At 41.0% G+C, this 271,167-nt stretch overlaps 8 protein-coding genes and 1 long non-coding RNA gene across 15 annotated transcripts in view; 6 read left to right on the forward strand and 3 right to left on the reverse strand.

The window, feature by feature from the left end:
* LOC119028594 (discs large homolog 1-like protein) overlaps positions 1 to 59,729 on the forward strand; it is a 122,027-nt gene extending 62,298 nt beyond the window's left edge. For 5 of the 6 annotated variants that reach the window (XM_037114770.1, XM_037114771.1, XM_037114773.1 and 2 more), the window contains 20 exons: positions 11,536 to 11,589; positions 15,332 to 15,382; positions 17,907 to 18,031; positions 18,883 to 19,052; positions 19,347 to 19,483; positions 19,947 to 20,091; positions 21,905 to 22,037; positions 25,747 to 25,903; positions 26,437 to 26,539; positions 38,439 to 38,553; positions 45,950 to 46,132; positions 48,025 to 48,088; positions 50,339 to 50,354; positions 51,393 to 51,434; positions 51,864 to 51,914; positions 52,042 to 52,143; positions 53,314 to 53,486; positions 53,568 to 53,677; positions 53,958 to 54,049; positions 54,334 to 59,729. In XM_037114770.1, the coding sequence (XP_036970665.1) occupies positions 11,536 to 11,589; positions 15,332 to 15,382; positions 17,907 to 18,031; positions 18,883 to 19,052; positions 19,347 to 19,483; positions 19,947 to 20,091; positions 21,905 to 22,037; positions 25,747 to 25,903; positions 26,437 to 26,539; positions 38,439 to 38,553; positions 45,950 to 46,132; positions 48,025 to 48,088; positions 50,339 to 50,354; positions 51,393 to 51,434; positions 51,864 to 51,914; positions 52,042 to 52,143; positions 53,314 to 53,486; positions 53,568 to 53,677; positions 53,958 to 54,049; positions 54,334 to 54,440 (2,130 nt within the window). In that variant the 3' untranslated portion in view covers positions 54,441 to 59,729. The remainder of the gene's footprint in view (positions 1 to 11,535; positions 11,590 to 15,331; positions 15,383 to 17,906; positions 18,032 to 18,882; positions 19,053 to 19,346; positions 19,484 to 19,946; positions 20,092 to 21,904; positions 22,038 to 25,746; positions 25,904 to 26,436; positions 26,540 to 38,438; positions 38,554 to 45,949; positions 46,133 to 48,024; positions 48,089 to 50,338; positions 50,355 to 51,392; positions 51,435 to 51,863; positions 51,915 to 52,041; positions 52,144 to 53,313; positions 53,487 to 53,567; positions 53,678 to 53,957; positions 54,050 to 54,333) is intronic. The other variant, XM_037114772.1, reaches the window with a different exon arrangement.
* Positions 53,552 to 54,446, reverse strand: LOC119028601. Of its 2 annotated transcripts, none has more exons than XR_005077757.1 (3): positions 54,311 to 54,446; positions 53,945 to 54,116; positions 53,552 to 53,675 (listed from the first exon to the last, which is right to left on the reverse strand). It is a non-coding gene; the product is annotated as an uncharacterized LOC119028601 (long non-coding RNA). The 2 variants fall into 2 exon arrangements; XR_005077758.1 differs by having other exon boundaries at positions 53,554 to 53,675; positions 53,925 to 54,116.
* Positions 59,730 to 60,552: 823 nt separating the features above from the next.
* aurkb (aurora kinase B) lies at positions 60,553 to 64,191 on the reverse strand. The gene is made up of 9 exons (XM_037114787.1): positions 64,069 to 64,191; positions 63,224 to 63,262; positions 63,020 to 63,101; positions 62,903 to 62,936; positions 62,607 to 62,795; positions 62,190 to 62,328; positions 61,906 to 62,054; positions 61,611 to 61,785; positions 60,553 to 61,192 (listed from the first exon to the last, which is right to left on the reverse strand). Exons 1-9 carry the CDS (start codon positions 64,072 to 64,074, stop codon positions 61,019 to 61,021), a joined length of 987 nt encoding a protein of 328 aa, XP_036970682.1. The 5' UTR covers positions 64,075 to 64,191; the 3' UTR covers positions 60,553 to 61,018.
* Positions 64,192 to 68,128: 3,937 nt separating this feature from the next.
* On the forward strand, positions 68,129 to 79,418 carry meltf (melanotransferrin). Its single transcript, XM_037115408.1, has 16 exons — positions 68,129 to 68,492; positions 70,007 to 70,161; positions 70,760 to 70,859; positions 71,701 to 71,886; positions 71,976 to 72,132; positions 73,363 to 73,430; positions 73,541 to 73,725; positions 74,073 to 74,238; positions 74,448 to 74,590; positions 74,800 to 74,896; positions 74,993 to 75,187; positions 75,643 to 75,796; positions 75,972 to 76,039; positions 76,123 to 76,307; positions 77,286 to 77,478; positions 77,768 to 79,418. Exons 1-16 carry the CDS (start codon positions 68,444 to 68,446, stop codon positions 77,833 to 77,835), a joined length of 2,169 nt encoding a protein of 722 aa, XP_036971303.1. The 5' UTR covers positions 68,129 to 68,443; the 3' UTR covers positions 77,836 to 79,418.
* Positions 78,096 to 83,180, forward strand: LOC119028720 (moesin-like). The gene is made up of 3 exons (XM_037114977.1): positions 78,096 to 78,135; positions 80,982 to 81,346; positions 81,640 to 83,180. Exons 1-3 carry the CDS (start codon positions 78,096 to 78,098, stop codon positions 81,955 to 81,957), a joined length of 723 nt encoding a protein of 240 aa, XP_036970872.1. The 3' UTR covers positions 81,958 to 83,180.
* Positions 83,181 to 86,361: 3,181 nt separating this feature from the next.
* Positions 86,362 to 87,766, reverse strand: si:ch211-162e15.3 (protein NCBP2AS2). The gene is made up of 2 exons (XM_037115015.1): positions 87,529 to 87,766; positions 86,362 to 87,403 (listed from the first exon to the last, which is right to left on the reverse strand). The coding sequence occupies exon 2, from the start codon at positions 87,337 to 87,339 to the stop codon at positions 87,034 to 87,036; it is 306 nt and encodes a 101-aa protein (XP_036970910.1). The 5' UTR covers positions 87,340 to 87,403; positions 87,529 to 87,766; the 3' UTR covers positions 86,362 to 87,033.
* An 821-nt stretch (positions 87,767 to 88,587) lies between these two features.
* Positions 88,588 to 90,468, forward strand: fkbp2 (FKBP prolyl isomerase 2). The gene is made up of 2 exons (XM_037115016.1): positions 88,588 to 89,197; positions 90,023 to 90,468. Exon 1 carries the CDS (start codon positions 88,745 to 88,747, stop codon positions 89,159 to 89,161), a length of 417 nt encoding a protein of 138 aa, XP_036970911.1. The 5' UTR covers positions 88,588 to 88,744; the 3' UTR covers positions 89,162 to 89,197; positions 90,023 to 90,468.
* An 894-nt stretch (positions 90,469 to 91,362) lies between these two features.
* On the forward strand, positions 91,363 to 94,779 carry ncbp2 (nuclear cap binding protein subunit 2). Its single transcript, XM_037115014.1, has 5 exons — positions 91,363 to 91,520; positions 92,021 to 92,107; positions 92,296 to 92,390; positions 92,586 to 92,724; positions 94,153 to 94,779. Exons 1-5 carry the CDS (start codon positions 91,446 to 91,448, stop codon positions 94,249 to 94,251), a joined length of 495 nt encoding a protein of 164 aa, XP_036970909.1. The 5' UTR covers positions 91,363 to 91,445; the 3' UTR covers positions 94,252 to 94,779.
* A 25,029-nt stretch (positions 94,780 to 119,808) lies between these two features.
* Positions 119,809 to 237,703, forward strand: LOC119029256 (contactin-associated protein-like 4). Its single transcript, XM_037115967.1, has 24 exons — positions 119,809 to 120,358; positions 137,687 to 137,797; positions 158,739 to 158,932; positions 164,644 to 164,791; positions 166,680 to 166,883; positions 176,935 to 177,110; positions 177,531 to 177,677; positions 179,767 to 180,034; positions 182,798 to 182,947; positions 186,015 to 186,186; positions 194,643 to 194,749; positions 199,887 to 200,006; positions 200,135 to 200,335; positions 203,843 to 204,005; positions 206,031 to 206,158; positions 206,759 to 206,929; positions 209,482 to 209,700; positions 217,124 to 217,363; positions 221,010 to 221,234; positions 223,739 to 223,872; positions 225,942 to 226,029; positions 233,266 to 233,481; positions 234,638 to 234,709; positions 235,444 to 237,703. The coding sequence occupies exons 1-24, from the start codon at positions 120,274 to 120,276 to the stop codon at positions 235,638 to 235,640; spliced, it is 3,936 nt and encodes a 1,311-aa protein (XP_036971862.1). The 5' UTR covers positions 119,809 to 120,273; the 3' UTR covers positions 235,641 to 237,703.
* The last annotated feature ends 33,464 nt before the right edge of the window (positions 237,704 to 271,167 follow it).

Below are 271,167 nucleotides of genomic sequence, written 5' to 3' on the forward strand. Positions count from 1 at the left end.
GCCAGGTGAAATAATACACCAGAAATCTTACCTGGTAATGGGTACAAATGTGCAGGATCTTTTTTTTTTTTTTTTTTTACCATGTAACAGGCATTAAAAACATCTCTGTGTTTGCCCACACAAACACCCAACTGATGCTCTTGTTCTGCTCTTTTGAAGAAGTTCAAAAAAGTACACATTTTTTCAATCTTCCTTTTTTGTTGTTTCTTACATTACTCTACAATGACTTCTACAGAGCAGTTTGTGAGACAGTGTTATTTCCGGTTCACTTATCTGGGTGGACCAACTGCGTAGTGTAGGGATTCACTGATAGCAAAAGGAAAAGACTCCTTGCAACAACAGAATTGATGTCAACAATGCAGGTTTAGAAATGTGTGGCTTTGCTGATGTTTTATGCAGAAGGAATGCATCCTTGTGTTTTGTTAGACCCCAGGGATGAACACAACACAGAATGTAAACAAAACCCTGGAGAACTCCACAGGGCACCTTTTAAATGTTTGATTGAACCAAATTGCCTTGCAGTCCTGTGCATCATTTAGCTTCTTTTAGACCTTCGTTTTGAAACAAAATGACTGTCCTTGAGCTGTGATACATATTTTCGGAGTCTCGTTGCTCTCCTCAGACCCTCTTATTAAACAGTAGTCGGGAGCCATTTACAGCAAACAAGCTTGACAAGCAGAGTATGTGTGGTGAGGAAAGTGGAGCATCCAGAGCACTAAAGACTTTCTGTCAGGATACAGTGGAGACCAAAGTATCGGAATATTGGACTTTGATTCGTCTGGTGGCTAGAAGCATGACTCTGATGGGATTCTCATGTTACACTCTCTCTGCTTGGTTAACATGTTAGACAACTGCTTGATCCTCTGATGGTATGTCTGTGCTGTTTTTTATACTTTGTTGTGAGAATAATTGTTTTCTTGTCATATTACATCATCTAGGCTCTGAAAGAAAAACCTGGCCTCCCTGTTCTAACTCTATTTATTACCACAAACATAGAATGGGAATTAATTCAGCTTTGATTTAAGAAATCCAGACTGACACCATCATCAATCACATCTTGTTTTAAAAGTTAAGATGTCTAATGATGCTGCCTTTCACACCACGCCACAGCAAATCCCGGCTTTAATCAGCACAGCCACTCTAAATGAATGCTGATTTATTCTGCCATGTTGTGCGGCTGCTGGTGTGATATATGATAATGAAGATCTTAGGCTGTTACTTCACGTGTCTCATCACCAGCTTGATCCTCGGAGACCACAGGTCTGCTGTGTTTAATATTCTTAACCTTGTGATGTCAGTCTGTCTGCAGCTGTTATTCACTTTTAGTAAGAAGTTCAGTCAGTAGCACGAAGGAACCAGTTTGTATTTAAATGGTCATGATGCTGACACCAGTGTTCTGCTGAAATACTGTTACACCCTGTCATATTTGGAGTTATGGCATTGTTTCTTTACAAGGACTGACCCACATGTTTTCAGGGCTGATACAGGCAACAATTATTACGAAGAAGAAGAAGGTTTATAGCCCACACTTGCAGTAAAAATAGAAATCTAATATCAAATTAGAACATCAAGTGATGGAATGTAACTTACTACAATTTCATGTGCTGTACACAGTTTTGAGTATTTCCATTTTCTGCTACTTCATGTATCCTCTCCACAGATTTAGATTATTCAGTGTTGATAGCCATTTACTTGTGATGTGCAGCCAATCAGATAGTGTTGTGGGTGGGACATTGAGTGAGACCACAGACAGAGGGTGCTACACCAGAGCCAAAGTGGTGCATTTGTATGATGTTTTTTTAAACTAGTCGGATGCAAAAAAAAGCCTGATGTAAACCTAATAACCAGGTGCCCTCTGATATCAGTGGACTTAATTTAGGATCATGTCGGAGTGGACTTTTGCAAAATACTTTGCAGTGATAATATTAAGTAGATATAGTAGACAGAACCATAGACTCAACCAACACAACAGCAGCTTGTAAATGGATTGATTAATGTTATTTTTCACATGCTGCATGTTGTAATGCATCATTCTGTGGCATGACTTTGTGTATAACTCCATTTAACCCCACTTCCTTGTGTCCCAGTGTGCTTGTATATTCCACCACCATTTTATATCAGCTAAACATTGACTTGAGATGCAGGACTATCTTGTCTATCTATGTAGAAAATCATAGATGCTGTCAAACAAATATCAGGATAATGAGGGAACGGCCTCATCCTGCCTATGTATGTGTTCCCATCAGAGCTCCATCTGTGTGTGGAGTCTGAGGCCCCCTGCTGGGGACATCTAGTGTCACAATCTTCTCTCCCTGCAGACAGTGGAGTTGGGAAGCAAAACTGAATTACTGATTTCTGTTGAATGTGTTGAGTCTTTCTCACAAAGTGCTGGAGCTACTTGCTATGATGTTATTTCCTGTTAGTTGTCTGCTTTCACTTTTGAACACCTGATCCTTGTGAATTCTGCCTGATACAGTCAGAAATCATGTTTGAAGTAAAAATGCTGAGGAGTTGAGGGGTGCGAATATTGATGATATTGTCAGAGGACATTTTAACATCGGATCAAAGTTGGGATTGGATTGTTTGACAGAATATGGGTGAATGTAATCATAAATGGCTCAATCTTGATATCTTTTGGTACTGATCACGACACCAGCATTCACTTTTTCCAATATAAGGACAGGTTTGTCTAAATGTTACATTTTGACCCCTTTCAGCAGCTACCCTCACTCTGAGTCAGACTGACATGTGAAGTCTTGTACATGCATATTACAAGACTAATTAATATCCATTACACTAATTAAGCAGAGTACAAAAGGTTTGATGCTCAATAAATGAGGATGTCTTTCCTGGATTTTTTTTAACTTCATCATTGGTTTGGTCTGACTCAGAAAATAAAGCAAGGAATTAATTATGTAAATCATTTAACAAAGTTTATGATTCACACTTGCTATACTAATTTGATGTCTTTCCTAATAATTCCTCACAGAGCTGTGTCAAAAGGGAGTGGGGGTAGAGCCTGTGTGGGCACGCTGACTCAGATGTTTGAGACATAAGAGTATTGGAGGGGAGTGTTTTGAGTTCTCCTTCGGTGTGGATATTCTGTTGGGGACACTTGAAATTGGTTGACTGATCATACAAGTGTTATTGCCTGATAAGACAGCGGTAGTTTGTACAAAAACTCTTGCTCTAAGCTAAACCCTTTACTCTAACCCCCCATTCCCTGTCTTTGTTTCATTTCTAGTCTTCAACCATTCCTCACCACTACCCCCTCCCCTTTCCGGCCACTAGCACTATATTAGTGTGGGCTTCATCTAGCACTGTGATGCTAACAGCCTATTCTCCTTGCTCATCCTCTCCTGACTGAGCGGTTGGCCTGCAGCGCTAGCAGCACTTTACACAGGGACACTAACAGAAATGCTATAACAGCCTTTCTCTCAACCACCCTCGCTCTCTGCTCATCTCTTTGTGCTCTCCCCATGGGTGCTGCTTTTTAATCTGCCTCTCCCTCACATTGGTTAGGGGCAAGTTGTGGCATATATCAGCAGACATTATAGAGGCTCGGAACCACATTCTATATAGCTGGGTGTGTGTCATGTTCTTTGTTAAATGCCAGTTGTAGGAAAAAGCAATTAAATATCACCATCTCATTCTATTTATGATATTGGTAATTTGATAAGAAAGTGGACTTTCTCTGGTCATTCTGCACATCATTTTAAAATAAATGCTGAGGATTTGAGTCATTTCTGTACAGGAATAGAAATGTTCAAATACTGAAAAGGCTGCTTGATCAATGGATTGATATGTATGTATGAAGAAATTCTGATGACTGGTGGTTTTAAAAATAATTTCACAAATCAGTTCTTTGTATTTTAGTATTTTCAATACCAATGCCAGGACAAGATCCGTGTTTCAATAACCAAAAAGAACTTCTAACAAGCACAATCACATTGAAGAAGTGACTCCAAGAAATCTTGCTTACCTCTGCAGGGTGGTTATGTTTCCACCGTGTCTGTGTGCATTTATTCAGTTTGTCAGCAGGTTTACACAAAAATTACTTTACAGCTTTGCATGAAATTTTGATGAAGGCTGCTACTCAACCCAGAATAAACCCCATTAACTTTGGGTTAATTGGCATGATGTAGCAACGTTCATGCAGCACTTTAACACACAGACACGGAGGACTTAGTTTTCAAGGAAGAACACCAGCTTACATATTTGGCAGTATTTCGGACTGGACTCCAGCCAAGCGAAAAAAGGCTGATCGTATCACTTATCGCACTATTTTGGTGCAACAATATTGTGATATAAAATCTGGGATAGCACCCAGGCCCAGTGGCCAAGAGGAACTGTGATAACTTGATGACCCACTACCTTTTAAGAATGAGATAAATCAGATCAATTCAAACATGTATATAAATGTAGTTATTATTTAAACCATGATATGACTGGTCAGACTGGGTGCAAACTTCCCATTCTTCTCATTCAATTTTCTCTGAAAAGATCATGGTTGATAGTATTGAGATTTCCATCACAACCAGTAGTAACATAGATGTACTTCTTGACTAAGATGGGAGAGACATCTGCAGTGTTTACTGTCAGGTCGCTGTTGCTACATCGTAGATATGCTACCGAACTGACTTTTGTATTTTAAGTGATCATCGCAAGTGTGTGTGTGTGTGTTGGTGCGCGGTGATTGAAATCCCTTTGCTGTCGACAGACATTAAACTTGGAGACACACAACCAGAGAGACACATTCTCACAAGGAAGTAGGCCAACACAAAAACACACACACAAACCCACAGCAGGCATTTCATAGACTGCCCTCCACCAATCACAGTGCTCCACTCATTGTAAACTCACACACACAGACACACACACTGACTGAGCTCTGAGCACTGTATCAGTGTCCCTGGTCGCCTATCGATTAGTCATGCCTGGCTGCTGTCATGTGCAGGAGTCCAGGGGAAGCCCCTAATTGGCTGATCCAGGAAAGAGGGAGAGAGAGGGAGAGCTGGAGAGAGAGAGAGAGGGGCAGACACTGAGAGAGGGAGGCAGCATAGAAAGATGAGAGAGGCTGAGAAAGAGAGTTGTGCATAGAGATATTGCCGAATATCAACTCATCATGACAGAAAGAAAAAACAAGACAAGATGAAAGAAGGAAGACGAAGGAAATTTTACTCTTTCTAACCTTTATTCCTGCTGGACGGACAGAATGAAGACAAACCCCAAAACAAAAAGAAATCAAACATTGGAAGTTGTTTAAGTGTCTCTACTTTCCTTTTGAAACATTCGAGTCAAACTGCATCGCCTACAGATCGACCAACACTCGAGATGCAAAGCCCGATGACATAGGTGGGTAATAAGAGTTACTCTGAGCGACTGGAAATTGAAGTGGAGCGTGGTCTTCCATTGGAGCGCATGAACGTAGTCGTGTCCTCTACAGAAGCTGAGACATCCTGAGAGAAGGCAGGACTGAAAAGAGGCTCGTACAAGAGGTCCTGCTGCTTCTTCTTGAGACCGCACCTTTTATCTTACTACTGACCCTGTAACCCAGAGGGATGATAAGAGGGTCAGTCTACCCCTAAGAGAGGATCCAAGAAGAGGAGGCTTCAATGTTGCACTAAAGGAGGATGCTTCACTTTGCAGGATGTCATATCCATGAGGGCGAAGGAATGGAAGCAAAGGAGGGATTGTACTTCTTACCATAATTATTATAATATTCTGATATTCCAGTGATCTTAACCGAGGCACACTGGTATACTGCAGAGAGAGAGGGGAAAGGAAAGAATACGCACTACTTACTGGACATAGAGGGGATTGGTTGCTCTGGAGAGGCATGACCTACATTATTCGGACACAAGTGATTCTGAGGAGCTACTTTCTTTTGTCACCTCGGTAAAGAAGACGATGTGGTGAGACTGACACAAAAGGGAAAGAAGATCTCTTTGTGACTTTTTCTATATCGCTGTAGCTATGACCACCTATTTCCACAACCATGAGTTCTGTTGTAGCCCCAAGAAGCCCAGCAGTGGCTCCACCAAGAGCAAATCTGGCAAAGGGAAGGCCAAGTCAGGGAAGAGCCACTCGCACTCGAAGCACAACCAGAATTTACTGCAAATACAGACGCCAAATCACCAGCTGCAACCTTCCCCACTGCACTCACCGAAGCACCATCCCCATTCTGCGCAACATGGTTGCCATTCGCCAAAGCATATGCTCCTTTCTCCCTCTCCTAGCTACTACCACATAGCACCATCTTCTCCAAGTCATCAGTTGGCTCCACCATCGCCAACTTGCCTGCTGGCTCCGCAATCGCCAAATCACGTACTGCACTCACCAAGTCACCATCAGCTTCACCTATCACCGAGTCATCATCAGATTCACCTGTCACCGAGTCACCATCAGCTTCACCTATCACCGAGTCATCATCAGCTTCATCTCTCACCAAGTCATCATCAGCTGCAGCATCATTGTCAAAACCAGCAACAGTACCATCCGCCGCCATCGCCAAGTCACCTGCTTACCTCACAGTCAACGCATCAGATCTACCACCAGCAGCAGCAGCAACAGCAGGTGCAGCTCCATTCACCGAGTCACCTCTCGTTGTTCCAGCAGTACCAGCACCACCCCAGCTGCACTCCCCCTCTTCCTCACGCCTCCCAGTCACTGTCCATCCACCCTTTTCACTCGCCACAGTTACCCCTGTGCTCAGCGTTGGGTGGATATGGATGGAGCACGCTTCCAACCAACCTGGCAACTAGGGGCTCCAAAGGAAAGTTTCCCAACCTGAGGGACAGCGTGAAGAAGAGCCCCACAAAGAGCAAAGCCAAGGGCAAGGCTGGGAACCGGCCGTGGCCCAATGACACATATATCTGGACAGCACATTCAATGGAGATGCCTACGCATGCACCACCCACACACCATTTTCCACAAATAAAGGCCCATGTGCAGGTAGGTTGGATGGGTGGATACATGCAGTAGATGGTGGTATATAAGGTAATTAGGCTGAAAATGACACTTAAAAATTAGATTTAACTTAGACATATTTCATTTAATCTTTACTGATGTCCTCTTTGAGAAATGCCTTAAAATTGCCTTAAAAAGAAGACATCTCTGTCCAATTTACTAAGCAGCGGACACAGCTGAAGCATGCAGTGCATGCTTGATCCTACTATTCACTTTTTGAAGACACTTGTATACACCAGAGAATGAAGACATTTTGCTGCTGGGCTAGTGGTCTGTCCATTTGTATTTGTGCACATATAAGATCAAAGACACCATGCCTGAAAGCCTTCTCATAATTTGCTTAAAGCAACATTATGTCACATTTTGACCTGAAAATAACAGCTTCAAAATAATTTTGATGGTACAGTGGATAGTGTTTCAGCCACTCCGCCCCCCATCACTTGTTTAACCTCAGAGAGAGGGTACGTTCACAGCATTTCATGTTTACATCACGGCACAAGTTTTCAACACATAAAACCACTATGACTTAATGAGCTTTGTTTGTAGTTAGCAGCTACATTACGTCTGACAAATTGTTACAGACCTAGGATCTGAATGGAGATGCCATAACACATGTAATTTGTGATGTCCTTCTCCATCAAACACTCGAAATCACCATGTCATGACAAATCTCCCCAGTACTGACCTCTGAAATTTAAAATCTGACCTTATTTTAGAAGTGAAAGCTAACTGCAGTCATGTTCCCGTCATCTCTGTCGTGCTTCAGCGCTGTTCCTCACACAAACCTGCACTCTGAGTTGTGGACAGAATTCCAGTAGATGCGTAGTGTGTGTGGGTTGTGGCTCTCACTTTTTTCTTTGAGGGTTGCTGAAAGTAATTTTGAGAAACTAACAGAAACACAGACCAAACAGATTGAGGGTAAATGAGAAGTTTACCAAAATAACCCATCACAAAATAAAGCCTGGAGTTAGCTGAATATCACAGAATGATGGTGCATTAGTAGCAGTGGACTTGTGTATCAAATTAAGTGTAGTACAGTGAGCTAAGAATCCAGCATTTTAGGTGCCAGTTATTGGCTGAGTAGTTACTGTGTCGCACATCTGCTGTGGGAACACTGAGCAGAGATAGCAGGTAGTACAAGTCTGATTAGTGTGATTAGCACAGCCGTTCTGATTTGATTAGAGTCACGCCCCATTTGATTAGCTCATTAGTCAAATGGAGTCTTGTTGCACATGAGGAAGATCGTGATACTTGGAATACATTTGTGTTCAAATGTGTGTCTTCATGTCTCAACACTGACTTTTCTGTACTATAAAGGAAATATACTGTATAGCTGAATCTGTTTAATGTATTATTGTACAATGCACTGATTGATTATTTAATGAACTGCTGCTGTGCATCATTTTGGGATTCTTGATTTCCGATTATGCAATTTCGAGGCATCTGTTAACTGCTAATTTAATTAGAATGATTGTGGTTTGCACTGATGGATGATCATATCCTGATTCATACCCCTTTTCCTGCAGCACAAGCTCATGTTTTGCTTCAACTTAACCACCTGACAAGCATTTTCAGTTACATCGTTCGTAACCGTCTCTGTCCAAACCCCCCAAAAAAATCATACTTGGGAAGCTAACATTATATTACATGTTAGAGATGTGTTTGGACACAATTAATGGATCAAACACAAGACAAATACACTTACCAGTAGATAATCATGCTCGCTTTTAATCATTGTGTCCCCATTATAGATTGATGCATCACAGTATCAGGCTTCAATGTGAGTCTTAAGACAAAATTCAGCAGGTTTTTGTGAAATTGTCAAACAGTTTTCTCAGTTTTTCTTTTTTTAGTCTGACTCATGGATTTTCAGATCCTTTAGTGATACATGAAGGCTCAATATTTCTCCCTTTGCTACCTTACAACTGAAAAAAGAGGATGTCTCTGCCATTGCCATGAAGATTTGCTTGCAAAACACCAATACGTATCCCTGGCTTCCCCCTTTCTCATCTGCTCATCTCACCATAAAGCCTCACCCGTAAGAAGATCTGGTTCTTTAGGTCTGTGACGTGTGAAACCTTGTTTATGAGACTGTCCTTGGGACTCTGCAGTTCCAAGGTTAAAATTCTCAACTGTTTAATTCCCTCATGATATGTCTTGTTGCATATAAACATACACCAAATGGACATGTTGACAATGTTATTCATTAGTGGGGGCCTTTAACAACCATCCTGTATAGCCTGAGAAAAATGATAGTTACAAGACAAACCTGAGAGAGTCTGGATCTCTTTCTAAGCTGTGCTGTGTTGGACTGAACCAGGCCATAATGCCACAGTAACACAGCTGGTGTAACAGCAATTATGTAATGGCTAACAATCAACAATCAACAATAGTGCAACAAAATGCTGTCTGGATATGATTGTTGTGTTTTATTTGTATTTGTGTGCGAGCGCTTATTTGTTTATATTTGCATGTTTGTTCTTTTGGCCTTTTCATGTAACACAGCCTCTCTCTCTCTCTCTCTCTCTCTCTCTCTCTCTCTCTCTCTCTCTCTCTCTCTGTCTCTCTCTCTCTCTCACACACACACACACTGACACACTCATATTGATGTTACATAAGTGTGCAGTCTGAGATGTCGTGTCAATAGAATCGCCAGCTGACTAACACACTGGATTTGTCGCTCTGTGAATGACACATGGGCAGACACACAAACACACACACACGCAGACTTACACACACACACACACACACACACACACACAGCAGTTGAGTGGTGTGTATGCTGCTGTTGTTACGATGGTGAATGAGTCAGGTGAGGTTTAGACAGTAAAGTTATGTTTAGGCAGGTAAAACAGTCATCATGAGGGTATTTTAGGTTGTATTACTATCAGCTGAGAATGCTCTATACTCACAAGACTTGGGAGTCAAATCAGATGGGTGTGTGTTAAAAAACAACACTCAACATATCTTTAATTATTCGTCAACTGGTATTTGGAACAGTCACCACTTTACTGACTAAATATCTAGTTACAGAGTGCAGAATTGATTGGTTGTCTGTCAGAATGAATTGATTGATGAGCACAGTTTGGGACCTCATGACCTTTAGACTTGTCCACTTTTGACCCCACATCACAGTGATTGACCTTATTGTGAACTTGCATCAAATGGTGTAAAGTATCAATTATTTTATATGTAATTCCACAAGCTTTGTTTTAAAACTTAAACAAGCTATGATGCACCAATATTCATTAAATTGCCCAGCAGTATTCTTGCTTTTGACTCTTCAAATACATATTGTCTTAACATCTGTACTTTTCTGCTGTTTAAAGGCCAGTCTTGCTTGCTTAAGTTTAATTAAGTGAAAGTGAAAGTTAAAGTTAAAGATTGAAGAATTGCATGAGTATGCAACATAGTTTTTTTTTTACCCTCTGCTCCTCATCGCTGTTGTTGAGCAGGCAGATCTGACTCCTCCCACAATGTTTATAATCCCTCTGATCCCCTATCCCCCCCCTCCTCATTCTCTTTCTCTCCCTCTCTGTCTGTTCCCATGTGGGATCAGGCATCCTGTCAGCTTGACTGACAGATAGTTGGACATGTGGTAGAGAGAGAGAGAGAGAGTGAGAGAGAGAGAGTGTGTGAGAGAGAGAGAGATGATATGTGTGTGTGTGATAGAGAGAGAGAAGATAAAGGAGTAGAGAAGGGGGGATGAGAGAGGTAGAGATTAGAGTAGAGGGATTGATGCTTTTGCTGCTCTGTTGCACATTGATGCCGTGAAGTGAAGTCCAGGTGGACTGTCCCTTTGGTTGGGTAGCTAGTTTGGTGCTTGGTTAGCTGGTTCATTTGTGAACTTTTTTTTGGCTGCAGGACGAGAGCGGGAGCTTCAGGTTACCTTACATGGACTAGTTTGCTCGTTACTGGTTTGCTCGTGGAGACTAGACCTGCAGACGCTGGACTGGCAAGCACTCAATACTTTCTGTGGAGAAAGTAAGAGGAGGCGAGGGACAAAGTAGACAAAAGATGGGGACTGATGCGCCCCTTGCAAATACAAGGAGGAAAAGACACCTTGTGGGTATTCATTAGAAAAGTGTGTGGTTTGTTATTTACTGTGCTTGCGTAGGAAGCAAGAGGAAAGATAATGTCAGTCATCTACTTCTGCTCTAACCCTACCTGTGCTGTGCTCGGCTGAACCAGGCCATAATGAGGTTGACATACAATAGAATAGAGATCATTAGAGTACAATCTAAAATGTGAAAGTACAGGGTATTGTGACATAGTACTTGTAGGTACATTCCAGTGTGGCATACAGTGTAGTACATTAGTATTGTCCAATATAAGGGCTGTGCAGTATGTCATGCGGTGTATGCTGTCGCTCCGCGGTGGTAATCTGTAGCAGATGTACTCAACATGCTGTACCAAAACATGAGACGAGTAAGTCACAGATCTCTGTACATGTGTGATTATGTGTGTTAATTTTTATAGTGAACATCATCAGTAATATTGGCGAAGAACTGTATGCCGCTGGGTTTTAAGTTCAGTGTTTAATAAGTCTGATGTCTTCTCTTGCAGGCCAACCCCCCTCCAGTGGTGGTCAACACCGACAGTGTCGACACCCCCCCATATGTGAGTACTGTTTCAAATTGTTGGTATTGTCAGTAATACTAAATTTAAACCAATTCCAGGCTAAGGCAAATAAGGTGAAGTCACACAGATCCAAAATAAGGATTAGATTACATAATGGTGTCAGGGCCTGACGGTGGTAGTACTGGTGAATACAGAGAATTTATCATAAAACATAGAAATCACAACCTCTGATGGTGAATAGCATGAGGCTGCATGGTGTGGTAAAATAAAGTTATTTGGTGATTATTTAGGGCCAGGGCTTCTGTTGCAATACTTATACTTCAATATAACCCTATTTTGTCACACATTAAACTTTAAATTCAGCTTTTGCCATTTGGACATTGCACTTGGACATATTGGAAATTCTAGAATATTTGATTAATGTGCAGTCCTGTTTGAGCGTACGCTGCTCTGTTGAGATTCTGTGGTAGTTAAAGTGCAAATGTCTCCAGTGTAAGAATGTATACAATGTATACATTAGATATTTTACCTATTAACTGTGAATTTCTTAAGCATTGTCAGCCATGCCGCTCGCTATAAATCTGTCAACTCGACATTGGCATGTAGTTACATCACTCTTTTGGTATCACATGGCACAGATCAGATATCATCAATGAAATTATGTGAAGTTAACAGAAAGAAATATGAGGATATTAAGTACCTCAGTCTTCACGATTTGCCTGAAACATAGATGTTGTATCTAAGATTGTCAGATCACTTACCCGTAATCCTTATTGCTCTTAAGTGTGTTAATGATCATATTCACTGTGGGGTACAGAGTGATGAGAACAGGAAATAGCTTTTCCAAATCAATCACAAAATAGATTTTTTTTTCTAGCATTGCTCAGACAGAGATATTTGACCATGACCATGTGGTCAATATAAAAAAAACGTATAGGAGGAAATGCTTCTTTTTTTATATACGTTACATAGCTCATTACTTATCTTGTAGTGAGCTTCCATATGAAATTCCTTTCTAGTGTCTAACAGTTGTGTGACTTCTTAATCATTAATACCAAACCTTTCTCTCTGTTTAATTAACAGCCATAAAAATATGATATGAAGAGTCACTGTACTCTGTAAAGGCTTGCAGCACTGTTCTACTAAAGCTCCTACTAAAAATGCTTAGTAAGTTAAATATTTCTCCCCAATAAAAATGCACAAGATACAGCACCATCGTGGATTTAGATGGAAAGCTCTGTCCAGAATTAGATGGATCCAGATGTCATTTTACTGGTAGCCAGCTGCCACAGAGAGTCAGTGTCTGTTGTTGTTAGATAAGTTTATTATGTAATTACTGCGGAATTACTCCCTGCTGAACTGCCCAGAATGTAACACAGAGAGGAGAGAAAAAGATTTATCTCAAGCAGATTTCACTGGTATGATTGCTGACTGTTATTTTCTTCCAAAGAAATGTAATTAATGCGTGAAACAAATAAGGAAAGAGATAATAGAGAGATTTTATTGATGCTGAAAATGAACCAAAGGTGAGATGTTTCATGAAGAGGTATACATTTTGGAGCAGGGCATCATGCAGGATTCTAGGTGTGTATGTTGTGGTATATATATATTTGTGTATGATACTGCATCTTTAATGTAGTTGGTATATGTGTGCTGCTGCATCAAACAGTGTTCTCTTTAATACCAAAGAGCACTTCCTCCGTACAAAACAGATATACAATCTAATCTGATTTGATTTGATCTAATCTAAATTTAAACATATCACAGATGCACAAGGCCATCACTACCAACTGTTTCTACAGGAAGTAGACTTTATAATTTTGATAATCTTCTAACATTGTCACTGAAGATATTGGTTATCATGCTTTATTTATATAATAACAAGGAACTACTTTAAACTGGAAATATCACAAGAAAATCATGAAGAATTGGAGCCTCCAGCTTTTATTGACGCTTTATTCAACTCCTCATTTCTTTCAGAATAAAACATTTTATGTTTATAATAAATTTGTAGGTGATGGCAGAAAAGCTGCACATGGTGGCTGTTGAGAGATTGTGCCCTCTGTTTGAAATGACAGAAATACAAAATCTAAACTAATCTGACTGCACAGAGACACAGATTACAGCCAAGGGGATTACATGGGCCATTGGGATGCCACTCGACCACTGTGTGTGTGTGTGCGTGCGTGCATGCATGCATGTGTGCGTGTGTGTGTAGGCCCGCGCGCCCATGTGTGCATGCGTGCCTGTCTACAGCAGCTATAGCAGGAACAAGACACTCATTTCCCTGTATAAACCAAGAGGAACACAAAATGTATAATAGTCTCCCACTCGGATGAGATTTAATTCCGTGTTCCGTCATTCAGTCAGGAAATACAGACGTTAATATGTTTCATAGTACAGGCAGTCCTGGCTGAGCAGTGTGATTGGCTCATGGGTAATTCACCAGGGATGTTCTTAAATGTGACATCAGAGATACATCATCATTAAGTACGCATTACCAATTTAATCTCTGGGATTCATGCGTCATTCATAAACAACAAATGTCTAATGTCACTTTGGTCTGATTCAGATATTTGTTTGACCTCATGAGTGAATTATTGATCTGATAATCAGCTCACACTTCAAGTAGTTAGAGAAGAAAAAATCAGTTGGTGATCACATTTACCAAAGTACTGTACTCAAGTACAAATTTTAGGGGCTTTATCTAAGTGTTTTTTTCTTCTGCCAATTTCCACGGCAGTTCAGAAAAAAATATGAGTAGTTATTTAAAAGCAAATGATGAAGATGAAAAAAGTGAGGATTTTTGATTGCAATTGTGATGAGACAATTTTAATTCCTTGCTCTCTGGCATCAGTAAGAAATCCCTCTCCCTCCTCCAGCTCACCCAACATCTGTAGCCAGGATTTTAACTCAGGCTAGGAAACATGACCACATTACAACGCTTCTATTTTCCTTGTGCTGATTACCTGTTGCTTTTATTATAGGACTTGAGGTTTTGAAGAGATCTTTGGTTGCTTTATGTCCCATTCAGCTCAGTGTGATCCCTGCTAGCGTCATTCCTTGTTCCAAGCGCTACTTTTCAGTTGCAGCATCAGGGCTGCAGACTCTGTCTCATCTTTGAAATCACTTTTAAGAACCCAGTTTTTTCTTAACATTGCTTTCCAGTGATTTTATTTTCCTTTTGACATTTTGTTAAGATGTCCTTATGTTTAATGTGCAAAGTTTTTATGGCTTTTAGCTTGTTCTATTTGCTTTTACTTCATATTTTCTATTGTGAACAGTGTTGTTAAATGAGATTTGAATGTTCTCCATGTGTTTGTAATAATTTTTGAAGTTTTTGTTGTTGGTTGGACAAAGGAAGCGTCGTGAAGGTGTCACTTTGGGCTAATTGTTGTTTTTTTATTTTACTTATTTTTAGAAGCTGATTTATAAGTTAAATAATTCAAAAAAAATAATCAGATCAGTTAATTCTGAAATAATCATTAGCTACAGTAAATTAGTCCTGATTATACTTACTAACATACTTCTGTACACTTAAATACAGGACTTGTAACAGTTTTTACTGTCTATTATCCATACCTTGACTTTTGAATGCTTCCTTTACCCCCTCTGATAGGTTATGATACATATAGTGACTCAAAATGCTTAATGCAGATACATACAGTGCAAGTTGAATATGAGAGGGAGGCTGTAGCTGCTGATGATAACAAAGAGAAAAGTGTTTCTTTCTGCGTTTACTCTTGATTTATACACTTTTCTTCCTCTTCTTCTCTGACAGGTCAATGGAACAGAAGCAGACTATGAGTATGAGGAAATCACGCTGGAGCGGGTAAAAACTTACATAAAATGAAAACTCGACCAACATATCTAATTATACACACTGTAGATGTACTCAGTCACCAGCCCCTCGGTGACAGTACCTCCATCTGTTCACACTGACCTCTGTCCTTCCTTAACCCTCCTCCACGATCACGCTAAGAACGTCATCGCTCCTGTCAAGAGCAGTGAATATTTTTCAACCCCTTTTAAACTGCAGGAACTGGAACCTGTACTGAAACACCTCCAACCAAAGACGTGAACAGGTCTTCTACTTTTGGTATTGATATATTTAAGGCCTCTAGATTTTATACTTTTAAAGTTTGGAGTCAGTCAACAAAAAAAAAGGGGTTTTTTGTATTGGTAAGCAGGGGGCGACTCCACTGCTTTCAAAAAGAAGTCAGATTTCATGTCACTTTATGAGAAGCTGGACCTACTTCTCACCTGATTTATTCCCACAGTAAACAGTCTCCTCATGATCATATGGTTTTACTAGTGAGTTTCACGTCTCCTGCAACACAGCATGATGTCTATTTTGTAGATCAGGTCCCACTTGAAGTATCCTTCAGGACATGGCTACCTTGTGATTGACTAGATTCTGTTTCAGTGGAAATGATGTAAATACAATTAGGAAGTGGCGAGGCCGTGGCTCGATCCTCTTTTTCCTCTCTAATTTCACTGCTGTTTAAGGCACTTGAAATTAAAGGGTTTAGTTAGTTAAATGACTATATTTATACATTTCTTAGTTTTATGGTTAATCCCATTACAATTAATGATCTCTTTTTAAGGGAGACCATGATAGCAGCTAAAGCAAAAGGTTACAGACAACACAAATATAGACAACAAGGACACATATTCACAATAGTCAGTGAGATATAGAATCACTTAAAATTCCTACGGACATTGACAAGTACCAACCAATTCCCTCACTGTTATATTTCAAGAGCTTTAAAGTCAGGCAGGGATCAAGTCCCTCACGTTCAAGTCTTTTTGAAGGCTATACCAAATGAGGGGAGTAATGTGGCATTTAAGGAAACAAACATGAATTACAGAGTTCTTACAGACCGAAGGTTGCCTTACTACACAGCCTAGTTATTTTATCTGCTTTGAAAATGTACTTCCTGCTGTTATCGCCAGTAGTTCTGCAAACAATAATGGAAGAAGAATACAAAGCAGTTTTTTATTGTGAACAGTGTTGTTAAATGAGATTTGAATGTTCTCCATGTGTCTGTAATAATTTTTGAAGTTTTTGTTGTTGGTTGGACAAAGGAAGCGTTGTGAAGGTGTCACTTTGGGCTGATTGTTGTTTTTTTTTATTTTCCTTATTTTTAGAAGCTGATTTATAAGTTAAATAATTAAGAAAAATAATCAGATCAGTTCATTCTGAAAATAATCATTACAATTTACATTTACATTTACAGTTCAGATACATTTATAAAAGCAGATATTATCGTGATACAATCTTCAGCTCTCTCAGTTCTGACTCATCTCGCTCTCCTTCATAATATCATTCTGCCTCGCTCCGTCCCAACGCTGGTCCGACTCCACTGACCCTATTTCCCTGTCCTCTCTATTCCTCGACCATCCTTCCCTGTTTTCTTTTTCCTGATCCTCCCCCCCATTATATTCCCCTTTCTCTCACCCCGCGGCTCTCTCTCTCTCTCCGTCCCCCTCTCTCTCACTCTATTCTCCTGTGACCTGGTTCTGTCTGCTTGACGGGATCTGCTTTAAAAACACTATAGACGTACACGCTAACACAGGCACAGACATTATAGTAGCTTTAAACCCAGTGACAAAGCATGAGAGAGTGAGAGACGTCATCAGGTAATGTGTTCAGTTGACAGAGGTGGTCGATTATTTATCGTTTTGTAGTAAGTGATGAGTAAAGAGAGTTACATATCTTGTTCTTTGTTTAGGTGATAAACTACTTTTATATAGCTTTGTAGCTATGTAGCTTTTTCATGAATGGCTTTTTATTAAGATGAAGGTGGGAAGACAAACTGAAAAATGTAAATCCTCTTATTCTCAGAAAGCCAAACAGGTTAAATCATTTCAACTAGATATTCTGTTACCTAAAATACATCTGTCCACTCTACTGGACGCTATGAGCCAAAGGGTATATTCTTGATATTTGCACATTTTTATTTAAAATTATGCTATACAACACAATGAATACAACACTTAACAACACTTGAATAGGATTTCTAAACAGTGTTATTAAATAGTCCGTCTTATTAAACGGACTGTCTCTAATCAAATGACTCAGGCTGATGTATATCTGGTTAAAAGTATTTGTAACATCCTTTATACAGTAGAAAAATATGTTTTTACATGTCTTTTTTTCTGGAAATAAAAGGATTTAACAGATATTCCTTGACGATGTATTGTCTCCACCTACTACTTTTTATGGTTATTTATGCACAAAAGGGTGAAAAGTTTGATTTCCTGTTAGATTTATGGAGCAACATTTCAGAAAATAGTACATGTATGCTTATTTTTTCCATTCAAACACTGTGTATGTGTGCGTGTGTTTGTAGGGTAACTCAGGTCTGGGGTTCAGTATTGCTGGAGGGACCGATAACCCTCACATCGGAGAAGACCCCTCTATCTTCATCACCAAGATTATACCTGGAGGGGCCGCAGCCCAGAATGGACGACTCAGGTACACACACACAAATAAACACACACACATTTCAGGGGTGAGTCATCGAAATTAGGGTTACTTTAGTTGTTTAGGAGAATGCTGCAACACTGTTTTGCCGTGAAGCTCCGGAAATGTGTTGTGGACAATGAAATCTTTGTCTCAGTAGTGAGCAGATAATGACTGATTTTCATTTTTGGGTGAACTATTTATCAAGTCATTGTTAAAGCACACGGCCCTGAGCTGTCCTGTGACCCTGTGTGCTGGCTTGCAGCAATGCAGTGATGAACCAGGTAACATGAACGCAGTCTTTGACGAAAGAGAGCAATGCAGCTGTCAATTATATACATGCAACCCAACAAACAAGAAAGCACTGTCTGCCAGGCATCGCCACAGAGCACATCAAAGAACATTTAAAAGGGAAAGTGAGCTTTGCTGAGAGGCCCCTGAGCAAGGCATTGATTGAATTAGTACTGATTGTCCTGCTGTTGTTTTGTCTGTTAAAGCACTTTGCCAACAGTTTTCAAAGGTGCAGTATAGGTGAGGCAAGGCAAGTTAATTTGTATAGCACAGTTCAGACACAAGGCAACTCAAAGTGCTTTACAGGGGCATAGAATTACATTAGAAGACATAAAGAATTGCAAAATTACTTTCTTTTATGTTTCTTGACAAATATAAAGAAACAACACCAAAGAACTGAATAAAGAAATGACGACAGCAGCTTGATCCCACTTTTCTTGGTCCCAACTAGACCTCTAGTTTCAGGGTAAAACACTGACATTTGAGTTTAGGTGATATGCATCATTTGTTTTCTCTATGTACTGCTTATGCAAGTCAAATGACTTATTCACTCATGTGACTTTGCCGGGCAGGGTGAATGACTGTATAGTCCGTGTAAATGAGGCAGACGTCAGGGAGGTGACCCACAGCGGGGCTGTGGAGGCGCTGAAGGAGGCGGGAGGTCTGGTGAGACTATGCATACGGCGCCGGAGGAGCCTCACTGAGAGAATCATGGATATCAAGCTGGTCAAAGGGCCCAAAGGTGAGAAAATACTGCAAAGATAAACCGAACAAACAGTTGAGTCTGTAAGTAGTCAAACACAGACTTTTTTATGTTGAAAGCTTTTCCTATCCTATTGTCTACTGTTAAAGAAACAAGGAAATAAATAACTGATGCCCAAATCTGAGAGAGGTCGCTGACTTTTTGGATCACCCTGTAATTGAACTGTATCATTTGTCAGAACTGGTAGAGCAGTTCAAGGGATAAAATGCGGCAAATACAGATGTTACTTTAACAAACAAATCAAGAATATGAGCTGCTGATGTGTTCTCTCAGGTTTAGGATTCAGTATAGCAGGTGGAGTTGGGAACCAACACGTCCCGGGCGACAACAGTATCTACGTGACAAAGATCATCGAGGGAGGGGCTGCACACAAAGACGGACGGCTACAGATAGGGGACAAACTTGTAGCTGTAAGAAAGTCCTTTTTATTGTTTTAAATTCTTCTCTGTACGTGTTATCATGCAAATGTTCTTGGGTCTAGTATGTGTATTGTATTTAGCATCAAAGCAAAGTGTAATTATTTCACATAACAACCCAGTTTGTTTTCTAATCTTTTTTAAATGTTTGCAACAACTTTCAGAGTAGAATATACATGTGGGTTTACTAGCACCATATAGGTAATGAATAGCCCTGAATATCATTAGTAGCACATAGTAGTTTCTAATGGATGTGTCATTAATAACTGCTATGAAATGTTTTTCCACAGTAATGTTAAAAATTTAGGATGACTCGCACATAAACTTTAGATGTGAGAAAATTAAGGCTCCCCATCACTTTGGCTTTAAATTCTTACATATTATCTGCTGGGTATATTATATTCTGAGACGAAAATAGGTGTATTTGATCACCTTCTATGTCTCCATGTGTCATCAGGTCAACGCCTCCTGTTTGGAGGAGGTCACCCATGAGGAGGCAGTGGCTGCCCTGAAGTCGACTCCCGACGTTGTTTACCTCCGTGTGGCCAAACACACCTCCCTTTTTATCAATGACAACTTCCCTCCACCTGACGTCACTAATTGTAAGTACACATACAACAGAGACTTATACCCGTAGTGTGGCAATTTTGCTTGTTGTCCATATTTCACTTTAATCCTCAACATCAGACAACTTGCAGTGAGACAGACGCACACACCATCACAGCCAAGGCTGACGCATTTTAAGGCCAGATGGTGTTGAACTATAAAGAACAGTGAGGATCAAAACTGTTGGTGGAGATTTCTGCTCAGGGTGGGTTAACAAAAAGCACCCATCTACTATTTTACTATTGCTCTTTTAAAGACGCTCCTACTAGAACTGTAGAATTAATGTGCAACAACAGAGAAATGTCATGATTAGGAAGAGTAAACCAGTGCAAGCTTGAGTGACTCATATTCCCCCCGAGGGCACAAAAAAAAGACATGATTTATGAAAATTTAAATAACTTGAGATATCTTGTCAAAACATCCAACACCACTTTGAATGATTTTCCCTCCAGTGCACAAAAAATAGGCCAAATTAAATTCCCACAACTGCCATCATTACAAGCAACCTATCAAAATCGCATGTTTATTAACAAACAAAGAATTATGTGTCATTTACTGTATAATACAGAGGGGTCATGCATGTTTTTCACTAAAATTAGCATGTATATTGGGCTTCGTAAATGTGTTGTAATAAGCAACTGAATTATTTTTAAGACATTTAGATGTTAAATTATGTTTTAAAACGTCATAATCAACATTCTGAATTAGATATTTAATATCTTTAACTTCAGTCTCAGCTTCTCAAAGCCTGGTGTTGGCAGGTGTCAGTGGGTGTCTTGTTCATTATGAAAGAGCTATTTGACAAAGAAGATATGACCAATAAAGGAAACAAGTAAAGGGGGTCTTTGTAATTAGCATGATTACTGTGCTGTTCATCGTGATGATAGGAAAGACTCCCCGTGTGTGAAGAGCAGCTCAGTCATGGCAGAAACACATTTAGATGTCACAGAAGCCTGTGTCAGAATGATACTGTTGGAAGTCATCAGCACAGAGGGTAAAAGGAGTAAAATTGTCCCTATCTGTATAATCCTTGTCATAATAGTATTTACGACTCTCAGTGAAGTGGTTAATAGACCTTTCAATGGATTTCCACATCAGGGTTTAATACCACAGGGAATTGCTGTGTTTGTTCTCATGGCCATAAAAATGTGTTACTCCACTCACATTAGAAAAAAAAGTGGCTGTGGATGACACTAAAAAGATGACAGATGAAATTACCTGGAAGAGTTTGAATTTGAGGATATAACAAGTTGAACATGTAAAAAAAAAGACAATCTGTGAGATTAGCCTGATCACAATGTGCTAATTCAGTGTCCAGTGTCATAATGCCAAGTACTTGATTTCTGACCAATTTAAGTTGGACAGAAACACTGTGGTTTAAAAGATATAGCGATGACATCAACCAGACAGTTTTGAATGTGTTATATCACAGTCTGACTGGGTAAATTTGCTCCACTGGATTTCAGCCACTTGTCACCTCTCCAAATCAGCATATTATCAAACAACATGTCATTTCTCACCGCTCTGAATCTAACACGTTACCAAACAGCATGTATCCCACCATCGTCTCTCAGCAGATCTCTAATTATAGAGAGAGATCATCAGCATCATAACTGATTTTATAAACATGCAAAATGAGCTGTGATGGATAAGAGAATACATTTCTGATTACTTCAGACTCAGTTGCTGGAGTTAAACTAAGGACACATGAAAATACACATTCAGCCTTTAAAAAAACATAAATGAAATGATATTTTGTGCATGACAGTGTGGTAAAATAAGAAAAAACATGTGTGTCTGTCCCTCCAGCGTACTCCCCTCACCAAGACAACCATATAAGCCCCTACATGAGCGGCAGCCAATCTGTTAGCCCCGCCCCATTGACCACACCCAGATACTCACCACTGCCCAGGGCCATGACGGGAGACGACGACATCCCAAGGTGAGACGTTTATGGAACAGATTAACAGACCCATTGGTTCAAATCAAATATGGTGCACTGCCAGATATGTTCAGTGTTTACAAAAATTAACAAATATCTAAGGTTGAATTCAGTGCATTCAGAAAGCATTCAGACCCCTTTACTGTTCTCACATTTTGTTATGTTGCAACTTGCTAAATTGGTTTAATTTTTTTCACCGCATCAGTCTCCACTCAACACAACTTAATGACGATGCGGAAACAGAAGTTGAATCTTCAGCCCAGTCTGAGGTCCTGAGTACACCAGACCAGGTTTACATTCAGGATGCCTTTGTACTTTTGCTCTGTTCAATTTTCCCTCAACCCAAAAGCATGATGCTGCCACCACCATGCTTCAGTTCAACAGTTCAATCTTGGTTTCATCACACCAGGGAATCTTGTTTCTTACAGTCTGCTATGAAGCCCAGATTGGTGGAGTGTCTCAGCGTTGGTTGCCCTTCTGCAAGTTTATCCGATCTCCACATAAGATCTCTGAACCTCAGCCAAAGTGACCATCAGGTTCTTGGTCATCTCTCTTACCCAGGCCCTTCTCCCCTGGTAGCACAGTTTAGCCATGCGGCCAGCTCTAGGAAAGGTCCTGGTTGTTCCAAACTTCTTCCACTGAAGCATTATGGAGCCTTCCCCAGACCTGTGTCTCGACACAATCCTGTCTCTGTGCTCTGCTGGCAGCTCCTTTGACCTCATGACTTGGTTTTTGCAAGTCTGAGCTAAATCGCAAATGTCATAACAAAGGGTCTGAATACTTAAGTCAATGTGATATTACAGTCATTGTAGTCTGGGTTTTAGAACTTAGTGCCATATTTCATATATTTCTTGTCTTGAATCCTCTTATTGTTTCCATTTTATTATAGAAAAGGAAACATATCTTTTGCAGTTTATTGTTTGTTTGTTTGTTTGTTTTTTCAATTTTGTTAGATTCCTTATTGGTTAAAACACTTGATGATGTTTGAATCTGTCAACTACTGGAAATCCAACTCTAATGGAGATGCATTGTCATGTCAGGAGAAGTTCCACATCATTATTTGCTTAACAATGCCATGCTTGTCTGTCTCTTCTTATTGCAAAGTTTGTCAGACAAAGAAAATTCCAAATTCAACAACACTGATAAAATAATATCAAATAATTCTCATTAGTTTGACTAATGAATGTAACTCAGGCTCTTAAGGGAGTCAAATGTCAGTTTTCTTTTCTTCTTTCTCTTCTCCTTTATTGCTTGTCTCATGTCCCCTCTGAGGTCTTGATTAGTCCTCAAAGAGGCCCACAGCATCAGCTTCGGAAACAGTCCTCGAGAGCCCAGAAAATTCTGAGTGACCTCTGTCGCCTGCTCACTCTGCTGCTGCTGTGTGTGTGTGTGTGTGTGTGTGTGTGTGTGTGTGTGTGTGTGTGTGTGTGTGTGTGTGTGTGTGTGTGTGTGTGTGTGTGTGTGTGTGTGTGCTTGAGTGTGTTTGGCAGATGGCAGTGAGAATTTAGTCTGACATGTAAACTCAGGTCACATATGTACACACACACACACGCACATACACCCTCAGTGCTGCTCTACTGTCTTTAATCCATTTTAATGGACGGATTACAGCCTATCACAGCCCTGGTCACCCAACTGGCGTCACCGTGGTTACCAGAATATGACTCATTTCGTCATCACCGTCTGGGCCAATCGGAGCGCTTTGATACTAATAAATCTGATAAGCCTCAGACTGACTGCAGGATGGTCATTTTGACGTCCGCCCTTCTTTTTTCCTCTGTGTGCTTTCATGCCTTTATGCTCTCTTTCATCTCTTTCTCTTTCACTCACTGATTGGTTTCTCATGCAAATGAAGGATATGGGGGTTTCAATAAATGTCCAGTCAGTGTGCTCATTTTCAGAACGTCAGATCACATCTCTCATTTGAAATCCCCTGTCTTAAGAGGAAATCATTTATCAGTGTGTGCTGTAGAAAGATGGATACCACCTTGTGATACAGAAACTGATCTGAATCTCATTTTCTAAAATAAAATTATAAAATAAAACAATTAATGTAAGACAGTAAAATATCCTGCCTCTGTTACATGCCTTTGAGTGTTTGATAACCACATTGGAAAAATGTTTAATTTATCTGCTGATCAATGTGTCAAAGTCCTGATATCAGTTTCAGCATCAGCCCCAAAATCGAGTATCGGTCAGGCTCTATAGATTTTAATCATTTTGGTCAGAGACAATGAAGAGAGGTCAAATCCAAACTTCACATATGAACAGTGAAGAGACTGGCTATGTATATTTATGAATCCTGCGATAACCCACAAACAGGTATTCAAATACTGAATTTCTAAAATTGTTCCTGCATTAATCTGGATTATTTCATCCAAGTACATGTTTGCCTGGCAATAAAACACACTTGCTTTCAGTTCCATCCTAAACATATATTTGAATGTTTTGACTGTTTGACAGTTAGGGTCTAAAGATTTGCCAAAGAAATTAAACATGTACAGGTGTTAACTGAGTCAGAATTGTGTGTTTAGGTCAGATCAATGAACAATGGTGGTGCAACAAAACAGAGATGGTGCAATACTGACATCTTCTGGTCATTGTGGTGAATGATCATAATTTTGAATACTGCTTCCACTCATTGAGATTCACTATTAGAATATGAAGTATAGACTACAGAGACGTCTTCATACAGTTTCAATATTATTTGTTTTCTTTTGAATGTATATACATTAGAGGGTGACACGGGAGTGGATTTTCACTCCTGTTCCATCCCACTCCCACAGAAAAAAATCTTGTCCAATCTCAATCCTGGGCCAGATTAAAAAAATAAATAAATCCTGTCCTGTCCCTTCTAGTCTTTAGGCAGTACACTGAATTTGATTTGATCTTCTCCCCATTCTTTTTAGATAACTTTGTGTTCTGCAGTGTTATTTCAAAATATATTGCAACAGGAACAGCTCATCTGTGGTAATATAGGGAGGCATTTATTGCCTTAATCCAAACAAAAAACCTTCACTAAAGGGCACAAAACATAAATAATACATGGCCTGTGGTCCCTATATTTTTTCTATGGAGGACAACCTGCGAAGTCCCTGTTTCTAGCTCTTTTGGAGGTCACTTACAGTAAAAAAGAAACAACAAACAAACAAGAAAACAATACATGGGTCACACCATGCCTACCTTAGTTGAATAAACCCAAACAGAACATATAATATTGCATTTTACTGATTTATTGAGCAATTGTTTCCTTTGCACAGTGACATTACTTTTATGTTTTAAATTGCTTAAACAAAAAAACACAAAAGAAAACTGCACCAAGCAAGAGAACTGTCCTCAACAAACAAAAGTGCATATAGGCGTTATCTTCTGTTCACAATTCACATACTGTACCTGAATTTTGGAAAAAGGGAAAAAGTGCATAAGATTCAAATATTAAATAAAAATACAACTTATGGAAAGAAAGCAACAAAATGACGGCGTCCCTATCCGATGTTGTTTTGTTGTTGTTGTCCTTTGGTTGGTTCCTGCTCCTGTATACTTCCGTTAACTTTTTTATCCTGTACTGTCCCAATCAAGGGATTAATAGTAAGGTTGACTCCCATCTAATATACATATCAACTATAATGATTACTCATCCTGTCTGTATATACAAACTGGCTACTCTTCTTGTACTAATGGTGTGTGTATTGAACTTGTGTTTCCACAGGGAACCCAGGCGGGTGGTGCTCCAGCGGGGGTCCACAGGTCTTGGTTTCAACATAGTTGGAGGGGAGGATGGAGAAGGCATCTTTATCTCCTTCATTCTTGCTGGAGGTCCAGCTGACCTCTGTGGGGAGCTACGAAAGGGAGACCGCATCTTGTCGGTATGAGCTAATAACTGTCACATGCATAACACCATCATTAAAGATAACATTAAATTAAATTCTACTATTACTCCTATAGAGGATACATTAGCTTGTTAAGGAAGCCATTTAGTTCATTGCCAACTTCATCTGTTTTCATTGTTTGGGAGTCATGCAACTCAGAATAACCACTCACCACCACTCTTGGCTGCCATGTGATGACTGTTAAACCTGTATTTTGTGTTTGACTAAAGTGAAATGTGCCTTCATTGTCTTCAGACAGGATTTAGTTGTCAGACTGTAGAAGCACTGATAATCCCTTCACACTGTCTGTAACCATCATATGATGAAAGTGCTGATATATATATATGCATTAGACAGGCTCACAAAGTACACACAATACTCATGCACAAACATGTGACTGGTCGACTGTGAGTTACTGTTCAACCACGATGTACATGTTGCCCTCACTGTACATTTATTAATATCGATCCAAGGCAGGGGCTCTAACTGTGTGTGTGTGTGTGTGTGTGTGTGTGTGTGTGTGTGTGTAGGTGAACGGTGTGGACCTGTCCACTGCAACACATGAGCAGGCAGCCGCTGCTCTGAAGAACGCAGGACAGACTGTTACCATAGTAGCACAGTACAGACCGGAGGGTGAGTACTGCACATAAACACAGTACATCACCATTCATCTCATGTGGAGATCAATACATAAGGAAATATAACTGAGCTGCAACAGGACAAAACCGATTTTTTAATTAAGGAGTAAATTAACACCATTAGGAAATCTTGTTTCCGCTGATCTCCAGTGGTTTAACCTCTCACTTCGCTGCCACAGGCTTAAAACATTTAACCCACTTGCTGTATATAAAGATTGACCTGCAGGTCCACAAAACTGACAAACATCTGTTGGCTGGCTGCTGGACACGTTACAAACCCCGCCCCCCGCCATGGGACAACCTTTTAGGTAGTTTTTACCATTTGTGACGCTATAAACAGGGGATATGATGTCATGATTGACAGCTGAGCCCTGCTCAAGATTGAAGTGGGTGGGCCTGTGGGTGGGACCTTGATACCACATTTGCCAATCACCACTGTGCAGACTGGGGCTCCAAACCAGAGCAAAATGGCAGTGTATCAGGGATACTTTGGCTTCCTTTCTGTAGAGTGGGCGGACATGGTAACGCGTCTCAGGCTTTATATACCGTCTGTCAGTGATTCAGTTATGATGCGGTGGACCTTCTTCTTCTTCTCTTCCTCCTCCTCCTCTTTCGTCTACTTTTTCTTCTTCTTTTGCTCGTTCATCTTCCTTTTCCACCTAATTCTCGTCTTACTTCATCTTCTTCTTCATCTTTTTCTTCCTCCTATTCTTCTTTTTTTCCTTCTTCATCCTTTTCTGTTTCTTCTTACTCTTCCTCCTCCTCCTTCTTCATCTTTATCTTCTTCTTCTTCTTCATCATCTTGTTTTTCTTTTTCTTCCTCCTCATCTACTTCTTCCTCTCCTATTTCTTCTTAGTTTTCTTCTCATCCTCCTCCTCTTAAACATAAAAGCCAATGTAAATAGGAAGCAAACCTTTTCACACCGTGTTTATCTACGTTACTGGTACTTGATTATTTTGTTGTGATGTGGTTAATTTCTCAGAATAGTTCCCTTAGAGTAATTAATGAAAACAAGACCTTTTTTTTTTTGCTTTTGTGTATTAAAGTTTTAGAAATATACACACACACACACATACACACACACACACGCACACACACACACACACAAACACTAACGCACATAGACAGAGCAAGGTTTCCCAGCAAGCACCATCCTGGATATATGTCTTCTGGGAGTGACTGAGAAGGCCGTAACCTAGGAAACCAGGTTATAACTGCTGATTCGCTGAGCTAATGGGATGCTGTCATAGTGGGGGACCTGAGAATAATACGTAAACACACACACACACACACAAACACAGTTCCCTTCAGGCCCCTTGGTCCCCTGATGCACCTCAGAGATGTGTTTACTGGAAGAGGTTGTACGTGTATGTATAGTGTGTTTGTGTGTATGTCATGTATTATTCAGACCAAGAGGAAGTCCCAAGAAGGTTTTGTTATAGACGAAACTACAGCATGATACACAGGACCACTGTCCCCTCTAAAAAGTGTGAGGAGAAACTGAAGGACAAAATCCATTCATATCAGAAACAGATTTATTTATTGCCAAGAAGGATTTTACACCAACGAGGAATTTGTCTTGGTGAATAAGGTGCATACATTGTAGACAATAAACAATAAACAAAGAGAAAATTGAAAGAGCAGCAGGCATTCGGGCAAAAAGTTAAATTAACAAACAAAACAAGACAAAACAACGTGCACCAACACACCGTGGCTGCCGTCTGTGGCGCCAACTTGGTCTTCATATGTACAAGAAACTGTCAGAACATAATGTACGCAGCAGCTACGGTATGCACATTTATTGGAAGGTTATGGAAGCAGCAGAGGGGACCAATCCATGATGTATGGATTTTGAATTCTAATTTCGAAAGAGAGTCTGTTTGAATATAGATCGCAAATGAAGTTTTTTTTTTTTTTTTTTATATGTGAGGGTGTTGAGGTCACTTTGATTCTGCAGGAAGCAGGAAACTCAAGGCTCAAGGTGCAGAGCAGTAGATCCCTTGATTTTTCTCGTAATGTGCAACATTTTTGCAAAGAACATAAAACAGAACCGCATTCTTTCTGCTCCCATTCGTAAATAGCTTCAACCTGTTCATTTAAAGCTCTATGCTATTCTAAGCAGTAGAGTCACAGCTTTGGACTTTAAACTGTAGTGTTAAAACTATTGTACATATGTACAGATCTACATTAAAGAGGTTATATGTAACAGTTTTCAGTAATTCACATGTATGTATGTAACTTTTTTTGGCCACATGTGAGCAGATTGTCCCATGACATAAAAAGCATGACACTCTCTGGTTCTCTCAGCTATCTATATAAACCTGTGGACGATTTGTTTAAGTTGTTTCATGCTGCTGGACTGTGGATTTCTTTTTAAAGGACTCAGGTCAGATTCAGTCCAAATGATGTGAATTGATGCATGTTTTTGAGTGTCTCATCATGGTGCCTCTCTCTGCTCCGCTAACAGAGTGCAACAGTAGCTAACTTAGTTTAGAAATGGAGTCTGCTAACATGAACTAGCTTGAACGACTAGCTGCCAGCATAGCACAGAAGTCACATAGAGCTTCTGTGAGTTTCTCTCACATTCATTTTTACATACATTAGATGTTATCAGAACATGATAAGATAGTTTAAATGTATTCACTTCATATCGGACCCACGACTACACTTTGGTCTAAATGTAACCATGGACAAGGAGGACTTGGTGCACAGACTTATGAAGTTAGCAGTCAGGCCAGTGGGCTATCACACAAATCCTGCTGAAGATAAGCTAACTGAAAAATGGCATACACTTGACATACTAAACCAATTGCTTTTCAGTTCACTGGTGTTGTCTCTCCAACTTAGCAGATGGTAGAGAGCACAGTGCTTGTGTTGGGTGCACACAGGTGAGTGACAGCGATATATCGTGTGAGCCTGGTGTGTGAATGTCTTAAGCAAACCAGTGTGTTTCAGAGGGGTTTGCTTGTGACTGCTGTTCATTGTTAAATGGGATCAGCACCTTGGACAGCGCACTGAGGTATTTAAAGGTCTCGTCGTTTCCGCTGCGGCTGCAGTATGAAAGCTGTAGCAAACAAAAGAAAATCTACTGGTGTAGTCCCTCACAGAGGTCGGCTACTAGTGTTAGCTCACACTGGCTGCAGGTACAACTGATTAAAAGCATCTTTGTTAACCTCCCTGTCTGGAGAGTAATCCACTCTCTGTCACTGATCTGTAAGTTTTGCCAAAATAACATCAACAGAACACTGGTGAAACAAGGATTGTTTGGAACATATCGAACATATGGATCTACAGCAGAGTAGCTAATTGATTAAAAGTGTTATGTTATATACACTTTCTTGTCATGATTTTGGATCCCTATTGGAAGCTGCCCACTTTTCACTCATACTCAAGATTTTTGGGCGTGGTTCATCTTAAAAGTCAATGAAAAAACTGTAATAAATGTCAAACTGGTGTGATGGTCTGTCAGTTTGGCTCGGTTCGACTCTGTTTTGGCATTATTTGGTGTGATATTGGAGATTCTTGCAGAGAGAACACACAGTAGGTATCAGTGGTGGGCCAGCTGGCCTCACCAAGAGCCGACTGTGCTGTGGCCTGGTTTTAATGTTCAAGGTTTTTCCTGCTTAACATTCAAAAAACTCTGTGCGGTGAAGCACTCAGGGGTGAGCTCACCTGCTGGCCCTCAAAAAGCATTGGTTAGTCCGAAGTTTCTGTTTGTGTCTGTCTGTGTCGTGACTCTTGTTAGTGACTGTTGAATGAACTCTGTATCAAACCTTCTGTCCACGCTGGGCTTTGGTTAGCGACGTGTGTGTGTGTGTTTGTGATGTGAGTCCATCTGAGGTCCATGTTTGTCCCATTCCCGTGGCGATGGCATGTGGTGACCAGCAGTGCTCCCTCTGTTTCACACACACACTTCCTGCCAATGATAGAGGAACTTCTAATGACCTCCACCAGGAGAGGAAAAGTGTCTGTCTCACCGTGTGTGTGCGCAGGTCTCCTCCTGTTATTTATATTAAATATGGTACCCTGTGTGACCAAACACAACACATCGCACTGTATGTGTGTGTGTGTGTGTGTGTGTGTGTGTGTGTGTGTGTGTGTGTGTGTGTGTGTGTGTGTGTGTGTGTGCGTGTATGTGCATGCGTGTGTTGATTTAAGCTGATGCAGCAGATACAGATCAGTGTTTATTTGAAGTTCAGCAGATGGAGCATGTTGTCTGTGAAAGGTCTTCATGCTGTGTACTGCCGATGTTCCTCATCACGTTTCGGGCTATTTTAAGGCAATTGTTGTGTATCTGACCTGTGGCTTCCAAATGTGTCGTCGCCAAATCAATATGCATTCAGCCAGACAAGATTTCTTTACCTTCCAAAGTCCCTAACTGGAGGGGATATTTTTTGGTGCAGAGCAAACTGAAGTGCATTGTGGTTAATCAGGAGTACCTTAGAGCATGACCATATTAGTTTTTTTATTCATTTTTATGTGCTCTTAGTCAGTGATTAACATGGAATTTGTAGTGGACTTACAGAAGGAAATATCACGAAGGCAGCAAACTGTTGTATGTTAGTGCCCCGTTTTCTAGAACTACCGTGAGTCATTGTCCAAATCTCCACTCACTAAATGAATCAAGTTTCTGAAAATCTATCCTCAGTTTTGCATCAGCTTTGGATTCAGGTAATGTATATATATCAAGGGAAATAACAGCATGAAAGACTAAGCTCCTCAGGCTAGATCCAACACAACACACAGGCCAAGAAATCTTCAAAGGCACAGAAATGTAATTTGAAGAATCTACAAAAAAAAATCCAAATATATCAGCTTAAAAAAAAAAAAAAAACACTTCTTGAAATTTAATTTTACATTTAATGATATTTCAACCAATTAAAACAATACATAGTTTCCATAAAATGTGTAACACCAGTGTTGAAGGTGTTTAGTTTTGTACACTAGCTCTGAAGCCACAATGAGCAGATCCCATTATTTGACGTTACCCTCAAATGATATTGATGAATATATTCTGGCCTGATTTTTGTGACACTATGACAGGCAAATGTGATTGTACAACCATTAGTGTACATTTAAGGAACCTTCAAAAGAAGTTTCTCACCATAGCCTTGTGCATGCAGTAGTACTTCCTTGCACCTGTGAACAGATTTCAGTTTGTAAAATCGCTGGAGTTTCCCTTTTTTAGCAAGGCAGCATTACTAACAACAATAAGTTGCTTTTATTGCAGGATCAACAGGTGGCCAGACAAGCTAAAACACGGTGTGTTCAAATTTGTAACAACAAGATAAACATCTGGATGTTCACATTGCAGCACTGACCTTTAAGTCTGATGTGCTCCTGTGCCATGAGCTTCATGATGTGGGACTGCTAATGCCTTCAGGTTGACAGCAGTATTAGTCACTGGGATTACACACAACCGTCAGAGGCACACACCCAGTCACACACATAGACTGTAGATACAAACACAGGCGGCATTTGTCAGCAGTAATACTGAGGTGATGCAGAGAGGATTATCTTCACTTCTCTCAGCCCGCTTATTACACTTTTCGTGTGTGTGTTCGTGGTTGTCGTGCACCGGCTGTTAAGTAGAAGATTAACACCAACTCTTTCTCTGCGGTTTCACACACAAACTTGTGAGAATAATACAAACAGTAGGCTTTGCTGTCTTTCCCCACTTTACTTTATCGCTCTGTTCTCTCTTCTTAGCTCTGTTTCCTTCCTTCTCCTTCCTCTCTTTCTTTCCTTTCCACCTATCAGCTCTTCCCCCCTGGTGTCAGTGCTGATGGTCTGACTCATCGCCCACAAAGTGTGTTCGGGGGATTTTTGCTGTCACTTGTAACATTTGTGACTGATTTGTAGCGTGTTGCCGCTTCACTGTCATGCCAAGGCTGCTGGAGACGAAACACATTTAATTTTTTCTTTCTCTTTTTTTTTGTTCTCCTCTGGTCTCGATCTCTCTTGTCTCGTCTCCTCCGCAATCCAATCAGTTGATCAATATATACATTACTGCACTGTATCAATTATAGATGAGCCTCCAGCGCTGCTATTTTTAGAGCCAGTGCCTCAAGTTGATTCTGGTTTTCCAACAGTGATTTTCTGAAAATCAGCTGGTCATAAAGAAGTGGTTTATGTGTACAAACTCAAAAAGGACATTTCACAAGAGGATTTTGATACTCTCTTCTCATTTTTATGCTACTAGTGTTCTGTAAATAATTCAAAACTAAGTAGAATACACATACTATCTTGGAAATGTAGATGCTGAAGCTTAATTGATCCCATTGGAGAAATACAATTTTTATTACAGGGCTGTAAAAGGATCCAGATTCAGGAAAAATAAATAAAAAGCAAACAGAATAAATGAATGGTGACTGCCTGGTGGAGTTTTATGTAGACAAAGTGAGTGTATCTCACCACAAAGGCATTTTGTGTATCTTTTAGGCCCATCCATGATCTGGTAAGTGCATTTCCATGCTCATAAAACATCTGCAAACCAGAATATTTAAAATCCCGTCCACCTATGTTGTAGTCTTCTTCGTCACTGTGTTTGTTGAAGTTTCTTTATACGTTGCCGCCACCAGCTGTCCATCAGTGGAATAGCAGGAAATCAGTGGCAGCGCGCTGATGACACAAACAAAATTGGGGTCTACTTATAAAAACATCGCTCCACTGTGCTGCCAATCATCACATGATACCTATACATGTAGTGTACGCAACAAAAGACAAAATGTTAAAGCGATAATGGCATCAAATAATAATATCCATGCCCAAAGTATCCATTATCTATATAACATTCATGTATCCACTTACTGACAATGATTACACACAGTTAAGTGCATTTAAATACGACTCTTATACAATATAAGAAAGGCTGATCTGAAAGGAAAGTATGAATGCAATGCAGACAACAATTAAAATGAGATCTGGCTGTCCCCAGTGGTTTTGATAACTCTAAAGCTGTGAAAATGCAGAGAAGGCCTCTGCCAGCTGCTGAACAATGCTCCACTAGGGAGAGGAGAGGAGAGGAGAGGAGAGGAGAGGAGAGGAGAGGAGAGGAGAGGAGAGGAGAGGAGAGGTAAGTGAAGGAAGGAGGGAATATGAGCCCCAGAGCCATTAGTCTCTGTCATCGCCCCTCCCCCATCACTTCCTCTCCTCCTCCTCCTCCTCCTCCTCCTCCTCCTCCTCCTCTCTTCTCCCCCTCCTCTCTTCTCCCCCTTTACCCATCCCTCTCTCCATTATGTCTTGTTTTTCACATTCATCTCTCCGTATCTCCTGCTTGCTCTTAATCTGATAACACTGCGTCAAGGTGATGAGTGTTGACAGCAGCAGTTAGATGCTGATGATGTGAAACTCCATGTTAGGCGATTTCGATGTGTGTTAGTGTATCAGTGTTGTGGAGTCAGAGAAGGATGCAGAGACAGAAGTGTGTGTTTATTTGGATCAGGGAAGCCTGTCATTAATTTTGATTTTGACATGAGTGTCATTTTTCATTTATAAACAAGTTTTCTTAAGTTAAACCATGGAAAAGAGAAAACCAGACATCAGAGAAAACCAGTCTTATAAATGGAGAGACAGAAACTGGAGATGGAGAGAAAATGAGGGACAGATGGAGACCCAGACAGACATAAATCATGCAGAGCTGAAAGAGTTTAATTCCTTATACGTACAAAGCTAATGTCTTTCCTCTTTTGTTTCTTCTCCGTTTCCATATGAAACTAATGGAAAATTGAGCTGTTAATTAGGCTTCCCAAAATCAATGTTCAAAAACGCTTGGTCAAGGTTTACCGTGTGTGTGTGTGTGTGCGCACGTACGTACGTATGTATGTATTAGGTGTGTGTGTGTGTGTGTGTGTGTGGCGGGCAGACCGATTCCCTGGGCCAAAGTAGGGCAGGAGAGCCTGGCATTGCCTCAGCTTCCTGCATGAGTGACCGCAGGAAACAGTGTGTGTGTGTCTGTTGATGAGTGTGTGTACTCGTGCATGTGAGTGAATGCATGCATGCATGCGTGTGTGTGTGTGTGTGTGTGTGTGTGTGTGTGTGTGTGTGTGTGTGTGTGTGTGCCTCCGCCCTACAGCAAGCTGCTGTCAAAGAGGAGGAGGAGCAAACGGGCGCACCAGCGAAACGAGAGATAGAGAAAGAGAGGACTGTAGTAGAGAGAGAGAGAGTTAGCATCTGTTGTTTCTGTGGCAGCTGAGCAGCATTGGACTGTTTTTACACACACACACTCACTCTCTCCCTTTCTTTCTCTTTCTCTCTCTCTCTCTCTCTCTCTCTCTCTCACACACACACACACACGTTTCCTCTCTGTGCCACACACTGCTGCATACCTACACACACTTCTTTTCACACACATTTACATATTTCTGCTCAGTCTCTCTCTCTCTCTCACGTGCCGGCATCAGATCGCCTCCATCATCTCTCTCTTCCACACACACATCTGCTCTCCCTTTTTATCTCTCTTTTTTTGTTTTTGTTTTTTTTATCCAACTGACACACCGGGACTCCGCGCAGCACAGACCCCTCTCACACGCACGCACACTCACCCGAAAGCCACCGTAGCAGCATCACATTGTGCGGACGCTGAGCCTGCCTGTCTGCCTGCAGCATGTGAGTACAGCTGAGCGTGAGTTGGGGGAGACAGACCTGAACTGATTTACTTGTTAAAACCCTGGCAGCATCAGTGTTTATGGTTAGCATAACAGACCTTTCACACTTTTAAGAGTTTAGTTCAGGGACTTTGCATATTTTGGGGAATAATACTTCAGGTGATATCGGACTGAAAAGGGCAGATTTGATCTTGTGAATCTGTGGTGTTTTTCCCTTGATGACCAGTGATGCAGCTTTAACACGTTGGCTCCTTCAGTCTTTGGTCTAATGACTCTCACAGTGTTTTGATCAACAGTATCACTTCTGATATTTCAGATTTTCTTTCTTACTGTGGTGTTGTTGCTGTATGCCTGGATTTGGTTGTAAAAACTCAGATGATCAAGACAGGCTGGAGATGATCTGAGGCGCAGCCTTTTCCTTTCTCTTCAGGACTCAATTACACTAACATCTCAGTTGCAAGACCCCTCTTTGTTGTGTAGATCACAAAGAGGAGTAACATCTCTGTGTAGCTGCACAGTGTCTCTATCACTGCCTCTCTGCTTGTCATTGATAAACCTTTATTCTTCATCTCACTGTCAGTTGAGTGTTTGTTGCAATACATCTTAAGCTCAATCACAGTCATTAATCTGTTTCCTCTCCTCCTTTTCTGTCTCTCTTCACCATGTCTTGTTTCCTCCCTCCCTCCCTGTCTGTCTGTCTCTCTCTTCCTCTTAATCCCATAATACTGCATCGAGGCAATGTGTGTCGACGGGGACAGTTAGATGCTGATGATGCTAAAGTTCGTCCTGTATCTGGTGATTAAACTGAACTAACAAACTGAGAAGGAGGTGTTAATCCATCATTCTTGTAATGATTACAGTTGAGATCAAAAATGCCAGACTGAGGTCAGCAAGGAAAATGTTGAAGGTTAAAGCAAGAAATGACATTTTCAGGAAAGGGGCATTTTGATCCTTTCATTACTGAGAGTTTGGTAGCAGTTTTGTTTTGTCAAACGCACTCCACGCTGTCTGAATGTAACAATGTAACACGCTTTAAATCTGGCAAATTATATGAATCTCCTCATCAACAAATCAACCAAAGCTCTTTTCCCAGAACACACATGTGTTGTATCTCGAGAATAAAAGAGTCAGAGATCATATTGCTCTGAGTTCTCTGCACAGCCGTGAGCCACTTTCACACAGTTTAGTTGTTTGTGTCTGTGAGCTTCAATCTGTCAGATTAATAAATGTTTTGGGGAAATCAGAGCTGAGATCTGGGGGTTGTAAGCTGATTTCTGACAGCGTTCAGTAGCTGAATGTGCACGTAGAGAGGTGAACGAGGAGATGAAAACAGAAATAGGGAGGAAAGGAGGAACAGTCAGGAGATGCTGCTGGTTCTACTGTAGATCTGTGTGTGTGTGTTTGAGAGCGTGACCGTGTGTACCTCGAGTATGATTGAATTACTCAGGGTTAATTAGATTCTATAGTCCACAGTAATGGTTCTCTCACACACACACACACACACACACACACACACACACACACACACACACACACACACATCCTTCACCAGGGCTTTTTCAGGCTTATTGCCAGCGGCGTTGTCTTCGGAGTGAACAGAGGTTTCTGGGAAGCTGTGTGGTGTTAGGAAGACTAGAGGACAGTCAGGAAGGATTTATTACACACATATCTGCTGTTTGTTCTGCCATGCTGAATGAAAGGTTACACATTTTATGCTCATCTTAAGACAGCAGTCCGCTGGTTAAAAGTATGTCCTTTTACTCGCTCTGCCTTTTCTACAATATAATCCTTAAATACACATTAAAGAACATGTGATGTCTTTAGTTTTTCCACTTTGTGCATTTCTATAACTAATGTAAATTTATAATTAAAGAGGCATAGTGGCATTTTTATGTCCACTTGAAAAGAGATGGGTCAGAAATGTAAGAGTTGTTTGCACCATGTAGCAGGAGAATGCTGAAGCACAGGGCTTCTCTGCTGAGTGTTTGAGTGAATCAGTGCACTTTGCATTGATTGGCCAACCGGTTGCTCTCACACAATTTACTACTTGTCATTCAAGTGAGATGGGATATAGTTGTTCCTGGCAATTAAATGAAAGTGCTGTTGTGTTAGAATCTGCCCTGGTTTCAGAAAATGCATCCACATGTGTGTGTTCTGTGTGTGTGTTTGTGTTCCAGATATCTGAATGTATTTTCACTTTTGTGTTTCCAGCCAATAACTCCATGAAAACGCTGCACCGATAACGCCGCGTCACACCACTGTGAGCCGTCTGAACGTCACATTGTGAACTCGGTGTGCATGCTTTAATGCGACGCGTTTGTTCAATGCACACTCGCCTGCTTTCTAACACAACATGTAGATAGCTGAGAGTCACATGTAAGGCTACCATGTGTGACGGCTGTAGTCTGAGACTGACATGGGTTTTTTTAGGATTATGGTTCTTGTCACACCTTCAAAGTGTTTTTATTGGGGTTTAGATGTAAGTTTTATGTGTGTTTTATGTCGCAAATAAAGAGAGATTTACTAAGACAAACCAGGCAGATTAGAAAATAAAGATTCCGTCTGTGCCTGTTTTCTCTGGATGGTAAATAGTGAGATTAAATAAGCTGTTTTTCCTTTCGTAAATCAGCCACAAGAAGCTATTATAATAATTGGAATAAATCCATCCTCCATTTTTTGCTATATATTTTGATAAATGACTCTCATTGGGTTTTTATCTTGGACCCCTGCTGCGTGTTATAGTGTGTATTTGTCCGTCAGGTGTGTGTTGGTGTGGGTGTTGGCCCCAGGAGCCTCTGCCTACTTTGATGTGGTTTCTGAGTTCCCTTTTTGTTTCCAAGTATCTTCATTAAGAGACACAAAACAAACAATATGCATCTCGTTTTTGTGGGGCTAGTGGGTGTTTCCCATCCCTTACAGACAACATATGCAAATATGTGGAGGATTTTCTGTTGGTGCACATATTGATTTAAAACACTGAAGTAAAGGAAAAAAAATAGAAGCATAATAGGTCTCCTTTAAGTTTGCTTTGGCTATTTAAACGTGTTTTGGTTTACAGTATTTTAGCCAATATAATCTCACTGAAGTGTAAGAAGTACTTTTCACTATGTTTAGACCTCATGTGTTGTGGTTTCCAAGCCATTGAGCAAAGATGATTGAAGCATAATGGCTTGTAAATGGTGCTTATATTAGAAATGTCAATGGTTTGTTTAAGCTTCATTTTTAAGACCTGTCATCCAAAGTCCGCTTGGTCATAACAATGTTTGTGTTTGTGTGTCTGTGTGTAGAGTACAGTCGTTTCGAGGCGAAGATCCATGACCTGAGGGAACAGATGATGACCAGCAGTGTCAGTTCCAGCTCCACATCACTCCGCTCCACACAGAAGCGCACACTTTACGTCAGGTAACACACACACACACACACACACACACACACACACACACACACACACACACACACATAGAGGTGACTGATTGTTCAGTGTCCTTCAGTGTGACACAACTATTATAAGGTCTTATCTCAGCTGTCGGGTCTACGTTTTGTGTGTGTGTGAGATACTGAAAGGGAGGTAAACACATCGAAAATCACAATTAGATTGTCTGGGGAATACTCGCCAGCACACAAACACATCCATCGCCTGCCAGCTCTCCCAATTTTTTTGCGCGTGTTCCTGTGTCCTTGTGTCATTCTTGTCCTCGGCTGTCCTGGCTGTTTAGTCTACTCTGAATCACCCCGTCTATCCTCAGTGTATCCTGCAGAGCCCAGAAGCAGCGTGAGTCGTAAACCACCCACACTTTTAAGACCCTTGCATCACAAGAATCACAGCATTTGAAGTATTGATTAAACACTAGGTCACTGGGTCTAGATAAGTCAAATTGGAGCTCCTGGGTGATCAATACAATGGAGACCAAAGGCAGGTTAAACAGCTCTAATAGTCACACTAATGATTAAATCTGCTGGTTAGGCTTCGAGGAGACAAGGAAACATTTTCTGTTGTATCAGTTTAGCTACAACTGAAAAAGATTTTGAAAGATGTTAAGAAAGAGCAAAGATAAGAGTGAAATTTAGATTTAAAAGCAAAATGCCTCACAATTAAATCTGTGCGTCTAAATTTAAGATCCCACTAACACTAAATATAGTTTATTTTCATTGTTTAGTTGATAGAATGTCGCAGAAAGTCTCATCATAATATTCTAGAGCCCAGAAGGACGTCTTCAAATTGCGTCTTCAGTCCAACCAACAGTTCAAAATCCAGAGACTCTTCATTTACTGTCATAAATGACAAAAAAATCCTGAAATCTTACAAGCTGAAACCTGCAAATATTTGATATTGACACTGAATTATCAAAGTAGCTGAAAATGTTTTTGCTTTCTATCGACTAATTAATCAACTTATCATTGCAACTCCAAGCAGGAGTAGAGTTTCACTGCTCTGGTTCTTCTGTAAACTCAAATGAACACCTTTTCAGAAGAGACCAGGCTCAGGACTATAACACAGAGTTTGTGAAGGAGTAAGAGGCTCAAAAGAAGTTTAACAACAATTATATATATTATATTGTAAATGTCTTTGTATTACCTTTGTTAATATTAAGCAATATATTTGTGAAGAAGAATTGACGGACTCTTGTGCTGATCACAGGACACTGTTGTTCATTGTTTTATTTTGTTTCCAAAAAATACTTAAAAAGAAATAAAATTCTAATAAAGCAAAGCCCAAACGAACTACACCTGACAAGTTCTGTGCATGAAAAGAGCAGTAAACCAACATCAGATCTCTGCTATCCGAGATGTAGATCTTTAGGACAGACTGTCTAATGACGCAATAAAGTTGCATCACATCGTATCGCATGGTATCGTATAGCGTAGCAGCTGACTGAGAGTCACCTTGAACTACACACACTCTCTCACACTCTGACTCACACTCAGGGCAGGACTGAGGTCGGGGTCTGTACAGAAGCTAGAGGGCAATGATCACATTCGACCCTCTGCAGTCCAACATTTTTCAGAGATGTTTATCTGACACACTGGCAGGCTTATTTATCTTGAATGACTGAGAAACCATCTGATTGACTGACTATCTTAAATCTGTCAATGCCAGTGCACCTACAGTGCTATGTAAAAACCTCAAACAACCTACTTGGCAAGCCCACCACTCAAACAAACAAGTCCCTTTGGGAATTGTAGTTTTAATAGAAAAATATGAGGAAACATGACATTGCAGCTGCTTGCCGTCACCCTTGTTAAATTTTTAAGTAGTCACCCGTAGGCGCGATTATCATTAGCATAAATTAAGTGTGCACACCCACTGTTTTTATTTGGGTTTTGTCTCAGAGTGAGGAGAGATGGTCTGTCCACTGCTCATCTGATTCAATCAGAAGACGCCTTGATTAGGATGCATAGACATTAACACGTTAAATGATTTCCTGAAAAACAATTAAAGATGCATTTGAGTGAAATTATGCAATAATGAACTTGAAGCTTTTTTTATCTAGTAATAAGTGATGCAATTTTCTCTAAAAATAGGACGATTATAGGAAGAGTTTTTGAATTTAATTCACCAAATATCAAATTTGTTTTGGTGCATAGTAATAGTAATATGCAGAACAGTTAGGGGCCATTCAAGTAGAATAAGGCATTGAGGAAAAAAAAATGCCAGTTTTCCCATTCACTGGAATGAGGGTATTGTGTGTAGGATACAGTGGTGCAGGAGTGTAACAAAATATTTCATTTGCATTCAGTCAATATAGTCTTCTGCATCAAATTAAAACCCACCTGGATGATGTGCCTCCCATCCTGGTCATTTACTATCATTTTTAATCTGCTGAAATGGACAAACAATCACTTGTATGACCAGCAAAGCACCATAGCAACATCTCCCTTATTGTTTAATCGCAGTTGACAAATGGCTTTTGGTGGAAACAGATGCGATCGAATGAGAAATGGGTAAAATATCCAATTCGATCTGAATACAGACATGTGGTTGCATAACCAGTGTCACATAAAATAAAGAGCAGTGACTGTCTTTATAAAACTGGTGTAACAGTAACATGTAAGCAGGTGCTCTTTGGATCCAAAGGTTAGGCTTATGTGCTCCTTTGTCATCAGTAGTCAATTACAAAAACTACAAAGGCACACTGCTTTGCGAATATTTAGAATCCTTCAATAAATGACCTTGGCGAGTTTCAACTCACAGTCTTCATTAGTGCATAGGCCTTATTGATCACAAAGCACACAAGTTTTTTGGCTTCAAATAAGAGTCAGCTCCTGATAGAGTCTCAACAAGCTCATTAAGCTTTAAATCATCAGAGTGCTGGAAGGTTCCTATGCTTCAATAAATCCTGATCAAACAAATAATGAAAATGATAAAATTCTAGAGCTCTCTGTGGTTGTCTGGCACAGTTGTGCTTTTAGTTACATGCTAATATCAATGCACGAACAGTCCTAACATCCTGATGTTAAGAGGGCATGTTTACTATGTTTTCTTAGTTTAACAGCCAGCATTTCCTGATCAGCCTCAAACACAGGTTTCTTCAGGTCCACAGACACACACTATTAAGTACTGGACCCACTGAATTAATATTTTGATGATTCATTTGTTCTGTTCATGACTGTATAATTGCAGATATGATGAGGAAAAAATGCTTGCCTCAGATAATTACCACGACACCCTGTTAAGTTAATCACTGTACAGGCTGAATTTAAACGACATCCTTCCTTCAAGTCTTGTCAAAATCTGGCCATGATTATTTCAAGGTTATATAGAATAATGTAGTAACCCCCCAGCAGCCCAGATCATAAATCACTGTCATACAGGAATGCCCATAAACGACCAATTAGCTTCAAGTATTAAAAAGGAGCCCTCAGACTGGCTGCAGTGAGGTTGGTGGTGCATGAGAAATTGGGGGTGTCTAATACTCTGTGCTGCTGTACATGTTCATGAATGTACACACAGTATTCACTGTGTGTGTGTGTGTGTGTGTGTGTGTGTGTGTGTGTGTGTGTGTGTGTGTGTGTGTGTGTGAGAGAGAGAGAGAGAGAGACAGAGAGAGAGTTTGAAGTGTATATGACGGGTGTAACACAGACTAACCTTTCCTCAGAGGAAATGTCACTGAAGCAAGGTGACATGTGTGACCATCCTTTGTGTGTGTGTGTGTGTGTGTGTGTGTGTGTGTGTGTGTGTGTGTGTGTGTGTGTGTGTGTGTGTGTGTGTGTGTGTGTGTGTCTGTCCTCCCCCTTCTTATTTTACAGCATGTCCTATTTTAAACACACTGGACAGCTTGGTAACTGTGTATTCACTGCATAAAGATCCACGTGAAAAGGCAGAGATATCTAAAGTAATGACAAGATGAGACATGATGAAGTCCCATCCCCATTCAGGCAGTCGACCATAGTTTCTCAATGAATATATATTTTAAACGTCAAATTGTTTCATTTTTATTCAATTTAATTACCAGGAATCCTTTGCTATATTTGAACAGGGGGAGGAGGCATAATTCTTGGACCCTGCTAGCCGACTTAAAGTCAACAGCATGGATGCTTTAATTTGAGTTTAAGGTTTGGGTCTGCCTGGGTGTTTAAATAAATGATACCAGCTTCTGCTGTACTTATCTCTGCTGCAAAAAATCATTTTAAGTGAACAAAATGCCCAGGGACATGTGCTTCTCCTAACTGAATATTGTGGTTTTAATTATCTATGTTTATGAAGGCTTTTAAGATTCTGGTCTGACTTTTATTCTGAGAAAATGTTCAATGTTATGTTTTATCAAATTTACAGCATAGTTCGTACAATATACAGAAAAAAATGGTACCACCATGTTCTAGTGAATTTCTCTTTATTTTCACCTCTAAATAAAGTGCCTGTAAGCAGTAATGTTAGATGAGTATTCAGTGAAAAATTAAACTGCACTGCAATTTGGACAATAGGTTGCTGTCTGTGCAAAAAAAAATAGCACTAACACAGTATTTAGGGTTTCAAATTTTCACAGCACAAGCAGGAAAAGATTAAATAATGACCAGGTTTTTCTGTTACACTCTACCGACCGCTCTGTGTTTCTTCACTTGAGTAATTACATTTCAGAGGTTCCCACAAAGGAATTAAAACCACTGAGTGCTGCTAATTGATATAGATTTACATTTACACATGGCCTTAATAATTCATTGTAACCTGCAAGCTGGGAAATTAATTTAGGAGGTAACTTAAAAAATATTGTTGCTCTTTTTTGTTCCTCCAGTGAAAATGAAGGTATTAATACACTTACATCTGACAGCTGCCCTATATACATACTGTATGTGTTTGTGGTCAATGTTGTGGAAAGCAGAGTAAATATGTGTTGTTAAAAGTCACCCATACAAGTAGTACATGAGTAAGAGTCTTAAAGTATCTGGCACTAAATGTTCTTAAGTATCAAAAGTACAATATCAATAAATTATACATATATTTTAACATGCATGTAGATGCTGTGTACTCAGCAGATTACACACCTGGACAATTATTGCATTATTACTATTACTACTATTACTGCATTTCTCTGATAATCAGAGTGTTTAGTCTTTTGTTTGGTTTTTTCTTCATGTTACAATAAAATTAAACAATTTGAGTAATTTGAAAAATACTTGGTAACCAAAGAGGTGCTTATGCAATTAGAGCAGAGGATAAAAGGTTTTAAATTTGTATGTGTTGTCAGTCAGGTAATAAAATATATATTCGGATACAGTTTGTTAGTTAATAGTTGCAGTAGAGAGTCAAGATCAGCCCCTGTTGTTTTCCAGCTGCTTGAATAGTGAAATGACCAGTAACGACCCCGCCTGCGTTTAAGAGGGCTGTCCACAGTGGAAACACAAAGCAGATCTGTCACTTGGGTACTGTTAATAAAGGTTACTTAAAGGGTTCACAGGTCACTACACAGAAAGCACTGTGGTGAAAATGCAGCTTATGTATATTGAGGTCAAGGTTAGATTGCAGTACAGTTTAGCTGCTGGCTGTGCAACCACAGCACTAATATAGTGTTTACTATTACACATTTCAACACACGTGTGTTTCCACATGTTAACAGATGCTCTGGAATCAGGACTGTGTAAAAGACTGCACTGTAGTAATTACTGTATTTATTCACTTGAGTAATTCCGAGGTTCCCACATAGGAATTCAACTGAACGTAAGATTTGTAAGTTATTGATTATGAGTCACATTTACAAGTCTGTGCCCTAAATAATACTACAAACAATCCATCAGTGTAACCTGGTGGCTGCAAAATCATTTGACTCAAAATATTGCAGCTGTAATATTTTTTGTGACATTTTCGACAATGAGGTCGTAAACTTGTAATGTAAGCGTGATATGATATATTGCAGAAATGTCAATACGTAGTCTATGAGATGTACAAATGTGAATGTGAACAGCAATGTGTCCTGCCAACATTATATCCTGGTGACTGGGCTGTTCAGGGAAATATCAGAGGAAAAACAATACCCGTAAAATAAAGTTTGAAGTTTCATCTCATTTAATGATCATGGTTTTCTGATGTTGACCGTGTAGAAGTTAAACTGCAGCTGTTTACATAGTTTGACACAGCTGATCAGTGAAATCACAGGTGAACTGTTCACCCTCTAGTCATAGGACCATGTTTCCACGAGACTGTCAAGTCTGATGGAGAGTCTATTTTAGCAGCCAGCTAAATATACAGTATAATGTCCTGTGAGGAGATCTTTTTTATTTTTGCTCATCTTTAATCTAACATGAATAAAACATGCACTGGTGTTTTTTTTGTACTAATGTCAGACTCTCTGCGTCTACCTCTGTCTGATTTTCTCTCTCTTGGTTTCTCCTTCTCTGTCTACGTTCTGTTTTATTGATGAAGGCAGTGGGGACTTTAGGGGATGCCGGTTATTTCAGCTCTACTTCCTTTGCGCGTGCACACACACACACACACACACACACACACACACACACACACACACACACACACATTGCTGGCCTATTTTCCCAGGTCTTTTCCCTCTGGACAAGTTTGAGACTCTGTGGTCACAGAGACAGATAACCACTGAGATATAAAACACACACACACAACATACATAGTTACACACAAATACACACAAAAAGGCTGACATTCATGCAGACAGATGTGTACTATATGTGTAATAACACACGCAGAGACAGAGAGACACACACACACACACAAGCGGTCATCAGCTGTTCTGGCCACTGTTTTTTGCTTGGAATGAAGATTCAATTATTTTGACATTTCTGACTTTAAAATGTGTTTGACCGTTTCATACGTACCTTATGTATCGCATGCATTCAGAGTCAAAATCAGAATCTGGTTATTGTTTTCACATTCAGAGAATTTGCCTTGGTGTTTTGGTGCACAACAGTCACGATACACACAGCAAGAGGAAAAAAAAGTATTAAGTCAATAAGCATAACTATAGGAAAAGGACCTCCAATATTATCCCATCATATGCAGAAACTTAGAATCAGTGGTTGTGTTTCCATCAACTTATTTGTATGCACATTTTAAAGTCCTGATTTATGTAAATGTCAAAACTGGAGCTGGATCCACCTGGAGAATTGAGGCCACCCACTGCTTATCTCAATTAACTAACTCCTAATCGCATATTGCTGGTGGATGTGATAAAGCATTAATTAGCATTAGCCCCCATTCCCATAATTCCATTAAGATTAGTGATACACTTGGATCGAAACCTGGCTAATGCAGACTCCGTCTTGTCTCTTCAGGTTGAAGTTGTGTTTTTGAGTAAATGTGCGTAATAAGACTTTGTTTTTCTCTGTCTGCCTGCAGAGCGTTGTTCGACTACGACGGAAGTACGTCAGATCTGACCACGCCCAATCAGGCTCTGCCATTTCATTTTGGGGATATCCTCCATGTTAGCAGCGCTGGAGAAGAGGAGTGGTGGCCCGCCCGCCACCTCAGCCCCCCGCCTCCGGACTGCCCTGAAGTCGGAGTCATCCCCAGCCGCAGGAGGTCAGAGTTCAAAGAGCATTTTTACATTGTGGCTTTAGCCATTTAAACTATCTGAACACTTCCTCCAGCACTGCTCACAACAATGCAAAAACCATCATGTAGAATCTGCTGAATATAAACCAGCGGTGGAGACTGTGATGTTCCCACCTCTCGCCCCCCTCTCCCTGGAGAGGTGACAGACAGATGTTGATAGGTCTTTGAGGTGGGAGGAGGAGATACTTTATTTTAAGTCTTGTTACCTTCCATGACACTGAGAGAGGTGTCGAGGAGTGACGGAAGTGATGGAGTGGAAGGAAATAAAGTGCGGGCGTGTTGAAATGTGAAAGAGGGATCAGAAGCAACAGGGATGAGTGGGAGTGAGCGAATGGAACATGGAGGGATGGACGTGCAGACTGTCACAGGGCTTTGGATGGTGGGGTATTAATGGACTGAGGTGTGAGATCGAGGCAGGGTGAGAGAATCTGGGTGGTGCAGTCGGGGTAAGAGAATAACTGTGTTACAGTAAAATACTTTTTCCACTTCACCTCCTCCTCATCCTCATCCTCCTCTCCTCTGTCTCCTCCACCTCTCATGTCTTTTGCCCTTGTTCTTTCTTCTTCTCCTCTCTCTGCTGTCCTCTCCTCCTGCTCCCTTCCCTACTCTCTTCCTCTTTCTGCTTTACTTGCATCACCTTTTCCCCTCCTCGTACTTTCTTCCTTTTTTGCCTCCTCTCTGCTTATTCTCAAGTAAATGCTTTTGCTTTTTAATTAGATTCTTGACAATTCATTCTTCACAATGTTATTTTTACAATGGTATTCGTAAAAAATAACATTCTTACGATGTTATTTGGAGGAAAGGAAAGAGAGGAAAGGAAGGAGGGGACCGTGAAAACACAGATCGAGACAAAAGCAGCACAAATACAACTCATTCACCGACGCTGAATCATAAATACTCTTACATGATGTTCATGTTGTGTCTGAAAGCCTATCAGATCCAAGCTGCCATCAGGGATTGAAACTGAAGAATCACCTCCACTCAGACATTTTTCCTATAGCCATTATTGTATTTCAGTGGCCTTCAGTCCTGCTGCTCTGTTTTCATACATTTAGAGGCTAAAAAGCTGCATAATGTAAGACTTGATCCAAAAAACACATAAATTATAGAATGAGGCTTCAACAGCAAAAGTCATCCCCGAGTCGAGACAATGGAGATTCACCTTATTTGAAATTCTAGGGCTGAATATGATCGCCGGCAGGAAATGGCCCTGCACAGGAAGTGACACATCTAAATTTAAACCGAGCAGACAAAATTGTCTCCTTAGCAGGAGAGGAGAAATGTTCTACCTCATGGCTGAAATATTTTGGTCTGACTGTCGCCTCTTTACGTCGGAATCAGAGCTCATTCAGAGTATTTGACAATTCCAAGATATCTGATCTCTGCTGTCAAGCTTCATTATATCTGGATATTAAAAGCCATAAAATTAGATCAGCTCACCTCTTGCTCATATTCTAAAACCCTACAATTTAATTATTTGATGGACAAGACGGATCCAAAAATACCTCTACGATAGTAGGCTGTGAAATTACTTTATGAATAAAGGGACATTTCGTGATTTTTGCCTTTATTATGTGAAAGGATCTGACAGACAGACTGTGAGCATAAAGGAGTTTTACAGTGTCAGGTTGTGAAATGTTTTAAGATAATGATTCAGGAATAATAATTAGTAATATTATTTAGGATCTAAACATGCCAAATTTAGAAGTGCAAGAAATCTCTAAGTAAAAAAAGACCTGAGCATCCTTTTAAATTTTGTCTAAATACCGACACATAAACACAGATTCAAATCGAGGACGTAATGACGTAATGTCTCAACAATTCTCTCCATGTTTTTTGTTCTCTCTTTGGTATCACAGGGCAGAGAAGAAGGAAAGATCGAGGTTAAAGACGGTCAGAGTGACAAGGTCTCAGGACAGATCGGTGAGTAGCATCCAGATTACAAACCTTTCATTGAGGTTCTGGCCCTGATTTTTCATCTGTAACATTACAGCTAAAGATTGCTGCTGAAATGTAATGAAAGTATTGAACCATGTTGAGACAGCCAAGTGGTGAACACACTCTCCTGCAATAACCACAATGCACTGACTCACAACAGTGGAAAACATAAATACCATATGAAAGTCTCGATAACAGATTTCCTGCGAGCCTGCGAGACATAAGAGGTCTGACATTGTGTTGTTTGCAGAGGAAAGTTTTTTTCAGCTGTCAGCTCAGTTATGTATGATCATGCTGGTAATACAATCAGAATAGAAATGATAAATATCTTAAACCCTTCTGGCTATTTTGTTATGTTTTTTTATTTAGAGTAATGGGAGGAAACTGTCCAAAATATACATGTAGGTGTTTATTTTAGATCTCAGTTCGTATAAATTTCCATTAGTTAAAACTTTTACTGTGTTCCTCATTTTTTGTCAAACAAATGTGGAATTTTACAATTCAGTTTTCAAAGTGTCTTTCAAGTTTAACACCTGTCTATATCATGGTATCATGGTAGGGTTTTTCATTTATCATTCATAGCCTGATGCACATAAAGATATATCCTTCAGAACAGAGAATTTTGACCCTGGCTTCATTCAATGTTCAGATTTTGTTTTTCGATATGTATGTAAGTAGTACATGTTTCTTTAGATAATGCTTCATTTGCATACTTAAACAAAGTGAAAAGTGTTTAAATGTAAGTAATAAGATGGGGAAGTTTCATGGTGGTGGCTATTAGTTTAATGTTTTCATTCACCTGTTTATATGACAGCACAACAACTAAAGATATGGTAATATTGATAATAAATATGATGATAATGAGACAATAATAAAAATATTATTAATATTGATAATTATAATAATAATGTAACGGCATTATGAGAAAAGCACATGTATGATTTTTTTTGGTAACTGCAACAGTACTTGTAAATGGGTATATTTCATAAGCAGGTGAAACACAAAGACACAGAGACTAAACCAACAGTATTATACATATCAAAGTAGAAAGTAAAGGACACAAAAGAATAGATTTTACCTTGCAAAAAAAGTCAAAGTTAATTAAGAGCAATGGCAAACTTATGTGTTTAACACTTCTTTTTTTCAAAGTATTGAATGTTAAGTTAACTCTTGGTAGTTTGTTTCCGAAACACCAAGTTGTCAGCTAAACAGTTGTCAAATGACCTTTATTCTGTTCTGTTCTGTTCAGATAAATGAGCGAAATGGTATTATGATTACAGACAGAGATTAAAAGCCTCTTCAAAATATTGTTTTATTTTAGGGCGACCTAGAGTTAAAGGTACATTGATAATTGTTACTGCTGCAATGATGATTAGGTGGTTATTCCTCCTTTTTGTTGCATCAGTCAATTATTAGGATCTTCTTTGTCACAATTGATGTTGAAACAGAATATCTCACTAAGACATTCCCAGCTTTGCTTTGGTCCATAAAAAGCATTTAATTTTCTTAATTTTTAACGACCCCAGACCAACAGTCCCACTACAGAAACAGACTGTTTTGGGAACAAATTGACTTCAGTTGACAAAGAATTTCTACAAGTTGTCAAATTTTGTATTAACCTCCACGCAAACTGTTACTAGGAAAAAGTGTAGTCAGGGTAACTATTAACAAGGGACTAATTCAAAGTACACAATGCAGCTTTTAGTGACTTGTATTTGTAAAGGTTCAGTCTCAGTTCAGAGGCTCAGCGGCGACGTGTCTTTAATCACACTTCGCACACAGTGTGATGATGAGAGCTGACACACGAGTCTAACACGAGCTATTGATATCACTGTGTTGTTGGCTCGCTCTCTGTTTTCCTCACACCATGTGAATCAGCAAGTCTGCAATCAGCAACTCTGCACACTGACAAGCTGATAATTAAAAATGATCACACACACGCGCTCTTCTGTATCCCCTGGCTCCATGCTTTAAGAGAGACTGCAAATTAGTCCTGCTCACTCACACTGTGTGTGTGTGTGTGTGTGTGTGTGTGTGTGTGTGTGTGTGTGTGTGTGTGTGTGTGTAGAAGCTTTCAAATACTGATTTCAGTCAAGATACTGTTGTGATCATCTTCTGTTTGATGATTAATGCGCTCCTCTCACTCTCTCTCTCTCTCTCTGTCTCTCTCTCTCTCTCTCTCTCTCTCTGTCTCTCTCTCTCTCTCTTTCTCTCTCTCTCTCTCTCTCTCTGCAGGATCAGGATGATAAAGGTAGGTAATCTCTCCATCAGTGACACCTACTGGTCAGTATATGTAACTTCTTTCACATCCAGCCTTATCTCTAATAAACTCCTGCAAACACCTTCTCTTCCTCCTCCTCACTCCTGCTCTTGGAGGGAGGAGGAGGAAGAGGCTGCATAAACATAAAGGGTTAATGACCAGAAAAAAAAAAAATAGTATGCAAAAAATCAGTTCAGTGGTGGGAAGTTTTCAGATCTTAATACTAATTAAGTATTATCAGCAACATGTATTTAAAGTACCTGATAATTTTATACCTTCCATGTACTGTAGTGTGATTTAGCTGACTTTATAACAATGACTTAGTGACACACCCTTCCACTACTGAGAAAGTGAAGCTCATCATCTTATTTCAACGTCGCTCCATTCACAGTTAGCACATTCAGCCCTGTTTCCATGCTGGAAATACACGACAAGACATCACATTTTACCTGGAGATGAAAGTATTGAAATATAAACTTTACAGAAGCCGCTTTGTGATATATTATTAAACATGACTTTGCATTTAGACTTTATTTAATACAGTTCTTCCTTGTTCTGTATGAAGTATGAAGTAGTAGTATATGAAGTCTTTTGTGGCTCTGGAGGAGCATCTAAGACGCCTGCAAATACTGTACAAATACTTGTGGGTGAGTTTAAAAGAAGTGAGCATGTAGGAGGCAGGTGGGTCAATAAAAGACGCCATTAAGTTGCTTCCTCTTTGACCGTTCTGCCTTATAATCTGCCCCCGAGCTTTATGGAGGTTCCTCTTTAATTTTTTAAATGTCCTCTTTATGACACCAGAAAAAACTTCTTTCATTCTTTCTTTTTTAGAGGATTCATCGGGACTTTGTTGCACCTTTCCAAATATATTAAAGTTGAAATTGTTTCCTTTATTTCTTTCTTTTATAAATGAGTGTGTGTGAGTGCAATAGAAAGAATGCCGGTTTGTGTGTGTTTGTCTTTTTATGTGTTATTATATGTGTGTATGAGTGTGTGTGTTGCTGACTCTGACCTGTCTTGTCCTTCCAGAGCTGGTAACCTCTGGCACCAGCGATAGTGAGAGTTGTTCCTGTAAGTCTAGACCCTCCTCTTTCTTTCTTTCTTTCTTTCTTTCTTTCTTTCTTTCTTTCTTTCTTTCTTTCTTTCTTTCTTTCTTTCTTTCAGTTTGTGTTTTATTTTCAAACCTCAACCTCTTTATGTTGCTGTTGGTTTCTATGTTTCTGTGTGTGCCTGTCAGTGTGTTAAATATACATGCACATGTGTATTTGTTGTGATTATTGTGTTCTTATGTGCATGTGAGTGTTTATGTGTGTCTGTTGTTTTTGTGTGTGTGTGTTTGTGTGTGCGTGCAAGTGACCTTTCTCTGCTTCTCCAGCTTTTCCAGAGCTGATGGAGAAGTTTAGTCCAAAAGTAGAAAAGGGTAAGAGTGTGTTTGGTTTTCAGATGAATCCCATCCTCTGTGCCTCTAAATGTGTCCTGCTTCTGTGTTTGTCCCATCAGCTGGCCAGGAGGAGACTCTCCTCACCTACCAACCTGTCATGCAGCAGGAAGGTCAGTGCTCAACTTTACATATTTCTTTTATTTCAATCTCTCAATGTTTATTTGTTTGTTTTTTTATGATTGAGTCTTGCATTGCACAACTCAACTTACGGTCTTTGTTTGTGTGTGTCATGTACAGTTAATTACACGCGGCCAGTCATCGTGCTTGGACCAATGAAAGATCGAGTCAACGATGACCTCATCTCCGAGTTCCCTGACAAGTTTGGCTCCTGCGTCCCTCGTGAGTGTCATAACTTTGTGATGAATTCCAGCAGTGACCTCTAAAGTACTGGACCTTTAGAGTCTGTTTAAATCACGTTGACACTGTAATGTTGTAATGAAAGTTGGATTTAAATTAAATGTCAGGTTTTTGCCCTGCACCTCTCAGCACATTTTTATGAACCTTTATGAAGTTGGTGTACAGACAAAGCAAGTTTATTTGGATGGCATCAAGACAACTCAGAGTTGAAAGATGCATTTAAAAGACATCAAAAACAAGTAGGAAGAAATCAAGAAACACAACTTTAAAATGATAAAAGTTAACAATTGAAAAATGAGCTGAAATGGAAGAGGTTTAAGAAAGAGGAGGCAAAAAAAGTTACAGTGCAGTTCAAGATACTGCTCAAAGCCTTAAAATTGCTTCAGTAAAAGGCAGCAGCAAAAAGGCCTTTAGCTTCTTTAAGCCTTTGAGCCGAGCTGAAAGGAACAAAGAATGGTGAGCGAAAAAAACCTCTGAACTTCTATCATACTTTCATCATTTGTCACTGTTCCCACACAGTTTGAAGAGATGACTCACTTGACAGGCAGCCTGAAAATGAACCGTGTAAAACTGTAATAACCAAAAGTAAAATCTTTTTTTTCTTCTGTTGTTTTTTAAGGGAAAATCTATAACATTAACTTAATACAACAACATTTAAAGGTGCAATATATAAAAATAACCACATGTAGAATTCATCTTCAAAACAAATAAGTGGCAACATTTCACTACAGTAACTGCTAACTGCTGTTAGCTAGTTAGTTGCTGTTAGCTAGTTAGCTCACTAAGCTGTGTTGCTGCAGTCCGAGCTGGGAACTCAGCTAGGGCTAGCCAGTTAGCATGCTAATTTCAGTAGGCAGCTCTGCAACAAAATGCATAGGTGTCATATTGTCAAAACTGTTATTTCCTCATATTTTGGTGATATTTTATTTCATTTTAGTTTGTTTTTTAACTTGAATCTTTCAAATTGCACCTCTAAAGCTTTTTTGTTCATACCTTTCAGTACTGCACATCTGCTTTTATACAAAGACAAGCAACTTGACACATATAAAATAGCAAATGCTAAATTAGTAACACATTAACAATATACACATATATATTTATATCTGTTCTTACTTAAAAATACTTAATGTGTGTAAAAACTCTGATCTTCAGACACTACGCGGCCGCGGCGAGACTACGAGGTGGACGGCAGGGATTACCACTTCATGTCCTCCAGAGAGCTCATGGAGCGAGAGATCCAGGAGCACAAGTTCATCGAGGCTGGACAGTACAACAACCATCTGTATGGAACCAGCATACAGTCTGTCAAAGAAGTCGCTGAGAAGGTGAGTTTAAAGAGAGACGGTAAGGAGAGAGGAGGCAGCGATGCAAAGGAAACAGAAAACCAACCTGTGTGTCTCTCCCAGGGTAAACACTGTATTCTGGATGTATCAGGGAACGCCATAAAGCGTCTCCAGCTGGCGGGCCTCCATCCCATCGCTATCTTCATTAGACCACGCAACGTCGACAACATCCTGTAAGTGACCTAAATATCAACCACGCCACCGTAACGTATACACGTATACACATGCAACATCCTGTATCTCACCGCGAGGTCTGCTTCATCACATGTTCCTCAAACATGTGTTTCTGCAGTTCCAGTGCAGTAAAAGTGAATTATTATCCTGTCATTTGACACCTGTTGAACTCGCAGTAAGATTAAAGTGGCTGCCGAGGGGTTGTTTAATGTAAAAGGTGTTCTATGCTCGATGCCCGTTCTGTACCTTGATATTGTAACTCTCACCCCGTGTCTCCAGAGAGATGAACAAGCGTTTCACCGAGGAGCAGGCGAGGAAGACCTTTGACAGAGCTGTCAAACTGGAGCAGGAGTTCACAGAGTACTTCACCGGTTAGTTCCTTCCACACAAACACAAGCTGCCACTCAGCTCCGACATGCAACTGAACACGTTATTGTTCTGTAAAAAAAAGAAAAGTTCAGTCACATATCACATGTTCAGACAGATATCAGTATCTTTCCCCATATTTTTATGTAACTTATTCTAAGAGTTTTAGAACGTGACCCTTTGCATTTTAACAACCCAGATATAATGTGTGGTTCGGTAAACATTTCTGGATGTTGCCTTGTCACCGTCTCCACCCTCACCCTCACCCTCTCCATCTGTCTGCCTGCAGCTGTAGTCCAGGGCTCAACTCTAGAGGAGGTGTACACGCAGGTGAAGCAGGTGATCGAGGAGCAGTCCGGTCCTTACATCTGGGTGCCCACCAAGGAGCGGCTCTGAATAAACACACACATGTTCACACACATCACTCTCTCAACACCTCCTACTTCTCTAATTTTCTATTATCAGCCTGCGTCCTCTCTCTCTTTCTCTCTCTCTTACACACACACACACATCACTACAGTCCACACACACATTTACACAAGCACATGAAGTCAGATGAGGCTGGGACTATCTGGGACTGCTGCTTCCTGATTTGGGAGGAGCTATAGTCTGTCCAGCAGCCTATTGGTGGATCTTCCTACAGCTTGGTTCCTTAATGTTTAAGGAGGTGGTTCAAATCAAGGCGACATGTACCATTATCTGATTTTATTTCATTATTGTTCTTCTTATTGTTGTTGTCGTTGTTGTTTTCATATTAACGAAGGGTAATGCATTCATGTATGGGTTTGTAATGATAATATTGTCACCAAGAGGCAGACTTTTGCACGCTGTAGCTTTAAGAGCATGTTTTTGGGACAAAATTTTGATCTCCTTCCCGTCTGTCTGTCTGTCTTCCCTCATGGCATCGCTCCTGTTTAGAGCTTCTCTCTCTCTCTCTCTCTCTCTCTCTCTCTCTCTCTCTCTCTCTCTCTCTCTCATCTTCTTTCTATCTTTCTCTCACATCCTGTCCCTCCTTCCTCCTTTCCTCTTCAGACTTCAGATATGAGGTATGCCCCGGCGTTTTGGTATCAAGGGCCAAAATAAAACTATAGTACAACTACTGTTTAGAGAAGTAGCAAGAGAATAATCATAAGGCACTAAACCACCAGACACTTAACTGTTGATACTTATCATAAGAACCAGAAACTCTGAATCAAAGCTTGAATAGAAGCGTTAGATTTATTTAAACTAGATAAAGTATGGAGTACTATCCTGCAATTTTGCTCTTGAAGGGCCATACACACATTAAAAAAAAAACAAAAAAGGCCTCACAATAGTTTTAGAGTCCATTTAGAGGCCTGGGCTCGTATTTATCAAATATCTGAGAATTATTCGTCATAGACTCAAAAAAGTTATTCACTAAAAGTGAGGAAAGCTGCATTTATCTCACATCTAACTCCTATTTGTAGTGAAGTGTAGTTATAACCTTCAACAACAGCCTCCATGTGATCCTGTGAATAATTACATGCTCAAAGTAGGAACAGCCAATCAGAGACAAGGACTTATGGAACATCTGCCCTCCTTACTGTCTTTAAAAATGAATATATTTCACGCAGCGATTTCTAGAAAAAAAAAAAACATTACATTTGTTCCTCAAATAGAAATGAACATGTGAAATGAACATCAATCTAAAATAACTCATACAAATAGAATCAAATAATGGGAAAGAGGACAAAACAGAAAAGAAAAGTGAAGCATGAAATGAATTCTGCTGCTAGTACATGAGGTACACCAGAGTGAACAGATACTAAGGGTCATCATGCCACATTTAGATTGTTTGATAGCCTGATGTTGAAGAAAGCAAATAAAATACACTCAAATCACATGTCAGTAATTGTTAGGTTTACCCTATTCGGACTTAGAATCACTGCTTCAGCTATGAACAAACACGCAGTAATTTCTGCCACTTGGAGTCTGTTTCAAAACAACCAAAACAAAAAACATAGCTTGATGTCACAAAGTAGCGTGGGATTGTGGGAGTTGTTGTCTTCATTGTTCAAACAACCTCCATCACTGATAAAAATCTATTTGACGTAAAATGTTTGTAGATGCTGAAAATGCTTAAAAGGCTTGTTTAGTCACATGCCGACCTCTTTCCAATCCCTAGCTCCATTCACACTGCCGTTTGCATGTGGGGATCCTGCGATCCTCCAATTCTCCGCCTCCTCCTCTGTGTGAAAGTTTCAGACACGGCGAGGGGTGAAACCTCTCTCCGCCGCTGATCTGCTTCTTGAGGTAGTAACAGGGCCGTATTATTGGTGAACCGAACCAGTGTGAATGGATAAGCCGGGGGCGCGGAGCGGGGATGTGTCGGTCGTACAGACTGATAACTGACTCAACTTAATAAAGAGAAATTTCCCACAAAGCAGCATTACAGGACCAAACAACAGTAATGTATTGACTGTAACTGTCTTTGGCAACTTATATGAGGAAAAAAATACTGCAGATATAAGTGGAGAAGCGCCTGTCCTCCCGCCCGTCCTACCAACTATTTGTCACATTTCTGCCTGAAAAACAGCGTCTGTCACAAGCAAAAAACTTCCAGCATCCATATGATTATAAACCGTCCGCGGGTTTATATTGACAAGGGGACACCTGGGAAACACCTTGAAAACACACTGACGTCATCATCATAACATGTACCATCAGGTCTCTTTAAGAGCCGCAGCGCCGGCTTTCTGTGTGAATTACACAGCGGTTCATCTTTAAGGCGGAGATGCTTCGCTCCGTGTGAATCACTCTGTGTGAAAATTGGTGAACCACCGCTCCAGAGATAATGACGCTGTGTAAAAAGGGCTGCTGACCTCTCTGAAAGTTTAAGCAACAGGAGACCAAATGAAATGCTCCTGCCTTGAGTAAAATCACAGATTCATCTTAAACATTGTTGGAAACATTTGGGATAATGTAAGTACACAACTCAACAAATTCTATTTTTAAAAAGATCAAGTTGTTTGTAGAGGACATCTGGTTGATAAATACGGGCCCAGAGTCTCTGTCCTACAAGTTTTTCTCTGCCTCCCCTCCTCATCCTCCTCCTCTCTGTCTCATGCCTTCATCCCACGCCTCCTCTCCTCCACATTCACAGTGTGACATTAGTTGAGCACTCCGACTTTAAACAGTGTATCATCTTCATCAACATAATCATAATCATCAGCATCATCTTTAGAGCTTTCCTTCTTACTGTAGTTGCACTAATGAGGGCTGGTTTCTTAAAAGCATCTGACAGAACTGATACCATCCCCGTGTTTCTGGTGTTCGGATGTGTGATACACTCACTTTTCTTTCAGCTGTCGGGGGTGATTATGCTCATTTGGCAGAGGGAGCGATTGGTTTTTGCGGTCATCTCATTCTGCTGTATGTCATGCTACTGATGCGTAGCAAAAGAAATCAGCGACATGTTTTTTTTTCATGCTGGATTTATGAACTTTCTGCTCCAGTGTGCATTAATTACACCTGAAACTGGCTCAGTTTGTGACCTCAGTGCTCCATATGTTGCTCTAAATGTTGCTCCACAGTTACAGGCACATGGTGGGCAATGAAAAGTGTTGCTTTCATCTGTTATTCAGAAAAAAGGTTCTGTCTTCACAGGTATTTTTCATGATCTTGCAGATGTCGACAGTTTGCTCACAAAGATAAAATGTTCTAGCATGTTCACAGCCGTCCAGTGGACCTGCACACAGGACTAGAAAGTACCCTGTGGAGTTTTTCGCCACTGTTTTGAGAACACGCTTTGAAATGTAGTCCACTTCCAAAACAAAGTTTCATTTTGGGCACTGTTGTCTGCTTTATAGGTGCTAAAAACAAATACGTAGCCTATCGTTGCTGGTTTTGTCAGTCACGTGACCCTCGCTTTGCACTAAGGTTCTCCGAAGTATCAACACTTAAGTACTTTTCAGTACCATGTATTTCTTCAGATTGTTTGCTGCTTGAAGAGAAACTAACTCGCTTCACAACAGGTGAACACAAGTCGCAGAATGTGTTAAACTTAACTTACACTGAACACAAAAAACGAAGACCTATGTTGTACAGTATAAAGCGCGGGCCTGGGTCGACACCAAGCCTTTTTCTCCAATTAACACGTGGTGCTAAATATTTGTCTTAGTTTTTGTAAGTGCTGTGAAGAAATGTTTGTGGGCATTGTGTCTGAAGTGGGTCCCTCTTTGTATCATGCACGAGCAGGTGGACACCCACAGGCAGCATCATTAAAGGTGCAAAATGTAAGCCAGTCAAATTTAGAAAACACAGGGGCTGCATATCGCTGGAGTAACTGCTAACTGCTGCTAACTGTAGCTGCTGTTAGCTGAGTTAGCTGTGCAGCTAATAATCCAGGCTGGGAGTTTGGAGTGTTTGTGTTTACACTGCTAGCACAGGATTTTTAGACAAGGACCGGTCCTTACTAGCTGCTTAGCTAGTTACCTTCAGTGTCTTTGTAACACAATTAGAGGCTAGCTGACATAATGTCTGCACTGTGGTTCACATTCAAGCGATCAGTTTAAGTTGATTTTTGAATGTTTTCAACAGAAACTCTTGCATATTGCATCTTTAACATCATGCCATGACTTTTACGCTATATTGCTGACTGATCAACATTTCGGGCGAGATCAGCTGTGAATGTAACTTTTGATTGTTTACACACACAAAAAAAAACTGTCAGTGTTTGGAACTACACTGTTGAAATGCGCATTTAGCTTTGGGCAAAATAATTTAAGAAAGTAGGCGTGTTAGATCATGAAAATACCTTTGAAGACACAATCCACTGCTGGTTAACAGGGAAAGAAATAATTTATCTTGTCCCTCAAAACAACTATAATCAATATTTTTATAATTGCAGTGTATCAATGACAATGTGAAAATGATGTGACAATGTGAAAGGGGTTGCTTGTATAGAGAATCTGAATCTGCAGCTCCCCTCTGCTTTGCTTTACAGCAAATTTTAGAGAATTGTTTGGCTGTCTGGCTGCAACTTTACTGTTTTTGTTCGCTGTCATCGCTCTCATAGTGAAAAAGCTCTAAAAACCCACTGCTAGCTGGTGCACAGAGTCAACCATTTAGCAGGTGAAGAGCCAGATATTTTCCTCAGGAGTTGGTGGAGACCAAAGATGGAGCTAAAAGAGATTGATGTCACAAATGATGCTATCCTGAGAGTCTAGGCTGTCAACATTTGGATTACAGAGATGCTTTTGGTAACACAGCCCTTCGATGGACCTTGTCAGCCATCCACTCCCCATCATCACCCTCAACCCCCGAGGCAACTCCTCCAAGCTGACTGGAGACCAGAGACACACAGGGGCACCATTCTGTCAACAGAGTAGCTCTTTGACCCCAATATTCAATAGTTTTGACCACCTGTGTTTTGAGAGCTTTAATATTTCCTCACAGAATGTTCAGCTAAATTATTTCTTTCCATGTGTAATCCTGTAGTAAGCCAGTGGTGTCGTCAGTTGACAGAACAGGACTCTCTGTGTGACTCTGGCTGTGTTAAAGCCAGGGGACCATGCCACTGTCTGTTAGAGTAAAGCACCGATGCAAAGAATCTATTACAGAGATGGATCTATATCTAACATATTATAATATTTATCCCTGCTCTAACTGCCTATTTTGGTACAAAAAAAAATAAAAGTCTTTATTGAGATTTACTCGAGGATCTCTTGACTGATGACCAGAGTTTTCTTTTACTTTCTTTTGTGTTGTTGAATATGTCTGAATGTGATATACCTGATATAACTGGAAACAGAACTATTTTCCTTGACTTCATCTCTGCTGCGGGTTTTTTTTTAGTTTGATGTTTAATGAGGTTCCCTTTACAAAAGAAATCCAGCCTCTTGGCCAATCTGCTGACTAACGATTGAAAATAAAACCTCTTCATGAACCAAAATATAAGAAATGGCTTTATAAGAAAAATCATTCTTATTCTTTTTAGCCATTTAATACTGTAAATGTCAGCTTCACCTCATTTAGTATTTTGGAGGATGAATATCCGTCTATAGAAGCCCCAGTGACTTTGGCCAAATGCTAACATCGCCATCCTCACAGTGACAATGCTGACCTCAACACACACACACAGCCTTCTGCTCACAGTGAAGTCGGAACCACTTCGCCACAAAGGCTAAAGATTTGATCTGTCACTGGGCTTTCACTCAATAGCTGTGAAAAAGCTTAACTACTGCACTAGAATCACAACCAGACATGTACTGGTCACTTGTTGATATCAAATGTCATACTTCAGAATGTAAACCTTTGCAAAAAACAAATGCAGCAGCCTCTCTTTAACAGATGTAAAGTTCATTTCAATTCTAACAGTCAACTTTTGTTTAAACGTTTAATTCAACCTCAATGATTTAAATTGGGTGGGTATGAAATATTAAAAACATTATTTATAGTTTAAGTTGAGTGTATCTAATATACTGTATGTGTGTCTGATACCGTATTCCAATATTAAGAGGTTAGTTTTTTCACTTTTTTGCATTGCTCAGGTTTGAAAGATGGAAACAACTTTAATTGACAAATAATTCTTTAGATGTACAGAAGTCATTTATCAATCTGTAGACAAGAGTAAAAATAACATGCTTTCAACCCCAACCCAAACACTTCATCTGAAACTATGGAGAATATACTCAGCCTGAGGCAGACTAACAATAATACTTTGGTGTCCACACCGTCAGATACAGAAATCTAAAAGAGAGCAGTTTCAGAAAAGAAATGACAGTAAAAAAAACACAAAACACCTCTAGATAACATACTAGACATAGATAATGACATCACACTGTACAATAGAAAAAAGTGCGCATTCATTTGCGCCCATCATAAAATGTGCCAGAATAACAGCAGTTTGAAGCCAATGGCAGTGAAACTGAAACATGCTGGCCCAGAGTCTTTTGTGAAGGACAGATGAAAACACTCCTCAGTGGGAGGTTAGCAGGCAGGTCAGGTGGTGCTCAGGACTTCTTTGCAGGGGGCACGGGGGGCAGGACTCGGCGGGAGTTGGAGCTCACCCAAGGGTGGTCAATGACGCTCTTGAGAGACAGACGATCGGTTGGGCTGTGGCGGAGCAGCTTGGAGATCAGGTCCCGTGCACCATCGGAAATGACTTTGGGGAACTTCAAATCCACCTGCAGACAGTAAAACAGCATGTGTTCAGGGACTATCACATGTTTTCCTCCAGGATGTACAACCGAGTTCCTATTTAGATGCTAGTGAAGATTCTCTGTCATCCAGGTCATTGTGTAAAACTTGACTTGAGTTGAGTTTTTCGAAAACTCAAGAAACTCGAGGTATTAAAACTCAAGATTTAAATACATTTGGAATAGGGTGGAGTGAATATTAGATTTATCATAGATCGCAATAAAAAAACAATCAGGATAAGCAGATTGTGATAGATTTCCAATATCGCAAACTCCGATTCCCAGATATGTATTGAATTGCTACAAGGGGAGCCTGCAAATGTAAAAAAAAAAAAATCCACTTCATTCATCCCTAGTCAGCATAATCGTGCCATTAATTTAATACATTCTCGACCCAAACACCAACCTTTGTAATTCTTTTGTATGTTTCTGAGTGGCTGGCAGTTTCAAAAGGGGGGTTGCCGACCAAGCATTCATAGCAGAGGACCCCGATGCACCACAGGTCCACCTTCTCACTGTGGGTGTGGCCCTCAATCATCTCTGGAGGGAGGTAGTCCAGTGTCCCGCACATTGTACGACGTCTGGATAGGTTCAAAACAAAGAGGTGAGGGAGGGGAAGCACAGAGGAGGGAGATTCAGTTTCTGGCAGCACACAGTAGACATACACAGCATGAATTCTTAATGGCACTATGGTTCCTCACCTTAGAGAAGGTGCATGCACAGACCAACCAAAGTCAGCAATTTTCAGCTCTCCACGATAGCCAAGAAGCAGATTCTCTGGCTTGATGTCACGGTGAATCACTTTCTTCTCATGGCAATACAGCAGTGCATCAGATATCTCCTCCATGTACTGCGAACATATAAAGAGGTCGGCATTAAATCACAACAGTATTTGAACAGAAAAAAATATTCAACATAAAAGAAACAAGCTTGTACGTATTGTTGAGTAAAAGCTCTGCATTTTAATAACAGCAACAGGCCTTACTGTGGCAGTCCGCTGGTCATCGAATCTTCCACATCTCTGTAGCTCCTTGTACATTTCACCACGTGGCGCGTACTCGAGCACCAAGAACACCCTCTTTTGATCATGGAAATAATTGTAGAAACGCAAGATGTTGGGGTGCCTGATGAAAGGAGAGATAACATTATGATAGTGCCTTTAGATGGCTTTTCTAAACCACGGAAAATCAAAGTAATGTCAGCGTGTTCATAGAACAAAAAAACTCATATTTGAGCATGGAGATAGGGGTCATTTGTTATTATGTCTATGCACTGATGTTATCTTGGACAATAAAGTCTATTGTTCAACTGTAGAACATCCTGGCAAAGCTTTGTCGCAAGTGTGCCTAGAATTAAGCCCATCAGGTACTCCTTATTCTGATGTGTTATTCAGAATACTTACTTGAGATGCGACTGGATCTCAATCTCCCTCCTCAGTTGATGCTCCACGCTCTCCTTCTCCATCTGTGACTTGAACAACACCTTCAGTGCCACGATGGCATCCACCTTCTTCACCTTCGCGAGGTAGACATTTCCAAATTTGCCCTTCCCCAGCGGTCGGCCGATGTCAAAGTCATCGAGGGACAGTTTCCTGGTGGAAAGCATATTTTACGTTAACCATTACTCACTTAAATGTTTGAAAGGATTGCAAAAAAACTGAATGAGCAAAAAACTACAGAAGTAAGTGAGTATACTTACTTTGATGATGAGCTGACACACTCCCTCCCAGGGCCTTAAAAAAAGAAAGTAAAATCAACACAGGTACATTCCCTGAGGTGTCTGACTGTCGTCCATGTGTGAGGAGGGGCATGTTACCTGCGATGGCATTTCTGTCCAGCTCTGTTCGTGGCTTCACCTGGATACGCTGTGGGCCTGCCAGCATGCTTGGAGTTGTGCCCTGACATCCAGAAGCAAAGTCACACAGTTAGGAATCCATTAATATGTTGTATAACTTCCAATACAGACATGTAGATCACAGTGGGAAAATCTACACATCTTCTCATTCATTTTACATCTTACCGTATGTAGGTAACTTTTCGGCACATAATTTTCCTTATTCTGTGAAGAAATAAATACACACAGCAAACTTTAACTTGCAGTACATTGGAGCCCTTGTGTATTTTCTTAGTTTTGAGTTGAGGCTGCCATTTTAGACGAGTGTAATCTACAATGAACAGCAAGCAGGACACTGAAGTGTGTTTATACCAAACATAATTTATATTAATACAGTTTTTCAGCTATAGTGGCTTCGCTCAAAATCCTTCATTTGAACACAGCGGTGATCAGCTGTTAGGGTTCACTCGGTTTTCTCACTGACATTAACGTTACCTTTCACCAGAAGCTAACAAAAGACAATTGATCAGTGTGTGAAAAAACATGTGTCAAACTGGAAACACTAACACCACATCGCATTTCAGTTAGAGACTTGTATTTTCAAATGAGCTGCAACCGTTTCTTTTTGATTTTTTATTTCAAAGGAAAGAACGGTCAGTGGGCGACAGTCTGGATAGCGTTAGGCTAATTGTTAATGGTGGTATCCTTGACTCATTTTGGTTGTACGTTAATGCAGGGATACCTACTTCTTCAAGCGTATATAACGGCTGCTCATGTATATCATTTTTGCTGTGAATGCATGTTATATGTTGCTGCTTTATTATTTATAACACAAGCTAACGTGGCGTTGAGTTAAGTTAGCTCAGAAATGTAACGTTAGCAAAACAAACGTTAACGCTAACCTGCTAGCTAGTTAGCTAAAACCTGTCTCAGTTTATAACGATATCATATACGCTTAGTTGGCTCGTTCGTTGCTTTCATCTGTGACCTAGTCAAATTTCACTTTCAAACATTGTTAAAATATAACTTACCTGCATCGTGGTGAAAAAATGCGGTATAAGCGTTACGGCGAAGCTAATCCCACCTGACTATTTTGAACTTCCGCCGCCGCCAACGTTTAAAAAACTACGCTTCAAACCCGATTGGTCGGTATGCCGCTCACAGAAAAGCACCCATTGGCCAGGAATGTTGCATGAGGAAACGTCGTATTGGTGTACACCCATGCTAGTCAAACATCGACCCGCCCCCTCTCTTCCTGTGTAGAATCAGAGCAGGTCCACTGTGTTGTTTCCTCTGTGAGCTGTAACGTGTACGCGCAGACACACACACACACACACACACACACACACACACACACACACACACACACACACCTCATTTTGACCTTATTATGGCTTGTTTTTGCTCATTAACTGGCTCTAGGTAGGTTACACTCCCCATCTCCTATGCTGGACAGGAGAGCACAGCCTTTATAACACATAGAAATTAGGCCTCAACTCTTCTGTGCAGACCTTAGAACCGACTCACTCTGTAACAGCTGTGAACCATTTGTTACAGGCCTTTATAAAACTCTCAATGACAACTTGTCTCAGGAGCATTATTTCAGATTTCCATCACAGAGCCTCGCTGTATGAAATCAACCGCATTACCAAGTTTTTCTTAATACAACTACTGAATAAAAATGTGTATTGTTTATGAACACTGCTAGATTCCCAAAAGAGGAGTGTGCATGAACGTCAGGCTCACATGAACTGAATTACACTTTACGTGGTGCAACATAATTCATTGACACTGGGGACTGTACAAAACTTGTCAGGCTTTGGCTTATTTTCCTTGGTTAATAGTTGTAGAGATGTCCCTACAAAATGCAGATAAATGTTCAGACACTTTAATGGAATGTTGCAACTGCAATATCTGTTATGTTCACCGTCACTCAATTGTCTGTTCAGTGAAATGTCAAATATAGTGAGCCTCACCCTTTTTTTAGAGCCCGAGGTGACCTCTTCAGATTGCTTGTTTTCAACTTAAAAAAGTCTGAGTCTGTGATTTCCTAGAAACTTGAAAGTTCCTGGAAAGAAGAAAGAGGAAACTCTGAAATGAAATTTTAAAACCAAGTATGATTCATCACCCAGTGAATATTGAAAACTGTATTTATGTTAAATCGTGTGCTTGCGTGTAGATGAATATATATTTCAACATGTTCGGCCGTCCTGCTCACTCTCTGACTCTCTGGGTCACCGTGACATGTGACAAGCATCAGTGAATCCAAAGTGCACCAAGTGAACTATCTTTATCTTCCCTCTAATCAGTATGATATTATATTGGTCTTTTTAGGTCAATTTTGAACAGATTGGGAAATGATTCAGAAATTACAGATCTGTAAACCTAAATGAGACGAAAGTGTTCCCACCTGTAAGGATTAAACAAGTAATGACCTGAAAACAAAGGTGAAAGGATGGATAAAGGGCAAAGATGAGGACACGGTTTAAAATTAAAGTGATTTGCCTGGTTTCAAGATGTTTGAGCTCAGTCTTGAGCCTTAAATTGACTTTCTTAATTTAAAGTATGACTGTGTTCAGTCTCCTAACACATATATCCATAATCTTCACTTTCAGCTTCTGTATGACCATGTGACAGGTCCAGAGTTCACAGAACAAGTCTCATCAAGTTCATCCGGCCATCGGGTCCAAGTAGCCATAATCTGGGAAATATCCTGCTGTTAACTACTGCGTGAGAAGAGATATAAATGATATATGATTCACAATTGGCAGGAAATAAGCCTCAGGGTGAGAAGAGGACAAAAATAACTGATCTCATAAAAATGTCTTTCTAAGCACGTTGTCATAAGGTCACGTGGGGTTGACTGAGAATCCCACAGTGAGTTTTGATGTTTATTGTGAAATACATGAGGGACAGCACGATCTGTTGTTTCACAATTCAGTTCCAAGAAAAAAGGATTTGAGCTGCGTAGGTTCAACTGCAGCATGTTCTCCGGTCAGCTGCTGTGAGGTGCTGACTGCTCCGAAAAGGAAAACAGTCGCACACTGACGCTTCAGTTTGGCTGTCACCTCTGTGTTATCCTCACTCTGTCATAATGTGTCTTGCGAGTGTTGCAGCAGCATCAGTTCCTGCAGTTGTCTGCCCTGCTTCATTAGATTTCATGCAGCAGAGAGATAAGGTGTTTTGTTGTTGCCTTCATTGCTCATCATAATACTGTTTGCAAAGTTTTATTACTCTTATCACTCATGCCTGGCACGTACCGTACCAGAAAGTAAACACAGAGAAACAATCAGTCAGAGCATCTAGATCTTAATGACTCCCCTGCCTTCCTGTGTTTCAGTGGATGTCTGCAGAAATACTTTATAATCCTAATCATCCTCATTTCCTGCACTTGCTCCATCATTTGCACCTGTTGAAGCTGTGTTTGAAGTAGCCTGAGATACTAACAAACAGGGAGGAATGCAGACGCCAATAAAACTGTTCTGTCTCTTGTCTTGTGATCTTTGTTCTATAACTTCCTGGAAAATGATTTCATCCGAGGCAGCTACTCGCTGCCGAAGCACAGTGAGACTGAATCTTGCTCAACATTTTTGTTGAGGACTGTCACATTAAAAAATGGATATTTATGAAACTCCTTGATACTCGTAAGCCTGAAAGGAAAGTCTTTTTCACGTTTTTAGCAGTCGAACACTATAGGGCGTAATGAGGGGTGTTCAGTTGGTTGCAATCTGCAGCCTGAACGCTAGATGCCACTAAGTCTGACACACTGGATCTTTAAGTTGAAACAAATTAATCCATTCCCAGCAAAAATGTAAGCAGTCTGTAGTGAACACACATATAATTACGGTTATATTATGACTGATATTATTCTATTCTTCTTTAATGTAAAAACAAGATTTTACTACAGAGATTAAGCTAATTTTATATACTGTCTATACTAGCTTAATCTATACCTTTGTATTATTTTCTATAAAACCATACGTAAAGATTCAAAATTCAAAATGTTATTGTTAATTAATACAGACAATTTAAAATAATTAAAAAAAAACACTTTCTATGTTAAGTAACTTTCACAACTATCAAATAAATACAGTAGACTAAAAATACAAATATTTGGTTTTATGGAAGTTAAAATGGCTCAGGTTTACAGCTAAAGTAAAGAAATAATCTGGCTGGTGCTTTGCTGCTGGTAAATACACTATTCAGCAGCCATCACTGCATATGGCACATAAGAGACATTCATATCCTGGATGTAGGAGCAATGACCTACCCTGAGTAAACTGGTGGATTTCTCTGGGTGTGGACACTGTTGGAAACATTTGGGCTAATGTTCACAAAAGTGTTTTTTTGTACATTTTGATACTGAATTCCCGAATATTGTATCTCTAAACTGGCAACAGACAACTTTTTTTGCTTCATGTTATCGTTGATGTGATGGAGTAAATGTTGCAAAATCTCCTGGGAAAATGAAAGCCGACTGTCACCATTTCTTTCTGCTTTTATGTCTCTGTTACAGACTGGTAATGATTTGATAACTCGTGTTTTGTTATTCGTTCTTGGTGGTTGCTTCTTTGATGGAAACGTAAAGCGATCCTGTCGTCTTCACAACAGGGTCACCAACAATACAGTACATGTTTGAACAGATTCACCCTCCACAGCTGGGTTGAACGGACTTTTGTTGGCAATTTTTGGGGATGTCAGGCCAAATCCCAACTCAGCAGTGAATGGCATTCACCAGAAAACCCACTGCTACACCTCACTTTACTTTAACACAACCTCAGCGGGTCAGGATTAGCTTTTGGTGAAACCTATGAAAAAGATTCAGCTCATACTGTCTCTGAATTAAACCTCCAGGTTGTGCTGAAAACTCCTAAAAGTCAGAGATAAAGTCGAAATTAGCAACCAAGGCAGGTAAACAGACTCGGTGTGTCTGCGTTGTTACAGTGAGTCACTGACCAGCGGCCTGACTGCGCTGGCATGAAGCCCTCCTTTCCTCTTGCCCATCGGTGGAAAAGCACCACACGAGTGGAGGAGAGGAGCGAGAGGAAAGCAGAGGTGCGGTTCCCTGACTGTAAAAGACCTCTCTGTCTGGGCTTTGGCCTGCAGCCAGGCAGGGCAGCAGAGACGTGTCACACCGGGTACACCAGGGAGGCACACTTCATAGACTCTGCGCTGAGCCTCACACACTTCTGCTGAGGGTCTTGTGATTCCTGAGTGATGTGTTGTAGGCGACTGAGTTGTAAATCACTAAAAAGAATATAACCAGGCCTTCACCTGAGGACTTTAAGCCACATCTTTAAGATAGAAATTGGACTTTGACTCAGGAGTTCTGATATAAAGGAGAGGACAGGGAGGAAGGATATTTCATCTCAGAGAGAGGAAGAGAGAGAGAGACAGAAAGAGGCCATGGCCATGTGGAGGACAGCCGGAGCTCTGCTGCTCATACTACATACAGGTAAGAAATGATTCATTAAACAAAACATTCATTGACGTAACAGAGTAACGTCATAATCTTCGTAAATGTTTATAGATATTCATAGTCTTATGCTGTGTCTTACTGCGTGGTTATGTGAAACCAGTGATCTTGGAAGTTGACTAAAATGTATTTACTCCAACTACAATATATAAACAGGAGAAGGAATAATAAGAGAAAGGAAGGATTTCTGCTGATGAATGAACATATAAATAGACAGACGGCATATGAAGTATAATGTGAAAGATTATAATCCAAATATTAGTTTATCACAGTTGTTTCCCAGTTGACCTCAACTTCTTGCTCATGTATGATGGCTTTGCGTGTTGGTATAGTGTATTGTATTTATTGGTTCATAAACTTTGTTTTTGCTCGTGAACGTTTAAAACATCACAAAACAAAATATTCAAACACTGTTTTTTTTCCATCTTGTTATTTATCTTGTGACCCTTTTAGGAGACTCTGGCACCCAATAATGTAACAATTAATTTAATGTGATCAAACATAATAAAACCTAATAATGCAATAGCTCAAGCAATAAAGTCATAAAATCAGTGATATCTTAAGAACATTTTAATTAATAATGTGTGACCATCAAAACTGATGATGCAGTACTAGTACAGAGGTAGCGTAGAAGTATGCACTACTTATGCACACTTATAATACTGCTAGTGTCATGTTAGCCAACTGAAAGCATGTTGACTTTAGGCTTTATGAAGAATTCAAAATTTACAACAGATGGTACACTGTTATCAGGCAAAGATGTATTCAACTAAACTACCAGTCAGTGACCAATGAACAACCTGCCGGCCGTTGTGCAAAGATCGTCCATCAGACCAGAGTGGATCTTTGACCACCTTTATGACCAGTGCAGGTGGAAGAAACACTTACGTGATCACGTCCAACAGACTCGAAAGATGTTGAACTCTTGACTGAAAATGTCGGCTTAATACATTATTAACAAAAATGTATTTTATGATATCAGTCAGAAGTCACATTATTTATTATTATTTTATGTTTTAAATTGAGTTAAGAGCACATTCTTTTTCAATTTCACGTGTTATTGCATTTTTGGAAATTATTTCATTTTTGCAGACATGTGACTCAAACCCTTTGGTTCAAGTCTCTGGCAATTCCCAAGTAATTTCGAGTCCTCAAAGTCAAGCCCTTACAGTTGAGGCAAGGCAGGTCTCTGCAGGTCCACCTGCCGTATCCTTTATAAAGAGAAAAGACAAGGTATTAGCGCCTGTCTAATAATGATATTAGTGGCCAATTTATCTGACCTGTTCAAAAAGTATGACAGCTTATTTAAACTGTATCATCATTTTTGAGATTCAAAAGATGTTATGTCATTGTCCGAACCGCTTATCCCTTTCCATGGGGTTGCGGGGTGTTGCTGCTGGAGCCAATCCCAGCCTTGTCTCTGGTGGGATAGTTTAATGGTGAGTAATCTCTGTGTGTGTGTGTGTGTGTGTGTGTGTATGTGTGTCTCTCAGTGTTTGGCCAGAGCAACATCAGATGGTGCACTATCTCAGACCAGGAGCAGAGGAAATGTCAGGCCATGTCTGAGGCTTTTGCCACAGTGTCTATCCGTCCAACCCTCAGCTGTGTCTATGGAACGACTGTCGAGGGCTGCGTCCAGAAACTACAGGTCTGATGACAAGATTAAACATACCTTATTAACTCAACATGTTTGGATATCTGCTGATTGTTTTATACAACTTTATAATCCTACAGTCTCTTGCAGTGTGAAATGTACTATTAATTTAGTCATCTATTAATTTGAGCCAGTCATGACAGCGTCAGACTGGTCAGCTGAGCTAATAAACCAGAGCTTAGAGTTGCAGAACAGACAATCAGGCATCAGATAACAAGGCAATACACTTGTTAATAGGTGATACAGTTATCAGGGGGCCTTACGAACAGGAGAACTGGATGGTTTTGAAACCAGAAACTGAGCTGGAAGGGAAATTTCCCTAAGTAGGTTACACTTCAAAAGATACTATTCCTCTCAAAAACATGTTTAATCCAAGTGAGGATAGATAAATCCTCATCCAACTTTAGTCTAGACCTGGCTGGACTCTCATATTCTTATTATGAGGGGAAACATATGGTAGTTTCGTATCTAGAACATTTTCCTTTGCATTAAATTTATAAAATTATCACATCGACTATTGATATTAAAGGCACTGTTATAATGTCCTGTAGTTTATCCATCATTAACTTTTCTGGTCGCCGTGTCTCCGCAGAAGAAAGAAGCAGATGCCTTGTCTATGTCCGGCGCTGACATCTACAAGCTGGGGAAGACTGCTACCCTCAAGATGGCCGCCAGTGAATCCAAGGAAGATCGTAAGATTCAATTTAAAATTTCCTCAAGAATCAGCAGCAGTAAAGGAGCACTATGAAAGTACAATGCTGACGATGACAGGTCACAAGAACTATAAAGTCAGTTTAACATTAGTAAAACTGTGAAATGAGAGTGGATCTGTCATGGGTATGATATTCAGTGACCCGGGAATGAGACTCAACAATCAAAACAATCACAGTGATATAGCAAGAGATGAATTAATACATGACAAAGTGTTAGTTTGACATTGTAGAAAATGCTACAAAATGCTATTTTGCTTTCCTGCTGGGAGTTAGATGCTGCTCTCAGTATGCAGCTAGCCATGAGCTAGCCAGCTATTTGCTTAGTTCAGTCAAGCGATCAGATAGACCGGCTCTGTCCAAAGTTTAAAAAATATATGCCCAGATGTATCTCCACACCTCACCAGTCAAAGTTCAGGGTTCATTTATTTGCCATTCTATGGCACTAGGTTGCACAACGCAAGACAAGCTGAAGTCTCTTTATGCTACACAGTAACATATGTTTCATGGTGGGTGTGGAGGATGAGTTGAGTCTTTAAATGTACACCAAGAAATATGTATACAAATTTGTGGTTTTATGGAAAGTCCGATGCTGGACTATCTCTTGTACAGAGCCAGGCAAGTTGTATCCCCATGGAAAAAGCTAATGTTACCTTATCATAATCTTTGTACTGCATATGTAGTATTTTAAAACAGGAGCAGTAGTCTGCACTTTTGAATGGTACGAGCACAGAGCCAGAATGTAATACGGTTCATTGGTGTCAAAGCACCCACAGAGCTTATCGTCATATGTGTGTTGACACCTGTGCTGTGATTGCCCCAGGTACCGGTGCCTCCTACTATGCAGTTGCTGTCGTGAAGAAAGTCAATTCTGGCATCAACATCAACAACCTGGCAGGAAGAAACACCTGCCACACCGGGAAAGGCCGAACAGCCGGCTGGAACATGCCCTTAGGATACTTCATAGACCAGGGCTACATGTCTGTGATGGGCTGCAAATTCTCTGAGGGTAGGCAACAAACATGGTTATATACATGCACATACATGGAGTGCACTGATAGACAGCTGGAGATATATTGTGTGTTGGTGTGCGTTCAGGCGTGGCAGATTTCTTCAATGCGAGCTGCATCCCCGGAGCAACTGAGGCCGGCGACCCTCCGTCTCTGTGTGAGCTGTGCGTAGGAGATGCTAACGGAAAAAACAAATGTTCAGCGAGCAACCGAGAGAGATACTACAGCTACGAAGGAGCTTTCAGGTAACATACCTTCACACTCTGCATACTGTACTATCATACACACAATGGATATGTGTCTGCAGGACATCCTGTGTAGTTCAGATGGAGAGGATTTCATGTCACCTAGATGCCTGCCTTTACTATCTGTACAGGTTTTAACTATGACTTCTGCTTAAATTTTTAATAATATCATATCATAATAATAGTAATATTATATTATAAATGTTATCTTCATGATTATCCAAGTAATAGCTTATTAATTCTGCAACCTTATCTAATTTAACTTGCAGAATGTGCATCATTTGCTTCCTATAAGTAAAAATTATACATCATGCACTGTTTTACTTTCATGAATGGCTTCAGGGAAGTTTTTGGATACAGCTCGGAAACTCGAATAGTTGAAACTTCTGTTGAAAAGACATTTTGCAACAAAGATATTGTAGCACAACGATAAAAACGGATCACAATGTCTTTAAAACAAGTGAATCAATTGAGCGTTCGAGCTAAATGCTAACAAAGGCATGGCAACATGACTATAGTGACGATGCTAACGTGCTAATGTTTAGCGGGTATATTATCAACAATGTTAACCATTGTTGTCTAATCTTATTTGTGAGATATCTGAAACAAACTTGTAAGAGATACCAGTTGTCTTTGAGAATTTTATTCTTTATAAGGAAGGTTCAGCAATCATACAGAGTGGAATACAGTCTGCAGAAAGAAGAGCGATGACAGACTGCTGAGACAAGGAGAAAGGAATGCCCTGTGTCCTTCTCATGCCTGTGCCAGGTTCCGTTATCTGTGGCTAGAAAACAAGAGGGCCAGAAAGGAGAATCACACAAAATAATAAGACTCTGTCATTGTGCACATAGTACAGGTACAACATTCAAGGATGTAAGAACATATGAAGACAATGTAAAACATAGTAATGATTTAAGAGTTCAGTCTTTTCTCATACAAGAATCTAGTAATATCATTTTCCATTACACCATCTTAGCTTTGCGCATTAGCACGCTAACATTGGAGTCACTGGAGGAAAAGGTCAGGGAGCCGACGTTTTTAGGAATTGTCTGGGCGCCACGAATGTCTGTCAAAATGTAATAACAGCCACAGTGGTTGTTCAGAAATGTTATTCTTAACAAAAGTGGTGGACTTGACAAAAAATAATAAGCAGGGATAACTGTGTTGGCATTCGCTTGCACCTTTAATTCTCTACACCTGTTTTTTTTTGTTTTGTTTTTGTTTCCGTAGGTGTCTGGCTGAGAATGCAGGAGAAGTGGCCTTCATCAAACACACCACTGTCAAGGAATACACTGATGGTAAAGTGTTAGTTAGCTAGTGGACCATCAGTAACTAGCCACCCATTAAGCCACTAACAGCCAGTTAGCTTTCCAGCAAGGACGTTAGCTAATCGGTTATCTTTGAACAGGTATTGGCCCAGACTGGGCGAAACCACTGCTGTCGGCGGACTATGAGCTGTTGTGTCGTGACGGCACCAGAGCTCCTGTCTCTCAGTGGAAAACCTGTCATCTGGTTCGCGTCCCATTCCGTGGAATCGTGGTCGGCGATCACATCACTCCATCTGTGGTGTACACCATGCTGACAGAGGGGCTGGTACGTCCAAACAGCTCTTACAAACACAACTACAGCTCATACCAAAGTGATCTAAATGGATGCTTTTATTAAGTCATGGAGATAGTTTGAACTAGTACCATTATCTGGTCCACAATGATCCTCATGTGCCACGTTATATTATTTGTTATGTTAATAATCTAGATCTAAATCTTTAAATTGTTTTGAAGCTGTCTCACCACATGGTCTGATGTTTGACACTCATGAAAAACACTCTATGAACTAACAGAATGATATCTTAAGACACGGTGAAGCTGTAAGATATGTTTCGCCACATTACCGTGGGATTTGATTTGTGAAATTAATTGAGCGTAATTTTTGGTTTGCAGGAAAAGTCAACCTTCAACATGTTTTCGTCTGGGAATTATGGAGGAGGAACCGTGCTCTTCTCTGATTCATCCGTCATGTTCCAGGGGGTGGAGTCAGACATCCCCCAGAGTTGGATGGGTCGTCATTATTACAATGCTATGAAAGCCATGGACTGTAAGGCTGAAGGTAAATCATCTGTCTATCTATCTATCTATCTATCTATCTATCTATCTATCTATCTATCTATCTATCTATCTATCCATCCATCCATCCATCCATCCATCCATCCATCCATCCAGTTCTGTTTTTTAGCCCTGGCTAACTGGGCCACCAACTTACCTATTGTGCCATTAATGGTAACCACCCATCTCTAACTCTATCTATAAATGTCCCAGACGTCCTGCGTTGGTGTGTGTTGACCAGCGGCGAGCAGACGAAGTGTGGTGACATGGGCGCAGCTTTCCAAACTAAAGGTCTGACCCCGTCCATCAGGTGTGTCTACGGCGACTCCGTGACTGACTGCATGGACAAAATCAAGGTGAAAGACGTTTCTTACTTTATCCTGAAGAACAGTGCCCTACAGTAGCACTCATTCACTTTGATTTAAAATATTAGAAATTATATAGTAATTATATATTAATATCAGTATCTGTGATAAGCCAATATCTGTCATATATGTACCAATTTCTTTTGGTTCTCACAGATCTGACATCTCATTGTGGTCTCTTATTTGTCATTCTTGTTTAGAACAACGAAGCTGATGCCGTCACCCTGGACGGAGGTTACATCTACACGGCAGGCAAAGAGTACGGCCTGGTTCCTGCCACCGGCGAGAGCTACACAGGTAAAAACACAGAAGCAGAGAGACTCACACAAACAAACATACAGTTTCTTGTTTTGAATAGGACAGATACAGGTGGTTGTTTTTTTTTGTCTGCAGACGACAGTGATGGCTCCATGTACTACGCAGTCGCGGTGGTGAAGAAGAGTAGCCAAGACATCCGTAACCTTGATGACCTGCGTTACCGCCGCTCCTGTCACACTGGATACGGTCGCACGGCTGGCTGGAACATTCCCGTATCAGCACTGATCGAGAGAGGCCTAATCACCCCGAAGAGCTGTGAAATACCCGAAGGTCAGTGGGATGTTGCTGTGTGTGTGAGTGTGTAACAGAGGTGTGAGCTGGAGTAGTCAGTACTTATAAAAACCCAGTGCTCAAATACTGAAAATTGATAAGAAAGTGGTGAAATATGCCACAATATTAAAATGCTCAAGATCTCAAGATGATGTCCTCACATGTAATTATTTTACTAAGACAGATATTTTTTTGTTCATATTTGTTCATTTAAAACAAAGAGATGCAGAAAATCTCCCATTTTCCATAAAAAAACTGGAACAAGAGAAACTTTTTGCATTTTTAAATTTTGCAGCACATTTCAGATTACACCGTCAGAGTTATTTACATTATAAATCATTTTTAAAAGGGCTTAACTCCACGTATGGCATATTTTTCTCATATTTACAAAATCTTGTTGGTCTAAAATAACAGAATTTTCCTTCCATCTTTTTCCCGTTTCCCATGATGCTTAGCGGTGGGAGGGTTCTTCAAGGAGAGCTGTGTGCCAGGTGCCAACCAGCCCGGGTTCCCCGCCAACCTGTGTGGGCTGTGTGTGGGAGACAGCTCAGGACAGAACAAGTGTGTGAAGGGACAAGACCAGTACGATGGATACGACGGTGCTTTCAGGTAAAGGGGAACATCCTGGATCTGATTTAAGATGCAGGTTTAATAGTCAGAATTCTGAGCACTGTAATCCGTAGTTATCAACCACCACGTAACAGAAGCTTGAGCTTGTGATTGTCTTCTAGCTTGAACTTTGACCTTTGCCCTGATGATTTGGCCGCATCTCTTGTCAATTCAGGTGTCTGGCGGTGGGAAATGGAGATGTGGCTTTCGTCAAACATACCACTGTTTTCACAAACACTGATGGTAAGACAATTAACCCCAAGATGCAAATACTCATTCTATGGGTCTCATAAGTGATCTAATAAACATTCTGTGCATATGTTTAGGTAATGGTGAATCGTGGGCGGCAGATCTCCGGTCCACAGATTACCAGCTGCTGTGTCCTCATGGCGCTAAAGCAGAGGTCACACAGTACAGACACTGTAACCTGGCCAGGGTCCCGTCCCATGCTGTGATGGTACGCTCCGACTACAACATCCACGCTGTCTATGGACTCCTGGACCGGGCACAGGTACGAGTGTGAGGGTGAAGAGACCTGACTCAGAATTAAGATGCCTGTAATCCTTCACAGGAAAAGACTGACTGATTATTTTGTCAGATTGAGGCTTTGATTGTATGAGATTTCAAATACTTGATGATGCATTCAGGGATGCTCTGAAATCTGAGAATTAATACTTGGCTGCCAAAAAGCATCATGGTGATGAGAAATGTTGTTGGACAACTAAATCCAGAAAACAAACGAGCAAACGTTCACATTCTGAAGTAGTTTTGTACATTTTGTTAGATTTAAGAGAAGAGACAAATCAGGAGATCATGAGTCAAGGCTCTAACTCTGTGCTGTGTTGTATGCTGACCATACTTGCTGAGAATATTTTTTGTAAAGCATCAGAAGCAACATTTTGGACTAAGAAAAGTGTACTTTTTGACAACAGAGCATTTGTGCCCCCACAAAAATACATTAACAGCATGTTAACGAGTGTATGAAAAAACAGACAATTAACACCCTAAATGATAAGGTGCTTTTCAGTATAAGAGTCTCTAAACCATCTAGGATTATACAAGATTTTGTGGCATTATGTCAGTAATTAAGCCTCAAAACATCCTCATCATAACATATGCACACTAGTCATGGCAACACCCCAGTCATAAAAAGATGAAATGGTTCATTACAATTTAAAACAACAATATGTTGAGCAGCCGACTCTCAGCTCTCAGATGCTGACGTATCCTCAAACGCACCATCAGGGAGTTTTTCTTTTTTTTCAAACAGGGGCCTGGCTACCTTATAATTACTTTTTGAAGATATATTAAATGACATCACTTAATAACTATAAAACTAATAAATAAATACAGGGGATAAAATACTGCCTTTCAGAGATTAACATCTTATCAGATTAGCTGTAATTTCATTTTCATTTCAAAGTGAAATCAGTGCCTCACTGTAACCAATTTCGTTGACCTGTTTTTCTCTGTTTCTGTCTCCTTCCAGGCATATTTTGGCAGCGATACAGGTACTGGTTTCAGGATGTTTGACTCGCAGGGCTATGGGGGCAAAGATCTCATCTTTAAAGATTCCACCGTTCGCCTCGTGGGCGTCGGCGACAAGAAGACCTACCAGGAGTGGCTGGGACAGGGCTACATGGACTCACTGGTCGACATGGAGTGTAACTCGTCAATTGCAGGTAAAAACACTAAACTGGCAAAAATAATTCCTTTCAATCCAGTGGCAATCCTGCTGGTTTTTAATGCTTGCAAAACATATAATGGAAACATTTATTTTTATTGTGTCTAACCCATTAAGGTGTATCTTAAAACATTCACTTATATGATTGAACAGAGGAGTGACGGATGGATTGATTACATAAACAAGGACACTATCAGACACTTTAGAGAAGCCGCCACCAGTTTGCACTCTGTAAAATAATTCTTCTGAACCTCGTTAATATCTCCCAATGTTTCTTCCTCTTACAGTGACGTCCTCTGTGTGGCTGCTGCTGCTGGCTGTGTTCAGCCTCATGCTGACTAACACCTGGATGTAGGGACATTACAGGACACAGGCCTCTTCTCCCCTCTTCTCATTTGTCCCTTTTTCTTCATCTTTCTTCCAATTTTCACACTTGAATCCACTCCTTCTATCCTTGATTTTGTGTTTTTATTTTTGTGAATTGTATCCTTTCTACCTGATTGTGTGCTATTTCCATACGTGAGGCGACGGCACGTTGAAGCAAATGAAGCACAATGTCTCTTGTTATTTGTGGCAGAGAGGAGAGTTTGGACTCTCAGCCAGTGTGAACCAGACATGCTGACAGAAGCTGCTGCTGCCACTGTGTTTACTGAAGGTGAGCTGCCATATCAGTGTGTATGCTGCCACCTGTTACATTGCTTTAGTGGTTAGCGCGTCTCTGTCTCTCCAGAGCTAGTTTTTACAAAGAGCAGACAATCAGATCTTTATCCTCACATGACCCCCCAGATCTTTTAACTTCTGTTTTTTTTAAAACCAAAAGGAAGACTATAACTGACCCAAGATCAGCTCCACCATTTTCAAAGGGCTTCCTGTGAATATAGAAGTCAGATTGGTGTTCTGCTCTGCTGCCACTGGCTCTGCGAGTACTGCTAACAAACACAGCCTTCCCTTACTTTGGGCAGTGTTTCTATGATAAGCTAATGCCATATCAGTGAATATGCACTAGTGTTGCCTCCACACAGAGCTGTGCTGAGGATGGTGTGATGAAGAGTGACTGAGTGTTTGTCCAGAGGCTGTCTGCTTCATGTTTGCTCCTCAAATCCGGAACAATCAGGAAGATAAATACTTTTTAATTTTAATCCGGTTTCGGCTAATATTCAACTGAGCCTGCTTGCAGCTGCACATTGCATTATATCAAACAGCAAACCTCACATCGGCAACCACTTCTCTCACATTTAGCATTGTAATGTCTGATTTCCGGCATATACGGAGTGAGTAATTCTGACAGACTGGGTCCAAATTCTTCAGGTTTGGGGAGAACATGAAGAAAACATCCCGTGGTTTGTGCTGGAGAGTGAATGGGTGTTTGGATGGTGAAGTCAGTTTAATAAGGATAACAGGCTTTAATTTGTATGTGTAATTCCAGCTTTTAATGTGAAAAAGGCAGTTTTTTTTTTGTCTTATGGTTACAAAATTGACTCCATTTTGATCTGAAAGGGAGGGTGTAAAAGGCAACAAAACACAGTGAAAGAAAATAATTGTATCTTCAACGCGATGTCCTCACTACACAAACAACTCACTCCAGACGTATCTCTTTCTCGCTCATCTGTTCTCGTCATATCTACTGTACATCCTGCTGCTTGATGCTGTTTTCTGTTTGACACTGTTGATTTGGATGTATATTTTCCTATGTTGAGAGATTTATTTTTATATGAAGTTCAGGTGCCATATCAGTGTATATGTACTGACTCATGCCGTCAGAAACGAATGCCTTCTCTTCCTCCTGATAGAGATTTATTTCTGTGTGAAATGGAGTAACATGTAACTAATGTTTAGTTGCCAGGCCAGTGCGCCTGCACAGGTATTGCTACATAAAACTGCCGACTCAAGCTGTTTTCTGTGCTTTGCTCTAGTGAAATAAAGTTATGTACTGCAAGACTTTTTGTGTTCGAGTTCATTTTCTGCAGATGTTTCAAACCGTTTCTCTCCTCAGTTATTTAATGTTTATCTAGTTTTGGTAGAGATCAGATCTCTATTCACACCCTTCTATAACTCAGACACTCAATTTTTTCCCTTTAACACCAATTTATAGGATTACTAATTAGCAGTAAAATGTGTTCTTCTTTTAATTTGACATAGTGAAAGAGCTGCAACAATTTTTTTTTTCATAATTGATCAATCGTCCTGGCATATAACATCAGAAAACAGATGAAAAAGCAAAATGTAAATTTTCTAAAGCCCTAAGTGACTCTGTGATGACCGTGTTGTCTCCACTTCAGACAATCTTTGCACATGTGCTCTTATGAATGTGTTTTTAACTGCCATGTCTGTTTTGATGCATCAGTCCCTTTAATCCAGGGCAAGTTTCTCCCACGTAGGAAGGACTGAGTAACTTTGACCTTAATTAATGTCAACTATCATCGGTCCACAACCAAGGTACATTACATTTTCTAAGACATGAAGACAGTAAAGCAGCAAATTCTCACATGTGAAAAGCCGAAACCATCAAATGCTTCATTGAAAACTTACACACTTCATCATTTGCTCAAATATTTACCACAAAAAGACAACCCCCTTATCTATTAATCATTGCTCCACAGTAACTAATTGTCATGAGGAGCAATGATAAGTCTTCTTGTCCCCTGACCTCTTTTTAAATCCTCTTCGGTGTTTCATATATTCCTTGTTATGAAAGCATATGGACTATGAGTTACAACTGGAAGGCAGTGAACTGTGAACTTCACTCCCTCCGACTGTAAATCTGACAATACTCCTCCTTACCGTCGCTCCCTAACATTAAATTGCAATTGCGATTTGAAACGAAACGATAAGCAAATTGCAGAGGTTGCAGTTAGTAGTTAGTTCTGCTGTGGTATGCACCTCTGACCCACGGTTAAACACTTGTTAATGGTTTTACACATACATGCAGTCTTCCTAGCGTGACAGTCACGCTTGCCAATCAGACTTGGCTCAGGGCAACAGCGTGTACGCTTTAACAGCACTGTGTAGTAACAAAGTAGCACGGACATTATGGAAGTATGTTGGCTTCTAAGAGACAGATGTGCAACAAAACAAGGTACTATGCAAGACTGAGTGTTTGACTGCTATAAGTTGGCAACAATTCACAAGTTTAAGTTCTGGTATTTTGATTAGAATATACATATGTAGCAGAGCTATAGGGTGTCCAAAGCACAGCCCACTATTATTATTCCTCGCGCCTCTTCTTAAACTTATTAGTGGGCTGTGCGTCTACATGAAATAAAAGATGTGGGATCCAAATCAAGCTAATGGGAATTTTTTGTCAAGTTTTTCCAGCTGCTCTCCACTGTAGCGATGATCTAGCCTCACACAATACACACCCATTAAAAAATCTGAAGACAAGCTAGGAAAACCCCATAAAACAGGCAGAAAATAACTTCTGATACTTGAGTTCATTTAGTTTCGAACCATTTCATTCACATATTCAAACAATAACAATTTTAAAATGTTTTTTTTGTGAAGCCACAAACATTCTATGGCGTTGCCATAGCAACAAATCCAAGGCTCTCTATGTGGCTCAACTGGACAAGCAGAAACACAAGAACAACACCCTTGTGGCTGAACTGAGGAATGTTGAGCAGAAGCTGGAGGGTCATCAGGTTAAGTGGGAGGAGGAAAAGACATCCCTCATTCAGGCCACAAAAGACTTGAAGGAGACTGTGCAGGAACTGGCCAAGAGTGAGGACGAGGCTAAGAAGACTGTAGAAAGATCCAAGGCTTCCCATCAACTTCAGATTAGGGAACAGAAAGCAGAGAACAGAGAGATTGCATCTGCCCTCAAAAACGTAAAACATCTGCTGGAAACTGAGCACCTCCACTGGCAGCAGGAGAAATCCAGCGCTCTCTATGTGGCTCAGCTGGACGAGAAGAAACACGAGAACAACACCCTTGTGACTGCTCTGAGAAATGTTGAGCAGAAGCTGGAAAGTCATCAAGTGGAGTGGCAGGAGGAAAGGTTATGCCTCATTCAGGCTGCAGAGGACTTTAAGAAGACTGTGGAAAGATCCCCACCTCCCATCAACTCCAAATTAGGGAACACAACGCAGAGACCAGGAAGATCACACCTGCCCTTAACGAGGCAGAGGATCAGCTGGACACTGAGTGCCTCTCCTGGCAGCAGGAGAAATCCTCCCTGCTGGAGGAGATGGAGAAATCCAGATCTGGCTGTGAGGTTAACCTGGATGAGCAGAAACACAACAGCAAAACTGTTATGTATTCTCTTAATACAGTTAAGCAACAGCTTGACAAACATCTCATAGAGTGGCAGGAGTTCAAGACCAAGGCAGAGGAGCAGAAACACAAGAACAGCACTCTCAGGGCTTGTCGGAGGATGGCTGACATGACAAAACTAAAAGACGTCCCTCAGTCAGGCCACAAGGTGTCTCAAGAGTACTGCAGGAAAAGGAGCTGGAGTGGGAGGGACAAGAAATTTCCATGATGTCCCAGCTGGAAGATCTAATGAGGAAGAAGATGAACAAGATGAAATGGTATAGAAAGCTCTCCCAGTGGCCTGATCCACATTCAGAAACTGACAGGAGACTCAAACCCATGCATTTGTTTTCCTTGTGCAACCAGTGGTTTTTGGGTGCTCCGGTTAACAAAGCTTAATTGAAGAGGAAATTCTTTGATTAAAAGAAAAAAAATATGTGAGATCAGATGATACCACCTTAACACCCAAAACGGCCTTTTGAGGGTCATGACTCAACTTTTCCCTTTGCAAGCAGTGGTTTTCTCCGGGATGTTCCGGTTAACCAATTTTAATTGGAGAAGAAATTCTTCGATTAAAAGAAAAAAATATATGAGATCAGATGATACAATCTTACCCCCCGCCCCCCCAAAGCAGCTTTTTGAGGGTCATGACTCAACTTTTCCTCTGCAACCAGTGGTTTTCTCTGGGATGCTCCGGTTAACCAATTTTAATTGAAGAAGAAATTCTTTGATTAAAAGAAAAAAAAATATATGAGATCAGATGATACAACCTTTACCCTCCAAAACAGCCTTTTGAGGGTCATGACTCAGCTTTTCCTGCACAACCAGTGGTTTTCTCCGGGATGCTCCGGTTAACCAATTTGAATTGAAGAAGATATTCTTCAATTAAAAGAAAAATGTATACGAGGTCAGATGATACAGTCTTAACCCCCCAAAACAGCCTTTTGAGGGTTTTGACTCAACTTTTCCTGTGCAACCAAAAAAAAAAAAAAAAAAACACTAACAGGGGAAAGTTGTGGGAGGACAGCAGTGGAAGGGTGACAGCAATAGCGATCGTGGGTTTTGAAGGTTTAGAGATTTGTGAAATTTAACGTGTATGGAGTGTATAGTTAGGGTTAGTGTGTGTTTAATGTGTAGTGTAATGGTTTTTTTTGTTTGTTTGTCAAAACAATGAGGCGACCACTGAATGTGGAGCGGACGGTGCAGCTCTTCTTTGAGCTGGAAGGAGCATTGCCTGCATTTTAATTTTTTTTTTTTTTTTTTTTTTACACCATTTTATGTTTGCAATTTAAGTTATACAAATGGCTCAATAAACATGTTTGTGGTTTTCGGGGTAAAAAATCTAACTTTTTACTACTCAGATTTTATGTTTTTTGTGTGATTTTAGGTCAATTGTGTTAATGCAGTATTTCAAAATGAAAAAATAACTGTACAGGTCAATAACATATTCAATAAAGCTCGGTGTTTGTTCCAAAACCAGCCTGTGTGTGTCTTGCGTTTGTGTCCCTTTTTGGTGTAATCATACACTAATGTTACATGCTATTTTCAAAATGTATGACTAAAATGTAAGTCAGCTAAATATATATATTCTATATATTACATATATTGTATATATTAAGGACATGATGGCTTGTATTTTTTCTATCTTTCATAGTGGACATACTTGGAAATACTCAGCTTTTTCCGCAAATGTTTTCCCATTCATCCTAATAGGGAATTTTCCAAATGTCATTCAGCTACTACATCAGGATACGTTCAGCTAGAGAAACAATTCAATTATCAAAATGTTCAGCTTTTTCAAATATTCCTATTCAAAACCACCCGACTTTCAACCTCTTCTTGTCCCTCATACTTTGAGCTAGAGACACCATTCTAAGTTTTAAAGAGGCAGAAGACCATTGAACTATTGGGCATGTATTCAGCTTTTTACAGTCTTTTAAGGTTTAAGTCGTAAGGATTTTTAGCTCGTCTTCTGATTTTATTATGGGTGTGTATTGCGTCAGCTAGAGTGCATGACATCCTCACTAGAGTGGAGAGCAGCTGGAAAAACTGGAGAAAAAATTAAATTTTTCACATTTTTTATTTCACATGGACAACAATTACATATAAATGTTGGAAATATTGGTGGCTTTCAGCTGATGGTCTTATATCAGATGTAGGACTTACAGTTTTGGCTGTAGGAGCCCTAGAGCGACAAGCACTCCAGCAACTCCCCCATAAGCCGCAATGTTAATTTTGAGCCTACATTTCTGGAGGAGAGTAGACGGTACCTGTTTTGTCTCTCACTCTGCTGCCCTCATTTTTCACTCTGCAGAAATGAGTTCAGCAATGTCTCCTGTTACTCACTGTACAAATATTTTGGCCATAACCATTACACCTTTTTCAAAACTCAGGAGTTTGGGAGGTGTTTTCCCATTCATTCTTATGGGGACATTTTCAGCTTTGGTCCAGAGAAACTGTTCACAAACATGGTTGGTCAAGGTACGGACAGCCTAAAAATACATTGTCCGATGTCTGTCGAGTGGAGTGGCTATTAAACCAAACTTTTTTCACAAAGATTGTGAATTCTGTAAAATCTTCTTTTTAGAAAAAGATAAAATAAAATATAACAGGCATATCAGGTATTATTAAAATTGATTATGATAACATTTTACTCATTTAGCTTAATTAATCAAGACATCAGTGGGCAAAAATAAAAAAATCTGTTGCAGATTAGTGGGCTGAAGTGACCTTGGGCAAAATACTGAACCCCAAATTGCTCCTGATGTGCTGGTCACCTCAGTGTATGTCTGTTTGAATTACTGTCAAAAGCTAAATGCCCTAAATGTAAATATATTAATGGAGTTTCTGGTAGAAAGGATTGTCTGATGACGTTGTAATACTGTGTTGTAAAATGCATACTGATTTATGTAAAAAAAAGTTTGAACAAACGTGAACACGAGACTTACAGAAGCTTCATTCAAACACGCCTATATGAATTCAAATTCAGTATAACATGAGTCGGAGACGGATAAATAATGTAAAGGTACACAGCGAAAAGGTCAGGCTGAGGGTGCGCTCATCTGTTATTCCATATGGGAAAAATGAATGCAGTGACGAAAAAGTATGTGGAGAAACCCCTATAAATTCTTCATATATATTCCTCACACACACACACACACACACACATTTACATTTATACTAGTCTGCCCACGCGTCACACTGCATCATCAAACAGTCCCAACTGGGCCACACACTTGAAAATATTGTATCCGAAATGCTGAGTCAGCTTCCCATTAGCAGATGACACATTAGCGCTCAGACAATCCACTGATAATTCATTGTAAATGCCAAAACCACCCATCCTCTTACTGTAACTGCATTGCAGCAGTGCGTTTGGAGAGCCTGGGGAGAGGAGGGTAGAGAGTAATTAGTGTGGCTGTGCTCGCCAGCCCACTATGGACACTTCTATAGCAGAGCTATAGGGTGTCCATAGTGGGCTGTGCACACAAACAAAAAATATATCAAAACGTGCGTCTCGATCTGACTCGGTATGCTATCATTCAGATTTTTAAAATTGTGAAACTGCGAAAAATTTCCCATAAGGAATGAATGGGACGAGGTCAAAAATGTCGCAAATCTGCTCAGAAATCAGCTGCCCCAGTCCGTTACCAGGGGTGGTTGGCAACGATCACCGTGGCAACCGAGATCAGCTGGGCCAACAGAGAGAGTCTCTCTCTCTCTCTATCTGTCTGTCTCTCTCTCTCTCTACCTGTCTGTCTGTCTTTCTCTCACTGTCTTTCTCTATCTGTCTCTCTCTACCTGTCTGTCTCTCTCTCTCTCTATCTGTCTGTCTCTGTCTCTATCTGTCTGTCTCTATCTTTCTGTCTCTGTCTCTCTCTCTATCTGTCTGTCTCTATCTGTCTATCTGTCTGTCCGTCTGTCTCTCTCTCTCCGTCTGTCTGCCTCTCTCTCTCCGTCTGTCTGCCTCTCTCTCTATCTGTCTGTCTTTCTGTCTGTCTCTCTGTTTCTCTCTGTCTCTGTCTCTCTCTCTCTGTCTGTCTCTGTGTCTCCCTCTGTCTGTCTGTCTGTCTCTCTATCTCTGTTTATTTTACAATCCATTGTACAGTGACAGCTCTTTTTTCTGTCGCTAACTCGTCCCACATCGTTGAGCGCACACAAACATACAATATATCAAAACGTGTGGTTCGATCTGACTCAATATGCTGTCATTCAGTTTTCCAGAATATCAATTTTTCTGCCAAACAGAACAGAAGAAAAACTGCCAAACATTTCCCATAAGGAATGAATGGGACGAGGTAAAAAAAACCATCGCAAATCTTCAACATTTTTCAAACATCTCCTGCTCTGGCATACGTTGACCTAGACACACCATTCGAACTTTAAAACGTAGATACAAATCCAAATTATCAAGGTGGGATCCAAATTTTGCTCTAGCTTTCATAGTCTTTTCGTTACGGGGCAAAGCGCACAGCCCACTCTCGCGATTCCCCGGCGGGGAATTGTCTAGCTGTCTTTTAGAAGCCAAAAATACTTCCATATGTCAAACAAAAATCTATGTTGTAGTATCAGTTGTAGTTGGAGTATACATAATATATATACAAAAATACAAATAATAAGAGCCGACGCTATCTAGTGGTCAAAGTGGTTATAAATTATCATCTTTATTCATACAGTCAAAACAAAATGGCAAATTCATTGCATACACACCCACGTCTCTCTATGTATTTACAACTAAGACCAATAAAATTGTCCACCAAGACAACTTCATGTACAGATCCACAAGAGCTCTTTGGCAGGAGTTGATGTTCCGAGTGCACATTGTCTGAGGGAAATGGATAAAAAGGCAATCCTTATCAAGACAGCATTATTTGAACATAGATTCAGATGAAGAGGCTATCAATAACACCCAGCTGAGTCTGTCCTCATGAGAAAAGGTTTTTTGTGACACTGCTGTTGGAAAATTAGACATAACCTTTCACACCAGTCCAAAAATTCTACATCATTTTCTAAAATAGCCCCTTGTTTACCACAGGATGAATGGAAAGAACACATCTGTCAGTTCTTTCACAGAGTTGCAGTGAATATATAACGGTTTATATAAAATGAACTGGCCACAGACTGCAGGTCAGTGTGAACCTGTTGACATTATGAAGAACCAGCAGCTGATCGGTGATGGTTGTGTTCACCACCACAGTCTTGACATGCATGGTGCAGGTAGATGGTCAGGCAGTCAGGTGAGGTTAAACAAACATGACATGTTGTCAGCCCGGTCTCTTCACACCCTTCAGCCACTCTCTCCTCTTTACTTCTTGATCTGTCTGGAGCCGTCCTTCCATCCTTCTTTCACCTCGTTCACAAATGTGTCTTTGACCCTCCGGAGGCGGCCGCCCATCTCTCCCAGGTCATCGGGCACCTTGCCGGCCTCCTGCCGGACCTGCCGCAGCGTCTGGGACCGCATGACCCGCGCCGAGGCGTCCCGGCCGGCTATCTGAGCCTTAGTGATGGCGTAGGCCGTGATCTGGGCCGCCCTGCGAATCGGACGCGACTCTGCCAACTTCTCGACCACATGGAGGTTGTTGAGGAGGTTGTATAACAACCGGGACAGCATTTTGATTCCACTGACGCGTTAGCTTAGCCAGCTAGCAGCCCCGTCAAACTCCCGTGTCTCGTCCCTGTAACACACCGAGGTTCACCGACAGTTAGCTGGACGGATACATCAGCTGACATTAGCGTCTACAGTCATGTATGTTGGGGTTCTGCTGTACATTTCCATAATGCTACAGAAAAGTTGACTTACCTTAGCTGAACCAGGTGACCGCTTAGTGTCACACAGTGGTTAACATAACAGACTGCACAGCGTAGCTGAAGTTGGTTTCAGATTCGACAGTTAAAGGTAAACTCCCTCAATTTTAGACAACAAGGCGTGTTGACAAGTCTTGGCGCGAACTACCCCATATGTAAAAAATAGCCACATAAAGCCTGTTGTGGATCCAGAGGAAGCAGCATGTAGTTGGATATATTGCCTTCAGTGATGTCACTCAGTGACTGAGTTGCATTGTGGGTAATGCAGACACCAGGTTTTTAAAAAAAGCAGTCCACTGCTCTGGCACAGCACTCCTGTAACACTGTTGGACTCATTATTACAGTTTTAAAACAAATGATCAATAGACACAGAAGAACCAGATATTACATTTTTAACTTATATGGGCGTGTTTAAACCATTTTTGGAGGCTCACATCAGAGGCCTACAGTGGTTTTTAAAGTAGGACTAAATGTATTCTAGAGGTGGACTGTAGTGGTGGACACTAACAGTTTCTCAAGTAATGTTCTTAAGTTCAACATTATTATATTATTCTACTACATCTCAAGGGGAAATGTTTGACTTCCTTGTACTCTACGCACCACTACATTTGTTTTACAGCCGTATCAGTCACAACTGAGATGAAAAATGTACTCAGTGGATAATACAACAAGCTGTTAAATTACTACACATTTTTAATGTGGCAAATCGATATGTAATGTATATAGTATTTTGCTACAATGATGATCTTATTAGTTGGTAATTCAATAGTTTTGTTCTTCCAGTTTACAACCAGCTGAATATTGTATCTATATATATAATTATAGATTTGGAGGTCATCACATTCCTCAAAGGTTTCCAAAGTTTCACATATGTGAAAAGGGGTTTTAAATCATCTAAAGACTGTTACTATTATGGCGAGCTCTCGTTTTACGTGTTTGATTGTTGTAACACCTGAGTTTGAAGCGGAGCCTGTCCAATGTGAGGCCAACTTCAGCCAAAGACGTTACAGGCGCTTTTCCGGACGTCTTTGCTGGTTACACCTGCCGGCGACCAGCACTTCCGGGGTCTTCTCCATACGTACATCCGTTTTGGCGAACAGATTTCCCGTCTCGTTTCCCTGATTCATCCCCCAAATTGGCTGCCTGGCCTCAGCGCTCGCTCGTCTCTACCTGACCCTCCAGCAGCTGTAAAGTCCGGCCCGGCTGCAGTCATGCGGGTGCTCCTGCTGTTCGCCGTCACCGTGCTGTCTCTGAGCCCGGCGGCAGTAAGCGGAGCTGAGAAGAAGAAGCTGCAGATCGGCATCAAGAAGCGGGTGGACAACTGCCCCATCAAGTCCCGCAAGGGAGACGTGTTGAACATGCACTACACGGGCAAGCTGGAGGACGGCACCGAGTTCGACAGCAGCATCCCCCGCGACAGACCCTTCACCTTCACCCTGGGCACCGGCCAGGTGATCAAAGGCTGGGACCAGGGCCTGCTGGGCATGTGCGAGGGCGAGAAGAGGAAGCTGGTCATCCCCGCCGAGCTGGGCTACGGAGACCGGGGAGCTCCTCCGAAGATCCCCGGCGGAGCGACGCTCATCTTCGAAGTGGAGCTGCTGAGCATCGAGAGGAGATCCGACCTTTGATGAAGAGGAGACGGCGAAGAAGGCAACTTTCAGAACGTAAGTCATCACAGATGTGCCAGCTGGTCTCTGAGTGAAGGTTTGCTGTGAGGTGATTCGATGAAGCACAGATTCATTACAGAGCACACACCATGTTCAGTGTTCAGTTCAGTGTCAGCTTAAACTGAGAGCACACATACAGATAAGATGGAAAAATCCGATTTAACTTCAAGATTGAGGTTTGATTCTCTTTGTGGTCTGCCTTTAATTAACTGAAAGCTATGAATTAAACGATTAACAATAATATTTTTTTATGTTGTCTTTTCTATTTTGAGAACTGATATTTGTCTTGTTATCAGTTTTCACTGTCCGATATCTATTTGACTATTTCACTGTCCACTGTTGCTGTTTCACATTAAAAGTATTGAACATGTGTAGCACTTGATGGCTTTATCTTGTCTACCAAAAAAAAAAAAAAAGTCATGACGATGATGTTTCCAGCATTTTTCTGACAGCAGATCAGTTTTGGATATGCCAGTATGGTTTATGACTAAATGAGAAGGGGCAGCCATGGTGAGCCGAGCAGCTGCAAGCCACAGGAAATGCAATAAAGGTGGTTTTGGTGTTTGTTCTGAAACTGGTATCAGTTTTAGATTTCAAAAGAGACCCAGCCCGTATCAGAAGTAGGATTAACTGGTCAAATCAAGGAATATCTAATATCTGCATCCTGAAGAGAAACAACTTGACTCTGTGACCTCTGAACCCCAAAAGAGATGCTGTTACTCAGGGAAAGCCAGAACACATCCTTTTGTCATGCCTGTGACACGTTTGCTTTTTTTTAAAAAAAAAATGTATGTTTAGTGTGCTGTTATTTCTTTTTTTCAGGTTCCAGGAGCTGCTGCAGCATTAAGTGCAGGAATCTGACCTCTGATGAAGACTAAATGTTAATTCTGGGAGTAGAGATGGCAACCCCACTGTCCTCCTCTGGCTGGCTGTTGTGCTCTGGTTTAGTGAACTAATGATATTACACAATACAAGAGCTGACTGTATGTCTTTGTTAAACATTAGCAGAATTGAAAGCGAGCAGCTGAGACCAGTATTTGGCTGCGGGCTGACGGTGTAACGTCACGTCTGTGCCGTTTCATGTCACTGTTGTTTTTCATTTTTCTGTTATTTCTAAGCAGGGTTATTAATATCGCTACATTCTTTTCACACACACACAAAACACATTGTATGTTTGTTAAGTCGGTTGCGGGTGGGTGATGGATCAGGTTGAATGATTTTGTTACTTTGAATATCTGAATTATAATAAAATGTTGACCTTTCTGGAAGCTCTGCAGTTTGAAGTGTTTTTTTTTTTTTTTTTTTTTTGACATGAAAAAACATGTTTTGACAGTTTTTTTTGCACCACTCTTGTGTTTTGTTGATGTTTCATATGATTCGTAATCAGAAGTCTGATTAATACAATAAGAATATTCTGGTAATTACACCCTGTAAATGTCCTATAGCACCTAATCAGTTTTGCATGCTCGTAGTATGTGAAGTACACCATTTTATCCTGTTTTTTTATTTTTTTTATTTTTACAATATTTAAAAAATATGTGTAAAATATCTGAGTAATATCAGAAAACAGACATTTTTTTCCCCTCAAGATATCTGACACATTTGTAAAATATCTGGAAGGTTTAGTTAAATGCCATATGAAGAAAAAAGTGCCCACAGGATGGAAAGGGACATCAGATGGGTAGATGAGTGCATCAGTGGCCTTTTCACAGCAGCCAATAGAGTGGCACCACATCTCACAAGGCCTTCAGCTTCACTGGTCACGTGACTTCTGGCACCTCCACAGACCAGACTTGCACAATTTGATTCAGTGTATTGATTTTGAGTGGCTTGATTTTGACAAAACAAGGCACATAAAAATAAAATATCTTAGAAGACAAGAACAAAGAATAAAAATAAGGTCAAATGTGCTGCTCCATTTCCTCTTTTCCATCAAGCGTTCGTTTATGTCTTCACTGACTCTGAGTTATCGTCAGTGTTCACACGGGAACTGTGAACTAAATAATGTCGGTTGACGTCGTTTTCATCAATAAATACAAGCGTTAAAAAAAATGTCTAACAAAATCAATGTATCAAAAACACACCATGAGGGGGCGCCGCTCAGTTCATGTATACATTGATGTCAAATGTTTCCACCCGGACTTCTTCAAAGCACGGACGCTTGAACCGGAACTAGCTTCATTGTTTTCCGCAATTCCGCAAACAGTTGTGTAGCTGCTGGCCGCCTACCCGCAACTTCTTCGCGATGTCTGTTAAGTTAAGCGCTTTGACTAGTGATTCTTACATCGATATAAGTCAGTATAGAGACCAGCATTTTAAGGTAAGTGTTGACGTATTCTTGAGCATTATATAAGGATGCTATGGTTTTTATTTCAGTGAAACGGCTTGTATTGTTAGCCCACAGTGAGTGACGGCAGGCGAACAGCAGAGCGGGCTGCTCATGCTTTGTATGGATCAATGATTTGTTTGTAACCTTTGATTAGAAAAAAAAAAAAAAAAAAAAACCTTTCAGATGTGCCTTCTTTAGGAAAAGCGATATTGTTATCTTATATATTACATTGGCTGGAGTTTTTTTTGTGTGTTATGGTTTTGGGTTGGAGCGCCAAGAAAGATAATTCTGCTTACAAACGTAACATATTTTCGAGAATAAATAAAAGTGTTAAACGTCTTATTTACAATATTGTGATATTGTTTGTTGTCCAGCGTTGTAACGTCACTGCTCTCACAAGCTCCCACATCATACCATCTCACCAGAGATCCTGGTCAGTGTCCCAGCCTTCTGAAAGTGGAGCTTACTTGTATTGTGTTATGTGTTTTCAGGGAAACCGTTATGAACAGGAGAAGCTGCTGAAGCAGAGCCACACTTTGTATGTTGGCAATCTCTCCTTCTACACCACCGAGGAGCAGGTAGGATCATTTTCATCGATTTGGAGACCAAATAATTGTCATTATATTCTTCAGGGGTGTTTTTATTTTGCTTGTGTTTTCATCCTCTTATGGCCTGTGATTTGAATTCCACGTCCCAGATGTCCTTTTGACTCCAGCAGTCACAGAAGCCTCACTTTTGTCTTTTTATTTTTGTAATTATTGAACAGGTCCACGAGCTGTTTTCTAAAAGCGGAGATGTCAAGCGCATCATCATTGGGCTGGATAAAGTCAAGAAGACAGCCTGCGGATTCTGCTTCGTAGAGTATCCTTTTTAAATATGAGGCTCAAATTCAACAGGTTTTTTTAGAAACACCTGATGCAGGTACACTTTGATACCAGGCAAAGTCAACACTCTGCCTGCCTGGCTACTAACTATCGCGATTTTATCACTATAGCATGAAGTGTCCATGTTGCAAGTTTAGGAGCCTGTGACAGACCTTAACCCCGGCTGTACCAGATACTACACGCGTGTCGGTGCGGAAAACGCCATGCGCTTCATTAATGGCACGCGGCTGGACGACCGTATCATCAGGACAGACTGGGACGCCGGCTTCAAGGAGGGACGGCAGTATGGCCGCGGCAAATCTGGAGGACAGGTGAGGATTCTGACCCTTTTTTTCAGTTCTTGTTTGGACGTGTTAGGGTCATTATCCTGCTGCCAAGTGTGTAAAAATGTAAATTTAAAGCTCTGGTACCCTTTTGCCTGGCACTTTAAAAAAAAACCAAGCCATAGCATAGATGTGGTGTACCTAACATATAACAATTAACATCAATATTAATAAATTGAAACCAATGAGCTAGTTAACAACTGCATATGTGAATGTGTTTTTAGTGTTTAATGCTTTATTAGAAAATGTAATGGCAAAAAGGCATTCTGTATACCTACAAGACATATAAAAGCAAACACTCCACCATATCTTTACATAGCACATTTCTGTATGGGGCTACATCTGTGTTCTAAATCTCACCTTAAAATTCAAAATTAACAAATCTTGCTGAACCCATGGCCAGTTCTTAGGGAACCCTTTTTGGGAAACAGGAATGAAAGATTCAGATCAGAACTTAGTAATAATCAAAGAGCAGTATTTAGAATGTTAGTTTATGTCTAGTGTTGATTGAAAAAACTGGATGATAAATCCTTACTGGATTTATTATTGTATCAGTCTGTAGTAGTAGTTTGACTATTTCACAAACAAATTTATGAATATATTGGTTTTGTTATTTGCTGGATATCAGTGAACTAATATCCCATGGACTAAATGCAGTGTTTCTCTCTGTCAAATGCAGTCAGCAGTCAAATGCTGCTTAGTTTGGCCTGGAAACAATACAGTCTAATTTAAAAAATGCACCTGTGTACATTTTTAAACTCAATATCAATTAACTTGAGCTTTTACTAGGAGCAAGTTGGACATGTCTCACAAATAAAATATACAGTTTGGGAGTGTTTGCTGAAAATACAGGCAGAGAACCAGCAAAGACGAGCATGTAACTGAGTCACTGCTGACCTCAAACATCCCATTAGCTGCTTGCGTCTTTAGTGCTTTTAGATTCTCTTACCAGTTTTGTCCATCGCTCACACTTCAAGCTTTTCTGCAGTACGGCATTCTTGGAAAACAATCTAAAGCACTGCATACCATGGCATTTGAAAAATGACATGTACTGAAACGCCTTTCAAGAAAATCAATACTGCATATCATGGCATTTTAATACATCGGCATGATATTTAGAAAGTGATATAACTTCCAGATTAATTATGCATGATTAACCATGGCCTTTGAAGAGACCGCATTACTATAGCATGGCATTTGAAGAATGAAAGCTCATATTATTCTGCTAACAAATACAACGTACATAATTATTTTTGTTGTTGCGGTCCTTGGTGAAGCCTTCTGGGAGCGTGTAAATAAAGATATTGGGCTAAGAAATAAGTTTGCTTTTTATCAGTATGTAACTTGAGGATTAGACCTCTCCACTCAGATAATGAAAGATGTGCCCTCCGGCTGTGTTTTTCATCTCCTGTGTAGGTGAGAGATGAGTACAGGCAGGACTACGACCCTGCCCGAGGGGGCTACGGTAAGCTGGCTTCACAGCACCGACCCACAGAGGCGCGTAATACATTTTAGATCGGGCCCGCCACAGCAGTCTGCCTGGACTACACAGAGCCCCGCCGTCGGTCCTGGATCACTTTCATTTTCCAACAATGCCACAACATGCTACTGCAGATTGTTTGTCCCAGTGTTATCATGAAACTCTACAGCAGGTCTTCTTAGACCACTGGACCCCAGAGATAAGCAAGCTGGTATTTATTTCTTTTTAAAGGGTTGTCTTCTTCCACACCTTCTATCAGTCTACATGGTTGCACAGGCCAAAATTACAGTGTAGTATTCAGTGAATTCATTGCATAGCGTTTTGATGTACAACAAAGTTCCCTACAGGCTTGAAAGGCTCTGATTGCATGTAGTGACTTGGTCGACGACGTGTCAAATATCAAGATAAAATGATCGTACAGAGTCTCCACGTCAGGTCAAGGTAACGGTCTGATGAACTGATGGAGAGGAAGATTTCTGTTATCATCTTACTGATTTTCATGAATGAAACTTTGTGTCCCAAATTGTTTATGCATTTTTTAAATAAAGATTTGTTTCAACTTTTGTGTTTTCATCTTAATCCAAGGGTCCATGCTGCTATATGGAAATCATTTAACTCAGGCCTTTTTAGAGGTAGAAGAATAATCTGAATACATATTTACCAAGTGAAGTAAGTCAGGGCAGATTCTGCAATGTTGCCATTCATTTGGGGATGTGTTTGTGGCCTCTTGATGAATTTAAGTCTGTGTTCTCTCTACATCTGGTCTGCTCTGGTTTTGAATAACTGATGGCTCTTTTTATCTCTTAATGAGTGCTTCACTATATTCACCTAGTCCCCAACTGTGTGCTTCTGCTGTTGTTAACTGAGCGAGCAGATGTTAGAGGAATTATAGAATGATCTGTCTCTTCCTAAAGGATTATTCTGTTTCCTGTCATTGATCAAACAAGTGCATTATACTGTCGTGCTATTTGTGTTTAAGCAATTCATTGCTGGTGTGGTAGCCTATATGCCAATCAAGGAATCAATGTTAAGTGCGTAAGAGGTCATGTTCTGTTATACTGTATCTGTAATCTGTCACCTACAGATCCATACAGAACACTCGAACTTCACCAAAGGTGACATGGTGGCTGTTGCATATTCAGTTTGTAAGTGGCCATTAGTGCGTCTTGGAATACTGCAACTGTTCAGCATCAAATGCCATGAAACAAAGGGCTTGTCTGGTTTTGAACCCCAGACCTCTCACACCTGAAGCAAGACCCCTAGACCAGCACTCCCATGTTAATGAGCACCGCTGCTTCTTTTCTGCAATACTTCCCTGTGAGCAGCTTTTAGTGACAATACGGTGAACTTACAGGCCTGCACAGCAGTTCTGCCATGAATTAAGATACCTTTTTGAGAGCTTTTTAAAGTTCATTGTGTGGATGATGTCTCCTTTTGCTTTGCCGCCAACTAATGCCCTGTTCTTTTATAAAGAATTATGATTTTCAAGTGATCGTTTTGCGGAGCAGTTGGTAGGGTCAGTTCCTTGACAATCCTCATTCCACGCGTAATAAAGAAGGTGGTATCTTGGCAGTGCATAAGCAGTCAGCTGTTCTCTTATCTCAAGGTGAGCTGTATTAGTGAAGAGAGGGGCAGCGCAGAATGCTAAGCAGCTGAAATTGGCTTCAGCTTAGCTTCAGGCATGCATTATATCCCCACCACTAATTCCCGCCGTCAGCTATTACACTTTATTTCTTAATCACATCCTCTCAAGGAGATTTTGAAAATGAACACAAGGTGGCAGAAGAGGAGGTGGAGTGGAATAATTAGGGACAGAGAGATGTGACAGTGAACTGACACTATACACATGTGGGCAGTTCTCACTGTAATCAGAGAAGAGCCTCAACTACAATCATTTCACTACCATCCAGTCCTTCCAGTTGGGTTTAATAATTTTTCCCAGTAGGAAAGTGATTTCCACAGGGTACTTCTGCAGTTGGCAGTGCTGAGTGTGGTAACACCCTTTAATAAATATATAACAGGATAACAGATTGGTTTGATCGTTATCTTCCGTAACTTTTGCAGCATAACCAGTGAGCTACCAGTGCAGCACCGCACATCTGAGTCGGCTGTGGCCTGAGCCGTGTGGTGGCACTGTGCACCAAAAACTAGGCTAATTATTAAATAAATTGTTTACATGGATAAAAGTAATTTGTAACAGCAGACATGGTTAAGTACAAACTGCTGAAGAAATTAGCTAAAAGTTATGGATAAACAGACCAAATGATAAAAAAACAGTAAAAGTAAGGGGTAGAAAATTGAAACAGCTGAAATAATTGGCTAAAAGTAGGCAGACTGCTTGAAATAACTAGCTAATGAAACAGTTGAAAGTGTTAGTTAATAGTAAGTGATAGACAGTTGCAGTGTTTACCTAAAAGTAGTGGATAGTTGAGCCAAGCTGAAAGTAGGCATTTACATTAGCTAGCCGACAGTAATGGATTAACAGTGAAAACAATTAGCTAAACGTAAGTTGATACTAACCCAAACTCAAATTTACCTAAAGAAATCAGTTGTAATAAAAAAAAAAAGCATGAGAAACATCAGCTTTTTTAAATACTAAACAATATCTTAAAAACTCCATACAATGGCAGGTTTTGGCAATGGATGGATGGGGTCCTTCATGTTATGCTTGACCTCATCTGAGATGTGGGGGCACCGCCGACCGAAAGGCTGGGAACCACTGCAGAGCATGCAGGATGTGGAGATTTAAAGGTGAAAGCAGGCAGAATCACAGGCCACATTGTCTCCCTCCCACATCCATATTCAAAGAAGGACAATGTGACACCATCATCAGCTTTGGTGTCGACTCCTGAAAGGATTCAAAGGTTTTATTCTGCCCACAGCACTATGAAGAACCTGCCCATGATCCATAAAAGCTATATGAATATCCAAATTATGTATATTCGGTGTGAGCTGCAAGATTGATCCATTTCCATGCTTCTGCAGCAACAGATATGCAGCATCCTGAGGCCCCGAGTGTGCCTGACTTTATACGGCTCTCGCAGATTTACAACATTAGCTGTTATCATAGTCAGGTTCAAAAAGTCAAGCTCAAGAGGGGTCAAGTGAGAATTAGACAGGGCCAGAGACAGAGCCAGAATTAATGAGACAGCATGCTAATGAGAGGGCTTTTTGGAAATATGGAAATAAATACTAAAATCCCCCGCTTTGTCTCACTGAGAAACTCATTACTGAGGCAGCCTGCCATTGGCTGTTTACAGATGATGCAGTTAGATAATGATCCACCATTCCAAAGAATTACAGCTCCCCACGCCAGCCTTTAGCGAGGCGATATCCCCCAACGTGGTCATAATAAAGGGTGCTTCATGGGTAAACAGACTTAACACACCAGCATGCACTCACTCATGTCAAGTCACTCAATCTCCTCCTACTGCTATCCGCAGACACGCATGTAAATTTGCTCTGGGGCTTTTTTTTTTTAAACTCAGTTCTGGGTCACAGAATAATTTGCTTCCAACTTTGTGAAGTTCATTTTATGTTTAACACGACGATGTCCCGGCGCAACGGGCCGCACCTCCTGAGTTTATTTTGGAAGAACTTGACCGGTGTGCAGAGAGCCTTGACCTCAACCCCATTCAGCACTTTTAGGATAAAGTAGAACACCGACTATGAGCCAGGCCTTTTCACCCAACATCAGAGGCCGACCTCACTGATGCTCCTGTGGCTGAATGGGAGCAAATCCCTGAAGCCAGTTGCAAAGTCTCATGGAAAGCCTTCACAGAGGAGTGGAGGCGGTAGAAACATCATGGCCATGGTTTTGAAATAAGATTACTGACACCAACAACAGGTTTTCGGCTCGGGTGTCTTTAAGACTTTTACTTATTGGCAATGGTGCTTTTTAAAATACTGTTGGCCGTCATTTATTTTGTTGTCACTAGATTGTATTGTAAGCATAAGTGTAGTATGAGCAAAGTTAATAGGTGGAGTGGGGGTGGAGCTGAAGTGTGCCGAGTTAGTTATATACGAGCCCCCAGAAAGAGCACCAGGCTTTGAAGCCAGTTTTTGTAGTGGCCAAACTGCATAGTTACATTGTTACTTGATGCACTGCGGCTCAAAAAGACTTTTTGCCATGAGCTTAAACTTACATTGTTCAAGAAGCGTCTGTAAAACGGGAACAATTTTTTATGAGCAATGTTACTTATTTCACTATCAGAATTTGAGCCATTCGGTCCAATGAAATGGATGGAATGGATTGGAAAGCCTCGAAGAGTGACACAATTACATGATTTTACTCCTATTCAAGTTAGCCGTGTGCTACACCAGTAGTTAGCTGGCCCGGCCCCATGACAAGGCAGATCTCAGGGAGTTGAGCTTTGTTGGCCACTGAGCAGCTTTTATAGGAATAAATGGAGCTCTGCCTCCAAGGCTGTGTCCAGATTTAATATAATGTCCTTGGTTATACATGCCCACCTAACTGGAATCCACCCAGCCAGGTAACACCAACAAGTTATCTTTGCTCACAGGTAAAATTATGGATTTTCACCTCAGGTAACACTCTTGAGTTTGTCTGCCAGATAACCTTGTACATTAGACACAAGGCAGCGAGCAGCAACCGGCTCCTCTGTGGATCTCTTCGGCAGCCGGTGAAGGTAGAACCAGATTTTATTCCAAAAAGTTTTAAAAACTAACTCTGAGTCGCTTGTGAATCCAAAACACTGGCCGCTGCCCCTCCACTCCGGTCTTTTACCCAAATGAAACGCTGAGAAATATATATGATGCATCTGATATCTGAACTGAGGCATCACAGCCACAAATACGGCAGAGAGATGCTTTATTATGCATAACTTTAAGCCTTAATATAATTTAAACAAGTGAGTTGTATAAATGCGGTGTCTCGGCAAAGTCCTAGAGGGTCCTGCTTGGTTTCAACCTCTCAATTTGGAAATGTGGAAAATACTCATGATTTTCAATCGTGACGCGGACGCAGCTGACATCACCGGAGGCCACGCCTAAAATGACATGAGGTGGTCATACATTACAACCCGAGGTCACATATGGACAAATGCTTCCGTCACTGTTCTACGGTTTCGGGAAAAAACATTCAACTCCTCCATGTCTTATTTCCTCTAATAGAATATCAGCTGCTGGCATTTCAAACAGTCCAATGACTAAACATGCAGATTTCCTGTTACTGACGGGGATCTCATTACAGCAGAGTAATTCATTCGTCAGTGATGGCTAGTTTGGAAACTCATCTGCGCTGAAGAGCTGCAGCGAGCCCGTAAAGAAGCTAAATTAGCAAACGCTAGCTTGACATTTTGTGGCCATCGGGGAAGTGTTTGTGGGAAATGAGGTGCTTTACATTCAGCCGAAATGTGAGCACCACTAGCCACTGAGCTGTGTTGTGTGATTAAGGCTGAAGAGGGCTCACTGAAAGCATTTGACAGGTAGGAGCCCCATGTCTTATGAAGCCTGTCCCTCCACACTGTTGTGCAGTGTTTCATCAGCCACGCGGTTCATTTCATCTGTTTCATCTGTCGTCTCGTACACCTTGCAGGGGTGATGTAAGGAACATTAAAACACACGTTTTATGTCAGAGAAAATGTATGGACTAACTTCAAGTCAACACTGTATAATCACCTTCAGGAAGCAGAGACTAAGAATTATGATCTTAGAAACACCGTCCTAGCTCTGGACAGGGGAAATGACCTTCTGTTTGCTTGTAACCTCTGAATGGACAAATGTCCTGTTGCATGTTTCCCCTCAGTCTGTCTCTAAGGAGCTTTGTGTGGTGGTGTGTCAGCCCTCCATCTGTCAGCAGATGATTGACTAAGATGACAGAAAGTACCTGCTGTAACCGACAGGAGCTGCGTGGAGAGCACAGCACGTATGGGAGGGCGAGCAAGAGAGGAGAGAGTACAGAGAAGGAAAGTAAATTGCAATTCTGAGAAGAGAACCTAATTTGACTCCCGGAATACAGCCGGGGGGCGTAGGGGCATTGGATGCATTAAGAGGAAGTGAACAGCGAGCCGTTGTGTTATTACCGAGGGTTACAGGGAAATGACATTATTAAGAATGCTTAATTGTCAGAAATGCTCAGAATGTATTTCCTTTCACAGATCGGGGTCCAGGTAGTCGATCTACAGCAGCTGCAGCACCCGCTTAGTGACTGTTGCTACGTCTCGGCCGATCTGTCTGCGTAGTCTGTGACAATAAAATAACAAAAGCAAACGTAGCCCTTGAAAATTCATAGTAATTTCTGGAACAATAGCTCACTGATTTCAGGCAGAGGAAAACAAAACGGTGTTTGTCATTTGCAGCTGACAGTCGTCTGTGTTACCATCTGAAATGGCGAGCTGCTAGCAGACTTCATCAGCTGTAGCTAACGTTCGGATTGAGATGACGTTCCTTCCATGGGTGGGCTGCAAATGCTGACGCTGGCCGGCCACCTCCGCTTCCATCTGACTCATTTTGAAATGTGAGTCCTGTAACAGAGGATTCTTTTTCCTTAAAAAAAAGAATTTAAACTACAAAACATAAACTACAAGACAGCCTCAGGAAAAAGGATCGCTGATCAATGTAGATGATGGTCGGACTCATTCACACTCAACCATTCTTCCGCCAGGCTCAGTGTTCATAAGCAGGTTTTTTAAAATGTGGGCAAACCTGCTAAAAATAGGCGATTGAATATATTGGCAAAGTGCACTGTCACTGTCATCACGCTCACGGTGGGAAGCTCTTTTTTTTTTTTTTTTTTTTTTTACCACAGTGCTCCAGCCTGCAGGTTCTGTAAAGGTAGGGAATCTGACAAATGGTTATCTTATCATTTGAACACAGAGGGATGGCCCATTTTTAGCAAGCCAGCATCCCTGACTTCACCGTGCATCATGGCGAAGGAGCAAAAATCAACGTGTCCATCCTGGTGTTGTGTTTCCATCAGAGGAGGAACTGACAAACACTGGTGACTATGGCAGAGTCGCCTGTCAGCGCAGTGAAGCATCACATTACAGACTAAAGCCAGATGATAGTGGGTGTTCTGCCCGGTGTGAAGGAGGTGTAACACTCATGCCAGCATAGTTTATACTTTGACAAGCAAACCTAAGATTCATCCTTTAATGCTAGAGGTTTTTTCCGTTTTTAATGAAAAGGACTGTGATGAGAACTAAAATTATGTTTTCTGGGACAACTAATCCAGCTGTTGTTGCTGTGGTGAAAACCTCTTCATAACCCACGAAGAGCAAAACAGAGCTGCTACTGTTAAGGACAGTGGAGCCTGTTGAAGACTGAAGATTCATTTTATTTTGTGCAGTCAATCTGTACATATCACAGCCAGCTTACTATTCTTGAGGAGTCATTTCCAGCCTGTGAGCCCGTGTTAGAAACTGTGTTCATGCGGCGTGACTGACGGGGCCATATGCCAAATCACAGTTACCGCAACAGTTGTTATGTCCATAGGAAAATGTCTACAGGCACAACGACCTTCTCCAGTGTGAAAGACTGACGCAATTTCTCCTCATTCAGTGCCATTGAGTGTAGCCAGAGAATATAAATCTATAGGTTTAAATATATATGAACATAATTCATAATAAAAATAAGGCTTGTTTCAGAGCTGCTGTCTGTTTTGACAGCAGCTCTGACTCTTCATCGTCCTGTCTCTCTCTCTGGCTCAGAGAGCCTGCCTGTCACAGCAGCTGGACTGGTGATGCTCGCAGGTCGTTACGGCTCGTAGACCTCTTGGTGGGAAGCCCTGGCCCTAATATCACGCTCCACAACACTCTCAATACCCCGCAGCTTTCTGGAGAGCTTCCCCTCGTCCTCGGTGCTCACACAGCCCCACTATACATGTGTTCCTCATGCTCACTCAGTAGCGATCAGTGTCAGCGCTGTGAAACACGCATCAGAGTGAAATCTGAATACTCTCACGCCTCTGACGCGTGTGCATCCAGGTTTTTCTTGTGACAGATTCTCTGTGAAGCGCGAGGCTCGAATTTTCTACCCCAGTGTTTTTCCTCTGATACCTCACCTTCTGTTGCTCCTGCTTCTGTTTCCCACAAGCTGCCAAACTTTCTTCTATTGCTCTTCTACCCCTTTCTCTCTATTAAGTTCTCTCCTCCCTCTCCTTTTTATTCCATTATGTCGGTCCACTGGCCGTCCGGGGTGCTCTCTGTCTCCCGGTGGTCGGTGCTTCATTCTGATTTGTGGATCTGGATCATCGACTCCACCCGAGGATTACCAGCCTCTTCTCTCCCTTTTTCCCCAGTCAGCATGCTCTCATTCTTATGCCATATCTATGTATTTGCATGTCTGCTGCCTCTTCAGGGTTGTGTTGCCTGTCCAGCATCCAGCTCTCCCTGGTTGAGTAGAGATTGTGGTGCCTTTTTGGCTTTAGCTGAAGTTGCTGAATGTCCTCCTGGATCTATATTCTTACCATATGTAATGCAACCTAAATGTACTGTTTAGTGTGTGATTCTTCACTGATCTATCCTGCACACACAATGTCTACTGTCTGTCCGTCCTGGCAGAGGGATCACTCGTCTCTTGCTCTTCCTGACGAGGTTTATCCTTTGCCTCCCTGCCTTTTCTGAGGTATTTATACCTCATCTGTATCGAGGGTCGAAGGACTGAGGGTGTTGTTTTCTGCACAGATCGCAATGCCTCCCGAGGCAGATTGCGATTCGCGATTCTCTGTAAATAAAATTGACTTGACTCGGCTGCCTAGGTGTCCTTAAACACGGCGCTCCAAGTGTAATCTATGTGCGGAAACCACTGCCACGCTCGAGCTCCTCTTGCTCGAAGCACAAAGTACTTGGTCCCTTCAGAAATCACGTTACGGCTAATTGAACACAGTTATAATTACAGGAGAATTTCTCAGTCTGTTTCAATTTAGTACAATCCATTTGCCGCCTCCGTCGTATCTGCTCTCGTCTTTCCGGTGGAACTGGTGACTGCAGCGGTGGACATCGAACGTGTGCAGTGGCTTGGAATATTCCAAAAGCAGGTAAATACTGCTTTATGACCTCTCCCTCTTGCCTTCTCTCCCTCTCGTTTGCGTAAACACCAGTGAACCACCCGTCACTTAAGAATCGAGAGATCTTTTTCTTTCAGCAGAGATGAGATTTTACAGTAAATCTCAGCTGAAATCCTTCGGAGGAATGGGAGGATGGTGCAGTATGTCAAGGTTGCTTCAATTTCACGCACACTCCTTTCTGCTTGTAACTGAGGGAAACATTTATACAGCAGTGTTCTTAGATCAGCGCAGTTCACCAAAGTTACAAACATGCAAACAAACTTTTCTCAAACGCTGCCGACAAAGCCACAAACGTGTCGGAAAAGGCAGCGATTTCATACCGGTAAAATGTTCAGAGGTTAAAAACATTCTAATATACTTCGCCCACCTGAATCCCACAGTGAATGCCGTTTTTTGTCTAACTTTCAGGCACTTGGCATTCTCATGGGTGGCAAATCTTTGTGGTCACAGAAGGTGATGAATGAAAAGAAACCACTTCCACCAGAGGCTGGGCTCAACAACAGCAACACAGCCTCTTCATCTCCGCCCTGAAACACTTCTTATTTTATTTGCTTCCCAATCTTCTCCTCCGTGGAGAAGATTAGATAAGACTTGAGCTGTTGGTGGGATGTGGCCCGGCAGCAGCCACCTCTCAGCCGGCTGGGGCCCTCCTTATCGTCCCCTCGGGTCAGCCGGTGATGTGCAGGCCTGCGCTGCAGCTCACAAACGAGCAGAATCCTGCTGAGCCAATGTCATCTGTGGGTCCTGATCAAACCCTGTCATCCTCCATCTGCTCAGGATGCGAGACCTATATTTATCCTCCCTGGAAATGTCTATCTGGACATCTGTCTTTTCTGTCAGCTTGTGTGTGTGTGTGTGTGTGTGTGTGTGTGTGTGTGTGTATTTATCCACCTGAATCTCTGTCTTTTCTCTCCTTTCTCACAATTTACACTTCCACCTGACGCCAGTTCTTACATTGCTTCGAGGGCTGAGAACAAACTTTACATTATAAATTGATTCCGAAGAAACAGAAAGGCACATTTTAGGCAAACTCATATATTTAGGTTCAATAAGAAGATTGATCCCACTCTTATGTTTGCATGTTTGAAAACATGAAGCAATATCCAGATGCTAGTCAGCCTGGCTTAGCATAAAGACTGATAACAGAGGGAAGCATAAAATATAGCAAAAATAATTAGCAAATTGTGTAATGCTAAAATGCTACTGACCTGTCACTTCACCGGCTTTGCTTTTTTGCACACAGTATTCCAGCTTTGTAGTAGGTGGTGGTACTACACCTTAACACCAGTTGCCAACAGTCATACACAAACAAAAGGAGAAAGGTGCAGTAACAGTTAACTGTTAGCTGGCTGGTGTGTGGCACGGTGGATACGACAGTCCTTTATGGTTACAGACTCTCTCTCTCCAACTCACTACACAACATACACTGTTATTCAGTTGACAGAAAACAGACAAAACACTGTGATGAGCTGGCGACTCGTCCAGAGAGTACCCTGTCCTCGCCCAGGGACAGCTGGGACCGGCTCCAGCACACCCCCGCACACCACCCTGTGAAAGGGATAAATCGGTTACAGACAATGGATGGATGGACAGACAAAACACATGATGAATAAAGCAAAGATGAATCTGAGAAAATTAAAATGAAACATATTTGTTTATAGTTGTTGGGGTGCCTTTTAGCACAGTTGGTAGAGAGGAAGTGTCGTGTACAGAGGCTTTGTCCTTACTGGGCGGGCCCTGGTTAGAGTTCTGGCCTGGGCGCCCTTTCCTTTGCAGGGCTGGCAATAGCTCAGTCCACAGGGACTTAGGGACTGAAGTCCCACTTGGACTAAATGAAGTTTGGCGTGGACTAATAGTTGGGTGCTGTAGCATGTGTGGCAGCCCCTTCACTCATCTCCTCTATACGCTGTGTGTGTGTGTGTGTGTGTGTCTACTTTATGTACCTTTAAATTTTATAGTTATGAATAAAAATGACACCAGAAATAAACAACTTTGCTGATTTCTTGTGTCTCCACAATGCAAATCAAGTAACTGTTGTTGTTACTGCAACAGCACAAACATTTGGTGTGTAAGCTTCGTCGTTGACATCTACTCAACCGAACATCCTGGTTCAGCTACTAGTTTGGGGTAAACTCAAGCTGTCATTTTCTTTGATTAACAGGTAAATTAGGTCTCAAAAGTCTCATTAGTTAAAGCTTATAATCTATGACAGCATCAAACATACATTTTAGATAGATTAGATGTACATGTCCTAAAAGTCTTACTCTGGTCTGTTTAACTGTGTTTCCTCCAATCAGGTTATGGCTCGTGGGGCTAATGTGGTGCTGCAAACAAATGAAACATTCTCCAGCAACTTTTCTTTGAATCATATCTCCCTGTAAATTGAGAGCAAATTAAACGGAGGCAGATGAAAGCAGAAGGCTGTCACTGATCGGAGACACCTTGATACCAACATTCGATTAATGTAGAACTGTTCTTCTGTTCCTTCTGACTCAGGCAGGAGTCTTCCACCAACATGCAGTGCAGACTCTGATTCATTTCTTTTTTTATTACAATCTTGTAATTAAGTAGGTGAAATGAAATGCTTTTTTTAGATATGATGAGAAACATTATTCCCCCTCAGATTATTAATGGATAAAAAAAAAAGAAGACAAAATGACAGTGCCGGAAACTCACCAGCGACTTCGAAGCCTGGACCAGTGAAGCACCCGTGTGGATATCATCTTGCTGTGGTTAAATGGATGTTATGCCTCTCTGATTCCGAAGAGACATCTTGCATACAGTAATTACTGTAGTATAAGGCAAGCACTTAAATATGTAATTAATACCAGCTAAATGGAGGGAAACTGCTGTCTGCAGGAATCCCCATAGAGCTGAATCCCTAATATCTGCACCATTAACTGTCTCTGGAGGAGAGTAAAAGATCCAGATTTAACTGTCCAAATTAAAAACACCACTCACTTCACACCGAGCCCAGTCGAAGAGCTGTAGTCACTGCTCGTTATTTGGGATTTTTCACAAACAGCTATTTGGTCGTTTACTGTCAACCCAATCGGGGGAATTGATGTTGTCGATGAGTGCTTGTGCAAACAACAGATTCATATTTTGTCCAGACACACAGAACAGGATGACGTTACCTATGTGCAACAATCCAAGCCATTACAACGAGCAACTTGCAAATGTCCAGATGAAAAACAAGCTCAATCGGTATCAGTTCAAAGGGACAGATGTTCCCTGTGAGCTAGTGATTGCTAAGGTGCTGATTTAAGGTGTTATGGATTAAACTGTTGAAAGTGGAGTTGCCCTGTGTTCTTTAAAGGCCTCTGGTTTGTTCGGTTTTGTAGGACAGCTGCATCTTCCTTTGAAGGTGATTGTTTTTTGTTGAATTTACTTTTATTTGATACTATTTTTCAACGTTTTCAGGCCTCTGTTCAAGCCCATGGATTTGTTCAATACGCTTCCTTGACAGTCATATAAACTTTGCAGCATTTACTTGATATTGACTAAAGGTCTGGGTTGGGATGAGGGATTGATGAATGGTGATGAATTGTGATTAATTTACAGCTACAGGATTTTGCAAGTTCACATGAATTTAAAAGAAGTCTCATATACATAAAAAAAAACATTTCTTTGAGAAAATCCCTGGCATGTACTGGGAAAAGTTCTGGATCTTGGGTGAGTTGGCATGGAAGGACCCGTTCTGGTTTGGCTGAACATACCTGATTTAGTTACCACCATCATGGCTGGAGATGTCAGAACTTCCCGTCAAATATACATCAGTTTTTTTGTGCCACAAGCACGTCTGGAAATTGTTCTGAGGTCATTCAGTGGTGTCATGCTGAAACGCTGCTGAAACGCTGCTGTCCCACGTCAGAAGTACCCCACGGTATCACACTTGAATAATAAAACGTAGTCTCAGGTCACCGGCTTGGTGGCCTCCTTGTCTGTATCTCCAGCACCATCACTTTCACACAGATGGCGCACGATTCCCAGACTGAAAGCGCAGTGTGAGTGGGGCTGGTGTTTGCCATGATATTAGTCAGACATGCAGAGTTTGGGCAGCAGGCCGTAAATAAACCAAAAAAATCTGTCTTACACTCAGCCTCAGGTAGCTTGTTACCTGGTCCAAAACAGTGGGCTTTACTTTGAAATAATGAATCCTGAATAAATAATAAATGAATCCATAATAAATAAAGCTGAGGAGAAATTCAGAAAAGGGATAGCGTTTGTGGAGGATGAACAAATCAAATTAAGAAAGGTGTTGCTTGTAAACCTGCAATATTAGAATGTTTTGCAGATGAGCCAGAGGAAACATGAATACTGATATCAGTTTTAGAGAGTGTTGTTTTCTCTTCTCTTGTCTGACCTTGCTTTATAAATCTAGTCTCACAAGTAACACCTTGAGGCTGTGTTTGTTTTCATTACACAGGTGACTGGGCAGAGACGTGAAGCTGCTCGCAGCCTACTGACAAAACCTTCACAGCCCAGAATATTTTCACAATGGCCCAGTGTCAGCGCACACTTGTATTATCGGACATCAATAATATAATGATAATGAATAATAACTGATCGCCTATAGAAAGAAAACTGAGCATTGAGTGTTGAACTGGACACCTGTATGTGAAAAGTGAATCTCTCGCTGCTGCCCACTAGACCACCAGCCCCATGTGTCCCTGAACAGGAATAAGTAGGTTTGGAAAACGAATGAATAATAGAACTAAGGGATGCAGAGGTTCATCCACGAGCATGTGGCATTGGAGACACTGAATATTTTTTCCAGCCGAATGTCCTGCCAAAAGCCCAAGAATCCAGCAGCAGATGTTCTGAATCAGAAGTCAGAGGAAGAGCGCGTTGATCACTTGGCCGGCTCCATTTGGTATGCAAAGTAATAAGAGCATGTGGAGGAGAAAAAAAAAAGAAATAAAAAAAAGAAAAAAATGGGGACAGGAGATTGTAGAGTGGCTCGGAAACAGCTGCAGAGCAAAATGATTCATTTCATTTATAAGCTAATTAAAGCATGGTATCAGGAGTGGTGGCTGGATAGGCCACTGCCCTGTTAAACACAGTTTCCTCCTTTATCCCCTGACCCCGCCAAATTGTGTGCAACCATTTAAAAAAGTGTGTATTATTGGATCATTTAAGATAAGTTTTTATACAGGGAAGGTTTGCTGAGCACACATGCTCACAAGCATCTTTTTTTTTTCTGCAGAAAGTTACATACAATTACACCTGGGAGCAGTCCAGCTCTGCCACCCGCTCTCACTGTTTGCCCCGGAGCAAGTCCAATTATGATGATAGGCACGGTCACCATTATAAGCTCCGATATGAAATTTCATCATCTCATATCGGCTGAACTCGACCATAAAGGACACTGGGGTGAAATAACCTCAATTTCCTATCAATATTCAGGCAGTGAGGCAACTGACACACGACTGCAGAAAATCCCAGAGTTAAATGTGCTGTGCTCAAATGTTCCGCTATGGATATTCCTTTCCAGCTAATTTGATCAAAAATATGTTTCAAAAATTCACTGAGTGTAAAAACCTGTGTGAAATGTAAATGAGCCAGCTAAGACTATACACACCCTCACACTGGAGATAAGAGTGATAATTGAGGTTGATGTGAACTGTATGCATCAGCACAGAGCCTCTGGTGTGTCTGCATTCTAAGACCCAAACTCTACCCCCACTTTCTGACTTTCATGATGTACAGCAGTTACACTGATGTCTTATGGAGACACATCCACAGGCCTGTCAGATGGACTTCCTTTTTTTTTCTACTCCTTCACGGCTTTTTTAAGGCTGGTATTTAACATTACTTGGTCTGGAATGGTCTTTTTCTATTTTTCATACAATTGCACTGTCAATATTTACTTTGATTTGGTCAAGTTTGCATTAGTTTACTACAACCACTTGGAGTGACAGAAGTTAAATGTTGAAAAAATGTATTCATTACTATTAGCCAGAAATGTCAACCCTCTTTTCCTAACTATTGGCTAACTAGGCTATTTCGGCTATTATTCAGTGCTTTTAGCTAACAATTTTCATCATTTACTTATAGCTAGCCATCTGTCATTATGTATCAATTACTTTTAGCCAGTTATTTGAGTGTTTTCCATTACTTTTAGCTTATTATTTCAAACATTTATTAATAACTTTTAGTCAACAATTTAAATGATTTAGTCAGTACTTTGAGCTACCAAGTTAAACCTATTCATTCATTGCCTTTGGAAAGTAAGGTTTATTTCAACCATTAGCCTACATTTAGATAAACATTTTCACCATTTATTCATTACCTTCAGCTAGCTATTTTAATCATTCATTGATACCTTTTAGCTAGCAGTTTCAACCAGTTGTCTGTTACTTTTAGCTACCCTGCACTGGCAGTTGGCAGCAGTAAAACACGCGATAACCAACTGTGACACCACCCATTGGTTTCTGGGCCATTTTGAAACTTCGAATTTTGCATTATAGCCCTCGCCATCTTGTTTTAGTTTTGGAGCCAGCAATGACCATATTTGGTTGGAGGGTGGTGCTTGGGAGGATTTGCATAGCTACGCCTCCATCCTGATTGGATATGACCGAACACCGGAGGACAAGCCATGGTAGCCATTGTAAATCACAAGATAGCTAAACCCTAAACCATACACTGCTTTATTGTCTATTTCACTCAAAATCAGGTTGCACTGAAGACAACTTGAAACTAGAGACAGAGACCAGGAAACTGTTAAGTAAAGACTAAATCAAGATAGAAAGCTTACATGAAAGCTTACATACAACTGGACTTATTTTAGCAACTAGTGGAGTCGCCCCCTGCTGGACATTACAAAGAATTCAGGATGCACTTTCACATTTGATTCACTTTCTGGATCCAGAAGCTCTGTCCACTATCATTCTGTCTAGGCAATAGAAGTACACCCTGGGATACAAGCCTGCTTTGCTTGGGAATCCCTCCAAGTATACAAGTAACGTGCCGAAATTCACTCCAGATCCATTTAAAAGCTGCTTTCTTGTTGTGTAATTCACAGAAAAGGCACCTCCGTACTCATCTCATCTATTGAAAAGATGTTACGAGGCGAGCTGATGAAATGGGAAAAGAAGCGCTGAAAGGAAAACCAACAACAGTAATGTGAACAATCCAAGAGATGCCCAGTGGGGGGAGCTGGCATTACTGGACTCACTGATCTGACTTCTAGTGCTAGCTCTGACTGGATTAAAGCTTGACAAGCAACAGAGAGAAAGCAGCATTGTGTTGATGGAGGACTTCTCAATGTGTTTGTTTGTGTGTGTGTGTGTATGTGTGTGTGTGTGTGTGAGGGTATGAGGGAGACCGTGTGCGAGCCTGCATCTGTTTATGTATTAATGTGCAGTAGGATTTCAATTTCAAAGCGAAGCTGATGTCTGGATAAATGATGCAGTTACTTTTCACTGACTCCATTGAGGCTCATTTGCACTATATGCTAACTAGGGCTAACAGCAGGTGAGAAAGGAATGAATGCCAGCAGTAGATTCTATCTGACACAAACACTTAACTCTCTCCCATGTAGATCTGGAGTGTAAAAGACTGTATTTGAGCTCTGTAAAAGAATACATAATTATAAATCAAGTTGCACTGATACCACCATTTCTCTTACTGGTGTTGTGTTTGGCTGCAGCAGAGCTTAATAATAAGAAAAATAATGAAAAAAAAGACCCCACTGTCAAAGTAAGCAAGTAGTTATTGAACATAGTGGAGAACTCAGTCAGTGGGAGGCCAGATATTTCCCTCCGGAGCTGGTGGAGACCCAAAATGAGCAAACAAGAGTGAATACTGGACTTAGATTGTCATTTGGAGAAAAGCTCCAAAGCCAATGTCGCACTGGGTCTGTGTGGAGCCTTTTGCTAAAATGTTCACCATGACAGTGTTTTTGTCAGTGTTGTGTTTCTGCTCATTGTGCTGCCTTCAAGTGTCCAAAACTCCTTTCTAAACTAATTTTAACTACTGTTGCTCTCCGTCTCCGTTAGCGGGGAGGAGAGAGGCACTTAGAGGAAGTGAATAAAATCACATCTGCAACTAGAGCTGGCATGGAAAACCTCCCATGAGTCCTGCACAAAGGTAAGGTTTGTATAGTCGACCATGAGAGACAGGGACAATCACATTTTCACGTCACGATACAAACCACACATGTATGACCAGTAAAAAAGTCATGTAAATTGCTACAAATTGTTACATGGAACTCCTTTAATTCACAAGTGAGGAATGAAGTTATCATGTGTTTATTTTTCTTCTTTATTTGCTTAACTGTAGAGCACATTGTACTTTGCGTGGAACTCTGAAAAAAGTTCCTGAATACTCCTCAATTCCATGATTACTGCTCTCTGGCCCACCCGACCGCTGACCTCTAAGCCCGAGCAGAAAAAGTTTCTATTGTGAAAGTTGACAAATTATCCGCATCTTGATTCAACCCTCTAAATTATGTGGGACGGAATCCACTTGAGATTTTGCACTTGCTTTAATAGTGCATAAGAGAAAGTAGTTATTTTAGTCAGCAGCAGCACCTCTCTTCCTTTCTGCATTTTTCACTGGGGCTTATTACTAAGCCAGGAAGCCTTCACTTCTCTGCCTTTGCTCACTGAGGTTTGACTCTCCCCCCAGAGCAGCTCTGCCTCATATTGTTAGCATTACTAAAACTCACTTTTGCTGCACAGAAACCTGATCAAATGTGTTGATGCAGACAGACAAATCTGATATGACCCCAGCCCTACTCACTGTCTGTGCACCTTCAGATCAGGCTGCAGCATTGGGCCTACAGGGGAGGGAACCAGGCTAGCTTTAAAATGGTTTTTTTTTATCTTTGTTTTTTGCAAATCATTGAATAACTTTTCTTGAAACTATACCGTATTTATTCCTTTTAACTCTGGTCTTTGTGCAGTTTCCTTTTGAGTTTGCTTTCAAAAGTGCATGAAATGGAATTCATGCAGGGCATATTCATTATGAAACAGCTCGAAGTAACAATAAGTACAACTATGATAAAACATGTTTGGATTCAAAGCTGAATGAGGGCCATTTTCATGGTAATACTTAAAAGACGCCTCTAAGAGCAGACGAGTCAGCCGGCTGAGAGGAGCCGATGCATTTTCACAATGTGTGAGAAATTACTTTTGTCACACCTCCTCCGCAGAATGGTTTCACATTCTGCGTGATTGTAAGGCAATTTCATCAGATCTTTTCAGATATGGCAACAAACAATCAAGAGGACAAACAGCATCAATCCAATTTTCAATTTTGCTTTTCATGGAGGGAGAAAGCGCTGATGGCGGAATTATGTTCCTGTAGACGGCGCAATGTCCTGTTGAGATCGGGAGATGCTCTTTGAATTTTCAGAAGCGTTTTCACTAACTCTGTTAGTAGGAAGAGGAGGAACAAAGTCAGTCAGAGAAGAGGGATAAAGACACGGAGCAAGAGCCAGAGACAACATTAATGACTACTCAGCTCTGGCATTCTGTCGGTTTACCATTTATCTTTTATTTATTTTAATTCACCGGGGGGTGATTCAGATATGCAGTGTTTTCGTCAAAAAAATCTTCTACAATAATTAAGCCTCTCAAGATGATGTATAGTCTGCACCAGTTTGAATACGTAGCTGGTAAGATCTCAGATAAGATGCAAAGTATGTGAGGAGAACAACTCAGCCCTCCTGTTGTGATGTTATCAAAGGGCCACGTAGTGTGAAGGCAGAATTGCTCTATGGTTCTGATTGTTACTTTCTTTGCTAATGTACTCGACAGGTGAGGCCAGACAGCAGCTCTAATAACTGAGTTGTTCAGTGAGTGTTGGCTGTCAGCAGGTAGGCACAGAAAAGTAACATTAGGTGGTTTGGCTTTGGAATTCATTTGCCTCCTTTTGTTGGTCTGTTCTGTATTCTTTGTCTACATTCTGTTAATATGTGAAGTTGTTATTGCCTCCGTGGAGTTGGTTATGTTTTCACCTGTGTCCATTTGTTGGTTTGTTTGTCAGCGGAATTACACAAAAAAATGTACTAAATGTGTTCCCACAAAACTTAGATGGAGGGTGGCTCTCTGACCAGAACAAACTTCTTTCACTTTTGGGATGGATCTGGGTGGGGGGAAGGGGGGGAGGGGGGGGGCATCAGGCGTATTAAGGGGAGTTTTTGGACTTGGCGGTCTTACGTGCTATACTGAGTGCCATTCCAGTTACTTGGATTTTCTGTTTGTTTCACTTCTGTGCTCATATTTGTTTTACAATTGTTATCCTATTGCAGAAAGAAAACTCTAGTAAAAGGTTGTTATGTGAGTACGATGATGGAACCTCGGTAGAGGCCAAATCACAGTGGCGTCCCGCTGATGGATAGAAAAGCAACAGTTGTCTGTTACTGTGGATATATACGGCAAAAATGGCAAACTTGTTTGTTTCTGTTGTCGTGTTCAACCATAATTGTAAAGTCTGAAGACAGACCGGAGCACTTTCATAGTGTTGCTTTGCCACCTCAGTGTCAGTTGGACTAACTGGTTAACTCTAACCCTCTTATTCCTTTGTTATTTCCTAGCTGCATCTGTACTGTAACCAGTTGGATAAGGGCAAAGTAATATAAATAATTAAATCAAATAAAAAGTAAAGAAATATAGCATTACAGACTCCCTTCCATTTAGCTTACTCGAACAATGTTTTAGTTTTTGCTACACAGTCATGGACGAAAGTCCCCCCTGGAACTTTTCCAGAAATGCACCATTTCTCTCAGAAAAGTGTTGCTATTACAAATGTTTTGGTATACACATGTTTATTTCCTTTAAGTGCACCGGGACAACACAAAAACGCAGAGTAAAAAGCCAAATTTGACATGATTTTACACAAAACTCAAAAATTGGGCCAGACAAAATAAAATCATTGGTTCCACGGGTGCCAATACTTTCGTCCACGACTGTATGTGTGTGCTCATCTTCTACCTTTGTCTGTTATTATTAGACAGCAGATATTGCTATAACATAGTCCACTGATCCCTTTATGTGCTTCCAGTTAATGTAGCACTTAAGGGATTGTTGTGGTGTGTGTGTGTGTGTGTGTGTGTGTGTGTGTGTATAAACCCCTGTCACTCCTGCCGCACCCGTTCTCACCACAGTGCTTCTTCTCGTGTCATTAGCCAGATTTCCATCCACATGTAGCACAAAATATGAAAACATTTCCAGTGCAGCTGCCAAAGACAGTGCAGGTCTGTGTTGTTTTGGAACTTGAGCTCATCTAGAACAGTTGGTGGCGCTAATTCTCCAGTCAGGTGTTGTTAATGAACACCACTCAAACCTCAACCTTAGGGGGAAAATGTGATGAGAATATGTCATTGGTGACTTCTTGCCATTACTCTGATAAACGTTTCAGTCTCTTTGTCTCTCCACACAGACCTGATCTTTCTGTCTGCCACTTGTTTTGTCTCTTCGGTGGATGTTTATGTCACCTGTTTCATGTACACATGGGTGTTGCAGCTGTTATATGAGACTGGGACGCTGTGCCTATGCTCTGGTTAGGTTTAGGCACAAAAAAACAAAAAATGTATTATTAAAAAACTTGTTTTGCACACCACAATCACAGCTGGAAATGTCCAGACTTCCTGTTGAAGTAAAAATATTAGGTAATAATCACTTGCTCTGTTACAAAGTATCTGTGCCACAAACCTATTATGACATTATGCAGCTCATCTGATGGACTCGCTCACACGCAGCCCTCAGACGCACTCATGAATTCAAGGATTCTGCTTTTCATGAAAGGTTGCAGGTGGTTGTTGTATTGGTGCCTTATGTCATGATATGTTGCTCTTAATATTTATTTGTTCAGTGTTGTTTAACCTCGGTTTCCATCACTCTTTATTTTCACCTTCTTTGTCTCCTCCATCAGTGGGTTTCATTTTCTTTCACAGTATAGATTTTCCACAGTTCTTCTAATTGTTTCACTGTTACCCGGGGATAAAGTGACCTCTTTAGGTTGTACAATGGCAGATGAGCTTTCCTTTGTGCTGTGATTTGACCTTCACTTTTCTAGGAAGAATACAACCAAGTGGCGGACCGAACAGTTATCTCCTGTTTTATTTTGAAGTTCTCCCCTGGTGTCATGTTTATCTTTTCACTTCCTCCTTTTGTCTTTTCCCCACCTTTTTCTTTCTGCTCACCTGTGTTTCATTTGGTAACTGGTCCCTGTTTATTCAAGCCTGTGTTTTTCTCTGCCTCTTTGTTAGTTTGTCTGTTTCCCCCACGAGCTCCTGTTATTTTGTCTTGCCTCCTGTGTTCATAGAGCTTTTTTGGTTTGCACTTTTATTTAGTGTTTGTATTATTTGTTCTTCTTTAGTTCTCTGATTTGCCCCACCTGCCTCTTGTGCTTTTGTTGCCTTTTGTTACCAGTTTTTTCATGCTTTACAGCTCAATTTTAATCAAGCCCACTTTTTATTCTTTGCCCTTCCTGTCTCCCGAGTGTCTTGCATTTGGGTCCTCGCTATTTTTGGCTACACGTGACAGTGGAGTCATTCTCCTACAGCCGTTACACTGTGCAATCAGTATTTACTTCAGAATTATACATTGAAGCAAAAAATATGCCTTTTGCCAGTTTGAATAAACAATAAGTGGTTAATAAGACATCAAATCAATTTCTGTAGGCGAGTTGCTTTCTTTTTTTTTTTGTCAACAAATATGTGATCTGGGCCTGAACAACCCCTCTGGATGAAGTAAAAAAAAGTACCCATAGTTTTTCTCATGCAAGTAGCCAGATTAAAGTATCAAACTGGCTGTTAAAAGACACCAGAAAACAGTAAATGACATATAATATTTCTAGGGAGGATTTTCTTTCACTGCTTCTTTCACCTCTCCATTTACATCATGATTCATTCACTGCAATTTGTCACATGTGTCTTTAACAATACACCAACTTTTATGCCTCAGCCAAGTATGCAAATGTATTTGCGCTGATTAAAGTCTTGTGTTTTTGTTTTTTACATTTCCATACAGCTGTTCTTATGCGAAAACTGAATATACACAAAAAACAGGCAGATGGAAGCACACTGGATGTTTGTCACCGTCCCTCCTTCACTGTACACCACCATGTGCCTCCTCTCATTTCTGCTGCCAGCTATCATTCCTTACTGTGCACGCTTTGTTGAATACGATCATGCAGCAGCTTCATCAGCGCTGGCAGTACACTGTATCAGTGGGGAAATGAAGCGGGCTCTGTGCTGCTCATTCTGGCTCACCGCTGAGGTCTTGTTAGTGCTCATTTGTGGGGTACAGTAGAGCAGGAAAATGGTGCCACGCAGAGTGGATTCATGCCAAAAATAAGCCTCTTTGCACCTGTTCGAACACACATATGTAAATCTCTGTACTTTCTTCACATTATGCAGATTTTTTAGGTGAGGTGAGACTGTGATGGATTCCCTTGTGCTTTATAGTGTAAACTCCACCATATTTCTGCGACACATAACACCATTTAAAAGGCATTTGATCATTCAGAATTGTACCTATCACTCACTATCAGCCTGGTGCTCTTGTGTTTAATACTCTGTGCCCACCAGAAAACAATTATATGAACTGATCATATGAATTTGGATTTTGGAAGTCTGTCCTGAACTAATATTCTTCATTATGTACATTGACACTGATCACCTTTGTCAAGGAGGTTATACTTTTGCCTGTGTCCATTTGAATTGTAGTTTGCCGGTTGGTTTGTTGGTTTGTATGAGGCAAAACCATTGAACTTATTCACCCCAGAATAGATCTCATTCACTTTTTGTGTGGGAGGGCTCAAATGATTTATTCCCACTTTCGCTAATATTGCGTCTCAGGGTGTTTTGTAAAATTTTTAATTTCTTCGGGAATTATGCATGTATCATGATGGAAAAAATCAGACGTATTCCGGTGGCTGATGACATGGTGAAGCAGATATGGCTGGTTTATTGTTTTGAGTGATACAGGGCTATGGAGTTTGATATTTGTTATTAGGCTTGATTTAATTAAAGGGGACTTGGTGGAGGTATGCGCTCTACTGAATGCCATTCTAGTTGTTGGTATTTTCTTTAATGCAGCAGGAGATATTCCTGTGTCTTGTTATGCTGTTACCACATATCTAACTCTAATGAAGCAAAGAATCTCTATCTATATGTCTGTTTGTATGTTATTTGTATATTTTGTGAACCACTCATCCGATCTACTTCACACTTGGCAGGTGTTTTGTTGAGACCCCGCTTTGTGCACCAGGAGGAAAGTGGCTTCATCACTCTGGCCTCATGTCTTTTTAGACTAAAGCTGGGCTCACACATGATCCCTCTCTCAATCTCATGGAGAAGCAGATGTAAACAAAGTAAGATTAGCATGGTGCCACACTTTGCTGTAGTAAAGTGTTGCATTGAGATAAAAACGAAAACTGAAGGTTAAACAAGTCTGGATGAGTAAGGAAATGTAGCCAACACAAGTTTAGCGGTGATAGCACACTCAGCTGCTCTGGGATGCCCCTCTCATTTCTTGTTGAGGGTACCGATGTGACCATCATCATTTTGAATTGTAAATATGAAACATGTTTGATAAGTTCGGGGAAATGATGAGTCTGTGAGCAGTTCAGGAAGCTTAAGGGTGCAGTATGTGAGAATTGGCTACCTGTCAAATTCATACTTAGAACAAATAGGGGGCTGCAAACCACTGTAATAACTGCTAACTGCTCCCAACTGTAGCTGCCCTTAGCTGGTTAGCAAAGTTAGCCATGCAGTTAGCAGCTCTGACTGAATGGTTGCTCTTTTTTCACAATTTGTTGATAGCTTTAGTTACTAAGCTAAACTTTCTACATATTGCCCCCCTTTAAGACTGAAGCTGTAAACCCCTCACACAATCTGTGCCAAACAGGCACTGCATTGGTATGTGGGAAAGAGGCCCATACATGCATTCACTATGATTTTGTCCCTTGAAGTGGAAAATCAATCTATTTTTTTGAATTGAGACCTCCTCTAAGAGGACCCTCATCAAAAGGGCGATGGCAGCCCGCAACACATGACCTTGATATGAAGCAGCATGCCATTGAGAGCCTGGATCAAAGGTTGTGTGGGTGAACACTCACAGGCCGCTGCCGTGGCTGCTGCTCCTGCTGATGACCTTCACAGGGAACAACAGAAGCCCCACTGCTGATTCTTCCTGATTTTAAGGTCAGGGGTAAATTTGGCTTTGTGTTGCCGGGGGTATTTGTGGATGACTGACATTTGTTGGTGTTCCTCTGACGTTTACAGTGCCTTTGTACAAGCTGTGTGTGACCCTGGGAGAAAAATGTAAATTCGATTGATTGATGAACGTCTTATTTTAAAATGCAAGTGCTCTCACTGGATATATGTCACACCTACCTACATAATTATAAAAGTGTTTAGGCACTTTCTGAAGCACATCCTAATTGACATCAGAATGACTGATGAGGTGTGTCAGACTAGAATATTCATTAATCTGAGCTCTTAATAAATATTCAGACTCTGTGGTGTGGACTGAGAGTTCAGAGGTGACAGATTCATCAGTTATCAAAAGGTGCCCTTTTTTGGCAGAGGTGTGTCTCAGCTGTAAAGTCTTTGGGCGAAATCCAGCCTTCACTCTCAGTGTCCTTCAGTCAGCTTCCTCGTCCGTCTTTAATCTGAATTTTTGATAAAGGCAGATGATTGGAGGAATATTATCTAAAAGAGCACGTCCACGGAAAAGCTGAGATGCAGGTTTTCTGCTCATGAAGATCATTTTTGGCAATTTTGTATGAAGGAATGTTTGTGCATTATGAACATAGTACCAGTATATTGTATTATTCCACTTGGTCCTCACAAAAATGAATTTTAGTTAGCTGGCACCATGTACAGTAACTTAAGTACATTGATAAGACTGATGGGTGAGGCTGTAACCTGTCAGTGCTGCGGTCTGACAAACGATGCAGAAGTATCTGCTGCCGCACCACCAGACTGCAGAGCGCCCTGTTTCCTCAGACTGACACTCCTCCATTCATCAAACTTTTCAGTGAGGAAACACATTTGAGTTTGGGACATTACATTTAACTAAATTCTTACAACGTTATTCAACATTCTCTTTATTGAGAGACCGTATATAAGACACAAATACTGAATGGGATCTTTAAGTGGGTCTCATGTTTCATGATGACGTTAGTTTAAAAATCTCAGTGGAAGTTAGTTGTGTTGAGTTTATCTGTGAATGGATTACAAAACAGACCTGTCAGACACAGTAGCCCAAGGGTCAGCAGCTAAATGTATCTGAGAGACACACAAAACATCCACAAATAGAAACTGAAGGACCACATAGAGACATAAAACATCCACAAATAGAAATAAAACCGCTATGAAGAGACACAAACTGCGCAGAGGAGAAACAAAAAGATGACAAAAGTGGTAAAACTACCACAAAGAGACATGAAATGACAACAAAAACATACAATGCATTTACATAAACACACAACTTTTACAAAAAAAAACCCCAAAACAAACAACTACAAAGAGAGACAACAGATTAAACGGAAGTAAGATGATTAGTAAAAGATCCCACAAACTGCTTCTTTTCTATTTCAGTCTTGCTGTGTCTGCTCCCGGGGGCCCATCAGAATCTGTCCGTGGTCCCACGCACGGAGAGAGAAACGCATTTCGCATTCAACTCCATTAAGAGTTAAACGCCAGCCACACGCTCTGTGTGCGTCCGGTCCTGGGACCCCCCTGCAGGAACTCCGAGAGTCTTCAGGACCTCGCTGAGGGAGGCGGTGCGCTCTGCTCGGACCCACTACAGTCTCGTAAAAGCCCTCCCCACTCGTTCCCCTCCATCACTTGACAGAGAGCGAGCGGTGCGAGAGCATCCTCCCCGCCGGGTACCGGACAGCCCCTCCACTCTGTGGCAGCAGGGCTACCGCAGCGCAGCGCACCGGAGCGGAGCGGAGCTGGAGGAGAGCGTCGAGCCGGAGTGGAGAGGAGAAGAGGAGGAGGACGGACGGACTGTCTCCCCTCCGACAGACGGGATTGTAATCTGCAGCATCCCGTCGCTTCAACATGCCTCTGGGGAGTAAAAGACTCGCTGGGATTACTGCGCTGGTCGCGTCGCTGCTGCTCGGCTCCTGCGGGACAGGTGGAGAAGGTGAGCGGCTCTGCGCGCTTTCTGGCGAGCGGGCTGATAGAGCGCTGCTTGGCTGAGAGGGAGCCTCATGGTTTACTGTCGTACTAAAAGACTAAATCACTGGCTGTATAAGGGAATGTGCTGAAGCTGCTGGGGTGGTTGGCTGTGTGAGAGACTTTTAAATGTCTGATGATAAATCAGCTCATTTCCAAAGAGAAAAGAAAAGTGTTTAGCGCTTTTTTTTGTACTGATATAATGTCTGTGGGCAGGATGGAAATTGGTCAGACATGATAAAGGAGACCATCATTAAGCTTGGAACACAATTGAAATATGCTTAAATTAATAACCAAGAGATTCAGATTCCACGGATTATTTTCTACTGATTATTCCAACAAGTATTTTCTCATTCATTGATTAATCGTGCAATCTATAAAATGCCAAGACAGCAAGAGAGAAAAACAGCTGGTTAGGATTTCACAAAGCTCAGCATGACACCTGTGAATGTCCTGTTTAGTCCGACCGAAGACATTCACTTAACAATGATGTCGATCACTGAAGAGAAGCTGCAATGTCAGGACATCTGTGCAAAGAATATGCTCCTTCCTAATTGAGCACGTTCCTCAAAAAGTCAAGAAATCTCACTTTCTTGTGGTATAAATGCATGAGGCAGCAGCTGGAAGCCAGTTTTGATGTGCTTCTGCGACCTGCTCCTCCAGATTTGAGGAGCTGTGTACTGTAGCTCATGCTGTTTATGCCGTGAATCAAACAGTTGGCCGGGTCTGATCAAACCACCGTGGATTCTCGTTGTTGAAAGGGAGCGAACAGCCTCCGGGGATTTACAGCTGTCAACTTTAAAGAGGGCGAATACCACAAGTTTCCTATTTTAATATGCGTGTTGTCTCATGAGAAGGGGAGACAGAGGGGGAGGAAGACGGCAGCCTGCCTGTGGAGATGTGAGCCAGCTGCACGGGAGGATGCTGCTGCCGCTGCTGTATCAGCTCCAGATTTATAGTCAGAAAGGATCATAAAGGGTTGTCAGGTAAAGTCAAGTGAACTGAAAGGGTCGCTTGCTTAAAAGTTTTGTGAGAAAGCTGATGTTAAAGAGTGAGAGAAAACCCAACACATGTGATGGATGGATGGATAGATGAACCGATTGATTTCATGCTGTTGTCGAGCGTGTGCTGTTGTTTTGCTCTCTGGAGGTTTTAATGAATAGTTCCAGTCCCCGCGCTGTTAAAGAAGTGGCTCAGTAGAATCTGACGATCCTTCTTCCTCACTGTAATTAGACTTTACTCCCTCAGTGTGACGCTGTAAGTGAGGGCAGCCTTATACATCACACCCCTGCACGCGCATCGACCCAGAAAGCACCAACGAGGCTGATGGATCAGGCCAAACGCAATTTTTAATCAGCTGGTTTAATTGAGAAGCAAAGAGCAAAGATGCAAAACAACTACAGAAGCAAAACAACTACAGAAAGATGCGACATCACTACAAAGAGACACGAAACAACTACAAACAGATAGAAAACGACTGCAAAGAGATGCAACACAACCACAAAGAGATGCAACATAATCACAAAGAAATGTCAAATGATTACAAAGAGACACTAAACAACTACAAACAGATAGAAAACGACTGCAAAGAGATGCAACACAACCACAAAGAGATGCAACATAATCACAAAGAAATGTCAAATGATTACAAAGAGACACTAAACAACTACAGATAGAAAACGACTGCAAAGAGATGCAACACAACCACAAAGAGATGCAAAAAGACTTTAAAGAGACACTAAGCAACTACAAACACACACAAAATGACTACAAAGAGATTCAACACAACTACTAGACACGTTAAACAACCACAAAGAAAAGCAAAGTGACTTAAAACGGACACTTAACAACTGTAAACACCACACAACATGTCTACAAAGAGACACAAAACTACAAAAAGATGCAACACGATCACAAAGACACTTTAAACAACCACAAAGAGATGCAAAATGACTACAAAGAGATGCAACACAACCACAAAGACGCATTAAACAACCACAAAGAGAAGCAATATGACTTAAAAGAGACACTTGACAACTTGACAACTGTAAACTGACACAAAATGACAACAACAAGATGGAAAACTAAAAATAGATGGAGTGCAACCACAAAGAGACATTCAATGATGACAAATAAATGCAAAATGTCTATAAAGAGACACTGCACAACTACAAACAGTTACAAAACGACTACAAAGAGATGCAACATAATCACAAAGACATGTCAAATGACTACAAAGAGACACTAAACAACTTCAGATACAAAGCAACCACAATAAAATGCAACACAACCACAAATACACATTGAACAACCACAAAAAGAAGCAAAATCACTACAAAGGGACACTAAATAACTACAAAGAGACACAAAACAACTACACAAAGATGCAAAATGACTAAAAAGAGGTGCAACTGAATCACAATGGAACATTAAATGAGCAAAAAGAAAAGCAAAATGACTACAACGAGGTGCCTGGTGGATCAGGAAGTTCTCACACACATTTTTATTCAGCTGGTTTAATTTGGATGGATGGATGGTTGAAGGATGATGGAGCTGGGTGTAGACATTGTGGTTTCTCAACTGTATTGATTGTTCTGGAAAACAACAAGCTGAAAACAAAGGGAAGTACTGAGGTATGGAGTGATTGACTCACTCATTGTCTGTGTTGGCTCAAACACAACAGTCTCTTCTGCAACAGACAATTCAGAAAACAAGGCTTTGTTTTAAAACAAAAAAAAGAAAAAAGAAATGTGCTTCACATGTTTTGCTCTGCAGCATACTGTATACCAGTCAGAGCCTCCATCATCCTCTTAATGACTTGTCTTCTGTCCAGCTTATGCTTCCTAAGGAAAGAAAAGGTTTCAGCTCAGTGTCGTATCATTCATTTTGTTTTGTACAAGGAGGACTGGAGGTTTCTGTCATTGTCACATCCATCATCCTCAGCCACACTCTGTCTTTGTCTGCTCATTCACTGCATCTCCCTCTCTCTTTCACACACACACACACACACACACACACACACACACACACACACACACACACACACACACACACACACACACACACACACACGTACTTAAGCTGCCGGTATCACTCAGTTACGAGTGGACACTCAAACAGCTCTGGGACCAGCTGTTGTCTGACAATTTCTGTAACTTTCAGAAAGCATCCAGTCAACGTTTCCAGCCACTTCAGATGTTTGGAGGTAAGAGAGCAAAAAGGATTGGAACTTCTCTCTCTCAAGCTCTCTTTTTAAATGACTTACAACAATTTGAATCCCTTTCCATGCAACACCATGATTACCTTTCAGGTGAGACTGTCTGAAAAAAATGTGCAACAGCTAAGGGGTACATGAAACCCGAATTGATTTGAAAAGATGTTATTTATCCACTTGATGCACGGTGGAACTCACGCACCCCATTTACACGAGGTGTGCGCTTATGCTTTTAGCGTAGCGGCTACAGTGATTTGAGCCGTAGGTGGATTTAAATAACCAAGGTCTGTTCAAATCAGTTTTGGATTGCTGGGAGACTTGAAGTCCCTTGAACTTGAGCTGTGCCTGACTTTCCAGTGGCACAGGGTTGAGTAGATAATGACTGAATTTGCATTTTTGGTTCAACTGCCCCTTTAAGTGAGGACGGGTCCGTCTACTCCATGGCTTCACTTTATTCAGACAGCAGGATGAAAAGCAGGGCATGGGAACTTGGTTCGGGTCTTGAGCCGTAGCATTTATTCAAAACAAAATAGCTGAAGCTTAGCCTTACACAGCGTGACTTATTCCTGGAGAAAGGAGCTTTTTTCAAGAAAACATCTTAGGAATACATTTCAAAAAATATTCCATGATGCTTAGGCCCAGCAGAGAGTAAGGACACCAGTCTTGCAATATACCGGCGGAAACCCCTTTCTGGTAAACACACTTTCTCCCGCCATTCAGCTGGTGAAAATAGTCTCTTATCCACACACTTTCCTCCTTTTTCTTTTTTATTTACCATTACAGAGAACACAATTTTGTCAAGATCTTGATTATTGCCCGGGTGGAAGCAGCAGGGTGACTTCAGGAGCCTTTCATGTCCCACATGGCTGAGACTGTGGGTTGGGTAGATTTGTTTGATTATTTAAGTGGCTGAAGGGGGGTGTTGCTGTTATTTTTCCAGACTCCCAGAAATTCATCTCCCCTAGTTCACAGCCAGACAGAGAATAAGTTGGAAAGAAATATGCCGGGAGAGGAGTTGATTTAAATTTGGTCCTAGCTCCCTGCTTCATATGCGAACAGCCCTGTCTCATCAGAATTTATTACTTTTCAATGAGCTGGTGGTTTGCATCGAGAGAACATAAACCTCTGAATAAAATCAATTTGGTGTGAATGTATGAGATATATTCTCTGCAAACCCTTCTGTCCTTTATGCTCCATGAGACTGTGCTGTCTTAGAGATCCACTGTAAGGAAAGAGCGAAGCAGTGGAGGATAAATCGCCCTTAGTTTTCTGCTTTAGTGTCAGTTATGAAAATCTGTTTAGTAAAAGTGGAGCCATGAAGAGGTTCTGATTAAGTCAAGGTTACAGCAGCAGTGCTGGTGGTGTGGGCCTGGGGCTGCCAGTCATGAATCTAGATTTATTAATCCAGGGACAAGTAGTTAAGCGATAAAAGTGACAGAGAACTGCAGTCCATCCATCTGCCTTTGTGACCTGTGGGATTTTGTGTTTGCCCAAGGCCGGCTCCCCGGTGGATGTCTGCCTCCCTAAAAACAGACCCATTCATCAAATGGCCCTGTCATTATATCAGATGACTTGTTATCGGTCCAAGAATCAGCACATTCTTCTAGGGTCACTACTCACTGTCAGTCTGTGAGGCAGGAGGAGAGTAGAAACTGTGGGCATCAGCCATTAGCAAATAAACAATTTGTACATACAAGTTACATAAAAATATTACTGACAGCTGATTTTCATTTATAACTTTACTGCCTTCTTTTCTTTTCTGTCACTCTCTCTGATTAACAATTAAGTCACATTTTCATGTTATATGCAGTGGAGGTGGACAGCAAGTACCTCAGAACCGTACTTGAGTACCTGAGCAAATGCATTTAGTTTCCAGCACTGCAGACAGATCCTGGACATTACATAACTTCCAAACTTTTATCAAATGTAATGAAAACTTCTGAACTCACTTGCACCACAAGCTCCATTCAGTTGGTGAGCAGCAGGTGAAGTTTGTTCAGTTTTTTCATGTAATTGTAGATGTTCAGATTTCACTTTTTTTGATCACTTTAATGACTTCAAACTCAATCTGCTGATGAATATCACAGGCTTTGATGAGAAGATCCAGAACACATTGTTGGGGTCATCAAACTGATTTTGAAAGTCAGGAGTTGCTAGTGACAGGCGTACTGGACCACTGTCGTTGTGTGGTTAACTTTATGAAATAGTTGTAGTTTTGTTTGGTTTATGCACCAACTACTGTGTGTGAAATTATGTTTCATATGTGAAGTCAGCGTTGACTTTTGCTTTCACATGGGACACAAACAGTGTCTGTTATATACCTAACACTACCTGACTTCCTCCTTTGCTCACGTCATAATTTGTTTGACCACTAGAATGAGAACTGAAATATGGATCGTAATAAGCTGCTTGCAATGATGTCCTACACAGCAGTGTACTTGGGGAGGATGGCCTGAGTTTAACGGATGACCAGACGACCAAAATCGCACAGGTGGTAACAGTGCAAGGCTGCGCCCTCGCCAAACAATTAAGAAACAGATTAAACAATTCAACAACAATTCAAGAAGACGTCTTAGTGCCTTGGGCTAGAAGAAAAAGAGAATAAGAGAAACTCGAGCAGGAGCTGGTAGAAGATGAACTGAGGAGTGAAAAAAAATAACTGAGAAGAAGTGGAGAAGTTCGGTTCAGTGCCCTGTGTGGACATTCATTGTAGCTGCCCTTCGTCTTGAAGCCACGCGGTGACACACCCAACTCCTTCTCTCATTTCACCCATCAGTGGTTTTTGTTTTTTTTCTTTTTGTGTGTGTGTGTGTGTCTGCGTGATGTCAGACTGACCCCCTCTGTTCTCACCTTCACACGGCTGCAGCTCTGTGGTGCACAGCAACGCAAGTTTCAGCAATAAAATCCTGTTCTTCTGTATCGCAATCTTACTTTCTTGCCAATGGGTTGACATTACTGTAACACGGTTTCTCAGCCTGATTACCTTTATCTTTGAAGACAACCCTGCGGTTGAGATGTGTTTTATTTGAAGACATTGTCATTTTCCCTATGACAATTATCGCAGTCAGTGAGCAGAGCTAAATTCATATAAAACTGTATCAGCAGAATGGCTGTTTCTTTTAGGTGTTTTCAATGTTAAATGGCCTGTCAGGAAGGAAATATTGTGTCTAATATTACAATAATGAGGTTGGCAGCCACATATTGATGACTCAACAAAGTAAACTATTTACAAACCACAGTGTATAAAAGTACATTGCAGAAAAGTTGGTAATATTCACATTTAATGGATGTTATGTGCCTGTAGTAGATCTACAGTTCATCAAACTGTCTACTCGCGCAGAAAAACACTCACATTTTTTTCTGTTTGTTTGTTCTTTTCCTTTTTTATCATACTGAGACAACAAACATGATGATGGTATATAACTTTGAAATGTGTACAGTGTATATTGGGAAAATATGACTTCTGACAACTGGCTCACTTGCAGAGAATGTGTTTTCTGAACAACAAGCCCTTTTATGTACAAGATCTGTTGACAATGTATCAACCGCAGTACCTCAAACGTTACATCAAATGAATGGAAATACATTTTTTGATTGGATTTCTCACAACTAACATCACAGAACTGAAATCACATTTACACATCCGTTTTTGAAGTAAAAAATAACGTCCACATTTTCTATAACATTTAAAGGCAACAAAAAAGGGTCTACTATTAGAATATTAGAAATGCAGCTTTAAGCTGGCGGAGGAGGCATGTCGGTGTTGATCGATGTCAGCTGGCAGGCCGAGCACCGGCAGGGGAACGAGCGACAAAGCAAACAAATGCTGTAGTCTTCATGTAAAGGGACAGACACAATGTTTTTTTGGGAATACATCGGCATCTTATTCACCAAAGTGACATTTAGAGGTAACTTTAGAGCTGTTTAATGCATTGCAGAGATATATAGAGATATGCATGCCTTAGCTGGCACAAAAACAAATAACAACAAAAACATTTTAAATGTATGTCCAGTTTATAACCACTTCCATTTTCTTTTCACAGGTTTGACTACATTTCTCAGTTATAATAACATTGCACTCTCCAAGTTTTATTGTGCATGCACGGTAGGACTAACATGACACTATTTCTGTCAGCAGTAAACCGCCGAAGAGAAGTGAAGAAGAAACTACAAGCTAATATGTGAGGACTTCCAAATTATTCAATCTCCCATAAGGAAAGTAAAGCCTATAAATGATAGACATAACAGGCAAAACTGCCACAAGAACACCCAAGTTTTACTGTACTAGCTAACTTTCTTTAAAAGATTCATTATCGTGCATGTATGTGTAGTGATGCATTACTACAAGCGTGCTGCTCATTTCCTATTTATGTCTGAGTACGTCTCAACCAATTAAACATCAAATTGTCATCAGAGTACATATAAATACAGTTACTGCTTAGCCTGCTGCTTTAACCTTCCTCCTTTCTGATCTAATAAAAGCCTTTCCTCTTTGCTGGCTTGAGGAGTGGAGTGGCACAGTGGGAGCAGGCCTTAAAGTGCCTCTTCAAATGGGTAGTAATTATAACCCTTAATCATGTACTGATGCTATTCTGACCTCCCTCTCTTTATGAGAAGAGCCTTATGTAATGACACCATACAGGAGGCTCAAGGCGAACCACCAGACACCATTAATTCAATCAAGGTTTTAAACCTGTCAAGTGTAGTCCAGTTATTATAGTTATCATAATCAGAGTGCAATTATACAATGACAGTTGGGGGGGGGCACTTTTTGTCCAGAGCTCAAAGGGAAGCCAGTACAGTGCTGACGTGTGCTTCAGAGAATGGTCTTACAATCCTTACACTATATTGTCTGCAGTTGGTAGATGACATCAAACCAAATCTATTACACCAGCTCACAGGGAAAGTAACACAGAAAAACTTTTGTAGTCAGGAGTCACCAACAAAGTATTCTGCTAGCAAGGCCATCGTCTCACTGTCCTGCTGTCTTCCTCCTGCCTGCTGACTTCCACTCTGATCTCCCTCTGCCTCCTTAATACGACAGCAAACACATGGAAAACTCACCATCATTCATACTGTCCCGCTTAGTACTTGGCTTTGTATTTGAGTTCTTCAGAGTAATGTCAATTAATTAAACATATATAATGTAAAATAAGTGATTGTATTAAGTGTTTTCATCACCTTCAATTCAGCATTCAGTAGATGCACCTTTGGCCTTAATCACAGCGCTGAGTCTGTGTGGATAGGTCTGAATCAGGCGAGCACATCTGGACACTGCAATTTGACTCTATTCTTCTTTGTAAAACTGCTGAAGCTCTGGCAGATTGCACGAGGATTGGGCTTGAACAGCCCTTTTCAACTCCAGCCACAAATTCACACATTCAAATCGGTTTGAGGTCTGGGCCTCGACTTGGCCAGTCCAGAACACTGACCTTCTCATCTTTAAACAATTTTGTGTAGCTTTTGCTGTAAGCTTCAGGTCATTGTCTTGCTGGAAAATAAATCTTTTTCAGTGATGGATTTGACTGAACTCCGGGGGAAGTTCAACACACAATTCACAATACAATGTTGTATGCATTGACTCCTCAGTATTAAAAATGTTCCCTGTTAAATGTATTTAATATATCAGTTGCTGCTTGATTTCTGCAAAATGAGTACCCTTACTTAAAAACGTCATACTACTAACTCAATACTACTACTTCTATATCTTAACGTAAGTAGGATTTTAAATGCAGGACCTTTATTTGTAATTATATATTTTTACATCGTGGTATTGATACTACTCAGTAAAGGATCTAAGTGCTTCTTCCACCGCTGTCTATACTGACTAAGCATATCTCTACAACTAAACCTCCATTGTCCCATTGCAACATATGCTATCACTAGTGGTTAAACTAACATTTTAAATTACATTTCATATTGAAATGCTGAGCCATAGACACACATCAGCATTCATCTTTGACACAATGTTATTCAGAAATTATTAAGGTAATAAGTAAAGTATAAATTTAGCTAGATAGCTACTTACATCATCTAACAGTGTTTTGCAAAATGGTACCGTCCACTATAGGGGTGTCTGAAATCGTAGTAAGAGTTTCTTCTAGGCATGAATATGGAAATATATTGTAAAGTTTGAGATTAAAGGTAAGGAGGATACATGTTTCAACATCCCCAACCCCCCCTGTTCTTTTTACCTGTTTTGGGGACATCCAAGTCTTAATTATGGGGGTTAGACACTCCAAATCTTTTTTACAAAAAACAGTCATCACTGAGGAGTCTTATTGAAGATTTGAGAGTTGTGGAAGAGGCCCTGGGGAGCTGAGTGTTATTTCAGTTGCAGGGTCATGTAGGACACACGGTTTTTTAGTGTTGAACTTTGAACATAGAGTGAATAATATCCTTTCACAAAGGAAAATATTGCCTGTGTGTAATAATTTGGAGAGTCTAACTTTTGGTGAGTGAATAGAGACACCATGAAGACAAAGAAGGACTTTAGGAACTCAGTGAAACGGTGTTTCAGCACAAATAAGTCTCCTGTCCAGTGGCAGTAATGTGATTGTGTCATAAAGCCACAGAGCATGCAGTGGGTGAATTCATGGGTCATCAAAACAACAAACATATGAGCGGAGTCTGTCATGGTTTGGGTTTTTGGTCTACTCGTTTCCTGTTTTATTTTGTAAGTTTTAGCCTTGTGTGTTGTTCTGATTTGTACTCTGCATTTATGTTTTTGTATTAGTAGTTTCACCTGTACCATGTTAATCTTCCCTCCCTCTCTGTAATTAAGGCTGTGTTGTACCCTCTCATTTAATCTGCGTTGTCACTTCTCTTCTGTGTTCTCCCTGTGTATTACCTGTGTTTTCTTCCTGTATTCCTTGTGTTTTCTGGTTTGTATTTAGTTTTAGTTGTTTTTTTTCCTTCTGGATTCTTATCTCTGTTGCCTTCTTTTGTAGAGTTAGTAGAAATAGAAGCAATCCTCCCAGATCTACATAAGACAGTTCATCGTGAACAGTTTTGAACTGTCCCTCTCATTACTATTGTGTTGTATGTATGTTATTCATGCTTGCCTCAGCACTTACATACTAATGGGACGGGGGAATCTCGCAGACTCCAGATAAATGTTTTAATTGTTGCTCTGTTGCCCTGCTGTTTTCTTTGATTTATTTAATTCTGCTGATTGGCTCCGCCTCCCGTGGAGCAACATATTAATGTAGTCGGGATGGAAGAAATTAAAGCATTGTTTTCATCCCATTTCACAGAGAAAAACAACATCATTAAGTTGCACAGAACAGTTTGTCCAATATTAGTATCATGGGATTTTCTAACTAGGGTGGTCTTAGATGTCGAGCGTCAGCAGAATTACTGACCTTCCTGGTGTGTCACGAACAGACAGATGAAGGGCTGGAAATGGGGAACAAATACTCCTCTCATTGTTAGCAGTCAGCCCGGCAGTGTCTCAGTTAAACTGTCAGACTCTCGTGCTTAAGTCTGCACTCAAAGCGGAGACAAGATCCATCAGTCTCAGCCAAATGGCTTCAACAGTCAAACTTTAGCTTGACTTAGACAGCCACAAAATGGTGGTGATGGCTCAATACAGTGCTTTGAGGTATGCCTCACACATATAAAGTCGCACACTGAAAAGTTATTTTAAAGTAAACATTATTCTGTTTTTACTGAGGAAACTATAAAGTTCACCTAAAGTAGGAAAATTCAGTTATTATCCACTAACCGTCATGCAGCGGGAAAGTCGTGTTCCAAGTTCCGCAGCCCACGAAACGTTTCTGGAGCTTCACGGCAAAACACCTTTGCAACATGCTCCTGAACAACTGAAGTGGATTAGGAGTAGATCAGGATATTTTGTATATAAGTTAATGGTTCTCAGATGAATGTTGGTGACTTTATCAGACATCTTTTCTGTATATATACAAAAATTGTTGAATTGATTCCTGTGAGATTTGGTACAGGTACTCATTCTCCCCAGAGGATGAACTGTACAAACTTTGATCCCCTCACCTGGACCATCTAGATCTATCAAACTTTTCAAACATGTTCCACCTCAGAAAAATCCACTCTCCAAGTACGTATGTATTATGATGATGTTACAATATAGTGACATAATCCTACTGTATTCAGCTTACTCTACTGCTTATGTTAGCAGGTGCTGTCTGGCACTCAAGTTCGATTTCAACAGGTTGCTCAAAATATTCTCCTCCTTCACTGAACTTTGAGATAGTTCCCGCGTGGATCCACATCTGAAGACACTTTTTGGATGAGAGGTAGAACAACCTTAAGAAAGTGAAACGAGTCCAGTTGCCTACGATACAGCACTTGGTATTACGGGAAAGACAAAACATAATTTAAATTCCCTTTCTGTGTAAGTATTTCATTTTGACATTCTGCTGTATTTTGAAAGTAATCTGTTTCTATTTGTCCATTAATGGCTCCCAGGTCCTCCCTGCCTCACTGAGCTGGCTTTAGTCTTCTTTTGAGGTTGTGGTGTCTGAGTAAAGTTCCTTGACAGCCAGTACCACAAGGTTTTTATCAAGTTGTGAGCAGAAAAGTGTGTCAGACATGTTTTCACCAGTATTACAGAGTTTATTTGTGTGAGAGCAGAAAAGTCAATAAGATACTAACAGTGCTGGAAAAAAATAAATAATTCTATCACCTTTAACCATTTTTTATAGCACATACAGAGAAAGAAAGAAAGAAAGAAGATTTTTCTCTTGATATTTCTGGTAAGATGTGCTTAATGAGACACACAGAGGCGACAAGACCTCACGTACAGTACACACTGACAGTGTTAGGTCGTGAGTGTGACATGTCGCACAGATATCCCAGTCTTCTGTCCCAACACTGTGATCTGCTTGTTTCTAATCAAACCACTTGACATTGCGAGGCAGAGACGTTTTCTCACCGTCAGAAAAACAGCATCTTGAGCCGAGAGTTGTAGAAATTGTGACTGTCAGTGTTTTTAAGTGTCGACCCTCTACTTTTTGGCCATGTCCTTCATCTGACTTTCTTAAGTGGGACCAGACAGAATCCATCCTTATTTGAATGTGTGTGTTTTTTTCTCCATCTAAAAAACCCTGAGCTTAAGTCCCAATCTAAATATACCCCTTCCTCTTAACATTTAGCCCTACCCCTCAGCCCAGGGGTAGCGTGTTTGTTTCTTGTTGGTATAGAGGGATAAGGAGAACCATCCAGGCAACATGGCAGAATTCAGAACAACAGCTATGAGAACTGTCTGTCCTCAGTATTTCATGAGAATTTTCGGCGAGAATCTATAAGTAGGTGGTGGCATGGCTTTGTTGTGTGATGGACAAGTTCAATAATGAACAAACAAAGGTTTATGAGTGACTCTTTTTGGCCTTTAAGGTGCCGGCCATGTACAGTTTCTGATGTTTACCCTACCCTGCTACAGGGTGATGGGGGCACTGTTAGCTGTCCTTGGTTCTGGAATGTTTAATCCAGTAATCTAGAGGTCTCGTCTGGGTGGGCTCGACATCCACCTCCATCCAGCTCAAAATTCCAGAATTGCTCATTAATCACTTGCCATTTGTCAGGAAACGTTTATTCATAAACTTCAACAAAATATATGCACTTTTGTATTATTTTCTTATTCAAAATAACCTTCACAGAAAATGAATTTTTCGAATAGCAAGTGGACAACATTTCTGTCTTAACCTAACATAGTTTAACCGTGTTAAACTACTACACCTTTAAATTAAGCAAAACAGCTGTGGACTGTCCCCACTGAGCAGATAAAACCTATGTATGGGAAACACTGGGCATCACTTTGGCAGCCACCAGCAACCGCTGTTATGGTAGACAGTATGGTAGACTTACTGTATGAGTTGACACTGTGAATAATTCAAGCCACCCTAAATTAGACAACTTTGTACGGACCTGGCATCGCAAGGAGGCTTCAGGGGGCTTAGCTATTGTTTCAGGACCGTGATGTTTGTGTGTGTATGCGGCGTGTGCTGGCTGGTGATTAGCAGAGATGCTCAAGTCATTTTCTTAAGTCTTAAGTCAAGTCTCTTCTGGTTGTAATCATCAGCGTTCTATCATCTGCTGCAGTTATATCAAAGGAATTCAAAGCATGTACTGTATTAACGTCACTCCTTTATCTATTAGCATACAGTATTATTAGCAATGATTAGTTGTTGGGTATATGGTCATTTTAACTGGCTTTTGCAATGCAATATGAAAAAAAAAACACACAACGAAAGATTTCCTTTGAAATGAATAATTGTTTTTTGTTTAGCAACATAAATACACAGCCTCAGTAGCTACATGCAAAAGACTACTGCTGTCAGATTATCTGACAGTCTATAAACTGATGATATTCATACGTGGACAGTTTTGTTAAAAAATGTATCTACCATTTGTGACTACTGGCACCTTTCTTTGTGTGACAAAAATGATTCCTTGCAGGATATTGATCTAATATCGATGTATTATCACCTTCATAGTTAATTTGTTTTCTGTGAGCACCAAAAACTAATAAGCATAAAAATCTGTCACTACATTGCTAATGTTGTGGTAGCTAACTGGCTTGTCATCTAACATTACATTGTTATTGCTGATTTGCATATGGCACTCCCACATGTTGATGTGATGGCATAGGACACCTGAAATTGAAGTTAAGTCCAGCAGTGACGTTGATACACTTGGCACTGTTCTTTTAATATCAGGTGCCACAGTAACACCAGAGAAATCCCCACTTAATCACCAGTATATTGAAAATGTCTGTTAGCGTCACTTTACGTAAACACCATTGAGGGCTACTGATGACGCATGAGGGGTGGTGGTTGATTTCCCCTTGTAGATTTGTTCTAAGAGACATTTGAAAACGAGGGGTAGGGGTGAAATTTTGAAATGGGATTAAGCCTACCAGGCTCTCAAGGTAAGTAACTGTCTAAAATGAAACTGTTACTCCTGTATCCGTTATTATGAGGAGAGGACAAACAGTGCTCGTGGGCATGTTCAGGTAGATTCTGCTAAAACAGAGTTTTAATTGAAATTTAAAAAATTGTTAGAAGTTGTTTTAGTTGTCTCCGAGTTGGAAAAGATTGTCAGTACTGGCGGCGGTTTGAGCTCTCAGCGACCTTTTAGTTCTACGGCACAGTTTTCACACTCAAACATTGTATCAAGCAGCTAAACCTTTGTGCACCCGAACTGCTTTGGGAGAGGGTGAGAAATTTGTCAAAACACAAACTGACAGACACACAAAAAAGCAAAAAAAAAAAAAAGCAAAAAAACCAAGTTGTTTACCGCTTGGCGATGGCTGTTAAACTGTGTGAGAGAGAAAAAGAGAGACAGAAGGGAGTGAGATCACGCTGATCAACAAGTCGACTGACTGTCTGGGACACATATCCAGCTCTGAACTCTTCTGCCTTTAGTTTGTTGACATGATGGATGGTACTCATCAGTATTCAGCATCCCTGGATCTGTTGTTATCCCTCTGGGCACTCAGTTATTTCACTAAAATGGTAAAATGGATGACGCAGTGTACTGCAGAAGGATGGACTTGTCGTATCCTGTCATCTGCCCTTTAGTCTTTTACGGAAACATGATTTCGGAAAACCTATTTGAACCTCATTTTGACATTTGTAATAACGGAAATGCAGCTTATCAGTATGTCACGGGGTTCAGTTAAGTGACCTCACACACCGCTCTTTGGACTAATGCTTGAAGCCTCAACTTTGGCCTGACGCCCATCTTATCTTGCCTTTTGTAACCACAATTTTCAATTTTGATCCTGACTGGATCTGACTAAAAAAAATAAAAAAAACTGACGATGCACCATGAATTCATAACAATGCATTCGCTGTAGCTCTGTTTTTTTAAGGTGCCTTGGATACGTGTCTGACAAAGCCCCGGTCAGTGGCTGGCAGTTTAACAGCCTTTTACCTTCATATTCCTCTAAGCTCTCTGTATTTGTCCTTTCGCTCCTTCTCACTGTCACCTTTTAAATGTCACCACTCCTCCGAGTAAAAACCAACACGCCTGTTCAAACACCTCTGCTTCTCTTATCCAGCTTTCTCTTGGCCAAGGCCGCGCTCTCGTGACACATTATCCACTGAGGTTTTGCACCGCTCGTTTCGCCTCTCTGCACTAATTCAACTATATCCTGCATTCAGTGCTTCGCTATTATCCACAGGTCTCTGTGTGCCTCCGTCAGCCTCAGGCCTGCTGGATCTAGATGAACAAACAGCAGCATTATGAACGGACAATCGGCTATACATTGTGCATTTTTTTAGAGTTTAGAGTGCTAAAATATAACGATGTAATGATGCTTATCTATCTTCAACCATCTGCAGTAAAAAACTATACGCCAAAGAAGCAGTTTACACCACATTTTATATATTCATATTATATGGAAAATAACCAGAGTTTTGGAAATCCAGCACTGGGAGGGGCCTCAGTGTCACATGTAGGATGCAAGTAGCCTAAGTACCAACTGACAAACGCATCATGGGTGAGCAGAGGAGAAGGTGAAAGTTAGATTATTGTGTGTCATTACGCAAAAGCCACAAGCCTCCTTCAGATTCCGAACTCGTCTGAAGATGCTGTTAAAGACCTGAGCTGAAATGGAAATGCACCGACTCTGAAGTGCCTGAAGAGAGAGGAGGAGTTAGACCAGGCACACTTAGGTGGATATGACAGGCTATTCAAAACTGTCAACAGGCCGTGGTTTATAGTCTCAGGTAATGAAAACCCCTCTGTGCTTGAAATGAAGTCCAATAACGTTGACAAAGTAATCTCAGTTGAAGTCTTGTTGTCAGAGTAGGGAAACAGGACCGGGCATATCTGAGTGAATTGTGAATAATTTGAACTGGCTCTCCTGTCCGTGCTGGAAAACAACGTCCATTAAAGAAAAATAAATTCTCGACCAGATTTAAGCAGTAATCATGGAAACAAGCAAACGTTGGATAATTAACTAATAACCAGGTATTCACGGGTATCCCTGTGGATTAATGACATAATTAGTCACAGCTCCTTTCTCAGCTTTTTCAGAACAGTCTTTTTGCACAGTGTATTGTACAAAAAGCCTGTATTTTTGAGGTTTTATAATTATTGAGAAGTGACCACTGCAGCAGTAAAGTATAGCAGCACATGAGCATTCCCTGTGTGGTTTTCAGGTTTCGCTTTGTGATGAATGAATTTAAAAGTGACCTACTCGGCAACATCACCTTGGCTGCATTGTCACGTGACTGCCAGTTAACAATATATCATCTGACCTTTCATATGTAGAGGTGTACACATTCTTTACTCAAGCAGAAGCACAGGGACTCTGGTAAAACAAGATGTTCTGATTCAACTTCTTCAGTCAAGTAAAAGAAAGAAAGCACTGGCTCTGAAATGTACTCAGAGTTTAAAAGTAAACTCGGAAGGCCATTTTGTGCCGGCCAGTTGGGTGCAAATCGACTGAACCTCACGCCATCTTAATTGTTAACCGATCAGTCAGTTCGCGGTGAACTGATAACCAGCTGCCAGATTTGCTATGTTTACGCAACGTGCTGCGAGAAACACAGCGGCACAACATTAACCCCAGTATTCAAGACTCCCACCTTGATAGTGACAGCAGAGGAAGATGGCTGCCAGTAATGTGATTACTGAACTTGAAAAGTAATGTGTTACTCTACTGCGTCACAAACAAATGAAATACAATCCCTCAACACTGTCCATAATGTCACTAGTGCTTTTTTATGATGTTGTTCATAGGTCACTAATTCAGAGTCATTTGTACTTAAATTAGAACTCCTGTTCTTACCCTTGACATTTATAAAAATCAGAGTCCATGAGGCATGAAAAGGTCCAGACCGACTTTTTCTTTCCCATCGAAACCAAGTTGTCTTCTCCTTGTCTCTGCTGTGTGACCCAGCCTATAATCATCTGTGATGGCTGCTGAAGAGCGTTTACCCTTTCAATTAGAGGAACACATCTTCACTTCACTTCAGTCTCCTTTTCCACCAAAGCTTTAGTGAGACAACACGCTGCGAAGTATTTGTCTACACCGCCAGCGAAACGATCCATCATTCTAAACCTGCCCTTTTCTGCTTTGTGTTTGGTTAACAGAGGTATGTGACAGCCCACTGGTGAGCAATCTGCCGCCGTCATCGTTCAGAAGCTCCTCCCAGCTAACCAGCAGCCATGGGCCGGTCTTTGCCAAAGTCAACAGGAGAGAAGGTGAGGAATCACTCATTGCTCGATCCATTGGGAAGCCTAAACGTTTCACCACTTGCACTGATGGCACATTTCACGGCAGATCTGTACCTGGAACATTGTCGCAAATAATGACTGAGCTGATCGGGGCGATGGTACGTGCAGTCTTACTTTGCTCGGTGCAGGATTTCATTTCAGTGTTTCATATTTAAAGTTCTAGTGGAGAGTGTTACACCTCGGCAAACCCAAGTGCTTTAAGTTTTCAAAGTTTGAGTGACTTTCTTGCCCAGAACTCATTGCTCAGCCTTAATCTACCACAGCATGAATGTGTTATTAGTTAAAACATTCAGTCGCAATGAATCCAAGTTTCCTCACTCGCTGTATGTGTGTGGTCAGCCAAATGAATTCTTCCACAAAGTGAACAGCCAAACAGAAAATGCTCCCTTGAAACACCCAGCAGATATTTTACTAGTGAAGCATGACAGCATCTTTATTCAAAGGAAATATGTTGCAGTCATGATTTCAGATTTCACTTTACTTCTAGAATCTAACTTCCAGAATAAATGTTGACAGTGTAGATTTCTGCAGACTGTGGATATGGTGAAACTTCACATTTCTTCATTTTGTGACTTTACGTTTCTTTAGGTTTAATTTGCAGTTTCATGTTGTGATAATGCTGTGCTTGATGGTCTGGTCAGGGGCAGGAAAAGATTATGTTTTGGTAGACGTGGTTCTGTCACCAACAACCCAGCTGGAAATCCTCATGTTTCATAAAAGCTCAGTCAGTGGAGAACGTGCTGCACGTTCAGGGGCTGTGTCCTCGCTACAGCGGGCCATGATTCGTATCTGAGCTGTGGCCCCTTGCTGCATGTCACCGCCGCTCTTTATACCATACACACCTGTGATTTGCGGAAACCTGCTCACATTTCTGATATTGGCTTAAGTTGGTTTCTTCCCCTGGATAAAGCGCTCATTTAACTTGCTTTGTGAAATTTTGTCTTAATTTTCTGTGTGGGGGGCGGCTGTAGCTCAGCGGGTAGAGCCGGTCGACTAGTGATCGGAAGGTCACTGGGTCAAATCCCAGCTCCGGGCAGTGCTGAGCTGCATGTCAAAGTGTCCTTGAGCGAGACACTGAACCCCACATTGCTCACTAGTGAGGGCCCTACGATGAGCTGGCGACTTATCCAGGGAGTACCCTGCCCTCGCCCAGAGACAAGGCTGGGATTGGCTCCAGCAGCAACACCCCGTGACCCCATGGAAAGGGATAAGTGGTTCGGACAATGACATGACATGACATTTTCTGTGTCAGTGTCCTTGCTGGATGTTGATTGTCAAAACAGGGGTTCTTTATAGCAGAACTTTCCCAGGGGGCCAAGAACCTTTTGAGGACCTGAGGAACAAGGGAACTAAAAGAAGTGAACAAAAGAAAGCCTGATTTGTTGATTTGTTTAATTTAAAAGAGATAAATCAGCATAAAATAAATCAATAAACAGTCCTCCGTAGTGAAAGGCTTTCTTCAGTTTCATCTCCTCTGTATTCATTCATTAAATCCAACTTACCCATTAGAGTTATGCAACAGTAAACAGCAAAAGAACATCAGAAGGACTGTGATGTTTCCTCATGTGTGAAAATTGCACATCATATGTTGGGGTGTTTTTAAAACATTTTTTTTTAATCCATCATCGGTGTAATCTTGCCTAATCTTCACGGTTGTCCAGATTGCGGTCAAGACACTGTGCCAAACGGACTTTGAGATTCGCCCCTCTGATTCCACAGTTTCCTGGAAGCATTTGGTTGAAAATGACTAAAACAGTTGAAACTCTAGTCTGGCCTTTTCAGCTAGAGCTGTGACCTTTTCCAGCTTTTCACAACTGTTTTCTCGAAGCATAAAACAGTGAAGGGGTCCGGGGTGCCGGCTGTCCATATAAAGTCCTGCCTTGTGCCACTTTAAACTTTATGCGCTCGGTCTGCTTTTGGCATCAGCTGTCAAGAAGCACCTTCAGGCAGGTGAAATGTAGGGAACGGACTGAGGAAAAAACAAATGTCCCTCGACCGAATCCCCCAGTTTTTTTTGTTTTTTTTTCACTGAGATGTGTTCTGTCCTGTTCAGTTCTGTGGGCTGCAGTGCTTCATCTTCCCATCAGTGCAGGAGAGAGTCTTTGCCTCTCTACAGGACGCAGAGCAGCAAACATCAAAGGCAAACCTCAGCTGGATTCACACAGTCTGAGAGATGCCTCAGTTGTGGCCAGAAGTAAAGAGAGGGACAGACAGACAGACAGACAGACAGACAGACAGATAGCAGCAGCAGTAACTGCCAACCATCTGTGTCGTATATAGTAATGCAACAGAATTATATTAGACTAGTACATCAAAAACTCTCCACAGGGCCACCTCCGCTCTACGAGGGTTATAAAGCTGAGTCGTGATTCACACCCCAAAATAAAAATTCAAGAGGGAGCTCTCTGGCTGCTGATATGGGGTTTTGTGAAGGGCTATCATGGCTTGTTTTTGGAGCTTTTGGAGAGCAGTTTGCAGATTTCTTCATTTACAAAGATCAGTGGCTGACTGTGGTGCCAGCGCAGAGAATCATCAGGGAGTGTGGGATTTTCTTTCTCTTTTACTCCCACTGTAAGAATAATTGGACTAACTCGGAGTCACATTGAAGACAAACCGACAGGATGTTGCTCCTCTGTTTTATCATTACGGCTGTACAGCTTTCTTTCCCTATAAACACATTTCATCACGTTGCGAGGCATTAGAATGGGAACGGAATTGATGCCCTCATCTCTTGGGCCTGGAGACGCCGCCGAAACAAAAAGCCAATCATACAGCTGGACCAGTTCCAGAAGCCTAAAGCAGCGGTTCCAAAAATTGGGCGCAGTGAGGACGAGGACAAGGAGACAAAGGACTGTGCATTCATTGTGCAGTTTTGATAACAATTCAACAAGATTGAAAATTGGTGACATTTGCGTTAAGTTTCCAAACTCTTCAAAACAGAAGCAAGAAATATCAAAATCGCAGTATTCAGTTATCCCATGAGTTTTCCAGCATCAATAGTGACCATCAGAGCCAGCAATTGAAATATCTGTGTCGGTAAACAGAGTTCAATGAAACACTGACACATCTCAGTCTTCACCACAGTCGGAGACGACTGAACCTGAGCCAGCCGTCTACACTTGAAAATCAGACGGAAAACTACTTGGCGAGCAGTTTAACGGACAGATCTTGGATGCTTCTGGCAGATATATGTAGATATATAGGATATGTGTGATCTGACTCTCTCATCCCGGGCACACATGAAAGCAAGACAAGACCCTGTGAGTGGAGTCATATCTGCAGGATGTTCCCCCTCACACCACATCAGAGAGTAGACTCAACAGCAGGCTCACTGATGTTAAGTTAAAAAGCCCTGTTAAAAGCCCTTTTGTTGACCCTGTACACCATATATATATATATATATATATATATATATATATATATATATATATATATATATATATATATATATATATATATATATTTATATATATATATATATATATATATAAATATAAATTGGGTTGTTTTCTTTCTTTTTTAAGTGTAATATCTAAATCTGTAGAGCACCTGTTGGCTTTATTTTGTCATAAAATATTATATATATTATATATTATATGAGAATGATGAGCATCAGTGTACATATTTATAAATAGGATTTATAAAAAGGATGGTTAAATATACTTTGAAGTGGTAGGTTTCAAAGTTTGACACTGTCTTTGCTCTTCTAGCATCACTTCTTGAAGCACCGCTCCAGTGCAGTCGTGTAACGAGTCTGATTCAGGAGGTTGACAGGTGGTTTGGTGGTTTATTAATAAGACTTTCCCATCAGAGTTTGCATCCTGTTTGTCAAGGGGGCTTTGTCTTCACTGTAATCATAAGTTAGAGAGCATACATAAATGACACAAATGATGTCACTTACGTCATGTTTAAGATGTCATGTAGGTAACTTAATGAAAAAAATGACCTTTTCCTAACCTAACTAAGTACTTAATTTAGTTCATCCTAACCAAGTACTTTACTTTGCCTAACCCTGACTAAGTAGTTTTGTGTTAAACCTAACTTTACCCCAACATTTTGACAGTGTTAATAATATTTAAAGCATTCAGCGTGCTTTATTTATATATAACTGAATGTTGTATTTTACATATTGTTGTGAATGTGATAGCAGGACCTTTATTTTCAAAGTACAATCAAATGTTGCTGATAACACATTAGTGCAAACTTTAATTGCAAAGCCCTTCATGTCCAGAAGGGATGCTAGGAGAGTAGGTATAGTGTCATAGTTTGAAGCTTAAGGTCACTGAACAATTTGATGAGCTGGGAGTGAAAACTTGTTGATGTAGTCCAATATGTCTGTTGTCTTGAAGAGCTACAGTAATAGCATCATTTTACTTAACGTGTGAATTTTGCATCACTGACTCTTGTTTACCTGATGTTCACCAGGAGGTACCATCCTTCTGCTCCCGTCTCGCAAACAGGGACAGAGAAAAGCAGACCTGAGCGCCACAGCCAGCTGAAACGTTCTATCTGTCAGAAAGTAGATTCAAAATAAATCTCTTTCACAGGCCAAGTAGGCAGCTGGGATGTCGAGGTTACAAAACTCCCACATGCCTCCTTGGCCCCTGCTGCAGCCAGTTAGTCCCATCTTGGCTGGTCGGCCCATATGGGGGCTGGCAGCGACTGGACTGTTCACACACACTGTGGTTTAATCTCATCACGGTGCTGCCTCCGCTCCAAGTGTCGGACTCTGAACTGGGCCAACATTAACGCGAGGAGGCAACACCGTGCTCTGGCACCGAGTCTGATTATTCCCATGTGCTGAGTGGACGATTAGCATGTAATCGATTTGCAGCGAGGCCAGAAATAAGGGCCTTGACACAGAGCTCAGCGGTGGTTTTCTAACAGACAGCGCTGGTTAAGAAGCCAAAGAGGCACAAGCTCAAAGCCATTGCTTTCTTTTTTTTTTTTTTTTTGCAACAAATGAGTAAAAATGAAAACACACTGTTGATGTAAATAACTCTGCCGGGGAAGAGTAGAACTAGCAACTATTTACCACAGCCAAAACAGTGACACGCCAAGCTAATATGAACTAATAAGTTTCAAGTCAAACCACAAGACCATAAGATGTCCTCTCCACCGTGGTGACCTGGAAGAGGGCAGGACACACAAGATAACTTGCAGTCAAACAGAAAGATCAGAGAGAAGAGGCATCAAATTTTACAGGCAAGATGGATCTTGCACAAATTTCTGACTTGACATCTCAGTTTGAACGACCCTCCCATTGCACTTTTTTGTTCTTTGAATAAGCAAAATTAACCTCCAACCGGTGATAGAGATGGAAATATTCATAGTGCTGCTGTTTTCATAAAGCTCACCAGTCTGCACACACAGGCTTGGCATGCTTCCCACTGGCAGCAAACCCCGTGCCAAGTAGCAGCCATGAGCCTGATTATCAATGATCTGACCGAGTCAGTCAACAAATTCATCTTTGACTCTGATGTTGCTGTTATGGAGCTGAAGAAAAGTAAGTGTTAAGGAGGCAACCCCACTGGGGAACATTAGGCAAATCCTAATTGGCTGCATGGTAATGTGCAGATTTCAGCATGTACAGCCTCCACAGAGATCTGTTGTGGCTCTGAAACAGAGTGGAGAGGTGGGTGCTATGATTCTGTGAACTATGGATATGTTGAAACTTTTATATGTTGCAGCTTCATGTTTCTTTAGGGTGCTTTTTTTTGTGCTCATGGTCTGTTTAGGAATAGGCATGAGAGCCACTCGCTTACAGTTAGGAAAAGATTTTGAATTGTCTTACCTGGTTTTGTCACCACAAATGTGACTGGGAAACATCACATCTGATTAAAAATGTCCTGCCCAGCTGTTAACACCCATCCTCCTTAATGTTATTGTACTTTGTCACATTTGATTATTTCCCTTTCTTTTATTTAGAAAACTTCAATCTTCCCCAAAGATTCCCCCCCCCCAAAAAAAAACAACAAAAAAACCCTGCCTTACATGACACACTTGAGTTAAAAATAAAACAGTCACCAGCATTCTTTCAAAGTGGAAGCATTATGGATCCAAATTAGAACAATAATTTAAATTGAACTACAGAAGCCCCTTAACAACCAGGGGTCAAACATATTATTTCCTCCATTTTCCCGTGCTAATGAGCTAAATGTGATGTGTTTTCTTGAGATCACAAGGTTGTTTAAATCATTATTATGAGATAACACTGTTGTTTTGGTCACAACTTCAGCCAGACTTTAGTTTTTCATCTGTCTGTTTCATGTTTTCTCCTCACTAACCCTCATGTCATTTCAGACCCTGCCTCTCCCCCCTGCTCTGCATTACCTGTTGGTTTGATCCACCTGATCTGCTCCACCCCCTTACTCACCTGCTCCTCATCAGCTAATCAGCCCCCTCAGTATTTCTACTGAGCCTGTTCCCTCAGTTCTTTGCCAGATTGTCTGGTGTGTTAACCTAGCTCTCCAGCGGTCTGTATTTTGAATCTGATCCTGCCTGCTTGTGATTTGACCTGCCTTTTGGACTTTGGACTCTCCCTCTTGCCTGCTCCCTTTGGATTTGTTTGCCTCGCTGACTGACTACCTGGTTTGACCCTCGCTTGAAATTAAAACATATTCTTTTGCAACTGAACTGTTTTTTTTTTTTGTGTCGTGTTATTGGGTTCCTGCATGTCATTTTGTGAAGCCTGATAGTTTTTGGGGGCATAATTAAATAATTGTATCGAGATCTCCAGATAATTGACTTGCTGCACTTCACTTCGTCACAATGCTATGTATGCACGCCAGCATGGCACTGCTGATCTCTTTAATGTCAGGCTTCAAGTAATAAGAGGGACCAGTGATTTGTTTTCTCACAATAACTGTTTATTGTCCTCGTTATCTCTTTTTCATGAGATACCGATAAAAAATATCTTGGGAGAGCAACATTTTCATTCCGTCATATAGACATAAATAACTGATGATCTTGCGAAAACAAGTGATATTTTATCATATAAAAACGGAGATGATAACATGTTTCACTCGAGGCCGTTTAGGACCTCTGTAAGATGCCTCCTGCTCTGTATTTACAGTTGTACTTTCCTGCTCACTGTTTTCTGGTCGCTTTCTTCTTCTGTGGCAGCAGCCAGCTTAACGTGCCTTACTGGCACCAACTGTCGCCTCTCACTTCACTTAAGGAGGGGGTGAGCGATCCTTCTGCCCAAATCACGTCGCTTTAACAAGCAGCTGTGTTGCAAAGAATCCAGCCATGATTTTCCAAGTAGCCTGCCCTGAACACAGAGCACAGTCATGAAGGGAAAGCTTTACAATGTAAATACCATTATATATCCCAACCCTAATAGAGTGCTGTGTTTCATAGTACTCACAGACGTAAAAAAATACCTTAATAAAGTCATTTTACTGGATGTGAAAATCTCTTTTTAAAAAGGCATGAGTTGATGGATGTTTCCCCATTTTGCTGCTCATGTGCTCTCCTCCTTCTCCCCCTTTCTCTATCCTTCCATCACAACCTTCGCTCTTTCTTTTCATCATTTCTTGCTGTATAGCCAGGCCGCGTCCCGCCCTGCCACTCTCCTGCTGCCCTCTTTGGCGAGCGTGCTCTGCTGTAATTGTAATATTAATTCGGCCTTTCCGTGGGCCGCCAAGAAAACATTGCGATAACTTCATTCCATCTTATCGCCAAATGTTAATGACAACATTTAACATTTATAGGCAAATGTTAATGGCAGTATTTAACATCTAAACGGTCTCTGTTTTTCAGTGGGCCATACTGATAATTGCACATTAGAACCACTGTAATTACGCTGGAATAGGCTCGGAACACTTCATCAATCCCTGGTAATCATTTTCTGGAAGTACTCATTTAGATTTGAAAAGGGGGATTTTAAACATGAGCAGAGGGCTGTGGGTTGAGATTAACTATGTGAAGGGAACCATAGATGAGGTATTGATCTTTGTGTAAAGTTTATGTGCCACCTCTGCCTCTCCAGGTGCCCATTTAATGCTGCTCTTTAACACCATATCTGGTTTAATTACGCAGCTGCTCTGCTAAAATTCTCTTGGTCTGAGGTGGTTTCTCTCTCCAAGTATAATTTTAAGAGTACATGTCTGATTCCTTACCATACACTTTTCTCATCGTGGGTTTTCATTAATCACTCAGCCTACAGCCTGCAGCCTACAGCAGTCAGATTGTGAGAACAGTGAGATTTTTATGCTGTAAATTTCCAACAGTCTGTCTGTCCAGATGTCTGCTTAACCTACAGCAAGTCACTATAATGAAATATATGATAATAATGAGCCAGCAGTGAGATCTAGCATGGTAGCAAGTTGGATATAAAATGTTACATTACAAACTAGCCATTCTGCTGTCGGCTGGCAATACAGATGTCATCGCACCACCAGACTACAGATCGGCGTATTGTCTAAGACTGTAAGACTCCATGCATTCAGAATAACTACATGGAAAAAAGCTAATATTCTTGCTGGTTGTATGTTTGAACACAAACTGGATCAAAAAACAAACTGCAGGCAGGAGTCTCACAAAAATCTGCACACCGTGGTGAAAAAGCCTAACGATGCCTAGTGGCGGTCTCTCACAGTGCTTTGTTGAGTTTGAATTTAGGAGGAGCTCCCTGTACGATATCAGCTGATCTTTTGTCTGCCTTGCTGATCACCTATGTATGCCGCAATCGGCCCTTTTCTTTGTTTTCCAGATCGGTACGTTTTTCCATGTCCCTGTCTGAAAAGTCGACGTACAGTAATGAGACACCGTTCGTACTTTTGCTTTTCGTTTTGACATTGTTTTTTAGACAGCCATAATTCAATTTCCACGAAGGTCATATATTTCCTTTGGAAGACACATTCATCGTTTAGCCGTAGCGACCTGTTGCTTCTGTATGACATCAACATCTGCTTCGTCTCACATACGTCTCATAAAAATCCCTGTTAACGCCTCGCCTGCAAACTTCATTGATTTGTTCTCTTTTATAAACTCAGCAATCCTCCCTTCCACATTTTGTGTAAATTCGCCAAAGGCAGCATCTCCAGGGGCCGGTCCCATTTTTACTCTGCTGCAGCTGACCCCTAAAACTGCTTTCATCGCTCTGTTACTTTCAAGGTCTTTGTAGTGGATATTAGCTCTCACACACGTGTTCCAGTGGTCTGCTGTGTTGAAATCAGCTCCTTTTAGGACTTGTTTTCTGTTTTCATCTGATGCTTCCCATCTCTGCGATTGTTAATATGGCTGTTTGTTTGCTCCGGTGCTGAGTCACTTTTATATATAGCTGCATATTATCTTCCAGGTTGTCAGAAAAACACCTTAAGCTCCGCCCGAAGTCCACTGCAACTATATGACTCTCCAACTCAAATCACCTTAAAGCCCTTTCAGATTCCCCGAAGCCCACACAGACGCATTTACAAATCTTGACCTGGTAATACTGTCTGTCACTCTACTTCGGCTGTCTCTGTATTACTTTGGGACCCGCTGACTTTGGGAGATTTTCCCTCTGCTAATGGCCTGTATCCTTTTCCCATCTTTGTCTTCTTGTCCCCTTTAGTGTCTTCACCTTTCCGTCACCCAGTACGGTGTAGAACAACAGTGCATCAGTGCTAACCAAACATTACTTTTATTTGGTGCGCACATCTGCTCCCTCCAGTGAAGCCATTGCCCTGACGAGCTGTGTGTCAGCCCTTATTTCCCAGTCGACACTTACGTGGTGGAGACTGGAATTAAAACAGAACGGATAGAAATAATGTGCCGGATGCTGTGGTCTTTTACTGTCTTATTAAGCGGGACGACAGCTGAAGTTAATTCTCCTTGTGGAGAGGGCTCTGTCTAACACCAGGAGGGACTTGTCTAGCTGTAGGTGTGGTGTTACAGAAGCTGGCTGATAGCCCAAAGACTCTCTCTGTGGTCCATCCCCCAGCACAGAGCAGGCTGTGGTTATTGGTTTGTTTCAGCTGCTCATTAATCCACCACTAGGTCTGTGTGTACATTGTGCTAAAATACCAACTACCAGTCTAACGTGGTTATTTTACGCGTAAAGCTCATAGATCTATAAGAGATATCGGTATTGGAATGCATTTTTCTGTCTCTCCTTGTCATCAAAATTGTTCTGTTTGAACTGCATAGGGCCCAATCACACTGCTCAAGATGGACGCATTATCATAAGACCCGCCCTACTCCGAGTGCCTGTTCTCGGCTGTCACTTCCTGGGTCACACCCTCCTGGGTGCCCTGGCTGTCCCGCCGTACAACCAGAGAGAGGGAGGGATTGCTACTGGCTGCTGTATTGTTTTGTGATTGTACATAGTCCTGGTATTCATTACGAAAGATGATTCGTGGCTAATTTTTACACATGCGTAGGTTGGCTGTTTTTATTTTAGTATAGAGAACAGCAGAAGTACCTTAAGTAAAAAGTAAAAACAGACTGTTCACAAATTATAAAGGCTGTATACGTCACATTTATTATTATTATTATTATTATTATTATTATTATTATTATTATTATTATTATTAAAGGACATTGTTCAGGTCATCTTTTCTTTTAAATATGGTGATAAATATCATTCTGCGGACTACGCTTCATGATGATATCTTGTTGTGAATTTTTCCTTGTCATTGATAGGACACTTGCAATGCAATCTAATCAAAGGTTTTAGGCTATATGAACAGGAAGTCACTGTAGTGTACCAAACTATAATGTGTATAACTGTAAAAGCACTACAGCAGCACTACAGTCCACCCTGTCACTGGTGACACATCATGTTTTTATATCTCACAACGCAACAGTTCAACTTTTCTTAGTCTAAAGTTAAGCATCAAAACAATAAAGCTGAGTGAAACTGGAGAAAAGATGACAGAAATGACAGTTCAAGTAGCCTACGTATGTGAATCTTGCAAATCACTGAGCGTTCCACAATGTGCATGTGCAAAATGTTTCAAAATAAAATGTAAAAAAGAAAATGAAGGGTTTCTGTCCACTGAAACAGTAGAGGGCTTTTAGTTTGAAACAGATACAGAAAGTATTGAGTTTGTATCAGTATTGTAATGGGGTAACTTAAACAGGGCCAACAGGAGCAGCGGGTCAAAACAAAGCTTCGCACTTCAAACTACAAGAACAGTGTGTAACACTAATGAGCTGCAGCACATCCTGTAGCGACTCGTTACACAGAAGAGATCTCTCCTATCAGACATAGTCTGAACAGTATTGGTGGCACGGTGTGCACAACTCTTAACTGTAGTACGACATAACAGGAGAACAGCACTGCACTACCTGTGGAGCTGAGCAAATTGGGTCTCCCAGTTTGGTTGGCACACAATCAAACTGGCTGGAGCTTGTACACTGAACTGGTGCCTAACTCTTCATCTAGTAAACTCTTACAGTACCTTATGCTGAAGCTGCTTGAGCTCTTGGTCTGGTTTACAGCACTGTGTTGAAAACAGAGAGGTCCAGAGCTTGCTCAAAGCATTAAGCTGAGAAACTGAAGATCCCCCACGAAAGAACAAACAATGAAAACAAATGCATCATTTGACTTTTAAGTATTAGTCCCATGCATGTATACATGTGCTATACGCAAAAGGGTTAAATGTTGATCCAAGTTTCTCAGCTGAATTCTGCTCCACTTTCAAACTAATTCCAGTGGCCTTTCCCATTTGGGTACAAGGTTGCAGATTCTTATTTTGAACGATGTTGGGCACTAAGATGCTGCTCTTATCCAGAGAAAAACCAGGCCCACTTGTGAAACACTTTCTGGTGGCCATGAAGTGGCTGCTGTGGGAGCTGAACTTGTTATCTATGAGTTTCTGTTCCATCTCCACCCCTGCTGCCATAAAAAAGTCATAATCCAGCCCTGACACCGCATGTCCTTGGCCTGTGTCCTAACACTGTGCCAGGAGGAAGCGTCCAAAATAACATTCCCTTTGAAGCTTTCATACTAGCCCAAATAAATCCATGTATGATTCGCAGCAATGGCACATATTTACTTGTTTGGAGCAATGCACTGATTTTAAAGGGGACTTGTTGGAAAACTGAAGTCAGTGAGAACATAGACACCAAAATCCTCCACGAACGCTCAGCAGATAAGCACCAGATGGACTCTTTAGTAAACGAAAACAGTTTGCTCTATCAACCTGTGGTTGAATACATTTTAATAATAAAATGCTCAATACTGTAATTTAGCTACTTTTCTTTAAAAAAAAAATCTGTTTCTGTTGAACAACCTCGCACTAATCAAACTTGTATTGATTTCAGCTCCCATCGACCAGCGCACAAGCATCCTCTGAAAACTAGAAGGTCACACTCCAAAGCATGTGGTTAGAGACATTTCCCTGTGAAATCAGGCCTATAATTCAAAACAGGAAACAGACTGAAAGTGTCTGAGCACAGAGTATTAAAGATAATTTATTAGCATTCAGAATCAATCAGACGCTACTGTCAACTTTGGACCATTTAATAATGTAAATAAAAAGATTTATGGTTACGTTTGGACAACATTTAACATTTGAATGAGAAAATGTCTATATGGTATTTGTGAAAGCAGACTGTGTGTATTACTGTATTGTCACTAGAAACCCATGTTGTTTGTGAGCAAATTGCAATATTATGTTAGACGAGCCAACCATCACTTTAGATTAATTTCTTACAAATAAGTCTGTTTCCTACTCGACTTTAACAACGCTGTCTTTTAAAATTACATTTCTATACTAATTTGCAACAGCAAACACAGTTTTAGAGAGCTGTAATGCAACTGGAATTACACTTTTTATCAACATAATTAGGAAATTAATTTTTAATAATATCTGCTACATTAAATAATGTTTGTACTAAGTGTATTTGCAAAACAATGTTTGCTTTGAGAAAATAAAGCATGATTAATGTACTTTTTACAATTCCATTCAGGCACTCGCATTACTTGGTTAAGGTTGGGGGAAGACCAGAATTAATTTTCAAGTAAAAACAAAGGGAGAGGGAACAACATTTGGTGAATCTGCAGCAACGTGTGAAAATAATTGTATTAAGGAAAGTTTTGCCGACCGCTGTTCATCGATGCATCATGCACATATGGCTCAGCTGGTCCTGGCGAGATTCCACACTACTCTCAGCTGGAGCCCTTTTAAAGAGGTGCTGAGGGTGCTCTAGCACCTCCATCTCCAGGTGGCTGAGATAAATCATGGATACTGTAATTTTTATGTCACATTACACCCCACCTCTCCCAGTGCCTGTCACCTGCAATATCTTTCGCTTTAACTATTGCGAGCAGCACAGGCTTTCCAGATGGTTTCCCATAATATCTACCATAGTGTCCCACAGTAATTACTCTGTATTGATCTGTTGTGGCAGAAAGGTTTGGACCAGATTCAGTGTCTCTTGCTTGGACAAAATGAAATTTAAATGCAGTTTTAAACCCACAGTGACATTTCTTGATGATGCCTTTTGATACTGCCGTGCTGTCTCACTGACAGGATGTCGAGAAGCCGGCAAGTTGTGAGATTGTCTCCAAAGTTTCTTTGAGAAGAGAGGTTGTTTTACCTGCTCACTATCCCCAGGTTACAGTGGAACAAAAGGAATAACAATCTTTGAAGAAAAAAAAACAAAATGACGAAGAGGCAGAGTGTTAAAATCAGAAGTAAAACAAGAATGTGATGCTCCACTTATCTTGTTCCTTTTTTTTTCGGTAATAAAGTAGGTAGCCTGTCTTGGAGGCGGTGCATGGTTGTCGTGGAAGCACCTGAACCTGGTGCACCCACTTTAAAAGCCCTGCCTCTCATATCCAGACCAAGGTCGTGACAAGAGACAGGGAAATTTACTCAATGGAGAGCGCTCCAGTGTTGGTGAGAGTTGTTTTCCACATTCATATGTGTTAACCTTTACCGCCGGGACTTGACACAATGTAAAACTGTCTTTCTTTCTGCTAGATCTGAAACCTACCTTGTTATTGGAACAACCAGGTGCTTTCATAGCACTGAGATCAGTGTTTCTCGGGCAAACTGGGATTGCCACAGTTGCATTTTGCTTACGATGGTAGCCAGGCTGCCAGTGGTGAACATTAATACCACAGGGAAATTCCAAGTGGGGGAAGTTGAAAAGTTGTCTTTTTCCACTTAAAGAAAATGAAAACAGAAAAGAGCCCACATGGAAAAATCCGGTGCCTGTTCCTCTGAGTATAGGGGGCTGTCTTGCCTTGCAAATGAGTTTTTTTTTTGGGGGGGGGGACAGAGACAGCTGTTCTCATAGGACATAATAAAGTGTTTTTCTGGAGCTAAAATGATCCACCGCCTCCTTGTATCACTGATACGTAATGTTTAATAGTGAAACAGCTCTTCATGGTTGAGTGTAGTGTTTAAGGGCACTTAAATTTGTAGGTTTATTCCAAGTGTGTGGAGGAGCATCATTCGCACACGCTTCTCCTGTGGTTAAATGAGCCCTCAGCCCACTTCTCCCACCTCCGACCAGCGCCGCCCCTGACTGAAGGTGTTTTGTCGGTTGGTCTTTTGATGCGGTTGACCCCAGAAGCCACGGCCTCCCGATTGGCTATTCACGGTGGTAATGTGCCGATTTGAATGTCCAGCGGAGCGGTGATGCACCGTTCCTGACCTGGTTTTAACCTCAATTACCGTTCCTGAGTGAAGAGAGCGCTTCGTCGTTACAGACAGTCAGGTAGAGAAAACAAGGAGATGTGCTGGATCAGAGCTGAAAGGCATGTGAGACAGAAACTATTGTTTTGGCGATCAAACAAGCGATGTGTGACTAACACGGTGGATTTAGGGGAATGATGTTTCCCGCACCGACACTCCGCTCTCTTCTGTTTGGGCTCTTTCTGTTTCCCCCTCCAGTTCCTAATGAGCTGAGGTATCTTTGTAGACTTTGTTTCCCTCCTCGCCCTCTCTTCCAAAATCCTCCTCCGCCATCCTGTATAGATGTCAGTTTATCTGTCCCTCTCTTTCTTTTTCTCTCTCTCCCCGTCACTCTTTCGCCCTCTTTTGTTCCTTTGTCTGCGCTCTTCACTTCTTTTCTCTCCAGTCCGCCGGTAATGAGTAAAGGTCAGCGTGTCAGCTCTCTCCTGTTGTGCTGTCAGTGTGAATGCCTGTTACCGTGGTACTTATTAGCTCTGGCCTTTGGCTGCTGCCCTAACGAGCCGGCAGCACAGCACTGCAACAGCTGGTGGAGGGGAAAAAAAAAACAGAAGCGAGAGGAAAAAAGATGACCTCATACACAAATAATTCAACCCAAAAGATCCCACGTCCATCTATAAATATCAAGATCAAAATATGGAAATGTGTTGGATTTGGAACACGTATTAGTGTGCAACATTTGGTAATTTGAATAATCCACGCAGAGAAATCATGTTGGTGTGAAAGTCACTATGACATGAAGTGTCTTGATAACTTTCAAAGGGACAAGATAACAGAACGATGCAGTTGGACGAAAAGTGTTTCCTTCCTGCAGACAGTTGATTTACATTGCAAAAGCTTATGAGCGCATTGTAATTCTAATAATTCTACCAATACATTTTTACAGGTATAAGAAAGGTGTAAAAATTCTGTATTCAAGTGTCTAAAAAAAATGACAAGACCTTTGTCATATATTTTGTTGAGTTGTGTACTTATTTCAGCCTAAATGTTTCCAAGAGAAATCTGTGGATTTATTGTAGGGAGACTTAATTTACTGTACTTTAACTGTAAGCTAGAGAGCTACATCGAGCACAGGGAGATGTGTGTCTAAACTCAGCACTGACCAGCGACTCCGGTTCTCTCTCTGCTTTGTCCTGTCTCCACTCTGTAACGTTGTTCGTGTAACGTCCCCCTCCAGCTCCAGCTAGCAGTCAACATTTCAGGACACAAACATCCAACAGCTTTGGATGTCAGCTTCGTCGACCACTGCTGGAGTCGGGTTGATAAACATGAGTGAAGATTTACCCACTTTTTATCCCATCTCAAAAGTTACTAGGTAATCTCTGAGCTCTTTTCAAGGATCAGAGGAGAATCCGATGTGACTCTGGGTGTTTATTCCTCCTGAAGGTCTGGCTCTGCGCCAGACTCTTTCCTCCAGAGCCGGCTGGTCAAAGGTGTTACTAACAACATGCCAGTATACATTTTAACATTTACACCTGTGACATGTAAAAATGGCTCACATCCATAAAAGAAACGTAAAGTTTTTATTGATGGTGGCACCAGAAGTTCTGTCGTCCTTTCCACATATATCCAGCATGGTTTGTAGGGTAACAGAGAAGAGCAAACGCTACATTTTCATGTTCATAAATATTATAATTTCTGCTTAATCGTTGCCAAAGTGGTTTCCTTAGTCACCTAGTGTTTGCATGAATAAATTAATTAGACCACATTATTTGCAGTAAGTATACATTATGCTTCATATGCATGGACAAGGATATCATCATTTTTCTTTGCCTCACTGTTGTTAAACTGCTACTGCTACATCATTTTTGAGCTGCTATGATTCACTGAGCTAAATACCTAGTTTAGATGTTAACATTCATCCTAGCATGTTAGCTTCATGACACGGTCATGGTAATTTGGTGATGATTGAACCACGAGAATCTGAGTTCAGTCAACCATTATCCCAGCATAATGTCATTAAAAGACATTAAGATCGGATGTTCTCTCGCTGCAACAACAACCATTTTTTTTATCATTTAATTTGACAATTATGTTTTCAATTTGCTTGCAATTTGCTTGCAACAGTCCAAAAACCCAAACATATTCAATCCCCTGTGATGTATTACAAAGGAAACCTACAAACGTCACAAGTGAGAAGTTGAAACCAGAATGTGTTTGTCATTTTTCCTTGAGAAATGATGGATACTTGCTCACTGGGACCTTTTTTTTAAAAATGTTTCTTTTTACTGGAAGTCACAGCAGGGCTGAGCAAAAAAAGGTGTGCACTCGTTGAGACATTTCACTCTATTCAACCTGACCTTAATAACAGCTGCAATGCTCCATGGGTAAAATCTGTGCAACAGCACATGACGTGGAACAGTCCTGATGGGCGTCATGGTGGGTTCTGTTACTCCAGCAGTAGCTTAAAGGAGCCTTTTAAAAGATGTGATGAGTTGAGGGGAATGCGTCCACGTCAGGCGGCGTCTGAAGTGTGAGGTATTGATTTGTAATTGGCCTCCTGTCAGCATCACCTTAGCAACACAGTCACAAGTGCTCTTCAGACTGGCTGTTTTATCATGCGTGATTGTGTGTGTGTGTGTGTGTGTGTGTGTGTGTGTCCGTGCTCTATAGTGGAGAAATCCCTCCATCTGCTGTTTGGGCGCCATGGATTTGCTTTGCCCTGAGTCAGCACTTTTTATGAGACATGTACACTCACACGCACACACATGCACGTGCACGTGCGCACACACACCCCTTTCAGTATTAAGTGTTGTTATCTTGTTGCAGCCTTTTCCATCACATCCGATGTTTCTTTATGATCAGGTTCTGCCATAGCTTTTGATTCTTTCTCACTTGCTATTTCTCTCCCTCTCATTTACACACACACACACATACACACACACACACACACACACACACATACACATTTCTATGAGTATTTGCTCAAATGAAATTGAGGCTGGTGAATTTGGCCAATGGTTCACTGGCGCCAGCAGCGTGAATAATGACACCGTTTGTCCCCCGACTTTCAGGTGTGGTTTTACAGTCAAAATATGTCAGTGATGCCATGATATGTTGGCAATGATGTCGTAGCTTATGGCGTCAAAAATGCCCCCACATAAACCAGTGTTACTAGTGAGAAAGTTTTACGATGCCACTAAAAGCTGTCTGTTGTTTTTGTTGCCACAGGACAGAAATGATAAGTCTGCGTTTCTGAAGCGTTACCACAGAATCTTCTTGCTTTTAGCCGCAGCAGAGGTGGTCCACGCTGTGAGACGTCTGCTACCGGCTATGAAACAGGCTGAAGTAAATCACAGAGGAGTAAGGAAAGCTCACATATGCAGTGACGTTAATTGGTTGATGGACTGTATTCTCTGTTTCGTTTTGTGGTTTAATTTTGCTTGCGGTGCAAAATGTTACCAGAACCCTGCCTGCACCTTCAGGCTGTCATAATGATAACTACCCAAACAATACAACAGCAGCAGTTTCCCCAGGAGAGGGTGTCAGGACTGCCTCTGTCCCACTTTACTTCTTCTGCTGTCTCTTCTTTCCTTGCGTGACACAAACCACATGGCCCTCCCTCATCTCACCTCCTCCTACCCTCTGACTCCCTGCAGCAGGTTCAGCATCCCTCAGTAAAAACACATCCCACCAGTGTCTGGTACACCTCAGGATTGAGTTGACTAAAGTCCTGAAACTCTATCGCTTACTTCCTGTTTGTTGCCGGACTTCTCAGTGAGGTTAATTCAGAACTGAGACCTTTCTTTTTTTTCAAATCGAGCCACTCCGTTGCTTGCTTGGCTTTTTGCTGAGCCGTAAGTTTTAAATACCACGCTCGTTTAGTTCACGTCTCAGAAGGACGACTGTGCCAGAAGATTAAATCAGACATTTGAGCTTAGGACATTAACCGGACACAATCAAGATAATGTACAGCAGGAAGTGGGGTTTGTGTTTAAATGCAAGTGAAGAGAGTGACAATCAAGTTGGGAAATCAGATTTGGCATCACGCAACTCTTTCCATGAGAGTCACTTTGCAGAGGCCTGTTTTCACATTGACATTAATGCTCATTTTCTGTTCATGTGTGTTAAAAAAAAAGCTATGATTCAATCTCTTAAGTCAACAAACAAAAAAAGGTTCAAGCAGAGTAAAAGTTTTTACAGGCATACTTTTGAAAGCTGTCTGCTGATGTAAATGAACCTGTGTTCTTAAGATTGAGGTGGTGTGTTTTGGAATGACTTAACTGAATTTTACTTTTAGGTCTGCAACTAGCAATTATTTTCATCACTGATTAATCTGCCAATTATTTTCACTGTTAATCAATTAGGAGTTCAGTCTATAAAATGTCAAAAAACGAATTGTGAAAAATGCTCATCACACTTTCCAGGGGACCAAAGTGACGTCTTCACATTGCTTCTAATTCAGTCAACCCAGATACTCTTCATTTACTGTCATAGATGAAAAAACAGCAAATCCTCACACATGGGAAACTAAACAGCAGAAAATATTTGACATTTTTACTTGAAAAGCAGCTCTTGTTTTCATCTTGGCCTGTCAGGAAATCAGAGTTAACACAGTGTTTATTCATAACATTTGTGCATTTTATTCAGAAAATTACACATTAGAAATGACTAGTCAAATGAAATGATGATATGACATGTAACAAGCGGTGATATGAATCAGAAAATCAATTTCAAAGTCAAAGGCATGACTACACTGATACGCGGACCTCTGGTTTGATGTAGATGTACTGTGTACAGATTGATTTCAAAGTTGTGAAGCTGCTTCATCACAGCATCTTCAAACACTTGTTAAAGTTCAAAGGTCAGCGCAATACTCTCACGAGATGCGGCACTGAAACGTAAGCGTAACGCTGCCGATGGAAACAAAATCAACATGTCCAACAACAGCGACAAGATTAACAGAACACATATCAAATCTAGAATCAAAAGTCTTGGATGGAAAGCTGGACAAAAGGAGCTGTTCGTAAGCTCTGCACGACAGCGTTTTAATTCACCTACTGAAATTATGTACTTAATTTAACCATACTGCACACTGTTCACTGTCTACTGACAGATGTTGCACAGTGCACACTGTTAAGTTAATCCAACTTCTGAGTTTGTTGTCAGTGGTAAACGTTTGTCTGATTGTTAATCGCTGTGATTTCTTACACAGCCATTATTAACGAAGAAACAGACAGTCAGGGGCATCCAGGCCAGAGAGGCCCAACAGACCCTGCTTATGGAGATTCACACCCCCTATTTAATACATATAAGGTGGCATCAGTAATATTCACCTTGTTTATTTCCATAAGGGTTTGCCATGGCAGTGACAGACATCCTACAGGGGTTGTGCGGTGAACACAGTGCGTGTTAATCTCATACATCCCTGAACGTCCTCTCCAGCTGCTGCAACAGCTGTCGCCAGGACAGAATGGGAGCATGTTACCCTGAAAAACATAGGAGGGGTGTCAGCTCCAAATCACTGTCTAAAAAAAAAAAAAAAAATCACTGCAGCTCGGTGATTAAGGTCACACCAGCATGGAAATGTGAGCGAAACAAACTATTAAAGGATTTCTTAGCACATTCCACTCACCCTCTGTGCCTCGTCACCTTGTAGCCTCATAAAAAAGCGGAGCAGATGCATTAAACGGCAGGACACATCCTGACACTTAGCAGTGTAGAGTCATCAAATTGCTTTAAATATCATCCCGCTGCTTCACAGTCTAATTCATTCCCTTCAAGTGTTTGTGACTCAAATATATCCCACTTAATGTCTCAGATTATGAGGATTTTATTTATCATCATGGAACCAGAGGAAATGGTTGATATATTGCAGGGTTTTAAATCTGGGAGAATATAAGTGGACTCATATCAAAGGTGGAGGTAATGTGAACTATGTTTATACTGCAGGGTTCTCTTTGGCATTCCTGTCACCCGCAAACTTCTCATGACTAATTGCTGGACATAAATCAAACTTACAAACAAGCAGTTTGCATTCATATCCAAACTGGGAGATTTATTATTGGCCGCCGTCGCAGCACGGAGCGTCGACTCCAGACCATAAATTTATAGTTTTAAAGTTTCATTTCACGCAGATTAAAATGTAATGAGTCACATTTCATTTCAACAGTTTGTCTCTGAAACCTCACTCTCCGATCTGACACCTCTCCTCCATCGCAGACACAGAAATAAACGTGCACACACACGCACACACACGCACACACACACACAGATGTATCGTAATCTGAAGTGAAAGGTCATTTAAAACACACTCTCTGTCCCCTGTGCAGGAGCTGGTGGTTGGTCTCCCCTCGTCTCAGACAGGTACCAGTGGCTGGAGGTGGATCTGGGGAGGCGGACCCAAATCACTGCCGTCGCCACGCAGGGACGCTACGGCAGCTCCGATTGGCTGACGGGTTACCTGTTGATGTTCAGCGACACGGGACACAACTGGAGGCAACACCGGCAGGAAGACAGCTTAGGGGTAACTAGAAAAAAAAACATGAAATGTACGACTAATTTGCTTCTTAGAGTCAAGTTAAAGCCGCATCATGTAGAAATTGGCATTTTTTTTAATGCTGCCTTGAATACTTATCTTATCAACACAATGAATAAATATTGTTTACCGTTGCTGTTACCAATAGTATGTTCATGTGGTGTCAGAATAATTGGCATTCGGGAATAATCCAACTGGTTAAATTCACATGAACCACCCTTCAAGTCAGAGCAACAACTCGGAAAGAGAGAAAATCTTCATACCCAAGTTGCACATTTGTGAAATATTTTTTATGTCTTAAATGTTCCGTGTCCTTTGCGCTCCCTCGTCACATGAATGCTGGAAACAGCGGTTAACGTGTTGGGGGTTTGGACGTACAACAGATTACCTGTCGAGTTCAGGCTTCGTTACAACTCTGTTCAGGCTCAAGTTCCGCACAACAAAACCATACTGAATTCCTTAAAATAGCACTGCCTCCTTTTCCTCACTTGAGAATGCTGAATATGAGACCAGGATTCACTTCCAGTCTATTTGTGACTTCACATATCATGCCTCTTAAAGTCAGGAGACACATACCAGGAAACAGTCTTTTTATAACTCACACAAATCCTTACGCTTGCCCATTTTTCGTGCTTCTAACACATCAAATTTGAGGACAACATGTTCACTTGCTCCATAACATACCCCACCCACTAACAGGTGCCAAGATGACGAGATAATCAGTGTTATTCACTTCGCCTGTCAGTGGTCGTGATGTTATGCTTCAGTGAAATCACGTATTTATCACAATAAACATGAACCAATTTGAATAATACTTAACTAGTACAAAGTATTCTCAGATGCTGTTCAGAGTGTGAGATACCTTTTAACTGTTGATGTTTAATGCATGGTCAATAGCCAGCCTTCAGTCGAAGGGGTTTTGTTCTGTTCTGCTCAGTGGTCATGGTCTCCTCTCTTGACCTGGGCCTGCTGCGGTCTTGTGCTTTTTGCCGTACGGCAGGATTTTCATTGGTCCATTTGTGATGGGTAGTGTTGGGAATGTTACTTTTAAAAAGTAATTACTTATAGTTACTGCTTACTTCTCCCAAAAAGTGACTGAGTTTGTAACTGAATTACTCCACTATTAAAGTAACTAGTTACCAAAGAAAGTAACTTTTTTTCTTCCCCCTTTTGAGCTCGGCATTTATTTTAGTGTAGTCGGCATCAGTGTATTTAGAAAATGTCTTCCTGCATGGTGGACCGGCACCTGCTCTCCACAGTATTTTGCCAAGTGTGTGCCAGCTGTTGATAATGGGAGCATGTTCTCAGCAACATATCTGCCCATCATTGCATTCAGCTCAGTCTGTGTCACAAGTTTTTGTGAGGCTGGAGCAGTGTGTAAACTGAGCACTGCCTCTGATTGGCTTACGAACTCGTACTCTACTTTAGCCAATCATCATCACTTATGCGGTTGTCTTGTCATTCCGCCCCCTTCCCGAGGCTGAGAGTCAGGCCAGATGGCAACAGCGTCAATGTGTAGTTTCAGTTTATAATGTGCCATATTTAATTGTTGGTAACGGTAACAATGTTGGAAATAGTAATTATTTAGATTACCCATTACTGAAAACAGTAACACCGTTACTAGTAACACCGTTTATTTTAACGCTGTTATTAGCCTTGATGATTAAAAACAAATGCAGATGAAAGGTTTGGATATTAATTCAGTAGTCAACTATCATTCTAAATGTAGCTAAGTAGATTACATTCATTTAAAGTATACTTATGAGTCCAATTGCAGACCTGAAAAGTGCCCTGCCAAAATTGATTGAATTTTAAGAATTTTCTTGAAATTTGGCACAAATGTCCACTTTGATCTCAAGGATAAACTGATTAGACTCTGGTGGCTGAACATCAAGGTCATTGTGACATAACAAAACTTGTTTTTGCCCACAGCTCAGTAATTCACAAGTTAACTATGATGTTTTATATCCAAAGGTCAGGTCAAAGGTCATCTTCACTGTGACATCATAATAATCTTCTCTTTTCATTATTCAGCATCATAATTGAAATTCCTTCAAAGTTTTCCACTACTGTTATGATGTGAGTCTGAACAGACATGAATATAAACTGCAGTTTGACTGCTTGGTGGAGGTGCACAACTGCAAGTCAGTAATTACCATTTTGAAGCATATCCTTTCAAGACATCACATCATTTATTTTACTGTGAAAGATCAACTTGCAGTAGTTCAAAACATTTTAAACACATTTTGCTTTTTCTCCCAGCTGCTGTCCTTTAATACAAAAGACAGAAACATGTTTTTGTGATGATGAAGATGAAGTAACACAAGAAGTTATTAAAGCAGAAACAACAAAACTAACAAGAAAGACCAGGAAATATCTGCTGATACCATCTCAAACAGTTTCAAGTCTCAAAGCAATTTTGGCTTTGTGCCGAAACTAATTAAAACCAATCCGCCGCCTGGTGAAAAGTTATCCAAAAACTGAAAATATCCTGTAATCATCCAGTGTACACTGTCAACATCAGTGGGTTGAGTTATATATATATAAAAAAAAAAGTTCATTCATAATGACAACTTGACATACTTTACCAGCTATGACGACAGTCACGGAGGGAGCGCGGCTCAAAAATCAGGTTCACTGAAGTTAAAATACATTTGGCCTCACTGTCATAGGTGTGATTTACATTTCTGTGTGGACTGGTACTGCCTGCAGCGTCAAGGCTGCTCACCAGGAGCCTTTCACTCTTTATTAATAATGGATGGAACAATGAAAGGAGCCTGGGCACGGCTCTGTCGACTGCACAGAGCTGCTGTCACACAGTTAAACCTCCACTGACAGGAGGCTGGTGCTGTTGTTGAAAAGACTGCCGGGCGTCCAAGAAGTCGCAGCTTTGATTCCTGCCGCAGCGAGCGTGTCCATCAACAGTCTCTAAACAAGTCGCCGATGGAACACTTGCCAGCCCCGTTGTTGCGAGGCAGTCTTGATAAGAGTGTCGACTCAGTGCCTGAAATGTAAATGTGAGAGAGATCTGAATTTGACATGCACGTGGTGAATTAAACATTCTGTGGTGCGGCTCGTGCTCATGTATGAAGTCTTTCCAGCGGACTGGGGCGATGTTCACAGCCGAGGCACTTTATTCGGCCCCCTGGTCGCTTCGTGTCTGAACATGTCCCGCAGTCTTTCATTTTCACTCTCAAAATCATTCTGTTCCAGCAGTTTAAAAGCTTCTTTCAAGCTAGGGTCCATTCCAAGTTGTTGTAAAGAGAAAGAATACTAGACTGCAAAATGACTGATCACCACCAAGACAGTGTCAGAATGACTGGAAGCCATACAGATTCAGAGACAGTCAAGCATCCCCCCTTTCCTTTCTGGAAAGTCGGTGCACCCTTCTTGTTACAGCGGCAGCCTGGAGAGCAGCCTTTGATTCCCGTTTGACAGGATGCGATTTTCTCACAGTGAAGGATGCAAAATCTCTGAAGCCCGGGAGTCATCACTAAAAGGACAGAACAGGCTCTGACTCCTTGCAGCTTAAAAACTTGTTGATTTGACACTCAGCATGAAAGGTGATAAACCCAGATCAGCTCTCGGAGTGTTTATGAAGCTCCATATATTAGTCAGGCCAGCTTAGTGTGTCAGTTAAGGAGGAGATTTGACTGCAAAAACAGCTGTAGAAGTCACAGCTCCTCAATGACTTCTCAGCTTAGAGGATGTGTCTCTCACAATCTGGAAAGTAAATGAGTACATTTACTCGATTACTGTACACGATGCTAGAATTTCTAACTTCCTTGAAAAATCTAGATATTTGATACATGGGGGAATATTGCCACAAGGCTGAGGGATTAAAAGTTTACATTTCTATTAAAAGATGAATATGTCATGACTCACACTAATAAGCTATTTAATTTCAAGACTAGGACTATGACTAAATCTAACATAGCTGCTAAAATGAACACTGGTACACACCCATTGTAAAATCTGGATCTGATGTACCCCGATACATCAACTGCAATAGTTTGTAAACCATTCGAACTGTCAAAATGACCATTTAGGGTGGGTCTGAGCTCATTTCGTGATGATTTCCTATGATTTCATATGGGAAATTTCTTATTGGAAATACTCCCCAGAAGGCTAGTTGTATAGCTGCGCTTGCAAAGAACTATGTCACGAGTGACAAGAGATTGCTCATGAACTGTTCAAGATAGCAAAATGTGCATTTAGGGCCACTAAAGTCCCAAACTGGGTGACTCATTTAAACTTTGAATCACTGCTCTATGTTAAGGCATGGCGAGGCAACAAAGCCCCAAAGAGGGGTGGGATTGAGCTCAGTTCAAGATGACCTCCCATTACTTCTTATAGGAACATCATTCACATTTTTCTGCAATTCCTGCAAAAAGTGTTGGCGAGTCGCTACAAAAGGTCATGCCACACTTGTCCTATTGATTCCGCTATTTTGGTAATTTGCCGCAAAAGCTGCAGGACTAGTTATATGTTGAAAAAGTCACACAGATCCATCTGTAATGACACATATTTAGAGTAGCGTTCTACATCAGGCACTCTAAATCATCTTTTCTTTCTTGCAACAGCCACATCAGACTCATGAAAGCATGTTGATGCCTTAATAGATGCCCTAAATAATGTATTTTTGCACTGTTGCGATACGTTTACTAAAGTAAGGCACTCCAGCACTTCTCCCAACACTGTTCTTGATTTTCACTCATGCCCTCCCTCCTCCCCTTCCTCCTCCTCATCGCATTTTCTATCCTCCCCTCTCTCCTTGACTGAGGTCTTGTCAGAGGCTACTCATATTTCAAAACATGCTCGGGGACGTAAATGAGATGCCACTCTCCTCAGCCTCCTCAGCAGGAAACAGAGGCGTTTGTTGAGCTTAACGCTTCGCTGCCCAGCCGGCTCAGCTTCTTCAAAGCGCTGAAGACGCCACTGAGATCACAATTATGCGGCGGCAGGGAAGCCAATTTCCCTCACACAGACACATCAGTACATGACACACACTCTCAAGTAGGTAAGACAGACACAAGCAGACGCACATGCACTCAAACACATGCACGCACAAACCACAGCTGCAGCTTGGCTTTTTTTTTTTTTTTTATCCCCCCCTCGTCAGTGTTAATGCTGCTCCGTGTGTACTATTTGTGTGTCAACTAGAGAATCCCACCAGATTCTCACAGGCAGCTGATTGGGAAAGTGGAGGCCATTAGTCTTTTTAAAGGGGCTTGGTACGGAGACAGAATAGGTCCCCGAGTTATTGATCACCAGACAAAGAGAGGGGAGGGACGTTATCTGCAGGTAGGATCAATGACCCCTTGAAAAATGCAGAAAGACCAGTGAGGTTGGGGAGAGTTTTTCCCTGCACTCCAAATGTAAATTCCAGCAAAAACAGGTGCATCTCCTTCTTTAAAACATCATTACATTGCAAACATGAGACTGAATAGAAGATGAGGGCAGAAGAAAGTAGCTTTTAGCGTCTAAGACAGCCAGGAGACTTCAAAAGAGAATATGTTCCCTGAGTAAACAGCATATTTGTGGGTATCAAAGTACAAATAAACAGACCCTCTGTTCCTGTCTAAGGTGCTCCCAGGAGCGATTTACTCCATCAGATGTTGACTGCTGTAGTAAAACATGGATGGTTGGATGTTGGAATTAGGATATCTAAAATACTGTATGTTGTCGTGTTGCTTCAGGCTTTTCCAGGAAACAGTAATGCAGACACGGTGGTCCAATACAAACTGAAACAGCCCGTGATAGCCCGCTACCTCCGCCTGATTCCTCTTGACTGGAACCCCACTGGGAGGATTGGACTCAGACTGGAGATATATGGATGTCAATATAGTAAGTCCGCCCTCTGTGTTTTTGACTGTGTCAGCTGGAACTGGTGCAAATCCTGAAAAAGATGAAGATGTAAACATGAAGTTGTGTAATTGGATGTTCAGCCTTTGTTGTTCAGGTCAGGGATTCAGAGAAAAAAGATCCCTGGTTTCACTGTTTCATGGTTGTAATGCATTCTTCCCGGACTGTAAGAATGGTAAATGAAAATAAACGAAAAAGAATATTTCACAGCAGTATGGCTGTTTATAATCACGATTATATATAATTTTGTCTCCCAGCAACATTTCATTTTATGCTTTTGTTTTTAACAGTTGCTGTCCTAGGAAACAGAAATATCATAGTAACCAAATAGTGCAACACAAAATAACAAATACAAATAAAGAAAACTGAAGGTGCTGGACCTTTGGTAGGGTTATAACTTTTTTAATGCAAGTTTTGCTGTTTGGAAATTCGTCTTCTTGAACGACCCCCTGGCCATTGTCAATTGTGTATCCAGATTCTTCCTTACTGATGACTCAAGAGATTCACTGATTTAATTTACCTGAACTTGTTGCTGAAAGACGTTTTAAGATGACACACCAGGTTTGTTTGTTCTGGCTGCAGCAGAAATTGTCTATATTTGTTTATATGTTTCTTTTTGAGAACAGAAACACTCTATGTTGGTTCGCCTTCACGTTTACAACACGGTAACATTTTAAATGGCGTTTAATGGTGGTATTGGTTATTTGCTGCACCCCTAGTTCAGGCTCATTTACATTACAGCATTCATTATTGCAATAAATGTAAAAATGTGAGACACATTAATTATTTTAAGACATTTAGGCATTCATTGGCATAGAGCAATTCCGCTACATGGTACAATTTAACTAGCAATGATGTTTTTGAGACTTTCATTTTACTTTTACATAAACAAGCATAGAGGGGTAGCAGCCTGTAATGTATTATATACTGAGTTGGTTTAGGCAGAACATTGATCAAGTCCTTCTACTCATTCCTAACAGATTTATCACAACTTGTAAGAATGTTTGGCCAGAACTGTCAGTAACTTTTTTTGTGAAAATAAAAACACGCTGTCCTCTCAGAGTTTTTGTTGGAACAATTTGATTTTGATCCATTGAATCGTGCAACACCTTCAGAAGCACAAGCAATCTGTACACTACAATATAAATCATTTCTTTTAAGCCACTTTCTAAAACAATCACGAGTCTTATTGGACTTATTGGATGCTCCAGAACAAAAACTTGTGACTGTAAAGAAGTATCAAAGAATCCTTCAATAAGTTTATTACATCTCTTTCATGAAGTAAAATTGAAAAACAAAACTGAAATTGACCTGAAGAAGGTCTGCATATAGACACACAGTAAGTGGTTGATAGTGTACACTGGTCCACAGAGGTCACTGTATATATGGTTAACTTTACATCACTTTTTAAACTGAGCTGTGAGGTTTAAGGAATAGAGAAAAATGTATACTTAGAACAACAAAAGTACTTTCATGGACTAGATAATTGTATTTGGATTTTCAGTTTGTGACATATACATTGACCACACTGTATGATTCTTTTAAAACTCACAAACTTATGGATGTTGGATGTTAAGAGCTACATGCTAAGCTGTACTGCTAGCTACAGGTTCAGTGACATAAGTGAACGTCACAATACACACTTGTGTTTAACATGATTACTGGTCTGTGGTGCTTTGCAAAAACCAAAAAAGAAAGAAAAAAAGTATGTTTTTGAGATTCAGATTTCTTGATGAATTCTCCACTCATGGCTGTTGGAAAGTCTGTATGTGTTAGATGTAATTTCCCATCAAAATGTTAGATGGTATGTCATTTAAATTGATGAATGTGTTATTGTTTGTCTAATGAAGCTCTTCCTCCTGCTCTGTAGCTTCTGACGTGGCCAACTTCGATGGCAGCAGCAGCCTGATTTACAGACTGAGTGTGAGGCCCAGCTGGTCGGAGATGGAGGTCATATCTCTGAAGTTTAAAACCCTGAGGAATTCTGGGACACTGCTCCATGCAGAAGGACAGAGAGATCACAGCCTCACTCTGGTGTTGGAGAAAGGAAAGCTTCTGCTCTACCACCAACAAGGTACAATGAACAAGTGAGAAAATGAGGGTTTATCTTAGCTGTTCCTAGGACTGCACTACTCTGGACAGTGATCTCAGATGTATCACCACTGCCTTCGTTTGTCCACCACAGCTATGTCCGGCTGGTTAGCCAGGAAGTCCCACATGATCATGGCTTGGTCATTCTCCACCACCTTTGTAGGTGTCTCCCATATTGACCTAGAGGCTTCCAGCCACTTATTATGTAGATGGAGCCACATGTATGCCTGCATCTCTTCACCCACTGTTGTGTGCTGGATTGTCTCAGGGGCATCTTTGAGACAAGAAGGCAGGGGGTCCTGCCTGGTGTGGTAGACCCTTCCCTAATGGATCTTGTGCTGAGTGCCTGCCTCTGTGCTGCCATGATCAGTGCCTCTGCACTGTCTTTAAGTCCAGCTTTTCCCAGTCACTGGCAGGATTTTCGTGATATCAATCACTTCTGCAATCTGTTGATGGTACAAACCGGGCAGGGGATTGTCCTGCCATGATGTTTCCCTCTGCTCTTCCTTTTTCTCCTCCTACTCACTTAGCAGTTCATCACTTGGGACCATCTTCTTGTTTTGTTGTTAGTTGATCCTGGATAGTGGCTTTGACACTCTGTAGTCCTCAGCCTCCTTCGGGCCGCTTATTGTACAACCTCTGGACGCTTGACTTGGTGTACAACCCTGCATGCACTGTGAGGAACTTTCTTGTCTTAGTATCAGTGACCTCAGTCTCCTTCGTCAGCCAGCTTATCTCGCCAGTGGGGTATCTGATGACTGCCTGGGCGTAGGTTTTGATTGCTCTAGCCTTGTTCTTTCCATTCAGCTGTTAGCCCAGAGACCTCCTTGTGATTTTGCTTGCAGGACCCTTAAGTAGTGAGCTGCCTACATCTCCTATGTTGCCTTCTGGTAGCTCCACCCCTTCACTCTGAATCATCTTGTCATTTCTGTAGATCTTGGTGATGTGAATGAGTGAGTCAAAGTCTCACTCACTCCTGGCATACATAATGTCATCCATGTAGAGGAGGTGGCTGGTGAGCATATCTCGGCCTGATTCTGTTTAGTTAATCATTCTGGATGGGTCCCATCCATTAGCAGCTGGTTTATTTGTGCTGCCAGGCTTTCATGGAGTGCTTGAACTGTGCTTTAGCTTCCAGCTCTTTATACTTCATAGGCTATTTCTTCATTTAGCTGTGGTAGTAGGCACTACAGGGCACCAGGTTTCCAGCTTGGTCGTGATCTTCAATCTCAGGTCACCTGTCTGTGAATAGTAAATGTAATCAGTCCTCTGATGTTATAAATGTGCTGAAGCGCATCAGTCACTGAGCTATCCAGTATACACACACACATACACACACATATATCAATATATCCATTTTTAGATACTGTCTGCATATAGTATGAAGCTTTTGATATGTCTTTAATTTATTAATTAGGGAACTTCGCCAGCTGATTTAAACCAGCCTTACCCACGAGTGGCTATATTCTGTGTGTGTGTGTGTGTGTGTGTGTGTGTGTGTGTGTGTGCATGTGTAAGGATACTGTATATTTTGTTATGCTTGGTATGGTAGGGTGAGGACCCAAATGCGGACACTAAAGCTGGAAATAGTTTCAGGAGTGATTTATTGATTTCACAATGGTGCATATAGAGAGGGAGTTAAATCCTCCAGGCAGAGTCCCTGTCTGGTCCCATGGAGGTGGAAGTGGAGGTGGAAGTGTAGGTGCGGTAGCTCATGGTGACGCTGGTGGTAGCGTGGCATGTCGAGACGCCAGAGAGCACGGAGTGAGTTGGCTGGCCACAGAGGTGTGGAGGGCTGGTTGGCTGGAGCAGGAAACACAGGAAGTCGGCGGCCTGGTGATCAGCAGAGAAAGCACGAGAGTAATTACAATTCAAAGTCATGGAGAGCGACAGGCGACCTAGAGCCTTGTACCACATCGAGTAGACATAATCATCTGGCAGCAGGTAGTGTGAAGGGCAGGCTTTATCAGCAGCTGCTGATTGCCAACCTGCTGCAGGTGCACCTGTGACAGTGGCTGTGGTAATTGAAAGCTCCGCCCAGCCTCTCCATGCTCCTCTGTCAGCACCAGCCAGAAAACAAGAAACCACACCAAGCACCTTAATAACCTACAAATACTACAGGACATGACATATTTATTGTATTTAGCTTTTGGATATAATGTCTTTGATTTATTAGAGTACTTTACACTATAAATATAGAGGACTAAAAGTGCCATATTTCAATGAATATATACACCATTAATTAATTAATTAAATGTGTCATTAATTGATTAAAATTCATTAAAATACCAAATCACAATTTAATTAATAATTTCATAGTCCTGTGTTGCAGTGCTTCATGAATTTATTTTATCTGTCAAACTCACTCATCAAAGCCAGTGGGCGGGGCTAACACAAATTTAGTCTAATCCATTGCTTTGGTCTGAAGTCTTGAAACCGAAGAAGAAGAAGAAGAAGTCTTTCAAAACATGGTGGCTACGTTGATGGAGGATCCCCATGAACTTTCTAGTGTGGGCAAGTTTTTAAAAAAAAATTATTTAATTATGGTACTTTTAGTCCTCCATATATACAAAACAAGCTGTTTGTGCAAAAGAAATCCAGTAACGCAACTGCTGCAAGCATGTGTGTGCTATATGTTGTAACTATGAATAATAAATGGATTCATTCATATAATGTTATATATCATAAATGTGCTGTTTTATTCTTAACATACAGTGTAATAATAAGTTACATTCACCTGGATCTCAGAGGGAATACAGTCTTTTGGTAGGATGAGAAACAGCACAAGTTGCCATCTGTAGGGTAAAGCACTGAAAAGCTGTTATATAAGGAGGCTGAATCCTTGGATATTTTAATTTAAACAAGTATTTTTAACTTATTTCTTGACTTTTTCGAGTAAACTGTGTAGCTTTATCTGTTTGTTCGTTGTTCATTGCTCTGAGTACATGTCAGCCAAACTCCTAAACCGAACTGTAATTATGCACTCTCAAGCTCCAGAGTGTCCACCAACCTGCCTCTATATGAGGAATTTAATATCCAGCACATTTTGGTACCCACAATAAAATGTAGTGAGCTTCAAGTCAGTCTCCATCCATCTGCTGGTTGTTTGTGTGTTTGTCAGATGTGATTTCTGAGACACCAGTGATCCAATTTTGAGGACACTCGGGGGAATTTGGAATTTGTTTATCCATATGTCTCAAGCAATAGCTCACGCAATTTTAAAGAAACTCAGGGGAATTGCTGTAGTTCACCATTGTAGGTGTGCAGTTATTGCAGATCAGTACAAGGAAACATACATGTTATTGACAGACTGTGGAGCATCTTAATCAGAAAAATGACTGATAGCACTGTTGATTCTGCAAATTCAGTTTTATGTTTTGACAACACTGTGCTCATGGTCTGTTAAGGTTAAGGCACAAAAACACTTAGGTTAGATTTAGGAAAAGATCAGGTTTGAAGTGCATAAGTGCTCAAAATACCTGCTTGGGTTGCCATGGCCACAGCGGAAGATGCCCACAGGTCTTCTAAAAAACATCCTGTGGTGTCATAGTTACTGATGTTAAAATGCGGTGGTCCCATGTCAAAAACAAATGATGGCTTCACACTTAAGAATGTTGAGACGCCCTCTCAGACTGCAATCACAACCCAGTCGCCAGAATAAATGCAAGCTGAGTATATTTCAGTAAAACCACAGTTAAGTTCGAGTCATGGGTTACTTTAGGCTGCAACTTTACCTTTGGTTCAGTTTTCTATCTTTCCCTTGTCACACAGTTGTGTTTATGCTCTGATTAGGTTTAGGCACATAAAAACAGTTAGGGTTTGGAAATGACATGGTTTGGTTTAAAATGCCTGTTTTGATTGCAACAAACATGGCTGGAAATGTCCTGAAGTCTCCTTCAAAATGTCTGGTTCTGACACCACAAACCCGGCTGGAGATGGCCTGACCTACCTTAAAACATATCCAATATAGGTTGCCACAAACACAGCTGAAAATGTCCAGTGGTGCAACGCTGGGTATTGCCCACAATGCAGACTTGAACAACGGTTGCCTGTTTGGCAGCCTCGCTGCCTGCAACCTGAATGTCAGGTAATAAATATCTAATTCAAACATGACACAACAGGCATTGTGGAAATGTCAATAAGGTATGTATGACACGCACAATAGTAAGCAGATCAGGGGTTTGAGAAATCGTTAACCAGTCCTGGCAACTTGGCTGGTAGCATCATTAGTTTTGGAAAACATGTTTCTTCTTCTCTGTTTTTTCTTGATTTTTTTCCTCACTTTCCCCCAATCAACAATCTCTCCCTCACTCAGTTTCTCTCTCTGCTTGGCATCCTCTTTCATTATCTCTCTCTTTTAATCTGATAGATGAGAGCGACATGTGTTAAGAGTGAACTCTGTGGAGCTCAGTGGGCTAGCACAGCATAACATGATCCATGGCCTCTATATGCACAGAATGGAGCACCTCAGAGACTGTGGGAGGGAATGTGTGTGTGTGCGTGTGTGTGTGCGTGTGTGTGTGTGTGTAATTGAGGTTAAACCTGAGGTGTTGTCCGACTGCCAGGCCGTGTTATTATCACCATACGGCAGACCTCTCATCAGCGTCTGGCTGTCTGCTCAACAGTCATTCCTTTCCCTGCTTTCATAAAGGTTTTCCATAATAATTACATCCCTGGAATATGTAAGTAGGAAAGAAGTCGTTTCTCTAAATTTGGTGTGATTTTAACACATAGCTATAATTACAGGATAGTCTGACATTAAATTTGTAGGTGTTGTAATTAGTCTTCCTCTTCAAACTGGACTTTAGGAGATTGCTGATAGAGTACAGAAGATTCAAAGGCAGTGTGAGGGTATGTTGAGTTTGGTAGATGTGAAGTTCACAGCCTGGAACACTGTGGCGTCAAACACTATCACCAACATTAATACTGGACCACTGTCATGCTCTATATTTCACAATCCCCACCACGTGACCATAGCATCACGCACACCACAAATCCTGGGTTTCTGCTAGGGATGAGCCAAATGCTTCAAAACTTCCACCGCAGCCGTACTTATCGACTTCCAAATCAGTTTTTGCAGGAAGGAGACTGATAGAGAGAGCAAGCTCATGGAGCTACAGATTCATCCTCATTTGTACTCGTTCATAGGCTCATACCATTTTGTACGGTGGAGGGGTCTGTGGTGGAGTTACAGGCAAGTAGGCAGCAGAGTCAGTGGTCGCAGCTCGAGACTGTGTAAGTGTGACACCATTGGATATTTTTAAGGAGACCTTCGGAAAATTTCCAGCCATGTTTTTGGGGGCTGAAACAGGCATTTTAAACTAAGACACAATCTTTTACTGACCCTCACCAAGTAGTTTTTCTGCCTAAACATAACCAGAACATAGAATAGAAAAAAAATGTAAAGATTACCACACATCTGTGGTTTGCAGAAACACATATCCAGCATTTCTTCTGGCAATTGGGTTGTGTCAAAACCACAATCAATGCACATACAAAGCAGCGAGGGAGCGTTTCTGGCTGTGATGAGCTCAACACTTACTCGCTTGTCAAGTTGTGTTCTAAGACTTTGGAAGCAGGGACAGTTGGTGATGCCTCAGTAAATAACGACCACGAGTTTGACAGCTTTTTTTTAGAAGCTCTGAATATTTCCCCGGTAATCCTCACTGAAGCTTTGAAAACCAGACAATGGTATTCGGGACAGCCCAAGAATCTGCAGGTATTTGTGAACAGAAAAGCATGTGGTGAGATATTACCTCTCTCCCTGCTTCCTTCCATCCTCCACACTTGTCTTTACCTCCGTGTGTCATTCACTTTCTGCCTTCCGACAATAAAAACAGAATATTGTTCAATTCCTCCTAGTTCGGAAGGGGTGCAAAGTATTAATTCCCTGGTGATATTGTCTCTCTGTCAGCGGTAGAGAGGTCTTATCAGTGGAAGCCATCTGTCTGACACCAGCTCCCTGACTGACGCCTGTCACATCTCGTTGCTAGACCCGAGTCGATATTCAACAACCTGCTCAAAGAGCCCTGGTAGCCAGGAACGAAAATAAACACTGCCCAGTTTTGTATCGGAGCAGAGATTAGATGGAGCTATGGTAATCCAGTAATACAGGCAATACAAAGCGCTGTCACTGCACGTTCCTGTGTCTGTCCCAGACTTGTTCCCCTCCCTGGCTGCCTGACTGCCCCCTCTCCCTCCATTGTTATTTATCACCGTCTCCCGCACATGTCGCCCCAATTTCTGCCCCAGCTCGATTTTTATCAAGAGGCGATTATTTGCCTTTTTTCAATTGCACACTCTTTGTCTCTCTCTTTCGCGTGCCCTCCCTCCCTCCATCACACTCTCCCAGGAGTTTGCGCTCGGCAGACAGTGTAATTTAGATCAATAGCTTAGAGCATCCACCCTGAGCCACAGCATGCTCCTCCACAGTCATCTGTTGGCTGGAGAAGAGAAGAGAAGAGAAGAGAAGAGAAGAGAAGAGAAGAGAAGAGAAGAAAAGCTCAAACGAGTGGAGCAAAGATGAAACCTAAAGATTTAGATGCATTATCTCCATAGCTCCAGACTGGAGCAATTCTCTGAGACTCCTCATGCTTATCTTCCCATTTGGCACCCTGATCCCGCTGGTCCCCGGGCCTCTTTAACAGTGATACAGTACATGTCATATCATGAGGAAAACAAGAGGAGAGCTAAAATGGCTAATGATGGTTAACACTTTGGGGATATGTGTCACTTAAAAACACACAAACATAAAGAGCTCAGCTGGTGCAGATGTGTGTGACAACCATTAGCATAAAGTAATGATGAAAATACACGGTCATGCAGACACGCAGATGGACCAAAGAGTGGCACACAAACAAATAAATATAACAGTCAGACACCATCTCTATGTCCCCGTGGCCGTCCAAGCAGTCGGAATAATTTGGCTGCCTCATTAAGATTTATGTCCACGATCCAAAACCATCTAATTTCCTCTCTGCTTAACATTTATCAAAATGTCAGTTGGCTACAATGTAGCCCGCTGCTTCATAATTCAGTTCAATTCTGAACTGTCACCGGGAAGCTGTAATACACAGCAGTAAATACACTGAGGGTTTGTGTGTCCTGCTCCAGCGCTCTCTGGATGAGCGGTGTTAAGTATTGCTGACTAAATTAGGACGGTGTCAGAGAGGCGTGCAGGGCGAGCTGCATGTTAAGTGAAAACCTGATGTTTTTCTACGTATCCTCAACAATAATCTGCGGTTGTGTGCTGGCTCTGTTCCTCTCTGTGTGATAGAACACTGAATATTTCAGATTTTGCAGTGACAAAACATCAGCAGGATCACAAATGTTTTCACTGATCACGCAGAGCGAGAGCAGCTACAACCTGATCTTCCCCGGAGGCATCTGCAGAGAGCGGCTGAGAAGCGATGAATCTCTCTGGTCAAAGTGTGCCAGTTGGCAGAGAAAACAGGGGACGATGAATTGTGGTGATTACTGTTGCATTTGCTTAATCCATTCCACTTTTTCTACAGTGATTTACAGTGAACCCCCAGGAGTTTCTGTCGTAAACGCCCTCCTACGAGTCTCCTGCAGGACTCTTACTGTAACACATTTTCAGTTTCTTTACTGCTCATTCGCTCTGTTGTCTGCAGCAACAATAGAGCCTCCTTCTCAAAATCAGGATAATGTAAGCTACATATTCAATATGGGTAATGGAAATGACTGGCCACTCTGTGGGGTAATAGGATACGGTTAGCGATGGCAACAATGTGCTGAGCTCAGTACACAGACCCTGAATCTATTGTTCAGCTGCTAGCTTACTTAGTAGCTCAAAGCTCACAGCTCTGGGCCGCAGAGCGAGTTAGCAGCGGCTGCAGTGAGAGTCTCGTTCAGAGGCTCACCAAAACACAAAGCTCGCAGCCCCTGAGCCAGGCTAACCCAGTTAGCAGCAAGCAAACGTGTCAGCAATGCAGCAACTTATGAAATGGGTAGTCTTTTTGGACTTTTTGTTTGTGGTGGGGTTTTTTTTGTGTGTGTGTTTTTGTGCTATGATTGTGATATTTGACATTTGAGTTAATTGATGTATTTAGTTGCTTTTTAGTTGTATTTTCAACTAAAAAGCTAAGAGATCTTGTGGAAAGTGGCAAGCTAGCTGCTACAACCCATCTCCCAGCTGGCCAGTGGGAGCTGAGGGGCTGATCCATGTGTATTAGAGAAGTGATTCTGGACCGAGGTAAATTTTCTTTTGGATTCTTTCAAACTTTAGCTTGCTCTTCAATATTTTTTTGTTTTTTTTTGGATGATTCGACTATTCGGTCATTTAAAATGTAAAAACAAATGAATAAATACATTTAATAATTCACAATTTCAATTGTTTTCTCCAACAAACTGTTCAAAACCAAAGAAGGAAAAAATGAGATCACTGATCTGCCCATGAATTGATTTATCACATCTGGGAAGATGAAACCAGACAATCTTTGGCATTTTTGCTTGGAAATCACTGAAACACTTGTTGTACAAAATAGTTGGTCTATCAGTCAATCAACAAATTGTTTTAACCTGATATATAACTGCTTATTATATTGCATTGCTTATTTTGAACAGTTTATAAATGTTTTCAAGTGTTCTGTGTTATGTAGAACTAGTTGTTTCAGTCAGCGCATTGTCTGTTTTTCATGTATTTATTCACTCTGTTTCTGAACATGCTTTGGCAACATGTTTTTTGATCCAAACATTATGCAAATAAAGCCGCAGTGAGTTGAACTGAAGAGACAGAGAGACACCTGACACAGCAGTGACATGAATATATCACTCTGCTGTTTCCCATTCACCCCCTCCCCCCAGTTTGTGTTATGGTAATAAACTCACTTCCCCGATGTGACTAAAACTGAGAATTGGTTTAGTGAAAGTACACTATTTTCACAGCCAGGCTGCATTTCAAAAAGTGACATCACGTGACGCTGAAATGCTGAAACAATTATAACCGTCTGTCTCCTGATAAGACCTGTCATTGTCGTCCTTCGTAAACAGATTTAGAGCTCGAGCAAAGAGCCATAATGGAGCAGCAGACAGAATATGATAAGGTGATATTGCCCCAGGGAGCTGTCTGGAACAGTAGACTCTTGGAAAGTGGAAACCGCTGTTGAGCGCAGACTCCTCAGATTAAAGACAAGAACATTCAATATTAGCCTACTCAGTGTGGATAAATCAAGCAGTTATTGCTCACAGGCATGCAGGCGATGAGCGGAGGAATGAGGAGGATTAAGACTGACATAGAGTAAGGAAGAGAGAGGGGGTTTCATGAATGAAAGTTAAGTGTTTCTATAAATGTTTGACCTTGCATTTCATTTATTGATTGCTCGCTTTCTATTTCCACTTATTCGAGCCGTAACCAAATACGCCATTTCATTAAATGTCCCGATCATCTATCTATCTATCTATCTATCTATCTATCTATCTATCTATCTATCTATCTATCTATCTATCTATCTATCTATCTATCTTGCTCCCTCTGTCAGCAGAAACTCTTCTCTTCAGACATGGATTCTCCAGTTTAAACCTGCTGGTGTTGGGTCTGTCATTAATTATGTCCTGCTGTCATTTTGCAGCTTCATCATTTACGGTGCGTCCTCCTCCCTCACAGCATATGGATACCTGTGCTTTAATGAGTGTGAGTGACCTCAGTGACACGCTGCCTGTCAGGAACAAAGATGAAAATATTCCACTGAAGCTGCAGCCTTTCCGCTCACTTTTTGTGTTGATCAATCGAACATGAACCTTCCTTCATGCTCAACTCCTCAACGAAATAAGTGCAAAAGTGCTTTCTAATGATTTCTTCAGGCAGGTTGTCCTTGTTAAGGATGCATTATGGAGGAGGAGGAGGAGGATGCTGACCTTGTAGTGTTTTTGAGGCAACAGAAAAGAATCAAAGTTTCTCAGCAGGAAGTGCACATAAGAGGATTTCTGCATTACCTGGAGTCACTGCGCAGCCATCACACACACCATCACGGCAACAAAATCGATTGTTTTTCATTTTCTCAACCCCGTTGTAGGTGTGAGTTCATCCTCCGGCGGGCAGCTTCTTGTGTCTCTGGGAAGTCTGCTGGATGACCAGCACTGGCACCATGTGAAGCTGGAGCGGCTCAGCACTCATCTCAACCTCACCGTGGATAAAAACACCCAGCAGGTCCACGTACCGGCTGAGCTCAGCCACTGGGACATTCACCAGGCGAGAGAAACCGTTCAGCACACGCAAAAACACTCACATTTTAAAGACGCACTCCTACCGAAATCTCTTTGTAGTCTCACTCTTTATGGAATATTGTGTGGTAGCTCTAATCATTTTCAATTCCTATTAATTCCCTTTGAAACCACATGTCTGCTGTTTTAGTTGTGATCTAACCATCTGGTTATTGAGGCAGAAGTTGTGAATTAAGGCATATTGCATATTCCAATTAGATATTATTCAGAACTTTACGATGATGTTTTGATGTGATTTATGCACTGTTGAAACTTAAAGTACACAGCTGTATCTCGAAACTTTACAGTAACTATTGAAGCCTAGAGGTGATGATAGTTCTTGACTCTTTCTTGATTGATTATTATTTTTTTTTTATACATATATCACATGTGTTGTTTTCTTGTGCAGCTGAGTCTGGGAGCTGTCCAGAGCCACGGACTGCAGAAGCCCATCCTTTCCAACAGGAACTTCCATGGCTGCCTGGAAAACCTGCTGTACAACGACCTCAACCTGCTCTACCTGGCTAAGAGGAACAACCACCAGGTGTCTGCTGTGGTGAGTTGCTGTGTTGCAGCATCTCTGGAACAGCTATGGAGAACAAGTGCAGGGCCTGTTCAAAATGATTGCTCGGCCGCTGTAGCTTTCTTGAGAACAGCTCCTCCAAACGACTTCACAGTCCACGCTGGCTGCAGAGGGATATCAAAACATTAAAAGACGAACGTATCTGATGTCTCAGCCTCGTAGGTGGTGACTCATATTCACTTTCAGCAGTTTTCAGGTGTTAAGTTACTGCTGGTGAAAACCCAACGTTTCCTGATTGAATGATGACATGACTACATGACAGGGGACTTTCATAGTAAACAGCTTATAGGAATTTAGGTGTGTTTATCTTCGTACCAGCCGAGCCGTGTTAGCAGAATTCCTCATCAATGATACCACGCAGTATAGTAGTTTAGTATATAGAGACATGTACTTTAAATATCAAAACTAAGTGAACTCCATCCAGAGAAATAGCTGCTGATTGTCAGATCTTATATATTTTTCATATATATTGGGATATTTTATTGTTTCACTCAATTGTTTACTCTGCAACATCTCAGAATTCGTACTATGCATTTTGTGATATACTTTTTTAGTCCCAAAATATAATGCGACCCTTTTTTATTAGGCTCTTATTGCATATCCATGCACATGCATATAGTCACCCATATCCCAATATCCCAAACTCATTTTGAGTGGTGTATTATGGTGTACCATTAGATCATTATTACTAAGCAATCAGCTCACTGTTGATTAAGGAGGGGCAAAACTTGTAACCATGGACTGAAACCAATGATTATTAGGGATTATTCTGATGACTGTTTTCTTGATTCATCTGATTTAAACCATCGGCAAAATAGTCGCCAATTACATTTCTGTCAGTTGACTAATTGATTAATTGACTAATCATTTCACTTTGACTCAGCTTGAGCCATTATACAATAGGGTAAATATGGATCTTAATTTTTAGAGTGTAAAAACATAACTACTCAACTTCAGAAACCACACACACACACCAGGCATCCGTATATGTGTATGTAGTGATAGCAGTTAACAAAGACACAAAGTTACTTACCTCCTTATGTTCCTTGTTACGTCCTAAAAAGTGTTGCCTTATAAATCTGTTGATCACACAAGCAATTGACTCTTTTGTCCTGTAGTTTCTCAGTTGTTAACACCCTTTATTGGCATTGTAATCAAACGCCGCCATTCTGAGAAACTTTAGAACGAGTTGACTCTTCCTCCCACTATTTTCTCCTCTCCCCTCATCAGCGTCGTTATTATGCTAATGGTCACTGTCATGATTATTATTGTCATTAACATTATTTTCATCATCTGTATCATCATCCTCTTTATTTTTCATTCCCACCATCATCATCATTATTGCCATTAGCATCATCATAATCTCCTTCATTATCATCACCAGTGTCATCACTCGCACATTCCGGAGTTAGAGAGCCCAAAGCAAAAAAATTCTAAAGGAGGGAAGTAGAAAGTTAGAGAAGGAGAAAAATGAATCAGGGTCCGAAGATGAATGAAAATGAGGGAGAAACTGGCACTTTTTGATGCACATTAGTCATTACAGAAAAACTTATTTAATATGATTTTTATGTTTGCATGATAATGAGAATCAATTCACAATTTGTAGCTCACATTATGCTGTTTAAGAAAGTTCCCTGAATACATTATAAAAACCTCTAACTTTATCAAATATCCATTGTGCTGAATGTCTTTACCCCCCCACAGGTTATTTTGGTGTTGTGGTGTTTTACGGATATTTTGATCTTGCTAATGCGTCTGTACTTTGGATTGAACTGCAACACTTTTGAATGCAATTGACAGCTTCAGGAGATGTGAAATGTGAAATGAATATCGAATGTGGGTGCAAACACCGTTTGACCCTGATGCTTCAGGTTTTCAGATTATTTTAGCTGCTCAGCTGATATCAATATGTTAATACAGGTGTCCTTTTTCAGAGAGCTGCTGATGAGACCTCTGTGACATCGAGTCAGACCGAGTCAGCCTCCGCAACTAATGAATATTCATGTTTTATTATCTCTTTCATAATCATTTCTCTCTCTCCCTTCCCGCCTCTCTCTCCCAGGGCAACGTGACCTTTTCTTGTGCTGAGCCAGTTTCGGTCTCTGCGACGTTCACTGCCGCCCACAGCTTCCTCCAGTTGCCAGGGCTGACAACGTGGTCATCCGGGGTCATCTCTGTGGCGCTGCAGTTCCGGACGTGGAACAAGGCTGGGCTTCTCTTGACCTTTGACCTCCCGCAGCAGGAGGGCATGGTGTGGCTGTACCTGAGCGAGGCCAGACTGCGCCTACAGATCAGTGGAGGTGGCAGGGCTCAGCTGGACCTCAGCGCAGGTTGGGCCCTTCATAACATTATCAGTTTTTCATTTGTTTTTTGTTCTGTTGCAAAACATCCATCCATCATCTGTACACATTATATGTACGCCGCTTAATCCTCTGCAGGGTCGCGGGGTGTTGCAAAACAGAGATGAGATAACATGTTCTCATAGCTCAGATTTAAAAAAAAACGCTGAACCGGCCCAAGGCCAAATGGAGGAGTGGCTGTGCTGAGCTCTTATTTACATTCAGATGTAGACGAACAATAAATCAAAGGAAAAGACTTAACATGGTCGCTCTGTTGCTGCGGAGGGCTTCTTGCTGAGGTGGTTTGGGATGGGAGTGGTGTCTTCCAGGATGACACTGCCCCCTACCCAACCACAGTGAATGGTTTGATCAGTAAAATGATGTGAATCATATGGTACAGCCTCCCCAGTCCCTAGCACTATGTTTTTCGCTGTAACCAATGAAACTGGCTACACCAGGCACAACAGTAGCGTGTAAGTGGTGTATATTTGCCAAGGAGACCCACTTTACAAGTGTAAAAATACACAAAACTTCAATTGATATTTTTTAAGTGTGCACAAGGTGCCAGTAAACAGCAAATGACTCTATCTGGCTTCCACTTTGGGATCTTTATCACCCTGCCACATTTAACTTTCAGCTGATGGTTGCTTAGTAACTATATCTAGCTTGCTGTGGTCTGTAAGTTTAAACCAACCCGGACGACACTAACACAAAAATGAAAGTGACTTGTTGTGACTGTGACTCACAAAACTTTACATTTTTGTGTGCTGCAGGTGTAGCCAGCGATAAAAACGAATATGTATATTCTGCTGCTCTGTGAATGGTCCACACACGTGATATGACCAATAAAGTCAGAGCTTAAATCTTTAGGGTCAAAGTGTAATCTCCATGCAAAGCCCACATGCTAACTCTCTGGGGCTTTGAACCACATGTCAGGTTTATTGATTCGTCAGCAGCATTACACAAAAACAGCTAAACAGATTTCTATGAAACTGCAGGATGGGTCTTGGTGCAAAATCCCATCAACTTTTGGCGCGGATCCCGATAAAAGGATGGATTCAAGAATTTTTTCTCACTTTCTTTAATATTACGCAATTGTTTCGTTTTGGACATTTTTGTTTATTTCTCGCAAAGTATGTGGTCCAAAATAAATTGATTCCTCAGCCACAGTTGATAAGAATCAAAGGTTCTCAAGAGATTCTATAGGCAATGCATATGGGTCATTTTTGACCCATGTATGGAAGTTTGGGGTAGTAATACAAAATCTTTTTTTTTTTTTTAAATGTATAAAAGGTAAATTAAAAATTTCATCAAAAACATGTTTTTGAGGAATACCTGGAATAAGAAATGATGAAAAAGTGAGAGGACTCAGAAGAAACAATGGTTTCCTATGATTTTACCTCATTTTTGTAGATGCATTCCCACTCATGAGGCAGTAAAGATGTTGAAGAAATGACTGCTACAGGACAGCACTCTGTCCAGCAGAACCAGACCACATTTCGTGACTTACTTGACCCCTTTCTGACAACCACCTACTTCAGGTACAATGAAGGTTTCTTCAGACGGAAGCACGGCTGTGTCATGGGTTGTCCCCAATAGTGTCCAACCTCTACACTGAACAAGTTGAGAGCAGAGCCTTGATTACCTTCACAGGAACTGCTCCTAACCACTGATTCGGGTAGTGGATGACGCCTGGATCAAAACCAGAGCAAGGGAAGCGGAAGCCTTCTCAAAACATACATACTGTATACTGTGGACAATAACATCATCGTCAACAGAAAACCTACAAACAGATCAATACTTGCTGTTTGACGCTCATCACCCACTGAAGCACAAGCTGTGGGTCATCAGAACCCTAAACCATCAGGCTGTGACTATGTCTAACAAGACAGAGGGGAAGGAGAAGTACATCAGGGGAGCACTTAAAACCTGTGGCTACCCAAACTGGACCTTTTTTGTCAAAACCGCTATAAGATCCAGAGCAGACAGAGAGGAGGCGATGAAAAAAAGTAACAACATCTTCATTCTGTCTTCATCATGTCGCAGGAACATCTTAGAAACTCAGGAGGATCTTCAATAAACATCATATCCCGGTTCACTTTATACCTACCAATGGCGCTGAGGCAGAACTTTATGATGTCCATTCAAAGGACAAAACACCTGCACATAAACAGAGTAATGTAGTTTATGCTGTTCAATGCAACCAGGACAGGAGGAGGAGGCAAAGACATTACTTATCACCCACTTACAATGCTGTACTGAGTTCGCTCCCCAGACAGTTTAACAATCATTCACACCCGGGCTCACCTAGCCCTAGCAACCCACAGTAAGGCCTGCTGGGTCAACGGCCCACAAGTGGCCCTGACGACTCTGAATCTCAGAGCTCACATGTGTCCTTAAGGACTCTGTAAGGACACTCCCACACAGAGTTTAAAAGCCTATCACTCCCCTCCAGTTAGTTAGAGCTGTAGAAGCCACTTGGATGAGAGATGAACCGTCTACAAAAAAAAACGAAGTCCAGTTACCTACGATACAGCACTTACAACTCAAACGTATCCATTATCTCATCTCAGCAAGGCTAAAACACCATTGAGGTTAACAAACTAAATAACAAACTTGTGATCATGATTTGCAGCCAAACTCAAACAACAAATAGCAAAAAATCAATCAAAGGTCACAGTAAAGGTTAAAATGTTCACAAACTAAAATGGTCTGATCAGTTTTGCATGAATTCTTGTCCTTGTGTGAATACAGGCTCCGCTCTGAATGATGGTCAGTGGCATTCTGTGGAGCTGAACTCACGAGAAGATCACCTGAGCATTACGGTGGACAAAGACGAAGGAGCCACCGCTCACGTCAGCATCCCACTTCCTCTGACCGCAGACAGTCAGCTCTATTTCGGTGGTAAGACGACATGTCAGAATGCATGCATCATGTGTATGGTCCCTGTCACTTTCTTGTGTGTTTCAGTGTGTTTTTTTCTACGACCAGCCTTCTCTTGTCAAATATGTTAAATTGCAATTGGAAGTGTTTTGCTGTGAAAGTTGAAAACTGCTGACGTGGACGTTCAGGACTGGTTAAAATTCATGGAGGTACTCCGGTAATAATTATCATCTCCAGATCTCCTTTGGAGGTTTAGTGCCACCCAGAGAGGGATGAAGTCATAAAGCTGCTTAGTCTCTCCCTCCCTGCTCCCTCCTCCTCGTCCTCTTTCCTCTCACTTTCTTTGACGTCTTCTTTCTTCTTGTGGTATTTCTCCTGCACTTCGTCCTGCCTCTTTGCCACTTTCCTTTTTGCTTTCTGCTCTTCTGTCCTTGATGTATTCCTCTCTCAGCAATCACCTTCCTTTTTAATTTCCTCCTCTCCTGTCCCTGCAGTGCTTCTATTACGTCCTCACTCCCAACAGTCCACACATACACTTGTGCACTCACACCCAAATTAAATCACAGTATGTAGATTGATCCAAGTCGCACCCCCATAAGTCTGTAGAATCAGAGACTTACACTGGTTCTGATTTAGATTGAAATTATACTGTAACAGCCCCAGTCCTGTGAATAAATGCAGTAATACCAAATTTCAAAAACGTCCTCCATGTGTCATTGTGGCAGTCAAAAGGAAAATATCTACAACAGATTTTTTTTCTTTTGAGCCCCCCAAATTTAAAGCGACATTAAACAGTGACTCATCTCTCCTCCCAACTCTGCCAGGAGGTGTTGAACTGTGCGCCTGATGGGTTGACTGTAATTAGAGCAATGCAGAGCCTGGAGCAGAAATGCTGTGTTTGGCCACAAAATGCCACCATCCAGGATCAACCTCTAGCACATATCACAGATGGATGAGACACGGAGCTCATTTACATGCTTTGGCAAAGTTTGAATGACAGCCACCTCAGGTCTGCCTATGCCATCATTACATTGAGGAGTCATGGAGTAGAGACAGAAGTGCCTCTGAACTTTAATAATAGCAAAACATTTGTAGATTCTGCAGTAATCATGGGATAATAAGCCTCTTGCCTAAATTAAATCTGAACATGCAAGTCTCAGCAGCCATCCAGGTAATGCCACCTGGGCAGTTATTTTGGGCTAACAAGATCAGGTCCCTGTCTAAATGAATGGCGATAGCGTATCTGGCTCTGGTAAAAGTAGAGGTACTGATTCATCTTCTTTGTTATAAACTATAGGCTCTAAAATGTACTCAAAGTTTCAAGTCAATAGATTTCCTCTGAAAGACATTTCTGTCAGCCATTTCTATGCAAAGCTAGCTTTGACCTCATGTCATATCAATATAATTCAAAGACTTAAAGGCAGAAGCGGTAGAATTTGTTTGAGCCATTATGGAATGATGCAAAAAAAAAAAAAGATAATCAATAATTCCCCCCAATTGCATAAAAACTATAGTACCAGGTCTGTTTTGAAAATGTAAGGAGTAGAACATACAGATATTTGTGGTCAAATGTGGAGGGTAAAAAGTGTCAGAAAAAGAAATACTTAAAGAGGTCTATGATGCTAATTTTCAGGTTTGTGCTTTTATTTGGGGGTCCTGGTAGAATAGGTTTACATACTTTGATTTTCAAAAAACATGTGATTTTTCTCATATGGCTTGAATGCGCCGATTTAACAACAGAATGAGACATCTCACCTCTGTTCAATCTTTGGTGAGAGTTGGGCATGCACATTACTTAATGGGCAGGATATAGCCAGTCAGAGGCAGAGTAGGGCGGGTAATGCCGAGCTAAAGCAAAAAGCAACTGTGTGTCAACTGACTGACTGGAGTGTATATATGTTATAATAAATATAAAAAAAAAATATATCTACATTAACACCTGTTACGTAGTGACGCGCATAAGTTACAAAAGTAAAGGCTCGACTCCAAACCATGTGTATCAGGCAACACGAGCAGTGTTTTGTGTGGGAGAGTGTAACTCCCCTTGCTGTGGCTTTTTCACTTTGCAGATGTTTTACATGTACAAAAATTTGTTTTCTTGACCCAGCAGCTTTGGTCACATTTTCAGAAGGCCTATAATGAATTTAGATTTGAGGCAAACTTTTGCTGTTTTTTGTGACAAAATAGCTTAATCACATAAAAATAAGTGCTGTAGAATTCAGTGGAACTGAAGACTGCCATGTTATACATTTTCTTTACAAGTGGATGTATACATTTGACCGTGACTCTATACAACAATAATATACTATGTATTGATTAAAAGACCATTAATGGACCAACATTATTCAGAGTTTAACATTATCCAACCTAAAATAATAACAACCTAAATACATGGGAAGCTTTTGTAATCTTAAGGGGATTTTCTGGTGTAAGATTAATCCATGGTCTAACACACCCTGACACAGAGTAAGACCCCCCTCGAGAGATAGGGTTAGGGTTAGTTTTCCGACTCGGTAATTGACTCGTCAGGGCTTCCTTACAACAAGCTAGCTGCTGCAGGAGAGTGGTGGGTTGTGTTGTCTTTTCAGTAGAAATCCAGCGAAACTAGCAGATGTTTGATGCCTTGAACTATGTGCTGGGACCCTATTTGTATTGTTGCTGAAGTTTGATGCTGTTCTGAGCATTATTTGTGGCTACGAGTGGCTTTTTGATGGCAGTTTCTTGGTGGAGGCATAGACTGCAGTGTATTGTTATCGTGCGGTCTTTTCTGAGGTTGATAAAACTACACAAGCTAGCAGTCAGAAAACTTACTCGGTGTCATGATTTGTTAGACTATGGATTAAATTTACACCAGAATATCCCTTTGAAAAAAGAAACAAAAACAACATACATCTGCATTGCTGATTAATCTGTCAGTATCTTGATTTATGGATTATTTGTTCTGGCCACAACCAAAAGGTAGGCTTTAGAAAACATTTAGGAAGCTGGAATCAGAGAAGACATTTTTCCCCCCTAAATCTTGACATTAACTGACTGAATAACGATTCATCCAGATCATTGATTAAGAGTTGTGTGTTTCCCTCTTCAGGTTGTCCTGTTCAGGAGGGCAGTCAGGAGTGCAGGAACCCCTTCAGGGTGTTTCAGGGCTGTATGCGTCTGTTGACTCTGGACGATCAACCTGTTGACCTGATCAAGGTGCAACAAAGGCTGCTGGGAAACTACAGCCACTTACAGATCGACATGTGCGGCATCATCGACAGGTTAGTGCCATCTGAACTGCTTTCTTCACTGCTGTCAAACCCACACATCCCACAGGAGTCTGAGTGTGACGCCACACAGGCTGATGCGCAAGCTTTGTGTTTCCTCGGCTTTGTGTGCTGTAAGTGAGTCATTATTGGATTTATGAAAACAGCGATAGGAATGAGTACTCCGTTTCATACTGAATTGCTCCCGGTTTGAACCACAACAAAAAAAAATAAATACAAAAAATCAGTTTGAAATAGTTTAAAAATCATATTGTCACACATTATGCAGACACAGTTTCTCTTTTTCCCTTCTCAGTGAAGTACACAGATGGAAATTCTGTTCCATGGGTTGCTATTTTCTTTGAAGTCGAGTTGAGTACCCAAGTATAGATAGAAGCAGGGGGCTGTAGATGTTCTCGAGCTACTTTTGTTGACTCAACAAGACTCATTAACCAAACACTGTGAATGTCACTCTCTCCTCCAGCTGACATACAGTACAGTACCATGCCGCGCTTTTACACACACGTTTTTTCTCCACAAACTGGAAACTACCAAGACCCTTTACACTGATTAAACACAGATAGCATGTCAATCCATCGACCATATACTGTTGACGCACAAACCTTGTTAGAATCTGGAACCAGCTGTCAGATTTCTAACAAAGACTTAAACAAGACACATATTTTTAAAAATATGATTTCACAATCATCATGATGTTTTTAAGGCAAAGAGATGTCATTGACATGGACTTTGAGTTAGAGGTGAAAGTAAAACGACTTTTGGAATCTTCAGCCAAAACAATGGTGAGGAACTGCTAATTTTTCCTATCAAGGAGAAAACAAATGGCATGTGATGGTATATTTCTCATTATCGTGCAGCCCTAACATTAAGTCAGTATTCAATACTGGATAGCATGTTTAATCTATGGCTGAATATAGTCTCCAAAATATGCACTTTATACTTTCACTTTTTTGTGTTCGAGAAAGTGCTGATAAAAATATCCATTTTCAATAGTAACAAATGGGCTTGGGTGGAGATACACACAGACAAAGAAGTCATAGCCATACTCAATAGCTATCAGACCACGACTCACCCAGGGTATAATCAACCTGCCAAACAGACAGACAGACAGACAGACAGACAGACGGCACTGAATGGCTGTCTGATACGCCCTTTGCTGCTGACTAACTGCAGGATCAGGACCCTGGAGAGCGCCGCAGTCTGGACTCTCAGCTCAGAACCTGCTGCATTTTCAAGCATATTTATATCCTTCAGGAGATTCATATAATATAGATGTATGCAGCGCATATAGTTTTATAGAGTGTGTTGTGAGGTTTTAGGCAAGGCACGGAAATCCAGACAGGCAGAAGTAAAATGCTGAGGTGAAAGAATCTTCACCACCTTACATTATGATTAAAGGGATGTCAAAATATAATCTGACGGTTTGCTGACTAACTTTTTACAAGAAGAAAAGTTCAGAAGGAGGATCAATTCTTATAATCCACACTCCACCTTATGTAAGTTTACAAATCTGAGCCTTCTCTGTGGGGCGGCTAAATCACTTGTTTATAACACGGGATGAAAAATCCCCCCCTGAGGTACAGGAGAGATCAGGGATTGAAAAGAAGCACCAACAGCAATCTAGTAATCCAAAACTCCTATTTTTGGTTACTTAACACGGTGGCTACATCACCTTAGGAGAGACTTTCTGTGTAGGGTAAGTGGATTGATTACCACTGAGAGGCAAATGTGCCTTGACTTAAGGTGATTATCAGTTGCATAGAGGTGGCTCTTACTGAGTTTTGTCAGGAAGAGACAATACTGTACGGATATCTCAACAGGGCACAGCTATATTATCAGGGATGTTAGGGTTAATCATTGTTCTCAACACATTCAACGCCTCCACTGCTGACAATATTAAAAACTCCCACAAAGTTTCCCAGTGTTTAGAGTTTAGGGGGATTCATTGGCGAAATGGAAACTCATCAAATATGGCAGCTTGGTCTGTCACTGTGATGTTTTACCTGCTGCTCTGGTGTCAGTTTTCCATGCAAATGCTCTGTGGTTAAGTTAGCAAAAGTACATTAAATGCACCGTCCAGTTACACTTTCAAAATATAGCTTGCTGACTAACAGTTTGCATATTATAACATACTGTTCTGTATTATGCGTTGTGGAATGGTCAAGGTTTGATTAGGTTCAAAATTTGGGCAAGAGTAAGGGAAAGATTTTTGGGGCGGTTTGTTGTTTTGATAACACAGAATCATCTCAGAGTTGTGATATGCAGTGTTGAGGGCGGTCCTCCTATGGTTTTTTTTTTTCTTTTTTAAACACCGTGTGCCCAACTTGTGAAAATATCTGTAATTCAACAGCATTTACAAGGACTTTCCACTCAAACTTTCCGCCTTTAAAAGCGCTCCCTCGCTGAAAGAAAAAAAAACATCCCCGAAACAACCAAAACATTCCTGTCTTTCATTTACATGGAAATATGTCCAGGTAATTCAATGACATAAATTCTACATAAAATATATAATTTAATCAAAGTGTTTCTGTCACGTTGAAAAGAAATCCACATGTCATGCATCACTTTAATGTATAGGATTTGGAAGATTGCATCGACTTTATTAACTGATTTAGTTAATTTATGCACATAAGCCGAGCAGCATGATGGAACTTGTGTAATGGATTCACATGGAAATGTTCTGTGTAATTAAAAAACTAACGTCAACGTTTTGGGGACATTTCTTAAGTGCTTTCTCTCATTCTCATCGATTTTCCATCGATTTTCCAGCCACACTGCGGCCACACACACTCCACGACGCATATGTCGAACGCATGTGTGTTAATGTGTACGTGTGTGTGTGAGCAATCAGAGACGAAAATCCATTCCATCAGGCTCACAGTCTAAAGTTCCGAGGCAAATTAGCTGTTTTCTCTCAGATTTACATGTTTTGAATTTAGCATTTTCAACAATTACATGAAACTCCAGGCCACCTGAACGTCTCCCGGTGCTCCTGAAAGGCCAGTTAGCGCCTCGCTATGAAGTCTCTGAGCTTCGTTCTCTCTCTTGCCGACATCTCTACTCACTGTGTGAGTGTATGTTTTTGAAGTCTTATAAATTAGGCTGTCAGAGAACAGTAATTCTGACCTGTTTGCTTCTGTCCTGATCGTGGCAGCTTAATAATACAGCTTGTCAAAACACACACACATCCACAAATAAAAAGAAACACAGGTCACCAAGAGGTCCTCTCCTCTTGTTGTGCCTGACAGTTTGTTCATGTGAGACTTTATAACTCATCTGCTGCTCGCTGTGACTCAGACACACACATCTACTTTCACACTCATGTGTCTTCCCAAACTTTCTCCTCTGTGTGTGTGTGTGTGTGTGTGTGTGTGTGTGTGTGTGTGTGTGTGTGTGTGTGTGTGTGCGCGAGTTGTGGCCCCTTATCCGGGGACAGGTGCAGAGCAGACTGAAAGGATTACCTACCGTTCCTCTCTCTCTCTCTCTCTCTCTCTCTCTCTCTCTCTCTCTCTGTCATGCTGCTCGACAGACTGCAGTTTTTTGTTTTTTTTTAAGTCTTTGTCGGACATCCCAGTCTACCTGTTCAGTAATAGTGTGCAGATTGGGGGCGGCGCTTTGCCGTGTTTGTTTAGCCAGAGGCTGTAATGGAAGTCATGAAGACTGGGTGCTAGCCCAGTGATCCAAGCTACGTTAAAGGACTGTCACACCGCATGAGAAGCTTTTAGATACGCTGCAAAGTCCCCTCGCTCACTTGGTCCAGTGGTCCTGTGATCTGAGGTTTGGTGCAGTACGCTGTCACGTTGCACTGCAAATGGTTGATGAAGCTAGGAGCCCTCAGGAGATAAAGTGTTGAGTACAAAACTCAAAACTTTTGGCCCCAAGAAGATAAATAATAGATTTAGTGATACAGTGCAGTTTACCGTTTGACCCGATTGTGTTTCTGGATCTGTGTTATTTTCTCCCTCTGTGTTCCTGTTTGAGGCAGCCACAGTGAACTGGGTGTGGAGACAATGACAGAAAACTCCAACTCCAGCGCTGCTGGAGAGAGTCGCCTACTGTGGCTGCAGATGGCGCTTGCCAAGAAAAGTTGACTTTCGCCAACTTTTGTCGAGTGCAGTGGCAGTCGGGACAAAACGGGTGCATGCAGAGGCATTTTTCCACCTGCTCCTCTTGTCTGCTCGTACAATGAAGATAAAGTATTTTTCTCCTGGAGCCCGCATGGGAGAAGAAGTAGCTTGATTGTAATTTGTGCCATTTTTATGGGCTTGGTTCTCCACTTAATTTACAGGGAAAATTGGGTTTAATAGTTTAATTACAATGGTGATGATTAGTCTCCAGATGACAGTTAATGCTGAGGAGATTTAAAATAATCATGTTTTTAATCGTTTTTCCTGTTTTAATCAGGATGGATCTTTTGGACTGTTCAGTTTGGCAAGGTCCAAAGAATGATCCCGTGTTTAGAGATGATAGAATACCACTCTCATGTCTGCATGTGTGTTTCTTAAATATAACGCTACAGCAGCCAGTGTAACAACGATAGACACATGGGGTGACAGCTAGCCTCTCACTGTCTGAAGCACCACTGCATCCTAACCTCACTCAGTCACCTTTCACATTGGCCAAAACACACTATTAAACCCTGCTAGCATCTGGCTTTCTTGCGCAGTGTGAACGTATATTATCAGGATTAACTCGTGGGACAATTAACCCTGCAACCCCTGGATATTCATCGCCTCTGGCTCAGCTCAAGTCTGGATACACAGTCTGATGAGGTATATGATCAGCTGCTCTCCGCTGTTCCCTGTTTTTCTGGTGTGGTTGTGAAGGCTAACGGTACACACAAGGAACAAATCAGAAAGGCAAAGTCGTCCACTGGCTATGCGAGCAGAGTTAATTTCAGATTATTTTATATACACGTCTTGTCACCAGACTGTTATCACTTTGTGAGTCTACTTCTGCGTGAGTCATCGTGACAGAAGTGGGAACTGCCCCAGCAGCGGTTTTGAGTGCTTTGCCAGGTGTTCATCTGTGGCCACATTTTTGTCAGCAGGATAGCGACACAACTGTGAAAGGTACAATCAGGAAACTTCACAGCTGTGTGGTTGATTGGAAATTGAATCTGGAATTCACAGATGGCCGTAGTCCCGCTCATGAGTTCCTGGTTATGTATTCATGTAGTAATGACTGCTCATGTAATAATGAAATAATGGCTGCTGATTGGTCATGCGTGGAAATGCAAACATATGGTGCAAGGCTGGTGTGATCTCATCGCATGGACTCTTGTTTGTGTAATGACTACAGATAAAGTTTAAATACACCACTTTACCGGGCCACGATTTGATGTTCTTACACTTTGGTTTCTGTATGGACAGAACCCAGCTTGCTATTCCCCTCTGTGCCCTGTCTCTGCGCTGAGTGAAGCCAACTGCCGCAGCTTCATTCTTAGCGTAGATTCATGAAAGAAATTTCTCCTGAAACATCAACTATTTCGTTGACATAAAAATCTCTGGCTGCTGTGCACAGTGTCAGCTTTGAAAATAGCCACAGTAACAACCACCAGAAAAAAGTCACTGACAGAGACTGGCCAGCATTGGTAACCATTAAAAACTGAGGAATGGACAGGAAGGCATGGAACTAAGAAAACAGATCATCCATTGCTAGGTGACTGCAGTGATTTCAACCAGCATCCTTTTTTCTTTCCTTTTTTTCCTTTATTGTGCAAACACAGCCTCTTTTACAGTCTCTCAGTCTCCTGACCTCATTTCCTCGGGTTCACTGTCCACATACAGTTGATATCCAGTCACTGCCTCCAGCCCGCTGCTGCTCTCTTCATCCATCCTTCCCTCCGTCACCCCCAGCCCTCCGTCTGACCTCTTCTTTCCCACATTCACTGCTATTCTCTCCTTCCATCCTGCACCACTCCATGCTTCCTAATTCCTAAGACCTCCTTTCTTTCATCCATCTGGACACCTCACTTTGCTCGAGGGGGATTTTGCCTGAGTATGTATATGCTCCTGTGTGCCTCTATGTTTGTGAGGTAGTTTTAGACTTTGAGAGTGAGGAGATTTTGGTTGAGCGTGGGGTTCAGGTTGGGGATACAAATGTAGTTACGATGGTTAACGTTAGGCTTAAGGAAAGGGAGTGCAGTAAGTGGAGGCGCCCACAAGTGTAGAAGTACACACAAGCATGTGTGTGATTGTGTGTGCTGACACATCTCAGAAAGTTTTTCATGGAGAATGTTTTTCACACCGTGAATCAACAAATACACCCTTGAGTTTCACATAACGAGAAAAGGCACCTACAGCAATGAGAGACATCCTTTAAGAGATTCTTTAATCACGGTTTATTTTATTGTCAACACAGTGCTGTACAGAGAAATGTAAGATGAATACCCTTTATGCTACACAAGAAAAAAAAATTTTTTTTTTTATAGTGCAGTACAGAGGATGTGTCGAGGAGTCTCACCGCCTGAGGAATGAAGCTGCTGTGTAGGCTGCTGGTGCTGCAGCGGATACTTCCATATCTTTTGAAAGCAGGCGCAGGTTGAAGAGACTGTGGCTGGGATGGACGTTGTCTTTTAGTGTCCTCTGTGCTCGGTTGATGGGCAATGTCAAATTACTTGTCTTAGTTATGTATTCGTTGTCACTTTAGCACTTTTCATCCCAAATGTTCAACCTCTTATTTACTGTTCTTATCTCATGCATTTTGACCCAGGGCAGAGAAAAAGACCTTGAATGTATTTCTGTTTGTGAGCAATATATTGTCACGTCCTTTTGTTTTGCTTCTGAAGTCAAAGATGGTTTCCACATGAGTAGACAGCAGCGCAGTGAACTCAGTTGTGGTCAATATTGAGTGAAAGTTAACTTTTAAAGGTCTGTTTTATGTTATCACAATATGTTGTTGGTCTGTCTTCGAGAAAAAGCAGTGTCCAACAATTTCAAACATAGTTTTTTTTTCATTTTTTTTTTTCATTTATTGTTATATTTAATGTTGTCTTTTTTTATTGTATTTTCCAAATGATATATTAACGATCTGATTTATGTTTCTATATTTATTGTTATGCACCAAAATACTAAGGGCAATTACCTGGATGTGATCTTATTGTAATAAAGTAATAAGATTCTATAGAGTGTAGACCATTGATTGGAACAGTGTTTCCTACTCACATGGAATTCACTGTATTTGTTTGGCTCACCCAGTTATATTATTGTATTCTTTCACAGTCAAGCTCTGCTGTTATTGTGCATTTATGTGTAATTGTATAGATTGAGGAAAAAACGTGCTCATTAGTTGTTACTGTAGATGTCAGAATCACTGTTACTGCAGTGCTCCTGTGTGTTGGACATTTTGCCCACTCGACTGAAAATGCGAATGAGCTTATTAGTGCTCAGCCACAGTCGATCTGATTACATTGTGGTGCCAGCTAAATATACAGTAAATTAAACTGTTTCTGATGTTTCCGGCTCCAAAAAATGACCTCCCTTGGTCTCTAATAGCACCACTCCACCACCACAAATACGCTCTCAACCTGTGGGAAACTTTATGGCCTTCATCTACCACACCAGCTGGATGGATGGTTTTGCTCTTGCTGTTGCACCTTGTGTTGGGATTTTAAAATCGTTAACAGATTGGGGTCAAGTGTTTGGGCCACAATTCAAAACCAGCAGTTGGTTAGCAGGATCAGGGACGGCCACAGAGAAGGAACTCAAAACTCAATATAAAAAGTTAAACAAAAATACCTCATTGTACAGGATGAAGGGATAAACAATGCAGCAGCTGCAAAGTTGATGTCTGAGCAATATAAAAGAGGCATAAATGACTAAAGAAGAAAAATATCTCACGGGTTCCCCTTTACGTGTTTGTGTATGTGTATGTGTGTGTGTGTAAAAAAAGAAAAGAGTTCAATCAGAAGCTGTTCAGCAAAATGTGTCCCGTGTGCATATATTAGGAGCAACACGGCAGATGGGAGATTAAGGAAAAAAATATGGTTCCATATCTTGAAAAAAGATGGTGTTTTTTTTACAGCCAAAAAAAAACACACAAAAAAAACAGGAAAATAAATGATAAATTGTGACTTTGTTCTTTGAGCGTGGGGGTTGGGTGGGAGTTCAAAAGTTTTGGCTCCGGCTGATGCAACGGTAGTTAACAGGACTAGGGATGTTTCAAACCAGCAGCTACTCCTCACAACGTACACCTGTGCTGCACTTGACATGAAAAGAAGAGACTTGCGAAATCTGCTTTTAAAAGACTGAAACTTTTTTTTGTATTTTAAGACTGCTTTCATTCAGGTCCCTCCTACACACCTGCTCACCAGAACAATCAGGTGTGCTGAAGGCCTGTTGTTCCTTTTCATATCAACGTCCTCGAGAAAACTTTTCAGAGAAAACTTTTGACAGACACTGTGGTTTTCTCTCTCTCTCTGTCTCTGTCTCTCTCTGTCTGCCTCTCAGGTGCTCTCCTAGTCACTGTGAACATGGAGGTAGATGCACTCAGTCTTGGAGCACCTTCCACTGTAACTGCTCCAACAGCGGCTACAGAGGAGCCACCTGCCACAGCTGTAAGCAACCAGCAACAGGGCATCTGCAGGTCTTTAAAATGCTCGAAGGCTAAGATATAGTGATGCAAATAGATTTTACTGAAGGGAAGAAATGTGATTAGTAAACTTAATGGCCTTTTTATGTCATCATTATGCTTTAAGGACAAATCAATTTACTAGATCAGTCTTTTCTTGTTCAAATAGATACTACGTCATTACTCACTCATGAACCTGGCCTTTTAAAGGTGTTGAATGTGTGTGCAAACATTCAACTATTAACTACTTAACTGACATAAAAAACTTGGATTCATTACAAGTCAAGTGTTTTTTGCTCTGTTTTTGGTCTCCACCAGGAAATATGTAACTCGGTCACTATGCAGTCACCCTATATCCGTCTTTCTCTGCATAGCAGCGAGTCAGCACTAGTTACAGTCACTTGCTGGCTACTCAGGTTGAGCCCTAAGTCCACCTACTGGACTCCATGTAGCAGTAAATTGGCAGAAGAAGCAAAATTCTCGTTTCAGGTTGCATGTTTTCAATAATGTCTTTCCAATATAATATTGTGTTTTCCACTATTAAGTGCTAAAATAAATTCCCTTTTTTTCTTCATCTTCTGCTGTTGCAACATATTAGCTGATGTTTGACAGTTTATTAGTGTTTGCATCATCCGGTACACTGCTTGCCTAGTTTATCAAGAATTGATCTGACATGTTTACAGTAAAGAAATGTACTGAAGTAGGACAAAACGTTAAAAAGTGCTAGTTTGGAGTTAGTTTGTGGGTTTTAGGAATATATATATACACATGTGTGTGTATTGGGAATGTATAGCATGTTATTGTAGCTTAAAGTGTGGCATCTCCAACAAATTAGAGGATCCGCACAGCACCTCCACCCATATCCTAGCGGCAAATAGTAAACCCTCCTTCATTCAGTAAATGTAGTAACTATGATATTTCCATTAGTTGCTAAATGATCATCTACATGTTTACCAACAAGTGCTAGCTTTGTCTGTCTGCTGTTTGGTGTCTGAGCAGTAGTGGACAGTCACTTCATCAGGCTTTTTATGCCAGAAACTGAACTGTGTGCAGTAAAACCAAAACAAGAATCTGGAATTTTAAATTCAACATATAGTGGCATTAAATCCATCACACACTGCTTAATTAAACTTTTGTCATCACCTTTCACCATTATGCTCTCTCAGTGCAATACAACAACAGCAGCATTCAGCTGAATATGAAATGTTGGAGAATGGCTAAAAAAAAGTAAACGAATCCTTTGGTTAACAGAGAACAAGATTTATACAGTATTGCACACGTTTTCTCATTGCATCTGCTTTAATAACAGTGAGACCTCATGTCCCCAAACACTTAATTTCCTTGTGTTTCCTTTTTTCCCTAATCCATTGTTTCAGAACTTTAATTAGCCGTGTTCAATCGGGAATAGACTAAACAGATTGGTGGTACTTCATTATGCGAAGTAAATTAGACTTCCATTTAATTTTAAAGTCTTAAAGAGTCTTTTTTGTGGATTTCTGAAACCTGCAGATGGCCCACCATCTCTGATCTTTTCATTTTATTTGTGCATTTTAAAGTTGTGCGTTTATTTTTGTGACGTGTGTGTGTGTGTGTGTCCAACTGTAGCTTCGGTCTGTAAAAGGACATGACAGTCTGCTCTCCACTCAAGTCCCATTTGACATGCTGAGGTGGGGGTTGATGCTAGTATCAAACATTTGTCAATCAACTCTGTCACTCTGTGACAGACAAAGAGCTGCTTCAAAAATTTGAGATATTAACAAAAGATGGAGGTGATATTTCATGTTCTTAAAAAAAACAATTCTTAGAGGAAAACTTGAAGAGAGGCACCAGGAGAAATAAATGGTGTGACTTTCATTGGCATGTTCGGAAATACGACATTTTATAAGACACAAGCACAAAACAATGATCACACACACATTTTTCCTCCAAACTGCATCAGATGCTTCAAGTCAAACATGCCTTCGGTAGAAAATGTACTTGATGGCTGTTTCCTTAAAAACATGCATTAACCGTGGTCCTGTGGAGACTCACGGATAAGTTTGCACCTAATTTGATGTGCTGCATCTTAATAGATATAATCTGTCTGGTAAAACATAATGCAGAAATAAATTGTCTAAAAGAAAGCTGAGGAAAGAACAAAGAGATTGCATCCTGCTGTAGATGAAAGCTACACTTTTTTTTACCCACACTGTACTTCAAACAGCCCACATCAATGACGATGTCTGAGGGAGTGATGTGAACTTCTTTCTACCTGCTTAGTATTTTGATTTGCCGAGTTAAAAGGTTTCCAGGTATCTCGTTGGAAGATTTTACCATAAGAATAAATACACTCTTAGAACGATGGTTCTATGTATAAACCCTAAAAAGTGCTAAGGAGCCATTTTACGGGGAATGACAGAAATGACACACAAGTAATTAAATGCAAATGCACAAAAGCATGCGCAGGAATTTTGAGAACTGGTTATTTCCAATGCAAACATTCCAAACATCCGCTGGTTCCAGGTCCCCCAATGTGGGGATTGTTTCTGTTTTTTTTTTTTACCTAAACAACTCAATATGTTGTATTACTTTACTATGTTAGTACGTTAGAATAACTCACAGTTGACTTTTGGTTTCAAAGTTTCACATGGGTTCCCACATTGTTTCACCTGACCATCCATTCCCAACATCCTCCCTTTGTCGCTATTTATACTACATTACCTTACTTCTTCCTTTGCTGTCATAATAATTACTATGACCACTAGAGGTCACCACCCAACAAGAAAGTAAATATCCTTGTAGAGTAAACCTATAAGGTTGTTTTCCTGATTAGAACAGAGTGAGTGTGGCCACAGTGAAGGTAATCTAAGAAACCAGAACACAAAGGCACAATACAAAGAAAAGACATCTAAGCTAAAAGCTAATGAAGGTTCTCAGTCATCCAGGTCATGGTCATTTTAAGTATTGTAACCTAGGCAACTGTCGTTTCACAAGCTCTATGTTTTTAAGAAGTGTCATTGAAGAAGTTCAATAAACCGTTCAACTTGCTTGACATCTACAGTGGATAGCTGAGATTTGCTAAATGACTGTTTGCAAACTTTGGCAAACCAACACACCCTTCATGGCATATATAGTCAGACTATTACATGTGACCTGTCTTCAGAGAAGCATTGAGAGTCTTCAGAGGCTCTTTGAAGCTGAACATATGCAAAGCCTAGCATTCTTATTACTAGTAACCATACTGAAGGATACGCTCACAACGACAAAGCAAACATGCCAAGATACATCAGGAATAATGTTTGCATATTTAACTCATCTCATTTGTGCATGCTAGCATATCACAAAATTCAAAGTTTTTGGATCACCAAAGTCGAAAGGATTTATCTTCAAAAGACCAGAAGCATCTGTAGAAAATTTCACAGCAGCCCTTGCACCAGTTGTTAAAATATAATTTGAACATTTTCATGAGTGTTTCTGAGAGTGTGGGCTGAATCAAATTACTCTCAGTTTGTTATATTTAGTTTGAAGAGCTATTACACTGTGATGTGTGAGCCATTTTTGTACTAATGAGTTTAAAATACTACTTTATAGGTCAGAACATTTGAACTAGAATGAAATATCTCTCACTTGGGTCGAACAAAGAGCAATATCACTTAACTCGCTCCCCTGTGTAATTGATAAACTATAGCAATGGAAATGATAGAAGGTTTAGGAGGATGTAAAAAGGTGAAAAAGTCATACAGAGAGAAATGTAAAGAGAGAGTGAGGATAGCAACAAGAGGGAGGGTGTACAGTAGTGGAGATGAAGGCAGAAAGCATGTCAGAAATGGAGAGTAACTCCTCAGGCAGCCTGTTCACTCTGCAAAAATGGATTTCAACCCGGAAGCTGCCTGCCGTATTTCAGCTGGGTCAAATTAGAAAGTGAAGAGATTCTGGCTTTGATTATGCCGCCAAGCAATGGTTGAGTCCTTCTACGCTCCGTTTGTGTCAGCCCCTGGCAGGATCAGGACCACCTCCTGCACCCCCACACCCAGCTCACCTCTGTATTTGAGTATTATTTGGGGTGAAGACATTTCTTGTGCTGTATCACAGGACTGTCTGGGGAAAAGTCTTTGACTTACATGACAAAAAGTGTTAACAAAGTGTGGGACTCCCAACATTTGTAGACAGACTCCTGCGACTTATTTTCCTGCAGTTGTAGTGAAGAGAGTGTTCGTCACTGTATGTGTGTGTGTGAGATAAAACATTATATAACTGGGGGCCTTTAAATAATTTGTTTTCACCTATTTCAGTTCCATATTTGCCAATTTTGTTGTTACATAACAGTTTTTAATTGGATCAAAGCCTTTTTTTTTTAAATTAGTGATCCCATTAAATGCTCCTTTTTTCTACATTTATTCAGAATACAGTACAATGGTAATATGGTTTGGGATGTGCTTTCCTCTGGCACCCTGAAAATACGTTAAAAAAAGATTCTAATACATCTTGGATTAGAATTGTTCGGTATTTATCAGGTAGATAAATGACCATGCAGGACATTTTTATTATGCACTATTTAATGGTGCCCTTGAAATTTCAGCCTATAATGACATGATGATATGAATCTAAATTGCTTTCATTGACTTAAGTAGTGCAGCATCTGCAAACTCTGATGCAATCGGTGGTGGTGTGCAACGTGACAGTCCGCAGTGTTGCAAAAAGTACCCAAAAGTCATACTGGAGATATTGCTTTAAGATATCACGTTTACTAAAAGTGGAAAAGTCACCAGTACAAATAGTACTTAAGTAAAGTATCTGATATCAGACACATTTAAGTTATCAAAAGCACAAACACATTATTATTCATGTGTTTTCACAGCTGATCAGCACCACAGAATGATGGTAGTTTAGAAACTGCGTCCGATAACATAAACTCACGATCAACTTCCAGCACAACATGGTATTTCAACAGAGCCCCTTAAAGTGTCTCCGGCTGAAGTGGAGAAGGGAAACGGAAGTGTTTATTTATTTCAAATTCAGAACTGGTTCACATTTTTTAAAATATTTTATTATCAACCTACCTTCCTGTACCTAACTATTAAAACAGTGTTAGTTATTTAGGTGTCATTGTTGTCAATATCCTTTTTGTTCATCGTGATTCACAGCGACATATGAGCAGTCATGTGAGGCGTACAAACACAAAGGCAACACATCAGGACATTATTACATAGACGTGGACGGCAGTGGACCAATCCAACCCCAGCTCATCTACTGTGACATGACAGGTAGCGCACATAGCTGCACATCTACACACAGACACGTCCCACTTTCAGTATCTGCCCACTAAATCTCATCAACATTGTAATTGATTTCTGTCTTCGTCTTTGTTTCTCTCTCGTCCCCTCTCCTACAGAGGACAGGACGTGGATGGTGATCCAGCACAACAACACAGAGCTGACCCCGGTGCATTCGTCCCCTGAGAGGAGCCAACATTCAGCACACTTTGACTACGCCGCCGGAGAGGAGCAGTTAGCAGCCATCGTCAGCCAATCAGAGCACTGTGAGCAGGAACTGTCCTACCACTGCAGGAAGTCCCGCCTCCTCAACACACCAGGTCATCTCACTTGATATATTCTCTGCTGTGTCTATTCGTGCATTCAGGTGCACATCAGATGGTGTCATTTCCCGAGTTGGAGAGTCATTCTTCACACTTAATAACTTTAAGACTTAATGTTTAAACAACAGGGAGACTAAAAAGAAGATCAGTTTGATGTGTTGTTATCAGAGTCAATCCTCAAAAAAATAACTTTCTTAACTAATGTACCACTAACTAAACATTCACTTTAGTCGGCCATGCACATATAATGTAAAAGTTGGAAACCTGTACCAAACTTTTCACAGACTTTGTATGGCATTGTTCCAACTTGACTCGGCTATCCATGTGAATCTTGACAGACAGGAACACATTTTTCTGAATATTCTGACGCCACATGAATGCACTACACGCTAATACGTTTTATTTGTATTGCTGAGTTCTGTGTGTGTGCAGTTTTTTTAAATGACAGCAGAAAACTTCTTTGCAAAAACAGACTTTTTTCTGCAACTGGGGGATCTATATCTGGAGCAAGAGAGGAGTGGTGTGAATTGCTGATTTAGTCAGTTTAGTAGCTAATTAAAACATCCATTACATTTCTGTTCTGCATTTTTAACCTCTTCTCTCCACTGCAGCAGAGAAAAGTGTATCACCACAACTCGATTTCTCAAGTAAATCATCCGTTTCTGGGTTCTTTTTTTTGTTTTGTTTGTTTTTCTTTCTTGAAAAAAGACTTAAATACACAAGAAACTGTCTTTACAATGGACAGGTTCAAAGCTGGCACTTACAGACTGAAATCTTTAGTCAGTATTCATGCTCATCTTTTCACCAGAAGAATCCAACATCTTCCTACCTTTAGTCGTATAAAGAAAAATAGAATACCTGAGTTTCAGATTGGACTGAGGGAAGCGGCTCATCTTGTTTGGACTGTGTGCACTACAAGACCTGTTCATTGTAATGCCTGTGAGAGAGAGAGGTCTGATAGAGTAGCAGCCCCATTATATGTCCCATTGTAGCAGGGAAAACAGCAGTCACACATGGTATATAGACTGTGAGAGTTCAACAAGGAGCGGCTGCAGAGGAGCGTCGGAAGAGACGGTGGAGGTTTTCAGACAGATGGAAGACCAACATAAAGAGGGAAGGAAGGGAAAAAAAAACATGAAGATCTGCTTATGTCACATTTCATAATGCAAATCGGGTGCTGACTGAAGCAGACACATCAAGAAAAAATGTGCTGTGATGATACATGTGCGAGTGATGAGTTTCCTCAGGAACACTTTCCATTTAACTGTCAGTGACCGCTGCATTTATTGTCTTATCTCTGTTTTGCAGTTTAAGCGAAGCAAGAAAGGATTAGTGGTTAAATACGCAATCTGTACTGAAGACACTGAAGTATCTAATAACGACGAGACCTTTGTCATGTTTTGCTGAGTTGTGTGCCTACATTGTCACAAATGCTTCCAATAATGTTCAAAAATCTCTCATTCTCTAATTGAGGGTAACAGTGTGTTTTCATTCACCTGTTGCTACAACTTCTGGGGAAACACACAGAACATGTCTGATAGTGAGGAAGGAAGTTGGTCACATGACACTGTGAACACTTCTGCCTCATGTCAGTTAGATAATCATCAGCAAGAGTGTGGCAGGGATGATATCTGTGTAGGCTAAGCTGGAGGTTATCATTGTCCTGTTACCTACACTAGAAGGCTATGAGATTTTTCAATTGGATTTTGGATTATTTAAAAATGTATGATACTCTTCACAGACAGATTAATTTTTATGATTTTTGTTGCATCAATGCAAGTGCCAGAAGTAAAAAGTTAAAGATATTACTGTAAATTGATCATTGAACAAGTTTTAAAGTTAGAGTTCGAATAGTTTGCAACTAGAGCCTCTGTGGAAAGAAGGAATATTGAATAGATGAGTCTCCATGTTTGGTGTGATGTCATTTAATGCCCCCGACAGCCTCTGTAGTCTCATTTAGCCACTTGTGAGCAACTGCTTTTTAAAGACACATTAAGGTTTTTTTTTAATGAGTATGAAATACACTATATTACCAAAAGTATTCGCTCACCCATTCAAATGATCAGAATCAGGTGTTCTAATCACTTGGCCTGGCCCCAGGTGTATAAATTCAAGCACTCAGGCATGCAGACTGTGAAACAAGACATTTGTGAAAGAATGGGCCGCTCTCAGGAGCTCAGTGAATTCCAGCGTGGAACTGTCATAGGATGCCACTTGTGCAACAAATCCAGTCGTGAAATTTCCTCGCTCCTAAATATTCCACAGTCAACTGTCAGCTCTATTATAACAAAATGGAAGCGTTTGGGAACAACAGCAACTCAGCCACGAAGTGGTAGGCCACGTAAAGTGACGGAGAGGGGTCAGCGGATGCTGAAGCGCATAGTGCAAAGAGGTCGCCGACTTTCTGCACAGTCAATTGCTAGAGAGCTACAAACTTCATGTGACCTTCAGATTAGCCCAAGTACAGTACGCAGAGAGCTTCATGGAATGGGTTTCCATGGCCGAGCAGCTGCAGCCAAGCCACACATCACCAAGTGCAATGCAAGGCGTCGGATGCAATGGTGTAAAGCACGCCGTCACTGGCCTCTAGAGCAGTGGAGACGCGTTCTCTGGAGTGATGAATCACGCTTTTCCATCTGGCAATCTGATGGACGAGTCTGGGTTTGGAGGTTGCCAGGAGAACGGTACATTTCAGATTGCATTGTGCCAACTGTGAAATTTGGTGGAGGAGGAATTATGGTATGGGGTTGTTTTTCAGGAGCTGGGCTTGGCCCCTTAGTTCCAGTGAAAGGAACATTGAATGCTTCAGGATACCAAAACATTTTGGACAATTCCATGCTCCCAACCTTGTGGGAACAGTTTGGAGCGGGCCCCTTCCTCTTCCAACATGACTGTGCACCAGTGCACAAAGCAAGGTCCATAAAGACGTGGATGACAGAGTCTGGTGTGGATGAACCTGACTGGCCTGCACAGAGTCCTGACCTGAACCCGATAGAACACCTTTGGGATGAATTAGAGCGGAGACTGAGAGCCAGGCCTTCTCGACCAACATCAGTGTGTGACCTCACCAATGCGCTTTTGGAAGAATGGTCAAAAATTCCTATAAACACTCTCCTCAACCTTGTGGACAGTCTTCCCAGAAGAGTTGAAGCTGTAATAGCTGCAAAAGGTGGACCGACATCATATTGAATTCTATGAGTTAGGAATGGGATGGCACTTCAGTTCATAGAATGAGTAAAGGCAGGTGAGCGAATACTTTTGGTAATATAGTGTATCAACTTACGCCAACTTATGGGTTTTTTAAGACTCATTCCTCTGCCACTCCATGGTGGTTGTTTAAGAATGACAACAACTCCCAGCAGATCTCTGTGTCATCAAACTCCATCTTTTGTTTTCAGTGTTTTAAAAGAGAGACCCCCAACGGCAGAAATCAGATAGCATGCATTTCATCGTGTATGTGTGTGTGTGTGTGTGTGTGTGCGTGTGTGTGTGTTTGTATTTCAGAGGGTGCTCCGTTCAGCTGGTGGCTCGGCGGTCCTGCTCCAGGTCAGGTCCAGGCGTACTGGGGAGGGGCTCTGCCGGACAGCCGGCAGTGTGCCTGTGGTCTGCAGGACAACTGTCTGGATTCAAATCACTACTGCAACTGTGACGCTGACTACGACCAGTGGTACTGTACTTTACTATTAGATAGGAAAACTGAGCGAACACTTTTTCCTAATATAAAGAAAACAAAGGTTAAGATGGAGGCAAAGAACACCACCAGGCAATGTTCTGCCAACAGAGATCTTTCCTGTATCTATGCTGAGACATCCTGGAGTGCTGTAATATAAATTGACCACAGGCTTATAGGGGTTGTGTTATTGAAAAATCACAGATCAAATGTATGATGTCCATGCTAGTGGCACAGCTCTAGGACTTTGGTTGCATCATCCATACAGTACAGCCCTGCTGCATATATGCCATCCTGGTAATAGCTATTTTTGTTCACAGTGGGATTTTATAGTTTCCTTTACAGCTCTTAAAGTACAACCTGAGCTAAGCTCAGAGGTGTTGAAATGTTTCACATTTATCAAAGTATGAGGTTTGGCTTTGGCATTTTTATTTTAAAAAAACTGCTTTGTCTATAAGGGATCACAAATACGTATGTCAAATCAAGCATTTTGGTTTTGTAGTGAGCAGCCTCGCGTCAAATGGTTTCACCTCTGGAAGAAAAAAAATGCTGTGGGCTTTTCCTTAACATACTTTCTACAGTCATTACTCTTTAATGGGTTAGATCAAACTGCTGAAGCTGTGTTTGCACCACAGTAAATGATTAAAAATGCTGTTATGACTCAGCTTTAATGTCTTTATAAAAATAATGATTCGGTTGGACCCGCTGTGAAAAGAAATATTTTAATGTAATGGCGAGAAATAAAACGCTGAGTGTGTAAAATGTATTTTGAAAAGGCATCTATTACGTCTGAGTCTTTTCAGTTAAATGGCTCAGTGAAATCCATCTACTGCTCTAATTAAGCCATTAACAGGATTCAGTGTTTACCATCACATCCCTCCACACTGGACAGAGAAGAGCAATGAGACGTTGGGGACAAATCTCCAGATATTTCGACATCCCTCCTTGTGCTCTACTTAAATCCTTTTATCCGAGCTGTAAGCAATTCTGTATTTAGGTCACCTTCCCCAATCCTACAGCTAATTCTGCATTTTCCGATACTGTAACCAATCCTACTGTCTGCATAGCCAAAGGTCCTTTTTTCCATTATCTCCCTGCCTAAATCTGCAAGACTCCTACTCTATTTTTATAGACCTCCCCCTGCCGCCAATATCTCATCAGATTCACCGGCGCAGTGTGTGCCTACAGTCCTGGATTTAGGCTTTTTTTTTTTTAAACAAAATTTCACAGCAACAGAGCTGACTGTTGGAATTTGAAACACCATGCGGTGTGGTGAATGTGCAGATGAATCACTCAGCCTACGTTCATTTGGAAAACGGCCCCACGCAGCGGCGGCGGAGACGAGTTGTATCAGCTGAAATGCCGTCTCCATTCGGACGTCTGCCTGCTTACCGCAGAGATCAAGTGCACCCCGCTTTCTCTGGCGCGGTTTAGTTTTGCGTTCAGGCGGGCATTCAGTGCTTCTGTGTGCATTCAACTTTCTAATATTGACGTCTTCTTCTGTTTCTTTCCCCTGCCTCTCCATCTTGTTCTTGTATATTCTTATCTATCTCCTTCCTCTCTCCTTCTTTCACTAATCCCTGTGTTTCTTCTGTACGTCCTCGCCTCTCTGTTCTTCCCATCCACTCCCTCTCTACCTTCTCCCTTCAAACCTTCTCTTTTTCTCATTATTTTTTCCTCCTCCGATTCTCCTTCTCTCTCTTTTGCTTGTTCTATATTTCTTCCTTTTTCTCCTCCTCCCTCCTCTTCCTCATAATTTTCCTTCTTACTTTTTGTGTTCCTCCCGCTTCACTTCCTTGTTCTTCCTCCTCCACTCTTTCACCTCTTCATGACCTCCTGTTTCTTGTCCATGTTCTCTGTCTTCTTCTCCTTTTTTCTACCTATCCCTCTCCTTCCTCTCTCCTTCACAAACTCCCCCTTCTTGTCATCCCTGTTCTCCCCCCTTTTTCCCTCCCCATCACCTCCTTCTCCGTATCGCTTTTCCTTGTCTTCTCCCCCACTCTCCTCCTCACTCCTCTACAGGACTAATGACTCAGGCCTGCTCACCCACAAGGAGACCCTCCCGGTCCGGTCTCTGGTGCTGGGCGACATCCAGCGGCCGGGGTCCGAGGCTGCCTACAGGGTGGGACCCCTCCGTTGTCATGGTGACAGTAAGTCCATTCCAGCTGCTGGTTTCAGAGACATCGAGGATGCTTTTTTTTAACAGTGTTTTGATGTTATTGTATCATTCAAAGCACAGGCTCTTATTTAACTATACACTAATCCCTGTATCCATCATGCTCCCTGCCATTTAATTTGTTCATTTAAAAATAAGCTGCAGCTAATTACGCTGTAGCTAATTAGCAGAACATCAGTTAATATATGACTCCCTGTATGCTCTTCAGTAAGAACTTGTAATGAAAAGATATATAACTGACCTCAGTGATATGCTTTACCTTGTTTTAATTGCCTCTAATTGGAGCCTTCAGCTTAATGAGTTGATGAATTAAATAAATAAACCGCTTCAGAGATGCATCAACATAAATGAGATAGCATAGCAGGAGTTATTGTTCTCAGCTAATTAGTAGAACATTTGCATCATTTGTTTACTACAAGATTTTCCTTATACAGCCATCATAATGAGATTTCACTGAAAAGGCGTCATTCCAGAGTACGATAAAAAAGATTTAAATCCCTTTTTATGAGAAAGGCATTTTTACAAGGAGGGATATGAAGCATTTAAGAACTGAAGACTTATTTTTGTGTCTCAGAAAACTTCTGGAACGCTGCGTTTTTTGACAAGGAGACGTCTTACCTTCACTTTCCCACCTTCCACGGAGAGCTGAATGCAGACATCTCCTTCCTTTTTAAAACACCGTCCTCCTCCGGGGTCTTTCTGGAAAATCTGGGCATCAAAGACTTCATCCGGATCGAACTCAGCTGTAAGTGAGAGCTCAAAAAGTGTTCCGCCGTCATGATATAAATGTCTGGTTTTGTTCTAAACAGCTGGCAGTGGGAGATTGTCCTTGCTGGGAAAAGGACAGCAACAACCAAAAATTGCATACATTAAAGTTATTCTCCAGGAAAAAAAACCCTGTTTTACGTATGTTCACTTGCAGAGGTGCAAAGTAGAAGGCTGCTGAAGGGGGAAAGTGTCTCTGTTCTTACCCTAAATCACAAGAAGGTTCTTTAATCTTCAGGTGACAAAACCCTCCAGTCAGAAGTTGGACTTTCCTAGTTAATAAAAAAAAGCTAGTGCACAGAAAGTGATGGTTTTACATTCATGTGTTTGCTGTATGTGGAAGAGGAAGTCATGAAGTGTTACATTTCTGTGGAACAGAGGGAAGTGAAGTGCAGTCTGTCTGCCTTATTTGCTTTCTCTGTATCACTCACACACACACACACACACACACACACACACACACGCATAAGACACCGTACATATGGTACACATCCTCCTCGGGGAGCCCCGACATTGTTACAGCGGGGCCTCTCTTATCTCGCTGCAGCATTATTACTGCTGTTATTATGACAGCTGAGGTTGAGATGACTGTGCATCATTATTACTGCTGTTAACATGACGGTCGCTGGGTCACAGAGCAGTTCCTAAATTAACTTATGCCTCTGGGTTTTTCGATCAAATGGTTAAACAATCCCATGGCTCTCCCTCCGCTGACAGACTCCTCCGTGAGGGACGATGTTGTGTTCGTGCGCAGATGTCAGCGCTCTGCTAACTTCACCCCCGAATGTGGAGCGTAGGTATGCTGGCAGTGTAATGATGGATGAACGGACTCCATGCGGCCTTCAGCTAACCTCTCTTTATTATAGGTTAAGTTTTTAACCTAATAGAGCTGTGTAAATGCTGTGAAGATTAATGGCTATGGGAGCTGGCCTAGATTACGTTTGGAGGTTCAGTCCCGCGGGGCGAGCGCATACTTTCAACTTGTATCTACAAGAAGGAAGTCTTATGTGTTGCTTGCTGCTAAAAGTAACACATCTTTCAAGTTAACTATAAGTGCAGGTTTACTCTAGCAGAGCTTCAGAATCACAGGTATGAGTGTGCAGCTGTTTCATCGGCTCTGAGGCTGAACTGAAGCACAGTGTCAGCATGCTAACATGCTCCCAACATTCACATGGTTCCCATTACACCCACTTGAAGATGTGTCTTTTACTCATGACATGCTTGTGGTATGTAGTTGTCAAAGGAGCAGCTGTGAATATGCTTTCTACTCGCAGCATTACAGAAGAATCGCATCCAACAAAGCTTTGCTAATTCAGTGACAAACTGTTTTTTATTTCCCTATAAATTCTTCACAATAAAAGCCCCCAGATATTGTGCTGTATAATAAAAAGGCTTTTATTATGAAGTGGCAGTTACTTTACACATCTCCTGAGAGTGACCATGGCGAGACCGTAAAACAGAGCAGAAATCTGATAGTACAAACAGATGACTAAACTTGAGCTGAACAAAGTTCACTGATGACCAAAGTTATTAAAGTGTAATTCCAATATGCCCAAAAGTAAAATGCCATATTTTCCCCATCAAAATCCATCGATCCAAATGGGATAATTAAGCAAATTACAGCCAGATTACAGACACACACACACACACACGCACGCACACATGCACGCACGCACGCACGCACGCACACACACACACACACACACACACACACACACACACACACAAAGAGACAAACAGATTTGAGTTTGTAGCTGCTGCGTCTCTCTCCTGCCTTGGGCTGATCTCTGAATCATCTCAGATCTGCGTCCATCTGTCAGTCCATCCTGCCCACAGACGCACGGGTGGGAGGAAGTCACTTCAGACTTCTGCCAACATATGATGATGGAAGAGCACGGCTGGCTAATGGGTTCAATGAAAGATGGCACAGTCTGGAGCCAAACTGAGAAAATTGCTTTTCCACTGAACAATGTGGCAGGAGAAGACCCTCATCTTTATCCAAATCTGTCATATTTTCAATATTGACTTAAAATAGAATTTTACTTCAAGGCTGTTTTTGTTAAGTTTGGCACTCCTCCCCCTTCATCAACAGGCGACTATCTAGGAACAGCTGACAGGGTCTTCATGCATCTGCTGTAGACTGTTCCTCATTGGTTGGATTGATTTCACACAGTTCACATTTATCTCATTCATAAAAGTAACTGAACCCCTTTCAGAGTGATTACACACACCGCTGTGATGGATTCTTTTAAATGTATCGCTCCATGCCGAGATGGAGTCTTCGGAAGCTGCATGAGAGATTTGCAATGTCTAACTCATCAGAGGACACAATTATCTCAAACTGTCAGGGAGGGTTTGTTAATCAGCTGGTTACAGTTCCTCATCAACAAGTCAAACTCACTCTGCCGATGAGACAGTCACCCGGTTATCACAGTGCTCCCCACACAGTCCCCACCGTCCCTCTGCTGCATGTGTTTCTTCATCTCCCGCCTCATCTGACTTAACTTCTCCATCCATCGCCCTCCGCTCCAGCCTCCTCAGAGGTCGTCTTCTCCTTCGACGTGGGAAACGGGCCGCTCGAGGTGCGAGTGGAGACGCACGTCCCGCTGAACGACAACCGGTGGCACAGCGTGCGCGCCGAGCGGAACGTGAAGGAGGCGTCGCTGCGCGTCGACAACTTCCCCGCCGCCACGCAGGAGGCTCCCGCCGACGGACACATTCACCTGCAGCTCAACAGCCAGTTATTCATAGGTGAGATGCGAGCGTGCGACTGAGTGAGTGTATGAATGTGTGTTTGTGTGTTCCCAAAGTGGCTTCAAAATGACAAGTGAAGAAAATTCAGTGTGAGAGAATTTAGAAGGCTTAGTCGTGTTAGGATTTTGGGTGTGAAGTTAAAAGGAGTCAGGGTGAGTTTTAGGTTATGGTGAGGATTAGGATTAGGCTTGTAGTTGAGGGAGTTATGGTGTTTGAACATTCACCTCATTAGCAGCTGAGAGCTGGTGATAAGTGCTGTCTTATCTTATCTTTTCTTATCTACAACACATGCAAACAAGGATGCAAGATGTTTCCACAAACACCTCCTGAGAAAAATATATTATTCTAAAACAGGAAACCTGCACAACATTATTATCTCTGTCTCTGCTCATCGTGAAGTAGACTGTTCAGATAAATTAAACCTCAACGGCCTTTCTTCCATTTACAAAGTGTGCAATTTCTGCCCACTTTGCCATTCAGATCCTATTAGACAAACATTTTGCATTGCAGGGGTAAAAGTTTTGCTCTGCACCACAGTGGTCCCACTCGGGCAGCTGATGGAGGAAGCCAGGCAGCTGCATATGTCTCATAAAAGTAAACCTGATCCTCAGAGTCCTTTATAACCCAACCGGCCAGAGGTGCTTACAAAGTGTTGAGTAGCATTAACAAGTGCTGCTGATATTGAGAAAAAAAAATCTGTATTGCTATGGTGGAAAAAGGAGACGCTGAGTCGATGATTTCCTGAACTCTGAATAATACATAATAAATAACCGTGTGTTCTCGCATACGTGTCTGTACGATGATGTGGCTTTTATATGTATTTTGCAAACTGAATGGTCCACCAAATAAAATTCAGAAGTCGAATTCAAATAGTTAAAACACATTTTTATTTCAAATTAGTCTTTTTTTTTTTTTGATACACGTGTCGGCTAAGCTGGGATGAAGCGCTTGTGCAGCAAGACAAGAAACAAAGAAGGTACATCAGCTCAATGCTATGCAACACTATGTTACACATCTGTTTCTACAAATGGGCTTCTCCGTCTCTGTTATGAGTCTCTGGCTTTATCACGTGAAAACAATATGTTTTGTTCTGACAAACCAGTAATTCTGAATCAGAATCTGTGGAACAAGTTGCCTAAAAGCGTCAAAGTTGGTACCAGTTTGTTTTTTAGTCCTTGTATATTTTTTGTGTGAGTTATTTCACTGACTGATACTGCGCAATTTTGATGTTATGTTTGTAAGGAACACGGAAAGACTAGCAGCCACTTTGTGGAAGCTCATGGGCAGAATACCAAAGGAAAGTCTTTAAATCTGTCTCTAGGTTTTTAAAGAGCCATTTGGAAAATTACACATCTCTCAGGATTGAAATTTGACGAAACAGATGCATCCGATTCTCATGACAGGCAGAACTGTTTTGCATTTTTTGCCAAACTATGTCTACCTGTAATTCTAACAAGCACTTTGCACTCTCTCCTTCAGGTTTATTCATTCCTACTGAAGACATACATGATGAAACACATAATAATAGTTGTCTTTTCTTTTTCTTTTTTTTCCCCTCAAACAGCTGCACGCTGTAGTTTTTAGCAAACTTAACTCAATCAGGAAAAACAGTGTGTTTGTTGGAGTGTATTTCTACCTGCAGACCAATACACATTTAATGCTTCATAGATTATTAACAACAACAGGATGGTGTATGAGAGACCGACTCAATCTGCAGTGTCACCGATAGTCTAGAGACATGTGTGACTTACTGCTGTGTTCATGGACAACAATGGAGCTCGATGGCACAAAGGAATATTGGCTGCTCAGACAATATCTTTTAGTGGGATTGCATCTCATTAGCTTTGTTGAAATGTACAGATATGAATATCACCAGTCATATCCTTTGAATAAAAACAATTAAAAAAAACTTGACTGAGTATATATATAGATATATTAAACATTTTAGTATATTGTGAACATTGAATTCAAGCTGTTCAAGCTGCGTTCATAGCATATAGTATAGTATATGTATAAAAAGAATAGATTTTGGGTCTTTTTAAGGAACTGAGGCCTTTTATAAAGTTAACTTTTACCTGTTAAACTTAATATTCTTTGTTCCTCTCACCTTTATCATATTAAACTCTCATATCTCGACTCCATCTCTTCCACAGACTTTTCATTTTTCTGTTTAACCTCCCGCTCTCATCTGTCGCACAGAGTTTGAGGGGATGAAATCCCATCTTGTACCGTGGTGATTTATCTGTCTGCAAATATTTTGGACATTCATGCATTTGTAAACAAACATTTTGAAGGGAAAATCAACTAACAAATAATGACGAGATCGGGGAGATGCGGAGACGTGGCGCTGGGTATTGATTGGCTGACTGCGTTAAGCTAATAATCCCCTCGGAACAGCCTGAAAGAAGTGACCATGAGTCAGACCGCTCGCCTTATTTGGGCGGCACAGTCCTGGGTGGTGTTTACCGGCGGTGCGGAGGGATTCATATGTTTGAATGGAAATATGATGGGATTATGAAATGGAGTGCCGAGGGAAAGGCTGTTTGTGTTTGACAAAGACTTGATTTACAGCAAAGCAGTGTGCATTTGTGTGTCTCCGCTCGCTTGTTTTGGAAAGTGAAGGGCCATGTGCTCCAGAAACTGTTATTGTTAATCCATAAAGTTATTAGGCTCCCTTCTGTGAAATCATCATTCACAGTACTGCAGAGATATCTATATCGCTATGAATAGTGCCTCCCATTTGTAACATAAAATTGCACTGTGTAACTTAATAAGACAGGATATTCCATAGTTAATAAACTTTGAATTAATATTGCCCCGGGTGAATATATATGACACAAAGTTATTCTGGTTCAGCCTTTATTGCCATAGGAAGGAATTAATTTTGTAAACACACTGTAACACACATCGGTGTGCAAGCTTTAGTTAAAATAGTACTCGTAGTGTAAGTTATTGTGTATTGTGTATAGTGTTGGCTGATGTGAGAAGATGAGTGTGTTTATGACTTACTGTGTGGTTCGATATAGTATCTATGTGTGTGTCTGTTTAATTTTGGTACTCTAACAAACTCCTTTTTTTGCATCCTCCGGGATCACTCTGTAGCTGGTACTCTAGTTGCTAAACTCTCAACTGTTCTTAGAAATAAGTCATTTACTTGTGACTTACTAGTCGCAGAGGTTACATAGGTTGAAAAAGATATAGGTTGCATCACTGAGCGCCACAGGAAGTCATTCCTACCTGTGGCCATTAAACTTTACAACACCTCCCTCTGATGATCGGACTCAAATGGCTATTTATAAAAACAAAACAAAACAAACTATAATTACTCATTCTCTTTTCATTTATAATGCTACAACCATTTCACTGTATGTTGTATATATTTCCAGATTGTCTACTTTATTATTTTATTATTTATTTTATTTCATTGTATACTTTAATATTCCATTTTATTTTATTGTCTATTTTAGTATTTTATTTATATCTTTATCTCTTGCTTCCTTCCATGCTGTGTTTCTATTTCTACTTTGCACAGAGCATTGGAACAAAAACAGTTTCCCCCCGGGATTAATAAAGTATTCTCATTCTGAAAGTGACGCAAATCAAACACATCCACTGTGTGTCCCAACCAACAGATGCATGCTGAGAGTGGTTAAAATGCTTGTGGTGAATCTTGGTTACTGTCGCCGCAGGTCTGTGTGTTTGCAGCCATGGTGAAGTTTTATTCTGTCGTCAACCCCAGCCCATCCTCATCAGAAAAATGAACATTCAGGTTGAGTGTGAAAGTCTCTTATTACAACCCATGTTTATGTCTGTTTTGTTTTTTTAGGGTTGAAAGCAAAGTTAAGAGTGAGTTGTTTTAAGTAGTAATTCCACCACTTCATTAGTAATTCTGTGTGCTGTATTGTAGACAAGTGGAGTTGTTTCAGATTCTTGAAGGCGCTTCACTTCTCATCCAAGAGGCCTCTTCAGTTCTAACCAACTGGAGGGGAGGTGCAGGCATGTAAACCCTGCGTGGGAGTGCGAGCTCTGAGTTTCAGAGTTGTTTTAACTTCTTAATGTGATTAAGTCACATCTTGTAACATATTATCACTGCAACATGCTGTGTGATCGTAACATCCATATGTTTGTTACTGAAGTTACAAAATTAATGTTATTTGAAGACAAACCACCGTGTTTTCCTAAACTTAACCAAACTGCAAACGCATAGTGAATCTGTGGTTCTCCTGTTGCTGGTACGCTGCAGGGATCGTCTTGTTTTATGAACGGTGATATACAGTATGTCATTTTAGCAGCTACTGGCAATCCACCCTCTCAGTAGTTTAGGTATGAGGATGTGTTGGTTAACTGAAGAACTGTGTCTATAACTGTGGTTGAGAATGTAATCAGTGCCTGCCACCAACAAAATCTATTGTGTAGTTCTTTTAAAATGCGTCTGTGAGTCTGTTCCTCTTTGTATTCATTTATTGGAAAAAGAGTCTGAATTGGGTTTGAATTAAGCAACCAGTCAATGTTAGTTTACACATCCCCAGCTCATCGACTGTGTACAAACAAGGGTCACCCGTGTGTTACCTCTGAGTCGTACATAACTACCTGAGTAGAACTGACGTTTTACTTAGTTACACCAGTTGACAACCTTGATGCTCCACCCAGCACAATGAATGCATGATCATCGTGTCATTCAGTGTGGGTGGCTGCGGGGAGCAGGATGAGGCGTCAGAGAGGCGGAGAGTCTCCCACTGTGTGATTCCAAATTCCCATTCTCTGTCTTAATAATACCTGCACAGCCTTCTTTCTTTTTATTTTCTCTCATTTTTGTCTAGAATATCTGAATGTTGTCCTCTTCTCTGGCTGCTTCTAGTAACTCCACACTAAGGAAGGCGGCTGCATATTTATTATTGGTGAACATTTGTGCACAATGGCTGCAAATGTCCATCTGTATGAATACATGGATGGATTAGACTACAGGACTGTGGCCAGATGTTGTTTTGCTAGTGTGTATGTTAAAATGCACTTAAATGTGTGGCCTGAAGATGTTCTTATGTTATTATGATTGTACTGAATGTTGTATTACTCTTTCCATCTCTAATATTATTTTAAATGACGTGAGGCTCTGAGGCTGGCACAGTGTCTGACATTCTCCCAGCGTTTTTCTTTTGACTCCTGCAGGACTTCTTTCTCTGGCAGCTCCTGTTCTTTCTCTGTCTCGGTCAGAGGGTTCACTCCCTCAGGACTCTGTCATTGCTCTTTAAGCCAAATTACACTTTGATTTGATTTTCTTTCTGCAGTCACAAGCAGTGTTTTCTAGACGCATTCTAGCTTCTGCTGGTTAAATCATCATTTAACAGAAGTTTACTGTGCATGAGCTTAATTCAGTGTAATCAAACTCTTCCTAATTGAGTTATTTGGAGAGTTTTGAATTAATTTTCTTTTGTGCTCGTAATGTGATGTCTTTGTTCTATAACTCGTGTGGCAGGCGGAGACCTCACACAGGTTTGTGATACAGCGGTATGAAAAGCTGCTCTGGCTGAACATTTGAAGCCTTTCCAGACTCAAACTGTGAGAGTAACACCCTGCCAATTCCGGTCTGTGAGAAAAATAATAACTGCCAAACGTGCATATGAAATAAGACGTCGCCAGCTTGGAACTCCGGGAGAAATGTAATTCTGCCAAGTCTAAACTCTGTGAACAGTGTGAGGTCGCTGCAGTATATTACAATGATAATTGTCAGGTGAAAGGAGGAAGAGATGCTTTTGCCTCTCGCCTGTTAGTGGAAGGGATGAATTTCAGACACCAGATGGCTCATCAGCCATGCAGTTAGCCAATCAACAGCCAGCGCAGTGATATGATAGCGGTGTCAGTGTCTCGTCGCCCTGCAGGGCCGACATGGTCGTGTTGTGCTGCAGTGGAAACATGTGGTTGTCAATCATCATTTACTGCAGAGAAGACAAAAAAAAAAATCATTGATTTACAGTCATTCAGAGACAGAATGAGAGGAGGAGGGTGACTATTGTTGCCAGAATGGTCGATTTTCTGCCAAATTGGGTTGCTCCCTATTTTATTGGGCAGGTAAAATTGCTTTGGGCTGGCTTACGAGACTTTTTCACTCAATCAAAAGTTACGCTATAATCCAGTGATTCGACCTCTGCGTCTCTCACATTTGTGTAGCTGATCATGGTGCGGTTGGCCCCGGCACTCTGTTCAATACGTGGCTGATTTACAGTTGAGCTTAAACTTCTTTTCTTTTCAAATTATTTTTTCATTCAGCCTCATCATGAAAGCCTTGTACAAGCTTTTAAAGGAGTGATTACTGAATCTATTATCTAAAAGAAAGAAGACGATAAGAGGAACATAACAAGGACTCTTGAACAGAAGAGGACTTTGCAGGCTTTTAGCACTGATTGTGTTACTGACTAAAAATGGTCCCTCTCAGACATCCAGATGGTGACATTCTGTCCATCGCCAATATTAGTTAGACCGTCTCTTACAAACCAGGAAATACTGATCATATTATTTTGAATGAAAAAGAAGACTTATGCATGTATCTTTGTTTTTGTTTTTTTGTGAATTGAACGACGTTTTATTGACATTAGCTGCTTTGTCTGGCGATTACCGCTGTGCGTTCATGTGGTGATGTAGAGAGGAGGGAGGGGATTGCTAACTGCAAAACAGACATTAGACATTAGCTGAAACAAAGACAACGCAGCGTCTTTAAAGGTGCACTATGTAAGAATTGGCCGTCTGTTGGATTCATTTGCAAAGAAAATTGAGGGCAAACCACGTCACTAGAGTAATCACAAACTGCTGCTTACTGTAGAGGCAGTCAGCTAGTTAGCTCAGTTAGCCTTGCAGCTAGCAGCCTGGACACAAAGTTGCACACACTTGCACGGAAGCTTTTGACTGAGATGGGACAGGCTGGTAGCTCTCTGACTTTAACAGGTATCTCTGTAACACCATACAGAGATATTGCAACCGTTATTTCTTCACATATTTTTGATCAATTCAGTTGTCTTTGTTTGTTTGTTTTCAATCAAAATTCTTAAATCTTACAGTCTTTATCGAAGTTGTCTTTGATCACGTGCGGGAGAGGTTTGATTTCAGGTGATGTCGTGACAAAACTGCATACAAAAGAAGTTTTGGTGGATGAGTGAGTGAAGCACGGGTCTCAGGAGACTCAGGAGAGGGATTTGTGTCCAGTGTGATGACATTGGTATATCATTTTTATACATTTATAAAGCTGCTGAGTGCACCCTGTGTAAATGTCTCAACAAGGACCCCCAGGCAACATTCCAGACGTCTGCACAACTTTCATTTTTGTAACTGTAACGGGTCATCGTGATTGGACATTCAGACAACGGACATTACAATGTTTGTTGGGCCAGTAATGTGTCATGGGCACAGTATTTATTTTTTTCGTTGGCAGGAGGCACTGCGTCGAGACAGAAGGGCTTCCTGGGCTGCATTCGTTCTCTTCAGCTGAATGGCGTCACTCTGGACCTGGAGGAGAGGGCGAAGATCACCCCGGGCGTCCGTCCTGGGTGCCCGGGCCACTGCAGCAGCTACGGGTCACTCTGCCAGAACCAGGGCCGCTGCGTGGAGAGAGCCAGTGGTTTCTCATGCGACTGTGGCCAGTCAGCCTTCACAGGATCCTTTTGTCATGAAGGTACGTTCACATACTCACTAGAGACCTCCTGCCTGTAAATACACAGAACGAAAGACTAGAGCTCTTATATTATTAATTTTCTGTCTCCCAAAGAAATGAAAACATTTCAGTCCCAATAAAGGACAGATATGTGAATGTTTCCACTCTTGCAAATCATGAAGGTTTTCTAAGCTAATGATAACATGAACTTTATGGCTAAAAAAACAAAACAAAACAAAAAAAAAACATTATATCAAATCTGTAAAGCTATGAGTTGACTCAACATTTGAAGCCTCCGGACAGCTCCAATTATATTTGACAGACCGATACACGCACTGGTCGATGAAATCAGAGAAGAACATGGTGCGATATCAGCTTGAAAATAAAAAGGAGTCTCTCTTCCAAATTCAAATTGGCTCAGTTGATTATCTTAGTTTTTCATCCCCACCATTGCCTTGACAATTTAATTTCCCTCTGAATAATTTAGCATGGAGTTTATCATGGGTTTATGTCTGAGGAAGGCAGACGCCATAAAACTGCTCCAGACTTCATTCGCGGGGTAAATAATTACTAAGAGGGGTCTTAACAGCTTTTGAGGGTTTTAATGATAATATTTATGCTGAAACTGTAATTTAAAGGTGAAACATGCGACGTTCACTGCGACTACATATTTAACCAAAGCGCTGGCATCTCAGACCGACATGAACACGTGCATCATTCACTCAGTTAAGCTGGGGGAAAAAAAGAGAAAAGCAGCGCCTGAACACAAATTGCTCACTGCTTATCAGGCCGCCATGTTGACAGACTGACAGAGAGGGACTCGCATGCCCAAAACAAAGAACACAGAAGCTGATATTATGTTTGTTCAGGTTAACTTTACATGGCAAATAGTTGCTCTTCAGTATGAATATTCCAAATGTCAGTTATTAAAAACCTTTAAATATCTTTAATTATAAGGCCTGTATAGTATTCCTATACTTTAATTACAAGACAACTGTAATACGATTAAACATTTTAGAAGTAACTCATGGTGCATTTTCCTTGTCGCTCAATATTCAATTCATGTTGTATTGCACCCACACCTGCGTTTCCTTTCCAGCTAAACAGTGATTTCATCATATTTCTGTCATCTGGTATCAGTTCACGGTAATATTAGGCTCATGACCGTTTGATTTGAGCAGCAGGGAGTTCTCCTGCTTCTTATTGCATTTATTTTGCCAGCTGCGGCCCATTCAGAGGCTCTCCAAACAAAGGAAGAGATGTGTTTGCCACTCAGATATGGCAGTCAGCAGCAGTGTTGCATTAGTCAGACTCGCAGGGGAATAGCTCACCTACGTCAGGAACGCCACCATCCACTGCGATGGTATGTGAAAGCCCTGGCACAGGAAATGTGTCTTTGTGTTATTCCGTACATCGAGCCATTTCATCTGACTCACCGTCTTTTGTTGGTTTGTGGAAATAAAGGCTACACACAGTTCACTTGCCACACTTGCCAACCGACTGCCTGTTTTCAGTCGCCATCTCCCAGTTTCCTCCCATGGTTACAAGTTTCTCCTGGTTCATGCCAAAACTTCACACCTTTTTCCATTTTTAGTCTTCACAACCTGTTTCTGGTGGTGCACAGGTTGCGGTCAACTGTCCTGGTGAGCCTCATCATCCTCAGTGGATGAGATACAGACAGAGAAATGGACAAGAGGAAGAAATTGTGCAAATTCAAGACATCGTTAGAAGAGATTTCTGTATTAATCTTCCGTTTCTTACAGACATTTATAAAAGAAAGTGGCATACTGTTTGAGAAAAATCTGCCGCATCAATTTTCCCTGTCCATCACAGCGGTCACACCGATGTCAGTCACCATCAAGAGGCTGACAAACACAGGACGGTGACCTGCATAGAATTCTGAGGGGCAGGGAAAAAGCCAGCGATTCACGTCAGTGGGGTGACTTATTCTCTTTCCTGATTATTAAAAGTATTTCCTGTAACATTAACTGGGTTGGTCGGGGAGACTGGAATGTAAATTTCCCCGAATGTAACAGAGCAGAACAGAGCTGCTAAGTGTGGCCCGCGCCCTGTTACAGCAGGGCCTAAATTGCTTAGGGGTGTCACGAACAGTCAGTTACCAACTCATATTTCAGATATCCAGAAGTTTCTAATATTCACACAAACAACCAGAGTAAAAACTACAACAACAGGACTTGAAATGCTGCAACAAGTTTTGATTTGTTAGCAAGTCGACAGGTTCGGGTTGAAGCCTTAAAAAAAAACGTTATGATGACCCATCATGCCCTGGTGCTTTAATGAGGAGATAGAGAGTAGACAGCTTGTGTAAGTGGATCTTTCAGTTCTTTCAGTTCAGATCCTTCAGCAGATGTTAGACGACCGACCCTGACTGTCTGTCTCGCTCACTGTCTGCACCCTTTGGCCTATCGACACTCGTTCTGAGAGAGTCATAATGAGCCCATTCTGTGCAGAAGGTCAAGCACTGAGATTATCTTAAAGGACTCTTCAAGCCCTCCACGCCATCGCGTCCGCCATGTGATGCATCAAGGGCTTGTTGGGAGGTGTCAAAAGTCATCATAATGTTTGACTGAGTCACGGCTGCACAAATACACATGCTGTGTGCTTAATGATCTACCTACCCACTTAGTCATTATGTCAATTTTACTGAAATTATTTATCAAAAATCTCATTGTCAACAAGTAGAACCAATAGTTATCCCTATAAAATCGCCACAATATGGATATTAATACCACCTTAGCTTACCTCAGAACAGAGACTGGAAAGAGGGGTGGAAAGCTTGTTTGGCTCTGTCCAAAGGTGACAAGATCCACCTGCTAGCACCTCCAAAGCTCACTTATTATTTTCTTTTTCAATCCATATGAAGACCGAAGGCTAAAAAAGTCCATTTGTGTTTTAACATTATTATCATGTCAGGACCATTTCTTGGCCTGTCACAGTTTTCTTTCTCACCCTTGAGGTTGCCGGACAACTTGAACTGGAAATCCTTGTGCCTCGCCGAGAAACAGATGCCACACAACACTGGTGGAGTTTCTGTCTGAGCATCAATCATAACAAAAGCTCGATATTAAAGAGATACGAGATCACTGTCAAGCTTACCATCAAGAAAGCACATGTGTTTTTAAAAAGTCAAACTAAATCCTCAGTTCACAAATATGGACTAAAAGTACCCTGGCCACAGATTAGATAGTGCTGTATGCTTTTCCAGTGGTTTGTTGCATACAGAGCTCACGTTAAAGAAATGCCAATAATATCTGGTGATCTTATTTCAACTGTGAAAACCCATGACATTTTCAGAGCATTCAACATTTAAAACAAACAACGAAAGTAATTTTGACAATGTGTCCTTTTCCCCAAAACTGCAGCTCTCTAACTTTTGGAGGTTTCAGTCAGCTTTATTCCCCAGACACCTCCGAGCTTTGATATTATCTTTGCGCAGTATAAAATTGGGAAATACATTTCATATTATGCATTCATGAGGATAAGTATGAATCCCTGCTGTATTATAAGGCTTGTAACTTCTTGATCCAGCAGCTGGTATCTTGGAAGGCGGTGAAAAAGTTCTGTCTTTAAAGGACTTAATACATGGTGGAAACGGTGGAAAATCAATCTCTGACACGTCCCAGTGCTGTTATCTTCTCGCTTTCAGAGGTTTCAGCCAGCTTTATGTCGACCACGTCCATCACCTACACCCTCAAGGAGCCCTATGAACTGAGCAGGAACAGCAGCGTCTTGCCTTCCTCCATCTACTCTGATACGACTCTGCGAGGAGAGAACATCTCCCTGAGCTTCAGGACCAGTCAGAGTCCTGCTCTGCTGCTCTACATCAGCTCGTTCTACAGGGAGTACCTGGCTCTGCTCGTCAACCAGCATGGTGAGGATGACAAAACTGACTCCTCTCCTCTCCCCTCCTCTCCTCTCCCCTCCCCTCCTCTCCTCTCCTCTCCTCTCCTCTCCTCTCCTCTCCTCTCCTCTCCTCTCCCCTCCCCTCCTCTCCTCTCCTCTCCCCTCCTCTCCTCTCCTCTCCTCCCCCGCGAAGCTAATTGTTATGCACAGTCTCAGGTTCAAAGAAAACACTGGGCATGGTTACTATTAAATGATAATTCTGTTTCCAGCGGGGTTCTTTCTTCCCTCGGCCTCGCCATTGTGATTATTTATTGTGTTCAAATTTTCATCACTCGCCTCGCTGCGGAGCTCCACACAGCTCCAGCTGGCAGGGAGCAATTCCAGCATTCCTGCACAGCGTAATAGGATTTGCCATTATCCAGCGACTGTAATTTTGTGAATGGAGCTGTATTTTAATTATAAAGCGAGGTAGAGTTCATCTTTTGGAGGTTTCTTTTGTAGTTTTGAACACGACACATTGTGACGATGGCAAAAAACTAGAGAGAAGTGAGTCGGTGAGCACAACTGTCAGCATTTGGACTGACTGAGAGAAAGCGAGGGACAGCAGGTTTATAATACTTGATCACGCCGTCATCAGGTATCGGCCATCTTTCTGTAGCGTCTCACATAATCCCAGAGAGAGGTTTCTTTTGGATGCCTTGAGAAGGTTTTTTCTCATGTTTCTCTCTTTGGCTGCTGCAGTTAGCAGGAGCCTCAGCTGCTGCACACAAAGAAACTTTACTCGCCTGAGACAACCCCGTGCCCCCTGCAAGACTGTTTTCATTATTAAGATCCACTCTTACGATAGGGCAACTGCTCCCTATTAGTCTGTGTTTGAAAAAAAGAGCTAGCATACTGAGTCATAATTAGAAAAAAAATTGGAAAGGGCACTAAGTATTATGTGTTTGGATTATTAAGAGAAGATTATTTTCGATCATTACTGCTCATCTATAAAGTCTGCAGACATCTCGGAGCATTGAAATTATCTCAGCGACGTGGAATTCATGAAGAATACCGCTGTTAAAAATTGGGGAATTAATTTTCTATCACTGATATTGTTTGAGATTGTTGTTCATAGAGATAAAACCACTAATCCTAACAGCGCTGAATGGTTTGCAGCTCCTTAAGTCATTGTGGAACATCAGATATGTGGATCAAATTTTCCTCCTTTTGTCTTCGAAAAACTGGGGACAATTTTTGAGTAAATTGGCTTAAGTGCTCAATATTGATCAAAGACTAGTTCTGATTTGTCTTGGATCTTAAACCTTTGACATGTTTGGAAAGTTCCACACACTCTCCTCAGCTAACACTACTTTCATCTCCAGAAAACAACACTGTTAACTGATGTGGCAATTTACTTGCATTGGGCAATTGTGCGATCCTTTTTCTTCTCTTGAATTGAACACATTAAACATAAACAGACCTGGCAGAATAATAATAATAATAATAATAATAATTGTTTGTGTACACAGAGTTTACTAAAAAGTGAGTTTTTGGACAACTCACATTAGCAGTAGCTTGTTCCGCTAGCCGTTGTCATGTAGGGTTGCCAACTCCCTCAAAAATAAATAAGAGACACTAGTCCCACACTGCTTTGTTTTCCCAGTTGCCCCAGTCTCTTGTCTTCCGGTATCTTCTTGCTAGCAACAGTACCTCGACCAATGAGAAGAGCTGGATCCTGCATTGTTATTCTCGTGTGTGAGTGTGCTGGCAGCTCATTGGTCACAGAGCAGGAGAGGGCTGGCAATGAGATTACCGTATATTTTCATATAAAAGTGCCTGTATTTCATTGATTCCATTGACATTTTAAAGACCTTGTCTTTGTTTCTAAATATGGGACAATTCCATTTTTCAACAGACGGTTGGCAACCGTAAATGTTATAAGTGCCTCTTTCATCGTATTCATGCTTTTATGCGAACGTTTGACTCATTATACATTCACAAATAAAGTTGGATTTTGGCGAGAGTTTCACTTTAAGGCTTATACATTTAACTACAGTCTTCCAAAACTGCTATAACATTGTCAACTCCCATATACAATGAATTGAAGTACTCTTTTATGCTCTGCACTTCAGACAGGTACCTGGAATATTAGTGAATATTTGACTTAACCTGTCAGATGTGAAATGAGTTCTCATTAGCCATATGGATTGTAATTTTTCTGATAACAGACTGAATCAGCCTTTTAAGACATGCAGTTCCCTGCTCTCCAGAATATTTTATCGGGCAGTCTTCATTGTTGAGCCCAGGCTCATACCAATCAGAGACAAAATGTGATTATCTTGTATTTTTATAACTAATGGCAGTGCTTATATAGCTCTACTTTGTTAAATCTGTATTTGTCTATTTATGAGAGTTTTTTTCATTCAGTGACATCTGCCTGCACTTCCCATCAAATTGGACCTTTGGAACAATTAAAGCTCTATCACTCTTTGATTCTGCGTGTGCTTACAGTCAGGAGTAAGACTGTTTTGTTGTTTTGTGTCCACGCAGACGAGCTGGAACTGAGGTACAAGCTGCACAGCAGCAGAGATGTGGAGGTGCTGTGGAGCAGAGTCACCAACTTGGCTGATGGACGCCTGCACACAGTGACCATCGGGAGACTGGCAGACACTGTCTCCGTTCAGGTAAAGACACCAAGCATGATCCACACTGTGGCAGGCGACTACAACAAGAGGGGCGTGTTTTGATATAGACACTGTGAACCGAAGAGTAGGAGGAAATCTTTTGTCATTAACTTGCCAGATTTCCCTGTGAAAGGTCCGTCATACTGACGTCCAATTCACCCGCTAGTGCTCAGACTGCAAAGAAATCTTGTACACAGGGGTGTGAATACCCAGCTGTCTTTTGTCACGTGTTTTCATAATATAATGTGATACAAGCTGGGACGATGCTCATGAACGGGAAACTTTGAGCACTGGTGCGTCTTAACCTTGAGTCACCTGCAACAAAATATGAAATGACAAACAACAATCTACACGATGAAATGGAGATAAGTCAACCAATCCGGGCACTTTGATTAATCTTACTATAGATATCAGTCATCCCTGAATGATGGCTGTCAGAAATGTCCCTCTTAGCTTTATTAAAACACTGACCGCGGCGGTTGAGCGAGTCACCCTCAGAGCCACAGAACACAGCAGCCATCGCTTGTAATCAGTGGAGTGACAGTGAGCATCAGAGAGCAAATCATCTTCAAATTATAATGTAATGGATCGTTAATTGTAATAAATTGTAATGAAAAGACAAAGCCCCTCAGGGTGCCGGAGAATAATCTTGCCTCGGGCAGCAGAATGTCCGGAGGCAGCTCTCACCACAAGAAAAACGTTTGGAAAACCTTGTGAAAAAAAATCTCCTCTCTGTTCTCAGGCTACTTTTTACTTCTCTGTGTTCTGTGGTTCCACTTTAGTTTCACTGTGGTCATTAGCACATATTGATTAATGATTCACTCAAGCCCAAATCTTGCTCTGTGCAAACAGTTCATTACAACTTCTCTGTTGTGTCTGACTCTGAGGTATCGCAACCTGCACCACTTAAACTTCCTTACTCAGCAACTTTGAACCGCCGCAGGTTTATTGGTGTCCCATTTGAACCTGCAGGTCAGACCTCCAGAGGTCGAGCCTCCAGCTAGCTTTTTTTTTTGACTGCTGGCTTCTCTGCAGACAGTTGTCAAAGTTTCTTCTGAGAGCAGAAATTTGTTTCAATCAACATGTATTGATCACTTCTTTATTGGCCATATATGAATGGATTGCAACATGACGTGAAAAATCAGATCTTCCCCATCTCCCTCATTTGCCTCTACAAGCCGGTGGACAGTTTGCTGAATAGGGTTGCCACCTTGGATTTGTGGAAAAAGGAGGCACTCAACCAAATGCTGTTGGGGGGGAAATCATGTGTTAATACATTTATTCATGAAGAGAATAATAAACAATTTGTTGTATTAACACAACTGGAAAAACAATCATAAACTCTTGGGATGAGGTAAATGCATACACACACACACACACACACACAAAGTTGTGATGGCTGCATGTTTTTGTTTGTTTGATACAACACCTTCGTGTTTTTTGTTTTTTGTTTTTTTTTTGCATTGATTTCCAATGCATTTTACAGAGACCACACACAAAATGTATGTGGCAGAAAAACAGTCTCCCTGGATCAGCCGTACCCATTCAAACTTCAAAGTTTCGCCTTGTCAGGATTGTAAATAGTATACTATTAGTAGACTATAAACGGGAAGAAAGCAGGAACATTTTTGATGGGAACCCTTCTTGACTAAAGAACGAAGGAAACCAAATTAAGGTTTTACATTTTCCCCCAAAAAACAGGACAAATTGTGCCGGGAGAGATTTATATTTTCCTGGGACAGCTGATGAAAAAAACAATTCTGGGAAAAATGGGGCGGGTGGCAACTCTATTGCTGAATTTGTTTAATGCCACTGGACTGAGTATTTCTTTGTAAAAGACTGTCGCGCTCTATGCTAGTTCTCAAGTGCCTCATCTTCTCACCTCCAGCAGAGAGTAGTGTTAGTGTGGAAATGGAGTCTGCTAACATAGACTAAAGACAAGCGCAACAGAGAAGTTCCAAATATCTCCTTTTACAATAGAATCATCTCTCCTCCACTGTTTGTCAGTGTCTTTGCTTTCTATCTGCTTCGCTTTTGCCTTCTCAGTTGTGACATACATTATCTTTCAGATTGACCAGGATGCCAGAGAGGACTTCAACTTGACATCTGATGTTGAATTCAACAGCATCAAATCGCTCGTCCTGGGCAGAGTGCAGGGTAAGTGGGACTCTTTTAGTGCAGACTCCAGCACTTAGACAGACTCATTTGAATAACAGCACTGAGATGTTTGGCCTCATGCGACAAATCGCTGTGCGGAGGCTTTCTGCTGTTTTCTATTCATCGGGTCGGGTGGTCCAGAGGGAAATCTGCAGTCTGAGAAACAGCTGTGGTGCTTTTTAAAAAACAAGTTGACATCCATATTCAAATAGTCACAAACACAGCACTCTACTGTGGAGATGTGAAATACGAACAGCCCGAGAAATTACTAAAGGTGGAGACACCCACTTAAGCCATTGTTGTGAGGTATTCGATGCATTTTAGAGCCATATGGGGAGGTAAAATACAGTACGTGTTGGTGAACTTTTATCTGTGTTATCGAAGCAGTGAGTAATACAGTCTTTATGTCTGTCTGGCTGAGGCCAGGCTTCAGACAGCTGTAATGGTAATAACTTTAGAAAAGGTCCTTCACTTTGTATGGTAATGAGGAGAGATTGAAAAGAACAAATGACTTAGAAGATTGGAGTCAGCACCTTGCGATTCAGCATAACAACCAATAAGCCTCAGCTGCTGAGAAGCTAGGGTCAAACTAAACCAGGAAGTCAGACGGTACAGTTTACCCTCTCTCCGTCTGACAGAACATTTCACTTTCACATCACTCCCGTCGTCCTCTACAGGACTGATCTGTCCTCATCAGGCTCCTCCTAAATAGTAAAGACTTTGTAGCAGACATACATCCTGAAAAAACAGCCAATAGTACGCAATGTATGTTACGTCCTACTCCACGCCTTTGAGACAATGGAGGTTAGTCTGATGGAGGGAATACAGTACGGAGGTGTTTTTTTCAGCAAGGACCGTTTACTGAGCTTACGACAGTTAACTATATTTAGCACCAGTTAGTGTTTCCTTTGGCAACGAAGCTAAACGTGATTGTCAACCAGATGACTATAAATCACCTAGGTACTCCAACTGGCCTCCATCATTGGTATATCATGTATGGCCCCGGTTTGGAGCTGTCATTGAGAGGCAGTTGGTTATCAGTTTGTTAGCAGTTACTTTAGCAACAAGGAAAGCTATCTGTCCAGATCTTCTGTAGGCAGATCAGCCTGAGGGCAGAAAAGAGAGAAACGGAAAATATTTTCTCCATAAATCATGACCAAGTTTCACTTAAATTACTGAATAAAGTTGTATTTTTGCACAGTCGCTCGCAACACACTCCTCTGGTTCTTCTATTTGCCGATACATTCATGGCAGCGTCATAAAATAACAAAAGGATGCAGTAGACGAACAATTATTACTGCCCCCGAGTGCAGGATGAGTCAACATTTTTAATGATTTTCCACAAATGTTCAAACTCTACCATTAAAGGTACCTTTAGAATGGCACTGACCTAATACTGGAGTATAGGTGAGATATGGAGCAAGACATAGTTGAAAAATACTGAAAAAGCAATTTTGACTTCATGCAAACTTTAAGCTAAGTTGTAGCCGTGAGCTCCCACTCGCTTTTTGAAGATCGTCGACATAAAAGGCCCAGATCAGAGGCAGATCAGCGCGTGTTGCACAGGCGCTCTGGGACAGCCGGCAGATGTGTCTCTGATGTCTGCTGGCTAAATATCTGGTAGAGTCGCAGATGGATTGGGGAGCCATTAATGAAAGCAGAACCCCCTCTGCTTTCTCCTTTGCTGTCACCTGCAGTATCTCTGAAACCGATTTTATCATGCAACTATGTGTATGGAGCTGGCACAATATTGACCTGTAGCTCCTGACGGGGAAAAACTTGGGGAACAAGGTAGGCTGGAGCTCAGGGATTCAGACCATATACTTTTATTAAAAGGCTAGGTTTCCATGCCATGTGCGTCTTCATCAGAGTCAAACAACACAGATTATCATAAATACCATCAGCAAATGTGTGAATTCTATCTGTACAAGTGAACTATGAATTCCTTCCACTTCTAATTGATTGCTCCTTCCCCCTTTCTCCAGTCTGTGCTAGGTTAGGGTCCCATTTAGGGGAGGTTATTGAAGAAGATGTGAGTCTCTGATGATGATGCACATGGCGTCAATATGTTACGCTCTGATTAAGTTATAATCCATGCGCTCCAGTCTACCTCGGACTTGCTTAAGTTTTCAGAAATCAGAAAAGTGCCCTTCACTGAGATCCAGCTCTGTGTGAAGTGGTTGCCCTCAACTTCTTCCTTTACAATATTGTTTGTTTTTTTGACAGAACACACAAGCAAAAGCTTTTCTGCATGTAACCGTGTCCTCTTTGCTGATCCACGATATGATCAGTGCTGCAAATCAGCGAATGAACAACTGGAGCTGCTCGGGTGGCGTCATTCTTATGCAGTGTCTCGCTTTGTTGATCTTGTCATGTCTGTTGCTGATCAGTCAGGTGGCATTGAAACTGCAACAATGGTAGAACTCCCAATACAAGACAGAAAGTTGTGTAGTGTAACAGCACGGCAGCGCTCTGATGACTCCTAAAGTCGTGTAGTGTGGCCAAAGCATGAGGAGTTTTTGTTGGCAGTGTGTACCGGACATGGCTTTGCTCGATGCGTGTTTCTGAAGAGAGCAGAATGCTGAACCGCTCTTGCACATCTTCAAAAATGGCACATCTTTAAAACTGAAATGAGAGGGGTTTTTTTTTCTCCCCCTTATAGAAACTAAGAATCAGTAGTCTATAAAATCTATTGAATGTCCAAACCCTCAGCTGAGAGGATAAGCGATTTTTTTGCCCCACAGCAGTGATTTAATGTTCCATATTATTTCTTTCTATATAATTACTGGAATATTTCCTTAAAAATCACCAGAGTTGTGACCTTGAAAAACAAAATAGCTGTCTAGGTTCTACACATCCCATGTAACAAACAGTGAAGAGTCAAAATTGATGCTGTTTTTAGTTCAAACTTTTTTCTGTGTGTTCACCCAGGCCATGTTAGTACGTAACCCAGCCTTCCCTCAGCTGAGCCAGAGGACTCCGGCAGTCATATCAGTATCAGAGAGGCCACAAGACAGTTGATATACTGTCACTCCCTGCCAGTGCTGTCATCCATCAGCCTAACTAATGGAGCAGGAAAGAATGGAGAGACCGAGAGGCTCACAGAGAGAGAGAGGGAGAGTAATGATGAAGTGAGAGGCAGGGTGAGACAGTGACACGCAGAGAGGTGGAGGTAAAAAGCAGCAGCTGGGCGGAGGTGGACAGTAATCTTCAGTTCATGGATACGAGGCCAGTGCTGTCAGTGTGGGGTGTGACAGCTCCCACAATCATCCAAATCCTTCTTAGTGAAGGAGACACGGACTATATTCAGCACTAATGCTGGTGATTCATCCGTATAAGAAATAAGAACAGAAATTTTACATCATCCTGTATTGGGACTCCACATTCTTGGGCCTTATGTGCTTGATTTCAATTGTTTGGTTCTGAATGTTATATTAATTCCTTCATCACAATCAGTGTGATTCTGGGAGCCTTAAAAAGTTGAAAATAGATAAACATAATAATAGTATAATAAATCAATTTGTCTTGAATATGATTTTGACATGTGTTTAAAACTGATTGGATTAAGAAGTTAACGTTACTTTTGTAAAGTTGCTGCAACAAAATTACAGACATGAAACTTACATGGAACTAATGATCTATTGTGTCATCTCCTGCCATCAAAACATGTCTATTAATTTGTTTTCTCATTAAGAGACAAACTCCCCTGCCTGCACACGCTTTTATTTATTAGAAAGAAGATGATGAAAGGTTGCGATAAACTGTCTCGTTTTAAACAGTGGAGAAAAAAATAAACTCTAATGCAGTGTGAGACAATTTGTTACTTAGATCTGTTCTGTCATTAATTTTTTTGCCTATTTCTATAATTCACCCCCATCTTGCAGGCTGCTCAGTGCATACAGATGGGAATATTTCATATGAAGCATTTAGGCATCAAAATAAAACAAGTTATGTTCTCCTGTGTTCATGTCACAGTACATATACATGTTGCACAGTCCTTTGAGTAAAGAGATTGGCACCTTCTCTTTCTTAGTGGACATTTAGACCAAAACCTGCTTTAAAACACAGTGTGTAGCACTATTGATAAATAGCTGGCAAGGAACGAGTCTAGAGCCACACCATCCAAGACCGAAATGTTAATTGCATACTACAATATGAAAGTACCAGGTGGAACAAACTACATAACAGCTACTTTTCTAATTTTAGAGTCTCACTGCTGGAGGGGAAGCAGTTGGGTCATTAAAATCCAAAGGATTAATTCCCTTTGGAGCATAAATATGCTGAGCAAATTTCATGGTAGTCTACCTTTTATATTATTATAATTCTAATGTCCAATTGCAGTTTTTATAAATTTTGTGAAAGAAAAAATGTTTAAGGTTATTAGGGTTTAATATTCATCATCTGGGGACCATGTGTAGCATCAGTTCATAACAGTTTTTGAGGGTAAGTTTTCAAATATTTTAAATGAAGACTTTGGTTAAAGATGAAGACCGTGAGCCAACAAAATGTGCCTTTCCCATCTTTGTGGCATCGGTTTATAAACAGTGGCTTATATGCTTTCAAAATGTATTTACAGGTAAAACTCCTGGCACCCACTGGATCGCCTCTCACCTGTCATAACAAAAACTCGTCTCACTTGTGGCTTATGTACTCATAACATCACTGTCCGTGACAGCAGGTGCTAAATAAAGTGTCAAGCAGCTATAAATGTCAGTGTAAACTACAATTATTCCTGCTGTGGAATTTGATTACACAGCACATCATTGGCAGTCATCTAAGTTATTACCAAAGAGAGACAACTCTTCACCATGTGAATGGGGACACTGTGGTGTGGCCTGGCTGGAGAGGGCTGTTTATCTGCTGTGTGTTTGATGGGGCTTTGATTAAGCCTGAAATTGAACATGATCCCTTGAGTAGTGGGAAGTAATTTGTCTTTAAATTATATATCTCATGTTGTGTTTATTTATTTATTTATATAAACTGTGCCTGGCCAAAAAAAAAAAGAAGTCACCACCTCGATTTAACTAAGAAAATAGGAAAGAGCCTTCCATTGGATAATTACTGCAGTGATTAATATGTTTCAGCCGGCAACAAGTTATTTAACTGATGCAGTGAGCAACTTCTCACTTCTCACTTATTAAACAACCATGTTAGAAGATATATCTTGTAGTCATGGAAAAGATGTTACTCTGTTTCGGAATGGTCAAATTATTGGTCTGCATCAAGCAAAGAAAATAACTTAAACTACTAAAATTGGGTTAAGAACAGTCCATTGCATTATTAATACCTGGAAGGATAGTGGCAAATTATCATCTTGGAGGAAGAATCCTGGTTGGGAAAAACCTTGAATGATCATGATCATAGATCACTTAAACAGTTAAACAGTGAAATTAAATAGTAAAAAAACAACAGTAGAACTACGGAAATTACATTTAATAGTGAAGCTAAGAGCATTTCCACACATACTATGTGAAGAGGGTAATCAGGAAAAAAGTCATTAAAATTGATCTTTGGCCAAGTGGAAAAAGGTCATGTGGTCCTGATGAGTCCAGATTTTACCCTGTTATGATCTGGGGTTGATTCAGTTGGTCAGGTCTATGTTCAGCAAGGTTATGAGCCCAAAATGGAGGTCAGCTGACTACCTGAATATACTGAATGACCAGGTTTTTCCATCCATTTTTTTCTTCCCTGATGGCTCGGGCATATTCCAAGATGACATTGCCACGATTTATCAGGCTCAAACTGTAAAAAAAAAAAAAAAAAGTGGTTCAGGGGTTCAGGGTTCATGAGACATCATTTTCACACATGGTTTCACAGAGTCCAGACCTTAACCCTAGTAAGAATCTTTGGGATGTGCTGGAGAAGGCTTTGCACAGCTGCCCGACTCTCCCATCATCAGTACAAGATCTTGGTGAAAAATGGATGCAATGGGTGTCCTCTTGAAAATGTTCACGTTTTAATGGTCAAAAAACACATATCTCTCATACTGTTCATTGCTACCGCTCCTTTGTTAACCCTGTGTCTGAACGCCCTGTTTTATTGCCTGTCTCTTTAAGGCTCTTATCCAGAACAGCCCAGCCTGCTGTGATTGGTGTGCTCTTGCAGGACTGAGCAGGGAGTGTGTTTCCACAGTAGCTATGCCAGTGTTTTTTGCAGCCAACCATGCTGGGGGGCATGTCTGAGGCGGTGACTGTATAGTTGTGACATCACAGTCTTATGAGAGTCCTGATGGCATGTTTGAATTCACAGTTTCTTAAAATGTGCTGTGAATTGTTCTGTAGACTTAGGATTTTGAAACTTTAATACTTGATACTAAGGTAATTCATTCAACACTATACAACAAAGAGTTGAGTAATGAAATAGAAATTCAAAAACTCAATCATACTACACAAACTAAAGAACATATATGCAGTTATTTATGTACAAATATACATAAACATGCAACGCATCAGAAGTTTGACATGGGGGAAATAGCCCATCCACTTCGACTGAGTGTGAGCACCAAGCTTCGATGTCATGAACAGATTCCACCTCTCCCCCTCCAGCTCTAGTCCTGAGCCCTGCTGGCTCAGAATCTGTTCTCTAGAGCAAAGCCTTGTTCCGAGATGATTTGGTGGAGACAGGTCTCTGACAAAGGTCTCTGACATTAGCCAGGAGGAACCTTAAAACTAAGCTAAATTAGCATGTCTCTTATCCCAACCTTCTCCTCCCCTGAGATGGTACTGCTGGTCAGGATGGTTGAAAGATACCGCAAGACTGCTGCTCTTAATCCAAAACAGCACCAATGCTGATGACGGTGTTGACTTCAAAAAAGACATAAAATATAGGACCTTTAACCTTCACGAATTATTTCAGTTGCCTAAACTTCCATTACCTTAACATTATTGTAGGTTGCATACATGAATATTGTGCAAATAATAGTTGCAAAATATCAGGCTTAGCATTCAGAATCTTTCCTTTTTTTTCCCTTTCTATGTCATCTATCAGTGTTTTATTTGAGGAATGAGTTCAGAAAACTCATTTCCAGCTGGTTAATCCTCTGCTGTAAAGTCAAAATGGATATTAAAATGATTTAGACATAGATAGATACCACTTATCATCGAGACTGTGGTCTCATCAAGATAAATATTTATCATTACTGTATTTTAAGTGTGTAATTGGAACTTGCTGATAACAAATGGGTCTCTTTGTCGCTCAGTCTTTCTTGTCTCTGTGTTTTTCTCTGTGTGTGCTCAGAGCCTGATGAGTTGGAGGCTGAGCTGGCCGGGTTGGCCTCTCTTGGGTTCACCGGCTGTCTGTCAGGTGTTCGCTTCAACTCCATCAGTCCTCTGAAAGCCGCTCTGCTGCACCCCGACAGCCCTGTTACTGTCACTGGCCCATTGGTCCAGACGAGCTGTGGTTCGTCCTCCCCAGCCGATTCCTACGCAGCAGAAACCACACACTCCTTATCAGGTACAAGGAACAGACTCAGACCTTACTTCCTACACTATACTATACTATGTTCAGGGTATATATCATTAGTTAACAACCCCACCCATTCCCAACGTGGGAATCCATCTGGTGTGTCTTTAATATTATTCTTAGGGCTGTTCATTAAACTTCTTCATGGGCTCATTAACCATCCTTCTCGGTAAGCAGACAGAGTGATGATACTACAATAGATGAGATTAGTCAGACAACTGCAGTGAAGTCCTTTGAGGCTGAGCTGAAGCTTTCAACAAGTACTTTCTGCACTGACTGATGGTTCTTTCACTGACTCTACCTTCTCCTCCCCAGTCAAAAAAAGTGTGTTTAGTTTTTAGATTATTATTTAATTATTTGTTGGCCCATGTTGACATAATCAACTGAACATTATAAAGAAAATATGTTCAGTGTTTTACTTCATCAACTTCCATTGATTTTTGTTAATATTCTTATTATGAATTAGGTACCAGCACCTTATTTGCCACGGCCTCTTACCTGTGGAGTTCACCAAGGGTCAGTTCTGGGCCCCTTCATGTTCTCCATTTGTTCCCTTCTGTGGGTCATATTTTTCCGAAACCATATGTTGAACATACATAACTTTATTACGCCGTTACCGCTAAAAGAAATATATTACTGTAATGCATTACTTTATTTACATTAATTTCATCCTTGCCTGTCTTCACTGATTGCCTGCCACTTCTACAAAATTATTTCAAAGATTTTATTGCAAATATTTACCCCTGCAAGGTATAAAACTTGCTTGTAAAACATGATGAGACTGGGGTCACAAAAGATGGGGAAAGTAGTCAAATGCTCCATAAAGACCCTTTCAAAACATTCATGACTGAGTATAAAAGGGCTGTCCAAGAAAGGCTCAGTCATTCACAAGCAAGGATGAGGAGAGGTCACCACTTTGGGAAACACATGATTGTTTAAAGGAGATTAGTACATGGACTTTAACACATGGAACACACAGTGTCCTAACCTTTTTTGGACTCAGGGTCCTAACTTATTGTTATATGTTCCCCTCCACCAAGTTTGTCCCACAATCTTTCTTCTCTGTATCTTTGACTGCTGACCTTTTCCCCTTTGAATTCTGGACACCATTTCTGATTCTTTTTTTCTTCTGTATTTTTCTCTACAGACCAGCCCAGCTCAGCGGATCCAGGTCAACCTTTAGTCAACGCCATCAGGAGTGACTCAGCTCTAATTGGAGGTAATGCAGTCCATCCCTCCGTGAATAAGAACAAACAGTCGACTCAGAACTTTGTACTTGGAAAGATGCAGCCAGAAAGCAGTCTGACATTGTACAGGGAAAAGAGATGAGTAAGATGGGAAAGAAAAAATTCTCAGTTTTGGAGCTTGATGCAAGTGAGGAAAGAATTTTGATCTTGGAGGCTGAAGTGGAAAAAAAGAGGCCATGAGGAGAAGTAAAGTCACACTTAACTCAAGAAGCACATGAAAACATGAGTGACAAAAGGATTTTAGATTTGCATTTCTATTTTAAAACCACATTAATGCAGCATTCAACTCTGTCAAGCACTATTTTGTCTCGCAGATTTCCTTTGCTTTACGAATAACAAATGAAACCAGAAGCTTTGATTATATTGTATAAATTTGAATTTGTTTATACCTACAATAAAACTCTGAAGAAACAGAATATAGTCCAGCTCTGGAGAATGGAAATCACAAAGTAGAAAAGATGTATTAGAAGTCAGACCCCTGTGTGCTATTTTAGATTGAGATGAAATGCCAGAAAGTTGAAGAGTGATTAAACAATACTCACTCAGTTTTGAATGCTGTTCTGCAGTGGAGACAGTGTCACTGGATGCTCTAATATTAGACAGACATTCATCTTCAGTCTTTGCCTTCACCAGGTGCCCCGGTAGCTCAGTTGTTAGAGCGTACACCCCATGTACAGCAGCTGTGTTGTGTTCTGTGTTGTTTCAGGGTTGATCGCCGTTGTGATCTTCGTCACCGTGTCTGCACTGGCGATAATGGCCAGATTCATCTGCAGCAGGAAAGAGACGTATCGAGCCCAGGAAGTGAAAGCAGCTCAGCCCGAAGACAGCCACGAGTTCCCCTTCAGCAGCCAGGCGGACTGTGAGAGTGCTCCCAGTGAAAACCAAAAGGAGTATTTCATCTAGGAGGAGCGCTGACCTCCCGCTGACCTGACAGGACAGAGCTGGAGGATTTACCAAGAGACACACACACACACACAGCCCTGCTAGCCACTGCTACCAGTGACTCAACAAGATGTGAAGTGAAAAACCAGAACAATCTTATTTATTTCCTTCCTGCTGTCATTTTGCGGATGTAAATATTTACAAATGTAAATGGTAATTTGTGTGCTTGTATCAATATTTCTCTGCCATATTGAAATGTTTAAAGTCATTTATTAAAAGGAAAGGGAGCACTTTATATTGGGGTACGCTTATCAACTGTTGCTTATTAGCATGCATTTTAGTAGCGTGTTGGCTCCTTATTGGTCATTGTAAATAATTTATTGATGCCTTATTCTGCATGACACAACTACATGGCCAATCAAGCATTTTCACTCAACAATCTCCTAAATACTGTTTATTGACAGTAAATAAGGAAGATGTTGAAACGCGTCTCCAGCTGAACCCTAGTTTTTCTCTGGTACGCTGTGTTCAGCGTGCACTTCTCTCCTGTGTGGCAAGTCTTGTTTTTTTTCAGTGTCAGCGAGTCTCTGTGTGATCAGGGCCTGACACTGTTAATATGCTTCGCTCAGTGTGGGCTTTATCAGGTGGTAAAAAATAAACAATTTCCTGAGGAACACTCTCATGTAACAAAACACAAAACTAACTCAGATTATGTCATCCTTTCTGAAGTGAAGTGTTGCTCCTAGTAGTTTGACGGTTTTAAAACCAAACAGGTTCTACTTGTTCAAACATACTTTTAACACACTGGTTTTGTGTTTTGTCACTTCAGAATAGAATTTATTTATGAAGTTAATTTCTGATCAGAAATGCCTCCCAGCACATCTCGTCAGGAAAACAAGGAGACCCACTGCAAATCGATGTTGTATGCCAGGTCTGTGAACTTCACAAGTTACTCTACCAGCTGATTCAAAAGATTAACGGGCTTGGGCAGATATTAGAAATTATCAAACGCTGCATTATTTGCTGTCGTAAGCAACACATCAAGCGGCTGTGTGTTTCTGAGGAACTTCCCTGACTGTATTATCATTTATTACAGTGTTATTTCCAAGGGAACCAGTGACAGACTAGCTGCACTTAATGTATAATACTAATACACGTTACTATAAGTAAAGAAGGGGACAGCATATCAACCTGTCAGTCCTTTATATAGCTATAATGTTCACACTACTAATCAACATTAAATAAAATAGCATAAAATGAAATGAAATAAAATACTATAAATACATGTTGTAAGAAAAGCTGACACCCAAAACTAACAATGATAACATCATGCATTGTGACATATGGCACGTGCATCATGTGTGTTTCGGGCAGGACAATATGGTGATATAAAATGTTGAATTTCGCCCAGACCTACAGATCAGCACATGTACAAAAAATAAATAAATAAATAAATAAAGTAGGCCTCTACCAATGGGTTGCAACGACTTCTATCAAGCATGTATCAACTGACACTAGATTAAGTAAAAAGTGATGAGAGACAAAATGTGATTGTTCATTATGTGCGCCGCCGTACTTCTGTGCAGTCGTCTGTGTGTACATCGGTCAGGCCTGGTGGATCTTACAGGTGGAAGTTGAATCAGACACGCTTTATAATGACTAATATGAAACCAATATGTTGCTAATATGCATGCTAATTAATGACTAGGAAATGGTTAACATGAGTAGCCTAATATAAAGTGTTACAATAGGAGACATGCAGCATTAATGTGATGATGGAAACACAACTTTGTTCCACTTGAGACTTTTGGACGTTCCGTGTTAATTTATATAAAAAAAAAAAAAAAAAGCATTTTTTCTACATGGATGATGAACCTTCTGTGATGTGTGAGATGTCAGAGCCATACAGTACGTGTCGAAACGTGTGCAGAGGGATGCAGCTGACCGGAGGACTGAAATGTGTCTTTCACATCTGCACATAAGAGCTCAGCCATGTCACAGTCACTAAATCAACTGAAACCCTCCTGTTACAACTGAACATCATTTCTACACCCGCTGTACATACAAATACAAAATTAAAGTCACTCGAAAAAACCTGAACCTCCCCACTTTGTGTCTGAGCTAGTCGAGGAGCTTTTTATGTTACTCGCCGTGCTTTTTTTATATCGTGATGAAAATGAAAGCTTTACGATAAGACACTTTTTTAAAAAATCTTTTACTTCCAGCCTGTGCCAGTTGAAGTGAGCTGCCGACATCAAAACACTTTCAGGACTCAAAACACAGACTGTCACTGAATTTGCTCTGCAGACACTTTGTGTGTTTTTGCTAAAGCATTTACCTGTGTTTGCCTGACAGATAGACACGAAGAAATAGACAGATCAGGTAATAGAAAGAATTGAAGAAAAGCTAACAGTTAGACATGACTGATGCAACCAGCCATGCAAATATTAATATTGGATATTTATACGCGACTGTTTCCAGAATCCTTTGGATCATGGGTGGGATTTTAGATGAGAGAAGTAGAAGGTTTTTGTTTCTCTCACACGACCCTCTCTCCGGATGTTTGTTACGGTCAAAGTATTAATGTGCAGCGTTTTCATGTGAACAAATGTCTCTTTTGATTTGATTTAGCACCAATTACCCCTACAGAGCAATGATACACGCTTCATGAAAGCATTCAAACTTCCTCCTCTAAACGCCTGCTCTTTGGCAACGCTTTGTCTGAAAAAATTCCTGTGGCGCACATGAAGCGATGCATTTTATATTTCCTGGGTCATTAACGGGAGCCAGGATTGCCTGTCGTGCATGAATAATGAAGGTAGCTCCAGAAAGCCAAACTATGAAATCCCGAGGAGACCGTCTGATTGACAAGAGAGAAATCACCAGAGACATGACTGCCCAGCTCTGAAGATGTCCGCGTACATGACCACTTCCATCGAAAGGGCAATCAAAACATACTACTCTGTTGTGTACCTGCCTCGCAGGCTATAGACAGAGAAAGCTGTGTTAACCTTGAAGACGTTCATCCAGGGTGCCCTATTAGCACTAATAAATTAAAACATTTGTGGCTGTGCCGACTCTCAGCAGTCAGCGGACCTGTGAAGCCTGCAGAACGACACTTAAAAATTGCCTTCAAGCGTAAACACAGTTTCACATGACTGAGCCCATTTACACCTGATATTAAAAGGTATAGTTCTGTTTTTTGTTTTTTTGTTGTTGTTTTTTTGTAAGTGGGGGTGTATGAGGACTTATCCATAATCAGCGTATGACAGTCACTAGTGGCTTTCAGCACACTCCCAGTTTGGAGAAACAACGGCACAGTTACCAGAATAAAATGTTGACAGCTCATGTTTCTGCAAACCACTGATACCTTCACATTTATATTTCAGGAGAGACTCATATTTATGAGAGAACAAGAGAGAATGCAAAAGTCTTAGCAGAAATATGTGGGAAGGTAATGAAGCAGTACGTAGAATAGGAAACAACCCGATGGAACCTAGACACTGGTGGTGCTGGTGGTGCTGGTGGTGGTGGTGAGTCAGACCTGGCCACAGGATATGAAGAGCTGGAGGACAATGGGAGTTTGACCGCAGAGACATGACTGGATGATAGTGTTCATGGCAAAATCTGGTTGAGAGAGGTGAATGTAAAGATGGTGTTCCTGACTGAAGTTACACTGAGCTTCATGTGTCACAGACCTATGTAGCAAATCGACATCTATACAAAACCTGTCAATTCATGTTTACATCGCATATTTGTGACCTCACATTCAGTGAGCAGCAAAACCTACACACTTACTGATACAACCGAGTGTTGCACAATGCCTTTTTATAGCGCTGAGATCAGAATTTCTAGGTCAGATTTGAACTGATATGGTTGTTTCTCGTTTCTGGACAGTAGTCAGGCAGCAGCCATGTTGCCAATACTGTCTTTGTGACAGCAACAATCACAGTAATACAACACGGAAATGCTAGGAGAAGAGAAAGATGAAGACATGAACAGTATTTTTCTTCATATTTTCTTGCTTTGAAAAATATTTTTATACTTCCCGAAAAAGTCTCAATCATTAATCAGACTGATTTGATGTGGATCTTGCTTATCTGCATCAGTCTGCTGTAGAGACTCAATATGAATGATGGAGTCCCCTTTTAATATTCATGAAAAATGTCATTACCAGTGAGATTAACCCACTTAATCATGTTTGTGTACCTACAGTATATTGCTGCCAATATACAACTCAAAATAAGTTGCCGTGCAGCTCGACCTGCCTTCATGTTGGATTTACCCATCATCATTACCGATGGCCTTAAAACAAACTTTCATGGATTATGTGCAAATTCAAATCCTGTTGTGGGGAGAGATCATCATTACTGTAGCAGAAAACGCAGTGGAAAACCAGCGTTCGGAGGCAGCTGGGGTCTTTTGTTTCCTGTTAAATGAAGCTGAAACACAGCAACACTTTCCCTCTCCGGAGCAAATTAAATTTACATAAATTTACATCGCAGATTGTTCCTCCTAAACTTTTCAGGGGAGGGTTCTCTTTATGCACTACATGACATTATGGATGGGTATTAATATTCTTCTGTCTGCAAAGTGGCGATAAAGACGGCGACTAAATGACTAAACCTGAAGCAACAAGTAGAGGGAGTGTGAGTCTTTTTCTGTGACATCAATTCTGTCCTGAAAGTTTGCGGTTAAAGACTTGACACAGAAACGTCGCTGACACTGAGAAGAGTTTGACAACAGAGTTTCAATAGAATTGAAACAAATAAAGCTGATTAAACTTTTCTTGCACTTAGCATCCCCTTGAAAGTCATGAATTAGTATGTTATCTCAGCCGTGGAAATGAAAAACTATTAAAAAAAACAAAAAACAAAAATCAAATGGCTAATAAAAATTTAGCACCAGAACTTATGAACTAAAGTAACTTCTAGGCAGAGGCGAACCTGCTTCAATGCTATTAAATCTTTGGCATAGAACTAAACTGAATTTAAGTGAAGGAACTAAACAAACACAATCAAACCACCAGGTAGCAAAACTGACAAACATCAGATGTGTAATTCAGGGCACAAATCTGTCATGGTTGAGCTTTAGGTTTAGTTATTTCTTGTTTTATTTTGTAGTCCTCTCCTCATGTGTCATGTTTCACTTTTCACTTCCTCCCTTTGTCCTCGTCCCGCCTTTTCTCCTGCTCACCTGTGTTCTATTCGTTAATTAATCCCTGGATACTCAAGCCTGTGTTTTTTTTTTTTTCTCTTACTCATTTCCCCAACATCAGCCCTGTGTCTCCTGTGTCCCTCATGTTCCCACCTGTGTGCCCAGGGCTGTCTTTGTTTTTTTTGGTCTGTACGTCATTTCGTTTTTGTATTTTTGTAGTTCTTTCTTCCTTTTTCTTTTCTTTTTCATTTGCCCCTGCCTGCTCCTTCCGTTTTTGTTGCCTTTGGCTTTTTTGTGCTTGGTCTTTGTATTTTGTATTAACTGGGATTTGATTTACAGCTTTAATTAAAAAAAAGCTCTTTTTTTTTTTTGTTCTCTACCCTGCCTGCCTCCTGTGTGTCCTGCATTTGGGTCCTCGCTATTTTTGCTACACATAACAACATCAGTCAGGATCAAAAGGAAATGTCTCTCGCTGTTTAATACATGCATATTTTTTCTGTAGAAAGGTTCCGTGGTGGTCCACAGGAACGGGTGCAGCTTCACTTTTCTGTATCACGGTGGAAAAGAAAGCTGCAAGAAAAAACTGCGAGGAAACACTGGTGGCACATGAGCTATTGGGTACTCCCCTAACACATTTACCTTTGTGTGATAGACACAACTTAAAGTCTCGAGAGGTAAACAACCTGTTAAAACAGAGCTGAGACTCGTACCGCCCTCCTCCTCCTCCTCCTCCTCCTCCTCCTCCTCCTCCTCCTCCTCTTCCCTGTGGTCTCCTCGCTGTTTATTCATTCTCTCGTCTCTCCTGTGGTTAGTATGCACTGGAGCCGCTCTCCCTCTGGACCTCATCAGATCACAGAAAGCTGTCATCTGATGATCTCCAGGTATTTTATTTACCCAGGGGGAGTCATTCAAGCTGCTCATCAGCAGCTCCCTGCATGGTCAGTGAACAGAGGGGAGCCAAATTCCTTGCGTTTATTTTTTCCCCAGTTTTTAGTTTTTATGAATCGTTAAATAAGAGTCGATGAGGAACTGTTTCAAAGGAAAATTATAAATACAATTATTACCGCTAAGCTTTTGGTGATGTATTATTGTTTCATTGTTTCCAACGTGACGAAGCTAGAGTAGCACTGGAATAAAAGAGTGGGTTGAATGTTAATGGTGGAGGGAGCCTGCTGCTGTCTGACTCTGCGGTGGAACTTTTCATCTGATAATCCATCTACAAATTAAACCCTGTCGACTTGACATGGAGAGAGGCTTTTAGATTGGTTCTTTGAAGTCTGAAAAGTGGACCTCTGTGTATTCCATGCATTTCATTTCTCACTTTTGTTCCTGCGATGCGGCCACTTTAATGTTTCGAGTTCCTTTTCCTTCCATTCGAACGCTCCAACAGGACAGTCCTGAGGGTTCGGCTCCACTGAGCACAGTTTTTCAATCTACATGCCCGTCACAGATCATTTTAAACCCCTTCCAGGCTATTTTCAGATGTGCTGTCCTTTTTTGAATAATCAATCTGTGTCAGTATCACTACATGCTTACATGATTCAAAATTACCTAAACACCGTTTTTTTGCTCGTCTGTAACGCGGCGTGTGGGCTAAAGCATTCCACGGCTCACTGGAATGATAATTGAATTTAACTCGCCGCTCACTCAAGGTTGATGTCAAGTGTTATGAATAAATGGGCCCCTCACCTGAAAGAAGAGACTTGATTAATGCCTCTCCACGCAGATGAAACAGCAGCAATCAGCGGTAAGAGGGGAGGCGGACGGAGAGAGCGCGATGACTCCCCGCTGCTGCCTCCCGCTGCATTCTGGAGGTGGGCTGGATAATTACCAGCGGCCTTCTCCCTGATTAGTGATCTGATGAGACTGCGGCGCCGCGAGCAGAAACAGCATCGCCACCCACCTGATTACAAACGACATCGCGGACCTCTGTTGTCAGTTTGTATCCATCATAATCATTCCGGGAAATGTACCCGGCATAGCAATGTGGCTTTGATGGTGGCGAAATATGGTGTCATGTTTGAAAGCACCACTTTTTTTTTTTTAAAAAAAGCAGCATGAGTTTCAGGGGGACCATCGTTGCCATTATTCATATGTTTCCAAAGTGAGTTTTTGATTGCTTGGTCAGTACAGTGTTGGTTTGGCTGGTTTAGACACATACATTATTAAGGAACTTCTGGAGGGTACTCTGGAGACGAGGGGGAGAGATTTCCTCACTTCCTCAGTACTGGGGGGGTTTCCTCTCTGCATGCTTCCACGAGAGGATTTAATCTTCCTCTTGATCAGCAGTAGAGTGTAACTAAGTACTTTTAATGAATCTTAGCATACGTTCAATCAGGAAACCCTTCCCTACAGTCCCTCTCTCTCCCTCTTCTCTCATCTTACATCATAATCAGCTGACTATGCGGTGCGGTGTCCGACTAATCAGAGAAACATATATCAGACTGGAAAATTCACATGAACGCCCCCTCAAGCACGAGAACCACCAGCACACACGTTGCCGAGTTGATGTAATGTGAAGCTGAAAGCGGTGATGGTAAAATGCATTTTTGTGACATACATTTCATGGCTGGCATGATCCGATTACTCTGATCTTCCTTGTCAAATGCCCGAAACAGCAGTCAGCGTGGTATTTAAATGCCCGGAGCACTGAAATGCAGAACCTTATCCATGTTGCCCCCACATGAAGAACCATTCAGATTTACCACCCAGGTCATGCCACCATCTTCCCAAGCCAATTATATCGTCGCTGACAAACTTTAAATCCTGTGTGCTGCTGTCAGTAGGTCACGCCCTTCTTCACATCCATCTAGACCTCAGCCATTCTCTTTATCCAATCACCTCCAACATCCCTATTGTTTAGACTCATCGAGGGGTATCCTACACCACGCACGGCTTCATTACCCTATTTAAACATGATGACATCAAGAACTATCGCCAAAGACTATTCATATTTCTTACCTTTATTGTGGATATGTCAATAATTGCTCGCTCCTATGAAGCTGCTAAGGTTGAATATGTAAGAACTGGCGACCTTTCAAATTCACGTTTAAAACAACCAAGGGGCAGCATATCACCAGAGTAACCTAGCTAGTAAGCTTGATTAGCCATGCATCTAGTGGTCCAGAATAGGAGCTCAGGGCACCACGGGGGAGTTGGTGTTTACCCAGCTGGCACAGGGATGTGTGAGTGGGCTGTTGCTAAATGGTTAGCATGTTAACGTCAGTAGACATTTCTGCAGCACACCGCATAGATCATAACGTCAAAACTGGTATTTCTGCACATAATGTTACATAAATGTTTTCAATGTTTCCACCTCAAATGTGTACATATTTTACTTACCGGTATACTATACTAAGTATTTCCATTTAATGCAACCCCAACATTTTACTATGTTATATCACAGAAGCGAAAGGCTGACTTTTTCAACAGCTTTAGTTAATGGCTACCTTTCATAGTTTTACAATCTTTAAAACCTGTCTCCTGCTTCTCAAACCAAATTAACTTTTTAAAAAGTTCTGCTGTTTGTATATATTGTAGCATATAGCAACACAGGCTTATTCTGTAATATTGTGATACCTGGTGGTTTTGTGCTACTTGCAGGTGCAGTTTCATGTTTCAGATGTTTTCTTTCTACCAAACCACACCCGCAAACCATATCACTGTGCAAAAGGAAGCTTGCTTTTACACATAGATGCTCGTGCTCTGACAGTGCGAGGTGTAAACTTAATGCCATTCTCCTCCTGCAACATGAGCTAAAGCTACAGCAATGTTTGGCTAGCCTCTTGTCCATGAGTAGATTCAAATGTCCTTCCTGCACTCTGATACGGACAGAAAATAGTTGCTACACTATACTTGCCAAAAGTTCAGTTTTTAAAATGTATTTTTTTCACAGCTTTGAGCACCACAAGTTGAATGCCATCTTGTTATCTGGTTATATTCAAAACAAAGCATGATAAATGAATAAATAGCACGACAGGTAAAACTTTGAGGTGAACTGTCCCTTAATTGCAATATTACTTGTATACTTTTGCTTTGCAGAGGTTTTGAATGCAGGATTTCACAGTGTCGTATACAGCTTTTACTAGTAAGGCATCTGAATAGCTCTTCCGCCACTGCTCCCGATCCGTATCGATTATCACCACCCAGCCACCTTGGGGCTCCAACATTTCATGACAAATTAATATCTCTCAAACATTTCTCAACTTTGTGTCTTATCGCCATGGCAGATAAGCGTGAGGAAGAGGGCTCAGAGGTTAGAAGCAGCGGCTGGTTTTTGACACCGTAACATCTGCACAAGGTAGACTATTAATTAGAAACACTGCTACATCTCGTTCCTGTTCACCCCCTCAGTGGTCAGATAAGACTGCCGACATAGATCACCGGGCTGCACTGCTCCACTGATTACATCTTCAGCGGCATTATGCAGAAGAAGCTCCATAAATAAAAGCGATGTGGCGGACACAAAGTCTCTGAACACCTCATGTTTTATTGATATTCTGCATGCAAACAGTCGGAGTTCATCCCTCAGACCGCTCTGCGCTCCAGTTCATCTTTCAGGATGTCAGCAGGACCTCGGTCTCACCTCTTCAACCTCCAAGTGTCTTAACAGATGGTGGTGACTGGGTGTGTTACAGTTCTAACATGCAATACATATGTAAAAACTGCTTGGCTGTTTGCTTTTATGATGCATACACAAAAGAGGTCAGGATGGGTAACCTTAGCAACAGTTTCAAGACAAGGCGGAGGGATGTTCACATTATATCACAAAGCTGTTCAACCTTGTCGTCCTCTGCAACACTTGTATCAGTGAGAGAAGTGGTGAGGACAGACAGAGGTGACAGTATGAATGAGTTCACTTCTCTATATTTTCATTAAAAACTTGCTGATACTCTTATAAAATAAAAAATAATACGCTGAATGATGATATCACTGTCCAGGTACTACTGCACAGACTTTATTGTCATTTTCATGGCCGTAGTGCTGTGATAATTATGATCTCTCACTCATGTTTCTTTGAAGGAACCATTCACCCAAAAATATAAAGGCAGTCATTGTCTACTCACCTTCATGCAGATGGAAAGGCGGGGGAGGTTTCATCATTTTTTTTTTCTTTACAATTTAAAACAACTATCAATCTTCATCAGTCACTTTTTGGAGAATGCTGTGATGCTCTTTGGCTGTGAAGCTTCATAAATGTGTTGTAGCCAATGAAAATGGATGATGACTGAATTTTTCAGTTTTGGGTGAACTGTTCTTTATGGAAACACAAATTAGAAATTCAAAATATAACACTCTGCTGATAGATTTTTATAACTGGCACTCATAATGCTTTCTGTGTCCTCGTGGCATTGTGACGTACAGTAAATTGCAGACACAGGCCGTGATGTAAGCAGAACAACAGTATGCTTATATTCACTGCTCATTACTGTTATCGCGTGGATGAGAGATACTGTTGTCATGCTGTCAGAGTTAATATGATTGTCTACTCTCTCCTGAAATCTCTCATTTAGTCCATGGCAAGGATCCCACCAGATAAACCTGCCTCCTCTTTGCTGCTGCCACACCAACAGGAAATCATTTCCTGGTCAAGCAGGAACTCTGTTTTCATTCCCTCTAAAATCGCTTCCTCTGTAGATTAGCATCAATTATTTTCTCTTCCATCTAATTTTTCCATTATCTTTGCCAACAACCCTGATTATATAATTGCTTCAGTGCAATGTTTGAGACATGGATTTGGAGTGGCCATTACCCCATTAGCAACATCGGCTATTCTGACATTCAAACTGAGGTAAATGACAAGCAGCTTTTCTGTTGTAATTGCTGTAACTGAAGGAACTGTGCGCGTGGTTAACTGCGATTAAAGTGACACTGAACATCTGTCGAGTGTGTGTCTCCCAGCTTGTAACACCAGATATGAAGCACACAAACATACTGAAGGATCAGTTTCCTTTTGCACACATGTGACATAAATAGGGAAACATAGAGAAAAGTTATGGGACTTTTTCAGAAATGTTTAACTGTATTACTACTTTAAGTGTATGTTGGTCTATGAAAAACAGGTGATTTTCATAAGAATCGACTGAAAAGGCATGTGAAGGTTACTCTCCAGCCTTGTACAAAGCCACTATGTGTCTATAACTTGGTGGCACATTATGGTAGAGTCAAAATCAACATTATTGTTACTGTTGAAGATCATTTCATTTCAAGATCAATTTATTTACTACCCAATAAAAAAATGTATATACAGCACTTACTGAACTTTTAAAAAGGTTGAGGTAAAAGTCAGCTTCAACAGAGCAACATTCTCCTGCTCGTCACCTTTTGGTTCCACCATCTTCAACTGTAGCTAATGGTCTTACTGTGGTGAGATTGGTTGTGTTTTTTCAGCTCCAGTCCTGAGGGTTTAACCCCGAGTCGGCACAGTCCATCGCCCCTCAAGGCGTCCATGGCTCTAAGTACAGTTTAATGTGAACAATCAATGCACAACAAAGAATGGAGGATTTCTAGAAAGTGGTCGTGGAAGACAACATTTCAGGCTGGATGTTGAATTTGATCTTAAACCTGCATTTTATAGTTGTGTACATTAAGGACCCAGCACTGACACATCACCACCTTTTTACTGATATGTTGAACTTGTTGGCTAACAGTTCTATATTTATAAAATCAGTAGTCATTTAGCACTACTATCATTCATTTAGTGTCATGTTTCTGACCACCTGGAAAATGTAGCCAAGCCCAATATTCCCTCTCTTTTAGCTCTGTTTTTGGTTTCTACCCACTCCTGAACAAAACATCCATCTTATAAACTGTTAACGCTCCCCATTAAGTAATGAACAGTGGGGCTGTAACTTGCCATAAAGATCTTGTTATGGCAATGGCAACAGTGAGAGGTGAAGTTTATGTTTATGTCATTGATGCTTTTGGTGCTCAACCACAGTTAATATTCACAGACAGCATTTACCTGATGTTGACAACACTGACCATCATCTTGCTGCTGCGTTAACATTTACCCAGATGCAGACTGCAGAATTAGTACCTGGGTGTGTATGTGTTTGTGTATACATGTGCAGAATGACTCAGTTACAAAATTGCATTTTGTTATGCAACCCTGTGCCGTAAAATGTCTAATAAATCACCTTGAACACTGGTGAGCTGTTGACTCCGAGTGACCACCTTTCACATTGTCTTTTGATACATTGTTAGTGTTGAAATCAGTTACAGGCTCTTTAATTTTATGCATTTCCTAAAGAAAGGGGTCCACTGTTCTAGGTACATTGAACTGAACCCTGTGTTTATATGCATAAAGCATACAGAAGTTCAGCAGTTTACCACAACCAAAGCAAAAATCATGTAATTAGGTGTTGTGAGAGTCACTTTGCAGTCAATTGGCGGTTCGGGTGCTGGTGGAGGTCAACTGGTCATAAAGTGATGGATTTTTGAATGTTGATACAAGATTATCACAGCAGAATCAAACATGTTTTTTTTTTGTATGCATTAAACCTGGACATACCAAGATAAATAGCTTCACCCATTTTGAAAAAAAGATCACATCTTCGTCAATACTACGACCATGAAACTGACATCAGGTCTGCTTTGCTGATTTTAAGAAGCATAATTCTGAGCTCCATATTCCATGTGCTGTTATTACAATGAAAAATTCTCAACATTTGTTTATCTCTGATCTTTCTTAAAACCGCAGCATCACTGGAGCAGATGTCAGCGGAGAAGACAGAGATAACCCCAAATAAATATATAAGTCGGAACGAGTTTGTTTGGCTCATTTGTTCAGACATGGAGGCACAGCTGTAGAAGCCGGCTGGCCCAGGTGGGGCTGAAGAGTACAGTTTAATTTCAGCATCAGAACAGATTGAACCATGGCAACAATAGATGCTGCTCCTGCTCCTTCCTGCTGTATGGAGGGACGAAGGTCACATCAATATGTATGCAGAAATGCTGCAACTGAATGTTTCCTAGCCTTCTAACACACACCAACACATACACACACACACACGTTTTTTCTTCACTCACGATGTACATAGATGTAAACATGCACATAAACATAAACGTGTAGGGATGGCGGTAGACTGGAATGTTGCTGGTTCAAATCCTGGCTCTCCCAGGCTGGGCTGAGCTGCATGTTGAAGTGTCCTTGAGCAAGATACTAAACCCCAATTGCTCCTGATGTGCAGTTGGCACACAAAATCTTTTGACATGTAAAGGTCTATTTTCATGACCTATTCCCTTGTTGTCAAAAAAAACCCCTCCTCCTGTTATGCCGTCATTTTTTCATTCTACATCAAAACGTTATTTTATATCAGTGTCTCAATAACACAAGAAACATTTATAATTACAAACAAGTTAGTTGTTATAACAAGACATTTCGCCATTTTCTTTTTGGTGGAAGCAATATGTTGCCACACAGTAGCTGTGTTAGATTGTAAATTTATCTTACAGAAAAAGTCAAAAGAATTCCATTTTGAACATTTTTGAACATTAATCTCATACACAACCCACTCGGGGAGTGTTTTCCTTTGCAATGTGGGTCCTACACATCCTTAGCCATATAGTTTGGCTGTCGCCCCAGACTCAGCATAATCGCCACCCACACTTCGGTTTTACCCCACAGGGAATCAGACTTGTTGGTGTATCTATATTATAATGACATACAGTATTTATTCCCATCCGTGCTGGCAACATCCAGCCTTTTGTACTGGGCGTCAGATTCCCTCAGCTCCACCGTGTAATTATTCAGTCTCTGCTCCTGTAATACATCAGTAATGCTGTTTATGGCCCAAGGTCAGAGAAGAAGGGCCAGGAAGACAAGCCTGTGATGGATTAATAGTTTCCAAGGCTTTGAACTCTCGGAGACAGTGACACTTTTCAGCAAATCAAGAAAGGACCCCTTTTTTTATGACTCCGTTTCTCTGACACTTGAGAGGAAAATACGGCCTCAGCGTTTCTGTGAGTGTGATCTGAACACTTGTCGGCCAGTAAACACAAGGTTAAATCACACATATCCCCAGCGTCAAAAGGCGCAGGGTAATTTATGAGTGAGAGGCAACATGTCAACTTCAGATTTATTCAGTAAACAAAATCCATACAATTACCTTAAAATTAGAAAGGTCAGTGTAACCTGCTGATGAGAAAACTCATAAAACTAGTAGTCACATTTCAATCACATGTCATTGTTGTGCTTATTGAGGGCACAGAGCATTGATGTGCTTTACCCATGAGTGACTCTGCCGTGCACTAAACTAAATACCCAATCGTTCAGCCTTGTTCCACTTCAAATCCAGATTAATTCTTGTTTGTGCTGCTTCTTACTCACAAAGAAATAATCAGTTGTTGAGCCTCACTCTGCCTGAAAAGATGCTCAAAATGCCATGGGAGATCTCCTGGCATCCACCTTGAACTTGAAAGGAAAGTTGTTTTCGCTCCGGGCTTCTTGTTCAGCCACGGTTCAGTTGAATGCACATACAAAATGATGGAGCTTGTTACCTCCGCCTCCAACATCCCCCCTCTGTGGTTTGTGGCCTTGCTGCAGCTTAGATTTGTTGTTTGGAGCAGCAGTCTCCAGGGTTTCAACTTGAGTCGACCCAGTTCATTGTTCCTCGGGGCTTTTATAGCACCAGGGACGACTTGATAGGAATGGATAAACAAGGTTTTGGAGTTTTCTGAATGTCCCGTGGCCATGAGTTTTAGTCATGAAAGTGGATTCAACGTCAAAACTTTCTTGAATGTAATATTTTATCTGTCATCAAACTTGTTTTTTTGTTTTTAATTCCCCAATCAAACTCATTTGAATAACGATGCGAAATTAGCCTCTCTTTGTGTGAACGCAGCGAGCTTGTTAGCCATAGCTATCTTGGTTGCTTCCAGCTAGGTGAGCGTCTTCAGCAACCAGGCTGGAGCCAGAGTCAGACACTGCCAGAACCACCCACACTGGGCTTCCCACTGAGTCTTCATAAACCCATGGGTTCATCCTGATTTCCAAGACATCTTTGCCAAGAGAATGGACAGCTTGCATTCAAACATGTGAATACTGTAGGGAGACGCCACCACAGTGGTGACAACTTGCCATCTTCCAATACTTCCCCAGATTCACAAGCAGACCCCTGCACGCTACCTTAGTGGGGAGAAATAGAAAGCTTGACAGGCTGCCACGCCTAGCTAGCGATGCTAAGCTATGACTAAAAAGATCACTGAGAAGGGAAGGGGAAGAGTGAGGTATATAAATATATGCTACAAAATCTGCCTGCTGCCAGGTCATCTGATCCACACACATGTAAAGAGCAGTTACTGTATGCCCCCTTCACACAAGAAGGAAATGTACCGGTATGTCTTGTATCCAATTTAGTCTTATAGTCACAAATACAGTCTCAGAGGGCTTTAAAATCACCAACATGATCAAACAACACATTGAACAAGATATGAAAATAACCCTCCACATATTATATGCTTATCAGAGAAGAAGATAACGTTTCATTAAATCATCAACGTGAGAAGACCTCAAGAAAAAGCCTCATAGAAGAAGAATTAAATCTGCTTATTTACATATTTTGATAAAGTCACCAAATTAGATGCAAATATTAGCTTGTGTCGGGAAAAGCGTCCCTGTGATATGCAACGCTGACAATGCCACGCTGAGTATATCAACCAACAAATTAGATTTATACCCAGAAGCTGTCGGCTCTCGCAGGGAAAAGTGCACATTAACAAATTGGATTTTATTCCCATCATTTTTATTATTATTTCTCACCAACTATTACAGAGGGGATTAATTCTTGAGACTGTGTCAGGGAACTGAACAATGATATGTTTCTAGGTGAGATAAAACTGTTAAATTAACTTTTGAGGTTAGTATCAGGGGATGTTGACGATCGTTGACTTCCTGCTGACACGAACCCTCATCGTTGTTTGTAATGTCACAGCGTAGTAAATATCAGGTCATGGACAGAATCATTATTTCGAGTTTGTTATTAAAGACATCATCCTGTTCCTTCTCTGTATTTCTGTTTCTCTGGCTCAGACACAGGCCAAACTCCCTTTGAGTTTTGCTTAAATGCCCCCAGTCAGGGTGTTGAAAATTAATGTGATAATTATTTCCCTATTCGACTAGCACACTTATCAAAGGCCAACTGCCAGGCCCAGAGCATGCCAAAAGCTTCCCGGGGGTGTATACTGCAAGAGGCAGGGAGATCAGTACTCAATGAGAGTAACCTATGAGATTGACTTTTAAAAGTCAAGTTTTTTCAATGAACTTCCATATTCAGACAGTCTTGTTTTCATACATACAGCTAACGTCTCAAACATTCTCTAAATGAGCATGTCCACCTCAGAAAAACCATACAGGTCAAAAATGAAAGCAGCTCATTACAACCCATATTTATGTTTATTTTTTGACTGGAGTAATTATTACAGCTGCAAAGGAGAAAGTAGCATGATGACCAAAAAGACGGTCCAAAAAGGAGTAGGTCGAGGATGGACAATTGGGTTAAAACAGGGACTTTGACTAAGGAGACTTGTTCTTGTCCAGTGTGAAACCAGATGTAAATGAATGAGAAAATGCAGGAACTTAACTTTTCCCATGATTCTCCTAATGTAGATTAGATAAAAGCCCAAGCCTTAAACATAAAAATAACCATTTTACCTTTCTATTGAATTTGTTTGAGCCAAGGCGGTGAACAGATGACACATTTCAGTCCAACAAGCTGCTCCAGTCCTTGTCATGAGTATGATTCTTTCCTTAAAGTCACTTTATGACCAAACTAATGTGTAATGCAACCACTAATAATATCTGATTTCTGTGCCATTTCAGCTGCTACTACCTGTTATCATTGCAGCCACTTGGGAAAGAAGGAATGAGATCACTGAATCCCTCAAGGAGGAAAAGGAACAAGGAGGAAGTGTCTTTCACTCACCTTGACTGCCACTCACTGGCCTTCTCATCCCTTCTCCCTTTCCTCTCGTAACCCATGAGGGAGGGAAGGGTCATAGGTGGCGTTCTGCCTCAGAGCGCTCGCTTCAACTTCATTATGCAGATTCCCTCCATTTTGGGATTCCAATTCCTCATCCTCCATCTCCCTGCTGAGTCTGGAGTCAAATCATGAAAGGTCGGCAGAGGGGAATGATGTCAGGGAAATATGTAGATAAATCTCTGGAGGCTCATTCCTGGGGACCATGTATCTCTCACATGCACACACTGTAATCACTGAGGAATAAAATCTCACTTTCCAAGTGAAAGCTAGTTAGCTTGCTTAAACTTTTCCAGTTAACTGCACAATAAATCCTCTAAAATGTTTTTATTATTTAAATCGCTACCATTTACCTAACCAAGGCTACGTGGGCTTGCTGAAAAAGATACTGTATGAGACTGAATGAGGTGTGACTTCACCTCTCCATGCTTCCTGTGATGCCTCAGTTCCACACAGCTTTGATTCCTGTCCATAATATCGGCTTTCCCCCCGTAGTGTTGAATACGATGGAATATTTCTGAAACCATGGGAAAGACGCTAATATCCTCTGCCGAGGTAATGTTTTTCCCCTGTGTCTGTTTGGTGGTTGGGTGGTCTGTCAGCAGAATAGCACATGAACTGATAACTGATTGGCTGAAGGATGGATGTTAGCCCAGAATAGACCCCAGTCACTGGTGGTGCAGATCTGTATACAGGGATGGAACAAGGGATTTTTTTTTTTCTCACTTTCTTTAAGATTGTGAGTAAATGTTAGAAATGTTTCTGGTAATAAAGCATGGATCTTGACAAAAATCAAAATCTGGTGTATTAAGGGTCCAGTGTCTGAGTGATTGTAATTTAATTCTTGAATAAAATCAGGATCTCTCAGATAAAAAGGTTTTTTTCATAAACTGGATTTGGCTTTTTGGAATTGAAGGGAACTGTTGGGGACTTGGCGGATGCTCGGCACTGTGAGTGTTATTCTAGTTTTCTCTGCTTTCACATTTGCATGGAGCAGTAGCGGGACAGACAAGACCAACAGCCCACCTCTCGTAGTGGAAGAAACATGTAGTTACATCATCACATGATGCACTGGGGCCCATAAATGATGCACTTTTTCCCATAAACTTAGATTGTGAAAGAAGCATCTGTTAAAAGGTGGATAAAATCTTAAGCATCCCACAAAATGACCTGTTTCAGTCTGTAGTGCACACGCTCTACACTCGGCTGCACTACATGTAAGATCCAGGAAGATTGATTTGGCAGCTGGGAACGTCGAGCCTTTTTGCCTGGTTCGACATCAACCAGCTTTCAAAGGACTGAACAGGGCTCCATCTCCAACACTGTGTCCGGATTTCAATGTAACGTCCTTGCGACACATAAGTGAGAAGACTGCCTTGTCAGGTGTGTTGCCATTTTGTGAAAAAGTTGTATAAACTACTTTGCACACATTCCAAGCTACATGTCACACAGCTAACATGCCATAAGAGATAGCTAAATATGCTGTTGAGGTTTTCACACAGAGAAAATCTAAAAAGGGATGTATTACACTCGTCATTGAGTTAGCTAGCTTGTTTTTACTTCCTGTCGAGAGTGCATACGGTCTGAAACCTGCTGCAAAACAGTCAGATCACCTGAGATCTGTGCGGGTACGTCCTGCTTTGCTGAAGATCCTTATCAAAAGTAATGCTGCATAGAAAGTGAAGTTAAAAGTAGAAAACTGTTCCAAGATTTTGCATTCAAACACTTGGATATTGTAGGCAGACACCACCACAGTAATAGCAACTTCAGATTGACAGAAATCGAAAGCTTGACATTCTGCCACGCCTGCGTTGTGTTTGCTAAGATATGACTGAAAATCGCTGATAAGAACAGGGTTTAGCAAATGGTCAATAACTTCAAACAGACATTTGTGATGTATAAAGTCATAAATGCACAATGTGAGCAGCATTTATTGTTTACTGAGGTTGAAGTTTGACACACATATTGGTGATCACAGAGGCTCCGATAGAAAAACAACAGAAGGCGGTTGGCTCACACATGTAGACAAAGTAATGTGGACCGAGACGTCAAACTGCAGTCAACCACTGCCAGGGGGAAAAAAAACAAACCCTAGAATCCTAAAGCTTACCAACTGTTTCAACAAATATCTCAAAAACATTTTCAGCTGTGCAAAATATCTGCATCATTAAAGGTATTTCCAAGTGAGAGTTCTAAATGAACGTAGACTTGTATGTAATGTAAAATGAATTGGTAACACATCCTTGATGACATTAATGCAAGCTTAGTTCAAAGTAGCATGCCTATTTGTCCATTAAATAGGTGCATATAAATCAATGTTTTGTTATTCCCAGCTGAGATTTTCTTCGGGGAGTGTGAAGTAAATTTTGAAAGCGTTACATGTTTGATCATCTGACAACTCTGCAAAAACCGGCGACTGTAATGTACAATTCACACGGAGAGTGCAACCTTTAGGGAACCAGAATAATTGATATGCTTTTACATAATTAGGACAGAACACAAATGTATTGTCTTGTAATTAACCAGATTTTTTCTTAGTCTGTTGGGAAAGAGTGGGAGGCTTGTGTGAAAACCAAAAGCCTATTTTTTTAAAATCAGGATTTGCAGATGGTTTTGAAAACCCATTACAAGCTTGCAGCAAGCACAATATGAATTGTGGTAAATTCGATGCTGTAATGGAAATCTGTGATTATCCCCACACGGTGGCTTTGTGTCAACGAGGAGTGGGTGGTAGAAAGGAGAATCTAAACAGGAAGGACAGGAGAACAAGAATGAGGACACAGGGGAATTGAAGAGGTCTCCAGATGAGAGGTGGGATGGGATGACACTGTGGTTACAATGCAAGAACAATTAGTATAAACAGAGGGATAAGGTATTGCAGTTGGTAAGTATTGCTAGATTGCCACAGTAGTGTTGACATTATGTCAAAGACATCTATGCACTGTGCTGCTGAGATGTCCGCTAACGTTAGCATGCTAACCAGCTCGCTCCGGGCCTTTCCTGTGTCTAATACCACTTTATACCAACAACAGGGGATGGTCTAACAGCCCTGTAGTTTCAGCTGGGAGATATGTGAAACAAACAAAATATGAAATAAACAGAACCGAACAAACTCACAAAAGGTCAAAAAATTCCTGAACAGAAAAATACAACAATATTCTGAATTCAGGTGTCTCTGAGAGGGCCTTAAATGCCTCATTAACTCATGGTGAAACGCATATCATACAAACTCCAAGTTATGCACTCTCCTGTGTTTCCTCTCCTCCTCTTCTCTGCAGTCTGTCCTCTCAGGTGCCTCTGAGTAGGCACTGCCTCATATCTAAGGGAGGTTGGAGGAGACGCAGCTCTCTTCCACAGAGCAGTTCCTGACCAGTCCAGAGTGTTTCCGACTCTGTCCCAAGTTGGTGTTTTGTTGTCTTTGGCGACTTTGTGTGTAATTTTAGTTAATGTATTTTTTTCTTAAATACATAAACCTTCAAATTGCTGTTCTACAAATAACACCTTACAAGACGTAAACACAACTCAACAAAACTTGTCACATTTACCATTTTTCTTTTCATTTCAGTTTTCTCCTAACAAAACTACATGACATGACATTTCTTATCATTTTAACTTGGGTCAAAATGTTGTAAACGTTTACACTTCACAAGAACTGACTCAATGTTCAGTTCACGCAGATTCAAATAAACTAGTTCATGTTCATTTCTTCATTTGTTTGGGTCCACCTGATCAATTTGTTATGTTTGTTTGCCGATTTTCCCAAAAATCAGCCCAATTCAAGGAAATGCTTTGATAACATTTTTGTGAAGCCGAGAACGGCCATGGATTTTTCTTCTTTTTAAGCACTGTTATCACAAGATAACGACTTATTATCTGGTTATCTCAATATAACAAAGGCTGTTATCTTGTGATAACAAATTAATTTATTTTGTTATCTCCATTTAACAAAGATTCTTTTCTCATGATGACGAATTAATTAATAATGTGTTCATCTTGATTTCAACCTACAAGAGCTGCCAGGAACGGCTTCCGTAATATTAATTGAATTAATAACCATTTAACTATGTTTCACATTACATTGCTAAGTTAACATTAGCCTACATTTATGTTACCTTAGCTGAAGCAGTCGGATAGGTATGAGTTTGTCAGCCTCTCATCTGCTAACCGGTAGCCCCTAAACAAACCCAGTCAAGTAAACAAACTAACCTAAAGTGTAACTTACCAGTAGGCTACAGCTACAGCCAGTGGCTACGGAAGCCGTTCACAGCAGCTCTTGTAGGTTGAAATCAAGACGAACATGTTATTAATTAGCTTGTTATCATGAGAAAACAATCTTTGTTATATGTAGATAACAAAATAAATGAATTCGTTATCACGAGAAAATAACCTTTGTTATATCGAGATAACAAGATAATAAGTTGTTATCATGAGATAACTGTGCATAAAAAAGAAGGAAAATCCATGGTTGTTCTCGGCTTCCGTAAATAACAACTGGCAACAAATGAACTAGATCAGTAGCTTTAAGGGGCGGGTACAAAACTGTTCTTGTATGAGGAATGTTCAGTTTCAGCATTAATTCTCCTTTGACTCTATCTGAAGCCTTTGTGAGCCACTGTGACGCTGCCTTAACACAGAGATACCACTTGCACTCTCCTGAGTCTCCTTCAGGGGCCAGCTTTCTCTTAAACTGAAATCCCAAATGTTTAACCGACAAGGTGGTCAGCCTTACATGCAGATCTAGTAGCAGCCTTGACAGGCCTTATTTCCCCTGAGAAACACTGACATGTAAAATCCCTGGTTCATATGTGGAACTAACCGCACTTCTTACATGAGAACAGAGCACTGAGATCAGTTTTAATTTCAACCTCATTTCACAATTTCCCATTTTCTCTGCCGGCACAGACACACATGGCAGACTGCAGTGTTTTGATTTAATTATCTGTCTAATCACAGATGTGAATGTCACTAGCTAGGAACCGTTCAGCAGATGGTGTAGCGTTATACACGATTCGCCTCAAAAGCGGGAAAGTGGTGTTTTTCAAACCGATGCACTTCGTAATCTCAGCTCAACATGTTTTAATTACGAAGTGTCTGTGCAGTTGGTATGATGATATGTGCAGTAATGTGTCACTGTTCTGCCTTTTTAATTCATATATCTTCATGTTGCTCCACATTTCCCGGTATCTTCTGTCCCCAGCTTATATCATCTCCTACTACATAAACAACTGATTAGGTTGTTTATTGGTGTCTCCAAAAAGAACAGTGCAGTTGCAGCGGGACACAACTTTTTGTGGTACGGTCATATTTTGGTTAGGTTTAGGCAAGAAAAAAACCTGGTCAGGCATAACGAAACGTCATGGTTTGGCTTTGAATCACTACTTCTGTTACTTCCGCTACAAACATACCAAGTAAGTAACTAACCTATGTTAAATACATGAAGTAACTTCCCTACATTTGTGAGTGATAAGAGCACACTGTCGACCTCTGGTTTCATACTGGACACAGACAGCGGTTTCTTGAATGAAAGTCCTGTCCTTGCCTACCGTCAACCCTTCCCCTCCCTATATGGAGTTGTCGCTCTTCATACTATTTCTCCTCACATCCTCCTCTATAGCTGCTAGCAATTGCCACCCAACACCAAACATAAGTAAATATGCTTTATTCTTTAACCTGGTAAAGGATTCATCCCATTATATTATTGCTCTGAGTGTCCTGCTGTATTTGTCAAGCACTTAAGCACTGTTTAGGGGTCCATTATAAATACATTTATTATCATAGTTATTATTATCTGGATATGTAATTACACACCAGTTTGAAGGACCTTGTGTAATAATGTACAGCATATAACAACCTTCCCAATGACCAAGCTCATCCAACTTCTGAGTAAGGTAACACACTTTACAGTGTGCAATATGAGGTCAAATGGAGATTAATTTTTTTAGCTGACAACTTACTACAGATTGGTTGCATTTAAACTTTTGCTGCAATGGCAACTGCTCGCTGTTTCAACTGCCCTATAGTCCAAAAAATGTCCCATTGGATGACATTTATCCAAAAGCTGTTATGTATGGTTAGGGTAGGTGTATCATTTGCAGCAGCGCCAGAAAGATGACAGATGCTGGGATGGTGTGGATTTTTGGAGCTTTTGGAGTGTTTTAAGGATGGGCTGTTGGATGAATTGTTTTTCTGTAATCAACCATTTTATATTTGGATTAGAGCGGACTTCTTCCCAGGGTTAGATACAACCATGTTAAGTTAAAATGCCTTAGCTAGTCTTAAATTCATAGCTCACAGTAAAATAAACTAAATATTTAATTTTAAAATGGAAAAGAATTCCCAAAAGTCGACAGCTAACCTCTACAACACAAAATGTGAAGGTTTCTCACCAAGGGGATTGAATTTGGAAGTGTATTTCTACTTCCTGGGATCTGTTTCATCTGTTTATAAGAGACAGAAAACACTGCTTACAGCTATTGCAACTGCAGAATCTTCAGGAACAAAAAGAGAAAAAGGTACATTGGGTACAAACAAACTTAAATTGGAAATTACCCCAACTTTTGTAAAACGATGAAGAACAAAAAAGAAACACTCAGCTTCCATGGTCCGAAGGACAAATAAAACACCTTTCTTTTATAATCTTCTCTCTGCTTGACCTGTGTTGACGACGGTCAGTGGAAAAGATTGTTTTGTGGCTACAGAGAGAAGCAAATAGAAAACAGAGTGCTAGCAGTGAGGCCTATAGGGATGAGTCCCTACAGAGTCAATGTGAGTCAGGCCAGAGGTGAGGGCCAGGGCTCAGGATGGGCTGGGACTTGGGAAGAACCCTGTGAGAGTGCAGAGGTTTGAGTGAGTGAAGAAAAAGCTGAGGAGAAGCCTCAGGCTGAGGACTGGAAGTGTGCAAGAGTGCATGAGCTCAGGATGAGCTGCGACTGAGAGCTGATCCTGGATTCAGTCCAAGAACTGTAGGTTTGTTTGCTGTGGAACAAGACTTCAATTGAGCTGTCAGGGTCCCTTCATGGGTCACTGTTGCAAGTATAATCAAACATATATTTCAAAATGGAATTTTTCATGGAACCATTTACCATTTTGAAATGTGTAGACCATATTTCTGAACAATCTCTTAATCATAAACTTTAAAATTCCTAGAAAATCTGAAAGTTTGAAAAAAAAAGTGCTTACTCACCATGTAAACCAGGCAGCCTGTATTTTCTTATTCCAGGGCAATAATTTTCAGAATTATCCAGTTAATGCAGGTAGGTTTGTGCTGGTGACAGGTGCAAGTGACCGCCATGGAAAAGTTTAAATCTGTTAATGACGTCAACTTTCTTTTTTTCTAGTGTTTCGTGTGGGTGCTACAGCCTTTGAGAGAAAGAATTTAAATGTTTTTTTTTTTTTTTTTTTTGCTTTTTTTAACTTTGGTAAACATACTGAAAGCAGGCTGCTGTAGTATGTGCAGACATACTAACAGCAGACATGTTCCCAGATTTCTTTAAACGCTACATTGGAAATCTATAGAGCACAGCTGGTGTCTGAGTTGCTTGTCAACAAACAGGAGCATATGGCTGCATCCTGTGAATTACTCAAAAAGACAGATGAAAATACAAAAGCCGGTCGGAATAGATTTATTGTGGATTGTGCTGTCAAACAATGAGCCACGTGTATAAATGAAATACCTGGAGAGGTGGCACACTGACGTGATTGATAGCAAACACACCAACACAAAAGCACAGGGGTACAGGCACGTGGACAGACAGGTAAAGAAATGCACGCACAAAGAGTCATACATACGTAGGGTATACATATACATGCATTCTCAAAAGATGTACAGTCCTGTCACGGGTGTTGATATGGCTTTTCTACCACCTGCCTTTAAGAATAATGACCGGGCTGAGACAGTATTCCTGGAATCCTTAGATACCTTCACACCCAGCTCATCTCCTCGCCTTCACACACGGTACATCCGTCTTCCCTACTGAAGATTTCAGGATTGTTTCCTCCACAGAGTGTAATAATATCTGCCTGAGAGACGAGTCGGCTCTTCTGTTTGTGAATGATTTGGGGTTTTTTTTTCAGCTGTTGGTGAACTGAATAAAATATTGCAATTTCAAGTAAAGTACAGATTCGGTGAACCATTGTGGACTGCTGAGATCAAGGGCTCTATCATACGCCTGGTGCAAGCAGCACCCATCGGAGTGGAGGTGTCATTGCTAGTTTTAGATCAATGGAGTTGTCATTTTCCCGCCCACTGTCCACTTTGTGTGAATAGCAAATGCACTTCATTTGTACTTCCATCTGTGCACCCCTGGGTAGGTTGGTCTTAAAATGAGGTGTGGTTAGGCACACTGGTGGTGGATTGCTATCTTTCGGCAGCAGGAAGTGACTGTGCCATTGGCCAACAATAGCCTGGCCTAAAGTCAGCTTACATAGGCAGGTTCACAACGTACATAACTGATGTTGTGATTAGAAGTGTTGCGCCTTGCACCTTCATATTTGGTCATATAACTGGCAAAAGGCAGCTGGACACATGCTAAATGCACTTGCACCGTGGACTGTGGACCATGCAGCATAGATCATTTAAATAGGGTGCCGGGTCCTTGGATTCTTATTTAACCAATCACTGCAATAGATCAATCTGCCTGAGCAACATCCTTTTCAGCTGACACACAGGCTGCACATGTGGTATGGCGAACATTTAGCTCTGCATTTATCAGGCTAAAGAAAGACGTTATGGGCAACAAGTTGTGTTTCATTTAAATTGACATTTAACCCCCAAATCAAAACTATTTATTTGTCCTCTTACCTGTAGTGCTGCTTATACATCTATTGTTTGGTGTGAGTTGCCCCGTTTTGGAGATTCAACTGTATGGCTGTTACAGGGATAGGGGCTCTGGACCCCCCCTTTGTAAGAAAAACTGAAATTTGTCCTCCTCAGTAAAGTAAAAACATAGTATATGTGTATAAATACAGCTTTCATTTTACTACACATATAGTAATATGCATTGAAAACACTTAATTAAAGATGTTAAACGATGTGTTTTTAAACTTAAGTTTTTAGCCCCTCTCCTTTTTTCTCAAAGTGGCTTGGTCCACTGGCAATCAACCTGCCCCTGACAGACATTAACACCCAGCATGAGTCCGTGGAGAGGTCTCTGGAGTGTGCTGGTGCTGCTGGCTGATCATAGTAAGTTGCTGATTAACAAAAGTTCACTAAAAACACTGATTGATGTTCACTGGAGCGCGGAACTCAGCAGCCAATCACAGCCTCCAGAAACTCTGCAGGCAGCCATTGCACATTCAGCACAGTGCGCAGAGTTAGAGCAACAGCTGACTGTATTTCACAAGAAATAATCATAACTGATTGTTAATCAAATCTCTTCAACTGTCTCACTCTGTACTGTCTAAATTAAAATCTTATCCCTCTCAGACTTACAAAGAAAAAAGCTAATTTATAGCCTACAACACAGCAAAGCTTCATTAGTGTATGTATTACATTAAATATTACTATATAGTGGCAAGTATTACGCTTTGAATGTAAGTTTACGAACTGTCCCTGCATGCTGAGATTTTAAAGATTAATTTTATTAAAGTTTTAGAGACTTTGGTCCATCTCATGTCTGCAGTGTCACATAGAACACAAGTATGTCTGTTGCCAGATTGATATGTGACAAGAGAGAGATGAACCATGAGTTGAAACCAAACTCAAAGCGCTGCAGCCCTTGGCGTGTGACACTGGCAAACAGTAGAAACTCCATTTTGTCTTCAAAGGCTGCTTTAATGACAGCAAGAAACTCAGTCTGGGGCATGGAATACAACGCCAGGATGGGCCGCAGCAGGTATCTACCATCAAATCCACAGGCAGTACTCCCCATTGAGATATAACTCAACTCTTGTATTGTGAAATGTGTTTAAGTCCACAGGTGACGCAAGATGAAAACAGTATTCCTGGTGTGCAGCACAGCACAGCCCAGTATTCCTCTGTGATTTCTTTGAAATTCTGTTGCAATGGCAAAAAAAAGACTAGCTTATAAAACAGAAGTCTTAATCTATTCATTGTCCGAATAGAGACAAAAAATGTACGCAAGGTAATTTACGTTCTAATCCATTAATTCAAAGGATATTGATTATTACAGAGGCTGGCTGTGGGTGGAGGAGGCTGCAGTTTTAAGAAATTCAATCAATTCTATTTAGGACAACAAAACAGGGACATTTATTTTGTCAAAATTAATGCTGTATTTGAACGATAGATTATTCTGTAAATAGCACACCAATATTTCCAGCATTGGAGTTCTGTGTTGCAGTCCACAGTGTTTATACTCTGCGTGTGCAACGTTTCAAGTGTGGATGAATTCAAAGTAAATCGGACTGTGTTGGCAATGTTGACATAGGAAAAGTATAGTTACCATGCCACTAAAACTCAGGCTGTCAGCTTGCAGGTTAACAGACATCCAACTCGAATACATGAAAGAGTAACCTGAGTACCTCCAGCGAATTCTTTGATTTACTTTTCTAATGAAGTGCAGAGTGAGAATGTGCAAGAGCTGGTTTCAGCAGCAGGTGAGCTGAGTCAGACAGAGCTGTGTATACGTTGTTCTTGCTAAATGATCTCAGCCGCAAGCACATACAACGATGATGTGCATAGAGGGGGAAATACTGAGACTGTAATGTGGTTTAAAATCATAATTTGAATGTTTACTTTTCAGTCACGATACATTCAATACAATCATTATATGTTGCAGAACAAAACGTGTAAATATCTTAAAACAAAACTCTTGCCAAAATGCAACCTAGGCTTTTTTTTTTTTTGTGAATGTACCCGAGTCAAACCTTTATATAAAAGCATAATTACAATGAAAGAAACACTTTTAAGATTTATCATATTTTCAGTGATACTCATAGTATCACCAGGGTCTCTACACATGAACATGAGTATTGAGAACATTGTTTGTGGACACAGAGTTTACTAAAAAGAAAGTTTTTGAACAACTCATGTTAGCGGTTGTTTGTTCCGCTCGCTGCCGTCGTGACAGCCAAGAAGTATTGCTCTCAGAATGGAGAGTTAAGCTGGAAAGATCCTAAAGCTTAGTCCCATATAAATGCCCGGATAATTTGTTGTTTTGCCGTAAGTGAAAAACAATGTTGAACTTGAAGTTGAAAAAGGAGCCTCATGTAATAAACAATACTAAAATAAAAAGCCAGAAAATCCCCGGTGTCTCTCACGCCCGTTGACGGGGCCACTGCACATGAAACTTTTCCGGCATTTATTTGAATGTACCTCCATAGTGGCGACAGCCCGGCCCTATTCTAGTATGGTGGACTTGATTTTACTAATGTTTTTCTTTCTCTGAACAGGAGCTACAGGGCCTGAGTAGGTGGCTGATTGATCCCTTTGGTGGCGGTCCCCTTCATTTCCTTGTGTAGTAGGGTGCAATGTGGTGTGATCCAACGGTGCGTGGGTTTTCACGTTTGTTGTGTTTCATTGGACCCCTTCCCCTCCCCTCAGCTAGTCACCCTTGCTGGGAGGCCCATAGCCCTGCTCACTATATCCTTACTTTTGATTTAAATTGAACGTTATAGGGCCAAAGGGTAACTGTGTAATACAGGCTACAAAATAATCCCCACCAGACTGTATATTTGTTTTAGAGAACTGTGTACAAAAATAAAATATTAATGCACTTATCTATATTTGGAAGCATGTCTCTGCTCAGTGATTTTGAACCTGTGACCGTTTTTTTGCTTTCTGCGTAATACTAAGTGGTGGTGTCCATATACATATTTCCTGGGGGCGAAATTCCCCTAGGTGGCGTTGTTGGATTCAAATTTAATGTGACCAACTTAAAGTACACCTTCGCTGCTTTGCCACATTTTTACTAAACTGTTTCCACAATGTTCTCAATGCTTGTGTGCATGTGTAGAGACCTTGGTGATACTACGAGTCAAGCTTCATGTTGTGTTGAGTCTTCTTGGTGTTTTAAAAATAGCAATTTTGACGCTATCGCTAAAGTGCCCATAGCACTCCCATTGAAAATGAGTTTCACCTGAAAACGAAAATACAGTAAATCTTAAAAGTACCTCTTTTGTCATAATTATGCTTTTACATGAAGGTTTGACTCATACACATTCACAAAAAGCCTAGGTTGCATTTTGGTGAGTTTCGCTTTAAGCCTGTGGTAACTACAGACCTTATTTCAGGGATTGAAGCAAACTCAAAGACTCACTTTTTTTTTTCTTTTTTTTTATCAGAAACCTGACAGAAAAATCAGACTCCAAGTTAAAAATTGTAGTACATTATTGAATTATTCTAAGCACTGATGTCTTTTTAATCCGACTGCATGGCAGCTGACTTGAAATGAGTTATTTGATAAGTTATTTTTAAAGTGTGGACCGAGGAAACAATCATCTTTTCTTTGAGTTTTAAGGATGACAGAAAGCCTCAAGGAATTGGAAAATTAGATTTTCATCTGGGAAAGAATGTCATAGTTTTATTTGGAGATATGTGACTGGAAAAAAAATGAAGAGAAAACAAACAGCACAATTGTAATTTGACTAACACTGGGGACCTAACATTCAATGACTATGTCACCTGGAGATGAATGGTACATGCTACAGTAAGTAATGCGAGGCTGTTTACAAAAGCGGTGATGATTTGTGGCATGTAATATGCTGTGACTATAACCAGGCTAACTGGCAGGATCCTGTGGGTTGTACTGGGTGAATCCACAGAGGGCTGGGTGTCAGTTTGGTGGCAGCTCTTGGCAAGATTCTTCTGAGAAGGCAGGTGGTCTTGATCTTTCAGGACGGGGTTCTGTCTCCCAGAGGAAGGTTTTTCAAACAGGTGGTAGCCTGGGTAGAAAAGGTTGGTGACAGCCCTTTGCTGCCCTTTTCTGCCCGCCGGTGGCATTAGACTCATGAATGAACTGCTGCTGACAGCTTACGACCTGCTCAGCAGTGCAGACAGCACTCTGCAGCTCGGAACCGGGGCCAGAGGTGGCCTGCTGATTGATAGGTCTGGAGGGCATCTGAGCATCTCAACTAATTATGATTAATGCCTCGGTGTCTGCTGGATCACAAACTGCAGATGCGTGAAATTAACTTTAATTACTCAGTTTGTACAGTTCAGTTGTTTTTGTTTTGTTTTGCTCTGATGGAACACTGACTGAGCTGCTGTGTGGTTGAGCTAAACATCAGCTGTTTCAGAATGGCTCAGGGTGTGCATTTAAATGCCTGATGTAAATTATATAAAGATCCATGGTTTATAGATTTTTACCTGGGAAAGAGATTGTCATAGTTTTATTCGGAGATGTGTGACCGGAGGAAAATGAAGAGAAAACAATTCCTTTTTTCCATGGTTTAATAGTAATAACAACTGCAGCCAACGCCTGCTTAAAATTAATATTTTACTAATTTCATCAACATCAAACACCCCCTTGACTAAAAAATGCATGTTGCTTTCTGTGACTTCAATTTGATGTTTGATCTTTACTGTGCAGAATGATGTATATGCTGAGTTTGAAACTGGGAGGCTGTGTTTACCTCCTGTGCTCACCTTAAATTAAAGTTTAAAGGTGTAATTTGTAAGATATGGCCAGACTTTGTAGATAGCTCCAAAAACATAGTGAGGCTTATCACCAGTGTAACCCATGACAGCTGCTAACTACACACTTTACAGTAGCTCACTCTGGCTGTAGTTGAGGTTTAGCTACTCATCTCAGTAAGCCATGGAGCTAGTGGCTCTATAGAGAGGCGTGGGGATGGCATATTTTTGTAGTCTAACCTGGAAGTTAGCGTTGCACTGGAACCTCTGTATTGGATTTTGGATTTTATCAAAATAAGCTTGGTTACAAACACAAGTTTATGACACTTCCGCGTTTTGTTCAGCAAGACAAACTTCACTAATGAATGCCACTTTTCTGATTATCGAAGTCTCTAGATGGAAAAAAGCTAATGTTAGTCTATAAACAGATTAAATAAAAGTAGCATGATTAGAACATCTCTGCCACTAAGCATCTCACTTCACAATTACATACATGTTTTCTGTAAATGGATCAATCTAAAACCTGTCAAGTTAGAGTTAGAATGGTTTGCAATTTAAGTCTGCCTGTAAAGATGGACTGGTGAGTACATGAGACTTGTTCAACATTATGATGTTTAATGTCCATGACAAATTCTGTAGCCTCATTTTGCCAATTGTTATCAGCCATCATCTTTAAGAGACGTACATTGCATTATAATTCATTTGTGGCACATTTAATTATTTATCTATTTATTTATTATATGTCTTAGAGCGAAACATGTAAATATCTTAAGCCTGTGGTAACAACAGACATTAATTCAGGAACTTAAGCAAACTCGTAGTCTTTGAGACGACTGGAAGTGCAAAAATGCCAACCGCTTTTCAGGTTACTACACCTCTCTATTAGCCAACTGGAATCTGCCTTGGACTGCGACCCTGCATCATGCTAAGAATCACTGTGGTCAGCAGAGCTCAGCCACCATCTCAACAAGGAGGACCGAAACACATGGACAATGTGGTAAATGGATGGATGGCAATTCCACTGACCACATTCACCCATTTCCACTCACATTCATACACTGACGGCAGAGGCCGACCTGCTCATTGAGAGCAGAGGTTCAGTATCTTGCTCAGGAATGCTTCGACAGGCAAGGTGCAGCCGGGGTAAGCGGGGATAGGAGCCAGCGACCTTCTGATTGCTGGGTGACCCGCTCTGCCTCCTGAGCTACAGCCACCCCAAACAAAAGGGAGATTCAGCACCAAGTCTGGATTTAAATGTTTCTATTTGATATCTAGCAGGCCTGCACCAGAAGAGAAAAACGTTTGGACTTTGCAAAATGAGTCATGCATGGTGAGACAGCCCATGTGTGGCTTACCGTATAGTTGGACCTATTCATTCATCTATAGCTTGATTGAACATGTGTGAAACCAATTCCTAGCGAGTCAAGTCACTACAGACAAAACAACACAACTCCATAGCACTAGCACACTCTCATACGCTTACTGATACATACAAATGTAAGCTTGTGGATGGGACCTGCTGATGCAAGAAGACAACAAGATGGAGTCACAGAAAACAGGTCATATTTAAGCCACTATGTGCAGCCAATAAAAGTACACCTGCATTTACCTTGGAGTAAGAATGGATCTACATTTCCACCACAGTTATTAGAAATAATCATTATGTCAATCCAAAAAAAAAAAGGTTACCTTCTGCAAAGTGTCTAAAGTGATGCTACAAATGGTATGTTCTTAACTGGCTCATCTCAGCGTAAAAAGGCCCACTTGTGGTTTCACTAAACAGCCCTTTCTTATAGAAAGCCTCCCTGATGTGAACATGATAAATAGTTTTTTGAAAGCAGCATTAAACTGCTTCATTTCATGCTGGCTGGCTCAAAGTTGCATATATCACACTTAATGGAGTCATAGGATCCCATGCAATATTCATGAGCTCTCCTCACATTCAGCCAGCTTTATCTAAATACGCTGAGTAACTCTTCAAATTTTCAAATACCTGCTGCCCTCCTCCTCTTTCACTGTGTCTTGCTGCCAATTTTCTTTTGGCTGATCAGCAACTTGACTCATCATGTGTTGATTTAAGGTCAGCGGCTGATGACCGATTCTAGTGAGTGATCTTGTGTCCTCAAGCTACATTCGTAATGAAGGTTCAGAGAGAGGGAGAGACAGCTCACCACATTCAGCCAGAGCAACCTGGCTTGAACCCAGACTTTGTCACTTTTTTGCTCAGTTGCAGTGACAGTCCTATATAACACATCCTCACAACCTACCTTAACGACTGATTGCTTCCATTGCTTCCAAAATGATGTACTGTTAATCACTGGTCCTAAAACAACATGACTGTAGGAGCATACCTTCATTGGCTTGTTTTGTTTTTGATGATGTTTCTTGGTTCTTGGCTCTACTAAAGTTAAGTTATGTACGTGATGTCACTCACACTGGACACAAACAGCGCTCTCCTGGGTGCTTGTTTGGCACACCCATCTGTCCCTGACCTCCTCCCTATATCGACTTGTCATTCTTCATTCTACTTCTTCTGACCTCCTGTTTTATACCACCGTTATAATGACCACAGCCACTACAGGTCACCATTGAAATAGAACTGTCTGTGCGAATTGTACTTAGCTGCTCTCACACTCAAATTATAAGGTTGTTTTCTAGTAGTGGAGAAGAAAGAAACATACATTAGGTATGAATCTGTATATGACTTAAATATGATTAGTACAAGCTAAAATTAAGCAGTTAGACTATTATTAATGAAGACAATATCCAATTACCACAACACAAATGGATAGTGGACTGGTATTGAGGTTTTTGTTTGTCAAACTGTGAAATCCTTAGAGGCCGCAACTAAACTTTTCTTTAAATAATGCATGTGCACATTTGGCTGCATTTACCTCAGCATTTACATCCATATTAACAGCATCTCCACCTCCACCTGCTCGGTCTCTCTCATCCTCCCTCCACCGTCTGTGGCTTGTATTCTGAGCATCTTAGCTCCGGCTTTAATTTCGCATCATTCTCATTTAGCATGAACATGTTTATTGCCTCTTAACATGAGCTAATGAGCTGCTGCCTTACTAAATCAGATGCTGAATTCACACTGACTCTGGCCGCAATCTCATAGCGTGACTCCATTTTCTTTGTAATCTTTCCCTCAGAGTATTTCTCTTTTGAGGGAATTCCTTGTTTTTTTCATTAGCTTTGGTGCTGCAATGGAAATCATTAAAGTCTGATTGGATTTGCAAATTTATAGGGCTCAACAGCTACTCAGCATGGGCAGCTGTTACGTTTCAGTTGCATCCAGGTATAATCCCTGTGGGGTATTCAAATCACATGAGATCCAAACCACAGGTAATTCTGGTGCGTTGCAAGCAGGACAGAGTTGTCTCTGCATGTTGGTTTCATGCTGCAAGAGATTAACAAATATCAAAAAATAAGTCAGTGCAGCTGAGAACAAAAAAGTTGCTGTTGTTTTTATTTCTGTTTGTGCAGTAATGATTCTCTTTGTGCATTTATACCTGAATATGAATACAATTGTTAAGCAGGAGATGAATCAAATTCCAATGTCTAAGATACAAATAAATGGCCAAGATAAAATGGATACAGTGCGACTGACTATAAAGCCATCTATGGTCACTATTTATCACTATCCTATTTATTATTTTCCACCTGGGTTTGCATAGCAGTGCATACTCCAGACTTTTCACACCATGATACTATAATACAAAATATCTCAGACCCCTGAATTTATGTTCTCCACTGCTTGAGTTTATATAAATGTATTTCAGGATGTTATGGCGTACACTTTATGAGAGGAGAGGTGCGTTGTGGATAGGTGTGAGTATTGTTTACTATTGTGCTTGATGTGCTCTGAGCAGAGTCCCTTGGAAAAGGGGCAGCAGTAACTGAAGTAATTTATAGTGATGAACACTTTCTCGGTTAATGTTTCGGAATAAATGCTTCAAGGCAATGGTGTGGACCATTTGTGAAGTTTATCTGTGGATTTATAGACAGTTACTGAAGTTGAAGGCCTTCCCTTAAAGGGATATCATTGTGCTACATCAGGTGAAGCTGGTGTCAGCCATCTGCCTTGGAGCATATTCAAATACACTCCAGTGTTTCTGTGAGCTACTCCACTCCATTTTTTTTTTTATTTTGCTGCATTTGAGTGAGGACTACCTGATCCTTGACGTAGCATGCTGACAGTGTTTGTGCAATTACCGTATTTTCACGAACATAAGGCGCACCTAAACGTCTCAAATTTTCTCCAAAATGTGCGGCGCGCCCTATAGTGCAGTGCGCCTAATGTGTTGTTTTTTTGTAAGGCGGATTACATGAGAACATTGAAGGGTGAAGTGTGAAGTGTGGGCGTTATTGTTGTTGTTGTAAGGCGGACGTAACAGAGGACTAGATGAGAACGTTAAAGGGTGAATCGTGAATTGTATATAAAAAGGACACTAGTGCCGGTATGTGCATCATTGTTTTGGCAACCCCGATAATGGCAAAGAGACACGCTTACGAAGCACAGTTTAAACTGAAAGCTGTCAGTTACGCGGTGGAACATGGGAATCTGCTTGCACTGTGGTTTGAACTTTCACAAAAGCCGGCATCATTTCCGAGGAGCCGCACGGAAACGAGACTGACTCTGAGAGTGACGAGAGGGAACCTGGCGTGTTTGATGGTGACCTAGCTCAACTGTTCAATTCAGAAACAGAGGATGAGAACTTTGATGGGTTTGATTGATCAATGCTTGAAAAAATAATGTGAGTATGGATATTTCAATAAAGCACAACCAAACTCAGTTTTGCTCCCGCTGCCTTTTTAAATACACACACTAGCATGCATGTTTTACCAGTGTGTTTTACCATGCCCGCACCCTATG

The sequence above is a fragment of the Acanthopagrus latus genome, chromosome 11 (assembly GCF_904848185.1).
Source record: "Acanthopagrus latus isolate v.2019 chromosome 11, fAcaLat1.1, whole genome shotgun sequence".
NCBI lineage: Eukaryota > Metazoa > Chordata > Actinopteri > Spariformes > Sparidae > Acanthopagrus > Acanthopagrus latus.

Excerpts from the sequence above, each read along its gene's own strand:
- LOC119028720 (XM_037114977.1), top strand. The coding sequence starts at position 78,096 with ATGCTGACAGAAGCTGCTGCTGCCACTGTGTTTACTGAAG. Across the intron at positions 78,136-80,981 it reads TGCCACTGTGTTTACTGAAG|CCACAAACATTCTATGGCGT; the intron begins GTGAGCTGCCAT and ends TTTTTTGTGAAG. Across the intron at positions 81,347-81,639 it reads AGCACCTCCACTGGCAGCAG|GAGAAATCCTCCCTGCTGGA; the intron begins GAGAAATCCAGC and ends TCCTGGCAGCAG.
- fkbp2 (XM_037115016.1), top strand. The coding sequence starts at position 88,745 with ATGCGGGTGCTCCTGCTGTTCGCCGTCACCGTGCTGTCTCTGAGCCCG.
- ncbp2 (XM_037115014.1), top strand. The coding sequence starts at position 91,446 with ATGTCTGTTAAGTTAAGCGCTTTGACTAGTGATTCTTACATCGATATA. Across the intron at positions 91,521-92,020 it reads ATAGAGACCAGCATTTTAAG|GGAAACCGTTATGAACAGGA; the intron begins GTAAGTGTTGAC and ends ATGTGTTTTCAG. Across the intron at positions 92,108-92,295 it reads TCTACACCACCGAGGAGCAG|GTCCACGAGCTGTTTTCTAA; the intron begins GTAGGATCATTT and ends ATTATTGAACAG.
- meltf (XM_037115408.1), top strand. The coding sequence starts at position 68,444 with ATGGCCATGTGGAGGACAGCCGGAGCTCTGCTGCTCATACTACATACA. Across the intron at positions 74,239-74,447 it reads CATGGACTGTAAGGCTGAAG|ACGTCCTGCGTTGGTGTGTG; the intron begins GTAAATCATCTG and ends TAAATGTCCCAG. Across the intron at positions 75,797-75,971 it reads GGATACGACGGTGCTTTCAG|GTGTCTGGCGGTGGGAAATG; the intron begins GTAAAGGGGAAC and ends TTGTCAATTCAG.
- LOC119029256 (XM_037115967.1), top strand. The coding sequence starts at position 120,274 with ATGCCTCTGGGGAGTAAAAGACTCGCTGGGATTACTGCGCTGGTCGCG. Across the intron at positions 177,111-177,530 it reads GCCACTGGGACATTCACCAG|CTGAGTCTGGGAGCTGTCCA; the intron begins GCGAGAGAAACC and ends TTTCTTGTGCAG. Across the intron at positions 206,159-206,758 it reads CCTCCGTTGTCATGGTGACA|AAAACTTCTGGAACGCTGCG; the intron begins GTAAGTCCATTC and ends TTTGTGTCTCAG.
- aurkb (XM_037114787.1), bottom strand. Across the intron at positions 62,937-63,019 it reads GGACAGAAATGCCATCGCAG|GCCCTGGGAGGGAGTGTGTC; the intron begins GTAACATGCCCC and ends TCTTTTTTTAAG. Across the intron at positions 62,796-62,902 it reads TGTGTCAGCTCATCATCAAA|GAAACTGTCCCTCGATGACT; the intron begins GTAAGTATACTC and ends GCTTTCCACCAG.
- si:ch211-162e15.3 (XM_037115015.1), bottom strand. The coding sequence starts at position 87,339 with ATGCTGTCCCGGTTGTTATACAACCTCCTCAACAACCTCCATGTGGTC.